General features: G+C 44.2%; 2 protein-coding genes across 7 annotated transcripts; one reads left to right on the top strand and one right to left on the bottom strand.

Annotated features, from left to right (window-relative positions):
* Positions 1-14,690: 14,690 nt before the first annotated feature.
* Positions 14,691-128,477, bottom strand: EIF2D (eukaryotic translation initiation factor 2D). 5 transcript variants are annotated; one of them, XM_088448555.1, is made up of 16 exons: positions 128,073-128,113; positions 103,568-103,656; positions 100,482-100,672; positions 92,077-92,160; positions 89,446-89,536; positions 83,253-83,360; positions 71,021-71,283; positions 69,688-69,805; positions 68,720-68,765; positions 68,408-68,511; positions 45,644-45,787; positions 31,998-32,087; positions 26,755-26,850; positions 21,593-21,713; positions 21,160-21,334; positions 14,691-14,857 (listed from the first exon to the last, which is right to left on the bottom strand). In XM_088448555.1, exons 2-16 carry the CDS (start codon positions 103,621-103,623, stop codon positions 14,787-14,789), a joined length of 1,758 nt encoding a protein of 585 aa, XP_088304681.1. In that variant the 5' UTR covers positions 103,624-103,656; positions 128,073-128,113; the 3' UTR covers positions 14,691-14,786. The 5 variants fall into 5 exon arrangements, with proteins under 5 accessions (XP_088304681.1, XP_088304683.1, XP_088304680.1 ...); XM_088448557.1 differs by lacking the exons at positions 103,568-103,656; positions 128,073-128,113 and adding an exon at positions 128,382-128,477; XM_088448554.1 differs by lacking the exon at positions 103,568-103,656 and having other exon boundaries at positions 128,073-128,346.
* A 55-nt stretch (positions 128,478-128,532) lies between these two features.
* On the top strand, positions 128,533-158,349 carry DYRK3 (dual specificity tyrosine phosphorylation regulated kinase 3). Of its 2 annotated transcripts, XM_088448559.1 has the most exons (3): positions 128,533-128,793; positions 132,534-132,649; positions 150,924-158,349. In XM_088448559.1, exons 1-3 carry the CDS (start codon positions 128,751-128,753, stop codon positions 152,469-152,471), a joined length of 1,707 nt encoding a protein of 568 aa, XP_088304685.1. In that variant the 5' UTR covers positions 128,533-128,750; the 3' UTR covers positions 152,472-158,349. The 2 variants fall into 2 exon arrangements, with proteins under 2 accessions (XP_088304685.1, XP_088304686.1); XM_088448560.1 differs by lacking the exons at positions 128,533-128,793; positions 132,534-132,649 and adding an exon at positions 140,819-140,899.
* Positions 158,350-239,457: the final 81,108 nt, after the last annotated feature.

The following is a 239,457-nucleotide window of genomic DNA, read 5'->3' as shown; positions in this document are numbered from 1 at the left end:
TGTTATTATTTATAGGCATTCGCACACAAAAAATCAGTTTACAGGCAGATATTTTTATTCTTTTTTTAATGCTGCAATGTTCACACTTTTTTAATGCATTTGTATTCCTGACTCTTGTATACCAATAGATTAAAATGAATCCTTACATAGAATAGATTTCTCACTACTTTAGCAACATTAAATTGAAAAATAAATTCTACACAATTTACAGCTCCAGTCCATCAAATCTTGTCCTAGATCAATGGACTTATGGTTGTTGTTAACAGTAGCTAGCTGTAGGAATAGTAACAGCTAATCATTGTTTTCATAAACTAATAGAGCATAGGCACAGCACAGTGATGAAGTAATAACAGTCTTTGCTGAAGTTGCCCATGCATTTGTAGTCTCTTCACTTTGTGCTAAGTACAAGTGACCAAATCACAGGGCGCCCTGATTGTGCAATTGGTGTGGTGATCCAGCAGAATGGAAAATCATGGTCAACGGCTGAAAATCTTCAGGCAATGCAGAATAATAGCCGAAAGATCCTGATCATGAGTTATCTCTACTAGCCTGTGGGTTGCAGGCAGCAGCGAGATAACACTGATTGAGTGGCTACATTTAAAGCAGCAAAGCAAAACCCAACTGAATTGAATTGTCACTTTACAGTAAATCTAGCAGCTACATCACAGACATCTCTTGTCTGTAACTCTCAGGCTATTACATATGCCCCAATAGTTCATTTGAACTGGCTGTGGGTACGAGCAGCCTAATATGCGCATTTATGACACACAAGCACTACTCTCATGTGCTGCATACAAAAAGGAGGAGAGGAGCATCAGTATGCTGATGTGTGCAGAGATCAGCTGAAAATTGGGGGGACTAATGATCAGTCCCCAATGAGCTCTGCAAGAAGATATGTGGGGGAGGGGCATCTTTTGGCATGGGGGTGGTTTATGCCCAACAAAAAAGTGGTCTTGTGGGGGGTGGGCAGAATATATTAAAAATATACAACCCTATTACCATTACAGCGGGGGCCCATTGGCACTGGGGGGTGGGGGCTCTGCCACTGTCTATTAACATTAAGGGGCTGGGGGGGGGGGTGATACTGTTGGGGATCTTTTGCCATAAGGGGGGGGGGGGGGGGGGGAGTTCCATTTTCACTGGGCCATGCAAAGGGATTTTACAATATGGGAGGGGCATTGCCAATAAGACATTTTAAACTAAAATCATAATTAAAAAAAAGTGTCAGTTAAGTGGTTAAGAACCCCTGCTCCATCACGTTTGACTAACAATCAACATCTAAATATGTACCGAAATATATTATAATATAGTAACTCTGAAAATCAGCTGTATTGGCCTAAGTGATTTTGTGGGGACAATGGCAAAGTCTAACAACGAAAAAGAGCCATCTGACATGATAATTTAGAAGTATATCATCTATGTTCAATTATTTGTCATTAATCCTGATTCACAGATAATTGTTCAAATTTAAATAATTTGCTCAGGGAGTTCTACAACTGATAGCTATATTTCTTTATCACAAACATTATTAATTGCAACAAAACCCATATGATGATTTATTCCTAAAGGTAAATTCCTTAAATACTAGTGATATATTAAAAACCAAAAGATGTGAAAAAAGCGATGAGGTAAAATCTCAACCTATTTGACACAGTACGTAGGGCTAGATTTTCTACACAGCAGTTTTTCCAAGCCGCCACTTCTCTGCGTTTTTAAACTCGAAATTTACAATGGCAATAATATTAAGTTCAAAGCGTGGCATGTTGTGCAATTAATATTAGTTTTGCTTTCAATTTCAAGACCAAACCCGCATCTTAGTAAATTTAGCCCATAGTCTAAACTGCATCAATATTGATGTAGATCTTTATTAAAAAAAAAAAGAAATTTGTATTTTTAAATCGGTTTGTTTTTTGATTGGAGGTATCTTTCATATGTTTAGGTAAAAGTATTTGTAAAACCTGGACAACTGGTGCAAATGTCCTAGGGCTAGCTTCTTTGGTGATCTGTGCATACAGTATGCAAAGGTGAACTTTCCTTTTTAAGGTGATTTCCTGTTTGACGCATAAGCATACCAGAAATATAATTTAATTCTCTGCGCTAAATAAAATAAGTGAAGAAAATAATATGGCTAAAGATAAATAATAATTATACAAAATAAATGTAATTTAATTATAAACAATGACATAATATATCAAATTGACCGGTCAAAAAATAATAAAAAAAGAAAAATACATAGACAATAAAATAATAAAACACAGAACAATTAGTTTAATTTAAAAGATTAATTCTGTGATTTCTTACAATTTTTATAATATATATGATAACTTGATGTTCTTTGTTTTATTATTTTATTGTCTATGTATTTTTCTTTTTTGACCGGTCAATTTGATATATTTTGTCATTGCCTGTTTATTATTAAATTATTTTGTATAATTATTTATCTTTAGCCATATTTTCTTTACTTATTTTATTTAGCGCAGAGAATTAAATTAGATTTCTGTTTTGCACCTGTTATATAGGTGCTTTGTTTGGTGTGCCATCACAAGCACACTTTACTTTTCTGCTGCTTCAATTTCATATTTATTGATACTTTTTTATACATATTATTAGTGCTTGTGGTACTTTTCTTTTATTGCATAAGCATACCAACAGTCAGCTAATTCCCTGTTCTTTGAAATTACTATAAATGTGTGATATTCTCACTAGGACACATCTCTCTCTTGCAAGAGGGTGAAATAAAAAACTTTATAGATTTTTTTCAAGATAGTGGGGTCCATTTAACAATAATCGCATATTCAATGCCATCTGGGTGCGATATTAGCACCCATGATCACATTGCAGTATGTGATTATAGCGCCAGGATGTATTAAAATAGGAGCCGGTCCCTGCGATGTATGCCATGTGTGTATTTCAATAATGTCAATGATGTATCCAATCACGTTAATGGCATCTTCTGGGAGAAAGAATAATATCTCAGAAAATAAAATATTCTCCTCAATCTTTAAAATGCAGTAATATATGTACAGACTAGATAAGAAAATTAACAAGTACATTACCGAAGCTGCACTGCTGCAACTTATTTAGCGATCTCCTTCAGTCCATAGAGATAGGTTTAACATAATCTAATTCAGGTTGAGTCTCCCATATAAAAAATGCTTGGGACCAGGGGTATTTTGGAATATTTGCACTTAATAATTAAATATCTTGGGAATAGGACCCAAATGTATGCACAGAATGCATTTATGTGTTATATACACCTTATACACACAGCTTGCAGGTCATTTTATCCAATATTTTCAATAATTTTGTGGCTCAAACAAAGTTTGTGTACAGAAATGAAATTCATTTATGTTTCATATACACCCTATACACACAGCCTGTAGGTCATTTTATACATTATTTTTAATAATTTGTGCCTTAGACACAAGTTTGTGTACATTGAACCATCAACAATCAAAAGATTTCATTATCTCAGTCATGCCAAAAAAACTCTGTATTCGGAATATTCTATATTTCAGAATATTTGGATATGGGAGACTCAACCTGTATGGGATTATATTCTTTGATAGAACACTAATGACTGAGTGTACTATTACAGTGATCTCTTCCAGTCCATTAACTTATATTACACACAATATCGGGTAATAATTCCTATGTAGTGAATTTTCTATAGTATATTATTACATCTAACTCAATTTCTGAGAAATTGCGGCTGGGCACAAAATCTATTTTTTTAGACATTATAAAAGGTCAACAAGCAATAGGTTGACACCAGAATGACTAGAGGGGCAACAGGCCGACGTGTACAAACTGTCGACGTGTTTTTTTTTTTATTTATTTAGGGTTAGGGGGGAAAATTAGGATTAGGCACCAAGGGGAGGGTTAGCGTGGAGATTAGGGTTAGAAGACAAAAAAAAGTTGACTATTTTGGTGTCGCCTTTACCCATGTTGACCTTTTGACCCTGTCATCCTACATCCATGTTAACCTATTGTGTCGACCTTTTGTCCCAGTCGATGGTGTTCTTGGGGTGATGGGATGTGGTGGGTGTGCGCCAGACATAGCGTTTTCCTTGGTGGCCAAAAAAATAAATACATTTTAGTCTCATCTGACCAGAGCACCTTCCTCCATACATTTGGGGAGTCGCCCACATGCCTATTGGCAAACTTATTTTTAGCACTAAGTAATGTTTTTTTTCTGCCCACTCTTCCATAAAGTCCAGCTCTATGAAGTGTACAGCTTATTGTGGTCACATCACAAAAATGTGTGAAGACTGTGAAAACGTGTGTACAGAAAGTATACATTATTTGAGAATAACAAACACATACATTCTATATAGATGTATCTGAAATAGGAGATGTAGCTAGCAGACTGGCAGATGGGATGGTGCCGGTCTGAATCCCGACGCTGGAAGTCAGACATGGGACTAAGGGACCGGGATTAAGACAAGGTAGGCATCGAAATACCGACGCCGGAACACAGACAGACGCCAGCCCGAACCAGGTAAGTCCGGGCCGTCTTAGCGGTTAGCCGCCCGCGGGGGAGGGGGGGGGGTTTAGGCACTAAAGGGGGAGGGTTAGGCTACAAGAAGGGAGGATGAGTATACTTACCTGACCACTTTCGGTATACCAACCATCGGGATGCCGCTGTTGGTACGAACTCTACACAACTAATTTCCACCTTCCCATATACAAGGTTGCTTCATATGTAATGGTACAAGATGTATCACTTGTGGATTTATTGAGAATAAAACATCTGGGGAGTTTTTAGAAGTGGAGATGTTGCCCATAGCAACCAATCAGATTCTAGTTATCTTCTAGAAGGTGCTAGTTAAATAAGTAGAATCTGATTGGTTACTATGAGCAACATTTCCACTTCTAAAAACGCTCACTTTAGTAAATTTACCCCCTAGAATTAAAGCTGCTAACAGTGACAATACATATTATATAAGGGCAGGGGCATAACTAGGTATTTGAAGGCCCCATAGCAAAAGTTTGTATGGGCCCTTATGTAGTACACAATGGTAAAAAAATGTATACAACACATATAACTTTGAGAAGGTAGATGGGCCCCCCTCAGCTCTAGGCCCTATTGCAGCTGCACCCCTTGCACCTATGGTAGCTGTGCCCATGGATAAGGGGGGAGGATGTATCAAAGCTTAGAGCGAGATAAAGTGGAGAAAGTGCCAACTCCTAACTGCCATTGTACAGGCTGTATTTGAACATGGACAGGAGATAATTGGTACTTTATCTCTCACCAAGGCTTAGTACATATCCCAAGAGGTCTAATTACATGCAACTGAAATTGTGTTATTTGTTTGATTTACTGCGACCTCCACCTTGTTGGTAGAACCACAAGATCTGTGAAATATCATAGGAGGAATGTACTTTATCAGTTTAGGACCCATAGTCTATCCAGACATTAAGCTGAAACAGATAATGCATGAGAATTATAGGCCTGGAACACATCACCTGCACAGCATGTGGCGGTAATAGATATATATATAACTCGGTTGCCAGGAAGTTGCCTGATTCATTATGGATCGTAACTGCAACAGTGTACGCAGATCAGCCTATGGTGCGTATGTGTATCGAGTTGGCATTGCGATCACTTACGCAGAATCAAAGCTATCGCAGATCAAGGGCATTAGGGGTGTGGTGACGGGGGAGTGGTCGGAGAAACGCAGGCGTGCCAGTCTGTTTGAATGCTTTTTCATGGGAATGCATAAATTAGCCACTGCGACAGCATATGTAGCTGGAGTGCTCACTGTGTGCGCTTAGGTTAGAAATTTCTGAGTACAGTCAGACCTGTTGTAATTGTGCATGAGGGGCCGATGTTACTCAATGTTCCCGATGTATATGCAGGGCTGCAAGGTATTATGGATGTGAGATAGCGGTAGTGGGCGCCTCTATGCTGGCTGTGTGACGGCTTTGCGATTGCATTCATTAGCATATAATCACAGCAGACCTGCGTGCGTAATCGCAGCCATGATCGCAATAGCAATCTGTAGTGAATCAGGCCCAATGTATATACTTTAGCAGATTATTATATCATATCTCTATATATTATATATATGTGTATATGTATATATATATATATATATATATATATACACACACACACACACACACACACACATATATATACATACATATATACAAACACGACCGTTCAAAAGTTTTGGGTCACCCAGACAATTTTGTGTTTTACATGAAAACTGACTTATTTATCAAATGAGCTGCAAAATGAATAGAACATATAGTCAAGACATTGGCAAGGTTAGAAATAACGATTTTTATTTGAAATAATAATTTTGTCCTTTTGCAGCAATTACAGCATTGCAGACCTTTTTCATTCTAGCTGTTAATTTGTTGAGGTCATCTGAAGAAATTTCACCCCATGCTTCCTGAAGCACCTCCCACAAGTTGGATTGGCTTGATGGGCACTTCTTGCGTACCATACGGTCAAGCTGCTCCCACAACAGCTCAATGGGGTTGAGATCTGGTGACTGCGCTGGCCACTCCATTACAGACAGAATACCAGCTGCCTGCTTCTTCCCTAAATAGTTCTTGCATAATTTGGAGGTGTGCTTTGGGTTATTGTCCTGTTAGAGGAGGAAATTGGCTCCAATCAAGCGCTGTCCACAGGGTAAGGCATGGCATTGCAAAATGGAGGGATAACCTTCCTTATTCAAAATCCCTTTTACCTTGTACAAATCTCCCACTTTACCAGCACCAAAGCAGCCCCAGACCATCACATTACCTCCACCATGCTTGACAGATGGCGTCAGGCACTCTTCCAGCATGTTTTCACTTGTTCTGCATCTCACAAATGTTCTTCTGTGTGATCCAAACACTTCAAACTTCGATTCGTCTGTCCATAACACTTTTTTCCAATCTTCCTCTGTCCAATGTCTGTGTTCTTTTGCCCATATTAATCTTTCCCTTTTATTGGCCAGTCTCAGATATGGCTTTTTCTTTGCCACTCTGCCTAGAAGGCCAGCATTCTGGAGTCACCTCTTCACTGTAGCCGTTGACACTGGCGTTTTGCAGGTACCATTTAATGAAGCTGCCAGTTGAGGACTTGTGAGGCATCTATTTCTCAAACTAGAGACTCTAATGTACTTGTCTTCTTGCAGTTGTGCTCCAGGCCTCCCACTTCTCTTTTTACTATGGTTAGAGCCTGTTTGTGCTGTTCTCTGAAGGGAGTAGTACACACCGTAGTAGGAAATGTTCAGTTTCTTGGAAATTTCTCACATGGAATAGCCTTCATTTCTAAGAACAAGAATAGACTGTCGAGTTTCACATGAAAGTTCTCTTTTTCTGGCCATTAGGAGAGTATAATCAAACCCACAAATGTGATGCTCCAGATACTCAACTAGCTCAAAGGAAGGCCAGTTTTATAGCTTCTCTAATGAGCAAACCCGTTGTCAGTTGTGCTAACATAATTGCACAAGGGTTTTCTAATTGGGAAGTAGTCGGGAAGCCGACGGACAGAATCCCGCCTGTCTAATCCCGGCAAGGGGTTAAATGACAGCCGTTGAAATCCCGACACCTGTCATTTTACCTACGCCGGGAGCCCGACATCCGGCTTACTGATCGAAGGTAAGTGGGGCGCGGACAGCCGCCGGGGATGGGGGGAGGTTTAGGGTTCCCGGGGGGGGGGGGGGGAGGGAAAGGGCTAGGCATCACCCCAGGAGTTTAGGGTTGGGCTAGGGGAAGGGAGGGTTAGGGTTATGCACCCCTGGGGGGAGGTTAGGGTTAGGCACCCCCCGGGGTACTTAGGTTTAGGCAGTGGGGAAGGGGGGGGATTAGGGTTAGGCACTTGAGGGGGAGGTTAGGCACCCCTAAGGGAGAGTTAGGGTTAGGGGGTAGAATAGGGTAGGAAATACTTACCTTGGGACGATCTGCATTTTCACTGCTGCCGGGACTGCGGCCGGCGGTTAATCCTGATGAATCCTTCTAATCATCCATTAGTCTTCTAACACACTTAGCAAACACAATGTACCATTAGAACACTGGAGTGATGGTTCCTGGAAATGGGCCTCTATACACCTATGTAGATATTCCTTTAAAAACCAGACGTTTGCAGCTAGTATAGTCAATTACCACATTAACAATGTATAGAGTGAATTTCTGATTAATGTTATCGTCATTGAAAAAAAAAAAAAAAAAGAGAAATTTCCTTATTTTTAAAAGAAAAGCAAAGTGACCCCAAACTTGTGAACGGTAGTGTGCGTGTAATATATTATTCCTTCCAGGTGGCACTCACAATATTGCACAGTGAAAGTCCCGGGTGGCTTCTGTGGGAAGTAAATAATTTCCTAGATATAAGCAGCAGAGCGGTGGAACTCCAGTAAAAAATAGCTCACAGAAGCAGGAGTGATATTCATTCCTGCTTCTGTGTGCTATTTTTACTGGAATGCCGTCACTGCTGTTATATATTCCCTGGTTGGAAGCGTCTGTCTGTCCAGGCTAATCTCGAGAACCACTGGTTTGATGCAGTTTTCACTATTCTATAGAGCATTTGTCGATGAAGGTTTAGGTGTATGAACCATTAATGTATGACAAAAGGGAGCCGGCGCAGTGGCGATATTAGTGAAGCAAGTCAATGAAAAAAAAAGACGTCCGACTGTTTTATTGACTTACGCTGCCTAAACTGTTAAAGATATATCACAACACTGGACTTTAGTTTATACCATCCAGAGATTTATACGTATTAGGTATATCCAGAAAAAATTTATACAGATACAAAATTCCAATTCCCGGTAAGAGTCTGCTTTGATATGCCAATAAATAAAGCACAGGACAGACACTTAACGTTGCTGGAGTTGACCTAAGTGGAAACGGTTTTGCTTATGGACAACTTTACGTGGCCCTTTTGCGTGTCTCGTCAAGACTAAATCTTTTCCTGTTTACGTCAGGTGGAAAAATTACTAATTGTCTACAAAGCCATCTCAATTAAACAAGTCTATCACCGTAAATTCAAAATTGCTCCCATGCGAAGCTGGAAAAGGTCAGTAGTATTATAATTAGTGTTTGTTAATTATTTTGTAGGATACATTTATTACTATGTTTGTGAATCAATATATTTTTACCTAGCTTGAGACTTACGAGCGTTAATTCTGCTAATACGATGCACTCAGGTGAACCTTATAAATGAATTATACAGGGTATTTATACAACTATCACGACTACCATCATTATCTCAGTGGCACCCTCTGACGAAGGTGCCCATGGCAATGAAACAAATTAGTGTTTCTTGCCACCTTTAGCACAGGAGATCAACCAGCACAAGCTCCTTCTTATAAGAGAGTGGACTGGCCAGAGGGAAACAGATGTTGGAGCACCTGTTTAGTGTCAGCTGCGGATCAATACACAGAGCTCCGGTCTTATGCTGCGGTTAATCATATAATCATACAGAGCTCCTGGCATAGACTGGGGCTTATTACACAGAGCTCCGACAAAGACCGCATTAAACAGAGTTCTGGACATAGTGTGCGGCTCAATACAACAAAAACTGACAGATATTCACGCTGACAAAAACAAGAGATTAGGCGCCAATGAATAAAAGATTATATATATATATATATATATATATATATATATGACCAAAATATTTTTAATTCATAGCAGCAAAATGAGGTGTGCATGTGAATACACACCTACACCATCACACAATGTGGTGTAACTAAGTCAAACAAAGAAAAAAAGTCTATTTGCGCTGATAAAACACCATTAATCTATAATTATAAAATAGCAGCACACTGAGTGCTGACTACTATTGGAGAGCGGTGACTATACAAGTTTTCATGTTTCCATCTGCATTGTATTTGTGGCTTAAAACCAGGAGCGATATCTTATGATTATATGGACTGAGTCCTTTTAAAAGCAGTGTCATTCATAGATTAGACTTGGATCTCCATGGAGTTATTGTGGTCATTATTGTTGTTTAATTGGTTTTATGTATTTTTATATGCAGTATTTGTTGGTACATATGTATGTTACACATTCAAATATAAATGTTTGCAATATGGCTAATCATATTCTAGTCAGAATAAATATACATTGCATATAGAATATATTATATATATATATATATATTTTTTTTTAGTGAACATCAGACCCCCTGATTATACTATTTTATTTTATAATTATAGATTAATGGTGTTTTATCAGCGTAAATACTTTTTTTTTCTTTGTAGGTAAATTCCACACAAAACGCTGAGTTAAGTTCCACAAAAATATATGAAAAGCAGTAAATATGGTATAATAATTACTTTGTCCAATAAAGTAAACAAAATGTGATCAACGGTGTTTGCAGTATTCTTGTTCTTCCTCTTCAAAGAGTAGTTCACCCATACATAGAAGGGGAGAAAAAAAAAACAATATCTCATGGTGTAGTAGGTTTTGATAAATTCAAACACCCATAGTCAATGTTAAGAAGTCTTAAAGGGTGACAAAAGATGAGAAAGAGGATGTCAGTTTCCCCTCGCAATTCATAGGAAACAGCGTACCCAACTCACAATGGAATGTTAGTGGATGATACATGGAAAGGTTTTCTTTGGAATGAACAAACTTACATCGCGTGTTGAACAGTCAAAGGTATTTACTCTAATTTAACAGCGATCATGAACATGTTATGTGTACCATACTCGCAATAAGAGAAACTTTGCTGTTCCCATAAAGGTTTCTTTGGGGTACACACCAGTGTCCCTATTAGAGCTCCATATTTTCTTATAATCTAAATCACATTAATGAGGCATATGTGAAGAATAATAAAAATTTGAATCAATTGTGGGTAATCAAAACGTTTAATACTAAATGTACAGAAAGTGAATTGACAAGTGGAGTGGTCTATATAGAAAAGGGGCGATCACAGCAAGATAGTGCAGATGCTGATGTTAAAAAAATATGCAATGGGGACATAGCTGAAAAGCAACCCTGGTCCACTGATGGTGTTACATTGATGATGTTTTATTTGGGTGGAGGGGGGGACCAAATGTCACTCATTATAATCACCTTAAGAACAATATGAAGAATATTAAACTTAGTTTCTCTCAAAGTACGAAAAAGGTTACTTGTCTGGATTTAAATATTTTCATTGAGAACGGTCAAATAGAGTCCTCCACATACATAAAGCCCACAAATTCAAATACATATATAGATTTCTGTAGTAATTATCCTGCCTGAATGACATGAAAATGTCCCTAAAGGACAGTTCATACGGCTAAAAAGAAATTGTTCCTCCAACAAGGAAGTTGGCATTATGAAAAGCACATTTTTACAAAAAGGTTACAAACCAGGTCAAATCCAAGCAGCTACTGAAGTGGTACCTAAAATGGACAAATACATTCATGATCGCTGTGAAATTAGAGTAAATACCTTTGACTGTTCAATGCACGGTGGAAGTTTGTTCATTCCAAAGAAACTTTTACATGTATCATCCACTACACTCCATTGAGTTGGGTACGCTGTTTCCTATGAATTGCGAGGCAAATTGACATCCGCTTTCTCCATCTTACATTAAGACTTATCAACATTCACTATGGGTGTTTGAATTTATCAAAACCTACTACACCATGTTGTGCTTTCTTCTCCTTCTATGTATGAGTGAACTACTCTTTGAAGAGGAAGAACAAGAATACTGCAAACACTATTGAGCACATTGTTATACCACATTTCATATATTTGTGTGGAGCTTAACAGAGCGCCAATACTGGTCAGATTTTGTTGTATTGTTATCTATACAGGAATAGGTGATCCTCTCCTTACAGATGGCTGCATAAGGGATTGTTGCACTTTGGGACTTTTACTCTTCTTGTGTTTGTTATAGTCTGCAGCTCATCACACAGAGCTCTGGTATTAAACTGCGGTTGTCCATACAGAGCACCCACTGCACGTGGGGGACACGGGACAGCTATTCAGAATTATATTATAGATGTATTAACATGACTATTATTATTATATAATAGTATCACTGATATGTTGGATTATTGTGTTTCAATTTACTAGATGCTAAGATTATAAACTGCAGCATTTGACTAGCTCATAGCGTGTATTTTGATATCACTGATAACATAACAAGGTGATGAAAATATTCCTTAAAGATTCTGGTCCATGTTGACATCTCAGCATCACACAGTTGCTGCACAGTATTCTCCTAGAGGCCTTTTTCACGGGTGCACCCCCCCCCAGTGGCGTCACAAGGGGGTGCGGGCCGCACCCTGGTGTCACCCTCTGAGGGGGTGGCACAAAGGTGCAGACTCTCCCTCAGTGACAGGAGCCGGGTCAAGCACTGTAGGAATTATGTGCAGCACTCGGCTCCTGTCACAGGGAGGGAGCCGGCACTACAAGTACACTGGTCCCAGGGGGCAGCCCGCACCTCCGGGACCCCCCGGAGAGACTAAAACCGGGGTTCTGGTGCGTGGCTCTGCCCCCAGTCGCAAGGCCACGTCTCCTTGGCATGAGACCACGCCTCCTTTTCCCAGCACGTGCGCACTGCTAAAAACATGCACACTCCTACCCGTACCAGGTGCGTCAAAAGGTAAGGGATGCCACTGACCCCCCCCAGCCTTTTTCCCTCCATCTTCTGCTGATGTAGCCCATCCACTTAAAGGTTTCATTCATTCATAGATGCAATTCTGCATACCAACGGTATCAGAGTTACTTTCACCTTCCTGTACTTTGTGGCCATTTTCCTTTGACCTCTCTCAAAGCGTTTTTGGCAACAGAGCGGTCACTCGCTGTTTTTTTTTTTGTTTTGCTCACTACTCTCTGTAAACTCTAGAGACTGTGTATGAATATCACAGATTAGCATTTTCGGAGAAACTCAAAATACCCTGTCTGGTACCATGACAATGTCTGCATGCTTTTATTCACTGTGTTGCTGCCATGTTAATAACTGATTAGATATTTGCATTAACGTTCAGGTATTCCTAATAAAGAGGCATCTAAGAGGAGATCATTGATAGAGCTTAGTTACATTTAATAGTAGGCTATTTAGGAAGATCCCAGTATAGGGATTATTACAAGAAATGTATATTTAATAACAGTTTATAAATTAATGGATTGATGAAGATTCATATAATAGTATGCTTAGTCATTAGTGTTATATCAAATTGTCTGCATAAACATTGCACCACCAACATAATAAACCGGTACCTGCCAGGACTGACCAGGAGAGGTGAGCAACGTGTGCCCTCAGTCGCAGGTACTTTTATTTTAACCGCCCTTGAGTCCATATATTTACGGGGACCATCCGGAATGAGAGCTGGCATTGGCAATACAAACTGCAAGTCTGTCCACTAGTATCTGTGCTGGGACGCCAGCACAGACACAAAAAGACTTTAAATTATTCATATACAACGGGCTGCTACAAAACGACTTTCAAATCAACCTTAATTGTTTTATTTTTATTTCTATTTTAATAGACAGCTGTCTGGTTTATTTTTTTATTATTTGTCAAGTTTCTATTAAACACTATCTTTTATTGAGCAACATTGCTATTATTCATGAATTGATCGTGTATCTTTTTTTGCATGTGAGAAGTACTGAATACAGGTTTAGTCTCCCATATCCATAATTCTATTATCCGAAATATTCCAAAAACCGAAGTGTTTTGTGGCAGAGGTGACGTCATGACGTGACCTGGCATCAGGACGTCACAGATCAATGACCAATCACTAGCGGCGTGGGTGTGATCTATATGCCGCGGTCCCCCCACTGCAGCGCACGCCAGGCACTTTGTGACACCCGCCGGACTCCCTCGTAAAATCTGAAGGACCCTATTACTACAGCCGCCGGCCCCCCAGTGACACCCGCAGGACACACCCACACCACACATGCCGGGCCTCGCAACACTCACCGGACTCCACCCGACGGATCCCTTGCGACACTCACCGGACACCCCCGGTCGAAGTGATGCCAGGTGCCGCTGCGGACAGCCACAGGGGGGGGATGGGAGGGTTAGGTTTGGGGCTCCCGGGGCGGGACTTAGGGTTAGGCACCCCCCCAGGAGGGCTAGGGTTAGGCACCCCCGGGGGGGGGGGAGGGACTTCGGGTTAGGCACCCCCCCGGGGGATTTAGGTTTAGGTGACGGGGAAGGGGGGGGTTAGGTTTAGGCACTTAGAGGGGGGATTAGGGTTAGGCACCCCTAAGGAGGGTTAGGGTTAGGAGGGGGAGGTTAGATTAGTAAATACTTCCCTGGGGACAATCGGGATTTTCACTCATGTCGGGCAGCCGCTGTCGGCATTTGAATAAATAATTTATACCGATTCCCTCTACAGTAGGTCATTTCATATTATCATTTCTCAGAGTATTCAGAGTTGTTAGATACATCATTGACTTTATAAAAATAGACCCATGTAATACTTTTATTCTTGAATCTTTTTTTCACATCTTTTTATTTTTTTTAATATGTAGCTAGTTTTTTAAAAAATATTTACCTAGCAGACATAAATCAAAATATATTGGTTGAAAATAAAATAGCTTGTGGTTTTAGAATTTATTACAAGATAGTCTAATTACCCTTTTTTAGGATTATGAAAATTAAGATGTGTAGTTGTAAATGTTACTTTGCCTTCCATAATTCACACTTTTTTCATTTCTTGGGAATGTATCCCACTGTTCTGCGGTCACAAAGCCTCAAGAAAAAAAATATATTTAAAGGTCCATATAAGACTACGATAAAGTTGACGTGTCTACTTTTGGCAGTTTAATAAGCGGAGATGTGTTACTATACTAGTCTGGGTAGACTCGGCCCATGAGTATTGGTGGATACAGGTGCGTCATTTCTTCTTGCTGGGTTTAGCTGCCAAGTCTAAGCCGCTCACATACTTCCGGGGGATCTTAAAATATTCTGCAAAAGAAAGAAATATAAATCGTATATTTGAGGACATCATCATCTCAAGAACACAAACATTATCAAGATGACAACATTGTACTTGCCATGATTTTACCTTTTGTTATTTTAATTTAGATAGTATAAGCTCTATTATTTTATTCTAAGATGTTATATTTAAATGATTACCAAGTACTTCCATAATGGACTCATCATACAAGATCATGCATTTTAATTCCCTGTATTTTAGTTCCCTGATCTATAAGCTGATGTTTAACTATAAAAGTACAAATTAACATGCAGAATTATTTCTGCCAGTTTTGTAAAAATAAAAAAAAAAATGGCTAAGAGTTACCAGAAATGACAATGATGGACTTGAACAATGCAAATGAGAAGAACTATCAAGTGACAAAAAAAATCCTGTTGATGTTGGCCTATGTGTGGGTCACAGATTATATGGGTACTTCACAATTTATTCTTTCATCCAGTCCACCAAGTAACAGAATTTATCAAATGTAGTGTACACCGGTCTGAATGTGAAAACTATACCAGTGACACTCAATGGTTAAATAACAAGGAAATATTAATTCCTGTTTTTACCTATATAGAGTGTCAACGGCAAAAAAAGGTGTAAACAGGTGAAACGTTAACTAATAATTCAAGATAAAAGATTACATGGCTCTGCAATATACACACACACACCGAAAAAGCATATTAAAATAACAATAGAAAGAACAAAGAAGCTCTCTAGGAGCTGCAATCAAAGATTTTTTTTTTATATGTATTAAGGTGAAAATATAGATCACATACATAACAATGAAAACACTGTTGGCAGTAAACTTTGTAGAAATACAAATAGATATATACTGTATATATCTATCGAGTGTTATCAGATGGCGCAGCTGAAAATATTAACAGAAAGACATACTCATGGAGATACATTAAAGAAAATACAACAAATTAAAGTTATAACATCTGACATATCTCAATTGAGAATTGTGACAGATTTGATGTTACACCCTAACTCAGAGGTTCCCAAACGTGGTCTTCTTTTACAGCTATACATGGTTGAGCATAGGTGGTTAAATCAAATTGACTGAGGAACTAATTAAGTCACCTGTGCTCAACCAGGGATATCTCTAAAACCTGAACTGTTGGGGAGCCTTGAGGACCTCGTTTGGGAACCTCTACCCTAACTACAAGGACTACTTGTCACGCTCCGGACCTTAATAAACCCACTTTCTTACATCTTTGGTGTCTGTCCAGACTAGCACAGAGGTCCGGTCAAGCTGCACATCTCTCCTGGCTGGTGCTTAGGTCTGTCTGGGCTGCTTCTGCCCCATCCGCTCAGTGTTCTGTCACTGAGCATGGAAATGGCTCTCTGCAACCTCTTGCTCATAGCGTGTCTTCCCAGCATGATGGCACACAAGCTGCACGCCAGAGTTCCATCCTAAACCACAGTATGGGTACGCTCTTCCTCCACTCACAGGGCTGCTCCCCAACCAGCTGATCGCAGCATCCAATCTCTGGGGATCCTCCCCAATAAATTCCATTTCCTGACTGGCTTCTGTTGCAAGTACAATGTTGATTCTGCTGAAGTTACAGCTCTATGCTGAGCTCCCAGGTACTCTGTTTCAGAACGGTTCCGGCACGTTATATTCCAGTTTCAAGTCTGGATATCAAGTCTCCTATACCATCTGACATTCCAGTCTAGTTTTACCCCAGAGACTTGTTAACATTAACCTATATCAGTTGCAGCCGATGCCTCCCATCATCGGTCTCCCCTACATGTGGCTCCCCTATTTGAATTTTGGACTGCGCTGCAGCCCCACCCCTGGAACCACCACTGGTGTCTATATTAGATACCAATGCCAGGTTAGAGTTGGGTCATAAACATTTTGCAGTTTCCCCACATTTTATTGGGGAAATATTAAACACAAATGGCATGTGTCATAATGACCATTGATGCAGGGTGAATCACACTTCCTTGACATATATTTAAACAGTATCAATATGTAAACCATATACAGTGGTACCCTGGCCATTGACTACACAGTAGAAGTATCACAGAAACCAGGGCTACAAGGAAGACTGGACACTCGCAGGCAATACATTTGGCCCCAGGTATAATTAACTCAGTGATATTATGCCAAACCAAATCTGAAGGTAGGCAAAGGAACCTACTTGCTAATGCAGGATTCCTAGACACAAAAAAAAGGTGAATATATAAAATTAAAACAACAAAATCTGCTTATAAAATAACACAAAATAAATGCTGATATTCCAGCCACAAAAAATGTTGTCTAAATAAAAAAAGAAAGTTTATAAAAAAAAGGGGACACAATGATAACTTTGTTTTTAATGTTTCCCTGTAGGATTAACAAATGTGGGTTTTATAATAGGTTATTATTGGTGGCTTTTATTCTTGTGCTGCCTGTGAAACACACAGTGGAGAACAAGGGATAACCTATGATATGCTCATGACTGTGTAAATGCAAACTTTTATTTTTTAATATTGTTCAAAAAAACGTGGCATATTTGATATGTTGGAGCCTTTCTCATTTTTTAAAATTATATATTTGTTCAACTGCAGTAGTGAAGGCAGCAGCAGGTTCTGAATTGTCTTATGACAAAGCACTTCCCCTACTACAGAATTCAACAGTTTAATTTGTTACTGATAGCTTCACATTAAATGTGTAGGAACCATTCTAGCCCGGCAAAGTATAGCAAATCGACGTGGCATTGATTCCACAACTGAATGGAAGCACTCTGGAGAAATATTGACCGATGCCGTCTGGATAGCTTCCTGCAGTTCTCGGATATTCACGGGTGCAGAATTTTGGGTACAAACGGACCTCTCCACTACATCCCATAAATGTTCGATTGGGTTCATGTCGGGCAAACTTGGTGGCACACCATTCGTCAGAACTCTCTAGAATGCTCCCCGAACCAATTCTGGACAACTTGGGACCAATGACACGGTGCATTATCCTGTTGGAAAATTCAGTCATTGTGGGGGTACATGAAGCCCATGAAGAGTTGCAATTGGTCATCAAGCAATTCAACGTAGCAGTTACCGGTCAATGCCATGTTCAGGTGGACCCAACCCATGCCACAAACACACCCCAAACCATTATGGAACCACCACCAGCCTGCACGGTGCCTTGTTGACAACTGGGGTCCCATGGCCTCATGGGGTCTGCGCCACACCTAAACTCTACCATCTGCCCGAAAAAACTGGAACAGTGACTCATTGAACCACTTCACATGCTGCCAGTCCTCCAGGGTGCAATTAGCGACGTAACAAAGCCCAGGTAAGACGCTATTTCGGTGTCGTAGTGTTTTCCACAAAAAACTTCATCAAGAATGTAGACACCAATAGTTATCTACACTATAAAAGTTGCCATCTAAATAAATGGAAGGAAAACATACCATATTCCCAGTTTTACAGGCTCAAACGTAACTGCAGCGATCAACAAATATGTAAAGAACAACTGGAACAATACGCTGACAGATTCAGGGAGAAGGAAAACCCAGAAGAGATCCTGAAGAAGGCACTGGAGAAAACTGAGACACTGGATAGAAAGAATTTATTGAAATACAATAAGAAGAACGAAAAGAAAGAAAGTGTCCCCTTTGTCACTACATTTAATGGTCAAGAAAGAAAAATCAAGGCATCCCTTAAGAAGAACTGGAATGTACTTTTAATGGATCCAGTCCTAAAAGATATATTACCCTCCAAACCACAAATCACTTTTAGGAAAACTAGGAATTTAAAAGACATATTAGCACCAAGTCTCCTACGGAAAGAAAAGAAGGAAAGTATGGGTGGAACCCTGAGCTGCAAGGGGAGTTATAAATGTGGACGTTGCAAGTGTAAATACTTGCATCCAAAAAGAAAAACATTCACAGACTCAGATGGAATAAAGGAATTTGCCATCAAAAGTTTTATGAATTGCAACTCCTCATCGATTATTTTTCTTTTGGAGTGTACCTGTGGAATCAAATACGTTGGAAAGACTAAAAGACTATTAAAACTACGTATTCAAGAACATATCAGAAACATCAAGAATAGAATAGAAGCTCATGCAGTGTCCCAGCATTTCATAACCAAACATAATTCAAATCCGGAAGAACTAATGTTCAAAGCTATTGAACATGTGACTCTTAGAGAAAGAGGAGGTGATTTGGGGAATCTCCTAGCCAGACGGGAGATGTACTGGATCTATGAACTTAACACCATGGCTCCAAAAGGTTTCAACGACAATTATGAAATTGCACCGTTCCTGTGAAGATTTAACAAGATGATTGACAGAAGGGATATTACTACTATACCAAACATGACAAGCCCCGACTGGGCACCCTGGTGGGTTGATTCATGTTTTGGGCCTGATTAGTATCTGGGAGGGATACCCCCAGAGAATACCAGGTGTAGTAATATAGTTATGGTGAACGGTGAACCTGAGAGTATCTACATTCATACCAGTATGCGTGTGCCCGACCTTGTCTGATCTTGGAAGCTATACATGACTGGGCCCGGTCAGTACTTGGATGGGAGACCTCCTGGGAAGACCTGGTATTGTAGTTTCTTGAGTCCACAAAGGGCGAGTACATTACCCCTAATATAGATCATCGGAAGCTTCCATGTAAGCTATCGCAGAAGAAGCCAGACTATGCTATAAGTTTAACATCTCCTTGTGAAACAGAATTAACTTGGAAATTACTTCTGGAAGATGATACTGTAACCCAATCACCTACCTCATCCTCAAACCTAAGGAATTCTTTGAACTGACTTTGGAGAACTATATTATAACATAATTAACCATAATTCTTACAACATCAGTTGATGAGAATCAATATAATTTTTTTTTTTAAAAACTCTTTTCTTAATTGTTTATACAAACCATTTTTTCATGATTTTTCCCTTTATCATATATATTTTTTTTTTATTGCCTTCTTTACTGTATTTTATTTTAATACATACGCATTGCCATGGAAACCCAGTGCACAATTTATAGGTCCTCAATGCTGATATATAGGGCGCCCTATCTTGTTTTATTATTAATGCTCCGTACATTCATTATTCATTTTGCTTAAATTATAGATACTATGAACAAAATATTGAAATGCTGTCTCTATACGCTGGCAGTGAGGGAGATAAAAAGGGCGGAAGCCAACCGCATGGAGCCGCGATGTAAGGGCAGAAGTCACTGGTGCTTGTGCTACCCGATTAGACGCCGGCCGAGTGCGTCATCCCGGAACGAAGTAGGTGGGCTTGGTTGCCGGGACACACACGATGGAAGCACACGCAAAGCATATGGAGAAGGCAGAAGCGCTCGCGCAATACCCGGAAGTGACAAATCGCTTACCACCCCAGACGGAGGAATGTTATTAGAAGAACTATTTGTTTAGAATAGATTTGCACCTTACTAGCCATATGTCCTCTTAATCAGCACTTCCACACAATATGTATGGGAATTTGCCCTTTTGCAAGCTTAATTAACATATGCAGGGTTCAACCTTGACCCAGAAGTGATTAGTCCCTAATGATAGAAAGGGGGTATAAATAGATGAATTGCACAACCTAAACCCCCATCCCCATGAAGAAGTCCATAAGACGAAATGCGTTGGGAACCATATCTCTTGTCCTAGGAAAAGTGTTTTTCCGTTGATTCATGACTCAGATAAGCTATTACCTCTTATGCATTTTGAAATTTTATTCTATTTAAATTGCAATGGCTATGTTTTAAATCTCTTTATTAATTACCCCCATTTTTTATGTTATCCATTTTTCCCCTTGTTTTAATTCTCTGTAATAAATTGTACATCACTTTTTAAACTTTATTTTATTGGTATATTTATTTAGTACTACCTTATATGTCACTATATCTAGCATTTTAATATTAGCACTTTATATTATATTGCACTTACTGCATTTTTGCACTGATTAGCGGATTTGTTGCTCATGGTCAATTAATCTATATCTATCTATGTATCTATCTATATATATATCCCCACCCCCTTTGTATTCTTCCGACCCTCCGTTGACATTTTGTTCCCCCTTCCCTGCTTCCATACATACCCTGACCGACCCTCTACTTTTAAGTCTGTCCCATCATCCTTGCAGTGGAAACTGTTGGGGCGCGCACCCAGGTTTCCACTGCGCACGCATTAAGGAGACGGGACACATCTTCTGACATTATTACTGTATAGAGATATATTTATTACACATAGATATACCTACATACACTCTCCAGAAAACGTTGATCCTACAATCCTAATGGTCACAGTGTAATAACTTTCATGGTCATTATACTCACCTATCAGCAATTTGCCGGTCTGCGACACCTGGTTGCCCTGAATCTGCACCTGGACTCGGTCTTTCGTTCCCGGTAGGACTATGCAGGTGGCGCTGGCCTGAACTCTTTGTTGCAATAAACTGGCAACCAAAGGAGGATCTAGGCCATACAGCTCCATGTTCTTAATCATAGTGATCTGCAATGTATACGAGACACTCAGCAGGTCTACTTCCGAATACAAATGAGTAACAATATAACGATCTAACTAGGAGGCAAACTTATCAGAATGTCACAACATGCCAAAGGCTAAATAAATTGTTTCTTACTAGGAAATGATTGATCATTTTCTATATTTGGGTTGAATTTCACAAAAAAGTGTATGTAATGGGAACCAGCAATACTGTGAAAGTTATTGTTTTGTATGCTGCTTGAGGGCAGAAGGTCAGAGAGTCACCTTTTTGTTTGACGCCCTTTGTGCCACGCTGATATCGATGGGCTCAATATATCCCTTTCGAATGATAGGGGAGCAGCCAGGGAAAGTCACTTGGTATGAATGTTGCATTCTCTCCAAACACCTGGGACAGCAGCCAAAGAGAAGAACATCAAACAGCAGATAGGTGATATAGCCTGAATAATGAATAAGTAGAGCTTTTCATTCATTTCTTTCCAAATCTTTTATTTCATTATAAATGTAAAACACAAGGGGGCAAGTGGCCATTAGTTTATTCTTGGTAAATTACTAATGAGGATCTTGCAAACATTAGATTTCAGGGCACTTGCATTCAATACTCCATAAAATATACAATTTACTAAAAAAGTGCCGGAGCCAAGTTGTCATAGCGCAAGCTTGTGTGCCCTTAGACCAGGGGTTCCCAACCACGGCCCTCAAGGCACACTAACAGTCCAGATTTGAAGGATAGCCATACTTGAGCATAGGTATCTTAATTGGTACCTCAGTTATTTTTATTTAGCCATCTGTGCTTAAGCATGGATATAACTAAAACCTGGACTGTTAGTGTGCCTTGAGGACAAGGTTGGGAAACACTGCATTAGATGCTATAGCTTCTGTTGTGCTACAGATAGCTGCGACCATGACTGTACACAGAAATGGGCTGCACAGTGGTCATTCCAGGCCAGATCAATAGACATTATTAATACATAACTAACAACATTTAGGTGGTTCTGGGTGCTACAAATGGGGAGTTTTTATTTTATTTTAATTGTTTCAATGTTATTGATTTTTGGGAGGATACATATAGCTGCTATCTACACTAACTGCAACTTTGTTCTTTACATTGTTCTGCATCAGCCTTGCATGTCAAGAAACTACAGACAACTAAAGTCCCTCACACAACTTTAGAGCAGTTTCTTAATGGCATCTAATAAAAAACAAAATGCAGGCTGCAACCTGTTAAGCTGTTTTAGTATCACTAGCCCTGCCCTTGTATCAACCAACCAATGCAGTGCATTCTTACAAAGCAAGTATAAAAACCTGTCAATAACTGTAACTGCTCATTTACATAACAAAACCTCCTTCCCAACATGATAAGCATTGCAGTAGAGGACATATTTAGTTAGGTATAAGCATGGCAGTTATATTATGTACTAGCTGAAGTACCCGGCGTTGCCTGGGTTTAAATCTTCAAGTTATTAAGTTAGGCATCCCAGACCAATTGCCACACTTATGTGAAGTTTTCATCCAAATCCATCCAGTGGAAGGCCCAGAACAAGCTTCCCGGTTCAAAGTTCTGCCCAGCGCACACCAACGTAAAGTCAGAATAGGACCAAATCTTCAAGTTAGTCATCCCAGACCAATTGCCACCCCTATGTGAAGTTTTCATTCACATTCATCCAGTAGAAGGGCCCACAACAGGCTTCCCAGATCAAAGTTCTGCCAAGCGTACACCAACGGGAGGTCTGACCGGGACCCTAACCTCCCTAAAACCTGGCCAGGATCCGACTGGTTCACCTCGAGTTGGTTTCATCTCAATTGGTACAGGGGTGTCCGAATGCATAACCGGACAGACAAACAAGCCAATGAATTTTATATATAAAATGTTATTCATCTCAGAAAAACACAGCATTTGATATACACAGCCAAAAGTTTTGAGAATGACAAGTATTGGTTTTCACAAAGTTTGCTGCTTCAGTGTTTTTAGACCTTTTTGTCAGATGTTACTATGCTATACTGAAGTAAAATTACAAGCATTTCATAAGTGTTATAGGCTTTTATTGACACTTACATTAAGTTTATGCAAAGAGTCAATATTTGCAGTGTTGACCCTTCTTTTGCAAGAACTCTGCAATTCGCCCTGGCATGCTGTCAGTCAACTTCTGGGCCACATACTGACTGATGGCCGCCCATTCTTGCCTAATCAATGCTTGGAGTTTGTCAGAATTTTTATGGGTTTTTGTCCACCCGCCTCATGAGGGAATCAGTATGTTATAGCGCCGGCCGCAATCCCGACAGCGGAAGCTCGGCAGGGGTGAAGATCCCGAAGCTAAAGAAGGTAAGTAAAACAAACCCTATTTTACCCCTTAACCCAAACCCTCCTTTAGGGGTGCCTAACTCCCCCCCCTAAGTGCCTAAACCTAACCCCCCCTTCCCCGCAGCCTAAACCTAAGTCTCTCGGGGGGGTGCCTAACCCTAACCTCCTTCCGGAGGTGCCTAACCCTAACCCCCCCTTCCCCTAGCCTAATCCTAACTCTCCCGGGGGCTGCCTAACCCCAAGTCCCCCCAGGGAGACCCAAACCTTGAGAGAAGTGGCTTCTTTGCTGCCCTTCTTGACACCAGGCCATCCTCCAAAAGTCTTCGTCCTGTGTCATGTCAACAGTAAAGCATCCATATGAACTGCTAACAGTTATTGTAAAATATTAACACGCTAATCCCACAAATAACTAAAATGGCCCCAGAAACAAAGCATTGATGTTGATCGATTTGAAACGAGTGCTACTGAAATCCATTCCTCAGGACACACTAACAGTGCATGGACCCAAAGTTGTCCGGCTTCTACGTACAAACAGGTATGCGGAAATGTGAGAGGCAATGATGTTATGCCTCTCACATAGGCATAGAATAAAAATGGATGCCGCAGTTACACCTTAGGTGTGTTTCTCAGAATCATACACCCCTGGTTTCATCAGAAGGATAAATTCCCTTTGGCATCACACTCACTAGAATGTAAAAATCACATTTGCAAATAATCATAGTCTTTCTGTATCACTGTATGGACATGTACTGACTCCAAAGATAGATGACCATATAAAGAATAGAAAATCTAAAAGCCAAACAATTTGCTATAATCTAATTTATTCAAACTCACACACAGATATCATAAATTTGGGCAGATGTAGCAAAACAACATAGAGCACTTTACCTGGTACAGGAGGCCAACCATATAATACCCATTTGTTTGCAATCTAACTAGAGTATAAACTACAAGCTAGTGATTTTACATATTTTGATGCATTACAATACTATATAGATATCCTTCTTGTACTAATGGTAGTTTCACTTGGATTCCTTCAGGACTTCATAATACTAGTGCTACATACACAGCTCAACAATCTGATGCCTAATCCAGTACAGTAGGTCCAATTCAATCATCAGATCCACACACAATCATCGGCCCTGGGTACTGCATCGGATTGTCGAGGCGTGTACCTTGCACTGTGACATAATCCGACCGACCAGATGAGAACTGGCTCATCGGCTTTATTGCAGAGTTTGTAGCCCAGTTAAGATTATCAATTCAATTTATAAACCACAATCGATATCAAGAACACAGTTATACATACATATACTCATTATTACCATTTCCGGATCACTGCACACTCTTCAACTGTATATCATCCAATGTATTCCAGCAATAGCAGTGAAAGTAATAAATTACCATCTTATTTTCAGAATTCTCATTCCAGCTTGATCACTTATTATAATAGCCTTAAATACACACTTCCACCCGGCACAAGGATGCAACCAATCTTAGTACATCCAATTTGGAAATCACCATTCAAGTCATGCGCACAAATATTCTCATGGAAACCCAATTACTGCAACCCCTCTACTAACACGTTCACACTACAGATTCCCTTATTGTACATATATTTTTTTCCTACTCAACCCCTTTCTCCAAATCATCCCCACTTTCTTATAAAACTACATCAGTATTATTTTGCTGTACACTGTAATTATCTGTAATCATACGTTTATATAACTTTTTTCCCCAACTACCCCCTCTTTCCAATTATCAAAAACTTTATTATAAAACCACATCAACCATAGATAGGTTTATGTAACTATAGTTATGTGCCCAGCAATCACAGTATAATGACTGGCTAGCTACTCAGGCAGCCTTTATACCAGTTCTTAAGTCACCACTACTTGTCAGGATATTCAGCTATGATTACTGGTGACTCTACTTATCTATCAGCTTCAGCAATCCCACTGTTCTCACCATTTTCTCAATCTCAAAAGTGCAGCTCTCTACCAGCGCTGTGATAGTTACCATTTGTATGTAGCTGCACCCCATTCACCAATATGACAGGACTTGTGAGAAAGCCCTACAAGGAAATGCTCATCAATTTCCACCTTGAGGTTTCCTCTGTGCACAGGAAGATCTTATCCACAATCTCTAAAGGGAATCTCTGGTTGCCTATCAAGTACACTGTAAATACTCACTTTCAACTGCTAACTTGTTGACTCTGCAGCAAGCGGTACCCTGCACTGTGGATGCCCACATCATGGTAACCTGAATTTGCTAGCAATAACAGCAGCAGAAGCAGTCACTATCTTTTCAAACTGAAGAATCAGGCTTCATTCTCTCATTTTTAACCCCTCCTCTTCAATTTCACCAGTTGGTAAGACGCACTCTTTTCTCTCTGTTTTTTGTGTCATGTGTTAATACAAGATCTTTTGTAACCCTTTGTAACTAATGGCGCATATACACTGCACAAGAAAAATGAGTGATTGAATGAATACAACATCGCTATCGTTCATTAATCGTGCAGTAATTATGCCGGCAACGACCAGCGATGTGCAATCCCGCTGGTCGTTGCCGGCATCTGTCATCGCCTGAACATACAGGCCGAACTGCCGATATCGACAGGTTGTGCATGTTCAGGGATGATGGAGGGTGCCTGCACTGAACGACATATCATTCAGTGTGGGCACAATATCCACTGCGCAGTAGGATGAACGATTACGATGTTGTAATATTACATTCGTTCTACACTCATGTAGTGGATATGCACCTTAAGTTTATTTGTTAATAAAACTTAAGTTTTAATACAAAACTATTCTGCTCAAGTGTGCCCCATATATCAAGCGCTTTTCTCTCTTTCCATATTACCGATTATAAAATACATAGAGAAAAACTTTGCTGATATGACAAGCGTGGGACGTGAATCTATTGTGTCACCCATCTTCCTTGTATATGGTTATAACATCTTTTCCCAAGTTGTACAAGAGCAAAGGGGCTGCACACAAAGTCCAGCACTATGCCACCTTGGACATTAGAGGACCAGCATACCTATTTTATATGCTTGTGCATAGGGAAAGGCAATTTTATACTGGGAAACAGCCTTTACAGTGCAATGATTATTTAAGGACTGTACCGAGTCACTAGATCATCCCATTTAAGAAGCAAAATGTCATGCTGCTCCGACTTGTCCAGCAGGCAGTCGCATATAATAGGGTTTACTGTCACAAAGCTGTAAAGAAATAACAGCAATTCAGTAATAAATTTACATGCACATTGAAAATGCACTACAAAATGTTATCAGAATGCACCATTGAAATACAGAGACATATGTGAAAATGCTGCAGTTGAAAAATGTTGCATGGAGAATGTTACTTAAATACGGATATCCACATATGGTGACTAATTCTGCAATGCATGCTGCACCATTGCAAAAACGGGTGGCTGTAAGTGCTACAAAAATGAAAAAGTGGTAACTTGCATCATTCATTTTTGAGCACAGACACATTACTAAACTCATCTGCCAAAAAGCAAGATATGTCTCATCACAAATTAGGCTCTCAGTACTACTCACTGCTCCATATTTAGAGTATTAAAAATGAGAGTTATGGTAAGAACTTACCTTTGTTATCTCTCTTTATTCGAAGTCCATAGGGACCACAGGGAGACCTTGGGGTTTAGGTGATGGCAAGGTTATCCGGGCACCACGCAGTGGAAAGTAGAGGCCACCTTAGGAAGGAACCCAGAGTCGGAAGAACTGCCCTGTCCGGGTGAAAATTCAGAAATGGGGAACGACAGGAAATCGCCCCTAAGTCTGACCCCCTGCTGGCTGAAGCAATGGCCAGAAGAAAAACAGTCTTAGCTGTCAACCATTTGAGATCCACTGGGGCCAGTGGTTCAAATGGAGGGCTCTGGAGAGCTTTAAGGATAACAGCCAAATCCCAAGAAGCCACAGGAAGGATAAAGGGAGGCAGAATGCGCAGAACACCCTGCAGGAATGTACGAATGTCTGGTAAAGGCGCAATCCTACGTTGAAACCAAACTGAAAGAGCTGAAACAGGCACCTTCAGTGAGGCTAAGCAGAGACCAAGGTCCCAACCCGCTTGAAGGAGAACCAAAATTCTAGGTATCTTAAATACCAGAGGGTCATAACCCCTGGGACAACACCACTGAACATAAGTATACCACACTGGGTGATATATACGATCAGAGGCCGGTTTACGGGCTCTGAGCATGGTACTGGACACAGAGCTGGAAAAACCTTTGGACCTTAAGAGGGAAGTCTCAAGAGCCACATCGTTAAAGACAGATGATCCAGGTCCGGGTATAGGCAAGAACCCTCAGACAACATCAACGGAGTGTCGATGGAGAGACTCCGAAGATATCAGTACCAATGTCTTCTGGGCCATGCTGGAGTCACCAGCAGGACCATTCCTCCCCTCTTGTTTGAACTTCCGAGGAAGAGCAGAGACTGGAGGAAACTGGTACACAAACTGGAAGGTCCATTTTACTGTGTCCCGGCATCTCTTGTCCTGGACCCGTAACTTGGCAGCTTGTGGTTGAGTCTGGAGGCCATGAGGTCCACTTCTGGAAGGCCCCACTTGTCCACTAGGAGTTGAAACACCTCTTGGTGAAGATACCATTCCCCTGGATGCACGTCGTGACGGCTGAGGAAGTCTGCTTCCCAAATGAGGACCCCCGGAATGAACACTGACGATATGGCTGGGAGATGGCCTTCCGCCCATGTTAGAGTGCGTGACACCTCTGTCATCGCCGCCTACCTTCGAGTTCCTCCTTGATGATTGATGTAAGCCAGTGTCGTGGCATTGTATGACTGAAATTGCACGGGTTTTCCGTGAAGTATGAGTCTGGCTTGCCAAAGGGCCCTGAAGAACGCCCGAAGCTCCAATATGTTGATTGGTAGAGCCGACTCCTCTGCTGTCCACCGCCCCTGAAAGGAGTGTGGACCCGTCACTGCCTCCAACCCTGGAGACTGGCGTCCGTCCTCAGGAGGACCCATTCTGGAATCCAAAAGGGGCGCCCTTTGGTGAGGTGACACGTCTGTAGACACCAGGCAAGGGACAGACGCACCTCTGGAGAGAGCACCATCATTTGTGCCCTTATATGATGGAGTAATCCATTCCACCTGGAGAGGATCAACTTCTGCAGAGGCCTGGAATGAAACTGGGTATATTCCACCATGTCAAACGTCGGTAACATGGACCCCAGTACCTGCATTGCCAAGTGGATTGACACTCGGCGACTGTGGAGGCATCTGCATACTCCAGTCTGCAAAGTGGAGATCTTTTCTGCGATCAGAAAGATTCTCTGCTGTTGGGAATCCAACAGAGCTCCCAGATGGAGCATCCTTTGAGGGAGGACTTTGTCCAATTGATCAATCATCCGTGAGCCTGAAGCACAGACACTGTCAGCTGTAGGTGGTGTACTTCTGGAGACCCTGCCAACAATAAGAGGTTGTCCAGGTAAGGCAACAGTCGAACCCCCTGATGCCATAGATGGGCTGCAATGACAGTTATAACTTTGGTCTCTCCACAGCTCCTTAAGTGTTTACAAAACGGTAGCACCCGAAACTGGAAAGGTTGTCGCTGTATAGCAAAACGGAGGAAACCCTGATGAGATGAAGCAATTGGAATATGCAGGTATGCATCCTGAATATCCAGTGATACCATACAATTCCCCGGTTCCATAGCCAGTATAATTGAGCGGAAGGTTTCCATCCTCAACCGAGGTACCCTGAGGAATCTGTTCAGGGACTTGGATCTGTTCGATTTCTGGACCAGAAAGAGATTGAAGTAATAACCCGTTCCTCTTTGAGGAGACTGGATCGAGATGACCACTCCTGCTTGAAACAAGGAATTGTATTGCTTTCTGGATTTGTAATGCCTTGTCTTTGTCCGACAGAGGGCTTATGCAGAAGAACTGCTGGGGAGGCTTTCTGCGGAAGGCAAGGGCGTACCCATGAGAGACCACTTCTCTTACCCAAAAAGTGTCTGTTGTGGTCTGGCACCAGCACTGGGCGAACTGAAGAAGTCGGCCTCCCACCATGGGATCCTCCAAGGGGTGGCCCGTCCCATCAGGCTGAGAACTTGTTATACTTGGCCGCAGGACGTCTGGTACTCCAGGCCTGCTTGGCTTGGTAGTCTTTTTGAGGGCTGACTGTCTAGGAAAGGACTGACCCTTATGGGGCCGAAAAGATGAGGTCCGAGGTCCTGAAGAAGCAGATGCCGAAGGCAGACACGCAGACTTAGCTGCTGCCAACATATCCACAATCTTGTCCAGGTCTGGACCAAACAAGATCTCATCATTATATGGCAAACACTCTAATCCTTTCTTAAAGTCCGCATCTGCTCCCCAAGAGCGCAGCCATAAGGAACGGCGAGCTGACACCGCAGCAGCCGAAATCCTGGAGGATAAAAGGGCGACGTCCAAAGCAGCCTCATTGATATATGTAGCCAAATCACGGAGGTTACCCAGCAGAGTCACTTGATCTGTGGTAGCTTCCGATGAAAAAGACTCCTCTAGGGAGTCTGCCCAGAACTCCATAGCCTTGGCCACCCAGGAGATAGCATAGCTGGTCTGGAAACTGCTCCTGAAAGAGAATACTGTACATTGACTTAAAACACACCTCTACCTTCCTATCCGTGGTATCCCTTAAGGAAGAAATGGATGGCATAGGTAGAGAAGCACTTTCTATTAAGCGCGTCACATGAGAGTCCACCGCCAGAGGTGATTCCCATTTAGTACAATGTTCCTCAGGAAAAGGATAGGCATAAGCCAGGCGTCTCTGAGGCTGAAATCGCTTCAGAGACTATTTCCACGCCACTTCCATATACTCCAATAGCTGGAAATACTGGAAGAAGTAGTCCTTATTTATTTGAACAGAGCATGTTTGGACCAGGGAGCAGGAGGTTCATCCTCCTCTATGACTAGGGCTGAACAAACAGCACGTATCAGAGCAGGAATATTGATTTTTGACTTTGAGCCCTCAGCGAGAGGAGGAGTCTGAGTCATCCTCCTCTACCATCTCCCCGGTATCAGTGTCATCATCATCATATTGTGTAGATTGTGCTGACGGTCTGAGCCGTTTGGCCGGTCTAAGGGGATTATCCACCTGCAGCAGAGCCTGAAGGGTAACGGAGGTATCCGTCAGATTCTGCACTGTAGTAGACAGTGAATCCATCCATGGCAGTGGCACAGATTGAACCGGCATGGGTGATATCTGTGAGGGCAAAACCGCCTGCTGTGTGAACCCCATCTGGGGAAACACAGAGGGTGCTGTCCATCGCCCCGCCATGGTAGTTAATGTCTGAGCAAAGCACGCCCAAGGAGGCTCTTGCGTAGTACTTGGGACTACAGAAGGGGCTGGAGGACATTTTTATACATCTCAAAAGCAACAGCAATAGATTTAATTCATTGATTTTATTGCAGTTAACGCTGCAATCCCATATTGACTTTTTTTGGGACACCAAGTTTTGTACACGTTTCGCATGACATTTTTCTGCCAAGTAGACAATTAACCAACTGAGAGCAGCTTTGCTCTTATTGGCTAGCGACAAAGAAATCCACTTCCTGATTGACTTTTTGTCTATGAACATCATGTGGGTTATAAATTATCATCTTCATGGTATCATAAGCGGGATGCAGTCAGGAAGCAGACGGTCGAAATGCCGACTGCCGGCTTCCCGACTGTCAAATCCCGACAGGGTACTAATGACAGGCATCGAAATCCCGAGGCCAGTCATTATACCTACGCCGTGAGCCAGACGCCCGGCATACCAATCGAAGGTGAGCCGGGTGGTGGGCGCGGACAGCCGCGGGGGGGCAGGGTTAGGTTAGGGGCTCCCAGAGGGGATTTAGGATTAGGCACCCCTGGGGGGAGGTTAGGGTTAGGCACCCCCAGGGGAAGGTTAGGATTAGGCACCACCCCGGGAGACTTAGGTTTAGGCACTAGGGGGGAGGTTAGTGTTAGGCATCCCTAAGGGAGGGTTAGTAATACTCACTTAAATCTAGTCAGGATTTCCACTGCTGACGGTCTGCCGGCGTTGGGATATGCAGCCGGCGGTCATTCATACGGATTCCTCATAAGCTGTATTAATTAATCTTATTGCTGCTACAATGAAGTTAATTGATACCCACAGTAAAAGCAGAATATTGCAATGAATGTCCAGCTCTACATGAGCCCCAAGATCTCTAGCATAGGTGCATATAATGTATGGTTAAGTATTGTAATAATTCCTCTCTATGATACAGATTTGGCAGTGATTATTCAATAGGTGCAACAGCCTCTTAGAAATCTGCAATTGTTCAATACAAGACATGAATTGTGAGATACATGCCAGCAGTTCTGAATTAACTCACTTCTTGTTGTCAGGGTGGACTAGTTCATTGATCTTTACGTAAGTGATGATGACACTTCTGACATCAGTCTGAGTGAGGAGGTTGCCTTTCCTGCAAAATAACCAGCAAACTTAAGTGTGAGAAAGGGCAGTCACAGAGATAACAGGTTATACGTTTGATTCAAAACCGATCATCACTCTAAAATTCTACAAAAGATTTAACACAAATGTTATAACATTGATAGTTTACACAAAATCCTAATTTATTAAACCTACTATATTTTTAGTTGTAATTAGTATAATAGTTTAGGTTACTAATTTAATTAAATGGTACAAAGCCTATTGTAACTGACTGATCTCTCTTGTCCATAGTCTTTCTTGTCCATAGTTTAGAAAGGCGATGGTGACACTGTCCTCGAGAAGACAGCATGTGACCAGGCCAAAGCCTTGGCTAGCCAATAAAGTGCCAAGTTTTCACAATGCAACTCCACTTTAATATCCCTGGCTCTTTACTCCAGTTTGGCCAAAGTTGTTTGCCCGCCTACCACGTACACGGTGACCTCATCTGGTGGGTCCCTAACATCCCTAATACTGACACATTGTATAAATTTATCTAGGATGAACCCTATGGACCTCAAAGAAAGAGTTATCTAGGTAAGTCTACCATAACTCTAATTATCTTCTTCAGGGTCCATAGGGATCCACAAGGATACCATGGGTATATCCCTAAAGCAGTTTTCCTAGCGTGGGGGGATGCTCCTGAGCAGAAAGGAGAACTCGTTGCCCAAAGGAAGCATCCTGAGAGGCAAAAGTATCAAAGGCATAAAACCTAAGAAAAGTGTGGACTGAAGACCACGTGGCTGCGTTGCACAAATGTTTAGCAGAGGCACCACAACTAAATGTCCACCATGGCCCTACAGACCGAGTAGAATGTACTGTCACCGTGCTTGGGACAGGGAGATCCCCTTGTGTGTACACCTGAGAGATAGTCATGCATAGCCATCTCGCCAGAGTCTGCTCATTATCAGGCCATCCTCGTTTGTGGAAACCATACAATACAAAAAGAGCATCTGATTTTCTAACAGAGTTTGTGCGCTCCATATAGATACGGAGAGCACAAACTACATTCAGGGAGGCTTCACCTACAGAAAGATCTGGAGCCTGAAAAGCTGGAACCACAATTTCTTTACATGAAAATGGGATACTACCTTAGGAAGGTAACCCGCCTTTGTACGAAGAACAGATTTATCCTGGTGAAGAATCAAAAATGGAGAGCGACAACAAGCGCTGCCAAATCAGAGACTGTTAGAAGAGGTAGCAAAAAGAAAACGTTTCTTCACTGTCAACCACTTCAAATCTACAGAGTCTAGAGGCTCAAATGGGGAAGGTTGTAGCCCCTTAAGAACCAAAAACAAATCCCACAGTGCTACTGGTGGAATAAAAAGGAGACTGAACTCGCAGAACTCCTTGGAAAAAAATTGTAACATCTGGTAGAGGCAATCTTCCTCTTGAACCAGACTGACAGTACAGAAACCTGCACTCTCAAAGTGGCCAGGCGGAGACCGCTGTCTAATCCCGCCTGAAGAAAAGCCAGTACCCTGGAAGTCCTGAACACCTTAGGATCATACTTCCTACGGGAACACCACTGACCAAGAGAATGCCAAACTATGTAATAGATGCAGGCAGAGGCAGGCTTCCGTGCCCTAAGCATCATTGAATTACAGAAGTAGAAAAACATTTTGCTCTTAGGATGGAAGATTCAAGAGCCACGCCGTTAAAGCCAGACGAGGCAAGTCCAGATGCCAGCAGGGACCCTGCTTTAGGAGATCCCACCATAGAGGAAGAGGATACGGACAGATTCTGAAACTCAGTGAACCAATGAAGTCTGGACCAGGCCGTAGCCACCAGAAGTACTGTTCCGCCTTCCTGCTTGAATTTTCAGAGAACTCTTGGAAGGAGAGAAATTGGAGGAAAGAGCTTGAAGTCCCATCTTACTGCCAGTGCATCCACGAAGGCTGCTGATGGATCTCTGGACCTGGACCCATAGTTGGGGACCTTCTGGTTGTGATGTGACGCCATGAAGTCTCTCTCTGATAGACTCAATTTGTGTACCAGGAACTGAAACACGCCAGGATGGAGAGACCACTCTCCGGCGTGTATGTCCTGGCGACTTAGGAGGTCTGCTTCCCAATTGAGTACTCCCGGCTTGAATATTGCAGAGATGGCTGGAAGATGACGTTCTGCCCAAATCAGAACCTTTGTCACTTCTTTCATGGCTGCGTAACTTCTTGTGCCTCCCTGATGATTGAGGTAGGTCACTGTAGTCGCATTGTCGGACGGAATCTGAACCGGCCTGCCCTGGAGCAGGTCCTGTGCCATGATAAGTGCCCTGTACCCTGCTCACAGTTCCAGAATGTTTATTGGCCGATTACTTTCCCAATTTGTCCATCTTCTCTGAAAGGTGTGATGACCTGTCACTGCTTCCCATCCAGGAAGACTGGTATCTGTGGTGAGAAGCACCCAATTTGGAATCCAGAATGGGCGCCCTTTGTTCAGATGATCCTTTCTCAGCCACCACAGGAGAGAGTGACGAACCTCTGGAGTGAGAATGATCCTCCGAGACCTTATTCGATGATACTCCGTTCCACTTGGAGAGAATCAACTTTTGTAGAGGTCTGGAATGGAACTGAGCATAGCGCACCATGTCGAAGGTAGTTACCATTGATCCCAGGACCTGCATTGCTAACAGTATGGATACCCTTTGCTTGCGTATTCGTAAAGACAGCGCCACAATCTTGTCCTCTGGCAGAAGCACCGTTTGTGCCCGAGAATCCAGCAACGCTCCCAGATGTACCATCCTGCTGTGTTGGAAAGAGTGACAATTTCTTCCAATTGATTACTCAGCAGTGCTTTCGTAAGCAGGCTATGGTCAGTTGAAGATGACTTTGTAAAACAACCGGAGTCTGATCCAATATCAGAAGGTCATCCAGATATGGCAGAATTCTGACTTCCTGACGCCTGAGATTGGCAGTCATGGCTGCCATTATTTTGGTAAATACCCGGGAAGCCGTAGATAGGCCAAAGGGTAGAGCCCGAAATTGGTAATGCTGCTCAAGGACAGCAAACCGTAAAAATTGTTATTGGGGTGGTATAATAGGAACATGCAGATATGCATCCTTAATGTCCAGGGAAACCATGTAATCCCCTGGCTCCATTGCCAAAATAATTGACTGGAGAGTTTCCATCCGAAACTTGGGAACATGGATAAACTTGTTGAGGGTTTTTAGATTTAGTATAGGGTGATCAGCCCCATTTGGTTTCTGAACCAGAAATAGATTGGAATAATAACTACGTCCCTGTTGCGACACAGGAACCGTGATTATTACCCCCGCCTGTAGCAGAGTGAAAGGCTTCCTGAAAGGCCAAGGCCTTGACTGCATCTTCTGGAAGTTCTGTGCAAAAAATAACTTCTGGGGAGGATGCCTCCTGAAAGTGAGGGCATACCCGAGAGACTACTTCTGGGATCCAGGCATCTGTTGTTTGATGGCAATAATCCACAAACTGAAGAAGTCAGCCTCCCACCCTGGGATCTCCCAGGAGGAGGCCATCCTATCAGTCCGAAGGTTTGTTGTACGGTTTAGAAGCTGGACATCCTGGCGGGTCAGACCTCTTAGTTTATTGTCTTGCAATAACTAGGTGACCTAGAGAAAGACTGTTCCCTTGCTCATCCCTGAGGATGGAAGGACAGAAAAGAAACCTGCTTAGATTTTCTAGTCACCGTAGATGGCAGACCTGCTGATTTTGAAGCCGCCAGAGTAGCTATAATTTTATCCAACTCTGGAGCTGATTCAGCCCTCTCGCTAGGATGCGAACACTCTTAGCTGACCTATAATAGCATTCAGCGCATGCATAGCAATGCGCGTGCGCAAACCACTGCGAAAAATCAGAATGTGATCGCTCATTGCGCATAGACAGAATGAGTGACAGGAGCAGCTGTTTGTGGGTGGTGACAGGGGCAGTCCACTGGAAACAGGGGAATGCGTGCCTGTGTGTTTCAACGCCGTTTCAGAAGCGTGCATAATTAAAAGGTAGCATCATAGTCCACGTCACTTGGTGGGATTTCACACTGAAGTGATCGCAGTGCTTGTGGAAGGGTATAGTCAAACTCAAGCGCCGCGATTGCATCCCATGGTGCTCGATGTACCAATGTCTTCATAAACTTCCAGGAGATGACGTGTGCAGGTGGGCGTCTTATAAATGGCTGGTGGTCGCTTGCCAAGACAAAGCGGGCATGCTAATGCATTGCCGTGCGATCGCCTGCCTTGCTGGGCGTGTGCTGGATTTGCATACGCAGGCTGCGAGCGAAAGCATCTAGCGAGCGGGTCTGAATGAGCTCCTCTGCTCCAAAAAGTACCTTTCCATAGAAAGGTAAGACTTCTAGCGCCCTCTTTCATCTCAGCTTTCCAGGATCTTAACCAAAACTGCTTGCAACTACTGAAGCTGCTGATGCTTTAGAAATTAAAATTCCAGCATCTACCGCAGCTCCTCCCAGATAGGAAGCCGCTTCCCGTATGGGGGAGATATACATCCTCTGATCTCTGGTAGCATCTGGAAGAGAGTCTTCCAATGCCCCCCATCCATTCTTCAACAGTTTTGGCTAACCAGGCTCCAGCCATAGCTGGACGAGTAACCGCTCCAGATGATGAAAATATTGCCTGAAGACATCCTTCAATCTTATCATCTGTGGAATCCTTCAGAGAAGATGCTGACTAAATAGGTAATTGAGCATTTCTGATTAAATGCGTTACATGAGTATCCACAGTAGGAGGTACTTCCCAATTAGTACATATAGAAGCTGTGAAAGGGTACAATAATGTTATTCTTTTATTCACATAAAATCATTTATCCGGGTTACCCCATGCCTCATCCATAAGCTCAGTGACCTGTTCAGATACAGGAAACTCCGTCTTGACCACCTTCTGGTGGTGATTAAACATTGAAGTCTACTTACTATGAGCTGGTTCATCATCCTGAATATCTGGGACTGATTTAGCTGCCCTTACCAAAGAAGGAACATACACTGTTGACGGATGGTCGGTTCCCCCCCCCCCCCCGAGCTAGACCCTGCATCTGAATCCATATGTTGAGCAGTCTGATAAAAAGATAACTTGCGCTTTGGTGCCTTAGTAACTCCGGTCTGCATTCAACATTAGATGGAGCCATACTCTGAGTAGAATGGCCATAAACGTCTTTCCAGGAAGGATGCATAGGAGGTGCAAACATAGCATGCTGTGGACACCCCATCCAAGGAGGCATTAAGGGAGCAGCCATATGATCCACAAATTGCTTCATTACAAAGAGGATACTCAAGATGGCTCTTGTCCAGAGACAGGTAAACTGGACTGGTGAGGTGGCTCTTTATAACAGACAGCACACAAACCATCCTTTATCTCCTGAGAGGACACATAAGCCATACATGATTTACATTATACCAGCACAGGGGACTCCCCCTCCTGTTTCCCTTTATCTTTAGACATGTTCATAAAGGTAATAAATGCAATGCTATGTGAGCCTTCACAAAATCTCAAATGAATGCAAAGTACTCAAGAAAAACCTCCACCCCAAAGGAAAGAAAAATTAGTGATTGTTATAACTGACAGACAGAACTAAAAGACAGTGTCAATAGCAGCTAGCAAACAGTCACATACAATGCATATGGATACAGCTCTCTAAAATGATATATAAACTCTAATAACATATATAAATATACATTTTAATTATATAAATTCATATGCATAAAATCACAATATTAAAAGCATGTTGCACAGGGTTTGTGAAAACAAAAATAAGTAACATAACACAATATGAAATAAAAGATCACTCAATCCACATATGCATATACACTCAATCCCAGCTGTAGTATTTAGTTGGGGCCTTAATTAGTACATGAGTCCATAATAAGGAAACAGTCTCATGGTGCTATATGAAACTTAAACCCACATGATGATGATAGTTACCATGTCCTAGCTGCAATAATGGTGATCCTTTTGGAAATGCTAGCAAAGCTTTTGTAGGTACATAACTTCCATATGTCGCCAGTCTGTTTATTCGTATAGGGTGTTCTCCTCTAACATAATTCTCTGTAGTGCAGGTTCAATTAGCTGATATTGTAGAGAGTTGGAGACACCAGTGTGAGGTTTTGGAATAGCACAATTCTTTAAAGCACAGATCCAATCTGCAGATACACTCTCCACCACTGAAAGCCCTACGGGAGCCGTTATTTGCTCACAGACGCCTCCTGAACCACCATCTACAGATTGGATCCGTGCTATAAAGAATTGTGCTATTCCTAAACCCCACACTGGTGTTTCCAACTCTCTACAATATCGTATATACACAGCTGCTCATTACAGGGTTGGTAATTACATCCTGTGGTAGCGCCACTTTGGCAAACACTTGTTTCACATACAATGATCATGTAATATAATTACAATGGACTCTAAATGAACTACACAAACACCAGGAATGGTAGGATATAGAGCCCTGTATACCTTAACCACGGGAGAGGTATACACGGAGACTGACCCAAACCATTCTGAGACCAACACGTGGAGGGTAGGCAGGGCAACTCAGAAGCGTAAAACGCTTCGTAGGGACTGCGTCTGGGGAGGAGCTGCCGGGGGAGCGCCTACCCCCCCTAAGCTGCGTTAACAAGCCGGGTACTCTGGTCTTGTGGCAGCAGAAGCGTCTGCTGCGAATCCCCGGCGTCAGACGATAAAGCCTCGGTGGTGTAGTGAGGATGCGGACAATCCCGGGCCCTAACTGCAGCAGCTTCTGGTGCGTCTCTGACGCCAGAAGCAAGGACTGCCACACGCGATTCCCCATAAGCGAGGAACCGCCTTACCTGACATCTCCGTGCATGCGGGTGCAGTCCAGGTCGCAACATTGTGCTAGCAAGCTCAGCCGTGACCCGCTGTAATCACCAGCCCAGTTACTGGTGTTGTGGCCCAGCGGAGGTAGATGGAGTCGCAGTATATGCGTCTTAATTCATACGCTTAGTACGGCCAACCCAAAAACATAAAATAAAAGCTTAGGACTGCCTGAGAAGTCACCTGTTACAAAGGTGCTTCTTGATCCTGCCGCACCAAATGAACAACTGAAGGCCTATGGCTAGGGGTGGGGTATATATGAAGGAGGACCTGAGGCATCCTGGGAGCTGAAGCTTTAACTGTTTGGTGCCTGGATCTCTCCAACCATAATATCCCCATGGTATCCCTGTGGATCCCTATGGACCCTGAAGAAGAAATGTAGTATTTTTACTGCTTAGAGTGTGCATCTGTATTCCCCCCTTTTTTCTGCATTAGAATTACAGGTCTCAGCAGGGTAGCACCTCTTATTATGTTTTAATTAGGACGTGCAGCCCAGCCCCCACCCTTTTTCCTATGTATGTGTATACTTAAAGGTATACTTGAAGGTGAGACCCTTTCTCCTGGGCTAGCACTCCTCCTACCTGTCCCAGGTGATTTTTACTTAGTATGGGTCCTGTGCATTGCAGTACACACATGTAATGGGCGTTATTATAGTTAAGTCCTAGATAAATTTATACAATGTGTCAGTATTAGGGATGTTAGGGACCCACCTGATGAGGTCACTGTGACATGGTAGGTGCGCAAACATCTTTGGCCAAACATGTACTAAGAACCTCGAAAGAAAACCATGTTAATTGATAGTTTATTATATATATTTTGATATTTAGTATTCTTCGTGCCGAGAGTGTGCATCTGCATTCCCCCTTTTCTCTGGGTTATATAGTCACAAGATTTCTCTGCTATTTTTAATTTCACTGTATTGAAATTTACTATGGGTACTGCTGATATTTGTATTAGTTTATTATAGGTTTACTTTTTTCAACATCCCTTTGTACTTTGACCATGTTATCCTTCAACACCACTCTCACTAGCTTTATTTTACTATAGACTAAACGATGAAGCGATTTTATTGTGGTTGGTCAATGTTATTGCATATTTGAATTTTATACACATAAGTTTCATTAATAAAGTTTAAAAAAATATCTCTGCCTGAAATAATGCCAAAACTGCAATTATACTTATGTTAGTAGGGTGAAGAATCCCTTTAAAGATTTCAGAAGAGATACAAACAAGGAATCAGCTTTAAAAATCTCAAAATATGCCACACTCAATTTATTAAAGGAGAAAACTAATATTAGTCCATAGATTTGGGTGTGTCAGAAACAGACTATGCACACAATGTTCCTTGTGATATTGTTTGGTGTATCTTTAGCGATGTAAAATACAGTGAGAAAAGCAGGGGGTGAGTCAGTTTCTTATTTAAATATTCATAGATCTTTCAAAGACACACCATTCACCTGTAATTTTTTTAATTGATTCTTGAATATGCTGCTTATAATCAAGCAACTATTAACTATTGCCTTGTTCATGGAATATATACGCAAGGTCGATGATCACTTTGTCGACAGTGACGAGACTGACAGCAGAATTCCAACAGCACTATCCAGACACAATAAAAATGGTACTAAAAGCATAATTTTATGTAGGCATTATAACTTTAAACAAGTAGTTTTCGAAGCATGATTAAAGTTATAATAAACCAAGAGAGAAAAGGGGATGATGGTTCAAACAGACAGAAACAGCATGTAAATGAATCAATATTTTACTTTTAAAATTATAATATTTTAAAGGTTAGTAACACTTGTAATTAAAAATAAGAAACATTTGTAACCCATCATGAAGCAGTGAAATGTACAAAACAAAAAGAAAAAACCCATATAATAAAGAAATGTCAAATACCACAAGGACAAATACACAACATAAAAAATAGTTAACAACTGTTCGCTTGTGCACATGGTTTCTAATGATAGGTGCAATACACTGTTTAGACGGCATGTAGTTATGAGACCGGCGGACGCATGGCCGCCGGTCACAATACCGACAGTATAATTTAGGCAAGGGATCTAACATAGGCGTCGAAATACCGACACCTATGTTAATCCCGACGGCCAGAAACTCTGACAGGACGCCGGACCGATCGTCCAAACCCGGGAGTAAGAATCCACATAGCCGGGGATGGGGGAGTTAGGTTTAGGGACCCCTTCTTCCGTTGGGACTTAGGGTTAGGCAACCCCCCGAGGGAGGGTTAGGGGTAGACTAGGGGAAGTTAGGTTTAGGCACTAAGGGGAGGTTAGGGTCAGGCACCCCCCGGGAGGGATAGGTATAGGGTGCGGGGAGGGGTGTTAGGTCTAGGCACTAAGGGGGGAGTTTAGGGTTAGGCACCGCTAAAGGTGGGTTAGGGTTGGGGGGGGGGGGGGGGGGAAGAGGGTTAGGAATAGTAAACTTACCACCAGTGTCAGGATCTCCTCCATTGGGCTGCTGGCGTCAGGATTTGAACTGCCGGTCAAATATACGTATTTCGTTTAGATCACATATGATATTAGCAATCATGTTTGCTACCTTATACATTTTTAACGTATATATAAAACACACATTGGCTGTAAAGCTTTGGAATACTAACTCTATTGTTATAGTTACAAATAATATAGAATTAATCACCATATAACAGCAGAGTTAAAAGTTCTTTCTAATTACCAAGAAGCAAAAGGACAATATTTTACACTGTTAAGGTGCGTATCCATTACTAGATCTTAGAACGACAGTACAATTACGACATCGTAATCGTACAATCGTTCCTGATCCCCTGCAGTGCCCTCACTGAATGATATGTCGTTCAGTGTAGGCACCCTCCCTCATCCCCGAACACGGCCATTCTGTAGCTACCGGCAGATTGACCGGCATGTTCCGGCGATGATTGTGGTCGGAAATGCATCGCTGGTCGTTTCCGACATTTTAGTGCTGTATAGTTATCGTGCATTAAAATCGGCAAATGGATACGCGGCTTTAGTGTATTCTGTTCATTTAAGCAAGCGTTTCAAAACACACGTTTAAAAGAAAGAAAGAAAGCATGTCTGTCTGTCTTTTTGTCCTTTATGCACAGCAAGAGTTTTGGACCTAGCTCCACCAAATCTGGCATGGTGGTGTAGTTGGACCAGGATTAGGTTTTTGCCTAGGTCTGAATCAGGGCCACAAACTGTCACAGTCGCTGAAAATAGAGAAAGACACTTAAATTACACAGGTTCCAGGGCTGGCTCCAGTGGAAATTGTCAGTCTGCCAAAAACCTGTGAGAATGCAACAAAAGTATCCTTTTCACTTCTGCGCAACTTGATGACTCATGAAAGTTCATATTAAATCCAGAGCCTCTGTGTTTGCATGCAAGGGTGTGAAACTAGAACTTTGTGGGCCACATAGCAAAATCTTAATGTTAGCAAACATTAGGGTACTTTTCAGGATCAATGCAATGGGGTTATAGGCGAGGACAATGTAAACAAATAAAGGCTGCAGATGTACTTCTGGTTCCAGTCTTCAAATCGGGCAACGCTGGGTATCCCAGCTAGTTTACAATGAAAAAAAAAAAAACTGTGTAGCTGAAACATGAGTATACCCCACAAATGTATAAAGTAGCAAACAGAATGGTTAATATTATAGTGTTTTTAGCAGGGTGCTGTACCTATCATTAGAAACCACGTGGAGATGAAGGGTTGCACAAGCAAACAGTTTAAATATGTGTTATGTCTATTGTGTATTTGTTCTTGAGGAAATTTTACACTCTCTCATTATTATTTGGAATTATTCCTTTTTGTTTTGCATATTTTACTGCTTAATGATAAGTGACAAGAGTTATATCTAATTAAAATATTTTTAAAGTGGAGTCTTAATTAGTTTATGTTTTGTGCGTCTATTTGAACTGGCACCCACTTTTCTCCGCCTAATAAAAGGTGCCAGCTGATAATGGTACAGGTCTAGTATTGGCATTTGGGCTGCTGTGCGATGTTTGTGCACCTTACTAGATGCCATTTACCCCTACAATGAATTGATAATTTGCATTTTTTTTTTTAAAGCTATACTGCTAGAACCTGAAACTTAAGTAACTTGGAATGAATAGACAGAGTACCATATTTATAATGTCTGAGTAAAATACAGTCAAAACCTGGAGTTAAAGTAAGGATGATTCTACCATTGGGCAAGACTAGCTGTTGTACCGGTCATCAATGGTTATAACAGCCTAAAAATCTGGATGAGTGAAAGTCATTCAGTGTTTATAATGCCCTCACTGCACACCAACATGTTGGCGGTTCACATGAAGGAAAAGCAGCCAGCTTATACATGAAGGTGAGACTGATGCTCCTCACGGCCAGTGTTATGCTCGGAGTGTGATACTCGGCTATCCTGCCTGCTAAGACAAGACGCAGCAATGAAGGAGAACGCAACACCCAATGCGTTACCCCACTTCTGAGTGGGTTCCTTTTCTTCCTTCATAACCTGTATATATGATGGAATTTATAGATAATTACAGTACTTTGGTGAAGGTGGTGCCATAAAGTAAGTGTTATAAGGAGGGAGAAGTGAAGTTTGTGCTCTTTGCTCAGGTGGTAGATCTGTATGAGTCTACATGCACTGTTTTTTCCCTGAGCACACCCATGTACTCCAGTAAGGTGGAATGTAGCAGTACATATACATTGCAAAATCAAGTTATTAAATAACCCCATAAACCGTAAAAAAAAAAAATCAGAATTGTAGTATAACATACCTTAGATAAGTCTTTTTCTTCGAGGTCCATAGGGTCCACAGAATCTACCTTGGGGTATGTAGTTGGAGAGATACATTGCACCAAACAGCTACAGCTTTAAAGCTCCCAGCACACACTGGTCCTCTTCCCTATATACCCCACCTCCAGCCACAGGCATTCAGTTTGTAAACAAGTCTAATGGCAGGAGACGGAAAGTGGAGAAGGAAGTACAATGTACCCAAGAAACACTCTCAAAATACGAAGAGGGAATCAGTGATACAAAAAAGCAAAGAACAAATCCCAACTGAGGCCAGGTGCGTCAGGGTGGGTGCTCTGTGGACCCTATGGACCTCCAAGAAAAAGAGTTTTCCAAAAAGGCATGTTATACCGTAACTCTGATTTTCTTCTTCAGTGTCTATAGGGTCCACAGAATCTACCTTGGGGACGTCCTAAAGAAGTCACATGAGCATCTACTGATGGAGGAACTTCCCATTTGCTACATTCATGCTGAGCAAATGGATATCGAGAGGTTAAATTCCTTGTAGTATGGAAATGCTTATTTGTAGTAGACCATGCTTCAGACATGAGATTAGTCAGTTGCTCAGACTGAGGAAAATAATCTGTAGCCGCCTTTTGATGCCCAAAGACCGGAGTCTTAGCTTTCGTCGGCACCTCCTCTTCCTCTATACTGAGGACAAATCTAACCGCTCTCACCAGAGATGTGGGTATCCCACCGTAGGAGGCAATATCGTGGTAGGAGCACGCAATGCTGCGACCTTATCCACCATTTGCGACAAAACCTGCGACCAAGACGCCACCCAAGATGGTTCTTGTGTAGATGCAGGTGTACCAGATAGGAAAGTGGCTGTTTACAACACGCACTACACAATCCATCTTGTGCAACATCCTGTTTAGACAGGCCTGCCAAACAGGATTTACATGACTTGAGCACCGGAGGCTCACCCTTCTCATCTTTACCCTCAGACATGACCAATGTGTGATCGGTATAAGGTGTACAGTATAAATGCAATGTGACCCACTTCACATATGAAAAACCCCACACACCTTTTCAGAGGGATGATGAGAAACCCAGTGATAGGTATAACTGACAGTTTTGAAGGATATAGAGAGCTATATAAAAGACCCAGAGGAGAGGAATACAGGGAGACAGACCAGACCTCTGAGACAACCAGCCTGCAGTAGTACGCACAACTGTCAACTGCGAGCATCTCACATTCACACACGAGGTGGTCAGAAGTAGCAACCCAGAGGTGGGAATCCGTAACCGGAAGTTGCAACTGAGTCGGGGGAGGAGCTGCCGGGGGAGTGCCTATCTCCCCTAAGCTGCGATTTTGACGGCATGGGTAAGCTGGCCTCACAGTAGTAGACGCTAACTAGCGCGTCTACTACCCATCCCCGGTGACAGACCATATGGCCACAGCCACCTTAGTGAGTATACGTTACGCAAGGCTTTCACCCACAGCCGGCTCTGGTGCATCTCCTACACCGCAGGCCTGGACTGCGTCACACACCATTCCCCTCACGAGGAATCGCTTACCTGCCACCTCCGTGAATCAGATCGCATTTCGGACCCCAGCGACGCCGCTAGCTAAGCCTCGCTGAGGCCCACCAAAATCACCAGGGCATATAGCGGTACTGGCGTTTTGGCATCGGTAGATGGCGTCGCAGTACCTGCATCCTATTCGCCGCTTAGTACTGCTCAACTCAGAAGTTCAAAAAACTAAGGTAGGCAGTCCCACTGTTAAACAGGTGCATCTGGATACTTGTCATGCACCAAACAAAAAAACTGAATGCCTGTGGCTGGGGGTGGGGTATATAGAGAGGAGTACCAGTGCATGCTGGGAGCTTTAAAGCTGTAGCTATTTGGTGCAATGGATCTCTCCAACTACATAACCCAAGGTAGTTTATGTGGACCCTATGGACCCTGAAGAAGAAATGTTGGTTCAAGAAAATTTGATAAGTCTCAACCTCCTGCTTCTATTCATCACCTGTGTCCAGATTCCTGAAAAAGAGGTGCCATCTTTGTGGAGATTCCATAGAGGGATACAATTTCAGGTGGCTGATACGGGTGTTCTCCATCAGAAGTTGCAGAAGGAAGCGGAACCGGAGCTGGGGCAACAAAAGCTCTAATACTGCCAAAAGATGGATAACAAAACACATGTAAGCAAATTGCAAAGGACTACACAATAAGCACACAGTGACCATCAGTACAGACTTTTAAATATACATTTCCAACTCCACTATGTGACAGTGTTAACTTCAAAGAAGTAGTCCACCTTTTTAGGGATTAAATGTAAAATGTAACCTGCATCCAATATCGAACCATCCACGTGCATCCAATAAGCAGCTTGTTGATTAGATTTTTGGTCTTAACCAAGTGCCTGGGGTGGTCGCATCAGGTGCGACAATGCCAGAGTCTGCTCTAGGTATAGGCAAACTAAGCGAATGCCTAGGTTTGGGGCAGGCATGGCGGTGGCACCTGCTGCCGGCTGGGCAGACACTCTGGCAGTTGTTATTGGCGATGCACAGCGTCCACGATCGCAGCTCAGCTGACAGTTCCGAACAAGCCCGGCAGCAGCAAACAGTGAGCAGGCAGGGCGGTTTGTGGGGCGGGGCACCTGGATGGTGGTAGTGGTTAGACGCTGGGGAGGCATGCACTGGGACACGGCCTGCCAGCCTGAGCTGGAAAAAGCGTGAACCTTGATTTGGGCCTCTCTGCAGGCGGCGCTCAAGTAAAGTAAGTCTGGAACTGGGAGAGGGCCTAGGTGCAGTGGTCATCACTGATGGGAGAGGGGTGCTTTGCTGGGATAGTGGTGCTGGGTGAGGGTGGGTGCTGACACCATGCTGTGTTGTGAGAGGGGGATGTTGTGCTGGGATAGGGGTGCTAGGTCAGGTGAAGGGTGCTGACACCTAGCTGCGCTGGGAGAGGGGTGATGGGTGCTGTGATCTGTGCTATGATCTGTGCTGGGTGAGGGGTGCTGGGATCTGTGCTGGGAGGTGCTGGGTGAGGGGTGCTGTGATCTGTGCTGTGCTGGGAGAGGAGTGCTGGGTGGTGTGTTGTGTTGGGTGATGAGTGCTGTGAGGGGTGCTATGATCTGTGCTGGGAGAGGGTTGCTGTGCTGGGTGAGGGGTGATGGGATCTGTGCTTTGCTGAGAGGTGCTGTGCTGGAATCTGTGCTGGGAGAGGGGTGCCGGGAGCACAGCACAATTGGTGAAGGGACCACAGCACAATGAGGCCACACACCTTTTCAGGATCCCACCGGGGAGGGGGCACCACCCAAAATCTGTGAAGAGATTGCCTGGGTAACCACTGATCTATCTTCTGTGGCTGCAGGAACTGATAGGACTCTCTGCAGCCACTTCTCCCCTTCATTCTCTCCCCAGTATATGTACAGAAAATGTGTCTGCACTCTGCAGTGGATTTTACCACACAGAACTTGTAGCTCTGTAAACTGAAGTTCCTCTGAATGATGCAGTACTTGTCAGATAAGTACTGTAAGTGCAATCATAGTGCACAAAATAAAGTTATTTACTTATCAGATAAGTACTGTATCATTCAGAAGAACGTCAATTCACAGAGCTACAAGTTCTGTGCTCATATCCACGGCACATGTTCACTACAGTGCAGCTCTTTACGCCTCTCAAACTCTCTCAAGTGAGGGGTGATTTAGCAATTTTCTTTGCAATGCCGATCCCGTGCTGTCTTCTCACAGAACTGTCTACTGATAAAAATGATAACTTTTTGTTATTAAATGTATACATATACATTCTAAATACTTCTAAAATTCCAATTTAGTCATTTAAAAAATTAGCCATTTTAGGTATTGTATCATACTTGCCTACTTTTGAAAAAGCATGTCAGGGAGATTGTGAAAGCAACACCTATGAGCGCGGCGGTAAAGTGGGCGTGTACTTGTACATCTGAGAGGCGTGTCATAAACCTGACTTACATCCACATGTAAATGAGCCCCAGAGCAGTTAGTAATATCTACTTGTTGATGAAAACACACTGATACTTCTCAGAAAATGAATGTAGCCATAGGGATATTGTGCCTTATAACCAATGCAGGGAAATTATACTAATGATCCAATTTGAATGTATATATCTCTGTTTTTTTTTTAATATAACAGCTACATCATGTGGGTAAGGTGCAATCAGGGAGATTGCTATGCTCTTCAGGGAGACAGGGAGATTGCTACTATATCAGGGAGTCTCCCAGACAATGAGGGAGAGTTGGTAAGTATGTATTGTATGTTGATTCTAAGAAAAAAAAAAAGGTTTTAAAGACAACACTGTTGTGGATAAGTTGTAAAAAGATGTTCTAGACCTAGGGCCTGATTCAGAGCCGTTCGCTGTTTGTGGTCGTTCGTTCAAAAACAAGGGGTGGCTATTCAAATGATCCGTTCGCAAATTGCAGTCTGTTCCCACCTCTAAGTCTGAACAAGCGAGCAAAACATACGCTCGTTTATTTGATAAAAACGCCCCCTGGCCGCACGCACCATACGTCATGTCCACTATTTATTAGATTAATCGAGTACATCGTACAGTGTATGAACTGCTCGCTATTCTGTGGTTGGTGTTTTCAACCGCTATTTTGCGAGCAGTTCTGAGTTAAAAAAAACCAAGTGACGTGGTCAATGACGCTGCTGTATTAATTATGCACTCCCTTAAAACGCCCGTTTTGACCTTTAAGCACGCCTGCGTTCGGATCTCCACTCCCCGTTTTCAAGCACCTTCCCCTGTTACCACCCACATACGCCTCATTCTGTCACTCAAAATAGCAGGCCCTCGCTATATTGCGTACCAACGATTTTCGGCCGCACTGACTGGTTCGCGCATGCGTACTAAAAACCGTACGCATGCGCAGATGTGCGAAAATCGCTCGGAACGAGCGTACTGCCGCTAGCGAGTGGCTCTGAATGAGGGCCCTAATTCAGTCATAAAAATACAAAACATTTCCGATAGTTTTTTTTAAATATTAGTGAGTTACGTCTGACATCAGTGCTACTCTGAATAGCCCCGCAGATGAGCAAGTACACTTCGTTCAGTCTTATGAGAATGTACAGTGAGAAAAAAAAAATCACAGATACGGACGCTTTGAGTGTGACTGCAGCAGCCATGCACAGTGGCGTCACTATGGAGGTGCAATAATATATACACATATATAAATATATACATATATACACACACATATATATATATTTTTTTGACAGATAGAGATAGAGAGATATATATATATATATATATATATATATATATGTATTTTTTTTTTTTATAGAGATATATATATATATCTCTCTATCTATTAAAATCTATGTCTATCAATCTCTATCCATGGATGGATAGCTACCTATATCTATCAATATCTATCTGTTGCTCTCTCTCTCTCCATCCATCTATATAGTCCATGCGGTTTGACACTCTCCTCACATAAAATGCAACTCCTGGGTGCCCTTGTAAAGTGCTCACAGTTTCTCTGGTGAACAGCTGTGGCACTCCAGGACTTTGTATGCAGTCTGAATCTGTACACAAATCTACAATGCAGTGGCCGATGCTTTTTTCCACACCAAGTTCCGTTGTGCTTCGTATACAGACTCACTCTCACACAGATAAAGGTGTTGCATATTAAATTAATCATCAGTCCCCTTGTGCATCATAGTTGTGTCACATTGCAAATAAGACGCAAACACGCCTGGCGCTAGCAGAAATGCAAGGGACTTGGCACACCAAGAGGGCTGTAATGAAGTCACATCTCTAGGGTGTGAGGCATGCCTCTCACCTGAAACACATATGGCCTCCCTCATCCATGTAGTAACAACCTACACCTCTGTACTAACAGGTCCTCGCTTTACCTCTGTAGAAACATACCATTCAACTCACATTTCCACTGTAATAACACCTCTCCCCTCTATACTAAAACTTTTCAATTGTACAGTAACACATCTTCCCCCCAACGCAGCCCTATAACATTTTATCCTCCATCATCTTCCGTGGTAACTTTTTCTCTCTCACCTATATAGTAGCACATCCCCATCTGCACCACAGTAGTAACATCCCCTTATCATTTTTATAGTAAAATGTCCCATGGCCCAACATTACCTCAGTAGCAAAACATTCTCTAAGTAGTACAGAAATAATCTGGCAGTGATAGAGGATGAAATATAGAGTTATGGTAGACTTGCCTAGATAACTCCTTTCCTTCGAGGTCCATAGGGTCCACAGGGATACCATGGGGGAATATTATGGTTGGAAAACCCAGCACCAAACAGTTAAAGCTTTGGCTCCAAGAATGCCCTGGGTCCTCCTCAATATATACCCCGCCCCTAGCCATAGGACTTCAGTTTAGTTAACAAGCCTAAAGGCAGGAGAAGGAAAGAGGTGAAGGAAGAACAATCGTACACCAGAAACACTCAAGAAGAGGGAATCTGTGACCGAAAGAAAATCACCTAATGAAGCCAGGCGCGTCAGGGTCGGCACCCTGTGGACCCTATGGAAGAAAAAGGAGTTATCTAGGTAAGTCTATCATAACTCTATATTTATTCTTCGGGGTCCATAGGGATCCACAGGGATACCATGGGGATGTCCTAAAGCAGTACCCTTTATGTTGAGGTGTGCTCCTGAGCAGAAAGGAGAACTTGTCACCCAAAGGAAGCATCCTGGGAGGCAAAAGTATCAAAGTGTGGACAGAAGACCACATGGCTTTCTTGCACAATTGTTCAGAGGCACCACAACTGAATGACCACGATGGCCTTACAGACAGAGTAGAATGTGCTGTCACGGTGATTGGGACAGGAAGATCAGCCTGTGTTTACACCTGAGAGAAAGTCATGTGTAGCCATCTCGCCAGAGTCCGCTAATTAGCTGGCCATCCTCGCTTTTGAAAACCTTATAATACAAAAGGAGAATCTGATTTTCTAACACCGTTTATACGCTCCTCATATATATGGAGAGCACGAACTACATCCAGGGATGCTTCACCTACAGAAAAGTCTGGAGCCTGAAAAGCTGGAACAATTATTTCTTAATTTATATGAAATGGGATACTACCTTAGGAAGGTAACCCTCCCTTGTACGAAGAACAGCTTTATCCTGGTGAAAAATTAAAAATGGGGAGCAACAAGAGATCGCTGCCAAATCCGAGATTCTACGAGCAGAAGAGATAGCAAGAAGAAAAATTGTCTTTGCTGTCAACCACTTAAAATTTGCAGAGTCTATAGGTTCAAATGGGGAAGCTTGTAAACCCTTAAGAACCAAAGACAAATGCCACGGTGCTATCGGGTGAACTCGCAGAAGTCCTTTGAAAAAATTCTAACATCTGGTAATGAAGCAATCTTCTTCTGGAACCAGACTGACAATGCAGAAGCCTGCACTCTTAAAGTGGCCAGGCGGAGATCATAGTCTAACCCTGCCTGCAGAAAAGCCAGTACCCTGGAGATTCTGAACACCCTAGAATCATATTCCTTATGAGAACACCATTAATCAAAAGAATGCCAAATTCTGTAATAGATGCGGGCAGAAGCAGGCTTCCATGCTCTAAGTATCATTTGAATTACAGAACTTTAAAAATCCCTTTGCTTTTAAGATGGAAGATTCAAGAGCCACACTGTCAAAGTCAGACAGGGCAAGTCCAAAGGTCAGCATGGATTCTGCATTAGCAGATCCTGCCACAGAGGAAAGGATATGGACGGTTTACCAACAGATTCTGTATTTCGGTGAACCATTGATATCTGGGCCAAGCCAGAGCACCCAGTACTGCTCCGCCTTCCTGCTTGAATTTTCCTGAGAACTCTTGGGAGCAGGGAAATTGGAGGAAAGAGATACGCAGACTTGAAGTCCCATCTTACTGGGCCCTTGTGGTTGTTCCGTGACGCCATGAGATCTAGCCCTGGTAGACCCCATTTGTTTACCAGGAGCTGAAACACTCCAGGATAGAGACAACACGGTCTGGCGTGTACGTCCTGGTGACTTAGGAAGATTGCTTCCCAATTTAGCACTCCGGGTATGAATATTGCCAAAATGGCCGGAAGATGACGTTCTGCCCAAATCAGAACCTTTGTCACTTCTTCCATGTCTGCATAACTTCTTGTGCCTCCCTGATGATTGAGGTAGGCTACTGTAGTATTGTTGGTCCTGTGCCTTGATCAGTGCTCTGTATACTGCTTGCAGTTCCAGAATGTTTATTGGCAGATGATTTTCTTGATTTGTCCATCTTCCCCGGAATGGGCGCCATATAAGAAGTTGCTGTCCGTTCCTCCTGGAGAGAATCCATCTTTGTAGAGGCCTGGAATGTAACTAGGCATATTCAACAATGTTGAAGGTGGATACTATGGACCCCAGTACCTGTTTTGCTGAGTGAATGGATACCCTCTGATTTCAGAGCATTTTGCCCATGCAGAATTGTATAGCCGTAACCCTGTCCACTGGCAGAAAGATCCTTGTACCAGGGAATCCGGTAGCACCCCCAGATGTACCATCTTGTTGGAGAAAAGGGAAGACCTTTTCAATTTGATTATCCAGCCTTGCTCCTGTAGACAGGCAGTGTTCAGCTGGAGATGATGTTGTAAAACCTCCTTAGACGATTAATATCAGGAGGTCATCCAAGTATGGCAGTATCCTTGCTCCTTCTGAAATGAGCAGTTATGACAGCCATTATCTTGGTAAACACCCGAGGGGCTGTGGACAGGCCAAAATGCAATGGTAATGTTGCTGACGAATAGCAAAACTCAGAAACACTTGGTGGATAGTGCAATAGGTATATGCAGATATTCATTCTGCATGTCCATGGAACCATGAAATCCCCAGGTTCCATTGTCAGCATTATTGACCATAGGGTCTCTATATAGAACTGGGGCACATGGATGAACCTGCTGAGAGATTTCAGATTCAGAATAGAGCGATACCCATTTAGCTTCTGAATCAAGAACAAATCTGAGTAATAACTCCTTCCTTATTAGCTAAAGGAACTGGGAGTTGTGCAAACAACCTTCTGGGGAGTAACCCCTTAGGAAGGTGTCATGCAAGAATCCCCAGTAGAGATGGGGGTTTCCCACCTAATGCACTCTTTCTGTGGAAAAGTGGAAAAAGACACCAGTCTTTTTGGAATCTAGAACAGTCTACCTGGAGTGTTCCCTGCTTCCCCCATAAACTCAGTGAGCTATTCAGATTTAGGGAATCCATCTTAAATCACCCTCTGGTGCTGAACACCAGGTTTATCAGGGTTTAGGAGCCGGTACTTCTTCTTCTATAATGAAAATTGAATTAACCGCCCCTGCTAGAGAGGAACATCCACTGATGAATGATGCTCCTCCTCTCAGAGATAGACCCAGAGGAAGAAAACGATGTATCCTCTGCCTCCTCAAATGATATAACAGAATCTGAAAACAGGGTGGACTGAAAGGATGGTGCAGGCCATCTATATGCTTAGACGGCTGATGCCTTATTTGCTTGTAATATCTGCAGATAGGTAGATGCTAAAAACCAGAACTGAGTGGACATAACGCTCCATCAGGGGCTGGCTGGCAACTTTTAGACTGGGGGGCACATGCAATCAAGTGGCCAGGGCTTTTCTACCAGCACATGGCAATTTACCACCTTATCTTGCCATTCAATCCCATGGTAACATTCTGTATTTAAAAATCTTAAACTAGAGGCAAATTTACTCTATTGCACAGCCCAAAACAATCAGGATAAAAACAAATTACTATGACTGCATCTCTATAATAAGCAGAGACATAAAAATTAAGTACTGTATGTACAGCACTTGTCACACTCCCGGTAGGCTCTATCTCTCCTCACTGATTGATGCTGGGAGGAGGCGGCCACGCCTCTGCCCAGTACCAGTCAATGAGTATAAATGTCCACTTGATTTGGTTGCGATTTCGCAATTCAGTATATGTACGGATATAATTATTTTTGGTGTCCCTGAATCACAGAAACCTGCCCTCTCCTTTTATATGCCATGAATGAGACGGGTTGGGTATGGATTGCCGACGGTTGGGATGCCGCTGGTCAGAACACTGACAGCGGCATCCCGACAGTCAGAATAAGGAAATATGCTAGCACTAATTCTAACCCTCCCTCCCCGGAGCCTAAACCCAACCTCCCCCCTAGTTTCAAAGCCTAACCTCCCATTCCCCGCACCCTAAACCTAACATTCCTTCCCTGGTGCCTAAACCTAACCCCCTCCCTAGTGCCTAAACCTAACCTCTGTTGCTTCTATGCTGCAAGGTCCCTGTACTGCACCAGAGGAATGTGCTTTATCTAGGCAACCATGGTTTGTCCTCCCACTTACCTAGCTACACCGTACAGTTGCCTATAGTTGTAGGTGATAGAGAGCTAGCAATGCACAGCCTGGTATTGCATTCAGTGACGCAGGCTATGGTAAAGTATACTTTCCTTCACAGTACAATGTTTTCCTTTATGGTAATGGGGGAAGTGAGCTGTACTTCTCAGCTATGGTTTGCGAGTCAGGACATTTCTTTTGTTCAACTTATCAGGTGGCTGCTGAACAACAGCTGCATTTAGTTTTATTCAACATCACTGTCTGATAGCAGATCCCAGGCTTCTCCTCGTCAGGCTCCTGGCTCATGCTTCTCCTCCCACCTCCTGCAGGCAGACTCATGCCTCTTCTCCCACCTCCAGCTACCCATCTCCTGCACGCAGACTCATGCCTCTTCTCCCACCTCCAGCTATCCATCTCCTGCACGCAGACTCATGCTTTTCCTCCCACCTCCAGCTACCCCATCTCCTGCACGCAGACTCATGCCTCTTCTCCCACCTCCAGCTACCCATCTCCTGCACGCAGACTCATGCTTTTCCTCCCACCTCCAGGTACACATCTTCTGCAGGCAGAATCATGCATCTCCTCCCCCCTCCAGCTACCCATCTCCTACACGCAGACTAATGCTTCTCCACCCACCAACCAGCTACCCATCTCCTGCATGCAGATTCATGCGTCTCCTCCCACCTACAGCTACCCATCTCATGCATGCAGACTCATGCTTCTTCTCCCACCTCAGCTACCCATCTTCTGCAGGCAGACTCATGCATCTCATCCCACCTCCAGCTACCCATCTTCTGCACGCAGACTCATGCTTTTCCTCCCACCTCCAGCTACCCATCTCCTACATGCAGACTCATGCTTTTCCTCCCACCTCCAGCTACCCATTTCTTGCATGCAGACTCACGCGTCTCCTCCCACCTCCACCTACCCATCTCCTGCACGCAGACTCATTCCTCCACTCCCACCTCCAGCTACCCATCTCCTGCACGCGGACTCATGCTTTTCCTCCCACCTCCAGCTACCCATCTCCAGCAGGCAAACTCATTCTTCTCCTCCCACCTCCAGCTACCCATCTTCTTCAGGCAGACTCATTCCTCTTCTCCCACCTCCAGCTACCCATCTTCTGCACGCAGACTCATGCCTCTTCTCCCACCTCCAGCTACCCATCTCCTGCACGCAGACTCATGCTTTTCCTCCCACCTCCAGCTACCCATCTTCTGCAGGCAGACTCATGCTTCTCCTCCCACCTCCAGCTATCCATCTTCTGCACGCAGACTCATGCCTCTTCTCCCACCTCCAGCTACCCATCTTCTGCACGCAGACTCATGCTTTTCCTCCCACCTCCAGCTACCCATCTTCTGCAGGCAGACTCATGCTTCTCCTCCCACCTCCAGCTATCCATCTTCTGCACGCAGACTCACGCCTCTTCTCCCACCTCCAGCTACCCATCTTCTGCAGGCAGACTCATGCTTCTCCTCCCACCTCCAGCTACCCATCTCCTGCACGCACTCATGCTTCTTCTCCCACCTCCAGCTACCCATTTCCTGCATGCAGACTCATGCCTCTTCTCCCACCTCCAGCTACCCATCTCCTGCATGCAGACTCATGCTTTTCCTCCCACCTCCAGCTACCCATCTTCTGCAGGCAGACTCATGCATCTCCTCCCACCTACAGCTACCCATCTTCTGCACGCAGACTCATGCTTTTCCTCCCACCTCCAGCTACCAATCTTCTGCAGGCAGACTCATGCATCTCCTCCCACCTCCAGATACCCATCTTCTGCATGCAGACTCATGCTTTTCCTCCCACCTCCAGCTACCCATCTCCTGCACGCAGACTCATGCTTTTCCTTCCACCTCCAGCTACCCATCTTCTGCACGCAGACTCATGCCTCTTCACCCACCTCCAGCTACCCATCTCCTGCACGCAGACTCATGCTTTTCCTCCCACCTCCAGGTACACATCTTCTGCAGGCAGAATCATGCATCTCCTCCCCCCTCCAGCTACCCATCTCCTACACGCAGACTAATGCTTCTCCACCCACCAACCAGCTACCCATCTCCTGCATGCAGATTCATGCGTCTCCTCCCACCTACAGCTACCCATCTCATGCATGCAGACTCATGCTTCTTCTCCCACCTCAGCTACCCATCTTCTGCAGGCAGACTCATGCATCTCATCCCACCTCCAGCTACCCATCTTCTGCACGCAGACTCATGCTTTTCCTCCCACCTCCAGCTACCCATCTCCTACATGCAGACTCATGCTTTTCCTCCCACCTCCAGCTACCCATTTCTTGCATGCAGACTCACGCGTCTCCTCCCACCTCCACCTACCCATCTCCTGCACGCAGACTCATTCCTCCACTCCCACCTCCAGCTACCCATCTCCTGCACGCGGACTCATGCTTTTCCTCCCACCTCCAGCTACCCATCTCCAGCAGGCAAACTCATTCTTCTCCTCCCACCTCCAGCTACCCATCTTCTTCAGGCAGACTCATTCCTCTTCTCCCACCTCCAGCTACCCATCTTCTGCACGCAGACTCATGCCTCTTCTCCCACCTCCAGCTACCCATCTCCTGCACGCAGACTCATGCTTTTCCTCCCACCTCCAGCTACCCATCTTCTGCAGGCAGACTCATGCTTCTCCTCCCACCTCCAGCTATCCATCTTCTGCACGCAGACTCATGCCTCTTCTCCCACCTCCAGCTACCCATCTTCTGCACGCAGACTCATGCTTTTCCTCCCACCTCCAGCTACCCATCTTCTGCAGGCAGACTCATGCTTCTCCTCCCACCTCCAGCTATCCATCTTCTGCACGCAGACTCACGCCTCTTCTCCCACCTCCAGCTACCCATCTTCTGCAGGCAGACTCATGCTTCTCCTCCCACCTCCAGCTACCCATCTCCTGCACGCACTCATGCTTCTTCTCCCACCTCCAGCTACCCATTTCCTGCATGCAGACTCATGCCTCTTCTCCCACCTCCAGCTACCCATCTCCTGCATGCAGACTCATGCTTTTCCTCCCACCTCCAGCTACCCATCTTCTGCAGGCAGACTCATGCATCTCCTCCCACCTACAGCTACCCATCTTCTGCACGCAGACTCATGCTTTTCCTCCCACCTCCAGCTACCAATCTTCTGCAGGCAGACTCATGCATCTCCTCCCACCTCCAGATACCCATCTTCTGCATGCAGACTCATGCTTTTCCTCCCACCTCCAGCTACCCATCTCCTGCACGCAGACTCATGCTTTTCCTTCCACCTCCAGCTACCCATCTTCTGCACGCAGACTCATGCCTCTTCACCCACCTCCAGCTACCCATCTCCTGCACGCAGACTCATGCTTTTCCTCCCACCTCCAGCTACACATCTCCTGCACGCAGACTCATGCTTTTCCTCCCACCTCCAGCTACCCATCTTCTGCACGCAGACTCATGCCTCTTCTCCCACCTCCAGCTACCCATCTCCTGCACGCAGACTCATGCTTTTCCTCCCACCTCCAGCTACCCATCTTCGGCAGGCAGACTCATGCATCACCTCCCACCTCCAGATACCCATCTCCTGCACGCAGACTCATGCCTCTTCTGCCACCTCCAGCTACCCATCTCCTACACGCAGAATCATGCCTCTCCTCCCACCTCCAGCTACCCATCTTCTCCACGCAGACTCACGCCTCTTCTCCCACCTCCAGCTACCCATCTCCTACACGCAGACTCATGCTTCTCCTCCCACCTCCAGCTACCCATCTCCTGCACGCAGACTCATGCTTCTCCTCCCACCTCCAGCTACCCATCTCCTGCACGCAGACTCATGCTTCTCCTCCCACCTCCAGCTACCCATCTCCTGCACGCAGACTCATGCTTCTCCTCCCACCTGCAGCTACCCATCTCCTGCATGCAGACTCATGCTTTTCCTCCCACCTCCAGCTACCCATCTTCTGCAGGCAGACTCATGCATCTCCTCCCACCTCCAGCTACCCATCTTCTGCACGCAGACTCATGTTTCTCCTCCCACCTCCAGCTACCCATCTCCTGCACGCACTCATGCTTCTTCTCCCACCTCCAGCTACCCATTTCCTGCATGCAGACTCATGCCTCTTCTCCCACCTCCAGCTACCCATCTCCTGCACGCAGACTCATGCTTTTCCTCCCACCTCCAGCTACCCATCTTCTGCAGGCAAACTCATGCTTCTCCTCCCACCTCCACCTACCCATCTCCTGAACGCAGACTCATGCCGCTTCTCCCACCTCCAGCTACCCATCTCCTGCACGCAGACTCATGCTTTTCCTCCCACCTCCAGCTACCCATGTTCTGCAGACTCATGCTTCTCCTCCCACCTCCAGCTACCCATCTCCTGCACGCACTCATGCGTCTTCTCCCACCTCCAGCTACCCATTTCCTGCATGCAGACTCATGCCTCTTCTCCCACCTCCAGCTACCCATCTCCTGCACGCAGACTCATGCTTTTCCTCCCACCTCCAGCTACCCATCTTCTGCAGGCAAACTCATGCTTCTCCTCCCACCTCCACCTACCCATCTCCTGAACGCAGACTCATGCCGCTTCTCCCACCTTCAGCTACCCATCTCCTGCACGCAGACTCATGCTTTTCCTCCCACCTCCAGCTACCCATGTTCTGCAGGCAGACTCATGCATCTCCTCCCACCTCCAGATACCCATCTTCTGCACACAGACTCATGCCTCTTCTCCCACCTCCAGCTACCCATCTCCTGCACGCAGACTCATGCTTTTCCTCCCACCTCCAGCTACCCATCTTCTGCATGCAGACTCATGCTTTTCCTCCCACCTCCAGCTACCCATCTCCTGCACGCAGACTCATGCTTTTCCTCCCACCTCCAGCTACCCATCTTCTGCACGCAGACTCATGCCTCTTCACCCACCTCCAGCTACCCATCTCCTGCACGCAGACTCATGCTTTTCCTCCCACCTCCAGCTACCCATCTCCTGCAATGCAGACTCATGCTTTCCTCCCACCTCCAGCTACCCATCTCCTGCACGCAGACTCATGCTTTTCCTCCCACCTCCAGCTACCCATCTTCTGCACGCAGACTCATGCTTTTCCTCCCACCTCCAGCTACCCATCTTCTGCACGCAGACTCATGCCTCTTCTCCCACCTCCAGCTACCCATCTCCTGCACGCAGACTCATGCTTTTCCTCCCACCTCCAGCTACCCCATCTTCTGCACGCAGACTCATGCCTCTTCTCCCACCTCCAGCTACCCATCTCCTGCACGCAGACTCATGCTTTTCCTCCCACCTCCAGCTACCCCATCTCCTGCACGCAGACTCATGCCTCTTCTCCCACCTCCAGCAACCCATCTCCTGCACGCAGACTCATGCTTTTCCTCCCACCTCCAGGTACACATCTTCTGCAGGCAGAATCATGCATCTCCTCCCCCCTCCAGCTACCCATCTCCTACACGCAGACTAATGCTTCTCCACCCACCAACCAGCTACCCATCTCCTGCATGCAGACTCATGCGTCTCCTCCCACCTACAGCTACCCATCTCATGCATGCAGACTCATGCTTCTTCTCCCACCTCCAGCTACCCATCTTCTGCAGGCAGACTCATGCATCTCCTCCCACCTCCAGCTACCCATCTTCTGCACGCAGACTCATGCTTTTCCTCCCACCTCCAGCTACCCATCTCCTACATGCAGACTCATGCTTTTCCTCCCACCTCCAGCTACCCATTTCTTGCATGCAGACTCACGCGTCTCCTCCCACCTCCACCTACCCATCTCCTGCACGCAGACTCATTCCTCCACTCCCACCTCCAGCTACCCATCTCCTGCACGCGGACTCATGCTTTTCCTCCCACCTCCAGCTACCCATCTCCAGCAGGCAAACTCATTCTTCTCCTCCCACCTCCAGCTACCCATCTTCTTCAGGCAGACTCATTCCTCTTCTCCCACCTCCAGCTACCCATCTTCTGCACGCAGACTCAAGCTTTTCCTCCCACCTCCAGCTACCCATCTTCTGCAGGCAGACTCATGCATCTCCTCCCACCTCCAGCTACCCATCTTATGCACGCAGACTCATGCCTCTTCTCCCACCTCCAGCTACCCATCTCCTGCACGCAGACTCATGCTTTTCCTCCCACCTCCAGCTACCCATCTTCTGCAGGCAGACTCATGCTTCTCCTCCCACCTCCAGCTATCCATCTTCTGCACGCAGACTCATGCCTCTTCTCCCACCTCCAGCTACCCATCTTCTGCACGCAGACTCATGCTTTTCCTCCCACCTCCAGCTACCCATCTTCTGCAGGCAGACTCATGCTTCTCCTCCCACCTCCAGCTATCCATCTTCTGCACGCAGACTCACGCCTCTTCTCCCACCTCCAGCTACCCATTTCCTGCATGCAGACTCATGCCTCTTCTCCCACCTCCAGCTACCCATCTCCTGCATGCAGACTCATGCTTTTCCTCCCACCTCCAGCTACCCATCTTCTGCAGGCAGACTCATGCATCTCCTCCCACCTACAGCTACCCATCTTCTGCACGCAGACTCATGCTTTTCCTCCCACCTCCAGCTACCCATCTCCTGCACGCAGACTCATGCTTTTCCTCCCACCTCCAGCTACCCATCTTCTGCATGCAGACTCATGCTTTTCCTCCCACCTCCAGCTACCCATCTCCTGCACGCAGACTCATGCTTTTCCTCCCACCTCCAGCTACCCATCTTCTGCACGCAGACTCATGCCTCTTCACCCACCTCCAGCTACCCATCTCCTGCACGCAGACTCATGCTTTTCCTCCCACCTCCAGCTACACATCTCCTGCACGCAGACTCATGCTTTTCCTCCCACCTCCAGCTACCCATCTTCTGCACGCAGACTCATGCCTCTTCTCCCACCTCCAGCTACCCATCTCCTGCACGCAGACTCATGCTTTTCCTCCCACCTCCAGCTACCCATCTTCGGCAGGCAGACTCATGCATCACCTCCCACCTCCAGATACCCATCTCCTGCACGCAGACTCATGCCTCTTCTGCCACCTCCAGCTACCCATCTCCTACACGCAGAATCATGCCTCTCCTCCCACCTCCAGCTACCCATCTTCTCCACGCAGACTCACGCCTCTTCTCCCACCTCCAGCTACCCATCTCCTACACGCAGACTCATGCTTCTCCTCCCACCTCCAGCTACCCATCTCCTGCACGCAGACTCATGCTTCTCCTCCCACCTCCAGCTACCCATCTCCTGCACGCAGACTCATGCTTCTCCTCCCACCTGCAGCTACCCATCTCCTGCATGCAGACTCATGCTTTTCCTCCCACCTCCAGCTACCCATCTTCTGCAGGCAGACTCATGCATCTCCTCCCACCTCCAGCTACCCATCTTCTGCACGCAGACTCATGCTTCTCCTCCCACCTCCAGCTACCCATCTCCTGCACGCACTCATGCTTCTTCTCCCACCTCCAGCTACCCATTTCCTGCATGCAGACTCATGCCTCTTCTCCCACCTCCAGCTACCCATCTCCTGCACGCAGACTCATGCTTTTCCTCCCACCTCCAGCTACCCATCTTCTGCAGGCAAACTCATGCTTCTCCTCCCACCTCCACCTACCCATCTCCTGAACGCAGACTCATGCCGCTTCTCCCACCTCCAGCTACCCATCTCCTGCACGCAGACTCATGCTTTTCCTCCCACCTCCAGCTACCCATGTTCTGCAGACTCATGCTTCTCCTCCCACCTCCAGCTACCCATCTCCTGCACGCACTCATGCGTCTTCTCCCACCTCCAGCTACCCATTTCCTGCATGCAGACTCATGCCTCTTCTCCCACCTCCAGCTACCCATCTTCTGCATGCAGACTCATGCTTTTCCTCCCACCTCCAGCTACCCATCTCCTGCACGCAGACTCATGCTTTTCCTCCCACCTCCAGCTACCCATCTTCTGCACGCAGACTCATGCCTCTTCACCCACCTCCAGCTACCCATCTCCTGCACGCAGACTCATGCTTTTCCTCCCACCTCCAGCTACCCATCTCCTGCACGCAGACTCATGCTTTTCCTCCCACCTCCAGCTACCCATCTCCTGCACGCAGACTCATGCTTTTCCTCCCACCTCCAGCTACCCATCTTCTGCACGCAGACTCATGCTTTTCCTCCCACCTCCAGCTACCCATCTTCTGCACGCAGACTCATGCCTCTTCTCCCACCTCCAGCTACCCATCTCCTGCACGCAGACTCATGCTTTTCCTCCCACCTCCAGCTACCCATCTTCGGCAGGCAGACTCATGCATCACCTCCCACCTCCAGCTACCCATCTCCTGCACGCAGACTCATGCTTCTCCTCCCACCTCCAGCTACCCATCTCCTGCACGCAGACTCATGCTTCTCCTCCCACCTGCAGCTACCCATCTCCTGCATGCAGACTCATGCTTTTCCTCCCACCTCCAGCTACCCATCTTCTGCACGCAGACTCATGCTTCTCCTCCCACCTCCATATACCAATTTCCTTACACCTCCATATGCCCATCTCCTGCACCCAGGCTCATGCCTCTCATCCCACCTCCTGCTCTCACCCTATTATTATCATCCTACATCATTCCCTCTTCATCACTGATAGCATCATATATGCTAGTCATTAGGACTCCCACGTGAACATCCCCACAGCAGTACACCTTTATTCCTGTTGCGCTGTATAGCACAGCACGTTCTCTTGTCACACCAGCTGCCGTGCCATTTCCCATCCTCTCTCTCACTTCTGTCTCCTCAAGTTCAGCACAGTCATCGGCTCTAAATCAGTCACACATCCCAAATATTGTGTTACACATGATCTAGGGCCACAGTCCTGATCAATCCAGGACCTGAACAATAGAGGACTCCTCCACACCCACCCGGACCCCTCTCCCGTTTCACAGTCACCGCTCCTATTACAGTACCGCTGGTGCAACGCTCAGCACCGGGACCTCTCTCCCGCTGCATTGCTCCCTGGAAGTAGCAGCTATGCCAGCGTGCACAACATGTGCCAACGTTCTGAGCCACTTATAGCCGGTACACAGCATATTACTTGTCCCATCGCGTTCCACATTCGAAACCACTGCCAACCGCCAGTTGAGCTGCTTATCCGCCCACTAATACCCACTACCCCAGCATCCATTCAAATCGCCTTTATGTTCCAGCACCAACCGCAGCCCCCAGTGCTTACAGCCGCACTGACAGGAAGGAGGGAGTGCAGAGGAGGGGGGGGGGCGCAGACCGAGGCCTTGAACCATAGATGCAGGTGGAGGGCCGGGCCCTAGGTCAGTCTGGGCCCCATAGCATTCGCAGCCCCTTGAACCTACGCTAGTTGCGCCACTGCACACATACAGTATTCATAGTCACATACATACAGTTACACACAAACATTTATTCACAGTCACACACTAATACACACATTCATACAGTCACACACCGAGGCACAAATGCACAGTCATACAGTCACATACACACAGTTACACACCTAATACACATGCATACAGTTACACAATAATACACACACAAATACACACCTAGTCACAAATCAATACACACACAGTGCACATATACATAGTTACACAAATACATAAATATATTCACAGACACACATACACACAGTCACAGATTCACAGAATTTCACACACATACAGACACACATACACACACTTATCTATAAACACATACATACAGTTACAGAGACACACACATATACATACACACACACACGGATACATACATACATACAGTTACATAGACGCATATATACACACATACATGCATACAGTTCGAGAAACATACATACACACAGTATATACATGCATAGTCAGAGACACATACATACACTTATGCACACACAGATACATACACAGTCACAGACACCCCCTTTCCTCTCTAATCACCCGACAGCAAGACATTCATACACACAGATACATACACAGTTACAGAACCCCCCCCCCTTCCTCCCAATCACCTTACAGCCGGGCATGATACAGTATACAGTACTCACTGTTGTCTGCTCCATCTGGCCTAGCCTCTGACTCCCGTGTAGCCCCGCCCCCTGTCCCGACTCCACTTCCCTGTTAGCCTGCTTCGAACTGCACTGCAGCTGCAATTATCGATGGCCAGGGGGCACGCTGCGAGAGGGGGCCCTGGGTGATGTGCACTCAACAAGGAGAATAGGAGGCGGAACAAGAGGTAGGACGTCCGATAGAGCAGAGAGGACCAGCCCCAGCCGACAGCCTGCTCCTGCTATGTATAGAGCACGGCTGCGGGCGGCCCTGGACCACTAAAATTTTACCGGCCCGGGGGGACACATGCACTCTGCCCCCCCGGCCCAGCCCGCCACTGCCCTTCATCCAGAAAGGATGTATGGGAAGAGGAAACATAACAGGCTGTAATCACTGTGTGTAATCCAAAGTGGGAGACAGTGTGGGGGCTGATAAGCAGTCCACGACCTGCGTCATAACCTGAGACCAGGAGGACATTCAAGGTGACCCCTGAACAGGTGCTGGCGAGGTTGTCTGTTGTGGTGTATAACAATCAAACCACAGTCCATCCTGTATAAAATCCTGAGAGGCCAACTGCACAGGATTTACATGAAACCAGCACAGGGACAACAGTCTCTTGTGTACCCTTGGCCTGGGACAGGGGAAGTACTTGCAAGTAACCTACAACCAGTGTAAGGTTAACAATGATATTTCACCCTTTTCACAGATTAAAATAAATGTGAAGTACTCCCTAACCCCTATGCACCAGGTAGTTGGGGGCTAGGAAAAACATTTTTTTTTTCCAGCAGAGTTAGCATAAGTCAATTAAAATGCATATAATATATTTGCAAAAGGGCATTAAAATCAACTACCTAAACACATAAGTTTGGTAGGATCTACATGCACATAAATATATTTGCAAATGCAATCACATTGTTAGGATATACAGTGCCTTGCAAAAATATTCACCTCCCTTTGGCTTTTTACCTTTTTTATTACATTACAACCTGTAATTTATTTATTTTTTTTAATCTGAATTTTATGCGATGGATCTGCACAAAATTGTCTAATTTGGTGAAGTGAAATGAGAAAAATATATATAAAAAGGAATCTTTAAAAATTAAATTCTGAAAATTGGCATCTGCATATGTAATCACCCCCTTTGCTATGAAGCCCCTCAAAAATTCTGGTGCAACCAATTACCTTCAGAAGTCACACAATTAGTGAAATGAAGTCCACCTGTGTGAAATCTAAGTGTCACATGATCTGTCAGTATAAACACACCTTTTCTGAAAGGCCCCAGAGGCTGCAACACCACTAAGCAAGAGGCATCACACCATGAAGACCAAGGAGCTCTCCAAACAAGTCAGGGACAAAGTTGATCCCTTGGAGCACCATCAAATTCATCATCATCATCAAATGGAAAGAACATGGTACCACAACAAACCTGCCAAGAGAGGGCCGCACGGGCAAGAAGGGCATTAATCAGAGAGGCAGCACAGAGACCAAAGGTAACCCTGAAGGAGCTGCAGAGTTCCACATCAGAGACTGGTGTATCTGTGCATGTGACCACAATAAGCCGTACACTCCATAGAGCTGGGCTTTATGGAAGAGTGGCCAGAAAAAAGCCATTACTTAGTGATAAAAATAAGAAGACACGATTTGAGTTTGCCAAAAGAAGGCATGTGGGCGACTCCCCAAATGTATGGAGGAAGGTGCTCTGGCCAGATGAGACTAAAATTTAACTTTTCGGCCATCAAGGAAAACGCTATGTCTGGCGCAAACCCAACAAATCCCATCACCCCAAGAACACCATCCCCACAGTGAAACATGGTGGTGGCAGCATCATGCTGTGGGGATGTTTTTCAGCAGCAGGGACTGGGAAACTGATTTGAGTCAAGGGAAAGATGGATGGTGCTAAATACAGAGTTATTCTTGAGCAAAACCTGTTTCAGTCTGCCTGTGATTTGAGACTGGGATGTAGGTTCACATTCCAGCAGGACAATGACCCGAAGCATACTGCTAAAGCAACCATCGAGTGGTTTAAGGGGAAACATTTAAAATGTGTTGGAATGGCCTAGTCAAAGCTCAGAACTCAATCCAATTGAGAATCTGTGGTCAGACTTGAAGATTGCTGTTCACAAGCGGAAACAATCCATGAAGGAGCTGGAGTAGGTTTGCCTTGAGGAATGGGCAAAAATCCCAGGGGCAAGATGTGGCAAGCTCATAAAGACTTATCCATAGCAACTTGCAGCTGTAACTGCCGCAAAAGGTGGCTCGACAAATTACTGACTTAAGGGGGCTGAATAGTTATGCATGCTGAAGTTTTCTGTTATGTTGTCCTAAATGTTGTTTGATTCACAATATAAAAAAAACACAACTTCACAATAGTAGGCATGTTCTGTGAATGAAATGATGCACACCTTCAAATAATCCATTTTAATTCCAGGTTGTGAGGCAACAAAACATGAAAAATGCAAAGGGGGTGAATACTTTTGCAAGGCACTGTAAGTGCAATGCATACAAATAGGCACCTAATCAACTTATACAAACACAAAAGTTGGTAGGATTCCAGTGCTATATACCTATGTCCTAGGAGATCGGTATACTCAGAGAGACCAAATCTCCCCTTAGCAGACATTTCCATGATCAATTGCAGCGGAGCGTCTCCAATTAATTAGGAGAGAGGGGGATGGCAGCTCAGCCTTCACAAGTAAAGGTGAAGTACAATTTAACCCCTACACTTCCTGGTAGTTGAGGGTCAAATGGAGCAATAGCAGTGAATCATAAATAAAACCTGCCTGAACTCCTGTTTCCATTTCTGCATAGCACATATATACGTATAAAAGGTAACAATACAACATTTCCACCTTCACAAATATCTTAATGACTGAGAAGTACTCACAGAAACTCCCACCCCAAGAGGATGGAGTGAAAACAGTGATAGTTTTAACTGACAGACAGAAATTAAAGACAGTGTCAATACAGCAGCTAGCAAACAGTCACATACAATGCATTTGTAATATAATTACAATCGGCTCTAAATCAACTACAGCAACGCAAAGGAATGGTAGGACATAGAGCACCGTATACCTTAACCAAGGGAGAGGTATACAGGGAGACTGACCCAGACCCTCATGAGACCAACAGCTAAAGGGCGCACAGAGTGTGGATCGTAAGCATCTCATACACGTGGAGGGTAGGCGGAGCAACCTAGACGCGCAAAACCATTCTTGGGGACTGCGTCTGGTTCGGGAGAGGGGCTGCTGAGGGGAGCGCCTACCTTCCCTAAGCTGCATTAACCAACCGGGTACGCTGGGCTCGTGGCAGCAGATTGAGTCTGCTGCCAATCCCCTGCTTCAGACGATAGAGCCCCATCTGGTGTAGTAAGGATGCGGACAATCCCTGGTCCTTACAGCAGCGGCTTCCAGTGCGTCTCTGACACCAGAAGCGAGGAATCACCTTACCTGACATCTCCGAGCATCCAGTGCAGTCCGATTAAGTATTGCTTCTAGCCAAGATCAGCCACGACCCGCCAAAATCACCAGCACAATTACTGATGCTGCGGCCTGGCGGAGGTAGATGGAGTTGCAGTACGTGCATCTTGATACAGATGCTTGGTACTGCCAACTCAAAAGAAAACAAAATAAAATCAAACTAAATAGCTGACTGCCTAAGCAGTCCCGTTACAAAGGTGCGCCTGATCCTGCAGCACCAAACAAACAAGTTCTATGGCTAGGGGTGGGGTATACATGGAGGAGGACCCAGGGTATTGTGGGAGCCAAAACTTTAACTGTTTGGTGCCTGGTCTTCCAACTATAATATCCCCATGGTATCCCTGAGGATCCCTATGGACCCCGAAAAAGAAACATTCATATTTACCAGAAGGCTCTTATCATGAACGGAGTCTCGGACTAGGAGAGTAACCAACCTCGATAGCACAGTATAGCTGGTATAATGCAGCACAGATCTAGGGGAATCCCCTTGGTCTCTATGTATCTGTCCTGCTTTCTGCGGTCTGGAAATGGCCTTATAGACTGTATGCGGCATTCCCATTGCATCTGGGCAATACAGGATTTAATGTATTATATTTAAAATAATATATTGTAATTCAGATGCGAAAACACAGAACACAATTTACTACTTAAGGCGCATTCACACAACGATTTTTTTAACGATTATCGATAACGATATCGTTTATCGGTCAAAAAATAGTTCACTTTCTGAGTTAAAACAATGAACGATTATCGTTCATGCGCGTTCACGTTTGTAGTTCAGTCAGACTGACCAACTCAACGATTTTCAGTAAGGGAATATGCAAAAATCGTTTGTAGTTCAAAAAATTTGTTCATTACATTTAGTAAATGAACAATTTTAGTAAACGATTTTCGTTCATTTTTCCCTTGAAAAAATTAACGAAAATCATTTACTAAAATCGTTACATTACATTATAACAGTATCACTGTACAGTGCCAACAATATAATTTGTACTTACTCTGGGTGCTTCCAGTCTACTTCCACAATGCTCTCCACTCCCTTACTCAGCTCCTTCACTTGCAATATCTTACGCTGCTGCATGGCCTGCAAGAATTTGGATAGCTGGGGAGAGCATCATACACATTAATGACGTTGTATACAACATTTATTAGAAAATGACCAAAAACATATCACAATCAGTGCTGTCTAGTTCTATTTCACAACAGGCTCAATGTAAGCATGCCTGCCCAGAGCCTTGGTGGATGGATGTAACACCACTTTCAGGTAAGCAGTAGATTAGGAGTGAATGAGTCATTATTGGTCACATTACCTTTTTGTAACTAGACTTCTTAATGTCCACTTGCTCTCCTTCGGGGCTAAAAATAAACCAAAACAACATGGAAAATGTGTCAAGCATATGTTTGTATGGACCACTAAATAAAAGAAAGATATTCCTATAACTCAACTCATTCATTGCCATTACATTTGCACAGGCTCAAAAAAAAAAAAGTATAGTTAACTCCATCCTGAAATAATATTTATAGTATAAGTAAATACAAACAAACTTATGATTTTTGTATATTAAAAATTGTGACCCAAGAAATACTTTTAGTATTTAATGCTACAGGAAGCCTGACAAATATAGTACACAGTACAGTCTATAGCTCAACTAGGAAGCCTAGTTAAGCAATAACATACAGGGTGATCTGTATTACAGTCTCTCTCCCAAGTCAGGGCATAGAAAAACAGCGCACACTGTATGCAAACAGACATTATGGCTTGGGATTTGGGCAAATGACAGCATTCTACTTACTATGAACAGCTCCCTCCAGACTGCCTCACAAATGTGACATAGGGAGTGAGCATAATGCAGTAACCTGTGTAACTCTCAATTCAAGTCAGGACTTTTGTCTAAGCTGTTTTATGCTTTCTTGGAGGCGTAGAGCATAGAAAAACAAATTTTTGTAAAGTTACATAGTGGTATGCAAAAATGTATTGTATGTAAAAAGCAATTCATGAAAGCCACTATTTAAAAGTGGACAAGTCCTTTAAAACTAAAGTCAGAAAACCAAAAATTCTACTTGTGTATTCAATTTTTGTTTACCAAATTTTAGAAATTTGTTTTTTCCTTCAGTATGGTAAAAGTTAGCACACCCATTTATTTTTTGGTAAGTACATTTAAAAATTATTTTGTTTTTGGCTTTCTGAAAGAATTCCTCAGTGTCATGTGATCATCTAAAGAAGGATAACGTTTCATTTTAATTTGCCCAACTGTAGAAGATGAAGAAGAAAACTCACCAACAGGAGAAGAGATAATTTCGTAGAAAGGTGCTTGTGAGAAGGGGAAGGTCTGACTTCTTCACCTTGTACTTCAGAGCATGAAAGAAGCATTGGTGTAATAAGCTGTCCATGTTTTCTACAATGTTATGAAAGAGAGAAGATTTAAAATAGATAAACATCTGTCTTCACCTCAAATTGCATCCAAATACACGTTTGGATATGACCATTATTTTACTACAAAAAAACATTTTCATTCTCCAAACAAGAAAGGCAAAACAAAACGTGTGTCATACACAGCAGTATAAGAAAAGAGAGGGGCCCTCTGCTTAAACATAAAGATGGCAAAGTACATGTACATCCTCTAGGACGCGAGATTGTGGTACTCAACTGCTCATGCTCCTGGCTGCTAAAATAGATTTAAAGTCCAACCCCACTAGAAGGTGCCGGGGAATATACAGACACCTTCACAAGAGATGGGAAACCAACCATAAGTGTAAGCAAAATGGGGAGCAGGAGAAGGCAGCAACTTTTCATAGTCACAGTGAGCAGCGATGATCCCTACATAGTAGCTATACGTAGTGTACAAATAATTTTTTTTATGTAATAGTAGATAACCCCTTTATATAAAGAAAACGCCAGAACATTACTTTTCATAATCCACGCAAAGGCTGTTTTGTTGGGTATACTGTGTAGTGTGTGGCATGCATATCAGTAAATACACTATTTTTCGGGTACAATAATTAGCACATTTATTTATTATTGTTTATTTGTCTAGTGCCACCTGATTAAGCAGTGATTTCCAGAGAGCATTGAACCTGTCACAATCAGTCCCTAACCTACCCTGCTAGCAGCTATTCCCTAAAACACACACAGGTAGATCTTGGCAGAAGTAAAATTACCTACGAGTATCTTTTAGGACAGCAGGAAGATACCAGAGGAAAACTCCATGCAGATAGGACCCTAATTGGCATTTAGGCCATTGCACACGGCAGCAGCAATGCTAACCACCAGGTCACCTATTTATATTTTCATAGTGAACACATGAGCGCTTTCAGTTATAAAAGATAAAGAACAGAACATAGTTACTGAGGATCTTTGCTGCTCATATTCAGAGTTGAGTTGCTTTTGTACTATTAAGGACATTTTACTAAATAGATTGTTTCCCTCACGGTGAGAAAGCACCGGCCAAACCGTAATAACACAAGAGTGTAAAGGCATACTCAATATAATGTTGTTGTACTTTAAAAATAAAGTTTCCAATTCTGTAAATGTTACTTGAATGTATAGGCACTGTTCCCATCTTTAGGTATTATGGACCTTGCTTATACAGTATATAAAGTATTATTATTACCTTGTGGAGATGTGTGACAGTGGTCAGAGTCCGGCGTTTCTTCTCTCTCTTCACAATTCTCAGAATTCTCCACAATTTCATCTACATCTTGGAGACTAACTGATGCAACTTCCAGTAGACACAAATTTTCCAACCGTTTGTCAGAAACATGGATGTCAGCCAGAGTCTCCGGGGAAATTACCTGTTCCACATTCTCCGCTTCTGGTGCAGCCTCTGTCTCCACTGGAGCCATGATTGGTAGACATGACTTGTCACCATAAGCCCTGACATAACAAAAGTGAAATACAAAAATGTAATCAAAGGGTTAACTGGCTTTAAGAGCACGCTAACAGTTAGTAACCAAGTTATAATAAGTGTTAGACCAATAAAAAGAAATTTGCTTCCTATGTATTTTGAAAAATTTTAACCTGTGTCAATAAATCACCCACAAAGACAAAAAAGTAGAGATATGGTAAGAACTTACCCTCATCTCTTTTTCTACGAGGTCCATAGGGTTCACAGGGTGACCTTGGGGTATAGGTGATGCAGAGTCATCCGGGCACCTAATGCAGTAAATTTTTCTCCCATGATGCAACGGGTCTCCTTCTATACCCCTCCCCCGGGCCGGAGGCTACTCAGTTACGTAGCAAGTCAAAGGCCGGAGGAGGATAAAAGAGAGTCTGGAACACACTAGAATCACATTCTCACACAGAAGGAGACGGAAAACCGGTGACCAGATTGAAGCCCAACTGAAGGTGCGTCAGGGCGGGTGCCCTGTGGACCATATGGAACCACACTGAAAAGGCTGAGATATGGACCTTCAAGTGTAGCAAGGTGGAGACCAAGGTCCAAACCCGCCTGCAGGAAAGCCAACACTCTGGATATCCTAAACACCTGGGGGTCATAATTTTTTGGATGACACCATTCAAAATAGGTATGCCATTCCCTGTGGTAAATTCTAGCAGAAGCAGGTTTACGTGCTCTGAGCATAGTGTTAACCACGTAGCCGGAAAAACCCTTGGACCTTAAGAGGGATGTCTCAAGAGCCACGCCGTCAAAGACAGATGACCCAGATCTGGGTAGAGGCAAGGACCCTGAGACAACCGGACGTTGAGGCAACAGCCACGGAGTGTCGATGGAGAGACTCCGAAGATCTGCGTACCATGGACGTCGGGGCCACGCTGGAGCCACCAGCAGGACCGTGCTGACCTCTTGTTTGAAATTTCGAAGAACACAAGGAAGAAGAGAGAACGGAGGAAACCGGTACACAAACTGGAAGGTCCACTTGTCTGACAGAGCGTCCACCAAAAGAGCTCTGGCGTCTCTTGTCCTGGACCCGTACTGTGATTTAGTCGAGAGGCCATGAGGTCCACGTCTGGAAGGCCCCACTTGTCCACTAGGAGCTGAAACACTTCTTGGTGAAGAGACCATTCCCCAGGATACAAGTCGTGATGGCTGAGGAAGTCAGCTTCCCAATTCAGCAATTCTGGAATGAACACCGCCGATATGGCTGGTGGATGGCCTTCCGCCCATGTCAGACTGCGTGACACCTCTGTCATTGCTGCCTGACTTCGAGTTCCTCCTTGACGGTTTAGGTAAGCCACCGTCGTGGCGTTGTCTGACTGCACTTGCACGGGCTTTCTGTGAAGCAGCAGCCTGGCTTGTTGTAGGGCCCAGAAGACTGCCAGAAGTTCCAATATGTTGATTGGTAGCGCAGATTCCTCTGCGGTCCATCTTCCCTGAAAGGAGTGTGAACCTGTTACTGCGCCCCAACCCCGAAGACTGGCGTCCGTCGCCAGAAGGACCCAGTCTGAGATCCAAAAGGGACACCCCCTGGTGAGGTGGATCGTCTGTAGCCACGAAGTCAAAGACAGGCGCACCCTCTGGAGAGAGCACCATCGTTTGAGTCCGCATATGATGGGGAAATCTGTCCCACTTGGAGAGGATCGATTGCTGCAGAGGCCGAGAATGAAACTGGGCACACTCCACCATAGATCCCAGTAACTACATTGCTGAGTGGACTGACACTCGGTGACTTTGAAGGCATCTGCGTACAAGCGTCTGCAAAGTGGAGATCTTTTCTGCTGTCAGCAAAATCCTTTGCTGTTGTGAATCCAACAGAGCTCCCAGATGGAGCATCCTTTGAGACGGAGTCAGTGAGGACTTCTTCAAATTGACTAACCACCCATGTACCTGGAGCACAAATATTATTCACTGCAGGTGGTGGTGGTGAAGCACCTCTGGGGACCCTGCTAGCAGTAAGAGGTTGTCCAGGTATGGTAACAGGCGGATCCCCTGCAGCCGCAGATGGGCTGCCATTACCGTCATGACCTTTGTAAACACCCGAGGTGCAGTTGCAAGGCCAAACGGCAAAGATTGAAACTGGAAATGTTGTTGTGACACAGCAAACCTTAGAAAACGCTGGTGAGTTGAAACAATCGGAATATGCAGGTATGCATCCTGAATATCCAGGGATACCATAAAATCCCCAGGTTCCATAGTCAGTATAATTGATGTAGGGTTTCCATCCTGAACTTGGTTACCCTGAGGAATTTGTTCAGGGACCGGAGATTGAGAATAGGACAGTAAGAACAGTTTGGTTTCTGGACTAGAAAAAGGCTGGAATAATAACCAGTTCCCCTTTGGGACAACGGAACCGGTACAATGACCCCTGCCTGCAGTATGGATTGTACCACCTCTTGAATAGCCAAAGCCCCCTCCGAGTTTTTTGGAAGTTTTGTGCAAAAAAATTGATGGAGTGGCCTTCTGTGGAAGGAGAGGGCGTACCCCAGAGAGACCACTTCTCTCATCCAGGAATCCATGGTAGTCTGACACCAGTACTGGGCAAACTGAAGAAGTGGGTCTCCCACCCTGGGATCCCCCAGGAGGAGGCCCGTCCCGTCAAGCGGAGGGCTTGTCATCAGGCTTGGCAGCTGAACGTCTGGTACTCCAAGGCTGCTTCTAAGGCCTGGCAGATTGCTTGGTGGTGGATGGCCTGGGAAAGGACTGAGTCCTAGCCTTACCTGTCTGGGCCCCCGAAGAGGCTGAGCAGAAGGCAGACACACCAACTTAGCTGCTGCTAAGGTATTCACAATCTTGTCCAAATCACAGCCAAACAAGACTAAACCGTCATAAGGCAAACACTCCAACCCCTTCTTGGATTCCGCATCAGCCCTCCAAGAACGGAGCCACAGAGAGCAGCGAGCCGCAATGACCGCCGAAGAAATCCTGGCACTTAGTAAGCCAATATCCAATGCTGCCTCAGCTGTTCTCTGGTAGCAATTGGTGCTAAGGATGTTTCCAGTCTGTTAGCCCAACATTCCATGGCCTGAGCCACCCAGCAAATGGCCATAGCTGGACTGCATGTAGCCCCCGAAAGGGAAGAAACAGATTTAAAGGCAGACCTCAACCTTCCTATCTGTAGAATCCTTCAGCGAAGACATGGAAGGCATAGGTAGCGTTGCGCTTTTTACCAAGCGCGTGACATGGGAATCCACCGCCGGTGGATTCTCCCACTTTGTAAAGTAATTCTCAGCAAAAGGATAAGCAGAGACTAGACGCTTCTGCGGCTGATAACAATTCCCATGCTACCTCCAAGTAATTCACCAGTTGGTCAAACAACGGGAATATAGCCTCAGCCACCTTTTCTTCCATGAAATATGCATGCCTAGACTTAGGCGCAGGAGGCTCATCCTCCTCAATGATCAGGGCTGCCTTCACAGTCTGTATCAGACCTGGAATAATGGGATTTTGGTACCTACCGGTAAATCCTTTTCTCTGATTCCACAGGGGACACTGGAGGTGCTTACGCTGGGTATAGAGGCGTGGATAGCTGGAGCTGGCACTTTAAAATTTAGAAGTGTGGAGCTCCTCCTCCTCTATGCCCCACCAGCCCTCAGTTTAGAAAATGAAGACCAAGAGGAGGTGGAGAACAAGCGGAGTGAAAGGGAGAGAAGAACACACAATAACTGAATCATACAACATACAGAACAAAACCGAACAGGCAGGCATAGAGCGCAGAGGTGGGCGTCCAGTGTCCCCTGTGGAATCAGAGAAAAGGATTTACCGGTAGGTACCAAAATCCCATTTTCTCTTTCATCCACTAGGGGACACTGTAGGTGCTTACGCTGGGGACGTCCCAAAGTTATCCACACGGACGGGAGTGCTCTGCGGCGCCTGTAGAACAAGGCGGCCAAAACAGGACGCCGAAGAGGCAAAAGCATCAAATTTGTAAAACTTGACAAACGTGTGAACTGAAGACCAAGTGGCCGCCCGGCACAATTGTGACGTAGATGCTCCTCTACCGGCCGCCCATGACACACCCACAGAACATGTGGAATGAGCCGAAATTGACGAAGGAGGCCGACGGTTAGCACTAACATAAGCTTGATGAATAGTCAGCCGGATCCAACGTGCTAAAGTCTGCTTAGACGCAAGCCAACCCCTCCGAACCGCATCATACAGGACAAAAAGCGACTCAGACTTTCGAAGGGAAGCAGTCCTGTCAACATAGATGCGGAGAGCCCTAACTACATCCAAGGTAGAAGAACCAGAGTCCTCCACCAACGATGGTACCACAATAGGCTGATTGCTATGGAAAGCCGACACGACCTTAGGAAGGAAAGCGGCTATCGTCCGGAGTTCCGCTCTATCCGCATGAAACACTAGGTAAGGAGGTTTATAGGAAAGAGCCCCCAATTCCGAAACCCTACGAGCCGAAGCGAGAGCCAGGAGGATGACCGTCTTCCAAGATAGGTACTGAAGATCAACCTCCTCCAAAAGGTTCAAACATGGCCGACTGAAGGAACAGAAGAACTAGATTAAGATCCCAAGGATCAATTGGATGTACAAAAGGAGGTTGCACGCGCAAGACCCCTTGAAGAAACGTCTGCACCTCAGGAATGAGGGCCAGTTTCCTTTGAAAGAAAATGGATAGGGCAGAAACCTGCACCTTTAAGGTTCCCAGATGAAGGCCAGAATCCAGACCCGTCTGAAGGAAAAGCAGAAACCGGGATAAGCGAAAGGTCCTAGACGGAAGATCCCGACTGGAACACCATGAGATAAGCGCGCCAGACGCGATGATAATGCGCAGCCGAAACTGGCTTCCTGGCGCGTAGCATGGTGGGAATAACCGCGTCTGGGATACCCCTACGTCTTAGGATATCGGTTTCAAGAGCCACCCCGTTAAACATAGCTGCGCTAAGTTGGGGTGTATGAAAGGGCCCTGCTGTAGAAGATCCGGGCGCAGAGGAAGGGGCCACGGATCGTCTGATAATAGGGACCGAAGGTCCGAGAACCAACTTCTCCGAGGCCAGTTCAGGGCCACGAGAATTACCGAGGCTGACTCCTGTTTTATTCTTTTTAGAAGACGAGGAAGAAGTGGAATCGGAGGGAAAAGGTAAACGAAGTCGTAGGTCCACGGACTTGTCAGAGCGTCTACTGCTTCTGCCTGCAGATCTCGAGTTCTTGACACGTATACTGGAAGCTGACGATTCAATCGTGACGCCATGAGATCCACCTGAGGACATCCCCATCGACGTATCAGCGCGTTTAACATGTCCCCGGAATGGACATCCTGTCGACTTAGGTGATCCGCTTCCCAGTTGTCCACACCCGAAATGAATACCGCTGACAGGATTATCGACTGATTCTCGGCCCACCGGAGGATCAGAGTTACCTCTCGCATAGCCATGCGACTCAGAGTCCCTCCTTGGCGGTTGATGTAAGAGACAGCCGTCGCGTTGTCGGACTGAACTCTTACCGGACGAGCCTTTAGCAACTCTGTTGCCTCTAACAGAGCATTGTAAATCGCTCTGAGTTCCAACACATTTATGGGCCACTTCTGTTCTAGAGGGGACCATCGACCCTGAAAGTGATAATCGAGGACTACTGCGCCCCATCCTCGAAGGCTGGCATCCGTGGTTATGATGATCCAGTCCCACATGCCGAACCGTTTTCCCGCTAACAGAGTGCTGGATTGTGTCCACCAAAGAAGGGCTACTCTGGTAACCGGGCTCAGACGGATCTGTCGATGTAGGAACAGATGAGACCCTGACCCCTGTGCTAACAGGTCCAGCTGAAACACCCTGGAGTGGAACCGGCCGAACTGTAGTGCCTCGAAAGCAGCTACCATTTTCCCCAAGAGACGCAGACAAAGAAGCATTGACACAGTCTTTGTTTTGAGGACCAGCTGAACTAACAGTCAGATATCCTTGGCCTTGTCTGTCGGAAGAAAAATCCTCCGAGATTTCGTATCCAATATCATGCCCAGAAATAAAAGTTTCTGGGACGGACTGAGATTCGACTTCTTGAAGTTGATTATCCAACCATGTTGGATTAGAATGTGATATGTCAGTAAGGCATGATCTGATAGAAAAGGCACCGATGGAGCCTTGAGTAACAGATCGTCCAAATAAGGTATTATGTTCACTCCTGATGACTGAAGGAGAGCGATCATGACTGACATGAGTTTGGTGAAGATGCGGGGAGCAGAGGATACCCCGAATGGCAATGCCCGAAATTGATAATGATCCTTCAAAATGGCGAAACGCAGAAAGGCCTGGTGTGGTTCCCAAATGGGAACATGGAGATATGCGTCCTTGATATCCAGGGATAATAGGAACTCCCCTGGTTCCAAGCTCGCTATTACTGACTTTAGAGACTCCATCTTGAAACGATACAACTTCAGATACCGTTTCAAGGACTTTAGGTTTAAGATGGGCCTGACCGAGCCATCCGGCTTGGGTACTACAAACAGGTTTGAGTAAAACCCCATACCTCGTTGAAGTTCCGGAACTGGAACTATCACAGAAGATACTACTAGAGCAGTGTTGGCTAACCTTGACACTCCAGCTGTTGTGGAACTATATATCCCACAGCATGCCCTGCCACAGTTTTAGCATGCCCTAATAGCAAAACAGTAGCAGTGCATGCTGGGTTATGTAGCTCCATAACAGCTGGAGTGTCAAGGTTAGCCAACACTGCACTAGAGACTGGATAGCCTCCTGTAGAACCTTGGCTCTTTCTGCCTGTATTGGCAGACTTGTAGTGAAGAAGCGAGGTGGGGGGGGGGGGGGGGGGAGGTCTCGAAATCTATTCGGTACCCCAGGGTAATTAGTCTTCGGATCCATGGTTCTATGGAAGTTTGGTTCCAAACTCGTTGAAATCTTTGCAGGCGGCCTCCCACTGCAGATGGTCCCAGGTGAGACGGAAGACCGTCATGCCACTTGTTTCTCAGCTGGTTTAGGCTCTGGTCTACGAGCAACAGTGTGTGGACGACCTCTACCTCTGCCACCTCTTGGTTGCGTGGGAACACCTCTGGTCCTACCACGAAAGGAATGTGTCGCCCGAAAGGAATTAAACGAAGGTCCCGTGTAATTTCTTCTGGGAGCCGATGCAGCTGACGGGAGGAAAGAAGATTTACCCCCTGTGGCTTGGGATATCCATTTGTCTAATTCCGGCCCGAACAGCATGTCACCAGTGAATGGTAGATTTTCCACCGCACGCTTGGATTCTGCGTCAGCTTGCCAAGCGCGTAGCCAGAGGGCTCTGCGGGCCGAAATCGCCGAAGCAGATATGCGAGCACTAATCTGACTGATATCCTTTGAAGCTTCTCCCATGTAAACTGCAGATTTACGGATGTGGTCTGCTAGTAAACATAACTCTACTCTGGAATTACCTGAGTCCAATCCTGTAATCAATTGATCGGCCCAGGAAACCACCGCCTTGTTAACCCAAGCGGTAACAAGTGTGGGCCTGAGTTGAGCACCCGCTGCTGTATAAATAGATCTTAACGTTGTCTCCAACTTACGATCCAACGGATCTTTTAGAACTGTAGCTCCCGGTACTGGGAGTGCTGTTTTCTTTGAGAGATGGGAGACAGACGCATCTACTGGAGGAGGGGTTTCCCACTTCTCCATCATGGATGAAGGAAAAGGGTAACTAGATGAAAACCGGCGCGGAATCTGGAACCTCTTATCCGGCTGTTTCCAAGCTACCGAGAGCTGTTGCTGAAGTTGCTGCGAGAACGGAAAAACTGCAGAGCTCTTCGGTTGTTCGTTAAATAATTCATAATGGAGGAATTATGGCCCTGATTCAGAGCCGGACGCTCTGACCAGAGCACTCGCTTTGAATCAGGGCCCACCTCCATTAAAATGGAGCATCCTCCTGGACGCTCGTATAGCTGTGGGTCACCACCCACAGCATATACGAGCGTCCAACAAGATGGTTGCGATGGTCAAGACCATCGCGACCCTCGGACTTGCGAGTGAAACCCTGTGGTCATCACTAGTGATGTCAGTGGGGTCGGCTTCAGACGGTAGGCGTTCCCATAGGAACGCCTCCGTCTGGCAGGCACGCCCCCGGAACGCCCACCAAAGGGGGCGTGCTGTCCATCAACATCGACAGCACGCCCACTTTGGTGCGAGACCCGGAGCGATGGAAAGTCCTTCGCTCGCCGGGTCTCGCGCATGCGCATGACGGAGCTCCCTCCGTCGTGCGCATGCACAGTGGGGACCATCGACCCACTTGCGAGCGTACTGCCGCTCGCGAGTGGGTCTGAATGACCCCCTATATCCTCAGGTAAATTCAGAGTCTTTCTGACCGCCAAAATGAAAGATTCCACCCCGGGAGAGGTGGACTCTAACTCCTGAGGGTTGTCGTCCTGTAACGCAACCTCCAATTCCCCTTCTTCGGTATCCTCCATAGTAAGGAATTCTTCCTCCGACTCCTCTGACTGGAGAACAGTCGTCAGAGTACGCTTCGGTCTCTGGTAGGAAGTGGAGGGTGCGGATGCCGCTGTGTCCATAACCTGTACCAAGGTGTCTAGAGACTTAGTTAGCCCCGCCACCCAGGGAGGTTGAGACTTACGTGCCTCAGCTAACTCTGACGTTAAGTCTGACATAATGCCTACCATGTCAGCGGCCCACGGCGGAGCAACTGAGTCAGGAATAGCCATCGGTGGATCAATTGTTATACACGCATCACATAACGTGGACCCAGTGGCATGCGGCTTAGAAAGTTTGTGGTTACACTTAGAACAGACAAACATCTTTTGAGCCGCTTTTGTTTTGTTTGACATGGATAAACAACAGTCACCCAGACACACAGCAGTGATGAGAAATAAAACAGAAGGCTGGTTGGGACACAGAGGAAAAGGTACCCCCTCCCACAGATTAGATTCCCTGCACGACACCCCAGTGTTACTCATAGCCTCTTGCCAGGGATGTAGACAGGAGAATCAGCCTTCTGCATGTGCCTGCACACTACCTGTGGTGGAGAGATGCAGGAAAACAACAGGTTAAAACGCGGCTCCAAGCTGCTCTAACAGCCACTGCCGCGTTAATTAGACCAGGGAGCCCGCGCTATTAGGCTCCACCCCCTTTCTTCTCAAGTCCGAGGGACTGTAAAATGGTCACCACGCTGTTATCACCTCCCCCCTGCGCTAGCCCCGCTGAGAAGGAGCCGCTAGTCGCGCTCATCAGCGGGGAGAGGGGAGAAGCATAAATCATTTAGCAGCGCTTATCGCGCTCTCTGCAAGCCAGCGCTGGCAGCGGTGCAGGAGTCGGGGAAAGTGCATGTGATCATACTCACTGCGCTCCCCTCTGGACGGCTCCTCTGTATTAACAACACTCTCCTCACAGCTTCTTCCTGGAGACAGTCTGTGCTGTGTGTGCTGGCGTTTTAGGAGCTGTCAGTAGCTTTTAGTTTAAACACTGCACACACCTTCCATATTAACCCAGGAGGTTAACAGGTCGCCAGGTACCCGGACCCCACCTTTAGAGAGGTGGCGAAGGGTACCTCAAAAACAATGTAAAAGATGTTATAAATAATAAAACAAAAATAAATAAATATGTTAAATAAAAGAAATAAAATAAGTGACTTGCTGGAGCACAGCAGGTTGTGACCAGCTCCGTAGGCACATTTTCTAAACTGAGGGCTGGTGGGGCATAGAGGGGGAGGAGCTCCACACTTCTAAATTTTAAAGTGCCAGCTCCAGCTATCCACGCCTCTATACCCAGCGTAAGCACCTCCAGTGTCCCCTAGTGGATGAAAGAGAAATATATTTTTGACTTGACCCCTGCCTCTTGAGGGGGCTCAGAGTTAGACTCATCCAGGAGCAGACCATCATCAGATGACACATCATCTTCATCCCACAAAGTAGATTGCGACGACAGCATGACCACTTTAGCCGGTCTGCAGACTGGTGCATCACGTTGCCATACCCCAGTCACACCTTGCAATACAGCAGGAACTGTATTAACCAACTGGGGGGGGGGCATCACCTGTGTGGGTGTGCAGATGTTTGCAGCACGTTCTGTGCTGGCAAAAGGTGCTGCTTTTGAAAACCTAACTGTGGAAACACGAGGGCCTGCCAAACGCCCCGCAATGGTTGTCAGTGCTTTTGCAAAGCACTCCCATGGCGGCTCCTGCTGAGTGGCAGGGGCCGCAGAGGGACCTGGAGGGGTATAACACCGCAAACATAACTCCTCAGAGGCTATGTCCCCCGCCCCTAACACTGCTGTACATTTTTTACAGAACAGCTTAGTAGGAGCCAAATTAGACATATCACCCTCAATGCCAGTCATAGTGAAGAGGATACCACTCTTAAAGATGTGACTTAATAAGGTCACAGCCTGCGACTTTAGCCACACCGCACAACACCAGTGCTATGGCTCAGAATAGCAAAAAATGGCTGACAGTTATAGAAAGAGAAACTCAGACAGACAGCGCTAGCATATAGTCGCAGACAAATGCAGAACAACAACAATATCTGCACTTAATGGCACTTACTGGTCAACTACACAGATTTAACATCTAGTAGGACAAAGTGCTACATACACTGACCACCATCAGGAGGAGAGGTATGTAGGTGGACCCGTACTCAGCACCGCCCGCCGAGATCTGCGACAGGAGAAATGGCTGAAGAACTCATAGGGGATGGAGCCGGAAGGAGGAAGCAGTCACAGTCCAGCCAGACCGCGATGGAAAGGCGCTCTGTGCAGCGAGAAGGAGCCAGCTATAAAACAGGGAAGGCTGCCTCCCCTGGCCGGCGATTAACCCCTAGGACGCTGGAGCGTTCCCACAAACTCCAGCCCGCTGTCCCAGACAGCTTTGTGGAAGCGCAGGACTCAGTGCCTGGTTCCACACGCTGTCCCCAGTCCAGGAGGAAAAAGACTGCGATTCGCATACCACCCAACTGTCCCTCTTCCGTTTTTTCTGGGACTGTCCCGCCTGCGGGCCGCAGTGTCCCGCGGTGGGGGGGAAAGTTGGGGAAAGCACAAACCGCTGCCCTGCATAGCAGAGCAGCGGGTGTGCAGGAGGAGAACAGGAGGGTGCGCACGGCATCTGTTCTCTTGTGTACGGGCTGCCCAGCATCTCGGAGAGTGCTGGGCACGCCCCCAAAGTAACGAAAACGGGGGAAGCAGCAAGGCTCCGCCCGGTTTGAATTGGCCCCGCCCCTTTTTCAGAGCCACTCCCCCTTTCCTGCCCTACTTACAACATTCAAATGTTGGGAGGTATGGATTCGGCACGCATCACCGCGGTGCGTGTCGCTTACCTGCTGCCCCGTAGCGTCTGGCCGCAGTCTAGGGATCCTCCGGGGTCCCTGCTAGCCAAGACCCCAGAGATCCCCGGATCAGTACCAGCGTCAGTGAAGTGATGATGCAGCAGTGCGAACTTCCACTGGACTGTCTGTGCTGTCTGCACTAAAAGAATCTTCCAACTTCAGGGGCTGTTAGAAACAGCCCCAGTGCATGTTCAGTGACCCGACTCCAGCCAGGCACCCAACGAAACTGAGGAGCTTCCGGCCCAGGGGCAGGGTGTAGACGGAGACCCGCTGCATCCTGGGAGAAAAATTTACTGCGTAAGGTGCCCGAATGACTCTGCATCACCTATACCCCAAGGTCACCCTTTGGACCTTCTATGGATCCTGAAGTAGAAAGGTTCACATGTAAACACTTTCCTTGTAAATGATCTCAATACCTATTGTAAATGATCTCAATACCTATGACTGTATGTGTCACACACAAAGTAACTTTACAAATAATTTTAAGGAAAAAAAAAAAGAAAGATTACGAAAGAGAATTGTCCCAAGTTTGATCATTTCATTTTACTCCCAGTACAGCTGTATCTGTGTGTAGTGGAATTATTAAGGAATATCTTTTCTGTGTATGTTGAAAACATACCTTTTAAATTTAGATTCATGTGTGCAAAACATATAATATACATAACAATGATGAAAAGGTCTACTGACCACAGCTGATCTCTATAGGTGTGCAAAATGTTGATGCCTTTGCCCTTCATTCCTGATGCCAGCATCTCTCTTGTAGACATAGTAGCCACACCTATTGCCACAGGAGCCCTATACAGCAAGAATAGGTTATTACTCTCCATTGAAGTATGTACTGGTCACAATATATCTGCTAGCTAAAATAATCTGAACCTTACAACTAATATTATTAGTAAAAACACTCACACCCATGGACAGTGTCTGTGGAGGGCAAAGACAACTGTTCAGGAGTTCCCAAGTTAAAAAAAGGTTTTTAGTTGTTTTTTTTATGACTTTTATATTGCGCAGCCAGATTATATGTGTAGATGATGTAGAGGACATGGAAGAACCGAATTCTGGAGGTAGAAACGGAGAAGTGTAGTTCATCAATGATCATCAGTTAGTGTACAGTGCCACACTAGGCAGAGCTTTGTGTGATAAACCATACACATTTATGGCAGTAGTAGCAAAAAGCACTCCGTTAAAGGTTAAGCAAACACTTTAGATTTAAGAAAGTAGCTCTAGGCAAAGTACTATAAAGAGTTGGGAAGAGAGAGATAAGATACCATAGTGACTCCCTAGATTGTGATACAATATAAAAAAATGTCAGATACTGTAGGATTGCTGTAGGCTGTGTCCTGCACAACCTCAGCTTACATAATTCTTACAGTCATACAGCAGTGTTACATACAGTGCATCCGGAAAGTATTCACAGCACTTTGTGTAGAATTTTGAGGACAAAAATGAATTTAATCCATTTGGGAATAAGGCTGTAACATAACAAAATGTGGAAAAGTGAAGCGCTGTGAATACTTTCCGGATGCACTGCAACAGCTCCATACTAACAGCTACAGTGCCTTGCAAAAGTATTCACCTCCCCTTTGTATTTTTCATGTTTTGTTGCCTCACAACCTGGAATTAAAATGGATTGTTTGAAGGCGTGCATTATTTCATTCACAGAATATGCCTACAACTGTGAAGTTGTGTTTTTTTTATATTTGTGAATCAAACAACATTTAGAACATATTTCTTAGTAAATATATTTGTAATGGGGCTATTGTAATGAAATTGTCAACAAATGTCAGCAACAACCCATGCAATCTACACATGCAAAGAAATCAAACCATAGATGTCCATAGAGTAAGTGATATGTAATAATGTGAAATGACACAGTGAAAAAGTATTGAATACATGAAGAAAGTGAGGTGCAAAAAAGCATGGAAAGCCAAGACACCAGCTGAAATCTATCAGTAATTAGAAAGCAATCCTTCCCATTGTCAGTGCAAATTAATATAAGATGGTTCAGTCCCAATTGATGGCCTATAAAAATATGTATCATTACCAAGGTGTCACACAAGAAACATCTCATGATGGGTAAAAGCAAAGCTCTCTCAAGACCTTCGCAATCTTAATGTTGCAAAACACGCTGAAGGCATTGGTTACAGAAGGATTTCTAAACTTCTGAATGTTCCAGTCAGCACTGTTGGGGCCATAATACGGAAGTGGAAAGAACATAATTTCACCATAAACCGGCCACGACCAGGTGCCCCTCGCAAGATTTCTGACAGAGGAGTGAAAAGAATCAGAAGAGTTGCCCAAGAGCCAAGGACCACTTGTGGAGAGCTTCAGAAAGACCTGGAATTAGCAGGTCCAATTGTTTAAAATAAAAAAATAAGTAATGCACTCAACCGCCATGGCCTGTATGCACCCTCACCACGCAAGACTCCATGGCTGAAGAAAAAGGATGTTGAAGCTCGTTTAAAGTTTGGACAAGCCTGTGAAATACTGGGAGAATATAGTGTGGTCGGATTAGACCAAAATGTAACGCTTTGGATGCCATAATACACACTATTTTTGGAGGAGAAATGGCACTGCACATCGCCCCAAAAACACCATACCAACAGTGAAGTTTGGAGTTGGAACATCATGGTGTGATGGCTGTTTTTCAGCATACTGTACTGGCATACTTCATATAATAATTGAAGGAAGGATGAATGGAAAAATGTACCGAGACATTCTTGATAAAAATCTGCTGCCATCTACCAGGATGCTGAAGATGAAATGAGAGTGGACATTTCAGCAAAACAATGATCTCAAACACACAGCCAAGGACACTCAATTAGTTTCAGAGAAAGAAAATAAAGCTGCTAGAATGGCCCAGCCAATCACCTTACTTGAATCCAATTGAAAATCTATGGAAAGAACTGAAGATCAGAGGGGGTCATTCAGACCCGCTCGTGAGCGGCAGTACGCTCGCAAGCGGGTCGATGTTCCCCCACTGCGCATGCGCACGACGGAGGGAGACCCGGCGAGCGACGGGCTCTCCATCGCTCCGAGTCTCGCACCAAAGGGGGCGTGCTGTCGATGTTGATTGACAGCACGCCCCCTTTGGTGGGCGTGCCGGGGGCGTGCCTGCCAGACGGAGGCGTTCCCATGGGAATGCCTACCGTCTGGGTCCGGCCCCACTGACATCACTAGTGATGACAGTGGGAGTGATTTTGGCTCTGATAGAGCCAAAATCACTCCAGGGCTTGCGGCAGCGAGACCCTACCGCAGGGTCTCCGTCGCAAGCCCGATGGTCGCGATGGTCAAGACCATCGCGACCATCATCATGGACGCTCGCTATAGCTGTGGGTGGTAACCCACAGCTATGCGAGCGTCCATGAGGACGCTCCAAAAAAAGTTAGGAGGGCCCTGATTCAGAGCGAGCGCTCTGGTCAGAGCGTTCAGCTCTGAATCAGGCCCAGAGTTCATAGAAGAGGCCTACAGAACCTTCAAGATTTGTGTGGAAGAATGGGCCAAAATCACACCTGAGCAATGCATGCGACTAGTTTCTCCATACAAGAGGCGTCTTGAAGCGGTCATTACCAACAAAGGCTTCTGTTCGAAGTATTAAATACATTTCAGTAAGCGTGTTCAATACTTTTTCCCTGTGTCATTTTTACATTATTACACATAATTTTAAGTTATGGACATATATGGTTTGATTTCTTTGCATGTGTAGATAGCATGGGTGGCTTTAATCCATGGCACTCAGCCGTCTACGGTGACCACAGCATTTAAATAACTAAAAAAAACCATACATCTGCAGTCACCCAATTACACTCAAAACTGTATTTTATTTAAATTCAGGGAATGTTTGTTCTAAAATATTGCAATAATTGGTTAAGCCAGCCAACTACGTTAAAGTCTTCCCTTCTGGCAATATTATCATGTTCTTTCAACAGCAACACATATTCCTGATGAAAGAACATGACAATATAGTTCTTAAACATTGAAGTTAACTTTGGGGTCCAATGTATTATCCTCATCGCCCTGACCGGAAACAATATCACAGTGTGTGTGTGTCTGAAAAAACAAAAACAGATGATTGGGAACCAGGGGCAGAGAGCCCAAGGAGGATGTGTAGCAGGTGTGCAATAGCAGTAGGTAATGAGAACAAGAGGGAGGAAGGCCCTGCTCATGGTGCAGTCTAAAGGGAAGGGGGAGACAAATGGAAGACATAAGGAGTAAGCCAGTGCAAGGGGAGTTAAGAGGTAGACTACATCATGGTGACATGGTTAAGAGGTGGATGGATATGCTTTTAGGAATAGGTGGGTTTTCAGCGCCTGCTAGAAGCAATGCAGGCTGGGGGATATTCTGATGAAACATGGGAGATCATTCTGATGGTAGGAGGGGGGGGGGGGTGCACTTTCATACAGCAGCCAGTTAGCAGCATACATGTCCAGGGACTTGGTACAAGTAAACTCTGCTAGTTTTATTTTGCAGCATAAAGATAAATTAAACAAATGATTCCCTCTCTCAACATGGAGGAACGTAAACACTTAAAACAACAGTATTAGCATTGTACTACCTGCCAATAATCACAGTGTCTCTCAACAGGCCCGCTGCCTGTTCCCCAGATAGTGAGAGAGATTAGCAACTGATACACCTTATATCAGCCTCTCACAGGTGCTCCAACAATCAATCAATGATGCCAATTAGCTTCTGTCCGCCAGACTGAAGCTTGGAATCTAGCGCACAGGCACGCACTATATACACATACAGTATATACATAAACACATACTAAAAGTTCCCAGGCAGCAATTAATTTTTATAAATTGTCCAATGGTGTGCACCACCTAGAGTGTCCAACCCAATTATGATTCTTATCTTTTTCCTGTTTGGTGATGGTTCAAGTTAAGTGTGGCTAAACACAAACACACACACACACACACACACACACACACACGTGCCAAAAGTCATGGAATAGGTGCCTAGTATTGTGAAGGACCCCCCCCCCCCAGACCGGCGAAGTACAGCAACTTGACGTGGCATTGATTCCACTAGTTTGGGTTTATGTAAGGGGAGCGTGGTGGCCACACTATTCCTCTGAACTCTCCAGAATGCTCCTCGAACCAATTCTGGACAACTTGGGACAGATGACACTGTGCATTATCCTGCTGGAATATTCCATCGTTGTGGGGTACATGAAGTCCATTAAGGGCTGAAAATGGTCATCATCAAGCAATGCAACGTAGCAGTTAAAGGACAATGACGTGTTCAGGTGGTTCAGCAGACCCAACCCATGTGAACACACCCCACACCACCATGAAACCACCACCAGCATGCACGGTGCCTTGTTGACAACTGAGGCCCATGGCCTCATGGGGTCTGGATCACACCTGAACCCTACCATCAGCATGAAACAACTTTAACCGCGACTCATCGGACCATGCCACATGTTGCCAGTCCTCCAGGGTACAATTAGCGACGTCACAAGCCCAGGTGAGGCGCTGTGTCCGGTGTTCAACAAAAATACATGTAAAAAACCTTCTATGAGCATAAGTTTGTTGTTGAAGTAAATGGGAGAAAACACCGCCCTTCCTAGTAGAACATATAGTTAATGAAATTGCTTTAACACTAAATTGCGCTAAACCTTCTGTAACAGGAGTTTTCAATAATAAATTATTCTTCATTTCGGAACATGACTGGACTGCAAGGTTATTCACAGTAATATGAGATGGTCACATTTCCTGTCTTCTTAGAAAAAAAATAATTGCACATTATTTAGTGAATACTTGACCATTCATTACAAACAAAAAAAAAACTTTGAGGGTAACAGAGCCCAGCGCCCAGCTTCCTACCATATCGTTAGTCAATAAGTCCTGCCGAATAATGTGGAACTGCAATCCCGGGTGATGTCCCATGACATGGAATGCTCCGTAGGATTCAGGCTGATGAGCTGGCCTTCCTTGACGGGATGTAGTGAAGAGACCAGCGGCAGCGAAATCCCGGCAAGGGATGCAACATAGTCGTCGAAATACAGGCGCCTATTTTAATCCTGACGCCGAAACACTATGGACGCAAGCCGTAACGAATGTAAGTCCGGGACGTCCTTAGCTTTAGCCGCGCGCGCGGGGGGGGGGGGGGGGATTAGTATTAGGGAGTCTAGCGTTAATGTATCCCCGATACACGTGACACCGTAGAATAAGGAACTTTGAATGTCTGCACGTCTTCGGAAATGGAGTGTCCCATCCATCGGGAACCCACTATCATGTCCCGTTTGAACCTGGATAATTCATGTCATGTCGCCTTGCCATAAGAAGCCTAGTCGGGGTTCAAACAGACTTCCGACATTTCAGATTACAAGTTATGCAGGTCTGGGCATTTCCAAGATGTCACAGTATGGTGGCACCACTTACTATTACCTTTTTCATACTTCTATCCCATGATTTTTGGCACTTCATTGTATATATAGGTCATTATATTATATATAAAAAATGAACAAAGGGGGTGCACTCACCAGTCTTCTAAAATGAGTTTTTATTTCATCTTTTTTTAAAAAAAAATTTACAGCAAAGGTCCATGGCTAGGACCGAAACGTCGGAGCTTTACTATGATGCTGTAAATTTTTTTTAAAAAAAAAGATGAAATAACTCATTTTAGAAGACTGGTGAGTGCACCCCCCTTTGTTCATTTTATATATATATATATATATATATATATATATATATATATATATATATATATATATATAGAGCAACTTTTTATTCTTTCTAAAATGTTGGCGATATAAAGTGTAATAACCCAAATACTGAGGTAATGCCACACCAAACACTATCATTTGGAGCTAAAAACAAGTTGCCAATAAAATATTAAAACTAAATTGACTAATTCTACAATACACCTGGTGTACCTGTTTCCCACTAAAGTCACTGCACATAGTCTGCCCTGCTGTACCTCAGGTAGACCAGAAGATGGCACCACAACACCAGGCAGCATCAGATCTGAAAAGGAGACAAACATCATATGACAGGAAAAAACAATTGTCTCCCCCCTCCCCTCCTGCTTAGAGTGAGAACATCTATATTAACGTGGGGGTAGGGAAGCAACCTATTGCACTTATGAAGTATCTGTCATACCTGGCAGCAAGCTGTTTATGAGAAAATCATATTTGGTCTCTAATCCTTATCAAAAATGCTCATGTATTGGTTTCAGCACTATAGTGGTGCCAGTAAGCAAAAATAGTTTCTTAATGTTCCCTTTAAATGGCTAAATAATGACATACATGTTGCAAGCTTTAAAGCTCCCTTATTGTGTACTAAAACCATGTTGTATATTTATATAGTGTTGTATAATTTCACAAAACACACGTAATTTAGGATCAGGTGACAGTAAGCAGGGACGGGACAATGGAAACAAGATATATAATAAATGGAACATATACAGAGATGATGAGAACATGTGGTTAAGACCATAGGTATAGGACAGATATGGGTAGCTGTACTGTAACGAGACCAAATATTGTTTTTAAATGTCATAATTAATCTATATTACTATAATACTCTCACTTTATGATTAAAAGTGGCGAAACACATGGTAAGTATTTTGGCAACTGTGGCTAATTTAGACTCTGTTGGCTTTAAATTGCCATATATGGGCTTCACAGACTACCACAAATCTCCAGAAACAATTCACATTTATTTTAATAATTTGTTCCCCAAAATACAGTTGGTCAGTGACCACTACTATATTTGCAAAAGATGTGCAGTTATTGGTCAATGGCACTAAGGTAGTCATATAGATTCTGAGTGTTGCATGTGCAATCCTGATATTCAGATCTATCCAATTTAACCACCACCTGTTGTCCTATTGCAGTGGTTCTCAGACTCTGTCCTCAGGACCCCACACAAGTCCCAATTTCCAGGTCACCCAGCAGGTGCACAGGTGTACTCATTACTCACTGACATTTTAAAAGATCCACAGGTGGAGCTAATTATTTCACTTTTCATTCTGTGAGGAGACCTGGAAAACGGTTTGGGGTCCTGAGAACAGAGTTTGAGAACCTGTGTCCTATTGCATACAGACAAATCATTTCAAGTTGACCAAGGTATGACCTTAACAAAAGAAAATGGAACCAACCTATGAGTGATATTGATGGGAAACAGGGCACAATTCCAAAAGAGTTTTTTTCAGTGAGATTTTAATTTTATGTGTTCCTTTACTGTATGCCTCAAGAAACTTTGGGCCTGATCCAGAGGTGCATGCAGTACCAACCTTAGTGCAGCGGAGCGTTTATTTACTAAAGCTCATGTGCGAAAAGTCTAAAAAAAACCACTTACAGCACACGCACGAGCCAATGTGTGTAATGGCGTTTCAGGGGGGAGACTGGTAGGTTTCGCAACATGGCAGCCACAGTGGCCATATTTTGAGAAAGTTACAAGGTAGGTTGCATTCCAGGCAGGAGCTGCTACAACAGTCGATGTTGCTGTGTGTCAATGGTGGAGTAAACGGAACCAGCAGCGTAACTGAGCATTGCTCATATATGTAAAGTATGAGTCACAAGATTTGCTCAATCTGTCGCCCTAAAGTACACCAGGGGAATGCTCAAGCTTACATTGTAAGTCCCTAAACCTAACCCCCCTCCCCCAGGCGGTTAAACACTAAAACACCTGGTTTACCTTCGTTCGGTATGCCGGGCGTTGGTATTTTGCAGTGGGGCTAATGATAGGCGTCGGGATTTCAACGTCTATCTTTAGTCCCCTGTCAGGCTGTCAGTGTCGGGATATAGTCCGGCTATCCCGCCTGCCGGTATCCTGACTGCATCCCCCCCCTGAATGCATACAATTAAACACACTGTATATGCACTTGTACACCATACGGTGTTTGATGTCTGTAGAGACCCACTGACACTCTAAGGGGTCTATTTACTAAGCTGTGTTAGGAGATAAAGTGAACGGTGATAAGGTACCAGCCAATCAGCTCCTAACTGCCATGTCACAGGCTGTGTTTGAAAAATGGCAGTTAGGAGCCGATTGGCTGGCACCTTATCACCGTTCACTTTGTCTCCTAACACAGATTAGTAAATAGAACCCACAGTGCTTAACAGATATTACCTCACCTCCTAGTGACTGATCTTCTGATTGATCCAGAGAGATCTGTGAAAGTCAGTGTATTCCAACACATTTTATTAAACCCCAACACGTGACAATACACGTTGGGTAGATGTGCATATACAAGTGTGTGCAACTGTATGCATCGATTATATTGTATTGTTTGTTAGGTTACTGTGAATATTATAGTAACATTGTAACAGTGAAATTAGCTTTTCTTTTCTACAAAAGTGAACAATATAGACAGTAAACAAATGGACATGATAGACTGTAAACTGCTGCCAAGTAATAAGCTTCAGGCAAAAACTCTATTATGACAGTAGCCACATTCTACTTAATTAAAATGGCCCTGTAAGACAACATTCAATACAAAGTTTTGCGTAATTACATTACTGCATTTTTTTTAAACGCATTCAATATAAATGAATGATTACCTGCTCCGCCTGTCATTTTTTCAAGCACTGGTGGCCAGGTAGTGAAAGCTGGGAGAAGATCTGGATAACGCCACAGAGTATACACTGTGTGGACATAAACAAAAACGCATATTTATAGTTACTTTATCTGCTTTAAAAGACATGGGGCCTGATTCAGACCTACTCGCGAGCGGCTGTCCGCTCGCAAGTGGGTCGATGGTCTGCACTGAGCATGCGCACGACGGAGGGAGCTCCATCGTGCGCATGCGCCAGACGCGACGAGCGAAGGACTTTCCTTCGCTCGCTGTGTCTGATCAAAGGGGGCGTGCTGTCGATGTTGATTGACAGCACGCCCCCTTTGGTGGGCGTGCCTCCCTGACGGGGGCGTTCCCAAGGGAACGCCTACCGTCAGAAGCCGGCCCACTGACATCACTGATGTCAGTGGGAGTGATTTTGGCTCTGATAGAGCCAAAATCACTCCGGGCCTTGCGGTTGAAAACCTCAACCGCAGGCTCCGGCTCGCAGTTTCGATGGTCGCGACCATCGCGGCCATCAAAATGCACGCTCGTATAGGCTGTGGGTGGTGACCCACAGCTATACGAGCGTCCGGGAGGACGCTCCAGAATTATGGAGGGCGGCCCTCATTCAGAGCGAGCGCTCTGCTCAGAGCGTACGGCTCTGAATGAGGGCCATGATCTGCATGTTGTCAATCCATCATGTGATAAACAAAACAAACAATATTAGATTCTCTATATTTCCCTTTTTTATTTTGTAGGGCCTAGCTCCATAAAATAATGCTTCACAAACAATATATAGGTGTTTAACTGACTTTCTTAGAGTCTATTACATGGACTTTAATACGGATCAAATAACAAATGGACACACATGCATCTGCTTTGCTTACAATTTCAGGTCTTCAGTAGTAAGTGTTAACACTCAAGAACGTGCAAAGTAGTTCTACAGGGCTGCAATTGCGTATGCAGGGGGTGATTCAAAGTCTGATAGTAGCAGCTGCGATAGCACTATTATGGTAATGCAGCAGGCAGCATCACGCCTCCTTCATGCACTACTGTTCCGAGCTGCATCCATGGAACATCTGCATGATCCTCTGCCAGCTTGAGTGACCATGGGGACCACTTCCTCAAAAGAGGCCAGGAAATCTCCGTCAGCCGACAAAGATCCTGGCCTCCTCCCTCCCCCCAATAGCAGCGGCACGCCTCCGTTTGGAGGAAACGGAGGCAGTCGCGGCCCCCTCCCATAAACCGAAGCAGACTGAGTCTGCTGTCGCTCTACGCGCAGGGTCGCATACCTGCACTGCACATGCACAGTACAGATCTTGCGCAGACCAGCACAAACGGGGATGTGCGCTAACCAACGGGCGCACATCTCTGAATTAACCCCGCAGTTCACTATGCTGTGGCAAAGCTTTGTAATGCGTTAATAGGCATGCAAATTCTGCTACCTACTCAGGGTTGACAGCAAAAGAGAGGAGAGACATGTGTTAGTACACAGGTGAGGGAGTGTAATGTGTTACTATAGCAGCGATGGACAGGAGATAGAGATTAAATATAAATATATATATATATATATATATATATATATATATATATATATACATACACACACATACACATACATATATATATATACATACATACATACATACACCCTTATACACATCCCACACCACCAGTTGAGCGCTAGGAACAGGGTGGTAGGGAGAGGCAGTAGGTGAGAAGTAGTGGGTGACGCTAAATAGAGGGTTAAAGATAGTGGGTAACGGGGAGAGGCAGTGGGTGATATATATTGGGGCACTGGAAGAGGGCATGAGATGGTGGTGGGAAGGGGGGGGCACTTGCTGAGGGACAGTTAGATGGGGAAGTGGGCTGGTTTGGGGAGGGAAGGGGGGTGACCCTAGAATGAGGGGGGTCAGTGAGATGGTGGAAGACACTGGGCAGGATGGGGGTCACTGGGCAGGATGGGAAGAGGGGGGGAGGATCATCGTGACTGGACTAGCTGGGGCGGTTTTTAGGTTGGGTTAGGGGGGGCAGTGAGATGGGCACAGTGAGGGGGGTCAGTAATTGCAGGGGACACTGGGTTGGACAGTGCCTCTGAGACATAGGGAGCAGACAGGGACATAGGGAGTAGTCAGAGGTGTGCCAGGGGCATAGGCAGCAGTCAGAGGTGTGTCAAGGACATAGAGATCAGTTAGGGCCCAGCAGGTGACAGGTCTGGGGTGCAGCATATTGCAGGGCATGGAGCTGTACCACTGAACCACAGGTGTACACCCAGCAAGCAGAGACAGTGACTGACCTAAAATAGCAGCAGCAGAGTCAGCAGAAGCACTAGTCCCGGCGCCCACCGGCCTCCAGTATCCCATGTTGCGGCTCCTGAAACTTCCACTCCCAGAGGAAAGCATGCCACCGCACAGCGCGGAATTCCCTGACGTCCACAGCACAGCTCCTCCCACCCGAGGCTGCAGCCACTTTTATAGGTTGGAGGAGCTCTTGTAGAGAGGTGGATGCTAGTCCAAGGGGAGGGGCTAGCCACCCGGAAGAGCATATCTAAGCTGGGGCCTGCTACGGCAATGTGTCCTGGCGGCGGCTCATTGGGTTAGGAAAATCTTTTATTATATGTAAAAATACAAAATCTGCTCTCAGCAGCCCCCTGAGCAGTCGGCCTCCAAGTAAAGCACCCAGCACCCCCCACCTCGTTCTCATCCGGATCATTTACAGCGTTGCTTTATTATAAGTCAAATCAAAAGAAAATCTTCTAAACCTGAATTCACCTATGGGTAGGGCGATGGCCTGTGGTCAGTACCCAGTCCATTTGGTTCTCACTAATATCCCTTTCGCACTTGCTCCAATAACCTGGGTTTTTGCACATGACCGCAAAGCAACCTGGGTTACTGTACAGCAGTGTTTTTCAACCTTTTTCTCCAGGCAAACTACGCAAGATTTAAAAATTGCCAAGGCACAGCATCCGGCAATGCGGCGTGCGCGACATATGCAAAAACAACAACATAGGCCCCCACAGAAAACACAACAACATGGCTGGGTTGGCTGGCCGCGGACGGGAGGGTAGTACTCACAGGCCGCAGGCGGGAGGGAGAGAAGGGCTGGGTGGCTGGCTGCGGGCAGGAAGGTAGTACTGGCTGGCCGCGAGCGGTAGGTAAGGGCTGGCTGAGACTCTGTTGGGGCGGGCAGGCAACACGGCATGCTTGACCTGTGATGTCACGCTGCCGCATTTAGGCAGGTCACGGCCCGGGCGTGCCTGAGCCTCTCAGAGGAGCTCAGCGGCAGCACTGCCCGGTTTGCAGTTCTTTAATGTGACCAGCAGCTCTAGCACTGCGGCACACTTCACAACCGTCCGCGGCATAGTGGTTGAAAACCTCTGCTGTACAGTATGAAAGGGTCTGGTTGAAATAACCATTTCACAAGAAGGCTTGAACGCATTTTCAACCCGGCTCAAGATGCAGTGTGAACAGATACCCCGGGGTCGATGCAACCCAGGTCCCGATCCCTGCATAGTAAGAGCCGGCGCTTGGAGATGAGATCATCTCCAGCACCGGCTCATCAGGTGATGCCGATGGTGTTATTGACCCGGCATTAGTGCCTGGGTCGGGCCTCCTGTCTGTAAGGGGTCTCAGCCGGGTAGCACCCGGATGGGAGCGTAAACAAAATCCCGGGTGCGACCCGGCAGTCAGATGTAAAAGCAGTATTAGACAGCTCTGATCTTTTCATATGAAACAAAGCATCATTAAAGAACCACTTGCTAAGCAAAGGTGTGGTTATGCTTTGTGAACATGACTTACTCTATAATACATTAATCATACACACACCTTATTTCTCAACTCTTAATTCATTAACATGAGCAAGAGGAAACTGTCACAATATCATAATGTTTATGTCACGTTCTAAATACTACCTTAACACGACACTGAATACTACAAAAAAAAAAAAAACCCACAAGAAAACGGAGCCCCAATTCACATATGAGTGGGCCTTGGTACCATGCCTTTTAAGGACTTTTAAGTTTCTTAACTCAAGATCTATTTCATTAAGGACGGTTCTCCTTGTCAGCTCCATATCCTGAGGTTTATAAAGAATCATGTTGTAATTAGCCTCTGGGAGATGTTATATACACATTTCCCAACCTGGCAATGATTTAAGGTTTAACCTGCTTAGCCCAAAAGAAAGTGCTCCTAGTCATACACTCAGGGCCTGATTCAGAGCCGGACGCTCTTTGAGAGCGCTCGCTCTGAATCAGGGAGTCCCTGTTTTTTTTTTTTTTTTTTTTTTTTTAAAGACTGCCCCCTGGCCGCTCGCTAAGCTGTGGGTTACCACCCACAGCTTTAGCGAGCGGCCAGGTGATGGTCACGACCATCATGACCTGCGACGAGACCCTTCTGGTAGGGTCTCGTTCCCGCTAGCCCCAGTGAGCTTTTGGCTCTAATAGAGCCGTAAGCTCACCCACTGACATCACTCGTGATGTCAGTGGGGCCGCCCCCAAACGGCAGGCGTTCTTCGGGAATGCCTCCGTTTGGCCAGCCACCCCCCTGCCCGCCTCCAAAACAGGGCAAGCTGTCAATCACAAACGACAGCTGCCCCGCTTTGGTGCGAGACCTGTAGCGACGGAGTGGCCCGTCGCTGGCCGGGTCTCGCGCACGCCGGAGCCGACTCTGGCATGCGCAGTGGGGGACCATCGACACGCATGCGAGCGCTGTGCGCTCGCGAGCGGGTCTGAATCAGGCCCTCAGACCCTACATTGGCTATAACATACAGCCACATGCACATTACTAAGCTGCACAACAATATTTATCTGCCAATGAGTATTTGGTAATCAGAGTTTGTTTGTATAAAATTTAAGCATAATATTCTGTGCAAGAGTCAGTTCAAATTTATATATATATATATATAGATATATATATAGTGTTCCCTCTAGCTCCGGCGGCAGGCAGGGCGCCGGAGCGAGAGAGGGCAATCTTGTGCGCGCGCGCCCGGAAAGGGGGCGTGTCTATAAGACGCGTCCCCTTTTCGTCATACTTGGGGGCGTGCCCGGCGCTTACGGACATGCCGGGCAGCCCCCAAGCACTGCAGAAAGGGAGAATAGATGTCGGGCGCATGTCTATTCTCCGGCGGTGACCGGGTCACCGCATGTTTGTCCACCCGCGGGACACTGCGTCTCGCGGGTGAGAACGGCTCCCGCAGGCTGTTAGGGCAGGGCGCTTTTTGCCCTCCTCCATGAAGGGCAGGGTGCTTTTTGCCCTCCAGAAGGAGGGCAGGGCGCCGCGCCCCGCTAAAACAGCCTAGCGGGAACACTAATAAATATATATATATATATATATATACACACATACATACATATATATATATATACACATACATACATATATATATATATATACACATACATACATATATGTATATATATATATATACACACACACACACACACACACACACACACACACAGAAACAATCGGCACAGGAGAAATTTTAAATAGTATAACTTAGTTAGAAAAATGCGATACACATAGTGTCTCTCTAATATATACTAAATGGATAATTTAATTATATAAATATTTAGGCAAATATCCACCTCATATTTTAATTATAGAGGTACTAAAATTCGTCCAGTCATTGGTGCTCCCCAGAGTCAATATAACGAATATATAAACCCAGAAAGAGAAAGAGAACACTTTAATATAGAGACAAGAAAGTCTAACAGAGAATGCCAACTGTCAATAAGATAAACTAATATGCACTAAAAATTAAGTTTTAAGAAAAATTAGCAATATAATATTAACTGCATATAGAGGCTCATCTATTTGTGTGAGAGAATATCCCACTTCTCAGCATTAAAATTCACCCTACAGAAACAAGTGCTTTTAACTGGAATTTGACTACTTTGGAAAATTATCAAAAACATAAGATTTGGCCAGTGAAAATCTAAAATAAGAATGGGAGGCAACTCTGAACGGATGTTCACAAGATTTAAGGTGGGTACACACCTAAGCGATATATCTGCAGATCGAGTGATCTGCAGATGATGGTCGTTCATACACACTGAACAACCATCATCTGCATGCTGCAGGTCCCGGGAGTTGGGGTGGAGGGTCTGGGGCAGGTCCCGTCAAGCAGGGGACGGGTCCCAATCAACTCCCCACGGCTGCCGCTCTGTGTGTAGACATGTCTGTCCATCGGCTGTGCAGTGCAGCCAATGCGATATGTCTGAACAACACCGTTCACAGACATATCGCTGCTACACACTGGCCGAGGTGCAGCAGATATATTGGCCGAACAATTAATCGGCCAATATATAGGTCAGTGTGTACCCAGCATCAGGGGCCTATTTATCTATTAGTTTTATAATGCGCAATGAGTTTTAAAACTCTTGCATATGATAAATGTTGCTCCGGTCAGTCAATCAGCTCCCAACTGTAATTTTTCAAACAGATGACCGTTACAAGCGTATTGACTGGAGCTCCATTATTATAAGCAATGAGTTTTAAATATGTGGAGTATGATAAGACTCTTTGATAAATAGGCTCCTGTCTGACTGGCTGAATCACTGATGTCTAGCCCAAACCCCTGGACCTAGAAACATCAAGATTGGGGGAGGATATTCATTCCTTGATGGAGGTACCCACTAAGAAGGGGTTTTTTTTTTTTTTTTTATTCGACTTCTAGGCGGGTGAAAAAGCCTGAAATGTTTCCTCCACCTGTGCAATGCCCTGACTGACTGACTCATTGTGGCTGCAACACAGTTGGATATTCAAACACCAACTTTCACCCCAAGTGCTGCCAAACATCACTGACAGTTTATGTTTGAATAGTGAGGGAAGGAAATGTGTTACTACACAGGTAATGGAGGGGAATGTCAAATTTGTTACTACAGGGTGAGGGAAGGGAATGTGTTACAACACGGACGAGGGAGGGGAATGTGTTACTACAGAGATGAGCGAGGATAATGTGTTACTACAGAAGTGAGGGAGGGTAATGTCTTACTATAGCAGTGATGCATTACTCTGGAGGGGAAGGATTAATGTGTTACTGGAGTGGTGAGATGGAAATGGAAACCGTAAATATCTAAGGTCTACCATTTCACCATGTAAGAGTGTGAAAAACATCGATACTTTAAGCACAAACTTGGAACAGTGGGAGAATGATGCACAATTCCAAAGATGCTTTTAAAGGGCTAAATAGGAGTTAACACCATATGAACAAGCCATCATTGATCGCAAAAAAAACAACAAATTTGCCAGGGATAAATAAAGATTTTATGTCAGGAAGAGTTTTCAAGTGACATAGAAATCCCAATAAAAAAGTAACATACAAATATACGGAACAACTTTCATCATCAGTGGAAGAATCTTCTGGCACAGAGAACATTTTTGAATCACCCAACTCAGATAACTATCCACCATCAGCAAGAGGGGAAAAAATCATCTAATCCATCATTTTATAGGAGATCAGAGAGGGAATCACAAGCGGAGACTACGTCAAACAGGTGAAAAACGAGGAGGGGCAAATCGAAGAGAGTAAAAACTTTCAAAGATGGGATTCACCATTCCCCAATCGCTATCAAACCAGAACCACAAGACAACACTCATTTCCAACTCTGAAACAAAAATCATTCACTGCATAGAAGAGCCGGCACTTGGAGATGAACTCATCTCCACGCGCCGGCTCAGCAGTGATACTGGTGACTTCAGCAACCCAGCATTATTGCCTGGTCGGGCCGCATGTATAAATCCTGGGTGCGATACGGCATTTGCGATGTGAAAGGGGTATTACTGAACACCTGAGGAAAGCATGTCAAAGGAACATGCATACAATTGTTGGAATACATGATACTATGGATGCATTCATATTCCTCATCAATACTGGGTGTAGGGGATATGCCCACTTTAAATATAGACCAAATAGAAAGATAAATCCATTTAAAATATCCAAAAGATATTTATTTTTAAGTTTGTACCCCTAAGGACAAGTTAAAACCAACTTAACACTATACAGATAGATTTAAAATATTACACAAATTAGAACCTAAAATATTGGTGTAGTATTGCTTTTCTGTCATCAAAACAAAACAGAGTGGCAGTGGTGACTTTATTTATTTAAACTCAAAGTGCTACCCACCATCTCTCTCGGTTCTTCTATGAAGAAATTAAGCATTATGAGCAGTATTAAGCATTACAAAAATAGTAATTCGTAAAGAAATAGCAACCTTGAGATACATACACTTTCTAAACAACTACAGTTTATAAAACCTACTAATTCATGGTGACAGCTTTGCTTTAATTGCCAATCTTCAGCTATTATGGGAGGTTACCGAAATAGAAAGTGGACAGACCAGGTATACATGTTGGCTAGAAGTAAATCAAATCCACAAAAGTTATACTAATATATATTGCATCAAACCTGTTGGATAAAAAATTCTCTCCAGTTCAAATATGATGGGGTTCCTGTTGTGGGTGTAGATGGTGACAGCATCTCCCTTGTGAGCATAGACTTTAACAACATTCAACTCTTCTTTGGATGGCATTAGTTCAGACTGGTTTTCCGGGGTTAGAGAAGGAAACGCAGAGCTGACATCAGATCGCAGCTTTCTCCTGTTCAAAACAAAATGTCATTTAAGCACAAATTTAATGACAACTGTTCTGACATGAACCAAAACCTCCACCATGAAGAATGTGTTTCCGCTTCACAGTTTTTACTAATGTTTTCACATTATTTACCTATAAACATAACATCAATTATGAAGGTTTTTGCTACACGTTTCACTGCCCAAACACAAATACATTGTGCATTACACTATTTTGTGATCAATTTAGATTTTGCAGTATGATGCTGGAATTTGTGTACATGCACGCAAAAGAATATTAATACAGGTTGAGTCTCCCATATCCAAAATGTTTGGGACCAGGGGTATTTTGGATATCGGAATATTCTGTATTTTGGAATATTTACATAAAATAATGAAATATCTTGGGAATGGGACACAAATCTAAGCACAGAATGCATTTATGTGTTATATACACCTTATACACACAGCCTGAAGGTTATTTTAGACTATATTTTTAATAATTTGTGCTTTAAACAAAGTTTATATTCATTGAACCATCAGAAAGCAATGGTTTCACTTTCTCAGTCATAATAAAAATATTCTGTATTTCAGAATATATAGATATGGGAGACTCAACCTGTACTGTAAGGGCTGCTTTCATGAAGGGATCAAAACACATCAGTTTCAGACTCAACAAATAATGCTCTATTTAACTTTGCTTTGTAATATAAAAGCATTTTGCACTTTAGAGTAAATTACATCAAAGCACTTTAATAAGTCTGAAGACCACACAAACAAAGATATCTAGCTACAGCCCAAGCCCAAGAATGATCAAACTGATATCTTCTAACATTTAATACAACTTAATAGTTGGTCACGCACAAAGCAATCTGGCTGCTAAAACCAATTATCAAACACTCAAATCTATGGCCAAATGGGTCAGTCTTGTGGATCCCCAAATTGTGCATACTTAACGGTGAGTTAATGCATCCAGACTAACAGCCTGATTTGGCTGAAGCTGACAGAACTGCAACATGTTTGGTGTGTAGAATATACCACAGGTTCTCAAACTCGGTCCTCAGGACCCCAAACACTGCATGTTTTCCAGTCTACCTCACAGAATCACAAGGGAAATAATTATCTCCACCTGTGTATCTTTTAAAATGTCAGTGAGTAATGAATAGACCTGTGGTGGGTCCTGAGGATGGAATCCCGACAGCGGCTGCCCGACATGGGTGAAAATCCTGATCGTCCCTAAGGTAAGTATGGACTAACCTAATTCCCTCCATTAGGGGTGCCTAACCCTAATCCCCCCTTCCCGCCGCCTTAACCTAAGTCCCCCCCGGAAACCCTAAACCTAACCCTGCCCCCCCGACGCGTGGCTATCCGCGCTCGGCGTCCCTTCGATTGGGATGCCGGGCGTTGGGCTCCCGGCGTATGTCTAATGATAGGAGTCGGCATATCGACGCCTGTCTTTAGACACTTGCCGGGATATGACAGTCGGGAAGGAGGCTGTAGGGATTAGGCCTACCAGCTTCCCGACTGCATATCCCGAGGACAGAGTTTGATAACCTCTGTAATAGACAATTTCAAATAGATCAAAGCTAACCATTATTTCTTACCAGGATGTGTCATTATGAAAGAAAGAACACTAATGCATGATTAGGAGCAATTTTCTTGCATTGTCTTTAAACAATAATGTGTTTTAAGTAGATCTTTGGAACATAACCAAAAAAAAAAAAAAAACTTAGTACAGGTTGAGTCTCCCATATCCAAATATACCGAAATACAGAATATTCCTAAATACGGAATTTTTTTAGCATGACTGAGATAGTGAAGCCTTCGCTTTTTGATAGTTCAATGTACACAAACTTTGTTTAAAGCACAAACTTATTAAATATATTGCATAAAAATACCTTCAGGCTTTGTGTATAAGGTGTATATGAAACATAAATGAATTTCATGTATGTACACAAACTTTGTTTGAGCCACAAAATTATTGAAAGGACTGTATAAAATGACCTGCAGGCTGTGTGTACAAGGTGTATATAACACATAAATGCATTCTGTGTTTAGATTTGGGTCCTATTCTAAAGATATTTCATTATAGTAGCCAAATATTCCAAAATGCGGACTATTCTGATAACCAAAATAACCCTGGTCCCAAGCATTTTGGATATGGGAGATTCAACCTGTATTAGGAACAGTATGTAGCACCTGCTAAACAGCAAATGTCTGTGGAGACATAAAAATTGGAAACTACATACTTGGTAGATTGTACTGCAGCGTCATGTCGGCTCATGAGAAGCCTCTAGCGTAACCATGATTTTGTGGCTTTGTTTGTTTTCCCCTATTATGCACGCGGCATTTCCACTAGGTGAGATGAATTCTGAGTTACCAAATCTCAGGTGGCTGTGTGGATAAACACCATTCCCTAATGAAAAGCTGTCTTCCCTTTTGTATAAATTGTTAACACTTTGTAAACGAAACCTGCAACAAATTATAATAAAGAAAAACTGTGTGATAATTAGCAATGTAATTTTTATTTTAATAAATACTGAATGTGTAACAGCAAAAAATAAGGGGAGGGAGGTATAGTAAGAAAAGAGGTTATGCCTGGTAATTGCACATATCAGGTGAACACAGGAAAGAAAACCATGAGAATAGAACAGCAATGTCGACATTATCCATGACACCTGACCCTCCTGATCAGCAATATCCGGGAACATCCTAAACAAATTAAACCACCAGGGAGCTAAAGAGCACAGCAATATCCCCACGCCCTGTCATATTGCCACCTACTTATAATACTAATACAGAATGTTGCTACCAACACACTGAGCAGACACAGTACACGAGCAGCGGAACAAGCAGATGCGGAACACTAGCAATGTTCGTGCATGGAAGCTATGTACTACAGAATCTGAGCGGCGGCCATCACCTGTCTGAGCCTTTCATGGCTGTGTTAGACCTCACTTTGAAGGGCTTGGCAAACATGACTGGAACCTGCAGGTGCGGGAGAGCCAGGTACTGCAAGATAATAAAATAAATAAATACACCGGTGTCAGTTCACAGCATGAATTATTCTCTGGGGGCTGCCATGTTTGGTCCGTCCCTCAAAAGCCTCCCTCTGGAAACCACGACCTATCCGGAACTTAGCCTGTTTGCTATTATAGTGCAGAGAAATACCCAGGGGTCTTGTTTTGCAGCTGCACATGGACTGTGCTACTGTTATATAATTTATATTTTGGGAATGAAAAGAGGCTGTAATAGGAGATACTGTACACCATGCTGATATCCTAACCATAAAACGTTGATTTCCTTGCAGCTTGCATATGAAGAGAGACGATTGTGAAGTATGCCGTATGTATGCTCCTGTCTGGGATGGAGGCTTTTTTAAGTCAAAATAAATAAATTAAATAAAAACTACATTTCCAGATTCCACAACAATGCTTGCCCCCCTCCCCCCTAGGAGATGTGACTCTGGATACACACCATACAACGGTGCAACCCAGTGATGCAGCGAGCGATGTAACAATACAGTGAGTGTGCTGTATGATGGCACAATGTATCCTAATGCTGGGTACACACCTGGGCGATGGATCTAGAGCTGTATTGTGTCGTTCATTGCATCGTTCCATCTGATGTGCTGCATGGCAGATGGGTCGATGCATTGAACGATGGCTGGGAACAACAGATCGGGCGTACACACTACAACACCACTACTTTAAACAGAGAACTTCTGAGCATATTGCAAGCCAGTGGCAAACGCAGGATTTTTAGAGGGGGGGTTCCAAATGCTTGATTTTAGAGCGAGTGTGGCCAGTCCATGAAGAGGGCAGAATTAGTACTTATCTAGCTTTAATATGTGTCATACAATGTGTATTGTGTGTCATAATTCCAGCATATACAGGACCAGTGATCACAGTAATACCCCTTTTACACCAGAGCAAAAACCTGGGTTTTTGCTGGGTCTACCCAGGTCGCAGCTCAGTGTAAAAGGGTCCCTGAAAAATAACCCAGGTCAAGTGACCCAGCAATCCAACCCAGGTAGCTACCAGGGTTGGACCCAGGATTGACCCGGGTAATGGTGCAGTGTAAATGGTGCAACTCGGGTTATCTGACCTGGGTCATGCCTAAAATGAGCTGATTGGTGGTTGTGGGGCATTCACCTCCCACTTTTTATGACATCACAGGTTTAGCAGGGCAGACCTGAGTTCAGTGTGAACAGGGCTGACCTGGGAGTAACCCAGGTCGAAGGTGTAGTGTAAATGGGTTGGAACCATGTCCAAAAACCCAGGTCGGACCTGGGTTTTTGGTGGAAAAGAGGTATAAGTCATTTGATGCGGCATTAAGCCATCCTACCTGAGCTGAATGTTTTTATTTTATATGTGGGCACCATTCCAAAGTATTGGAGCAAGTCCAGGAGCCTGGAGGAGCAGCAGAAGAACTTAGTACTGCCCTGGACATATATGTACATATTGGGCTCTATAGCAGTGCATCCCTAATAGTGCATGTTTTCCAGATCTCCTAGTTTATGCACAGGTTATTTATTACTGGCTGATACATGTTAAAAGATCCACAGGTGGTGCAAATTATTTCATTTGTGATACTGAGAAGAACATGTAGCACTAGTAAAATTATATTGTATTACTATTTCTACTGTGGTCATGGTATGTGCTGGGGAGGGGGGTTTCCAGGCAGACAGAAACTCCCCCTGTGTTTGCCTATTCAAGCGGCCACACCGGGCACAGGACCCAACGCTTTTCCCTGCCCAGCGGTGTCCTCCCAGCAAGGCACCACTGGGACTGCCTGTAAGACAAGTGCAGCACCCACTTGTCCCAATTAGCTGAGAGCATCCCTGCGACCGGCACCCAGATTACCTAACACAGACGCAAGTTCCTACAGTGACCTGCATTCACACTGACAGTGTGGATACCAAGTGTCACACTTAGCCGTTAGCACCATCAGCGAGTATCCAAGCGCAGCTCATCACGTGATGCAGATGACATAATTGACCCAGCATTAATGTTGGGTCGGGCACCTGTCTACATAGATAAACGCAGGGGGGGTTCCGTCTGCCTGGAAACCCCCCTCCCCAGCCCGCATCATGACCACAATAGAAAAAGTAATAAAATAGATTGTTACTAGTGCTGCATGTTCTTCTCAGTATCGCAAATGAAATAATTAGCACCACCTGTGGATCTTTTAACATGTATCAGCTAGTAATAAATAACCTTTGCACCAACTAGAAGATCTGGAAAACATGCACTGTTAGAGATGCACTGCTATAGAGCCCAATATGTACATATACAGTATGTCCAGGGCAGTGCTAGGTTCTTCTGCTGCCCCTCCAGGTTCCCGGACTTCTCCAATAGTCTGGAATGGTGCCCACATCTAAAATAAATGAGTTCAGCTCAGGCAGGATGGCCTACTGACACATCTAATGGCTTACTGTGATCACTGGTCCTGAATATGCTGGAATTAATACACACAATCCACTTTGTATGATGCTTATTAAAGCTGGTTAAGTACTAATTCTGCCCTCTTCATTGACAGGCCACACTCGCTCTAAAATTAAGTATTTGGAAACCCCCTTTGGAAATCCTGCGTTTGCCACTGGTCTATAAGGGGTCTCAGCCAGATCGCACCTGGGATGGGCGCTTGAACATAATCCTGGGCACGACCCACTATTCAGATGTAAAAGTGGTATTAACCTGCACGTTAGACGAGGGTTATTCCCAGGTCATCCCCGTTCACACTGCACCCGTGTTTGCCCTGCATGTCACTCCCTTGTGGTTGGCCTCTGCAACCACAGCCAATCAGCAGCTTTTAAATATAACCCGGGTCAAATAAATCGGGGTAGTCGCGACCAGGGTCAAACAAAGTCCTGGGACACACAACCCTTTCACACCAAGCCAGAACCTGGTAGCTTGGTGTGAAAGGGGTGTTAAAGCAAACCAAAATTTCACATTTATAGCCACACATTCAGTATGGCTAGGAATAACTTTCACTACTATTTGCTAGATAATCACATAGTATAAAATGTGAGACTGCTGGATAAACCTCATCTTTATGGGCAGGCCTACTTTACATGGCCACTAAACCTAAAGCACAAATTGTTTGATTAAATATATATTAGTAATATTGTGAAATATGCATTTAAAAGTTTGTGGAGCTTATAAATATGATATGCTTAACAGATGAGAGATTGATGATAGGAGATATAATTATACTTATGTATGTCAGTAAGCTCGCTGAAGTACACACGTGCATGGATTGCCTCTTGTACTTTTCCATAAGGAAATACACTTTCCAGAATAAATATATATACGAATAGAAGCACTGATTGTCAGAATAAATTACAATATTTATTCAATATAAAATAATAAAAACAAAATATATATCTATATTAATATGTATACTGACTGGTAAAATAGGTTAAAACATAGAATATTCAATAATTGAACTTTATCTCAGTAATAAAATTATCCAATATTCAGCACAGGAATATGATAATATATAGACAACTGCAGTACTCCATAACCGCAATGTGCAATTTTTCAAAATGCAGCATACACACAAGTATTCTACAGTCCTTAGACTTATTAGAATTATTGAAGCAACAAAGATGTTAGTTTGGCTGCCGTATATATACAGAATATATTAGATTCAGCAGTTGCTTGTTAGAACAGGTAGCAGTGTGGTTTTCTTAGAATGTATCAATAGTCAAGTTGAACTAGAGATTAGTAATTTCGATGATTGTAACAAGTTCCACACACAACTTGGAGCTAATGAAATGTCCCAACAAACTTATAGCTCCCACTGATCCATTCCTGGCCAAATAAAATTTCATAAACGCTCTGTAATGAACAGTGGGCCTGATTCAGCAAGGAACGCAGTTGCTAATACGCATGCAATCGGCCGATCGTTGCATACTGCGCATGCACGAACTGGCCATTGCGATTGGGACTGCGATCACAATAACTGCGCAGACCCATGGCAGAGTGATTGACAGGAAGTGCCATTTGTGAGTGGTGACGGGGGGTGGTCGGACAAACGCAGGCTTGCCAGTGCGTTTCAACAGCGTTGCATGGGCGTGCATAAATTATCCACTGCGATTCCCTACGCAGTCTGAGGTCTGATAGCATGCGTGGAAGTTAGCAATTTCTGAGTAAGGTCAGGGCTTGTACAAGTGTGCGTGAGGCTGCGATGGTACTTTATTGTACCGATGGTTTCGCAGTCTTGCTAAACATTACGGATGTGTGTAAGGTAAAGTAGGCGTCTTTGTGTAGTGCAGTGGCGGCATAGCGATCGCAATGGATTAGCATTCTATTGTAGTTGAACTGCGTGCGTAGTTGCTATTGCATTCGCAGTTGAGTTCCTTGCTGAATCAGGCCCAGTGTCCTCCAGGATTGGCCAGCCAGTGACTTGTCCTGCACTGTGGCGATGTGCATGAATAATACCCTCAGGATATATCTGCACGATACGGAAGCCAGCAGCTGGGAGCACACACTGAGCTTCAATACCGTTACACGTTCCATTTGCCTGCATGTAGGACCGATGGAATGACCCAGATGCTGACGCCGGCATAGTGGATGTAGTTGGTGCCCAACATATCAGGTGGTTGGTCACTACATCGTGCAGTATGTACCGACCACCCAATATATCACAGGGTCGGGCGTCGCATCGCTGGGTACACACATCGGCAAGTGTGTACCCAGCTTAACTCTATTCCCAACTCTGAATCAGGCCCTGAGTTTAGGAAACCTTGGCAAAGCATTAAGCTATGGGGAATTAATGAAGAATAAAATAAAAGTATGCATGGTCTCTAAATGTTTTTAAGTCTTTTTTGCTGTACCGAAGGCAGAATAAAGGGTATGACTCCTCTGTAGCTTACAATGGGATGCCTCTACACAGATGAGCACAACATTTTTTACATACATATCGGTATTTACCTTGAGCAGGGAAGGACGGGGGCTCTAAATCAGCCCTGAAATTCACTTATGTGCGCACACTATATGCGCGCACGCTCACGAAAAAGGGTTGTTTCCTCTTCTCACAGGGGCGTGATTACAGCTCACTGGGGCGTGCTGCGAGTCATGGGGCCTGGTCTCACGGCACGCCCCTTCTCTCAGTATCCCAGCAGAGCAAAGCGCCGGGAGGAGGAGCTGCTCGGCCAGCCTTTCAGACCGGTCTAGCCCATCAGCCCTTCTGGCATTTGCCAGAAGTGCCAGTTGGCCAGTCCGGCCCTGACCTTAATTAAAAAAAAGTAATATGTTGCATACCATAAAATACAGTGATGCACAAATCCATCTCATCAAGTTGATAAGCAAAAATGCATTCCAATAGGTATGACCTTGCTTCATACACTATGTAGACAAAAGTGATTGGACACTGACAGCAAATAGATTAACAAGTTCTTTTTAACATTACAGTTCACCACGTGCAGTGATTACTGCAGACACCCTTCTTGGTAAACTGTCCACAAGTTCCTGGACAACAGCAGGCGGTATGTCTTGTCATTTAGACTAGGGGTGTGCACCGGCCACTTTTCGTGTTTTGTGTTTTGGTTTTGGATCTGGATCTTTCTTCGTGTTTTGGATCTGGATTGGTTTTGCCAAAACCACCCTTCCGTGTTTTGGGTTTTGTGTTTTGGATCTGTATTTTTTTGAAAAAAAGCATAAAAACAGCTAAAATCACAGAATTTGTAGGTTTTTCTGCTCCTATGCTATTATTAACCTCAATAACCTTAATTTCCACTCATTTCCAGTCTATTCTGAATACCTCACACCTCACAATAGTGTTTTTATGTCCAAAAGGTTGCACCGAGGTAGCTGGATGACTATGCTAAGCGACACGAGTGGGCGGCACAAACACGTGACCCATCTAGGCGTGAAACTGCAGTGGCAGACAGGATGGCATTGAAAAACTAGGCCCCAAACTGTACATAATGCAAAGAAAAAAAAGAGGTGCAAGATGGAATTGTCCTTGGGCCCTCCCACCCACCCTTATGTTGTATAAACAGGACATGCACACTTTAACAAACCAATCATTTCAGCGCCAGGGTCTGCCACACAACTGTGGCTGAAATGATTGGTTCGTTTGGGCCCCCACAAAACAAGCTGGCAATTAATCTGTCCCTGCACAAACTGGCTCTACGGAGGCAAGAAGTCGTCCTCATCCTCCTCATCCACAGATTCCTCACCCTCTTCAGTGTTATGTACATCCTCATCCTCACAGAGTATTAATTCGTCCCTGCTGGAACCACAGGTCCCTCTGTACGTTCTGGAGGCTGGTCTCCCTGGAAGAGTTGATCATTCATTTTATGAACATCATCTTCTCCACATTTTGTGGAAGCAACCTCCTACGCCTTTCGCTAACAAGGTTCCCGGCTGCACTAAACACTCTTTCGGAGTACACACTGGAGGGGGGGCAACTCAGGTAAAATAGAGCCAGTTTGTACAGGGACCTCCAAATTGCTTCTTTTTCCTGCCAGTACAGGTACGGACTGTCTGACATGCCTACTTGGATGCTGTCACCGATGTAATCCTTTAACAGACAGACGCACGCTTGTCGCTGCTGCTTTGAGGATTCAAGTGCGGCTACAGCCCACACAATTCACAAAGATAGAAAAAAAAAAAGAATATTTTTATTGTTTGTGGAGCACACTTTGAGGGTTACACCACCCTCTAACAGACAGACGCACGCTTGTCACTGCTGCTTTGAGGATGCAAGTGCGGCTACAGCCCACACAATTCACAAAGACAGAAAAAAGAAGAATATTTTTATTCTTTGTGTAGCACACTTTGAGGGTGTCACCACCCTCTAACAGACAGACGCACGCTTGTCGCTGCTGCTTTAAGGATGCAGGTGCGGCTACAGCCCACACATTTCACAAAGACCGAAAAAAAAAGAACAATATTTTAATTGTTTGTGTAGAACACTTTGAGGGTGTCACCACCCTTTAACAGACAGACGCACGCTTGTCGCTGCTGCTTTAAGGATGCAGGTGCGGCTACAGCCCACACATTTCACAAAGACCGAAAAAAAAAGAACAATATTTTAATTGTTTGTGTAGAACACTTTGAGGGTGTCACCACCCTTTAACAGACAGACGCACGCTTGTCGCTGCTGCTTTAAGGATGCAGGTGCGGCTACAGCCCACACAATTCACAAAGACAGAAAAAAGAAGAATATTTTTATTGTTTGTGTAGCACACTTTGAGGGTGTCACCACCCTTTAACAGACAGACGCACGCTTGTCGCTGCTGCTTTAAGGATGCAGGTGCGGCTACAGCCCACACATTTCACAAAGACCGAAAAAAAAAGAACAATATTTTAATTGTTTGTGTAGCACACTTTGAGGGTGTCACCACCCTTTAACAGACAGACGCACGCTTGTCGCAGCTGCTTTAAGGATGCAGGTGCGGCTACAGCCCACACAATTCACAAAGACAGAAAAAAGAACAATATTTTAATTGTTTGTGTAGCACACTTTGAGGGTGTCACCACCCTTTAACAGACAGACGCACGCTTGTCGCTGCTGCTTTAAGGATGCAGGTGCGGCTACAGCCCACACAATTCACAAAGACAGAAACAAGAAGAATATTTTTATTGTTTGTGTAGCACACTTTGAGGGTGTCACCACCCTTTAACAGACAGACGCACGCTTGTCGCTGCTGCTTTGAGGATGCAAGTGCGGCTACATCGCACACAAGTCACAAACACATTAAAAAAATAGTTTTTTATTTTTTGGAGCACTTCGTGAGTTACACCACCCTTTAACAGACAGACGCACGCTTGTCGCTGCTGCTTTAAGGATGCAGGTGCGGCTACAGCCCACACAATTCACAAAGACAGAAAAAAGAAGAAGAATATTTTTATTGTTTGTGTAGCACACTTTGAGGGTGTCACCACCCTTTAACAGACAGACGCACGCTTGTCGCTGCTGCTTTGAGGATGCAAGTGTGGCTACATCGCACACAAGTCACAAACACATTAAAAAAAAAATTTTGATTTTTTGGAGCACTTTGAGAGTTACAACACCCTTTAACAGACAGACGCACGCTTGTCGCTGCTGCTTTGAGGATGCAAGTGCGGCTACAGCCCACACAATTCACAAAGACAGAAAAAAAAAGAACAATATTTTAATTGTTTGTGTAGCACACTTTGAGGGTGTCACCACCCTTTAACAGACAGACGCACGCTTGTCGCTGCTGCTTTGAGGATGCAGGTGGAATCTAGACGGGATTTGGAACCGAGGACACACTACCTCCATCAATTGTCTAAATCCCACTGCACTAATGTCGGATACCGGACGCACGTCTAACACCAACATAGCAGTCAAGGCCTCAGTTATACGTTTTGCTTCAGGATGACTGCTGTCGTACTTCATCCTCATCGCTAGGGACTGTTGGAGGGTCAATTGTTTAGTAAAAGTAGTGATGTTCCTACTTCCTCTCTGGGATGATGAACAACTCCCAGCAGCAGCAACAGCACTAGTAGGAAGTGGTTCTTGATCTTTCCCTATTTTATTTTTATCAGAGAAAGTTTGGTCCTCCATTTATGTTATATTGATATATATACGTGCGGCTAAAGCGCACACAAACACAGAAAATATTTTTTTATTTTTGCTGGAGAGTAGTGCACTTTGTGGGTTACACCACCCTTTAAGAAATGAGCCAGCCGGCTCTTTACTTATGGGACACAGGCGCACGCTTGGCGCTGCTCCTTTGTTGATGCACGTGCAGCCACAGTGCACACAAGTCACAAACACAGAAAATATATATTTTTTTGGTTTGGAGTGTACCTTGGGGGTTACAGAACCCTTTAACGGTCAAGCCAGCCGGCCCTTTACTTATGACACAGGCGCACGCTTGGCACTACTTTGTTGATGCACGTGCGGCTACTGCGCACACAATTCACAAACACAGAAAATAATTTTTTTTTTGGTTTGGACTGGAGTGTACTTTCGGGGGTTACAGCACCCTTTAACGGTCAAGCCAGCCGGCCCTTTACTTATGACACAGGCACACGCTTGGCACTACTTTGTTGATGCACGTGCGGCTACTGCGCACACAATTCACAAACACAGAAAATAAATTTTTTTTTGGTTTGGACTGGAGTGTACTTTGGGGGTTACAGCACCCTTTAACGGTCAAGCCAGCTGGCCCTTTACTTATGACACAGGCGCACGCTTGGCACTACTTTGTTGATGCACATGCGGCTACTGCGCACACAATTCACAAACACAGAAAATAATTTTTTTTTTGGTTTGGACTGGAGTGTACTTTCGGGGGTTACAGCACCCTTAACGGTCAAGCCAGCCGGCCCTTTACTTATGACACAGGCGCACGCTTGGCACTACTTTGTTGATGCACGTGCGGCTACTGCGCACACAATTCACAAACACAGAAAATAATTTTTTTTTGGTTTGGACTGGAGTGTACTTTCGGGGGTTACAGCACCCTTTAACGGTCAAGCCAGCCGGCCCTTTACTTATGACACAGGCGTACGCTTGGCACTACTTTGTTGATGCACGTGCGGCTACTGCGCACACAATTCACAAACACAGAAAATATATTATTTTTTTAGCACTTGGGGGGAGCACCCCTGATGGACAGAGCACCCCCTGGACAACACTACAGCACCTCTTTAGGACTGGGACACTGCACAGGACTTTGGAGTGGACACAGCCCCTATGGAGAACTGACTGCACAACACAGTCCAGCCAGCCCCTATGGACTTTGAAGTAGTGGACACAGCCCCTATTAACAACAGCAGCACAGCACAACACAGCCAGCCCCTATGGACTTTGAAGTAGTGGACAACAGCAGCACTACACTACACTACACTACACAGCCCTAACTCCCACCCTCCCTCTTCACTGTCCACAGCCGAGTGAGAAAATGGCGCCGACGTGGGTACCTTATATAGGATCCAAAACCCGCGAGACTCGGAAGGCGGGAAGATGACGTTTTGCCTCGATTTCAGAATCCGAGTCAGGCGGGAAAAGTCGAGCCTGACTCGGATCGGACTCGGATCGGGGGGGCTCGGGGGGGTTCGGATTTCAGAAATCCGAACCCGCTCACCCCTAATTTAGACATTTAAACTTCGGGGATCCAGGGCAATCCGAGGCACCCCTCAGATCTCTCCTCCTGCCCCGGATCCCTAATCGAGGCAAAACCTTGCGATACTCTGTGTCGGATCTCGAGGTTTTGCCTCAAGCGGCTATTTTTAAAAGAGCCTTTGCCTTCAATTGGAAAAGCGCTGATTGGCTGACATAGCCGTCTGTCACAGCTTTCAGCCAGCTGGGGAAGATGTCTAAAACAGACATCTAAAAGGAGTTGCCCTGAGACGTAACTAGACTTTTTGGTGCCCTGGGCCAGACAGAGCATAGGCGCTTCTCCCCCGCATTTTTCAAATAGTGAAATAAGACGCGTTCCCAAAAAAGGGGTGGGGCCCCATGGGGAATGGGCATGACAAATCTAATTTGTCCCATAAGATGATGAATGGGTACCACTGTTATCCAGGTGTCACTGCTAAATACAGTGTGGATCTAATGGCTGCAGTGATGATACACAATTATTATGCAGTAAGCTCTAGAACACTGGTGAAGCTGCATCTGCAGCAGGATTTGTCTATCAGGACAGCCTTACACAATCCTGGAGCCGGCAGTGTAGATCACCGATATAGAAAGAGTGCTACTGTAGTGTATATGCAGTAAATATCAGCGGAGGGGAGATTTGTGTATGTACTCTGTGCAGGCAGCTAAACTCACCGGCAAAGGTACTTAAGGTGTGCTAGTAACCAGAGCCGGATTTAGACCTCATGGTGATGAGGCAAGATATCGGTTTCGGTTCCACCACCCTCAAACAATCCTGTGCATATATTACAGTAGGTATCGCTGGAGCAAGATACACACATCAAATTATATACACACACCTCATAGTTATATATATATATATATATATATACACACACACATACATACATAAAGCACACGTCCGGCACTCAATAATCCAGCAGATTATAACCCCGATGTCCACAGTCCAAAGTGCCGAATAAGCACTTGATACAAAGAAAGAACAGGACGGCACTCAGAGGATTTTGTAGAAAATCTTAATCCAATATTCATATAAAACATCAACGTTTGATGTAGCACCGGTGTGTAGTTTGGATGTGCTACCTATGTTAGTCTTTAAGCAATATCTTACATATTGGTATGGTAATTATTTTTATACCTAAACATTAATGCATGACTAAGTTTTTTGCTTATTTTTCATACTTCTATGTATCTCTCCCCTTAGAATAATGTTTATCGGTATTTTATGCACGTGTAATGGTGTGGTGACAGTGTATGTTTGTTATGTATTTTCTAGAACATGTGGATGGACAGCGAGGGGGGCCATGTTAGCATCCGACGGTACCCAGGCAACACTAAACTGTTGCTAGGTTACCAAATGTCATGACTTCAGTCACCGAGGTTGCGTCGTGACATCACTAGAGGGCGCCTTAGCCGCGATCGGCTGCAACTCCAGTCTCTGCACGAGGTGGGTGATGTGGTTTACTCTATAAAGCTTTATAAGTTACATCTCTTTACTGTTGTAGGTGATATATTGATTTTGTACATCCTGACGACAGTGCTGTGGTCACCGAAACGTTGATGTTTTATATGAAGATTTTATTAAGATTTTCTTCAAAATCCTCTGAGTGCCGTCTTGTTCTATCTTTCATATTTAGGCCTCTATTCACCACCACAATGGCTTTGAAATGAAACAAACAAGATGTGCTTTAACTGCAGACTTTCAGATTTAATTTGAGGGTAATTACATCCAAATCAGGTGAATGGTGTAGGAATTACAATGGTTTCTATATGTGCCTCCCACTTTTTAAGGGGCCAAAAGTAATGGGACTATCAACTCAAAAGCTATTTCATGGACAGGTGTGGGCTATTCCCTCGTTATTTCATTATCAATTAAGCAGGTAAAAGGTCTGGAGTTGATTCTAAGTGTGACATTTGCATTTGGAATCAGTTGCTGTCGACTCTCAATATGAGATCCAAAGAGCTGTCACAATCAGTGAAGCAAGCCATCATTAGGCTGAAAAATCAAAACAAACCCATCAGAGAGATAGCAAAAACATTAGGTGTGGCCAAATCAACTGTTTGGAACATTCTTAAAAAGAAAGAATGCATCGGAGAGCTCAGCAACACCAAAAGACCCGGAAGACCACGGAAAACAACTGTGGTGGATGACAGTAGAATTATTTCCCTGGTGAAGAAAAACCCCTTCACAACAGTTGGCCAAATCCAGAACACTCTCCAGGAGGTAGGTGTATATGTGTCAAAGTCAACAATCAAGAGAAGACTTCACAAGAGTGAATATAGAGGGTTCGCCACAAGATGTACACCATTGGTGAGCCTCAAAAACAGGAAGACCAGATTAGAGTTTGTCAAACAACATCTAAAAAAGCCATTACAGTTCTGGAACAACATCCTATGGACAGATGAGACAAAGATCAACTTGTACCAGAGTGATGGGAAGAGAAAAGTATGGAGAAGGAAAGGAACTGCTCATGATCCAAAACATACCACCTCATCAGTGAAGCATGGTGGTGGTAGTGTCATGGCGTGGGCATGTATGGCTGCCAATGGAACTGGTTCCCTTGTATTTATTGATGACGTGACTGCTGACAAAAGCAGCAGAATGAATTCTGAAGTGTTTTGGGAAATATTATATGCTCATATTCAGTCAAATGCTTCAGAACTCATTGGACGGCGCTTCACAATGCAGATGGACAATGACCCGAAGCATACTGCAAAAGCAACCAAAGAGTTTTTTAAGGCTAAAAGTGGAGTGTTATGCAATGGCCAGGTCAATCCCCTGACCTGAATCCGATTGAGCATGCATTTCACTTGATGAAGACAAAACTGAAGGGAAAATGGCCCAAGAACAAGCAGGAACTGAAGACATTTGCAGTAGAGGCCTGGCAGAGCATCACCAGGGATGAAACCCAGTGTCTGGTGATGTCTATGCGTTCCAGACTTCAGGCTGTAATTGCTTGCAAAGGATTTGCAACAAAGTATTAAAAAGTGAAAGTTAGATTTAGGATTGTTTAGTTTGTCCCATTACTTTTGGCCCCTTAAAAAGTGGGAGGCACTTATAGAAACCGTTGTAATTCCTACACCGTTCACCTTATTTGGATGTAATTACCCTCAAATTAATACTGAAAGTCTGCAATTAAAGCACATCTTGTTTGTTTCATTTCAAAGCCATTGTGGTGGTGAATAGGGGCCAAAATATTAAAATTCTGTCCCAATATTTATACACCTGACTGTGTATATATATATATATATATATATATATATATATATATATATATATATATATATACACATACATATACACACACACACGTTCAACTTGCTCCAGTGAAACTACTGTAATATATGCAGTTCTTACAGTACGTGTAATCAAATACACACTGGAAACACTAGAGAGGGGGACAAACAGAGGTAGACGGAAGGAAAGGGGGCCAAACAGAGGTAGACAGGAAGAATGAGGGATGAACAGAGGGCCTGATTCAGACCCACTCGCGAGCTCTGAGCGCTCGCAAGCGGGTCGATGTAGACCTAGTGCGCTATGGGTCTCGCACCAAAGGGGGCGTGCTGTCGATGGTGAGTGACAGCACGCCCCCTTTGGTGGGCGTGCCGGGGGCGTGGCTGCCCAGACAGAGGCGTTCCCATGGGAACGCCTACCGTTTGGGTCCGGCCCCACTGACATCACTAGTGATATCAGTGGGAGTGCTTTTGGCTCTGATAGAGCCAAAAGCACTCCTGGGCTTGCGGCAGCGAGACCCTACCGCAGGGTCTCGTCACAAGCCCGATGGTCAACACCATCGCGACCATCTTTTTGGCCACTCGCATAAGCTGTGGGTGGTCACCCACAGCTATGCAAGCGGCCAGGAGGCCGCTCCAATAATAGGTAGGATGGCCCTGATTTAGAGCGAGCGTCCGGCTCTGAATCAGGCCCAGAGCGCGATGGGAAGAATTCGGGGACAAACAGAGGGAGACAGGAGGAGTAGGGGACAAACAAAGGTAGACGGGACTAAAAGGGTACAAAAAGGTGGACAGGAATAAAGGGGGAGAAATAGAAGTAGATGAGAGTAAAGGGGGACAAACAGAGGTAGTCGGGAGGAATGCGGGACAAACAGAAGGAGACGTGAGGAAAGGGGGGCAAACAGAGGTAGATGGGAAGAATGGGGGACAAACAGAGAGAGATGGGAGGAATTCGTGGACAAACAGAGAGAGATGGGTGTAAAGGGAGACAAATAGAGGTAGACGGGAGGAATGGAGGACAAACAGGGAGGAAAGGGGAAGAACATGGTGAGACAGAATGAAAGGGGGACGAACAGAGGTAGACTCAGCGAATATATATACACATATATTATATATATATATGTATATACACACACACTCACACACACATACAGTATATGTATATACACATATATATATATATATATATATATATTTATAGTGTGTATCACTATAAGAATTATTTTACAGTGGTCGGAGCCGGATGATGCTGCTCTTTGTGGAAGGGGGGGGGGGGTGGAGGGCAGGTGTTTGGAGCCGGAGGAGGCTGCTTGCTTCACTGCAGGGGGAGGTGGTTGGAGGCATGGAGGAGGCTGCTTGCCATACTGCGATGAGGGGGGGGGGTTGGGATTGAGATAGATGGCTGCACTCAGTGTGTGTCACTGTGACTGCGGAAGGGGGGCTAGCTGCTTGGGGATTGGTTGGAAGGGGCTCGCTAGATGTTGTCGGGAGGAGGCTACGCTACACTGCAGAGGTTGAGGGGGCGCGGAGGAGACCACAGAGGGGAGGTGTGCATGCAGCAGTTCACACTGACTGACTTTAGGAGCTGCCTCTTCCTTTGCATAGTAGGGGCCCCGGACAGTGCTGCTGCTATGTGTTTCTCCTCTCCAGCCGGGTGCCAGCAGCAGTTCAACTCAGTTCACTTCAGGGCTGGATTTCGAGGGGTGGGGCCACTTGGAACCTGACGGGCCCTAGGCGGGTACCTAAGTTGCCTTATGGTAAATCCGGCTCTGTTAGTAATGCCTGGGTCAGGAATCTGTGGCTGTGTTCAGGGCTGCCATCAGAAATTGTGGGGCAGAAAGATCCATGTGTAAGGTGTCTGACTACCAAGTAAGAGGTGATCGGTTTGTGTCCTGGGTATGACAGTATTAAATAAAAAAGGATGTGACTGAAGGTGCTTGGGTAGGTGGCCAGAGAGAAGATAGGGGCAGCAGGGAGATACTGGGGATAAAAGAAAAGTAGTTAGAATGATTATAAACAGAAAATTGACAGGCCCGAGCAGCACACCTTTCCCTGTGGTGCCCTGTGCCGTGGCACATGTCGCACCGCCCTAATTACAGCCCTGCTGTTGCCCATAACAATCACATTCTGCCTATCATTTTCTAGGATGCAATAGAGAAATGATAGCCATAATCTGATTCAGAGCCGGATTAAAGGGGGTGACAGGGGTGGTCGCGCGAGTGCTCCGACGCAGAGGGGCCCCACACAGGGTCGGTGTGACCCTGCTGAGAACTGGTGCGGCTTTGTGTTGTGCATGCACAGCACAGTCTGTACTGCTGCATACAGCACAGAGCGGCTCCCGAGTCCCCTCATCAGAGTCACGTGGCGAAGCATTTAAGAGGAGCTTACAATGGGAGGTGAGTAATCAGGGGCACTGGGAAAGAGAACCGTGTGGCATATAGGTGGAGGGCACTGTGGGACAAGGTAAGGGTAGTGGCTTGGTGCCAATTTTATTGGAGGCATCCCACACAAGCCTTAGGGCCTGATTCAGAGTTGGAAATAGAGAGAGATAGCACTTAGCTGTGTATCTGGACAAACCATGTTGCAATGCAAGGGGTGTAAATGCTTAATTTTTTTTTGCATGTAGGGTAAATACTGGCTGCTTTTACATGTAGCCCACAAATACTGCACAGCTTTATTATTACGCTACAATTTAGATGTTAGTTTGGACACCTCCCTCCCAAATATAAATCTCTCTGCACATTTTAAATCTTCCCCACCTGCAGTGCATGGAAAAGATTTCTGGACTGCACAACCTGACTATATATATATATATATATATATATATATATATATATAATGGGAGGTGCTACCTGATGAGACTAATTGCAGGCACAGAAACAGACAAAATCTCAGGTGCACAACTCCAAATTATTAATAATATATATAAATGCAATAACATTTTTGCAATCAATAGAGGTTTTTAGCATAATCATGGCCAAGGTTATGGGCCTACCCACCATATCCAGGTAACCTCTTTCGGGTAGGTCCCTAACATACTAAGGTTCAAATCCAGAGCGCAGGACCCCCCAAAACCGGCCCAGCTAAGCCACCCCAGGGCACCACCATAGTAAGAAAAGTGCAGTGTAAAGAGATAGTTAGGAGCAGCTGCAGCTGCATATAAAGAATGAAAATAAAAAAGTGAAGTACATATATATTAGACACACAGTGAAGGGTTAAAATGTGTTATAAAGGAAGATGTGTTATAATGCAGTGCCCTGAGACAGACCAACCAACGCAATCCAGGGGGACCTACGCCCCAAAAATAAACCAAAATTGCACTACAGTATATAACTTGTAGGACTTACCTAGAATTGTGCCTAATACAGTGTGCATATACATTACCATACTCCATGCTTTTAAACCAATAAGGAAGGGTGCTAGTCCAGAATGAGGGTTTCTCTTTTCCCTCAGATGTGCAATAAAGCACATTAAATGGAGTATATGGAAAAGATTTCAGGACTGCACAACCTGACTATATATATAATGGGAGGTGCTACCTGATGAGACTAATTGCAGGCACAGAAACAGACAAAATCTCAGGTGCAACATGGTTTCACCAAGATGATCAGTTGAGAGAGATATCTCTCTCTATTCTCAACTCTGAATCAGGCTCTTAATCCGGTTCTGATCTGATTGGTTGCTATGGGCAACACCACTTTTAATTTTTTGAAGCTTTAGTAAATGTACCTCATAGTCCAGAGGTTCCCAGACTCTGCCATTACAATCCACATTTTAAGGATATCCATGCTTGAGTCAATTTGATTTAATCATCTGCACCCAAGCATGGATATCCTTAAAACCTGTACTGTAATGGCGGAGTTTGGGAACCTCTGCCCTAGTCTGTGATTTATCTACAGCAGTATAACAGAAACTACCATGCTCAATATAGCAGACTCTAGGATTGGCATTACTTTAATTATTTGTATATGATTCTTTTGAAATGTTTACTTTTATATTATCTGCTCTATATAATATCAGTTTGTTTATAGGAGGCTGAGGTCTCGAATCAGACCCGCTCGCTAGATGCGTACGCTCGCTCGATGCGTATGCAAATTCGGCTAATTGATGGCAAGGCAGGCAATCGCACGGCAAGATATAAGCACGCCCACTATGTCTTGGCGTGCGATCGCCCTGTGTATACAGATGCCCAACAGCCTGTCTTAAGATGCCCACTTGCGCATGCCATCTCCAGGAAGTGTATGCAACCATCGGTACATCGATGACCATCGGAAGCGAACGCATCGCTTGTGGTTGACTATACCCTACCGCAAGCACTGCAAGCACTTCAGTGTGAAATACAACCAGGTGACGTGTACTAGAACGCTGCCTCTTAATTATGCACGCCTCTGAAACGGCGTTAAGACGCTCAGGCACGCCTGCATTCACACCTCCACTCCCCCGTTTCTAGTGGCCAGCCCCAGTCACCACCCACAAATGGCCTCTCCTGTCACTCATTTTACAAGGCAGTCCATGCGTGGTGAGCGAACGCTTCCCGATCGCTCGTACTGGTTTGCGCACGTGCACTGCGATGCATGTGCAGAATGCAAACATCGGCCGGTTACGAGCAAACGCATCCTAGTGAGCGGGTATAAATCATGAATACATTGTATTCCACATTTTATATACTGTATAGAGACATATTAAAGAACAAAGGTTCATCCGTAAATAGATAAGTGTACAGCCATGGCCAAAAGTTTTGAGAATGACACAAGTATTGGTTTTCAGTTTTTCACAAAGTTTGTTGCTTCAGTGTTTTTAGACCTTTTTGTCAGATGTTACTATGGTATACTGATGTCAAATTACAAGCATTTCATAAGTGTCAAAGGCTTTTATTGACAATTACATTAATTTTATTGCAAAGAGTCAATATTTGCAGTGTTGAACCTTCTTTTTCAAGACCTCTGCAATTCGCCCTGGCATGCTGTCAATCAACTTCTGAGCCACATACTGACTGATGGCCGCCCATTCTTCCCTAATCAATGCTTGGAGTTTGTCAGCATTTGTGGGTTTTTGTTTGTCCATCCGCCTCTTGAGGACTGACAACAAGTTCTCAATGGATTAAGGTCTGGGGAGTTTCCTGGCCATGGACCCAAAATTTTAGTTATCACTTTTGCCTTATTGCAAGGTGCTCCATCATGCTGGAAAAGGCATTGTTCGTCACCAAACTGTTCTCGGATGGTTGGGAGAAGTTGCTCTTGGAGGATGTTTTGGTACCATTCTTTATTTCATGGCTGTGTTCTTAAAATTGTGAGTCCACTCCCTTGGCTGAGAAGCAAACCCACACATGAATGGTCTCAGGATGCTTTACTGTTGGCATGACACAGAACTGATGGTAGCACTCACCTTTCCTTCTCCGGACAAGCATTTTTCCAGATGCCCCAAACAATCTGAAAGGGGATTCATCAGAGAAAATAAATCCTAGTCCTCAGCAGTCTAATACCTGTACCTTTTGCAGAATATCAGTCTGTCCCTGATGTTTTTCCTGGAGAGAAGTGGCTTCTTTGTGGCCCTACTTAACACCAGGCCATCCTCCAAGTCTTCGCCTCACTGTGCGTGAAGATGCACTCACACCTGGCTGCTGCCATTCCTGAGCAAGCTCTGCACTGGTGGTGCCCCTATCCCCCAGATGAATCAACTTTAGGAGACGGTCCTAGCGCTTGCTGGACGTTCTTGGGCACCCTGAAGCCTTCTTCACAACTATTGAACCTCTCTCCTCTTGAAGTTCTTGATGATCCGATAAATTGTTGATTTAGGTGCAATCTTACTAGCAGCAATATCCTTGCCTGTGAAGCCCTTTTTGTGCAAAGCAATGATGACTGCACATGTTTCCTTGCAAGTAACCATGGTTAACAGAGGAAAAACAATGATTTCAAGCTCCACCCTCCAGTCTGTTATTCTAACCCAATCAGCATGACAAAGTGGTCTCCAGCCTTGTCCTCATCAACACTCTCGCCTGTGTTAACGAGAGAATCACTGACATGATGTCAGCTGGTCCTTTTGTGGCAGGGCTGAAATGCAGTGGAAATTTTATTTTTGGGATTAAGGAGCTCATTCAGACCCGCTCGCTAGATGCGTTCGCTCACAGCCTGCGTATGCAAATCCAGTGCACGCCCAGCAAGGCAGGCGATCGCACGGCAAGGCATTAGCACACCCACTATGTCTTCGTGTATGCAGACGCCCACCGGCCATTCATAAGACGCCCACCTGCGCACGTCATCTCCTGGAAGTGCATGAAAACATTGGTACATCTAGCATTATCGGATGCGATCGCAGCGCTTGAGGTTGACTATACCCTGCCGCAAGCACGGAGATCACTTCAGTGTGAAATTCAACCAGGTGACGTGTACAATGACGCTGCCTGTTAATTATGCACGCCTCTGAAACGACGTTGAGACACTCAGGCACTCCTGCGTTTACACCTCCACTCCCCCGTTTCCAGTGGCCAACCCCTGTCACCACCCACAAACGGCGACTCCTGTCACTCACTCTGCTGGGCAGTCTATGCGCAGCGAGCGAACACATCCTGATCTCTCGCACTGGTTCGCGCACGCACATTGCGATGCGTACGCATGCGCAGAAAGCGAATATCGCCCAGCTATGAGCGTTCGCATTATTGCGAGCGAGTCTGAATCAGCTCCTAAGTTCATTGACATGGCAAAGAGGGACTTTGCAATTAATTGCAATTCATCTGTTCACTCTTCATGACAATCTGGAGTATATGCAAATTGCCATCAAAAACTGAAGTAGCAGACTTTGTGAAAACCAATACTTGTGTCATTCTCAAAACTTTTGGCCATGGCTGTATATATAAATATTTACATGATAAATAGAAAACATGTCGTGGAACCCAGGGACTAACAAGCTGAAGACCAAGCATTGTTTATAATAGTATAAGTAACTATAATTCTGTATAATGATTATCATTATCTTGTCAGTGCCAATATATAATCAGCCACATTTAGCAGGAACTCAATGCATAAGAGCATAAACACATGATCAAGAGGTTCAATTGTTTATACATATCAAATATCAGTACGGGGAGCAAATATGATTCAAGTGATTTTGACTGTGGAATGGTTGTTGGCGTTAGGGTGATTTGAATAAATCAGAAACTGCTATTCTCCTGGAATCTTCACCACAAATGTTCTAGAGTTTACAGAGAATAGTGTGCAAAACAAAAATCATCCAGTGAGCAGCAATTAAATTAAAATAATAAGGTGTCAGTGGAGAATGGCCAAACTGGTTGAAGATGACCGGAAGGCAACAGTAACTCAAATAACCACGTATTACAACACATCGGCCCTTCTGGCATTTGTCTGGCCATACAAACATTACACTTTGTGCCATTTCTGATGCCTAGTATATACATTTGAAATATATCTTGTGCCATGTTTTTCTAGAGCAGTATTTCCCAACCTCGGTCCTCATGGCACACTAATACCCCTTTCACACCTAAATCCCAAGCCCGATCCGGGTTAATGAACACGGTTTCAAGCCGTCTCACAGCTGCTTAAACTACTTTCACACTGCACATTGGACCCGGATTATTACCGGGTCGTCTCCTTTCACACTGCACTGTCTGCCCTGCAAAACTAATTTAAAGGTGTTTTTAAAGGTGGGCGTTAGAGGCTCACAAAGATGAGTTATGAAAAGTGGGCACTTTCAATCCACCAATGAGCAGCTTGTAATGTAACCCGAGTAGAATAACCCAGGTCAACCCTTTCACACCTCACCAAGTTTTAAGGCTATCCATGCTTGAGCACAGATGCTCAAATCAAAAAACTGAGGTACTAATTAAGTCACCTGTGATCATGTATGTATGGCTAACCCCTAAAACCTGGACTGTTACTGTGCTTTGAGGATTGAGGTTGGAAAACACTGATCTAGAGTCTGGTTGCTGCTGCATGTCAAATGCAGTCACTAATGACATACAGTGTCACTGGTGTTTAACACATCATCAATGGATAAGACACATTCAGAGATGTTTCATTGCAGACCATACTTGCCATCTATGAAAGGCTAAACTCCAGTTTTCACTCCTCATTAGGTCCGTCCCACTCCTCATTCAACCCCTTCCACTCTCTGGGTCTCATTCAGACCAGGTCGCAAGCGCACAGCGCTTGTAACCGGGTCGATGTTAAGGCGTGCGCAAGCCCCGAAGCTCTCTACAAAAGGGGCGGCTGTCGAGCTCACTACAAAAGGGGCGGCTGTCGATGTTGATCGACAGCTCGCTCTGTTTTGTAGGCGGGGCGGGGGCTACACAAACGCCTGCCGTTTTGTGGACGGCCGCACTGACATCAGCAGTGATGTCAGTGGGGAGCTTCCTGCTCGATCAGAGCAGGAAGCTCCCTGAGGCTTGCGGTTGCTGAGACCCAACCTTAGGGTCTCGTCGCAAGCCCCGATGGTCTTGACCATCGCGACCGTCACCCTGGTCGGTCGCTGAAGCTGTGGGTGGTAACCCACAGCTTAGCTAGCGACCAGGAGGCTGCACTAAAAAAAACAAGCGGCCGCCCTCATTCAGAACGAGAAGCGAGCGCCTCTGAATGAGGGCCTCTGGCCTGCGTAGGTTGATAAAGAGTGTATCATCTGAGTTGACTTAACTGAACTAAGGGCCTGATTCAGAGGCGCACGCTATTTGCGTGCGCTCACTCTGAATCAGGGCGTCCTTATTTTTTTTAATTCCGGCCTCCAGGCCGCTCGCACAGCTGTGGGTGACCGGCCACAGCTTGTGCGAGTGGCCTGGCGATGGTCGCGATAATCGCGACCATCGCCAGGCCACTCGCACGAGCTGTGATGATTATCGCGACCATCGACATTGCGAGGAGACCCTTGTGGTAGGGTCACAGCACTCGCAATGCCAAGTAGACTTCCAGCTCTAATAGAGCCGGAAGTCCACTACTGACATCACGAGTGATGTCAGTAGGGCTGCCCACAAACGGCAGGCGTTCCTTCAGGAACGCCTCAGTTTGTTCAGCTACCCGCCTACAAAATGGGGCGACCCGTTTTGCTGCGAGCTCCGGAGCGAGTGACGGTCACACTCGTTCCGGGGCTCGTGCACGCCACGCGTCCGCACTAGGCCACCATCGACCCGCTTGCGAGTGCTATGCACTCGCGAGCGGGTCTGAATCAGGCCCTAAAAGCCTAATTCAGATGTTGATGGTATTGCACATACACAAAGAGCGTCTGTGTAATACCAACTAAAATGCAAATGCAGCAGGAGGTGTCTGTAGGAAATAGGCACCTCCTGCATGCATCTGCTGTAGCTAAGGAGGGACTGCGATTGATGGGTGTAGTAGGTTCAAATCCCGACAGCGGAAGCCCGGCAGGGGTGAAGATCCCGATCGCTAATAAGGTAAGTATAACTAACCCTATTTTCCTCCCTAACCCTCCTTTAGGGGTGCCTAACCCTAACCTCCCCCCCTAGTGCCTGTGTCTAACTCCCCTATAAGTGCCTAAACCTAACCTTCCCGTTGCTTACTCTTGCGGGGTTCTGGGAGGGGCATCCAATTTTTGGGAGGCTCCCGCTAGTCCCGAGAGAGTAGGCAAGTATGGGTTAGGGTTAGGCTGCGGGAAAAGTGGGTTGGTGGAGGGTTAGGTTACATACCTAATTCTGTCTGGATTCTGACCGCCGGGATCCCGTACCCAAACCCCCTCTACAGTACAATATACCATGATGTGACCCACTAGCATTTTTCAGGGGATTTACAGCAAAATATATTTATTAAACATGCCCTTTATTTTTCTATTACAAATTATAAGTTATCAAACTTTCTAAGGGCTCTATTTATTAACATTATTTTTACTAAAATAAAGTGAAAAAGGGTGTTTTCACATTATTTTAGTATAACCTACATTTACTAAAGGACAATTGGAGTAGAATTTGTAAAATTCTACTCCAAGCCCTAATTATCACTTATTTTTAGTAAGCAGATCGCATTTCCCATAATTGTAATGGGAAATGTGATCTGGCCAAAGTTACTAAAAGTATATTGTTAAAAATTATCGGGCAGACGGGCAGAGCAGGGCCCCAGTGATCAGCTGTGTGGGCTAAATAGACCACACAATGATCACGGTAAAAAAAAAAAAAAAAGTGCACCTTGTCACTGTAGTTTTTCCTTAAAATACAGTGACAAGATTTTTGCGGGGATTCGCAGGGACAGAGCTTTATCGCAAGAGCTGTCCCTGCATGGGATTTTTAATAAATCCCTGTGATATTGCCTGAATTCGCAATGCAAATTCATTTGGAAATATCATACTACAATCTGCATTTTAAATTTAAATGTGGATTGTAATAAATAGGGCCCTAAAAGTGATTGTGAAGAAGTTGCCCAATCAGACTCTAGCAAACATTTACAGTCTATAAATATAATCGCTAAAATCTGATTGGTTGCAATGGGAGTCTTCTCCTCATATCCTCTTTGACACAGCTCACTCTAAAAGCGAATTGTATGTATGGGTTGGGTACAAGATCTGCTCGGGATCCCGGCGCTCAAAATCAAGATACCGGCATCACGACAGAGTTAGGATACGGACACCTGTCGACTCAGTAGGTATCCTAACCCTTCTCCTACCCCCCCCCCCTCCAGTGCCTAAACCTAACCTCCACTCCTTGCACCCTAACCCTCCCCCTTAGTGCTTAACCCAGGGCCGGCTCCTGACACGTTGTCATTGCGGACGCACAGGGAGGCCTGGTCCAGCTGAAGAAAATCCCCACCCTCCACCCATTTGCTGCAGCTATAATTTTATGGTCATGGGGAAGACGCAGTGAAGGAGCAGGTGGAGGGGAAGCACGGGATGGCGCTGGGTACAGAGGCACCTAGCGCCGGCCCAGACTTAACCCTAACCCTCCCTTAAACCTCACTACTTACCTTCAGGATGCCAGCGGTCAGGATGCTGGCGCCGGGATTCTGACAGGTGTCAGGATCACGGCATCGGTATTGAAAGCGCCAGCATCTTTGCCGGGATATTGGCAGTATCTAATATGTACAACTATCTTGTAGATTATTAACATAAACAAAGTGATATCAGATTCTATTATACAAATAAACTATAACACAACTTACATAAGCAAACAAAGAGTAACAAATTGCATTCGATAATAAACCTCATGAAGCATCAAAAGTTCCATAATATCCTGTACAAGTGTATATAACTCCAGTCTGTACAAGTGTATATATGACTCCAGTCTGGGCAGTGGACTGGAGTATAGAGCACAACTAATATACTGTATCACGCATTGCCTCCTGGGGTATGTGACATCACACGAAACCGCGCGTCACTCTACTCAGCAACCAAGCTGCCCCTGGCTCCGGCATTTCCATGGAGTTTCTTATCCCCCACCCAGCAGTCCCGGCCTCCAGCATCCGTCTTACCATCACAGACGTCACTCCGCCCTGTAACTTCCCCGTCAATGTCCCTCCTAGGCTCCTCCTTTCGATCAGTCACGCCTCTTCGTATATCTACCCCCCTTTCATACAGAACTTCATTGCGATCATTCCGATGTATCTATTGTACCATCTTCCATCGTGACCACGCCCCCCACCATGATCCCGCCCTCCCCCGCTAGCACCGCCCGCTCCGGCCTCCCTCTCGGGCTGAGCATCGCTCTGTGGTCTCCGTGTGTCCGGATACAGAGCTTGTCAGCCGGTGGGTGCTGCACCGTGTCCCGCTTATGATCCCGAGCCGCGCCCGGGGATGGATTGCACCGAGCCCTCACTCTTCTCCTCCCGTGGGCAGCAGCTATGATGCTCCTGACCAGGAAGCCTGAGGGCCCCATCACAGCAGGTATAGCATGCAGCGCTTAATATGTCATATACTCTGCAGCAGATCCTTTTTCTTTTCTTACATTGTTGTTTCTTTTGTACCGATCTTTCTTGATTCTCAGCTGGTTACATCAGTTATAAAAGCTATCCATTACAATGTATGTTATTTGTTTTCCTGTCTTCAGTTGACAGCACACAATAATTCTCTATGCATCATTCGTGTGTCCTTCCCTGGCCATAATAACTGTTTTATATCCCAGCCATGCTATTGCCTGAGTGTAACATCCCCTACTCGTAGGCTTACTGTATTCTGTATATTCGGGTGATAGCAAGCACATGGGATGAGCATCTTCTCTTCGCATACTGTGCTAATGACACTGACCAAATGGTTTTGCCTGGTGCATGGAAGAATATACAGTAAAGATGTTAATCCTTTGTTTTATGGATGATTAAAATAATCCTGTTAGGTTCGTGAGAGCCTGTGCATATCATAAGGCTCTTGTTTGTAACGGCCTGTACAATGATTATGGGATTCTCTATATGATTGCATGATGGAGTAACTGAAATCCGCTCCCAATAATACATATTTTACTAATTAATAAAAAGAATTGTTCCATACAGACCCTAAAATCTCAATCTCTCTCTCTCTCTCTCTCGTTATGTATACATCCTTATTTTGTGGATTACTTTTGTACATCCCTAATATACGAATAAGCCTGTTTATCACAATTGTACTTCAGAATTGTGATATGAATATATTATAAACTATACTGTCATTACTATCTTCCTTTGGCTGTTGACTCACACAAGCTGCTGTTTTGTAGCATTAGTATTTTAGTGTCCCTCTGTTGCAGTAGGTGGAAACCTTTTGAAAACAATTTAATAGCATAAATGAATCCACAGTTTGTGATATTGAGCTGTCATTTTAACCTACTTGGCATCTGAAAGTGCCATGACCTTTAAATCCTGAGCATTTTGCCCAATTGTTGCCATTTGCCCCTTCATATTCCTAGGTCAACAAAGTATTAGACTAATCTGCTTTCATCCGCTCCACTTAGATGTTCTGTCTTCGTCACCTAGTCATTAGTAATTTTTCCATGGATCATTCAGTACCTTGATGGCTTTGTCTATGGAAAATGTTTGTGTATAAATACTTATTCAAAAGAATTTTAGGCTTTCGCTCTGTGTTACGTAGCATGTGTAGTTGTTATAAGAGCACCGCCAATCTTGTACATGTTGAATGGCCTCTTAAACAACCAGTAATAAATATGTTATGAATATTGTCAAATAACTGTATCGTCTTACTGGATACAGTGTGATGAGTATTGATACTTCTATTTTGCATTTTATCCACCCACCAATCCATTCTTTCCTTCTGGAATTATGCATTAATTTCATTGAACATCAAAGTAGCAAACACCCTATTGTAAAACTATATTACTGTAACATGTCCAGTGCAATATAAACAGTGTGTGTTCTGTCCTATGTTTTGTCTGACTAGTTTATTTTTTCTCATTAATATGACTGTGCTGGCAAGAATGTTGTGTAACCTAATTTGTTTAATTAAGTCACGGTTGGTATTCCTTTAGCCTTGTATGTGAATATATTATGAGAATCAGTATCGAATTCCATGTGGTATCCATAAGGTAGTGTAATTCTTGCCATTAAATACAGCACATGACTCTCAGAAAGACATTTAGTTTTCCTGTGTGTATGTTTTTGACTAGTGATGGGAAAAGTGTCAATTGAAAAAGTCTTCAAGCTATGGAAGTCATCTTAAAGATTTATATTTGATATTTTCTCTTATTAAGATGATCTATAATACTGGGTGCAGCTAGGTCATCTGAAAATGATGTGTGTGTAAAGTGTAAGAATGTTATCAATAAGCCCATTCATTTCCTGGATCACTGTAGTTTTGGTCACATGTTAGCAAAAGATATCTGCACCTTGGGGCTAACTTTGATGCAAGTCATGAGTGAACAGTGCCGTCTTCCGTGTATACCAATTTTTGCTTTAAGCTAGCTAAAATATGTGCTCCATTATTTATTTATTTATTTTTTGTGATCCAAAATACTGTAAAAGCTGTGATGATAGAGGCAAGCTTATACTCCATTAAGTACCTACCGTTTCAAGTTTTTCCATGTGTCATCCATTTTATTATCTCTCTCTCTCTCTCTCTCTCTCTCTCTCTCTCTCTCTCTCTCTCTCTCTCTCTCTCTCTCTCTCTCTCTCTCTCTCTCTCTCTCTCTCTCTCTCTCTCTCTCTCTCTCTGGCATAGGCAGGGTTAATATTTATTCATTGCATGCAATTGGATTCAGACTAGTGATTGTCAGCATTGTTACTATGATTGAATTGTAGGTTGGCAATTCTTTTATTTTGCCACAATATTTTCAAATTCTCCTTCTTCGGTGTTTTATACTTGCAGTTGGTTGAAAACTCTGATAATACATTTAAAATATTATTGAACATGATGGGAGATGTCATTAAATGAAGTGGGTGAAGTCACATGCTATACCTGATCTAATGAATGGAATACTCCTGTGTTATAAAATTGAGGCTCTCTGCAGGCCAGATGTCTTTTTGGATCTGATATATAACCATATATGATAGCTTTGCAAATTTAGCCTGGTCACCCGGAATCGGTATGAAATACCGCCGGCCGCATATCATATATGGGTTAAAAAAGAAAACCTGGCAATAAGGTTAAATGATAGATCATTAGTCTGTTGGCAACTATAGCTAATGGCTATATATCAGATCCAAAAAGACATCTGGCCTGCAGAGAGCCTCAATTTTATAACACAGGAGTATTCAATATGCAGTCCTCCCAGCTGTTGTGAAATTACACATCCCAGCATGCCCTGTCACAGTTTTGCTATTAGGTTGTGCTAAAACTGGGACAGGGCATGTTGGGATTTGTAGTTCTACATCAGCTGGAATGTCACATGTTGAATACCCCTACCGTAAGACATATGAACAGTCCCAGTTCCCTGTCTCTAGGAAAACATTCTTCACCAGACTCCTTTTTATTATTGTGTTTTTCTTTTTTTTTGTTCCCCTTCCGTTTTGTGTTTTGATCCTCAGGACTTTCTGCTGCCTTGACAGCCAGTGTGTATTGTAGATGAGTCGGGGGATCGGTTTCTGGCTGGGAGCTAATGTATCTATGACTTCATTCTTTGTTTTTAACAAGACAAAAAGATTTAAAAAAAAAAAAAACCTCCCATTTTATTATTACAGACAAATACACATGTTCAGGATAGCCAGATTACATAACTGCTCTGGGTGGTATGTATTGCAATAAATAGTTTGTGTTTGAGCATAGACATTTGACCTATAAATAACAAAACCTTTGTTGCTGTAAGGGTATGTGTGTTTCTGCAGTGACATTTTCCTTATTTAATTCATGTCTCCAGAAATCAAATTTAAATGGTGTCAGTATAGAATGCTTTTTAATTGCTATGTAGGGGTTAAGTCATGTGCCTGCATGATGTATGGGTGTTGTACAGGGAATATGTCACACGTACATATGGTAGCCCAACATCATGCATTTTCCTATGCACCTCTATGGAGTTGTAGGGTGGATGATTGTGATTATCTGCATTCAAATGCTTTCATAATAGCACATCACATTTCATTGATTATCCCCCATAGTATGTGTTAAGCAGATAATAGTCAGTTTGTGGTGTTCAGTGTTTTTCTTAACTGAGTTAAAATAAGGAGAAAAGTGGCTCCACTGATAACCTATGTGTTTGCTGCTTGCAGTGAGATACGGAGATGGATTGTACGATTCCTACATGAGGCTCGACCAAGCGGCAGCGCAGGATGCTGCAGTGGAAAAAGAGAGCCCTTCCACCCTGCCTTCAATTGGAAAACTTGCTGTAAGTAACATGTCACTTTGCTTTACCCTTGCTGTCCTTTCATCACCACCTGATTTATTTATCTTGTCACTTCAACTTCTTTGGCTGAGTTTAAAGCTCTAACATTGCAGGCTGGCATCTGACCTTGTTGTGGCCTACGGAAACTATTGGGATTGTAGGCTCAAAACAAATATCAAGTGAAAAGCATGTCTTGTTACTGTATATCTTTAATATTGTATCAAGTGTAAGATGAATATAATATAAAAAAATTTTGTTCACTTGAGTAACATATCGGGCATTACTGTGCCAGTAGCCTCTAACACAGGGGTTACCAACCACGGTCCTCAAGGCACTGTCCAGGTTTTAAGGATAGCCATACTTGAGCACAGGTGACGTAATTAGTGCCTCAGTTATTTTGATTTAACCATCTGTGCTGAAGCATGGATATCACTAAAACCAGGACTGTTAAGCTGGCCACACACTAGACCAACTTACATCCAACCAGCCAACTTGTTGATTGGTTGGAATGAAACTCTGGTAATGTATGGGAGTAAATGATGATCAGCAATTTGCTCCTAAATGCCAGAAAATAGATGAAAATGGTCGGTCAGACAAGTTTGTTAAATGTTTGATCTAAACAATTTGTTCAAACAACAGTTTTTGTTCATTTTCCGGCGTTTGGGAGCAAATTGCTGATTGTCATTTGCTTTCATACCTTACCAGGTTTTCATTCCAACCAATCAACTAGTTGGCTGGTTGGATGTAAGTTGGTCTAGTGTGTGGCCAGCTTTAGTGTGCCTTGAGGACCGAGGTTGGGAATTACTGCTCTAACGCATGCAGGTTTAAATCCTAATCCAATACTGCTTCAGTCAACTTTAATTAATCAGACCATGAGTAGAATGAAAACTGTTTAAAATTTGTAGGTAAAATGTTATACAATCACAAATCCTTAGCCCTAGGTAGATGTATTATGATGATCAAATGATTTGTGAACTGAATTGAAACTCTAGATAATTGAACCCTAAGATATTGAGAACCTATATTAATACAGGCCACACAGAAAACACACTATTTGCCTTCATGTTCCAGCCATTCTCAGACATGCAGTTTCTCTCCAACACACAGATACAGAAAATGCATTTGCCTTTTGGGTCAGTGATCCACAGTCCAAGTTAATATTAGTGATCGGCATGAATTTAAGCCAATGGCTTATCCAGCTCTGTCTATAGGCCCTTAGAGTGATTAACCACATTTTACGGGAGACTGTTCCCCCAAACTCTGTGGTTTAATAGCTGCCAGCTAAACTTTTGTTTTATATTCCCCTGCTATGACATCACAATAGCTCTTGCATCCAATAGGAAGCAACAGACATGTACATTTTAATGTAGTGTGAGTTTTGGAATGGTCTTCACTCCAAACCAATCTTTGTTCCAGTTACAGAAATCGCATTCTTTTGCTGACTCATGCAAGCCACATACTACGCTTCCTGGAGAATATATAGAACTTCTTTTTTCTTTAAATGTAATGTTGCTGTTATTTGCATCTTTACTTTATGGAAAAATGAAGCAGGGTACACACTACTAAACGATGTGTGTACCCAGCGAGGCGATTGACGCCCCCCTTACCCGTGGACGGCTGACATATCGGGCGGCGGTACACAGACAATCCGGTGCCCGACCGCCCGATATGCCAGCCCCTGTCGAATCCCTCTGCATGGGGTCGTCAGCCTCATCGTTGGATTGAGCTGCATGTAGGGCTGACCTGACAATGCAGCTGACGACCCGTGGGAGCGCGCACCACCTGACATAGTGGGAACACACTTGACGATTTGTCATTCCGATCCGTGGGAATCTGGCAAATCTTTCAAAATATCGCTAAGTGTGTACCCAGCTTTAGGGTAGCAATGAGGATTTTTATTTGTAGTACTGTATTGGTCCTACCTGTGACTTGTGGTGGTTGTTAGAGACTGCTCTATGATGCTGATTCCGATATCCTGAGCGGTCGGTGCAGAGCACAGTGGTATGCTTCTTGGATCATCTGGTATAGTTACATAACTATGCTAGGGACATCTGGTTTAGATGATCCAAAATAAAATGTGTAAGAAACCTGGTAATCGTCCCATAGGCCATACTTGCATCCAATATAAACAGGTCCTTCAGAGAGAAGAATGGAAATCTTAGGGCGTGTTTGTGTTCATGTAACATTTACAGTGTAATTGTAGAAATAAGGAATACAATATATTAAATTTTTCTTAACTGTGTAGTATGTTTTTACCTAATTGTATAAATAATTACAGTAATAACTATGTTTTGTCCATTTCATTTGATGTTGTGTGGAGCAATGAACAGCTGCTGCCTTTAATATTGATGATCTCACACCCGGTTCTCTGCCCAGTCACTTACACATTTCAGTGTTTGTTACTAGTTTGTGCCTGGCATATGCATAGAGATAAACTCGCTTGTATTTAGCTTCTTTACATTTCTAGCTGGTTAAATATGCAGTAATGTTAGCAGTTTCATAGGCCATTAACAATAGAACTATGAAGCTGTAACTGACACCACAATGTGTATCTGTGTGCCCATGGAGAGATTGTGTTGTAGCAGTTAAGTTTTGTGCCAGAAGCCACATTGTCAAGAACTTCTGTTCAGCATGTGTTCCACGGCAACTCTTTGTGTATTTAGTCCTGCTATCAATTTACTACATTACAGTTAGTCATCATCTGGGTGCAGTGATGTCATATTGTAGCAAAAACCTTCCCTAATACCAGTACTGAATGTTTGCAATACAACTGTTAGTAGGCTAATATGGTTGCATCAAGTGGAGAAAATATTGCAGAATTCAGTACTCAGTCAGGCAGATCTAGAAGCTAGCAGGATTGTTATAAATCCTACCACTCTTTTTTTTTTAAATATGCTTATTTTATGCGAGTTAAACACATCAAACTTGTCTGTCACTAGAGAGCATTGTACAAATGGTTCCTTTAATGCAAGACCTCCTGTATCGCTCTAATGTCGCAATCCATTACTTTCACAACTCTTTATTGGGCAGACGTCTCTTGGCATACCATTCGTGCAAATCCAGCCGTAAGAAGTGTTTTTAATTCCTCTGCTGCCAGAGGAGACAGAAGCTAACTGCTAATCACATTCCAAATTTGTATGGCTTCAGTCTCTTGTAGGGAGCAGCACAGTGCGGCAGACTACAGTGATATTTTGCAGTGTAATTGATACCTGAATTATTTATAAATGCAGGTGTCTCTTACCATGTATTTGTGTGGTTCTTTCTTAGCGTTTGTAAGAATGCAAAGTTCTATACATAATATATCTGGTTGTTTTTTTCTTTTGCATCTGAAACCATGAACCCAGATCACTAATTACAGCAGCAAAAAATATACTTTGTCATTCATGGGTGTTTCACTGTCTGACATGGCTGTTTGCTATGATTCACAATATGATTTGGCAACAATCTGCATAAGGGTTGGCCGCTGTTCCTGGGAGCTGATGTTACAATAAAGCACAGCCCTAAAATTTGTATTAGAAGAATCCTACTACAGCTGAATATATCGTTTTCACAACAATTTTTATTGGAGCGTTAATTTTTAATGATGTGGTAGTTTTTTTTGCTTCATTTATATTTGCCCTAGTTACATGTAATCTGTTTGACATTGGTTAGCGGTGTATTGTAAGTATTACCATTTCACTAGTGATATACATAGTGTTATTTTTGTGTATATGAGTGTAATAAGTGCGCATAATCCCCCAGTACAACACAGTTGAGCTTAGTGTTTCCTGTTCTCTTTTTCAGCATTGACTGTAGTTTTCTTTATTGTAATTGCTGACAGGAGTTTGCGTTTTTAAAATCTCTCTGAACTTGATATTGTCTAAAACAGAGGTTCCCAAACTTGGTCCTCAAGACACCCTAACAGTCCAGGTTTTAAGGATATCCATGCTGGAACACAGGTGACTTCATTAGTACCTCTGTAAATTTGATTTAACCACCTTTGCTCAAACATGGATAGCTATAAAACCTTAACTGTTGGGGAGCCTTGATGACCGCATTTGGGAACCTCTGGTCAACTTGGGATAACTTGTAAAACACATTGCGATGTTGTTATGCTTGCTGCCCTGAGAGCTGGCTGACCTTCTTTTCAATTTGATCATAGACACCAAGCATCATTGGAGCCTGTTGGTAAGGTCCGAAGATGACTTCACATAGGCCGATAGTGGTAATTTTTTAACCACGTTTAACAGTTGTTTAATAACCATCCTATTGAAATCGGTATAACTATTATTCGATATCATGGAAGATTTGATCAGTAACTGGCTAATTATATTAATTGTGATGTTAAAGCTTGCACTCAGCATTACATATGTATCAATAGCTATTTTGTAATAAGCCAGCTTGTATTTTTTTGGGTGTTTAATTGATGTTTTAAATATTTATAAATGCCTGGTTTCTAGATGCACTTTGCATCAATAGTGCTCCCATCCAAGGGGGCCTGTGTGTCACTCACTGACACTGTCCGGCTTCCACCCAATGCGCATAGCTGCTTGTCTCACGAGGTGATGACATCTCTCTCTTCTTTCGGTGGCAGCAGGGGTGTATTAAGAGAGGAAGAGGCTCCCTCCTCTCTCCCCGGCAGCAGACTGATTGCTGACCGCAGCAGCAGTAGACTCTGGGTTCTAGTCTGTCCAGAATCTACTGCAACCATTTTCTGGCGTTTTGTGCAGGGCTGAGACACCCGACACGGGACCTCGGAGAGGAAAGTAATAGAAAATATGGGTGTGCCCCTCTTGACCCAGGGGCCCGTGTACTCCGCACACCCTGCACCCATTCTAGATATGCCCCTGGATGGCAGACAGAGACTGGTAGTGGGAGGGCAGTGTGGCACAACAGGCAGTGGCTCCGGAGTGGAGCCAGTGTTTAAAGTAGTGACTGTCTATGAGTGACACAAACTATGTTGCTGCAGCTGCTGACAGCCTGCTCATGATGCTAATTTAGAATCTCTTTATAAATGGAATATACACATTAATAATAAAAATATATATATAATTATATACAGTAACTTGTATATACCTATTTACGTGTGTGTATGTATGTGTGTGTGTGTGTGTATATATATATATATATATATATATATATATATCTCGATCTCTGTCTGTCTGCAGTGCTGGGTATTTTTTATTTTTTTATTTTCATGTGTGTTTACCAATGTGTTTTATTATTACCTCTCTGTGCCAGTGGGGGGAGGTGAGACCCTTACAAGATTTTGCTATGGGGCCTGCAAAGTTCTAGTTACGCCTCTCCTTTGTGCTGTTTTGAAGCTAACAAAATAAAACAACTTTGCTTAAAGATTATTATAAAATTTTATTTATGTAGCACCATAAGGGTGTATATACAGTGCATCCGGAAAGGTATTTACAACGCTTCACTTTTTCCACATTCTTTTTTATGTTAGTCTTATTCCAAAATGGAATAAATTCATTTTTGTCCTCAAAATTCTACACACAATACCCCATAATGACAGCCGATCACCCGTACACAGGGGCGCCGAGAGGGGCGGGGAGCCGTGAGCAGGTACTAATTACTCGGGTCTGGCACCATTCCCCATCCCTCTTAGCTCACAGCTGCTGTGTGCTGGGCTGCACTGGGAGACTGTCCGAGGCTGCCAAAGCAGCAGCCAGAGAGTCTCCTATGCCAAAGGGGAGGAGCGATCACGCTGATCGCTCCCCCCATTGGCTGTGTGCTGGGCTGAGGGGCACAGCGCCCCCTCCCCAGCGCACAGCATCGCGTATGTTTTTTCTCGAAGTGGCGTGGTCATGATGTCCGCGATTAGATCACGCCCCCTACCCATCCTCAGGCCGACCTGCTGCAGCATGCAGATGATGGTCGTTCCATGTGTATGATCTCGATCTGCAAATATATTGCTATAGTGTGCGCCCACCTTTAGCCACAATGCGTTGCCACAGGAGACTGCTGATTAATTTGATATGAGACACTTGCATATTTGTGTGCGACTGGGACTGTAAACTGAACTTGGCATGGAAGAAAAGCTGCGGCCGCTGCATGGTAGCACTTTGCATGCTGATTCAGAGGTTCATGTGCACGTAGTTATACAAGTGCCACATATCAAATTAATCAGCACAGTCTCCTGGTGTGTCCTAGTTGCATCACATTGCGCCTCAGATGATTCTTCAACAAACAAATGCACAAGAAAAACACCCAGTGCTAACAGTCTAATGAGACTTGGCGCACCGAAAGGGATTGTTTGGCATGACTGCAGCAAAGATGTATAATGACACATCTGTATGATTGTCACCCAGAAATTACAAGACACAAGTTATTTTCATGTTGTATGTGAGCTGTTTTGGATGTGGCTTTTTGTTTGATACTGTTTTTTATATTCTAGAGGAAGGGGCTTTTCTCAATTTGAAAGAGATGTGTAAAATATATCTAATGATAACTTGTATACCCTCCTTATTTCATAATTGTACTGCTTAAATTACATCAGGTACTAAGTGTGCATTCCTGTATTTGGTGTGCTGCCCAGTACTGTACTTTTTTAGATGTGGCTATTGAAGCAGAACTGACTTTGTAGTAATAGACCAAGCAGTTCTAATTCTATCCTTATTTGTTCTATAATGGTGTTTTTTTGTTATAACAAAGTATTGTCTTCTGTTCTGTAGATCTTTCTAATGTGGTGCTACTACTGTCTTTACTTGTTTCAGTTTCCTTTGTTGCTGTTGAAAGGTTAACATTTTAGATTTAATTCTGTTTACAAAACTCCTCAGACTTTACATCGCAAATGTTTCTCCATCTAGGTGATGCCCAACAGTAACACTAATAAGTATTGCTGAAGAAAGTACATTGTGGCAAGTAGAAAGGGAATCTCAAGGTTCTCAGTCTGGTTATGGTACCATAATACTTTTGTTGACTTTACCAATGTACAGTGGTAACATCAATTCACTAAAGACCAGCAATCTCATGGAAGAATTAATAAAATAGTCCGCTACATTCTCTTGAATATTGGATCAGCCCATACAATTGCTATCTCTGCTGGGATCAATAAAAGTTGAACTTTAAAAATGACAACATTATATCCAATGTTTTGTTAGTTGACCTTTTTAAATTAGCATCCTAGATTTTTTTTTTTGTGGTTAGTGCATTGCGCTATATTGCTAAACTCAAATTCCACCTAATTGTCTGTCTGTTTCTTTTCTTTCCCACATATAGGGCTCTATTCATCATCCGTTTCTACAAAAGCAGGGGAAAATGAAAATTTTCACCTGCAATTGTAGAAATTAAGCCATTCATCAGAAAGGTAAAGCAGGAGATCTCACAGATATATCTCCTGCTTACCGGAATGGCCTGCTGTCCCCATACTAGTGTATAATATTTTCGGAGCTTAACTGTGGGAGCATTTGCCATCTTCATAAGGGAAGGAGTCCCGGAGTGCTTTGGGATCCCGCCGGACGACAGGGCTCTTGCACGCATACATGACCTGTAGGTCATGCATGTGCACTAGTTTCACTGCTCCGAAAAACTTGTAGAGACAGCTGATTTTTAGATCAGCCGTCTCCGTGCCGGAGCAACGATTAATTTCTCCGGCACTCGCGTTGAGTAGGAACTTTAATTATTGGGGTCTGTTCGGACCCCGATAATTACCATGTTGAGTAGAGCCCATAGACCAGAACTACTGTGTTAATTTTCATTTGTCAGGTTTTTTTTAATGTATATTCTTCTATTAATGTGCCTTGTCACCGATATTATGAAAAAAGCTCCTGTATATAAGCCTTTATAGAGTTGTTGCCAGGTAACAGCTGATATTTGGTGACTTCTGTTGAATCCTATGCTGTGAAGACCCTGCTTTCTCACGCATTTCATGACAGCCAGCTACAACTGTATTTACCTTCAATCTCTTCCAGGAAACATTTTTCAACACTTTAGCACTGTCAATCTGATGTCTTGGCCAGGAACAGCTTCTTCCCAGGCAAAGTCACTGTGCAATGTGTTTTATTAGTACACTAATCAGAAAGGCAGCCTCTTTCCTGACCCCAACAAACTCTTTCCCTGCATCCTTGTTGTTATTGTCGGGTTAGTTCCTTATTGCATCACTGTTCTGGGAAGAGCTTTTCCCCCTGAGGCCAATAAAGTAGTACATAAGAGAAGAGAACACATGCTCCATTGCTAGAAAAGAAAACAGCGGCTGAACCATGAGGATGACTGCTAGTTCATAGACTCATAGCTGATGTACATCTTGCAGAGTTGAAGAAGGTTAGAACCACTGTATTAATAGGAATATGCTGTAATTTAGTATTTCTCTTTTAATTCCCTTATATACTTTTTTTTTTTCCCAAAATAAATTGGGGCATTATTATTTTCTTACTGCTAAAATCACGTGTTCGTTTTATGTGGGTTTTCATCAGTGTGTGCATATTTCTGTGTATTTGGCTATATAGTTAGGCATGATCAGGTCAGCTGTGGTAGGACCACATGGTGTCTCTTCATGCTCTTAGGAGACAACCAATCCTTGCAGAATACTGTTATTACATGCTTACATGAGATTATTATGTGTCTGCAAATATATATCGCCTAGAAAATGATAAATATCTAAGAAATGAGCCTCTAAAATCTGCAACTGTTTACCAAAATGATTGCATAATTTACCTTCTTGTGTGTGTTGGCTGCATATTCTAAAAAATACTAAATACTTACGCAAACCTGCCATGTTTGGGGAGACGCAGCAATATTAGGACTAACCGATGCAAATGTGCAGTAACATAGCAAACAATCAGATGTTTCCTTTTATTGTTCTCGCTAGCATTGTAGAGCACAAACCTAATAGCAGGTCACTTACCTTTGATATATTTACATCTATGTTAGTATACAATTCTGTTTTCAATTCATTTTACGTCTTTATTATTGTCAGATTCTCCATCTTGGACCAGATCAGGAACTATATAAAGTTATGTAAAATAAGTAATTAGGAAAGAACATTATATTTCTACACAGCCTAGTAATGGAGGTCCCCAAAGGTGTAAGATCACACATTCTTCCTGCAGGACAGCAGTTCACCATGTTTTCATGTCTTATGCCTTTAAATGTTTTTATTGACACACGTTTAAATATTGCAGTATCTGCCAGCAGCGCCAAATGCACTTTCTCACACTGCCTGGCACAGTATCCTTGTCCTATCACACATGTACACCATACATACATGTAAGTAGATTGCATATAGCTAAGCAGAAAGGTGGTACCTGTAGCAAATGGCCACCTTTTGCCCACTCTAGTGATCATGATCACGTACTAGTTTACGCTACTTTTAGTCTCTCCAGGCTCTGTTTTATATGCCAGCAACCATTGACTGTGTCTGGCTAGAGGTACAATGGGAGTCTAGGGGATTATCCTGATTATCACTTACTATTAGCTGCTGTTACTTCAAGCAGAGCCAGAGAGAATCGATGAGCTCCTTTCTGGCCTGTTGTGACTTTCTTTTGCAGCTCTGCTCACTCCTGTTAATAGTGCCGGTTTGGTCCCATGCCTAATACACACACACATTCTGGGTGACAAAGGTCAGTGAAAGTGACAAATATTTGAAGACCTGGTCCAATGGTCAGGGCTGGCAGAGTCCCTTCACAATTTCCCTTCAAATCCACCTTGAAATTTTCGAAAATTCAGGTTAAGTTGGTATACCTAATACAGCGAGAACACTCTGGTTACAGAACCATCAACTTATAACAAGCAGCAACTGCAGACCTAGGAAATGGCTCTCTGGGTGCTGGGGCACCGCTGACAGTTGTGCTATCATCTCAATTACTAACCAATAGCCATGTCTGTAAATGCCATATTTCAGTCCTGTGGAGTGGGGAATAATGACCAACCCCAATCATTTTAAAAAATGTGGCTTCTATGACTGTATATGAGCTCCTATATTATATGAACTTCCAATCATGAGACTGGCTTTTAATCAGCCACCCAGCTCCTACTGCAAGCCCCTGAAGATTGAGCAGCAAGTGTGAGCAAACATTAGGACCGGGCATGCACCCACTCAAATAGGAGAGCACAAAGAATGTAGCATGTCTAACTATATGCAGTAAAGAATAACAATTCATGTAACTCGTACAAGCTATGTAAGCATGGAGATGCAGGTGTTAAAAGTTTTTTTGTTTTGTTTGTTTTTTAAATGTATCTAACACGCACCCCCGCACAACCCCCTCTAGAATATAGGCATAGTATAGATGGCCATCCTATCCCCAGGCTTTTTCTAAAAAGAAAAATGTTAGTAATCCTGAGTGTTCAAATGGACAGTGATAGAATTTGTCCCTCACTATAGGAGTGCGGGGAACAGTTCATAGACTTTTTAGATATCGGGCATAGTCCTTCATTTATTGCTAAATATGATGTATGAGTGCATATTTGGTTAATGATGGTTTATAAAGGAGATGTGAGATTCATTCTCTGACTACAGGCAGAGAATCACGTCACTAATGGGTGTGTCACTGTTAAAATTCTTACTCACACTATGATTGAGTGCTTTATAAGAGAAGCTGATATCTATGGATACACTTGGTCTAGCATTCAAATTATGTGGATTAATCACCTAACAGTTGGCAGGTAGCAGCAAGGCTCCTGCATTGCTATAGGCAGGGGAAAGAATCTGCCCTCACTGTAGGGGCACACAGAGTGCACACTGCCAACAGGCAGATCTTTTAAACCTCGGCAATGGAGGATTCTGTATACTCGTATGTCTCTATCTGTGGCCCGTTCTCTGCTGCTATCCCCATTTGCCACTAAAAAACAGCAGTAGACACTCAAAAGAAAAAAATGTTTTGTTTTCTCATATTGGTGATTCTTCTTATTCAGAGGAAATTGGGTTCATCTACTTCTGCTTCTGAGGTAGAAGTTCCATGTGGTAGGACACGTGCTCTCTCCCTGTTCAGGGGACTTTGGTTCACTAAAATAGTGACAAGAACAATCATTCTGCCACATTCCCTGACATTGGCAAATAGCGGCAACATAATAGTACAGCAGGCACACTAGTCTTGCCCTGATCATAGCTGGCAAAACGTTTCTACTATAAGCTGGCAGTAAAATGAACCTTGCAGTCTTTGTAAAGGGTCTCCCCACCATGAGCAAATCTATTTTTCCTTCATTGGAGTATCTCAGCCGCCCCCTCTCCTCTGTAGAATGAGAGTCAGAGGAAGTAACAAATTAATATACAGTGTAATGTGTACATCTGATACAGAACAGCAGATGGGACGATGCAGTGAATGACGTGTTGCTGTTACATGTATCATGTAAGAACACATTGCGCTGCTGTATATCGGACCGTGCAGTGTGGACGACGCACGCAATGTATCCTTCCATCACATTGCACCGTCACTCGGTACACAGATCTTAGTGTGTACCTAGCTTTGCAGTCACACAGGGCTCCCTGATATACCAGTCATACTATTAATCCAGCTGAGGCCTCACTAGCAGGTGGGAAATGATGGCATGAATCTGAGAGATGTACAATACAGATTTGATTGTAGATACAGCTGGACTGTAATTTGTAGGATATAAGCCTGAAAGGGAAGGAGACTATTTGTTCACTGTAGTCTTTAATGACCTCAAGTTACCCTTCTTAAAGCCATCAGTAGGGCTAGGCTCATTATAGGCAAACATTTCATTTTATCATAAATATGAGATCACACTGGTTATATAGGGTTGGATTAGCAGACCTACCTCGCCAAGTCCATTGGTTTCCCAAATGTATTGAATGCTAACTTAGTTGAGCCACAATTATTTTGACTAGGGACCTGATTCAGCAAGGATTGCTATTCTGCTTATATGCACGCAACGCAGTTGTAATATGCAAATGTTTGCATTCACATTGCTATTGCAGCCTACCATAAGGACTCCCACTTCCCCCTTACTCACATCCGTATACTTTGGCAACATAGCAAAACAATCGGTAACATCGGACCCATAAAAAATATATATTCTTCTCTTCTTTTTTCCTACATATTTTAGCATGCCTTGGGATTCAAAATTTTTCTAATTTCTCGCAAACTATCTTACTTGCTGGCTTTAGCTCCGGAAACCAAATAAACTCTTAAGGCCCCCATACCTCTGCGACGGATTGTCACGATGGGATCGGAAATGCCGCGGCCATCGATGTTCCGCGATCCATCGCAGGATCGGGGAACTTCTGCATGTTAAATTTCACCGATCTGCAAATTGCGATAATTTTTTGATCGTGATCGGCATATCTGTGAAATCTAACATGTTGGAGTTCAGCGATCCTGCAATGCCGGGTTGCAGGATCGCAATATCTCTTCAATCAGTCGCTGATGTATTAGGGGCTTTTAGTCAGTAATCCTAATGTTCAGTTTCCCTAAACCATACCTCTACAAGCATAATTTGTGTTGTCTTTGGATCCTATGATCATTGTGCAGTCAATAAATCAGTCAATTTGTACAAATACTGATAAGTAAATTTCTTGTTCCAGACTTGGTCTGAGTTTATTTATTTTTGTCTGTTTGTTTTTTTACATATTTTATTGACAGATTGACAAAATTACATTACAATAAGTATTACATTGTCAGGTATCAAACATAATACATAGCATACAGTTTAGAACATTAATACATTGACAGAGAAATATCTATATTGTATTCTATAAAAAAATAGAAAAACAGAAATAAAATAAATAATAATATTAATACTAGCCAGATATAGTTGTTAGAATGGTACACCTGTGGCTAAAACTTCCAAATTGTACCAGGTTGTTAAACTGAAACATTTTCTCAGTGCGTCCTTTATAACATCGGAAAGTGTAGAAATATATGGAAGCCAAACATCAAAACATTTTCCTGTCATTTTTCTCCTTGTATAAGGAAGTTTCGTTCCAATCCATTAAAAATAAAGCGAGTTTGGTATGGAATAAATGTATGGGGATATGTTCTGTTGAGATCCAGTGTGACAGAATAGTTTTTTTTTAAAAACGATTACGTTTAGGTAATCTACATTCCCTAGAAATTGGATAGATACCCCAAAAAACCCATTCCTTAGTGATCCTAAATTCTATTTTTATATCAGTATTAATATACGTTTGGAGAGAGTTCCAGAAAGACCGGACTTGAGAACAAGACCACAAACAATGCATAATATCTGCGTCGGGGGCATTACATTTTTAGCAGTTTGAATTTTGTTCTTCCCCCCTATAATAAATTTTAGTTTCGGGGTGAAGTAGGCCCTATGCAATATTTTTATATACATTTCCATATATGATGCTGAAACTAAAATTCTATTGAATTTCATATAAGCCTCTAACATAGTCGTCATGTTGAGATCAGGGAATGCTGCCTTCCATTTTAACAAACCCACCGAACCTGTTTCCAAATCAAGCTCAGGACGGGAATGTGTATATATGGTGGAGGTAGTGAGGGGGTTTTTAGGCTTGTAGAATAATATCTTCTCTAGAGAGCACAATTAAGTTTGTGAATACAAATAATCTCCAAGTGCTTAACAAAATATCTCCAAATTGTTTTATTTTAATATTTATGGGCATATTTATTAATGTTATATTTACTAAAATAGTGTGAAAACAGGTATTTTTACACCTTTTTTCTACATTTATTTTAGTTTCACCTAAATGTACTAAAGGACAATTGCAGGAGAATTCACAAAAATTCTCTTCCAAGTCCTGTTTATTGGATTATTTTAGATAGCAAATCACATTTCCCATAATTATTATTGGAAATGTGATCTGCTCAGATTGTAAAAAATAAAATAACGGGGGTAGCCTTGTGATAACGCCACCTGGAGGCGGCGTTATTAGGGCTTTCCCTAGTTTCATCGACTCCTGCTCTGACAGTCAAAACAGAGCTGCGAGCCGGTGCCTGTGATCAGCCTTTTGTTCCTAAATAGATCACAAGCTAATTACAGTAAAAAAAACTGCACTAAGGGTACCGATGAACTGTGATCCGGTGAGCTCTCTGACTCTGGTCAGCTGATCGCCAGGATCCTGCTCTGTGACCCCTGGTCAGCTGCTCTGTGCTGTAAACTGACATGCCGACATGTCAGTTTACAGCACAGAGCAAGGATCCCAGCGATCAGCTGACCGGAGTCACAGAGGAGATCACTGGTTACCATGCAGGTAAGTTTTAGTTTAGCGGGAGCAGTGCAGGGGAGAGATTTGCAGGGACAGAGCTTTCACACAAGCTCTGTGCCTGCATGTGATATTTAATACATCCTTCAATGTATTCTTATATCGCATTGCGAATTTATCACATCCGATTCGCATTTGAGATTATTTATTTGTATGCTTTCTTAATATCCTAGTTTTTATACGTTTTTAGGCCCCATATTTCAGCATTTCTGGTAGCAGAGCCACTTTAATTTCCTGTCAGGCAGATATAATCAGCTTGTGATACGTACCCTTTCCTCACAGGGACTTTAAAAGGATGATGCACCCTATGCAGAGTACAAATTGGCAAAAGCATCCATTCATACATCATACGCCACCATGCCGTCTATCCAGTGAACTGTATTCATGCAGGAAAGTAGGAATTAGCCGTATCTACCCAGGCCTGGGTTATTTATACATTGGCTCCTGTAACAAGCTTCTATTTCTAGTTCCTGTTGATGTTTCTTACATAGTCAGCATTTCTCAGTGTGCAACCAGTGACTATAAAGGGAAGCAGATGTCATGGCTGGAGGAGTTTCAGTGACCATCTAGCAAGTGTTTACATCCAGCACTTAACTGAAGGGATTGACGCTTCAAAGAATAGTCTCCAGAGCTGAAAACATGCAGACTGCAAGACTTACAGTATAAATAGCACCATTATATGATCAGAATTAATTCACTTCATGCAAACACATCAGTTACTGTGCACATACAAACCAGTAAGGACATGTAGGCCCGCGTCTTTCTGAAGGACATAAAGTGCATAGTTATTAGCATATGGTTCATTCTATTATTGATCACTCTGGAGGTTTGTGACTGCAGGGTAAGGGTGGGGTGCGGTAGGGGGATTATAATTAATGTACATGAACAAGGCAAATTCCCCATTTAAATACAGTAGTAGATAAAAATTGGGGTAAACCTAAGATTATTTATGGTAGTGAAGGTGTCATATGTGGCCAATCAGTTGGCTCACTTTTGTAAACTGATTGGTATAAATTCAGTGATAGGTAAAGGGCAGCCCTGACTGAGCCTTCACTTGTAGCTCTAAGCTGGTTCTGCTGTGTTATAGCTTAATGAGTTTGATATTTGAATGTACTGATTTAATATGTTACTGAGATAAAGGGTAACATGCATCCTTTGAATGTGAGGTTATCCAGATGGAAGATCTACAGTGTCTAGATACGGTCAAGAAGTCGACTGTTAAATGGTCGACATGGACTTGGGTCGACAGTGTCAATTGGTTGACTCATAGTTTTTCCGAATTTTTTTATGGTTAGGGCTAGGATGAGGTATAGGGTTAGGCACTTGGCAGATTGTTAGGAGTAGGTTGTGGAAGGGAGCAGTTAGGCACCAGGGGGAGGGCATAGGCGTCTTATAATGGGTGCAAGGTGTGCGGTGCAAACAGGCCCCTGGTCCACATCGCATACACTGTACCCATAGTTAATAATATTCACCTTTCCGCTGAATCCGGTGTGTTGCTTCGCAGTGCTGCAGAGCAGAAAAAAAAATCACTTCGAAAATGGCGGCAGCCATTTTCCCGGTGACCTGCTCTTGCACAGAAAAGATGTCCACGGGACATTTTCCTGCAGACCCGCGCATGCACAGTAGGTTCTGGCATGAAGCTAGAATCTACTGCTCTCAGGGCCTGATTCAGAGCCGGACGCTCTGACCAGAGCGCTCGCTCTGAATCAGGGGCCTCCTACCTAAAAATGGAGCGGCCTCCTGGCCGCTCACATAGCTGTGGGTGACCACCCACAGCTTATGCGAGCGGCCAAAAAGATGGTCACAATGGTCAAGACCATCGGGACCATCGGGCTTGCGATGAGACCCTGCGGTAGGGTCTCGCTGCCGCAAGCCCAGGAGTGCTTTTGGCTCTATCAGAGCCAAAAGCACTCCCACTGACATCACTTGTGATGTCAGTGGGGCCGGACCCAGCTCCATCTGGGCAGCAACGCCCCCGGCACGCCCACCAAAGGGGGCGTTCTGTCACTCACCATCGACAGCACGCCCCCTTTGGTGCGAGACCCATAGCGACAGCTTGGCTGTCACTATGCGGGTCTCGCGCATGCGCACGACGGAGCTCCCTCCGTCGTGCGCATGCGCATTAGGGCACCATCGACCCGCTTGCTAGCAGGTCTGAATTAGACCCTCAGTGTGCTGACAGAGAGGAGGGGGCCCAAACCGAGGCTGTACAAGGGCCCCCCTCCTCTCTTAAAATGCCCCTGGGGGAGGGTTAGGAGGGTCAGGCACTAGGGGAGGATTAGGGTTAAATTATAAAAAAAAAAAAATAAAAAAGAAAAAAAAAAAATGTTGACCTTTTGACTAGACATTGTCAATCTTTTTATACCACCCTTGAATGTTAGTGGGACAATGCAGCCATTGAAGTACAGTATATCAGGTTGCCTACCACAGTTCTATGTTATCTGTGACATACATACAAAGTATATATTCACTAATATAAAAATGGTTTATTTCTCTTTCAACTTAAATGCAGATGACTAACAATTGTAGCAAAGTTTCTTTCATCTCTCTGTTACCCCATTTCTGCATGTAACTCCTATGTGCTCGGGAAGAAATTCAGCAGAGAAACTACGGAAGTATTGTTATTACTTCCAGGCTCATAGTTTGTCTGACAGTCCACGTTTGAAGTTCTGTTGGACAAAGGGTTACTCACAGTGATAGTAATACTATGAGCCTTACTGTGCACACCCAAAGCCTTGCCCTTTTGTAGTATTCACATTTCCAGTCGGAAGGGATATATGAATGCATAAGTTGTATTAGGCATTATTTTGTTTTCTGAAGATAGACTATCCATTGCTTTATACAACTTTGTGCTGTGTGATACATTATTAGGTGGTCAAAACTAGTCAAACCAGTTATGATAAATTATTGTTGCAGAGTTCATTAACTTATATTGACTTCATAATGTGAAATTTGTGCACACCAAGCTATCCTAATAATTTAGGCTGCAGTTTTTTATAGTAACTGTTAGGCTGGGAACACATCACATGATTGTGCAAGCCAGCAACTGTGCAATTCGATGTAACAATGCATCACGCACGCCATACACTTTGTATGATCCGGTGTACAAAAGCGCAATGTATCATTACATGCTGCATGCAACTGCACCGCATCGTTCCTTGCATCGTCCCATCTGACATGCAGGACAGCAGAGTGGATGATGCGATGAAAGACCATCCAGAATGACGGATCGGGCATACGCACCAAACGATGTGTACAATATATCGTTTCAATCCGAGATAGAACAATATATCATACCATACACCTTAACTCATAACCCATCTGAGGGTTTTGACTTTGATGTAAGTCTATCAAGTAAAAAATCCTTTCAGATGATAGATTGCAAGCTTGCGAGCATGGCCTTCCTACCTACTGTATTTATCTGTCTGTTTATTACCCAGTTTTATTCCATTAATGTTCCAATTGTAAAGCGCAGCGGAATATTCTGCACTATATAAGAAACTGTTAATAAATAAATAAGACCAATATGTTACTGTGCCTATAAATGCCAGATTTTTAACTCTACGGTGTCCATTCTTTCTTAAGGAAAACCATAAACATTTAAGGCAAATCCTCAGTCTGATATATACTGATTTTGTCCTAAAATCATATTAATGACTCTTCACAATACAGTAGTAAATACAATCCTGGCAATCGGTCTGTTTATAGCAGGGTGTCTGGCCCCAAAAAGAGAATGATGCTGAATACAAATCAGATGAAAATCAATAGGACATGTTGGAATCTTTCCCCTATACCTATGCCATGCTCTGACTGCACGAACAGGCCACGGGAATAACCAGAAATATTGCAGCTGCTCAGTCATTGTCCCAATGGCAATATCATGCCCAATTTAGCCACCCCTATGACAAGTCATATTTGATACCAACATGGCAAAACCATGTTGGCTTTGTCTTTTTAAATAATTGTTGCTTTAAGTCTACAGCTCAAATTACTGGATAATTCCTTTTCCTGGACAAAATATCCTTGTATAGTGTAAATGTTGTGTTTGTTTGTTTTTTTACTTCTTATACAAATGTTTATCTATTGTGATTCCATTTTTTGTTTTCAACCTACTCATTTTATTTTGTTTTCATTTTCTCCTAGATAAGTGGAAATAAATTTGCAATGAAAGACCACCAGCAGGTCAAGGTTCAGCAATTATTTGATGACTCTGGCAATCGCAGGGGTAGTGGTGTAATCTTAGGAGCGGACTACGCATTGCCAGTGCTGACCAAAGAAAAGAGCTCAGACAGTTCAGGCACCTCAAAATCCAGTGATGGCTCGACCAAGTCCTCCAAGGCCCCATATTTAAGTCCTGAGCAATCTCTTAAACAAAATAAACACCAGCTGACCTCCTTTGAAGTGCAAGAAATTAGTAACTTCCATGAGATCTACTTTGTGGGTCCAAATGCAAAGAAAAGACAAGGTGTTGTAGGGGGTCCTAACAATGGAGGGTATGATGATGACCAAGGTGGATATACATTGGTGCCCCATGACCATGTGGCTTATCGATATGAGGTGCTGAAGTTAATTGGGAAAGGTAGCTTTGGTCAGGTGGCAAAAGTTTATGACCACAAACTCCACCAGCATTTGGCCCTAAAGATCGTCCGTAATGAGAAGAGATTTCACCGGCAGGCAGCGGAAGAGATCCGGATCCTGGAACATCTAAAGAAACAAGATAAGACTGGGAGCATGAACGTAATTCACATGCTGGAAAGTTTTACGTTCCGCAGTCACATCTGCATGACCTTTGAGCTTCTGAACATGAACTTGTATGAACTAATTAAGAGAAACAAATTCCAGGGTTTTAGCCTACAGCTAGTTCGGAAGTTTGCCCACTCGATCCTACAATGCCTGGAAGCTCTACACAGGAATAAAATCATCCACTGTGACCTTAAACCAGAAAACATTTTGCTTAAACAACAAGGACGCAGTGGAATTAAAGTGATTGACTTTGGATCCAGTTGCTTTGAGCACCAGAGAGTCTACACATATATTCAGTCTCGTTTCTATAGGGCACCAGAAGTAATCATTGGAAGTCGTTATGGCATGCCCATTGATATGTGGAGCTTTGGGTGTATTTTGGTGGAACTGTTGACTGGCTACCCACTGTTCCCCGGCGAGGATGAGGGAGATCAGTTAGCGTGCATGATGGAACTCCTTGGGGCTCCACCTCCAAAGGTTTTAGAACAAGCCAAGAGGGCAAAGAATTTTTTCAACTCCAAGGGCTATCCTCGCTATTGCACAGTCAACACACTTCCTAATGGTTCTGTAGTTCTAAACGGAAGCAGGTCACGCAGAGGCAAGATGCGTGGTGCTCCAGGCAGCAAGGACTGGTTGGCAGCACTAAAGGGTTGTGAAGATGCTCTTTTCATCGACTTCTTAAAAGGTTGTCTGAACTGGGATCCGACTGCACGCATGACCCCTAGTCAGGCTCTGAGACACCAGTGGATCTGTAAGCGGTTGCCTAAGCCCCCAGTAACAGACAAGTCTTCAGGAAAAAGGATTACAAGCCATACCAGCTCTTTCCCAGGGATTGTCTCTAAATTACCCCCCGTAGTGGGTGTGGCCAATAAATTACGAGCCAATTTAATGAATGACTCTAATGGGAGCATACCACTTCGAACTGTATTGCCCAAACTAGTCAGCTAATTCTTATTGATGTTAAGCACAGCAATGAAAATATTTTGCTGCCCACAACTTATCCACCATAATTTGAAAAGATTTAGCATTTTAATTATTACATCAAAGAAAAAAAAGCAGAAAATAAATATTAATCCTGACCGATTTTAGCTATGTATAATCAGGATCAATTGTGTGTCAAGGGCTAAGCATTTCAATCGCCATCTGGTACAAACTTGATTCTTTATCGAATAGTTCAGTATGTCATTCTTGTGAATAAGCAAAAGCAATAATAACCGAATGAAGGAGTAAAAGTAATGACCTCTGTTTACTTGTTATGCTGTCATTTAAGTCTTCAGAGAATATGAGGTACCAATTAATCCAGCAGTTTTGCCCACATTTGCTGCCTCCTCTTGGCCAGCCGTGCAGTTTGACAAAAGTTAGGCGCTGAGAAGACTTTTGGCCATGAGAGAGAGCTATGACGATACTTAGTATGCTACCTTCATTTACAGGGTTATTTGGGAATGCCAACTTTTCAACCACTTACAAATGTTTTGTTTTTAGATGGATGTAGATGTGCACTCATGCTTTCCAGCCATGGTGCTGATACTGTCATGGGACATAGTAGAGTAATTTCTAGGGAATTACAAAAAAAACATAATTGTCCCATTTTTATTACTGAATTTTAAGTCGGTCAACCCATAAAATTCTTCAGTTTCTTAGAAATTACCAATACAATAACAAATGTATAGAACATTGTAATAACAATTAATGAGAGGTTTACTCTTGCTTTGTAATATTTTAATATTTGTACAAGGATAAAAGAGTAAACAATATTAGATATTCTCCCTTCTAAATATCTACAGAAAAAATATTCAGAATTAATGTCAAGAACAAAAGTGCGAAGCACCTTTTAACAGTTGGCAAATGTTGGTTGTGTGAAGGAGGGGAGCCCACAGTAAAGCTGCAATGTGCAGCTGGCACCTCTCATTTACTTCTGCCAATGCCAGGATAATGTTTATCCCTATTCTTCCCAACTAAAAGGCTGGGTACTTCTCTGTTTTAAGAAAACCAGCTATATAAAAACATCTTCAAATGTAGATCCACCTCTACTAAGCCTGTTACATTTTTTAGGCAGTTAAGACAAAGCTTACCACTTTGCCTTCTATCTTAATAACATTGGTGCACCTACATCCCAAATTCTTGCTATTTTATGTACCCCCTTCTGTGATTGTTTTTAAGATGGTACAAGTTGGATGCAAAGTATATATGACTGACTGAGTTAAATGCTAAACAATGACCTGTAGCTAATGATGTTCATTCCAGCTTCAATGTTGTCACATTTTCTGATTGCCAACAATTTGCTTGCAGATTTATTTAACTTGGTGCTAAGTCCAAGGGCTAAGGGTTCGTTCGTTGTTGGGGTGCAATGCTCAATTTGTGGATCAAATGAGTAATCAGCCATATTCCTACAATGCTTTTATTCAAAGTCACATTTGATATGATGTGTGTGGGATAGAGTGCTAATGCCTGTTTTTTTTGTTTTTTGTTTTTTTTTAATTGGCAAATTTAAGTATTTGAAGGCATTCCTGTCAATTTTTAATAACTACTGATGTTTGGGCAGAATATTTTGTTAAATGTGGTTTTTATAATTGGTTTATCCTCCAATGGACTGTGCTGGGCTTTTGGAGACATGGTAAGATGTCATCCCCAAGCACAGTTTATCCTTTTCATTACAAGTGTGGATGCTCTGAGCAATCTCTATAGGATAATGTATTGGGATAAAACATTGCAGTTAGTATCAGAATTTATTTATTTCAGTCTGATGTACTCTGCCTTGTTTAAAGCTTTAAGGTACACACATATGCAACATTTTTATGGATTTTAATCAAAATCAATTATTAATTAACTAAACCTGATAAATAGGTGAACATGCCCAGAAATATGCTATAACTATGATTATAATCATTGTTCTAATATGGGTGATCAAAAGCTTCAGCCTTGTGTGATCATATTTCTGAAAGGGTTTTTTTTTTTTCCTTTTTAAATAAAAATTTTTTTTTTGTGTGTGCCACATGTATGGGTAATTGTAAGATCTAGAATATCATTGCTTTGTGAGTACAAATTGTGTGGGCATCTTAAGACCAAAGAAATTACTACGGACAGTATATAATTTTGTCCATAAATAGTATTGATCATAGTAGAGCAGTGCTTATAGATGTTCCACAACATGTCCGATACAGATTTAGATGACCTTGTACACACAAGCAATAAGTGATCGATATCTTTGAGTTCCTATTACTATATTTAACCCTAGCCATAAAAGTATTTGTAACACACAGCCTATATTTCCCATGTCCATCATCTAGGTTATCATTGTAATCTATATTGAGGACTTTTTTAATGATACCTTATATCTAATGTAAATTATGTGTTATATAAAGTTTTTTTTATATCAATTAAAAACAAAGGCTAAAAATTGAGAATACCAAATGAAGCTAAAAAGGAAAAACAATGGGTCTGATTTTGAGTCGCACACAATGTAAGCGCATCGCTGGCCGCCCGCTGCGAACAGAATGTGAGTGAGCTTCAAATGTAATGCTAATGTACGCTTCTGAATGATCGTGTTGCCCCACTACACTCTATGCGAGGGCAGCCATCATCATCTGATCTTACACTTACCCCATGCCAGGTACAGACGAACCATCTGAAACGTGCGTCCACTCGTTCACTTGAGGGTTGTCGCAAATTGGCTTTGTTGCCACCCATTTAGCAGCCACAGTGACACAGCTGAGATGTGTACAGCTCTGAATCGTGCGAATGTTTGCAAAGATGCATATGCAGCCCGCAATGCATGCTGGATGCGGCCACATACAAAGTTACATGCGACTCGGAATCAGAATTGTAAAAGCAGCAGAGCATGTGCAAGCTAGACCCCATCATCTGGAGGCTTACATCCTTGCTCCATTTTCAGTTTAAAAATGTTTGACCGGTCAGAATGATGTTGGGGTTTGCAGGTGATTGAGAGACTAGAAGGAAAGTGAATAGAATGTAATGTAAGTTTTAAATTGCAGGTTTTTTTTCCCCAGGATAGGTTTGACCCTATCACAGCTGGGTATAATCTTCATTAATGTTGCGATTCAGGCTTAGAAGGGTAGTATTTTATGGAAGAATGAAGCAGGTTTATGAGAGCATCTGATGGAAGGTGGTTTTATCCTTTTGTGTGATTCTCTTTTTCGTGTTCATGAAAGTGCTGGATGAGACTCTGCAGTGGTCACGTGCGCACAGCACAGGTGTCACTACAGACAATGGCAGAGAGATCACAGGAATAATGAAGGCAGATGACATTCTAGATCAGAGGCACCAGTGACAAAGAGCAGGATAAACCACAATGAGAAACCGTGACACACCCTGACTGTGCTTCCCTCTTTTCTGAAACGATTGGGCCTCTTAGGGAGGGTGCACAGATGGAAAATTTACAATGCATAGTGTAACCAAAAAGCACAACAGTAACAAGCACTCTTGTTGCTGAGCTAAACAGAGTCTTTATCCCATCCCCGCAGCTGAAAACCCCTGAGCTTGTCAATCCTCTGAGGAAAAGAGGATGTAATCACCCCTCTTGTGCTAGGAAGGCCTTTTTTTCTGCTATGTGCCACATACATTTTCTTAGGTCAGAGACTGTTTCCTGTAAATAGAATGTGTACAGGAAATCCTGCATGCTTCAATAGAACATTTGTAAGTTGCTGAAATGAAAGAGTCACGTCTGTAAGTAACCTGGCTTAGATATGTCTGGTAAGAAAATGTGCAGGAAGTGTACTGATGACAAAGATGTCATGTTTTCTATATTAGGAAGATGTTCAGAGGAGAAACTGCATATGGAAATATTCCACCTCTGGACTCCCTTTCCCCCAAGTATTAGACCTGCAGGTACAGTATCGCATGTCAGGAGATGGGTCACCCCGCCAGCACTTGCATAGCCTGGAGGAGTTCAAATACATAAAACTACTACTAACTTCATTGTTGTTTAATGAATGGGCTGTAGCAAGTTTTAAGCTGGGTACAAAGTAGACTCTCTGTCGTTTTGAGGCAAATCGGAGCGTCAAGTGTGTACGCACTATTGCTTGCTCCCGTGCGTCGTTCATTGCATCTTCAGACCTGCCTGCAGTGCAGGCTGATCTCAAGATCCAGTGGCCGACATCATGCTTCTGGATGTGGTGGGAGAACGATATATTGGGCGGTCGTACACCAGATCGTGCAGTGTGTACAGACCGCCCCATATGTCATGGCGGCACATCTGCCGTAGCTGGGTACACACATTGTCTAGTGTGTACCCAGCATTACACTCCTGCCCAGTTATTTATATAGAATGGTTTTAGTATGTGAGCTTGGAGGACTGTAATAGCTAACATTAGCGAATCCATGTTCTCCACCCATGGCCTTAACAGAGAGAGACTGCTGCCTGTTCAGTTCTGCCCGTCTTTTTTCCACAAGTCCAGGCTTGGGGGAACCCCCGCATTTCTACTACTTGGTGGATGGGGGGAGCAATCTTTGATGCATGGAGTAAACCTTTTAAGTTGTGGCTTTGTATGTAGTGCAGTTGGAAATGTAAACAAAAAATTTATAGTACTTAAGAAACGGAAATGTGATCAGTTATTTATTGAACATTTTATAGATTTATGATTGGTTGACAATGTGAACAAGAGTGTTTGTTGGAGTTCGAGCACTTGCTCAACAGATCAGATTATAATTCCCTATTTTATCCCTTATCTTTGCAGTGCTGGTTTCATTGTTGGTTAAGCACAGTGGTGGTCAGGGTGGTTGAGATTGGAGTTGGGGGGGGGTTTGAATGAGATGTAAATATTCTAGACAAACATATGAAAGTACAATATATATGCACCTTTTGGATAATGCCATTTATATTACTACTTTTTAGAAGTTGTTTTCTGTTCAGAACTGCAATGTTTTGGGTTAATTTAAAAAAGGGCTTTCTCATTAGTACTTTCTCCATCAACAAAGCTCATGAACAGTAAGAATTTCATATACAGTGTAACTCCCGCTTTTATTTCTGTTACACATCCATTTACAAATGTGCGGTGGGTAATGTTTTATTCAAAACATTTATTTTGCTCCATGTCCTGTTATGTTGCATTGTGTTCCCATAAAGAGGTTGCATACATAAGTCTAAAAATATATGCTACAATGAAATTCTGAGGAGAATCTTAATGATATGAGAGGAATCCAATCTATTTCTCCCCAGCATGTTGTAGAAGGTTACCTGCAAATCCAACGTGTGTGGACGTTCTTCCACATTTTGTTTTTGTCTGGTAATGGCTTGCTGGAAAATATGACGTACGTACAGTATTTTAAGAACATTTTGTGAGAATATATTTATTTGGTGTATTCCTTTGCAAAATGTTCGTCATTGACCTTATGATGGCTTATAAAAATCCAGTGATGTGTTGCAGATGGCTCCAACTGGTATGTTGTGCATCCCAATGTTTCCATGTCACACTCACTTGTTACGTCAAACACCGACTTTCTCCCTGCGCTGACTCCACAGATGCCAATGTTTACGTCTCAAAGAAATTGTCCCATCATACAGTTTGCTCTTTTTAAGGCCATGTGCTCATTAAAATATACATCTTAAACATTTAAATTTTTCGTACCTACTGTGAGCTATGTTTTGTATATATGTGGCACTATGAAATGTGTGGTTTTTAAACCTTGAATGTTTTTTTTTCCTTCTTTTTTAATGTGACGTGTAGGATTTGCTATCCTATGGATCCAGCATCATATTTCTACCAAATAAGATGTAAAATGAAATATGCAAATAATTTTTACATTTGTAAATCGGGGTCCAATTGTATTATCTGTCCATATTGAAATAAAAACAGTTTTTTCCAAAGTAGCACTTTGTGTTTTCATTTTTATTTCTTTATGTATAAAGCATTGTGCGGAGAAAGGAAAAAAAAAAAAAAGTGTATGTACTGTATATATGTGTCCTCTTGCATCTATGACTCCATAGGATTGCATGGTGTGAATGCAACGTGCGGCATGGCGTCCAGGTACTAACTTGAAGAGGATCGGGCCCTGGAGAACGGGATCCGGTGTCACATAGCTGCACACATAGCTTGGAAGGCTGGGGCACAGAGTAGCATGTCGGCCAGTGCTGTCTGCCATACGTGCGCAGGCAGTGTGTCAGAGCGGGAGCCGCAAAGAGAGCCCGGCGGCGTCATGTTATCGGGAGGCATAGGTCTCAGGTGTGGATTGGAGGACATGCTGCTGTCCGCGGTGATTGGTGTGGGAGCTGCTTAGATTGTCATTTACCCGGCCGCTGCGGACCAGGTCATTTAAAAAAAACTGAGCCGATAATCGCCTATAGTGCGTATTTTGCGATGTGTGTGTGTGTGGAGTCCAATACTGGTGCTTCTTTTATATGTAATTGATCCCCACACTTTAGAATTCTCCCGATGGGGTAGTGGAATGGAAGGGATGGTATCTTGAATGAGTAGATGATCACAGATGGTAGGGCTTTATACAGTCAGGTCCTATAATGAGACCCTTACACCAGATGTACCCAAAGAGTAGTACAACAGCTTTTAGTGTAAAGTATTGCAAATTTATTTTGCTTAAAAAGTAACAATGACCTATACATAAAAAAATTACTTCAATTAATAATAGAACACCACCAATGGTATATTGGCAACACTAATCCTTTGTCTAGCCCTGTTATTGGGGTACAGGTTCTTGGTTGTTGGCAGACCAATATGGCGGTTCCATAAAAAATAATCATGCGTTTTGTCCATAGGCTTTCATCAGGGGTATAGCTTTAAAAATAAAATTAGATTAAAAATAGGTGTCTTACAAGTGCACAGTTAAAATTTTACACAATAAGGGGTGGGGCTTAATGACGCGAATCGCTCCATTTAGCTCCGTCCCCTGCTCACGGATGTGCAAATCGCGGGGATTTACTGTAGAGGGGGCGTAGCCTAATTATGACTGTAGCCTGGTCTCGCCCCCCCCCCCCCGACGCTGAGAGCACCTGGTCCTCTCCGGCTGCCCCCGGAAAGACAACTTAACAGTCGGCTAGTATATTAGGTCATTATTTTCCGCCATCCATCTGAGTTTTGTTTTGTATCTCCAAGGGGTATATTTACTAAAGTGCAGGTTGTTGCCCATAGCAACAATTCAGATTTTAGCTATTATCTTCTAGAACAGTGATTCCCAACCTCGGTCCTCAAGGCACACTAACAGTCCTGGTTTTAGGGATAGCCATGTTCTAGCACAGGTGGTTAAATCAAAATAACTGAGGTACTAATTAAGTCATCTGTGCTCAAGTAGGCTAACCTTTAAAACATGGATTGTTAGTGTGCCTTTAGGACTGTGGTTGGGAACCCTTCTAGAAAGTGCTAGAGATAGAAGTAGAATCTGATTGGTTGCTATGGGCAACATCTCCATCTGCTATAACCCGCACTTTAGTAAATATACCTCAAAGTGTTTGTCACTTGGGTGCCCCATGGTTTTTTTTTTTTGTTTTTTTTTTGCACTCTGTGCAACAGGGGGTTGTAACTGGTCATTTGTGGGCCCTATAGCAATATATGAAGGGGACCTGTGTACTGCCCAATAGAAAAAAAACAATACAAAAAAAAAAACCTCATATAGAAAGACGGTTCAGACAAAGAAGACATGCCCCCACAGCTGTGGGTCCCTTAGCAGCTGCACCCACTGCACCTATAGTAGTTACGCTCTTGCTCAAGTCGTTTCTTACTTCTATGGGGGACCTTTGAAGAAATTGAACCTCCTTAAGAAGCGTTTGGAGCCGGTAGTCAGTATGCATATAGAAGATGATGTGGTACGGAAGCCACTTGCTTGCGTAGGAATAATAGATCATCTTCATACAACAGAGGTTCAACTGGATAATACATAGTAATAGAAGTTTTAGAACAGGGGAAAATGTGAACTTCCTATATCAAACACCTGGAGACACACCATCCTCTTACATCTCTACAGTGCCATCCCCCCTGCATCTCTCAGCATCATCCTCAATGCTTCTCTCCAGCACCAAACCCCTTGTGTTATTTCAGCATCATCCCCCTTGTCTCTCCTCCAGCTCACCCCACCTGTGTTACTTTGCTGCAGCCCCATCTCACCTTGGATACGTTCAATATCCCGCCGGGATGCATCCCATACCCATCCCTCTCATCTTCTATGTCTTCTCTTCTGCACACAGTTTCTGCTCTCTTTCACTCTTTTCTTGATGATGTAAAAAATTGCTGCAGGGATCAGAGAAGCGGGAGGCAAGCCGACAGACATAGCACCACCCAGTGGTGTACCTAAAATATTTGGAACCCAAGGCGGGTCATTCAGCACCCCCCATCCCCATCAAAAATGCTCCACAGTGCCAAACCTGTATGCCACACAGTTCCCAACCTTCCAATATACCCCAGCGTTCTCCCCCTGTATGTTCACCTCCCGTTTTCCGGCTCCTCTCTTAAATAGCTCTGGGCCTCCGGCTCTGTATGAAATGTGCATGCAGAGTCCCTTTGCTTCACAAATGTGATGTCATGTGACACTGAGGGAACATGGGGGTCACTCTGTGATCTGCAGACAGTGTATGCATACTATGCACAGCCATGGCAGCCAAGCAGTCCCCGGCCAGTAACAGGTGAACCTGTTGGGCACCTTTTCGGCCCACTGCAGGGTCAGGGCCCCAGCGGAGGCATAACTGGTTCCGCTTAACAAAACAGGTTTTGGAACGCAGACAACTTTAACCCCTGGGTCTCTCCAATCTCTGTTATGCGCAGTGGAAGTCAGGACACACACACAACGCAGCCTGGGGGCTGAGATGCCGATCCTCACCTCACAGAAGGAGGAGGAGGGAGAGAGAAAACATAAGCAATCTCCAGCTAAGGCCACAAAGATTAGTGACCCAGTGAACGATGGGTCCATAATACTTGAACATTATAATTAAGAATACAAATAATAACAATGTCTGATTTTAAAATAAATCGATTTCAGGATATTTTGTAAAGCACATAAATGCAAATACATGAAATAAAAAAATGTAAAAAATAAACCGGATAATATGAACATGTATTTCAATGTCAATACTTTTAGTTAACTATGGGCCTGATTCAGAGCCGGATGCTATTTGCGCTCGCTCGTTCAGAAAAAAGGGGTGGCTATTCAAATGAACCGGTCTGTTCACACCTCTAGGTCTGAACGAGCGAACAAAACATGCGGTCGTTTTTTGGAAAACTACGCCCCCTGGCCGCTCGCATCCTACGTCATGTCCGCTATTTATTAGATTAATCAAGTACATCGACCAGTGTATGAACTGCTCGCTATTCTTGTGGTTGGTTCTTCCTACCGCAATCATGCGAGCAGTTCTGACTATAAAATAAACCAGTGACGTGGTCAATGACGCTGCTGTATTAATTATGCACACCCTTAAAACGCCCGTTTTGACCTTTAAGCACGCCTGCGTTCTGATCTCCACTCCCCGTTTTCAAGCACCTTCCCCCGTTACCACCCACATACGCCTCCTCCTGTCACTCAAAATAGCAGGCATTCGCTATTTAGCGAACAAACGATTTTCGGCCACACTGACTGGTTTGCGCATGCGTATAACGATCCGTACGCATGCGCAGTTGGGCAAACATCGCTCGGAACGAACGAGCGGCCGCTTACGAGCGGCTCTGAATCAGGCCCTATGTTTCATAAACCATTAAAAACCATCTTGATTGACAGTTTGCTTGCATTTTTTTTTCACTAACTGTATCAGTAATACAACATAAAGTCATATAAAAACATCTCAGCTCCAGTAACAGATGAAGAATTAACTGAAGACACAGGATAGGTTAATCGAGTACCACACAAGGGGACCCATTTTTATCTTATGCAACAAGATTTAAAACTAAAATAAATGGTACTACAACCAATCAGCTCCCAACTGTCATATTTCAATCAGATGACAGTTAGGAGCTGATTGGCTGTAGCAGTATTATCATATGCAACGCGTTTTAAAACTCATTGCGTATGATAAAACTTGTTGATTAAATGGGCCTTAAGGTGCTCCAGTGTAAACAGGAGAAACCAGGCCACACCGCTCCAAATAGCATTACAAAGGACATTGCTAGAGGACTGGCCTAGTGTGTAGCACAACCATTTTATATAGGCTCAATCAGGTACACTACCATCTCAGGAAATCGGCTAGACTGAAGAAATGCATCAGTTTCCTTTTATCCATAATTTCAGAGCGAGATCATTTGCCATTATGCTAAGATCCTATCAGATTTATGGAGTAATTGAACTTTTCACAGTTATTCACCAAAGGTGCATACACACGTAACGATTTTTTGAACGATTTGTCGTTAACGTTCAATAAATCGTTCAGTTTCTGAGTTATAATGAACGATAATCGTTCATCCGCGTTCCCGTTTGTAGTTTATCGTCCATTTCAGACTGTCCAACATAATAATTTTCATTAGGGAAGGAACATTTTTCGTTCATCGTTGTAAAAATCGTTCATTACACTTCAAAAAATCGTTCACTGTTTCAAGGGAAAATCTGACAGAAAATCGCTGGTTACAAAATTGTTACGTGTGTATGCACCTTTACAGTGATCACTCAATACACAGTCCTTCCATGTGGCATCTGTACAAGCTGTGTTTGTTCCAGGATGCAAAGACCTACCTCCGATCCAAAAGGACTTCCACAGGAAAGGGTGAGAGCTGGCTCAGTAGCAGCAGGTGCATTTGTGCACAATCCTCATTGTGAAATTTCACAAATCTACCCAGATGGGTTTTTTTGCAACTTCTGAGATCAGATTACTAAAACCTACCATATGATTTATAACTGCTGTCCTGCAATAACAGCTTTAGTATTATTCACATTACTTGTGATAGTGATAGAATCTATAGATGTTCCTCCGCATAGTTAAGATCTGAAATATATTAACTGTTTTCATTGACTCAAAATACTTCTTTATTATCAGTGACTACATTGTTCTATACCAGACAGAGACTCTCCTATATAGGATTTGGAGGATTACTAATCTACAGTCAGGTGCATAAATATTGGGACATTGACAGAATTTTAATATTTTGGCCTCTATTCACCACCACAATGGCTTTGAAATGAAACAAACAAGATGTGCTTTAACTGCAGACTTTCAGATTTAATTTGAGGGTAATTACATCCAAATCAGGTGAACGGTGTAGGAATTACAATGGTTTCTATATGTGCCTCCCACTTTTTAAGGGGCCAAATGTAATGGGACTATCAACTCAAAAGCTATTTCATGGACAGGTGTGAGCTATTCCCTCATTATTTCATTATCAATTAAGCAGGTAAAAGGTCTGGAGTTGATTCTAGGTGTGACATTTGCATTTGGAATCAGTTGCTGTCGACTCTCAATATGAGATCCAAAGAAGAAAGCCATCATTAGGCTGAAAAATCAAAACAAACCCATCAGAGAGATAGCAAAAACATTAGGTGTGGCCAAATCAACTGTTTGGAACATACTTAAAAAGAAAGAACGCATCGGAGAGCTCAGCAACACCAAAAGACCCGGAAGACCACGGAAAACAACTGTGGTGGATGACCGAATAATTATTTCCCTGGTGAAGAAAAACCCCTTCACAACAGGTGGCCAAATCATGAACACTCTCCAGGAGGTAGGTGTATATGTGTCAAAGTCAACAATCAAGAGAAGACTTCACAAGAGTGAATATAGAGGGTTCACCACAAGATGTAAGCCATTGGTGAGCCACAAAAACAGGAAGACCAGATTGCCAAACAACATCTAAAAAAGCCATTACAGTTCTGGAACAACATCCTATGGACAGATGAGACAAAGATCAACTTGTACCAGAGTGATGGGAAGAGAAATGTATGGAGAAGGAAAGGAACTTCTCATGATCCAAAACATACCACCCCATCAGTGAAGCATGGTGGTGGTAGTGTCATGGCGTGGGCATGTATGGCTGCCAATGGAACTGGTTCCCTTGTATTTATTGATGATGTGACTGCTGACAAAAGCAGCAGAATGAATTCTGAAGTGTTTCGGGAAATATTATATGCTCATATTCAGTCAAATGCTTCAGAACTCATTGGACGGTGCTTCACAGTGCAGATGGACAATGACCCGAAGCATACTGCAAAAGCAACCAAATAGTTTTTTAAGGCTAAAAAGTGGAATGTTATGCAATGGCCAAGTCAATCCCCTGACCTGAATCCGATTGAGCATGCATTTCACTTGATGAAGACAAAACTGAAGGGAAAATGCCCCAAGAACAAGCAGGAACTGAAGACATTTGCAGTAGAGGCCTGGCAGAGCATCACCAGGGATGAAACCCAGCGTCTGGTGATGTCTATGCGTTCCAGACTTCAGGCTGTAATTGCCTGCAAAGGATTTGCAACAAAGTATTAAAAAGTGAAAGTTAGATTTAGGATTGTTTAGTTTGTCCCATTACTTTTGGCCCCTTAAAAAGTGCGAGGCACATATAGAAACCGTTGTAATTCCTACACCGTTCACCTGATTTGGATGTAATTACCCTCAAATTAAATCTGAAATCTGAAAGTCTGCAGTTAAAGAACATCTTGTTTATTTCATTTCAAAGTCATTGTGGTGGTGAATAGAGGCCAAAATATGAAAATTCTGTCAATGTCCCAATATTTATGCACCTGACTGTATGTGGTTAAACACAAAATATATTTTAACTACAAATGGAAATATGCTCCACATGAGCATCATTGAAAAGGGCCAAATTGTGATGGCTAGACAACTGGGTCAGAGCATCTCCAAAATAGCAGGTTTTGCAGGGTGTTCCTGGTATGCAACGGTTGGTACTACCACTAGTGGTCAAAGGAAGGACAACCGGTGAACTGTAAACAGGAACATGGGCACCAAAGGCTCATTGAAGTGCGTGGGGAGTGAAGGCTAGTCCGTCTGGTCTGATCCCATAGAAGAGCTACTGTAGCACAAACTGCTAAAATTTAATGCTGCCTACAATAAAATGGTGTCAGAACACACAGTGCATCACAGCTTGCTGCATATGGGGCTGCGAAGTTGCAGACCGATCAGAGTGCCCATGCTGACCTGAGTCCACCACTGATAGTGCTTACAATGGGCACATGAGTATCAGAACTGGACCATCGAGCAATGGAAGAAGTTGGCCTGGTCTGATGAATACCAATTTTCATTTACTTCATGTGTCAGCTAAGTGTTTTTCTGCATTTTTTAACTGGGGAAAAGATGGCACCAGAATGCACTATGGGAAGAAGGCAGGCTTGTTAATGCAGTGTGATGCTCTGGGCAATGTTCGGCTAGGAATCCTTGGGTCCTGGCACTCATGTGGATGATAAGTTGGCACATGCCACCTACCTAATCATTGTTGCAGACCAAGTTTACCCCTTCATGACAACAGTATTCCCTGATGGTGGGGTCTCTTTCAGCAGGATAATGTGCCATGCCACACTGCAAAAATTGTTAGCAATGGTTTGAGGAACATGACAAAGTTCAAAGTGTTGACTTGCCCTCTAAATTCCCCAGATTTCAAACCAATTGAGCATCTGTGGGATGTGCTGGAAAAACAAGTCTCAACCTCGGAGGTCCCACCTCGCAACTTACAGGACTTAAAGGTTCTGCTGCTAGCGTATTGGTGCCAGATACCACAAGACACCTTCAAATGTCTTGTGGAGTCCATTCCTCGACAGGTCAGAGCTGTCTCAGTAGCACAATGGGGACCCATAGGTGAAACTAAGGGGTGGTCCAGGGGTGCATCGGACCACCCATTAGCCTCTGCCACCGATTTGCAATGTTTTTTAATTACCAGCACCTGACCGGGCTATGTTCTTGTTCTACAGCTCCGCATCCCAGCTCTGGCATCAATCAGTTGCTGCGCTGCCGTGAGGATGAAGAAGCCTCTTTCTCCTCTGACCCTCCCGGCTGAGACTCCGCCCCTTTGGTTCTGTTAAGCCCCGCCCCTTTTCACTCTAACCTGTGTTTAGCCTTCTCCTCCCCTATAGTCTCCACCCACCACCTAGTCCTCTCTCACCTAGTCCCCTGTCTAGTGTAAGGGCAGCCTGACTCTCTCCTCCTCCACAGCCCTGCAGTGAGACCAGGAAACCATCTACCTGCTGAGGTAAGTACAGTGTATAAATTGTAGGGGGCATATTAATGCAGTCTGGGGGAGGGGTGCATTAATGTTATCTGTGGGGGATGTATTAATATAATGAGGTATATATTACTGTGGAGGGTAGTGTTAATGGGGATTGGTGGCTCAAATCCCGACAGGAAGCCCGGCAGAGGTGAAGATTCCGACTGCACTACAGGTAAGTATAAACTAACCTATCCCTAACCCTCTCTTAGGGGTGCCTAAGGAGCCCCTAAACTAACCCTCCCCCCCCCCCGCGGCTGTCCACGCCCAGCTTATCTTTGATCGGGAGCCAGGCGTCGGTCTTCTGGCGTAGGCAAAATGACAGGTGTCGGTATCTCGACGCCTGTCATTTAACCCTTGCCGGGATTAGACATCGGAAAGCCGGCGGTCGGGATTCCGTCCATCGGCTTCCTGACTGCTTCCCGTGTTAATGGGATAGGGGGTGTATTAATATAATGGGGGTATATTACTGCCATCTGGGTGGTAGGGTGGAGGGTGTAGTAATACTGGGCCTGATTCAGAAGTGGACGGATCTGCAGTAGCAGCTGCGACAAAGTTGCAGCCATTACTGCATCTTTATGCTAATGCCGCGGTCAGTTGGCATCTTATTGAGACACCCACCGGCCGCAATGCAAATCCGCATGAAGACGCACCATCAACCAAACATAGACTTCACCATCAGACAGAATGTCTGCTGTCGGTGCCAGTGAAACTGCGTCTTTTGATGCAGCACTGACACCAGCACGCCCATCGCCATTAAAGTGCCCGCCTAGGAACACCTATCGAAATTGCATAGATCTCTGCAATTCCAATATGCGTCCGCTGGCAGTAACCATAGCTGCGTCCACCTCGGAAACAGGCTCAGTATGTGGGGTGAGGGGTATAGTAATACCATCTGGGAGCAGATAAGACAGACACACATTATAAATTATACACCCATATTGTAAAAAACTAATTTATTATATATAGAGAGAGATAATTTCATCTGCCTACCTCTGTAATAGGGTTCCCCTGTCTGCAGTGGCCCAGGGCCCCCTAACTCAGGCCCTGATTCAAGCTGCTGGTGCCCGAGCGCGCATGGCGGGCGGCATTTCGTCACCACGCACTCGTGCACCAGTAGGATGAATCCAATGGTGCATTGTGTTCTAGTTAGGAGCTGAGGTGCTGTGAGATACACCCAAAGGAGGAGGATACAGCGGCCTCACCCACGCTGAGTACAGCAGAGGAGAGGGGGCCGGAAAGTTTTATAAAAGCAATTTATATTGCTTTGCTTTTCTCCATGTAAGGCATTTATTAATTTGTGGCTGCAGCTTGAGGGGTTGGAAGAGGGAGGGGGTGCAATGCATGTAGACTGTAAGGGGTATATTTATTAAAGTGCAGATTTTTAGTGGTGGAGATGTTGCCCATAACAACCAATCAGATTCTACTTAACATTTATTTAGCACATTTTAGAAGTTTATAGATAGAATCTGATCAGTTGCTATGGACAACATCTCCACTTCTAAAAACCCGCACTTTAGTAAATATACCCCTGTAAATTACAGACTGTTTTGGCAGTAACTCCTATATTTAATCATTGTTTCTTATTATTACTAATTTCTTCTCATAATAGGCTATCTATTGTGTGTGTATGTATATATTCCATTTGTAGTTAAAATATATTTTGTGTTTAACCACATACAGTCAGGTGCATAAATATTGGGACATTGACCGAATTTTCATATTTTGGCCTCTATTCACCACCACAATGGCTTTGAAATTAAACAAACAAGATGAGCTTTAACTGCAGACTTTCAGATTTAATTTGAGGGTAATTACATCCAAATCAGGTGAACAGTGTAGGAATTACAATGGTTTCTATATGTGCATGGGAGTGCATAATTAGTAAAGGAGCGTCATCGACCACGTCACTTGGTTGTCTTTTCGCCTGAACTGCTCGCAGTGATAGCGGTAAGAAAAACCTACCACAAGCACTGCGAGCAGTTCAGATGTCTTTCGATGTACCCGATTAATCTAATAAATACCGGAGATGACGTGTGATGCGAATGGCAAAGGGGCGTCTTTACAAAATAGCGAGCGTATTTTTTGTTCGCTCGCTCAGACATAGAGGCGTCAACAAACCGCAAAGAGCGAGCACTCAATTTAAATAGCCGGCCCCTTTTTTGGAACGACCGTCCGCAAATAGCGTTCGGCTCTGAATAAGGCCCTCTGTACGATCCTCATAGATACGGAGAACACAACCCACATCCAGGGAGAGCCCACTCTCTGGCGTGCATGTCCTGATGCCTTAGGAAGTCCACTTCCCAGTTAATTCTCGGGATGAATATTGCCGAGATAGCCAGTAGAGGATGTTCTGCCTAGATCAGAATGTTTGTCACTTCCCTCATGGCTGCATGACTTTGCGTGTCTCCTTGATGATTGCGATAGGCCACTGTCAACTGACTAGGGTCGCGTTGTCGGACTGAACCTGGACCGGCCTGCCCTGGAGCAGGTCCTGTGCCATGATAAGTGCTTTGCATAGTGCTCGAAGCTCCAGAATGTATATGGGCAGTTGACTTTCCTGATTTGTCCATCTTTCCTGAAAGGTGTGATGACCGGTCATTGCCCCCCATCCGTGAAGTCTGGCGTCCGTGGTGAGAAGCACCCAATTTGGAATCCAGAATGGGTGACCTTTGTCTAGATGATCCTTTTGCAGCCACAGAGAGAGAGCGAGAGACAAAACTCTGGAGTGAGAAGGATCCTCTGGGACCTTATTAGATGATACTGTCCATTCCATCGGGAGAGAATCAATTATTGCACAGCCCTTGAGTGGAACTGAGCATATTCCACCATGTCGAGGGTGGATTCCATTGACCCCAGGACTTGCAGCGCTGATAGAATGGATACCCTCCGATTGCGTACTCGCAATGATAGGGCTGCAATCTTGTCCTCTGGCAAACACACTTTGTGTCTGAGAATCCAGAAGTGCCCCCAGATGTACCATCCACTGTTTTGGAGAAAGAGAAGATTTCTTCCAATTGATGATCCAGCTGTGCATCAGTAGGCAGGCAATGGTCAGTTGGAGATGGTTTTGTAGAACAGCTGGAGACTGTGCCAATATCAGAAGGTCATCCAGGTATGGTAGTATTTCAATTCCCTGACACTTGAGGTAGACCATCATAACCACCATTATTTTGGTGAAGACCCGAGGGGCCGTTGATAGACCAAAGGACAATGCCTGAAATTGGTAATGTTGTTGCAGGACAGCAAACCGTAAAAAAAATGTTGGTGGGATGGCGTATTAAGCACGTGCAGATACGCATCCTGAATGTCCAGGGAAACCATAAAATCCCGAGGTTCCATCCCCCAAATAATTGACCGAAGAGTTTCCATACAAAACTTGGGTCACGGATAAAACTTGTTTAGGGTTTTCAGATTTAGAATAGGACCAGAAGACTCATTCGATTTCTGAACCAAAAAATTGATTGGAATAACAATCCCTTCCTTCTTGAAACAAAGGAACCGGGATTAGCACCCCTGCCTGCAGCAGGGAGTAAATACCCTCCTGGAGAGCCAATGCCTTGATAGAATCCGATGGGGAGTAGTGCAAAAAAACTTCTGGGGAGGATGCCTGAAGAAAGTGAGGGCATACCCCTGAGAGACCACTTCTTGGACCCAGGCGTCTGTTGTTTGATGCCAGTAGTCTGCAACTGAAGTCAACATCAACCCCCCCCCCGGGATCCCCTAGGAGGAGGCCTGCCCCATCAGGCCGAAGGTTTGTTATCCAGCGCAGAAGCTGGATGTCTGGCTGGCCAGGACCTCTTAGCTAGCTGCTTGATGATCCTGCAGGAACTAGACAGTCTGTAGGAAGACTGTCCTTTTGCCTTTTGCTCTTCCCTGAGGACGAAAAGACCTGAGGCTACAAGCCCCTATCTTATCCAATTCTGCTCCAAGAAAGTATGTTTCCATAAAAAGGTAAAGATTCCTGAGTTCTCTTGACCTAGTATCTGTTTACCGGGACCTTAACCAAAAAGGGCTCTACGAGTCACAACCAAGGCTGCCTATGCTTTAGAAGCTAGGAATCCAGCATCTATTGCACTTCTCCCACATTGGAGGCCGATTCCCGTATGTGGGAAATATATGTTAGCTGTTCTCTGGTAGCATTTGGTAGAGTATCTTCCAATGCCCCCGTCCATTCTCCAACAGCCTTGGATACCAAAGTCCCAGACATAGCTGGTTGAGAAACAGCTCCAGACATTGAAAATACTGCTTTAAGACATGTTTCAATTTTTTTTTAATCTGTAGGATATTTAAGAGAAGATGCTGACTTAACAGGCATTGTAGCACTCCTGACTGTGTCACATGAGCATCCATAGTAGTAGGAGGGATTTCCCATTTAGTACATTCAGTAGTTTGGAAAGGATACAAAGATGCTAATCTTTATTACTTCATGTATTTGCATTTATGTGCTTTACAAGATATCCTGAAATCGATTTATTTTAATCAGACATTTTATTATTTGTATTCTTAATTATAATGTTCAAGTATTATGGACCCATCGTTCACTGGGTCACTAATCTTTGTGGCCTGAGCTGGAGATTGTCTTTGTCTCTGTTTATGTTTTCTCTCTCCCTCCTCCTCCTTCTGTGAGGTGAGGATCGGCATCTCAGCCCCCAGGCTGCGTTGTGTGTGTGTCCTGACTTCCACTGCGCATAACAGAGATTGGAGAGACCCAGGGGTTAAAGTTGTCTGCGTTCCAAAACCTGTATTGTTAAGCGGAACCACTTATGCCTCCGTTGCGGCCCTGACCCTGCAGTGGACCAAAAAGGTGCCCAACAGGTTCACCTGTTACTGGCCGGGGACTGCTTGGCTGCCATGGCTTTGTGATCTGCAGACAGTGTATGCATACTGCACAGAGTGACCCCATGTTCCCTCAGTGTCACGTGACATCACATTTGTGAAGCAAAGGGACTCTGCATGCACATGTCATACAGAGCAGAGCAGCATATTGTAAAACACAGAGCCGGAGGCCCAGAGCTATTTAAGAGAGGAGCCGGAAAACGGGAAGTGAACATACAGGGGGAGAACGCTGGGGTATACTGGAAGGTTGGGAACTGTGTGGCATACAGGTTTGGAGCAAAAATGTGGAGTGCTGAATGACCCGCCTTGGGTTCCAAATATTTTAGGTACACCACTGGGTGGTGCTGTGTCTGTCGGCTTGCCTCCCGCTTCTCTGGTCCCTGCAGCTATTTTTTGACATCATCAAGAAAAGAGTGAAAGAGAGCAGAAACTGTGTGCAGAAGAGAAGACATAGAAGATGAGAGGGATGGGTATGGGATGCATCCCGGCGGGATATTGAATGTATCCAAGGTGAGATGGGGCTGCAGTAAAGTAACACAGGTGGGGTGAGCTGGAGGAGAGACAAGGGGGATGATGCTGAAATAACACAAGGGGTTTTGTGCTGGAGAGAAGCATTGAGGATGATGCTGAGAGATGCAGGGGGGATGGCACTGTAGAGATGTAAGAGGATGGTGTGTCTCCAGGTGTTTGATATAGGAAGTTCACATTTTCCCCTGTCCCAAAACTTCTATTACTATGTATTATCCAGTTGAACCTCTGTTGTATGAAGATGATCTATTATTCCTACACAAGCAAGTGGCTTCCGTACCACATCATCTTCTATATGCATACTGACTACCGGCTCCAAACGCTTCTTAAGGAGGTTCAATTTCTTCAAAGGTCCCCCATAGAAGTAAGAAAAGACTTGAGCAAGGGCGTAACTACTATAGGTGCAGCTGCTAAGGGACCCACAGCTGTGGGGGCATGTCTTCTTTATCTGAACCATCTTTCTATATGAGTTTTTTTTTTGTTTTGTTTTTTTTCTATTGGGCAGTACACAGGTCCCCTTCATATATTGCTATAGGGCCCACAAATGACCAGTTACAACCCCCTGTTGCACAGATTGCTAAAAAAAAAAACATGGGGCACCCAAGTGACAAACACTTTGAGGTATATTTACTAAAGTGCGGGTTATAGCAGGTGGAGATGTTGCCCATAGCAACCAATCAGATTCTACTTATATCTCTAGCACCTTCTAGAACAGGGGTTCCCAACCACGGTCCTCAAGGCACACTAACAATCCATGTTTTAAGGTTAGCCTACTTGAGCACAGATGACTTAATTAGTACCTCAGTTATTTGATTTAACCACCTGTGCTAGAACATGGCTATCCCTAAAACCAGGACTGTTAGTGTGCCTTGAGGACCGAGGTTGGGAATCACTGTTCTAGAAGATAATAGCTAAAATCTGAATTGTTGCTATGGGCAACAACCTGCACTTTAGTAAATATACCCCTTGGAGATACAAAACAAAACTCAGATGGGTGGCGGAAAATAATTACCTAATATACTAGCCGACTGTTAAGTTGTCTTTCCGGGGGCAGCCGGAGAGGACCAGGTGCTCTCAGCGTCGGGGGGCGAAACCAGGCTACAGCCATAATTAGGCTATGCCCGCTTTACAGTAAATCCCCACGATTTGGGGGTCCGTGAGCAGGGGACGGAGCTAAATGGAGCGATTTGCGTCATTAAGCCTCATCCCCTCACTACAGACCTGCAAATTTCTTGGAAAATCACCCAATCCTGCCCACTTCACTAGAAAGTGGGCGGGATGTGGGAGATCTGCTTATTCTTCCGGGAGTGCAAGGGGTTACCCGAAAAATCGGGAGCCTCCCGGGAGAGTAGGCAAGTATGCAGGGGCATATCCATAATGGGTGCGGGGCACAGGGGGCCCCTGGGTCCAGTGGGGCCCTGCACCGCACACCCTGCACCCATAGTATTACTTACCTTCCCCATTGGCGCGGGGGTTTGGCGCTGTAAAGATGACTGGAAAATGGCCGCCGCGGTCATTTTCCCGTCGTTTGCGCATGCGCAGTACAGGGAAAATGCCTGGCGTGGCCATTTTCCCGTTGACCTGCTCATACTCTATAGACTCTGGGCACACTCTAGTGCCCACAGTCTATAACTCCGGGGCTGGCTGCGCACAGCGAGGAGGGGCCCGTGTTGGAGACTGCACACGGGCCCCTTCCTCTCTAGAAACACCTCTGCAAATATGCCTAATATTGCAGCTGGTGGAAGGAGTGCTAAAAAAGCATCTAAAATGTAATTCACACTATCAAAGCCCTAAAGCTTTTTGGGGCATAAGCTGCCCCCAGACTCCAGTACACACACAACTGTGTGTGACTGTGTACTGTACACACGTAGTATTTATCCCAAACATATTAACGTTATACTTTGCTCTCGCATTTCCCTTATGTGTTTCCAATGTGTATTTCAGTACCAATACCAGTACATACACAGCCAGACATTTTAAAGAACATTTTTCAAGGGACAATATGTATTTATATTCTTTATTTGTTCTCAGCACTGTCAACCCTAATTGCGCTCTGGCAGTGTCAAGACACCATCTCATAGAAGCTCTGACTAATTGGAGCAGAGGGAGGTGAGTTCCACCACTTTTCCAGGACCACTTTAAGCCTTGGACAGACTGTTCCCGATTATTATATGGATTCTAGTTTTCACACATTGTAGCTCTATATTTTAGCATTTCTGGTAGCAAAGGAACTTGATTTCCTGACAGGCAGAGATGCAACATGGTAAATTGCTTTTGATACATATCACCTTACAGGGACTTAAAAGGGATGATGGGGCACATGCAAATGACATATTGAAAAGTGCATTCATTCATGCATCTTACTTCAACCTGCTGTCTATCCATACACAGCAGAGAATTGTATCTAGGCAGGAAAGAAGTAAGAATTAGCCGTATCTACCCAGGCCTGGGTTATTTATACATTGGCTCCTGTAACAAGCTTCTATTTCTAGTTCCTGTTGATGTTTCTTACATAGTCAGCATTTCTCAGTGTGCAACCAGTGACTATAAAGGGAAGCAGATGTCATGGCTGGAGGAGTTTCAGTGACCATCTAGCAAGTGTTTACATCCAGCACTTAACTGGAGGGATTGACGCTTCAAAGAATAGTCTCCAGAGCTGAAAACATGCAGACTGCAAGACTTACAGTATAAATAGCACCATTATATGATCAGAATTAATTCACTTCATGCAAACACATCAGTTACTGTGCACACACAGTGAGGACCCACAATCCTGTGTCTTCGGACAGACATAAGAGTGTACTGGAGACAGTGCGCACACAACATTTTGCTCACCTTATCACAATCTTTGACTTGGTGATTTTGTGATCATACTTTAACTTTTTCTCTATAAGGGCAAATCACATACAGTAGAAAGAGAAAGGAATACATACAGACAGTGCAATATTTCTCGTACAGGAAAACACCCTAAAACAAGAAACTCGTAACTATCAACTTATCCCAGCCCAAGAAATCGTAAACCAGACACCAATATCTTTCGGGGTAGATTTACTAACCATTGCTTTATCTAAGCCGCTTTGCCAGACTGAATTTAAAATAGCAACTAGTAAATGTTACATCAGGCTTGTTTAACGTTTATTACATCTGCCATGTTAAATCCTTCGGTCATTGGAGGTTATGATATGTAAATAGTTAGTAAATCTACCCCTCGGTCTTATCCTTACTGCTGTGTTTCTCAAGGCACACTAATGGTGGCCATACACGGTGCGATATGTAATCGCATATGAAGTTGCATACGATTTCCCTTGAAAATTCATCCCTTCAGATTCTGTACGATTTGTATTTAAAATGCACACTCTGCTCAGTGACTAGTGAGGCTAGATTTACCCTGCTGAACCTTGTACTTTGCTAGTGTGTTTAGCTTTGTGTTAAAGGCTTGCCATTACAAAGTGTGATTTCAGGATTCCTATCACTATAAGCATCTGCTAACCTATGGCTATCTGAGGCAGAAAGGTGAAGGAGTTCAGGAGAGAAGGAGGAGGATGAGGTCCTGCTGGACCAAGGAGTGGCTGACGAGGAGGGAGACTTGCTCCCATATGCCCCTGCTGACGAATCTTAGGGAGAATAACCCGGACGACTATCGCAACTTCCTGTGTATGGATGACACCACCTTCCAGGAGTTGTTGCGTCTGATGACTCCCTATATCCAGAGGCAGGATACCAATATGAGGATGTCCATCCCAGCTGAGGAGAGGTTGGTGGCTACCCTGCGATATCTGGCAACAGGACGGTCTTTTGAAGACCTGAAGTTCGGTACCCTCATTTCCACCCAGGCGTTGGGGCCATTGTGAAAGTCCTGACGTTTCACTACTATAAAGTAAGTAAAAACTACTAATTTTTTTTTTGTCAAAATAATTTTTTTGTCAAATTTTTTTTTTTTATTATTAATGTATTTTTTAAGCAAATCAACCAACATAGCTGTATATATAAATGTATATATAATTTTTTTGAACATAACTGCAAAACCAATATGGTTTTATTTTGTTTGTTTACAAAAAACAAATGTTATATATTAACTATATAAAAATTGCAACATCAGCCAGTTCTTTTTCGCCCAATACCAGCAGCATGGTATGCGGTGTGTCAGATAACGGATTGAACAGGGCAAGAAGCACATAGCGCAAGTGTAGATTGAGGCCCTGGCAAACAACAATCTGTCCTTGCGCCATGCACTTAGTGGACCTGGCCAATCCGCATCATCCGCACCCCATACCATGCAGTAGGTATTGAGTGAGAAAAAACTACCTGATACAGTAGAAAATTTTAAAATGACATGTTATACCATTGTGTGGGTTGCTCATCCTCCAGCAACATGGGACTATATACAACACCTGAGGTTGTTGAGGGGTTAGTAGTTTGCGGCGTTGGTAAACTGGGATGGGGTGTAAGTTGGGACGGGGTTGGCCCCATTTGTGGTGTGGCATGGTAACTTGGTGGAGGGTAACTGCGGAATGAACTGTGGGATGTAGATAGTCCATACCAGGGCTGCATCTTTGTCTGGGGGACTGGGTTATCAGTGAGCCTTGTAGTGCTGGCTAGATTTTGGGATGTCCCCCGGATTACTGTTTCATACAGAATCCGCTGGGCATGTATTTGTTGGCTTTCAACCATTTCGTGTAAACTGCTCGCAATGTGTGTGCCAAGGTGGTTATACATGTCCGGCGGTTTGTTTAATGCCAGCTTGACCTGATCTAATAGAGGATCCTGTGTAACCGGTTCTTGCGCTGGTATCTCCGGCTTTTAGGGGTAGGTTGTGAGACATCACTGACATCTGCCTCACTACCACTTTGGGAGGGATTTTGCGGGCTGTCAAGTCGAGGTTAAGTGTTGAAGGCTGTTGAAGGAAAGACAGAATCGATTTAATGTTCATTTCAGGTTTTACAAATGTTTAATTAACTTTTGTCTTTATTCTAGTTCCCGACAACGGTGGAGGAGTGGAAGACCATTGCAGAGGAATTTGAAGGTAGATGGGACTTCCCGAACTGTGGTGGAGTAATAGATGGGAAACATATCAGGATTAATCCACCTGCCCACAGTGGGTCATTTTATTATAACTATAAAGGATTTTACAGCATTGTGCTCATGCCAATTATGAATTTATTTTTGTTGATGTGGACAAAAATGGCCGTGCTTCAGATGGGGGGTCATTTAAGCAAACCCCTCTTCTATGAGAGACTGACATCCCAACGCCTGAACCTGCCACAAAGTATGGAAACGAAGCCCGGCCTAAACTATGTTTTTGTGGCTGATGAGGCGTTTGCTCTCCATGAGCATTTGCTGAAGCACAATGCGCCCTTACAAAAGAAAAGTGCATATTTAACTACCGTCTTTCCAGGGCACGGAGAGTAGTTGAAAACACTTTTGGGATTTTAAGCAACCGGTTTAGGATTTTCCACACAAGCATCAACCTTCATGTGGACAAAATAGATACTGTTGTCTTGGCCTGCTGTGTTCTCCACAGTTTTCTAAGGCAAAAAACAACTTTACACAGTACGGCATCGGACACAGCTGTGTCTGATGACCAGGAACATCTCGAGGAAACACTGTCTATGGTTTCTGTGGCCCCAGTGGCGTAAATTCATCCCAGATGCCCGGAGGCAAGTCATAATTTGCTGCCCCCCCCCATCACAGCCGCTGACACTGGAATGTAGCAATTTGTGTGCAGACAGGCTATAGACAAAGGCAGCAGTTGATGGTCTGACGCAGAGCTCTCCACTAGTGTATTGTGGCTTCTCAGGTGCCGTGAAGGGGTGCTATATATTGGGCGGCCATGACGGTACACGCCGGGTACATAGTTACAGCCCTAAATGGGGTGCATATGTTGTGGACAATGGAGGAGGTGCCCCCTTCAGAGCTGGAGCCCGGCGGCAGGCGCCTCCATTGTCTCCCATAGTTCTGCCCCTGTGTGGCCCCATCCTCAGTGTTGGCAACAACAGGGACTGCAACGGCTAAAGAGGTCAGGGAGCAATATATGACCTACTTCAACCGAGTGTGGGCAGTACCATGGCAGGAGGACAGTATACGTTAACGAACTATAGTTAGTTGGCATGTGAACTTGTAAATAAAAATTAATGTAGTGTATAAAAAAATGTATTATACTTACTGCTTAACTGGAAAATAGTGGTGGGAAGTGGCCAGGGACATCACAGATCCTACATCGGATCGCATATTCGGTTGGAATCTCTCTGCAAAACCATCTGATCTGCGATCCAACTAGAGGACGGCGGGGACACGCATCGGGGGGTTGCAGAACACACAAAAAACACCAATTTTCATACGATTAGTCGGTACAATCCATCGAAACTGTCCATATCGGGTAAAAAAATGCACCGTGTATGGGCACCTTAACAGTATAGGTTTTAAGAATATCCATACTTGGTTGAATTCACCTGGAGAGGAATCTGTAAGACCATAATTTCTTATTGCTGCAAAAAGTGGTTAATAATGTCTAAAACTAGTGATGTGCACTGACCCTCGGGTTTTGGTTTTGGGTCTGGATCTCACCTGGTTTTGGATCTGGATTGGTTTTGCCAAAACCTCACCTCCGTGTTTTGGTTTTGGATCTGGATTTTTTCTTATAAAATCATAAAAACAGCTAAAATCACATAAAATGGGCCTGTTTTTGTTCCTACAGTATTATTTAACCTCAATAACATTTATTTCCACTCGTTTCCAGTAAATTTTGACCACCTCACAGCTCACTATATTGTTTTCATCCAGTTTAGGCCCAAAATTTGCACCAAGCTAGCTGACTGACTAAGTTAAGCGGCAGCAATGGGCGGCACACACGTGGCAGTTCAACTTCCAACATGGCACAACAGGAAACAAATGTTTTTATTATTCAAGAGAGGCCTGTGGAAGTTGGAGTATGTATGTATGTATGTAGTTGAAGGCAGGGCATGGACAGGAAGGGTTGATTGGTAGTAAATTTAATTAAATTTTTTGATTCCGAATAAAATTTGAGGGAGAAGGGGAGGAGGCATTTACAAACAAATATTTGACACATTCACATCAGTCCTTGCCCCAGAAGAATCCTTGAGTGCAGTGCCTGCTGCTGTTGAGAATGGATTTTCTCATCCCAGAAGGGGACCAGGAACACTTCTAGTAGTGCTTTCCACATGAAAAAGCATTTCCCAACCTGTACAGGGACATTAAAAAAAACATAGTTAGTGGCCTCAAAGTGCCACTTAACCAGCACAGATATGTGGACAAGCGTAAAATCTATGATTTAAGGCAGGGGTAGCCAACCCTCGTCCTCGAGAGCTACCAACAGTGCAGGTTTTCCAGGTCTCACAGGATATATAGTAATAAATAATTAAATGTGTTGGTGAGTAATGAATACACCTGTGCACCAGCTAGGTGGTCTGGAAAAGCTCTCGAGGACTGAGGTTGGCTACCTCTGATTTAAGGCCTTACGTAGTGTCTTTTTTGAGAATCCTGCACCTGCTTCTGCGACTAGAAGTGGATTTTCATCCCAGAAGGGGACCAGGAAGAGTGCTTTCCAAAAACAATTGACTTACATAATCCTTTGCAAACCTTCTGTAAAGGCATTTCCCAACCTGTACATGGACATAAAAAAAAATGTTAGTTAGTGGCCTTCAAACTGCCATTGTTCCCACTGTCCACTTAACCATATCAGATATGTGAACAAGTGGAACAGAACATTAAATGCAACATTTCAGATTTAAGGTTTAAGTCTTACGTTGTGTCTTTCTTGGGAATTCTTGAGCGCCATGCCTGCTTGCTGGAAGTGGATTTTCATCCCAGAAGGGATGAAGACATTGGTTTTTCTTCCCAAGGGACACAGATCTGAAGAGAAAGAGATACATGTAAATAACTACTGGCAGGAAAAAGGCAATTTGGGGGTAATTTTAGTTTTACTAAAGTTTCTAAAAATGAAAAGTGTTCATGTTGCCCATAGCAACCAATGAGATTGTAGTTATCATTTCTCTATTGCATTCTTGAAAATGATAGACAAGATCTGATTGGTTGCTATGGGCAAGATGAACACTTTTCATATCTTGAAACTTCAGTGAATAAATATACCCCTTGGAGGCCCTTACACAAACTGCCTTTGCTTTACTCGAGAGTTTTCAGCACAGCCGGGAACCTTGTTAGTGATCGGCCTGAGACTACTTCCCCAAAATGTGGAAAAGATGATGTTCATTAAAATGAAATACAAATTATACAAGAAAGACCATTACCGTCAATTACATGCAAAAATTACACAGGCACCTGTAATGGTGGATTCCAGCGGGGACAAATTAATATTGTGTGAAGAAGATGATTTATACATCACCCCACTACCATCACCCAAGCCTATATCGTCATCCCATCCTGTGTTGTGTATAAATTACAGCTGCGCTCCCTGTTAGATTGGGGATTCATTGTCCACTTTAGTGAATGTAAGCTCCATTTTAGTCCATATCATCACCACACCCCCTACACATCTTCTGACCTGGGCTACAGTAGAAGTAGCTGCACTCTGGAATGCGGTTGCATGGAGTTGCCCCTCTGACTCACTGAAAGTCAGGTAGAGGGCCATGGGTAGGGAGTAGGGACACTATAATAAGAGAACACAGTTTTAACTGCTTTATTCCATTTTTTTAAACCACATCCTCTATTTTCACCATGTTTATGCAAGTCTCAGCAGAGGCGTTTGTGATGCCATGGTTAACATGCACACACACAGATAAAAAAAACACATTGATTGATTGATTACATTTTTGGGGCACTTGGGAGAGCACCCGAACGATGCAGCAGCCTCTTGATAAATGACACAGGAAGCACAGCACCCCTGCGCACCTACGTTGCTGATAAATGTGGCTAACGCGCACACATAAAAAAATTGTTTTTACTTTCTCACTGGTAGTGTGGCTAACACGCATACACAAAAAAAATTGTTTTTATTTTTTGACTGGTGGTGTGGCAGGCTAACACACACACACAAAAAAATTATTTTATTTTTTTCACAAACGAGAACAAGACAGCAGCCTCTTGATAAATGAGACACAGGAGCACAGCACCCCTGCATTGCTGATAAGTGTAACTAACAGGCGTGCATACACACAAAAATAAAAATACTAGGGGTTAATAGCACCCCTGATGGACAGAGCACCCCCTGGACAACACAGCAGCACAGCCAGCCCCTACAGACAACAGCCAGCCAGCTAGTATGGGGTGGACAGGACAACAGCCAGCCAGCCCCAGTATATAACTATATATGGATATTATGGACAACAGCCAGCCCCTATGGAGTGTACAGGACAACAGCAAGCCAGCCCAATATATAACTTACTATATATATGGATTGGATATTATGGACAACAGCCAGCCCCTATGGAGTGGACAACAGCCAGCCCCAATATTTAACTTACTATGGGCTCTATTTATTAACATTATTTTTACTAAAATAAAGTGAAAAAGGGTGTTTTCACACCCTTTTCACATTATTTTAGTATCACCTATAGTTATTACAGGCAGGGCCGCAACTAGGGGGGGGCTGGAGGTGCACGTGCACCGGGTGAGCCGCTGTACCTGGTGCCAGTGACCTCCAGCCCGGCGCTGCAGAGAGGCTCCAAGCCGGATGTCTGCTGGTAATATTTATTACCAGCGGGCGCCCGGCTCCTTCTCTGCAGTGACGCGGTGTAGCCGGAGCCGGAGGCTGGAGTTCTCTCCCGAACTCCAGCTTCCGGCTCTCCCCACGGGCACTATGGGGGAGACGTCATGACATCTCCCCCATAGTTCCAAGGAGCAGCCGGCGGACCGGACGCGACGCTGGATGCAGGAGCGGGGTTCAAGGTAAGTATTTTTTTTTTTAATAAGCTGCACTACAGGGGCATTATTATGGGGGCAGGGGCATTACCACAGGGGCATTAATATGGGGGCATAGGCAATAAGGGGCATTACTAATGGGGAATGAGCACTACAGGGGCATTACTATTGGGGCATGGGCACTACAGGGGCATTACCACAGGGGCATTACTGTGGGGGCATGAGCACTACAGGGGCATTACTGTAAGGGCACTACAGGGATATTACTATGGGGCATGGGCAATACAGGGGCATTACTATGAGAGCATGGGCACTACAGGGGCATTACTATGAAAGCATGGGCACTACAGGGGCATTAATATGGGAGCATGGGCACTACAGGGGCATTACTGTATGGTGGGCACTACAGGGGCATTACTATGGGGGTATTAACATATGGGCATTACTATGGGGGCATTACAATATGGGCACTACTGCAGGGGGAATTACATGGGGGGCGCCAAATTACTGTCTTGCCCCTGGTGACAAAAATCCTAGTTTTGGCCGTGTTACAGGGCAATTGGAGTAGGATTCGTAAATTTCTACTCCAACCCCCAGGTATCACTTATTTTTAGTAATCAGATCGCATTTCCCATAATTTTAATGGGAAATGTGATCTGACCATAGTTACTAAAAATAAATTGTAAAAAAATATCGGGGAAAGCCCTGTGATAATAATGCCACCTGGAGGTGGCGTTATCCAGGGTCTCCCCCCGGTTACTGGGCTCCTACTCTGCTCTAAAAGGCAGAGCCCGGAGCCGGTCCCAGTGATCAGCTGTGTGGTCTAAACAGACCGCAAGCTGATCTCTGCAACAAAAAAAAAAAAAAAGTGAAAAAAAAAAAATTTACTTGCCTAACTTCGGGGATCGGTGGTCGGGGCTCCGTGGTCGGGGCTCCGGTGATGACTCCACTCTGGTCAGCTGGTCTCCCATGGTGCACTGTGGCCCAGTCATCAGGTGATCGGGTCCCAGTGCAGTATGGGATATCACCGGAGACCCAGATCATGCAGGTAAGTGTAATTAAGGGAGGGGAGGTTGTGGGGGTCCGTGATTGCATGGGGTGGGACTTAGCGCCAGGGGGGCAGCAACGGCGGCCGTTCGGCGCATGTGCTGGCACTTTGTCACGGTATTTTTTGCGAAAATACCGTGACTAGTGTGCGGAGGGGATTCGCAGGGACAGAGCTTTATCGCAAGCTCTGTCCCTGCAAGGGATTTGTTGTAAATCCCTGTGATATTGCCTGAATTTGCAATGCGAATTCAGTCGTTAATATCAAACTACAATCTGCGGATTGTAGTAAATAGAGCCCTATGGAGTGGACAGGATAACAGCAAGCCAGTCCCAGTATATGGACAACAGCCAGCCTCTATGCACATATGGACATAATAAGCAGCCAGCCTCTGACACAACAGTAGCCAGCCCCTATGCACAGCAGAACAACAGCGCAGCACAGCTCCCAGCTCCCTCCCTCTTCAATCTCCACAGCCGGAATGAAAAACGGCAGAGAGCGCGGGACCTTTTATAGAATCCAAAACCCGCGAGAAGCCGACAGGGGGATGATGACGTTTTTCCTCGTTTTCAGATCCGAGTCAGGCGTGAAAGCCTGAGCTGACTCGGATCTGACTCGGATGCCCAAAGTTCGGGTGGGTTCGAATCTCTGAAATCCGAACCCGCTCATCTCTAGTCTATACTCTGACTATTATACAGAGTGTTCACCTCAGTGATATAACTATACACTGTCTATACTCAGTACTATTATACAGAGCGATGTGCTCACCTCAGTGTTATTACTATAAACTGTGTATACTCTGTATTACTATTGAGAGTGGCGTGTTTATCATCAGTGTTATAACTATAAACTGTGTGATACTTGCCTACCTTTTGCTTCTCCTCCCCAGGAGAAGCCTGGGGAGGAGAAGCAGGTGGGTTATGATGGGGGCGGGGCCTGATGGGGCGCATCATTAAGCACCACCCCCTTAGCTGCAAATTACCGCTATTGGCGTACATTTCAATAGGGGGCGGGGCTAAATGACGCGATTCATGGAGAAGTTACATAAAGTAAAGTTTTCCTGTCATTAGCACAGCACCCGCTCACACAGCTGACCAGAGAAATTTCTATGAAATGGCTGCCAAGCAGAAATTTCACTGTAAACCCCACCATCTGCCAATCCTATAGGCTAACCAAACCTAACCCCACCCACAACACTATCTCACTAAACAACTAGCTCTTTCTTGTCCAGAGGCAGACACCCACAGGCTAGGGTGTTTAATTAACTCCTTGCATATGAAATACACTCAGTCCTACTATGTACTGGTCTGATTATAATATTGTGGTTCCTGTTTGGTTCCTTTAGCATTTTACTTTTGAGGCCGCTTTTCTTTGGTTTGATTTAGTCCAGTTCTTTTTGGACGAGGGAGTGAAACATTTCCTCAAAACTACCTTTGTCGAAACTTGGTTAATGTTAGAGGAGAGCGCTGTGCACTGTTTCTTCTCAATGCTTATCCGGAGAGTATGAGCAACATACAAAGACCCCCTTAAGGACACTGGGCCTGATTCAGCAAAGAATGCAGTTGCTAATACGCACGCAATGGGTCTATTATTTCGTACCTCGTATGCATCGTGAGCCAGACGCTGTGGTCAGAACTGCGTATGCAGACTCATTACAGAGTGATTGACAGGAAGTGCCGTTTCTAGGTGGTGCCAGAGGGGTGGTCGAGCGAAAGCAGGCGTGCCAGTGCAGTTCAACACCGTTGCATGGGTATGCATAAATTATCCACTGCGATACCAGACGCCTACTGAGGTCTCATAGTGTGCGCAGAAGTTAGCAATCCCTGAGTGAGGTCTAACCTGCCTTAACTGTGCATATAGGTCCGATGTTTCTCGATGTTACTGATTGTTTTGCTATGTTGCCCTAGTCTACGAATGTAAGGGGAAGTGGGCATCCTTATGTCAGGCTGCACAATGCGAATGCAACCATTTAAATATCACAGCTGATATTAGCAATGCAGTTGCATGCGTATAAGCAGAATAGAAATCCATGCTGAATCAGGCCCACTGTGACCAATGTTGACCATATTACATACTCCACTATCACCAGTTGTGAGATACCAGATTATGGCACCAGTTGTTTTATTATATAGCAGTATCGAGTATCTCCTTAATCCTGTGTACATGCCTGCTTGTTATTTGATTTGATCCTGTGTTACCCTGTAACTTATTTGTCCTGATTAATAAACCAAAACTTGGTTAAGTTATTCCTCATGTGGACTGACCTCCATTACACTACACTGATACCTATATCAACACCTAAAGGTTCAATAGTAAAGGCTGACTGTTTCTTTAAATTGCTATGGGAATAAGCAGTGCTTAAAGTGGTCCTAGAGAAGAGGGGGAACTCACCCCCTCTTACTGAAAAAATTACAATGCGCGCGCCAAAAAAGGGGCGCGGCTCTCAAAAGAAAGGGGCGTGATCACAAAATAAATGGGTGTGGTCACACAGTTGTATTCCCAATTTAAATTACACCACTCAGTAGCACAATCTTGATTCACCCAATTCACATTACACCACATAGTAGTGGCCCTTATTCATGTATGACACACAGCAGTGCCCTTTTTACACAATGCCCACATTTGTGCCCCTTATACACAATGCCCACAATAGTAGTGCCCCTTATACAATGCCCACAGCAGTAGTGCCCCTTATGCAAATTCAATGCCCATTGTATGGTGCCCCTGATGCAGTGCCCCCAGTAGTGGAGCCCATTATGCAGTGCCCACAGTAGTGGTGCCCATTATGCAGTGCCCCCAGTAGTAGTAGTGTCCCTTTTGCAGTGGTCCCAGTAGTGGTAGTGCCCTTTATGCAGTGACCATAGTGATAGTGCCCCCAATAGTGGTGCCCCTTATGCAGTGCCCTCAGTAGTGGTTCCCCTTATGCAGTGCCCCTAGTAGTGGTGCTCCTTATGAAGTGCCCCTTATTCAGTGCCTCCAGTAGTGTTGCCATTTATGCAGAGCCCACAGTAGTGGTAGTGCCCCTTGTTCAGTGCCCCCAGGAGTGGTGCCCCTTATGCAGTGCCCCCAGGAGTGGTGCCCCTTGTAGTAATGCCCCCTGTAGTAATGCCCCCTAAGTAATTCTCCCAGTAGTAGTGCCCCCCTGTAATTGTGCCCCCTGAGTAATGCCCCCAGTAGTAGTGCCCCCTGGAATTGTGCCCCCTGAGTAATACCCCCTGTAGTTGTGCCCCCTAAGTAATGCACTCTGTAGTAGTGCCCCCTGAATAATGCCCCCTGTAGCTGTTACCCCTGAGAAAAAGCCCCCTGTAGTTTAAGGATACTGCCTTTGAACCTCTATATACCCCTGCCTATACTTTCTAATATCCTTCCTATAAACCTCTAAGGATGACGCTAATTTGCGTACGCAGTAATCCAGTAAATAAAGACTCCAGACCTAGAACATGTGGTTCCAAAGCACAAAGTATTATTCAAGTAAAAGTACAGCAGTTACACGCTATGATCCTCATATAATCTTAGCGCAAAGAGATTATACAGACCCAAGTACAATTATACATACGCAGCACTCTCTGGTCCAGATGTTAGGCATCAGCAAGAAACCCCTCGCCCATCAGCATTCAGCACAAAAGACTAGGAACCCAGGATCAGAGCACACATATTTATACCCCCCAGAAATAAACAACACAATAGAGAAGTGTGTTGCTAATACCATTGGTCCTAAAGGAGAGGGCATATGTTACAAGGCATTTAACAGGTTGATTCATATAGACACAACCCAGCCTCTAACAACTGGGGGTCTCTGGTTTCCTGCCTCATGCAACATCCTAACAGTTGTTCATATAATATACATTTTGTTGCTTGAAGTCTCTGCGGTCCATAAGTTGAGAATGCATGATGCGATCTCCACACCGATGGTACCAGAATACTGTGGAAGGAGTACGCATCAGTACAATACCAATCACTGCTTACTTATCATGTATAAAACCTTAGTTACCAAATAATCTTTATTTCACAGCATTTATGCTAAATGAACAAACTTAAATATTATACTTTAAAGCTTATTAAACCTTTTATGTGAATATGTAATATGTAAGTATGCGGGGTGTGATGTAAAGACGCTAGTTAACTTGGGGCAGATGCGTGCGCATGAAGCTAATAAACAGCGTTTTCATACAGGATCTAATGCATTCGCTAATATGCGATTAGTTAACAGCGCAATTGTGAGTATTAATGTGTGTATGAGAAATGGTGCACTTAAATCTCACTTAAACTAAGTGAACACCTAGCAGTGTGGAATGCTGAGCCTTATAGTTCCATGACTTGCTCATGCCCCAGCAGCCCCCACCCTTTTCAGGCTCCAAAATACTGGTCTTTGTTCTCCCAGGGTCTGTGTGGATGCAAATTAGCACAGCTACAAGACCCAAACCTCAGATAACACTCTTGGCTTTGAAGGTATTTTATTGTAGGAAGCCTGCTAATGTAAGGTGCTACAAACGACCCTCTTGCTGTATTCGAGCAGGGCCACCTGGAGTGAGAGCAGACGTTATGTCCATGAAGCTTGTCTACACAGGCTAGTTGTCACGTGGTCATTTGCTCTGTTTAGCTAATGCAATCCAATTTTGACATACTGTACAGCCATTTCTTAAATATATCCTTTAGGGGAATTATAATAATATACCCTTTATCCAGAGCACCCAAAGTATGTAAAGTCATGAAATGGGCTTTTGATGAATCACCGTAACTTATGGCGATGGTCACAGATACAATCGCATGATGCTAATAGTAATATTGCCACATGTACTAAAGCGTGAGTTTATCTAAAATGGCGCTTAGGCGGCCATTCACAAAATGGCGTCTTGCGATCTAATTTCCAAGATGGTGCCTTGCGGCCAGCCGCAAGATGGTGTCGCTACGATTCAATTTTAAACTGATCAGCCAATAATCCAGCTTCGACAGTCCACCCTTTGATAGCGAACAACATGCTATCACAATCTGATTTTAAAATATAATTTAGGCTTACATTTATATACTATTTAGTGTTATTATGGGATGGCACAAGGTGGTTCTTAATCCATCAATAATGTGTCTCTGAGTGGGGACATAAAACTACTATTATAGGCACACCGCGGATCTTGGAAGATCATGTGAAAGGTGTGGGGATACACCAGTCCTATAAAGGCAGTCTTGAAGGGGAATTGAGACTTTACATTATCTGAGGTGTTTTTAAAAATAACATTTCAATAATACATTCTATGCATGTCTAAATATAATAGATTAAATGATGGTATTTCCTAGTTCAGGGTTGTAATGCAGTTCTGTATTTACCTTGGTATTCATACTGACCACCATCATAATTTCGTTCTTTTGTTTTACTCTATTTTTACATTTTCCACACTTCAACACAATAGGAACACACCGGACACATATGCCAATTATTATGATGACAATCAGTATAAGGATTAAGAATTTGCCTATACTGGCCATCATTTCCTGGACCCATTCCCCTAAACCTAAGAACCATTTCACTGGATTCAGCCATGAAACCCATCCGTCTATCTTCTCCCCTACTTCAGCCACTGAAGCGTTATGGTTCTTACAAAACTCCCATTTTAGCTGCAGAATTTCATCCATCTTCCGGTCTATCACCTCCTTGGGGTCGCTGGTATCATGGTGACATAGGTGCAACATTTTACTCCAAATTGGGTAGCCAAGGTTACGAAATACCCTCCAGTAACAGCAGTTAAATAATTTAACACTAGCCTGTGTTGCACCAGTTCTTTCTTGTACGCTTGCAATTCTCTCCCTGTATACCTGAATTTGTTATCGTACATCTCGGTGATATTATCTATCAATTTAGCAAGTTCCTGAATATATCTAAAGTTTAATGTACCCGAGCGATCCTGGTGGGATCCAATGCGACTAAAACTTGAAAGCCAGTTGTCTCACTAATTAACTGAGTGGCTTTGTTCACGTCACCAGGTATCATATTTCGTTTGCCTCTGTGTTCATATTGTTTGTGAAGATATGGTGATGGTGTGTTTTTATGTATACCAAGCATTTCAACATGTGTGAGGGTCATAACTTCTGGGACTACTTTTCCCAGGTGACACAAACCTTCGGAACTCGGGGAGAGCCACTTATACGCTTTTCTTCCACATATAAAATATACATTATCAGGGAGAACATAAGGAATGGTATGCATCATTATCATCATCATGTTTTCCCTTTTTGTAATTCTAAAATTTCCGAGATATTCAGCGGAAATGGCACCAACCCTACATTATGGTGTCCCTGTGGCACATGTGAACACACCCAGCAATCAGTTTGATTTAACAGTTTGCCTACCATGCTATGATAATCCTCTAAAGGATACCCACCCCAGTACGGGTTATATTTAGGTTGGCACCGTTGGATTCAGTTCTCATCTACTAGGGACCCACACAGCTTACAAATACAGGAATCTTCAGAGGTACAGGAATCTTCAGACGATAAACCTTCACACTTTCCCCGAGTATCCGGAATGACAGCTCTCTTAACAATAACAGTACTAAGATTGGTCAGACACTCCCCTGATTGGCATTGCACTCCTCCTGACTCCACTCCATCAGCACCGCCATCAGCTCCCATTTCCTCAATCGGTCTCCCATCACAGAAACTGGATATTCCCGAACCGACCAGGATGGTGAACACTCTGAAAGAGAATATGAAAATGAACACAGCAGGCCCGTCCATTGTCACAACAAGACCTGCAAATTTCTCTTAGTTCAGGTATCTCACTACGACCTTTTCAATCCTCCCGTAATAAGATTGCGAGTGACAGGTCCATGCTATCAGCCTTGTCTCCGACTTGTTTCTCCACCGGTTGATTGACCTTTTTGCTGTGAGTGGAATGGACCCAGGTATCTCTCTCAGCCACCTTCAAAGATGTAGTACTTGTCAGCAGCACCTGGTACGGACCTTCCCACCGATCAGTCAAACAACCTGAACGCAAGAAATTTCTGATCATAACATATTCTCCTGGTTCAACATCATGACAGTTAGTTTCAGGCATATCATGGGACAACAATTTCTGTTTCTGCTGCTGTTGCTTTAACTGCTTACTCATTGATATAAGATACTTTACAGTTACCTCGTTGTTACCCTTCAAGTCTTCCTGTGGACTTATAATCAAATGAGGTTGTCTACCGAACAGTATTTCAAATGGGGACAGATTTAGAGGGGGTCTAGGAGTGGTCCTTATGCTATGTAGGACCAAAGGTAATGCTTCTGGCCATCCTAGTCCAGTCTCTGCCATGATTTTACTTAACTTATTTTTAATAGTCCCGTTCATCCTCTCTACCTTGGCACTGGCTTGCGGTCGGTAGGGGGTGTGAAGTCGACTATTAATACCCATCAGCTTACACATATTTTGAAAAACATCACCTGTGAAATGAGTACCCCTGTCACTCACAATGATTTTAGGGATACCGTACCTGCATACAAATTCCTGAACTAATTTCAGGCTGGGGTAATATGCCTTGGGGACTACTGGTTTACCTTGTCCGTCCCTCCAGAGCCCGGAGGACTCTTGCCCACATCCCTTGGTCTTCCAAATGGACTTTTCCTGAATTGAACACAAATTTTGCATCTCAATTAATTTCAGCATATCAGTTGTTTGGAAAGACATAATTTTTTCAGTGGGAGAAAACATTTTTAACCCTGCTACCCATTTTGCAGCTTCATCGGCTCTGTTGTTGCCCAGTGACACCGGATCATCCTCACAGTTATGGGCTTTATATTTAATTACTGCCACCGCTTTGGGCAGTTGGATTGCTTCTAAAAGATGTTTTATGTGTCGGGAATGTGCAACTGGTGTGCCTGCTGCTGTCATAAAATTTCTCAGATGCCATAGAGCCTCAAAATCGTGCACCACCCCGAACGCGTACCTCGAGTCAGTGTAAATGTTAGCAGATTTGCCTGCTGCCAGTTCACATGCTCTAATTAGTGCTACTAACTCTGCCACCTGGGCTGAGTGAGGAGGACCAAGAGGTTTAGCTTCTATGATGTCTGTCATTTACAACAGCATAACCTGTACATAATTCACCTCTGTCTGTTTGTCTATGACAACTCCTATCCGCATAAAAAGTCACATTCACATTCTCTAAAGGTGTGTCATGTATGTCAGGTCTAGCAGTAAAGGTCTGATTCAGATATTCCATACAATCATGCGTATCATATGTCCGCTGAACTCACCTCCCACCAGCAACTTGCCTCCTTCTACCCTTTGTACATCATGTTGTACATATGGTAAATACGTTCCTGGATTCAGCGTGCTGCAACGTTTAACAGTGATGTTTGCGGATGCGATTAGAGCTAGTTCCCATTTGGTAAACCTAGCCAAAGAGATGTGTCTGGTTTGAGCTGAGTTCAACAGAGCAGATACAGCATGGGGAGTGTAGACAATCAAATCATGACCCAATACTACGTCCTCACTTTTACTCACCAATAAAGCGGTAGCTGCTACACTTCTCAAACAAGTGGGGAGTGATCTTGCCACAGTGTCCAATTGGGCACTGTAGTATGCTACAGGCCTACTGGCATCACCATGTTTTTGTGTAAGGACACCTGCAGCACAACCATCGGCTTCCGTACAATACAAATCAAAAGGTTTTTCATAATCAGGTATTCCCAATGCAGGAGTTTTGTCAGACTATCCTTAAGATTAAGAAAAGCCTGCTCTGTTTCCTCTGTGTGTTTGACACGATCGGGCTTTGAGGAAGAGACTAATTCCTGTAAAGGCAAGGCCAAAATAGAAAAACCTGGGATCCACATTCTACAGTATCCACACATTCCCAAGAAGGTACGAATTTGCTGTTGATTCTGCGGCAGTGTCATGTTCTGTATGGCCTGGATTCTATCATTTGTAAGATGTCATAACCCCTGGGTTAGGCAGTGTCACAAATATTTTACTCTGGATTGGCACGGCTGTAGTTTGTCCTTAGCCACCTTGTGTCCTGTATGCGAGAGATGAAGCAACAAAAGTTTAGTATCATTCAAACATGACATAAATGAGTCAGAACATAGCAATAAATCGTCCACATATTGAATTAGAACAGATCCATTGGCAGGTTGAAAAGATTGTAAACAGTCGTGCAATGCCTGGGAGAAGATACTGGGGCTGTCTATAAAACCTTGGGGTAACCGTGTCCATGTGTATTGTACACCTCTGTATGTAAATGCGAATAGATACTGACAGTCAGGGTGGAGAGGCACAGAGAAGAAAGCAAAACAGTGGTCAATGACAGTGAAATGGGTTGCATTTGGTGGGATCTGCATCAGGATGACAGCTGGATTTGGCACTACAGGGAATTGGCTCTCTACTACCTTATTAAGACCTCTAAGGTCTTGGACCAGCCTATAACCCCTCCCACCACTCTTCTTCACCGGGAAGATGGGACTGTTGGCTACACTAGCTGTACGAACTAAAATTCCCTGTTGCAATAATCGCTCAATTATTGGAAAAAACCCTAATTCTACCTCCTGTTTTAGTGGGTACTGGGGAATTTTTGGAGCTTGCCTACCGCTTTTTAAATTTACCATTACAGGGCTTACGTTTGCCATTAATCCAGTGTCCTGTCCATCCTTAGTCCAAAGAGAATCTGGAATTTGGGACAACATTTCATCTACCTGAGATGGATTTTCATTTAAACTTGTAGAGTGATACATATCCTTTGGGGAGTGTCCAACATATCCCGCACCTCATGTGCAACTCTCTCTGGGATATCTAAAAATACACCATCAGGGGTGCAATATATAACACATCTCATCTTACATAACAAGTCTCTACCCAGCAGGTTAGTAAGAGTCGCAGCAGCCAGAAGGAAAGAATGCCTGGTATGCAATGGCAAAATAGTAACCTCTGTGGACTTTGTTAAAGGACAATGTTCCACTTTACCTGTTACACCCATTGTTGGTACTGTCTCGTTGGTCACCTGTAAATTAACGGGAGATTTTATCACTGACCTGGTCGCCCCTGTGTCTACAAGAAAAGGATATTCAGTACCAGCTACATCAACCATCATGACCAGTTCTTCCCTAGTACTTCCCGTTAACCTGACTATCTGTAGACTACAGGTATGACCTGACCCCTAGCGTTGGCTACCATTCTCCAATAAAGCATTTACAGCCACAATTGGAGCTGATGCCTGCTGGACATTTGCTGATCTCTGTGCATATCCCTTATGGAGATGTCCAGGTCTTCCCTGATTTGGGGTTCCTACTCTTTTTACTGTACAGTATCTACTTAAGTGTCCTGTTTGTTTACAATTAAAACATGTTCATGGATCGGGTGAAGACACGTGTTGTTGTGAGGTTTGAGCAGAGGGTAAAGGTGGTGGATATGGGTGAGGATAGGGAGGGTAAGGGTATTGTGGGGGATATGAGGTTTGTGAGTAGTATGGGACCTGTGGTTGTATAGGGTTTGTGGAATAGAGCTGTGTTTGTTGTTGCAAGGGGTTAGTGAGGGCATATAACTGTTCAGGTGTAAGTGTGTGTGCAGATGCGAGTGTGTCTGTTGGCTGTGATGTTACCATCATTCCCTCCAGAGCTTGTATACTGCCAGCCATTAGTTTTTCGCTCTGGGTCTCTCTCTTCTTTGAGATGTTTTTATCATGTTCTATGGTATCTATTGTGACTCCCCTCCAGCCAGGTTGTGAGGTCTGAACCCGAGTCTATAAATTCTCTTTCAGACCGTCCATGAGTACCGTGACTATCATTCCCCTGTGGTGAGTGCTATCTTTAATATCTTCTAACCCAGTGTACTGGGTGATAGCCTGCAGAGCCCGGTCGCAATAATCTTCTGCAGATTCACTCTCCTTTTGCTTAATGGTGAAAATTTTGTTCCAGTTAACTACTACCGGAAAATATATACCAAATTGAGTTACAATGCGGGAAATGTTACCTTGGTTTACTTGGTCTGTTAAGGGAACGTCACCATCCAATACACAATCCGTGATAAATTTTGTCACGTCGGTATTGCGTGGTAGACAGGCCCTTAACACCACACGCCAATCTTTATTAGTTGGCTCATGAGAACAACCCAAATTTCTCAAAAATCCTTGACATTTGGCTAGTTCCTTTTTGGGATCGGGGAAATCATTTATGATGGAATTTAGTTCTGCTCTTGTCCAGGGACAATGCATTACTACTTCCCTCGTGGGCACTACACCGTTCGCATCTGCATTTCCATTCGCAACGTTTATTGTCCGAATGGGATGCAGACCGGCAGCGCTGCTACCCCTTGGCTGGGGGTTTAATCTGTTGCTGCTACGTATGGTATTAACAACTTCCTCTACGGGTGCAGAGGGTGTTAGCACTTCCCTTACTGTTACTGATGGAGATGACGGCACCACTCGTGATTGTTGTGATGCAGCATCTATCATCTGTACAGCATGGGAAATGGCAGACATTACAATAGGCTCATCATCCACATCATGAACATTTTCTTTATAGTTGCTTAAGAGACGGTACAAATTGCTTGTTACATTTTTATGGGTATTTTTGGTAACTGTACTTGCACCCCCATCCACATAAGGTGGTGGTGGTGAGCGTGAACTGCTGGCAATACTCTCCACAACGCTACCTTGCTGCACGTGCGTGCCATTTTGCAGCTTGTCCGTATTGCAATTCAGCGTTGCAGATGTATTCTCTGGCAATGCGCTCGCAACGCTAGTTTGCATTGCTTGCGCATTTTTAAGCCACGCATCCCCTTCATGCTTCCACAACTTTAAACATTCATAATATTTGACCTTTTTCTCTCGGGAGCGCATCAGACTGATGTGATCCCGGACATTATCTAGTACATTTTTATCAAAACTACCAATTCTGGGAAATGGTCTAACACTCTTCATCGTCATTTTAAACCATACATCACAATACCTTATTGCATAAGTACCGTACTTAGTATGCATAATACGACGGGCTGATCCAAACGGCCCTTCCATTAGCAGCACATCATTGTCTAACATCTCTATTGTTTGCGCGGCTCCCATTCTGAGACAAATCCTACGCTTTTCAATAAAGATTTAAACTGGTGAAAGATAATCAAGGTACTTTCACTTACCTGTGGACGATTTAAACGGCAGCGCCCACACACCTGGATAAGATTTGAAAAAGGCAACTTCCACACCCAGATAAGATTTAGTAAGGCAACTTCCACACCTATGGAAGTTTAAGTTGGCTACTTCCACGCACCTCTCTACAACAAAGACAACATGTACACCTGCTACTGTGTATAGAACGGTAAGCTGATTACCGAACGACTAGCACTTAGCCTTTAAAGGTCATACGGTACCTCTAATGGAAGGGAACAAGTTACCCCTACCAACAAATACTGACTGTTACACACTTTTTCCTGTGCAGAAAAATACACGTTAACCCAGATATTGATAACAATTGAAAAATGTAAACCTCAACGGCTTTATTTAAACAAGTGGCAGCACAACCGGAAGTACGTATACGCTATTGTGCGACCAGTCACATACACAATAATGCGACTACCACACAACCGTATGACAACTTTTTAGCTGTGTACGCAAAAGTGCATCTTTACTGTGCACAAAACTGCGACTCAGCCACGTGCTCAATACTGCGGCACCCCTTTAAACGTTAGGTTCTATCGTCAAAAAGAAAAAAAACTTTTTCCTCTCTTGTCCCTGGATTCTAGTCAGCTTCCTTGGCTCACACGAAAACGGATAGCGATCTTTCAGCACAAAGCGGTTGCAGGTAAACCCTGCATGTGGCCACTCCACCCTTTGCTGAGATATCGATAACCGTATGTGCCGTGTGAGTAGGTAAGTGACTTCACTATGGGCCCCCAACTAAGGATACTGTCTTTGAACCTCTATATACCCCTGCCTATACCTTCTAATATCCTTCCTATAAACCTCTAAGGATGACGCTAATTTGCGTACGCCGTCATCCAGTAAATAAAGACTCCAGACCTAGAACCTGTGGTTCCAAAGCACAAAGTATTATTCAAATAAAAGTACAGCAGTTACACGCTATGATCCTCATATAATCTTAGCGCAAAGAGATTACACAGACCCAAGTACAATTATACATACGCAGTGCTCTCTGGTCCAGATGTTATGCATCAGCAAGAAACCCCTCATCCATCAGCATTCAGCACAAAAGGCTAGGAACCCAGGATCAGGGCACACATATTTATACCCCCCAGAAATAAACAACACAATAGAGAAGTTTGTTGCTAATACCATTGGTCCTAAAGGAGAGGGCATATGTTACAAGGCATTTAACAGGTTGATTCAAATAGACACAACCCAGCCTCTAACAACTGGGGGTCTCTGGTTTCCTGCCTCATGCAACATCCTAACAGTTGTTCATATAATGTACATTTTGTTGCTTGAAGTCTCTGCCGTCCATAAGTTGAGAATGCATGATGCGATCTCCACACCGATGGTACCGGAATACTGTTGAAAGAGTACGCATAAGTACAATACCAATCATGGCTTACTTATCATGTATAAAACCTTAGTTACCAAATAATCTTTATTTCACAGCATTTATGCTAAATGAACAAACTTAAATCTTATACTTTAAAGCTTATTAAACCTTTTATGTGAATATGTAATGTGTAAGTATGCGGGGTGTGATGTAAAGATGCTAGTTAACTTGGGGCAGATGCATGCGCATGAAGCTGATAAACAGTGTTTTCATACAGGATCTTATGCATTCGCTAATATGCGATTAGTTAACAGCGCAATTGTGCATATTAATGTGTGTATGAGAAATGGTGCACTTAAATGTCACTTAAACTAAGTGAACACCTAGCAGTGTGGAATGCTGAGCCTTATAATTCCATGACTTGCTCATGCCCCAGCAGCCCCCACCCTTTTCAGGCTCCAAAATACTGGTCTTTGTTCTCCCAGGGCCTGTGTGGATGCAAATTAGCACAGCTACAAGACCCAAACCTCAGATAACACTCTTGGCTTTGAAGGTATTTTATTGTAGGAAGCCTGCTAATGTAAGGTGCTACAAACGACCCTCTTGCTGTATTCGAGCAGGGCCACCTGGAGTGAGAGCAGACATTATGTCCATGAAGCTTGTCTACTCAGGCTAGTTGTCACGTGGCCATTTGCTCTGTTTAGCTAATGCAATCCAATTTTGACATACTGTACAGCCATTTCTGAAATTATCCTTTAGGGGAATTATAATAATATACACTTTATCCAGAGCACCCAAACTACGTAAAGTCATTAAATGGGCTTTTGATGAATCGCCGTAACTTAATCGCATGATGCTAATAGTAATATCGCCACATGTACTAAAGTGTGAGTTTATCTAAAATGGTGCTTAGGCGGCCATTCGCAAAATGGCGTCTTGCGATCTCATTTCCAAGATGGTGTCGCTTGGATTCAATTTTAAACTGATCTTGTCTCAGCCAATAATCCAGCTTCAACAAGTTGTGCCCCCTGAGTAATGCCCCCCAGCCCCGTATTGTGAAGCCGTTACAAAAAAAATAAAACCTAATACTTACCTTAAGTCCAACTCCCGCATCCACTGACGTCGCCTAGTCCGCCGGGCTGCGCCTCTGAACTATGGGAGAGACGTCATGACGTCTCTCCCATAGTGCACTGCACTCAGCGAGAGCCGGATGCCGGAGCTCATGAGTGAGCTCCAGCCTCCGGCTGCCGCTGGCACTGTTGGGAGGGAGGCAGGTGCCCGCTGGTAACAAAATCTCAGCGGGTGGCTGGCAAATGCAGCCTCCCTGCGTCGCCGGAGTTAGGTGGGTCGAAGGAGGTGGAACTGGTTCCGTCTCCAAAAATAAGTGATGGAACGCAGTTCTGCCCTGTTCCGGCAAACTTTAACCCCTGGGAATAAGTGTATGTGGTAGTTGGTTTAGTGTTAGATGGATCCTCAGAGTTTCTAATGTCCGCATAATTTTTCCTGAAATTTTTCTTCAATGTCAAACTTGTAGTATATTTATGGACATTGATGTAAGTATTAAATGGATTCCGGTTATGGGAAGGATCAAAAGATAGGCCTTTATCCAGGAGCATTTTGTGAGTACTGGTAAGTGTCAGTGTTTATGGATGTTGCTTCACCTTTTATCCTCTGTTTGGACATTCCTGGCAGTTATACTGACCTTTCAGACATTAAAGAAAAATGTGATCTCCTAAATGGTCACTTTTACATGTATTTTACATGCATTGTGTTTACATGTACTTTCAGACACCTTGCCCAGCCTCTCCCTGCAGCCTTGTGTTTTACTCAAGAGACTGATACCTTGCTAAAGTTACTTAATTTTATGCGGACTAATACTTATAGAACAAGAGATGTGTATGCTGACATATTACAGAGTGATATAGAAATGTTATGGCTAAATTCTGCTGCCCATTGGCACGACAATATACCAAATTCTATTATTTTTTTAGAAGAGTGAAGAATGGGACCTATTTATCAAATAATTTTTGCAGGATGCTCCACAAAAAACCTGTTTTCAGGGGATACCTGCAAATATTGAGACACATATTTCCAACAATATCAAATTTTAATTATTTGAATTCTTCAGAAGCATGATTTATACACTGTGGAGCTTGTCTAACAATATTTGTGGGATATTTCCCCAAAACACCTCTTTTCAGGGGATACCCGCAAATATTAAGTATCCCAAGAGTGTACCATGGAGGGACCACATCAGATATCTCCATCCCCATGCTCTGTGCACAGCCGATGGAGTGAGCTAGCTGCCGATGCCAGGAAGGTGCCTGGTGCAGGTGAACTATATATTGGGCGGGTGTTCACCGGATCGAGCAGTGTGTACCGCCCACCCGATATATCGTTCAGTGGTACCAATGCCATCGGGCATCAGTTTGGCAGGTCACCTAGTGTGTACCCATCCTTAGAGAGTTATATCTGATAAAAAGAGGAACAGAACATGTCTCTGGCATGAGATGGGTAATATTGGAAGGTGTCATCATCCTGAAAACTGTAACAGCATCACTTTCTAAGCAAAGCATTACCAGATTATGGGCAGGATGTATTAAAGTTAAAAATGGGGTAAAGCCCCAGAAAATTCAGTTTTCGGAGGTTTTAATGCATTCCCCAAATGTACTAAGCACCGGAATGTGATGCATATTCTTGGTACATACCAGGTTAATGAATGGCGGTATGTACCTGAAGACAGGTGGGATGTACTGCATTGTGGATGCGATGCTTAGTACATCCCGCTCAAAGTCTGCTGCAGTCACGTTATTGAGCCACCATCACCCAACATACCAGTACAAACCTTTTCTTATGTGTATGGACTATAAAATATGATCTTAAAGATATAATTGTGTATAAATGAAGTTTATTGAAAGCAGGAGCCTCTCCACACTGTGATCAGTCCTAGATGTTCCATCTCTTATCAGTGAATAACAACTGATCATGTAGAGGGCGCTTAGAGCTGGTGCAATAGCGCATCCGAAATGTTGGTGACAAAACTAAGGTATAAAAAAAAAGAATAAAATGTGGGACATTAAATACATCAAGGTGGCAAAATATTGTAAAGCAGGTATCTAATACATCACAACATTTACTACACTGACACCAAAATACATAATTATATTCATAATGCAAACAATGCTAATACTGATGTAAAAGCAAAGGAGATTCTTCTTATGTGCATTAATAGACAGTTTTAGACATTGGTGCGGTGGGAGAGGCCTGCAGCCCTAAGACTTAGGATTTACATGGTGGTGGGTAAGCGGCAAGTTCAATCCTTGTATTTGAGGCATTCATCATGCCTCCAATACTTAAAAATCACTTCCGAAAGCTGCTCGTTTTGCGGAGACAGCTTTACAGAAAAAGGGGACATTTCTCCTGCTTCACTGTCTCTTTGCAGCCTGTCTTGAAGCTGCGCATGCACAGCTTGAAGACAGGCTGTGAAGAGACAGTGAAGCAGCAGGAGTCCAGCCTCCTCTCACCCCCTATGCACTCACCTGCTCCTGTCATTGCTTCCCATCGCTGGTCCCCGGCTGATCATCCTTTGACCCTCCTGCCGCCGCAGATCTGCAGCCACTATAGGAGTTACAGACTACCGCTGGCACCATGCAGCCCCGCAGCACCAGTCCCCCGCTGCCGCTGCTGTGTCCTCTCCCTTGGTCCCGGATCACTAGGGGAGAGCTTGGGGAGCCGGGAGGCAGCGTCAGGAAGGTTAGAGGACACAGCAGGGAGGGATCTTTTCGGATCCCCCTGCTGTATCGGGTGCTGTATGCCATCTCAGAGTGGCGTACAGCATCACTGTCAAGGTCCGAGGTTTTTTTTTTTGGAACTTGATGAATTTCAGAATTTCCACAGCCCTTAGGCAAATGCAGGGGGGGGGGTGTGGGGGTTCCGTTTGTCTGGAAAAAACCCTCCTCAGCCCACACCACACAAATTAAATAATTAGTACCACCTGTTGATCTTTTCAAATTTGTGAGCCTGTAATGAATACACTTGTGCACTATCTAGGAGATCTGGAAAACATGCACTGTGGGTTGCACTGATATAGACCATCTACAGGATCAATTATTAATACTGTATAATAATACACTATGCAGTGCATAACCAATGTGTACATATATTTCCAGAGCAGTGCAAGGGTCTTTTGCTGCTCCCCCAGACTCCGGAATTTGCTCAAATGATCTGGAATGGAGCCCACATCTAAAGTAGAAACATTCAGCTGTGGCAGGATGACCCTAAATATAATTGCATACTGTGATTGCTGGCCCTGTTCATGTCAGAATAATTACATACACTATACTGTACTTCGTATGACGTATATTATGACTGGCTAAGTTCTACAGTAATTATGCCCTCTTCATAGACTGCCCACAATTGTTTTAAAATCAAGCATTTGGAAAACCCACTCTGGAAATCCTGTGTTTACCACTGCAGTCCCATACTATAGTAGGGGGACTGTGGACATTATCGGGGGACAATTGTAACCAGGAGATATCAGTGATATCTCCTGTGTTACAAGAATGATGAATTACCCTGGCACTTAATTTATACTTAATTTATACAAATATAGGTACAAATCACCTACTGTACTTTTGTAGAAATTAAGTGAAAATTAATAGACCCCTTTATGTACTGTGTATCCCTTTGGAGGAGTTGGAATGTAAATTGGCCACAATTGGACTAACATCTGTGTATTACTGACTTATTCCTCCTGTAACTGCTATGTTTATATTTAATGTATCCATTATGTTGTAATTCCATGAGAGAAAGCATTGTTTAGTAGGGTGTGCTTCTTTACTATGAGTCTGTATAATACTGGCCATACATGGGCTCACAAGCTGTGTGATAAGATGATATTACAGCATACAGTATGTGGGCAGCTTGGGATAGATAGAATATGGATGTTTGGGAGGAGGAAAAAATAAAATAATTCAAATGCACACAAATCATGTATTTGGCTTCTTATATGACAATGAGAAATATATATAAAAGCCTATTTACTACTATGCTGCAATAACTCAGATTTTCTGTCACCGCTTAGAGGGCCTAGTTCAGCATGGATGGCTACTGCGACCACAGCTGCGATTACAGACGTAGTTCTACTGCAGAAATATGCGAATGTTTGCAACTGCACAGCCAGCATAGAGACGTCCACTACTGCTATCTCACATCCGTAAGACCTCACAGTCCTGCATATACATCGGTAACATCGAGTAACATCAGACCCTCACGCAGAATTACAGCAGCTCTGACCTGTCTCAGAAATTGCAAGTCTCATTGCACGCAGTGTGTACTCAGGCTGCGTATACCATCGCAGTGGCTAATTTATGCACGCCCATGCAACGGCATTCAAATGGACAGGCACGCCTGCGTTTCTCCAGCCATTCCCCCGCCATCACCCCCAAACGCTGACGTCCCGTCACTTACTCTGTGATGGCTTTCTGTCTGCGTGCGTGATCGCAGTGCGACGGCAATACTGTCGCTGCGTACGCGCACCATCTGCTGATCTGCTCATGCGGTTGCAATTGAGATCCCTGCTGACTCAGACCCAGAGATAGGAAATCTTTTATATCTACAATTTGTTACTAAAAAGATACCTGGGATGCGTCCAGTTGGCTTGGGACTCATGGGTGGATGAGGCAGACTCCTGTTCATGTATGAGGGCATAGATGTTATAGGTCCCTTAGTAGATTCCAAAAGGGTGTGTACATTTCCTATGGAATGTAAAAAAAAAAAGAAATAATTATCAAAAATGTTCAATCATTAAAAATTGACATCTATCTGTTTAACAGGCCAAAAATGATTTCAGGGGACTAGTAATAAATGACTATCAAGCACGGAAAGGGCTATTGCTGGACATAATGGACAACTTTCTTAGTCAATGGGGTGATAGCATGGTGGCAGTCCTTTACTTTATTTATTTATTAACAGTTTCTTATATAGCGCAGCATATTCCATTGTGCTTTACAATTGGAAACATAAATAGAACAAAACTAGGTAATAACGGACAGATATATAGGGGGGTCCGTGGGGGCGATCATGAAGGGGGGCGGTGAGATGGAGGCACGTGTGAGTACACCTCACTGTAATTTTTGGCAAAAAATACAGTGAGAAGACTGTGGAGGGGAATCGCAGGGACAGAGCTTTATCGCAAGCTCTGCCCCTGCAAGGGATTTTTGATAAATTCTTGTGATACTTCCGAAATTCGCAATGCGAATTTAGCCGAAAATATTACACTACAAACGCATTTGAAATGTGGATTGTTGTAAATACAGCCCTAAGACATTGTTGAATTGGTATGAGGTTTTTAAAATGGTGACTGAAAGTGCTCCTTGCTCCTCGATAGCTTCCGTATCCGCTAATATTGTCATCAGGATGCACGTTGAAGTGCCTTTGATCTTGCTCAGTGTCTATAGCCTGGCCTTTTTGTAAATTACTCCTGTTTTGGCTCAGAGTGTATTCAGCCTGCATTTACTAGTACTCTGCTATTGCTGTATGATTCTGTTCTACCCTGCCTGCAGCACTTTTCATACCTATTAAGGGCATGCAGTCGGGATGCCGATGGTCTAAATGCCGACTGTCGGCATCACGACTGTCTAATCCCGGCAAGTGTCTAATGACAGCATACTTGCCAACAATTCTTGCGTGGGATTCGGGAGGGGGCTGGCAGGTCCGTCCAGAAGGGAGAGTGAGGGCAGTTCACGTAGGTGGAGCGAGGGCGTGCCGACGCGATTTGTGTCATAAAGGCTCCGCCTTATAATGCCAATATTATTGGCATTATAAGGCAGGGGCGAGGCTATGATGACGTGATTCAGCGCAAATCGTGTCGTCGCATCCCCGGACCGCCCACTTTTGCAGCTGGTGCTGGGTTTTGCGGGTTGCCGGCAGCCATTCCGGGGGACTTGCTTAGTCTTCCAGGGTGTGGGGAGCGGCACCCGATTTTCGGGAGGCTCCCAACAGTCCTGGGAGAGTAGGCAAGTATGAATGACAGGTGCAGATATCCCGACGCCTGTCATTAGACCTATGCCGGGAGCCCGTCATCCGGCTTACCGATCGAAGGTAAGCCGGGCATGGACAGCCACAGGGGGAAGGGTTAGGTTAGGGGCTCCCGGGGGGGACTTAGGGTTAGGCACCCCTCCGGGAGGTTAGGGTTAGGCTAGGGGAAGGGGGGGTTAGGGTTAGGCACCCCCAGGGGGGGCAGGATAGGGTTAGGCACCCCCCTGGGAGACTTAGGGTTAGGCTGCGGGTGAAGGGGGGGTTCAGTTTAGGCACTTAGATGGGAGTTAGGGTTAGGCACCCCTATGGAAGGGTTAGGGTTAGGGTGGGGGAGGTTAGATTAGTGAATAGAAAACATACTTACCTGTTGGGAACTTCACTGCCGGGCTTCCGCTGTTGGGATTTGGACCGCCAGCCATGCCGGGAATCATACTGATTCCCTATTAAGATAGCTACACTGTAATTTTTTTTGATCGGGGCGAGATTTTCGTTCTTGGCTGATTGATCGGATAATCGAAAGAATGTGTTTGTGGGCGTTTTTTAACCGTTTTATCAGCAAAACGCTAAAACGATCATTCATGCACACTATACAATAAATCAGGCCGATCACCTGATTATTGGCAAATTGGCCCAATAATTGAATAGTATGTAGCTAGCTTTACAAGTATCCTGAACCTTCTGCCAAATATCTTGTTATCTGCATTACAAAGTATCCTGAACCAATCTGCATTATATCCTGCATTACAAAGTATCCAGAACCTGTCTGTAATGCAGGATATGAGGCAGACAGGTTCTGGATACTTTGTAATGCAGATAATGCAGGATATGAGGCAGACAGGTTCTGGATACTTTGTAATGCAGATAATGCAGGATATGAGGCAGACAGGTTCTGGATACTTTGTAGTGCAGATAATGCAGGATATGAGGCAGACAGGTTCTGAATACTTTGTAATGCAGATAAAGCAGGATATGAGGCAAAGTATACAGAACCTGTCTGCCTTATATCTACATTCTACTATTACTTTAAGATTGTGTTTAAACTTGCGTTATCAGCATCATAAAGTATTCTAGCCTGACTGCAATATATCTTGTTACCAGCATGTTTAATGTTCCTGCACTGAACACTGAGGGGTATATTTATCAAAGTTTGATTTTGCATTCGATTTTATGTTCGATTTAGCTCACCTGAAATCAAATCAAATCAAATGTAGGTAGATATCGCTGTCAAAATCCCACATTTACACAAATTCGATTATGTAAGAGTTTTATAAATCAAATTCGATGTGGTTCGATTTTGATTAGTGATTTCTTGTTCGATTTCGGATGCCCATGTCCAAATCTAACACCAAATCAAACACAAATTTGAAATTAAAATCCCCCAAATAATAGACCTGCTTAATACTGGAAATTTTAGCAAGAGCAGGTGTTACACAGAAACATGCACAGATCAGTGAAATTCATACATATTTCTATGTGAACAAACCTATAAAAAGAGTAAAATAAAAAAATAAATGACATGGGACACCCCCCCCCCCCCCCCCAAATGCAAAACCACCACCGGGCTTTTCGGAGCCGGACCTGGTGGTGAAAATACAGGGGAACCCTACATCTTTTACCACCCATATTTTCAACAACCAGCGCCAGACTCAGTGAGCCAGTCCTGTGTCTGTAGTAGATTTCTACTTTCACTGTGTGTTTTCTGTATTTATTTGAATATTTTGTTTGCAGGTGAACTAGAGATACCAGCGGGCCCTTAATGCCCCACACGCTGGTACTTGTAGTTCTATAAGTACCAGCATTTGGCAGAGGCTTGCTGGAACCTTGAGTTCTCCTGTAAAAAACAATGTTATTTATTTTATATTTTACACAATCAACCTGGCACCCACCGGCCATGAGTGCCGGGGATAGATCCAGGCTGTCAGCCCAGGCCTGGGGTGCCCAGGAGAGGGGGAACCCCTTTTATTGGGGTATTCCCACCTCCCCAGGGATCCCCGGCCTAGGCTGACTAACAGTCAGGTATAATGCTTTTTCCGGGGACCTGGTGAAAGGGTACCCCGGCTGTGGCATTACGCCACTAGAAAGAGTCCGTTGCTGGTTTTGGAACCAGGGGTTTTGTCCCCTGTGTTTTCAAGACCTGGACTAGCTCACAGAGCACAGTGCTGGTTGTGCAAAATACAGGGGACCCCTACATCTTTTGTCCCACGTATTTTCACAACCGGGACCGGCTCGGAAAAGCCTGGTGCTGGTTGTGCTTTTTGGGGGGATCCCACATCCTTTTTTTAATAAAATGTAACTCTTTTCCATATTGTTACACATAGATCACTGATCTGTGCATGTGTACTTCACACCTGCTAATGCTAAAATTGCCAGCAATATTTTGGGGATTTGAAGCATTATTTTGGGGACTTTATGTCCGATTTATTTTTGATTTGGTGTTTGATTTCAAATCGAATATTAGTAAATCAGGGGTTTCTATGTTAGTCTATGTAAAAGTACTGATGTTTTGCCGATATTCAATTTTGAGTGGGATCTAACTGGGATTCGGTTTTATGTTCCATTTTCAAATCTCCAAATGGAAAATCGAATGAAAATTCAATTGTAAAATCTCACAATAAAAATCAGAATCGAACTTTGATTTATATACCCCTCAGTGTGTGAATAAACCTGCTTTGCTTCATCTACAGTACATCTGTACTTCTGATTCCACTGGGCACACACTCAAGGGGATTTCCAGAATAAAAAGAGAAATGTGTGTGAAGAGGGTGCGCAAAACCTGCCGCCTTCCTGTACCCAGAAAAACGGGTGTCACCTTACTCAAAACCAGAATTTTTCAAAACAATCTGAGAATAGGATGGCGCTGGATATACAATGAAAAAAATGAAAAATAATTAAATAAAAAATAAACGTTCAAACACAAATGAGACTACTTATTCCTCAATCCGGTTACTCAGAAGTGGATGGAACACGTGGTGCATGCTGGAACTGACGCAGCACCACGTGGTCGCCGTTTGTGAACTAACCAGGAGTATGTATGAAATACTTATGTGAAACAGCTGATTATGAGGAACCATGTTATCAGACAGATGGAAGGGTTCCCTATTTGGATAGAGTGATTACACAATTGTATAGGGTATATAAAGTGCCCTGTTTAGACCTGTCCCACACATCTTGAAAAAGATCTGCAGGCAAGCAGATCAAAACGTGTTGGTTCTTGGGACTTGTTTTTGTATTGTGATCCAGATTGACGTCTTGGATATTTTGGACGAAATTTTGGGATTGACTTTGGTGAATAAATTGTTAGATTTCTGGACTCCAATCACCAGGTCAATACATTTTTTATTATATGGACTTTTGATCATGTTTTTTGTCATTTGGTTTTAATTCATTAAATCTGCATATAAGAACAATATTATTCCACTTGTCATTGTTCTGGAATACATAAGGGGAAGAACAAACTCTACATCCTGTCATAGGAATATACAGAAGGATGGGATAAAGATACCTTGATGTGCCTCAAGATGCGCCCTTACCTGTAAGTAGGGTATGCATCTTTTCACGGTCTACATTTGTCATATTTTGTCTCCTAGTCATTAGGGAATAAGATCAAGAGGGAGGAGGAGGACCTAAAGATACCCAGATAGGAATATCCCCCACTAGTTTCATTGTTAGTTGGGGTACGACATCTGTTTTCAGTGAAGGTCTATTGTGTATTGAATCTAGGAAATTTTCTCAATAAAAAATATTCCTTAAAGGGTATTTTTTGTATTCTCTCCTTTTTCGGTACATATGAAAATGGAGTATTCCAGAAGATTTTAATCATCTGTAAAAGAAGGCCATCCACTTCTGAGTAACCGGATAGAGGCCTAAGTAGTCTCATTTGTGTTTGAACGTTTATTTTTTATTTAATTATTTTTAATTTTTTCATTGTATATCCAGCGCCATCCTATTCTCAGATTGTTTTGAAAAAAACAAGGGGATTTCCCTTTAGTAAATGTGAAAATATTAGACTTCAATGTTTTGGTTTAGTCGAAGAATTTTAAGTACATGAATTGGTGTCCATGTAAGGGATCATATAAAAGTGGCCATACACGGCACGATATACGTGCCGATCTGACGGATCGGCACGATGTAGGTGCTATATTGTGCCGTGTATGGGCTAAATCGCATCCCCAGATCTTCCCACAGGTTCATATGATCTGGGATGCGATGTACGATCCCATTCAGATGGCAGAGGAGGGAGATGGCATATCGTGCGGTCAGCGGGGACCACGCAATTGTCAGCGGGGACAGCATGATCCGTCTGCCGGTGCATCACACCGTGTATGGCCACCAAGTGTCTCAATGTCACAAGATATCAAAAGTTATTTGATTATTCAGGTTGAGTCTCCCATACCCAAATATTCCGAAATACAGATTTTTTTTTTGCATGACTGAAATATTGAAACCTTTTGCTTTTTTATGGTTCAATGTACACAAACTTTGTTTAATGCACAAAATTATTAAAAATATTGTATAAGATTACCTTCAGGCTTTGTGTATAAGGTGTATATGAAACATAAATGAATTTCATGCATGTACACAAACTTTGATTGAGCCACAAAATTATTAAAAATAGTACAGGTATATAAAATGACCTGCAGGATGTGTATATAAGGTGTATATAATACATAAATGAATTCTATGTTTAGATTTGGGTCTCATTCCCAAGATATTTAATTATGGTATGCAAATATTCCAAAATACGGAATATTCTGATATCCAAAATACCCCTGGTCCCAAGCATTTTGGATATGGGAGACTCAACCTGTAGTTTACATTTGAAATTGGCTGAATGTTGATCTATTACACATAATTATACCACATTTCAATTAGAATAAGATCCTGAGATGTGTCGAACAGGCTTGGGACTCAGAGGTGGATGAGACAGAATCCTGCTAATGTTGGCCATAGATGTTACAGGTCCCTTGGCACATTCCAGAAGGGATTTGAAGTTTCCTATGGAATTTTAAATAAAAATAATTATCAAAAATGTTAATTCAATAACAAATGACAACTATTTGTTTAACAAACCAAAAGTTATTTTTGGAGACTAGGGGGTATATTACTAAAGTGAGAGTTTTTAGAAGTGGCGATATTGCCTATAGCAACCAATCAGATTCTAGCTATTATCTTCTAGAAGGTGCTAGTTAAATATTAAGTAGAATCTGATTGGTTGCTATGGGCAACATCTCCATTTCTAAAAACTCTCACTTTAGTAAATATACCCCTAGTAATGAATGGCTATCAAGCACGGAAAGGGTTAAAGCAGGAGATAATGGAAACATTTCTTAATCAATGGGGCTACAAAAGGTGATAGCATGGCGACACCTGCTTTGCTTTATCTACATCTGTACTTCTGGTTCCTTCGGGCACACACACAAAAGGGGATTTCCCTCTAGTAAATGTGACAATATTAGACTTCAATGTTTTGGTTTAGTCTAAGAATTATGGTCCATGTAAGGGATCATGTAAGTGTCTCAATGTCACAAGATGCTAAAAGTTATTTGTTTATAGTTTACTAGCTATAGGCGAGTGGTGCAGCCACACAGAGTGCATTGCTTTGTCGGTAGCACCTCAGACCACCCACAGTCCCTGTATCTGGCTAGCAAGGTGCCTGGAACGGCACTCTGTAGCCAGCATTCTCTTGACTCTCCAAATGGCTGACTGCAGCCATAACAGCCCCTGGAGCATCTTAAGGATGCCCCGGGCAGCGTTGATGTTTCTGTTGCTGACGGCCCTGCCCCCATTATGTCATGTGCTGAGGGGCTTGGCCAGCACTGGGTACAGTAACTTTAAATTATTGCGCTGATAGTTTATATTTGGCTGAATGTTGATCTATCACACATAACTATAACACATTTCAATTTGTTACAATATCTTAATGACTTCAATTATATGTCTCTTTCAAGTCTATTTACTAAACCTTGGATGTTGATAAAGTGAACAGGGATAAAGTCCCAGCCAATCAGCTCCTGTCATTTTTCAAACACAGCCTGTGACATAGCAATTAGGAGCTGATTGGTTGGGACTTTATCTCTGTTCACTTTATCGACATCCAAGGCTTAGTAAATAGACTGTAGACCTAGTTAATTGCTGTCTACTTAATGCCAAGTTTCGTAATACTGTACAATGTATATGTCAAACTGTATATGTCTAACTACAACTTCTGTGCATAGGTAAGATACCTGAGCTGGGACCAGTAGGCTTGGGACTCAGGGGTGGGTGAGACAGAATCCTGTTCATGTATGAGGGCATTGATGTTACAGGTCCCTGGGTACATTCCAGCAGGGATTTTACATTTCCTAAGGAATTTAAATAAATATAATTATCAAAAATGTAAAGTAATAATAATTGACAACTATCTGTTTAACAAGCCAAAGGTTATTTATGAAGAATAGTAATGAATGACCATCAAGCACGTACTGTATTACAGAAAAAAAATAGAAAATATAAATACTTAAATCTTAAATATGTTTTCAGTCAAATGAAAACTATACGATTTGAATGTTTGGTCGATAACACTACTGTGTAAGGAAGGACACTATAACAAGATAAAGGAGCAAGTCTCAATTACGCATTACAGTTTAACAAAGATGCCTTTAGCGGCCTTGGCGGAATCCTGAGCACCGCACTATGAAATATTCTTCCCCTTTGAAATGACGTCGCTGTACAGCAATGGCAAAGACGGTACTGGCAAAAAAGAAGCCACACATAGATTGTTTCCTAACAGTTCCATGGGCTAAACCCAAATCTGGTATATACTTTATGCATGTATGCATGTATATATATATATATATGTGTGTATGTGTGTGTATATATATATATATATATATATATATGGCAAGACTATAGTAACATGTATTTAACTAAGGGCCTGATTCAGAGCCACTCGTAAGCGGCAGCTCGTTCGCTCCGAGCGATGTTTGCCCAACTGCGCATGCGTACGGATCGTTATACGCATGCCGAACCAGTCAGTGCGGCCAAAATTTATGTGCTCGCAAAATAGCGAATGCCTGCTAATTTGAGTGACAGGATGAGGCGTATGTGGGTGGTAACAGGGGAAGGTGCTTGAAAACGGTGAATGGAGATCCGATCGCAGGCGTGCTTAAAGGTCAAAACGGGCGTTTTATGGGTGTGCATATTTAAAACAGCAGCGTCATTGACCACGTCACTGGGTTATTTTAGAGCCAGAACTGCTCGCAAAATTGTGGTAGCAAAAACCAACCACAAGAATAGCGAGCAGTTCATACCCTGGTCGATGTACTCGATTAATCTAATAAATAGCGGACATGACATAGGATGCGAGCGGCCAGGGGGCGTAGTTTCCCAAAAAACGAACGCAAGTTTTGTTCGCTTGTTCAGACCTAGAGGCGTGAACAGACCGCAAACAGTGAACGGTTCATTTGAATAGCCACCCCTATTTTCTGGACGAGCAAGCGCAAATAGCGACCGGCTCTGAATCAGGCCCTAAATCTTTATATTTTAGTCAAAAGGGAAAAATATCAAGGTGAACAATATAGATAAGACTTTCATTATAGTATTTCCCCCATCTTTTTGCTCTTATACAGAAATATAAAATTTGAGGAAATCAGCATTTGATTTGTCATTATACAGTAAGTAACTTATTTGTATCTCATTGCACAGCTCATAATATTTCTGCATTTTATAAAGGATAAAAATAATAACCTTTTATAGGATTTTGTGTTGTTCTACAGTATGTCAGTGGCGTCAAACTCAGGCCACCCAGCTGCATAGGAACTATACATCCCAGCATGCCCTGCCACAGTTTTAGCATGCCCTAATAGCAAAACTGTGGCAGTGCATGCTGCGATATGTAGTTCCACTGCAGCTGGATGAACCGAGTTTGACACCACTGTTCTATGTAATGGGTACTTCTACACATACCCACTACTGACACAGGATGGATTATGTATTCACCATCCCACATCAGTCTGCTGAGACACCTAAACCTCAAGATCGTACTATGGATGTTGCTTAATATAAGTTCTAAGCAGCTAACCAGCCATTATACAGACAAATATAATACTTTAGTTATCTCCATGGGTAACAATTTGCATCAACCATTAATCTGCAGTGTGTGGAATCTGTGACAGCAACTATTGGGCATCAAAACAGCACCATGGCTCCACCCCCTCACACAGCAGTGGTGGAGACAGGACTTAGCGAGACTGTGATGACAGCCACTATAAATATAGTAAGTAAATATAGCCCCGTGTCTTTTGTAGAGGGTAACAGACTAATAACAGCAGGTAGCTATATCTATTTTTAAGTGGCCTAATATTTGAGTTTCAGCTGCTGGAAAGAGTGTTAAAGAAACATTTAAACTTAATTTCACACTATCAAAATCCCTAAGTTTCTGGGGGCCAAGGTGGCCCCCAGACTCCCAGCCCTTCTCTTTAAGTTTCCAAACCAGCAAATCTACTTCTCCATTTAATCCACTGAGCTGCTCAAAATAAAAGTACAACTATAGATCATATGCTATATTATACATAATTAACTACAGACAGACCATTTATTCTCACCGAGCACATGGGCCACAGTCCCTCACACAGTTGACCACACACATCAATCATGGCCCCCCCTGTAATTTGTTCCTGGATCCGCCCCTGTCTGCAGCCACCATGCTCATGCCCACCCCCGTCCCACCCACCAGTCAGCTCCACTCCGTCCTCTCTTCTATTCCCAGAATGCAGGGCATGATGTCATCATGCCCGCCGGGTGCGCCTGGCATTTTGTGAGGAGCACTGCAGTGGTGAGTACTAGACTGGTAGGGGGAGAGAAAGCACGGAGCTGCGCACCTTGGTCCTGATTTTATTTATACTTTGGTGGAGGGGTCCCCCACCCCTCCACCAAAAATTAAATAAAATCAGGACCAAGGTACGCAGCTCCATGATCTTTCTCCCCCTACCAGTCTAATACTCACCACTGCAGTACTCCTCCCAGAATGCCGGGCGCACCCAGCGGGCATGATGACATGGTGTCACCATGAGTTACAGCACCAGGTAACACCAACCCTAGTGACACCTCCGCTACGTAGGTTACTTCCTCACACAGAGTGAGTCCACAGATGCGGTGGTAAAAATGTTGAAGAAGATTTTTTTTATACTCCCTCTGGGTTCCCCCATTACTATGCCCTCCCCTCCTTATGAACTCTACCTTTATGATGAGCAAATAATATATTACTTCTTACCATCACTGTTGTGAGTTAATGGAAACCAGCAATCCTTTCCATGGCTTATTTTCCCATCAGTATGTCGCATATCCACCATTCCCTGCTGGTGCTGGTTAGAAGTAATATAGAGAAAAGTAAGAAGCACAGAATGGGAAAATGTGGGCAGTAACGAGAAGTGAGTAGGATAACACAGGTTATAGGGGATAAATAGCTGCAGATCTATGTTGCAGTAAATAAGAGATGCCTTAAAAGCAGAGTAAGAAAGAACATATAGTGAGCAAGATAAATATAGCAAAGGGACAGGAATAAACAGTATAATACATGGTTTCCCAAACTCAGGCCCTGATTCAGAGCCGGACGCTCTTTCAGAGCGCTCGCTCTGAATCAGTGCCCTCCCTCTCTTTTTTTAGAGCGGCCTCTTGGCCGCTCGCATAGCTGTTGGTGACACACCCACAGCTATAGCGAGCGGCCAAAAAGATGGTCGCGATGGTCAAGACCATCGCAACCAACGGGCTTGCGATGAGACCCTTGTGGTAGGGTCTCATCTGCCGCAAGCCCTGGAGTGCTTTTGGCTCTATCAGAGCCAAAAGCACTCCCACTGTCATCACTTGTGATGTCAGTGGGGCAGGCTACAGACGGTAGGCGTTCCCATGGGACAGGCACGCCCTCGGCACGCCCACCAAAGGGGGCGTGCTGTCACTCACCATCGACAGCACGCCCCCTTTGTAGCGAGACCCATAGTGACGGCTTGCCCGTCGCTATACAGGTCTCGCGCATGCGCACGACGGAGCCGGGTCCGTCGTTAGCATGCGCACTGGCCCAACATCGACCTGCTTGTGAGCGCTCAGCGCTCGCGAGCGGGTCTGAATCGGGCCCTCAGTCCTCAAGGCACCCTAACAGTCTAGGGCAAAGGTTTCCAAACTCCATCATTACAGTCTATGTTTTAAGGATATACATGCTTGAGCACAGGTGACTTAATTAGTATCTCAGTCAATTTTGCATGTTCATGTCCAAATCGAAGAGCAAATCCCACTCCAAAACTAACTTCAAAGCCCCAAATGAGTCTTCCTGCTTTCATTTTCAGCATGAGCAGTTCGATTTGACACAGATACATGCATACATCAGTGAGATGCATGCATGTATCTTACTGTAACAAGTTTGTGAAATGTTAATGTTTAAAAAAAATTACGTGGGGGTCCCCCCCTAAATACACAACCAACCTCAGACTTTTCATAGCCAGTCCTGGTTGTGTAAGTACAGTGAAAAAATTGCGTAGGGTTTCCTTGTACTTAGCACAACCAGCACCAGGCTCCAATCTGGTTCTGGAATTACAGGGAAAATGCGTAGGGTTCCCATGTAATTCTCACAACCAGCACCGGACCCTCTCTAGCAGGGGGGGGTAATGTCACAGCCAGGGAAACCCTATCACCGGGTTCCCCAGCCGAAACATTACTCCTGACTGCTAGTCAGCCCAGGCCGGGGATCCCTGTGGAGTGGGGGACCCCCCCAATAAAGGGGTCCCCCTCGCCAGTGCACCCCAGGCCTTGGCTGATAGCCCGGGGCTATCCCCGCCACACATGGGCGGCGTGTGGCGTGTTGATAGTGTAAGTGTAGTGTAAAAAGAAAATAGTAAACATTGTCTTTACGAGTAGAACTGCAGGTCACAGCAAGCCTCCCCCACATGCTGGTACTTGGAGAACCACAAGTACCAGCATGCAGGCCATTAAGTGTCCACTGGTACCTATAGTTCACCTGTAAAGAAATGTTTAAATAAACACAATACACACACACAGTGACAGTATAGTTTTAATACATACATAGTCATACACACTCACACATACGAACCTACATTACCTGGACTGGCCCTATTCTCCCTGTAGGCATCCTAGGTCTTTGTAAAATTAAAAAATGAGAAAAGCAGAGCCACGCAACAGGTAACAACCATGATGGTTGTCACCTCTCGAATGAAGAGCTCAGACTCTGCTCTTCCTTTTGTAGGGCCGTGTCTGAGCATTCATTGGCTGAGAGAGGTCAGCCAATGGTCGGAAACGCAGAATCACCTTTAGTAACCCTGCGCCTCTCACCATTGACTTCAATGGTGGGAGCCTTGCATTGGCTGATTGTAAATCGGACTGATCATACTGAACCTATCATAATGAAAACTAATGCATGAAGTTGTTCTATTCATTTGAGGGTTTGCAGTTCGAGTTTAAGTTCGTTTTTAATTTGATTTACAAATGTTAGTAAATTAAGGGATCCTATTGTCCTCTATGTGAAAACATCAATGTTTTTTTTCAGAAATTCGATTTAATTTCAAGTTCCTATTTCTGTTTGATTTGACATTTGATTTGGCCTTTAGTAAATCCCTTTATAAAAAATCATACCAAAATCGAATGGGAAACCCTGCTATAATGATCTAAATGTAACAGGTGTTTACATGTCTTGCAGTTGATAGTAACAGGCCTATATACTAATTATTTTGCTAATGATTCTTCTCTGTTACCTTCAGACCACCCATCACACTAGCTTGCTCCAGAGGGGCAAAGGTAGTGAAACCAGGCATCCTGGTACAATTTCGGTAACAGATCATCTCTACGCGGCTTGTACCCCAGCTCTGGAGGCTTGACATGCCTTCATAACCTGATCGCTCAGGAATTGTTTCCCTAATAAATATAAAGACACAGAGGATCAAATTAGTTCCAACACTTTACAGTCACCTTCCTCATAGAGATGAGCAGAGGTTTGCAGCAGAACAGTCCATTTCAGAGAGGTGTGAAATAAATAATAACGTAAATAAATTCTGATGTAGTAAAGAAAATATTCTGCAGAACAGGTTTGTAGATTTTGCTCCTCTCTAGCCACACCGCTAACCCTCCCTGACAATGCCTGATCGGCTATGGCTATGCCTACAATTTGCAGTGTGGAAGTGATGGGATTTGGCTCTTGACCTCCTGTTTTATTTATTTTAAATAAACCAGTCAGAAGTGGACAGGGCTGCTGTCCACAAATAAAGCCTCAAACTGACACATTAAATGGTAGGGGTTGGGCCAATAATTTGCAACTTCTGTATAATATCGGCCTCTGTATCAGATACTCAAAGCAAAAACCTGATGCACCTAATGATATGGACTGGACCTTCCCACTAGCTGTGATCAGGGGTGCCGAGAGGGGGGGGAGCGGGTACTGTTTACCCGGGCCAGGGACTCCTGAGGGGCCCGGGTCCAGCGCTGCCCCCCCCCTTCTCTCTCCCACACAGCAGCCCAGCACATAGCGTGTGCTAAGCTGCAGTGGGAGACTGCTGTGGCTGCTGCTATGCCTACGGGAGGGAGCGATTACACTGATCGCACTCCCCACTGACTTTGCGCCGGGCTGAGGGGCTCACAGCACAAAACTGTTTTTTTTTTTCCAAGGGGACGTGGCCATGCAGCCCACGATTAGGCCACGCCCCCCTCTGTACCTGGGCACAACAGAGCTCTCTACAGCCCTGGCTGTGATTAAAGTTACTGTGAAATTTTAGAAGCAATGTTTTGTTCAGTGACCTCCCCAATGTACGTCTATGGCTGGGTATACACTGGCAGATATATCAGCCTTTCAATTGAATGGGAAATATGTCATGTGTGCGTTGGCCAGTGTGTACAGACAATATGTCTGTGGATTATGTCGTTCACAGATATACAGTATTGCGTCAGCTGTGCAGCACAGCCGATGGTCAATATATCTGCAAATATATCGGCTCATCATACTGTGGGCCTGATTCAGACCCGGTCGCAAGCGCTGAGCGCTCGCAGCCGGGTCAATGTTTGCCCATTGGGCATGTGCACGACGGAGCCGGCTCCGTCGTTCGCATGCGCGAGACCCGGCTAGCGACGGGTGCTCCGTCACTCCGGGTCTCACACCAAAGGAGGCGAGCTGTCATTGGTGAGTGACAGCTCGCCCTGTTTGGTAGGCATTGCCGGGGGGCGTCTTCACAAATGGAGGCGTTCCCAAGCGAACGCCTGCCGTTTGTGGGTGGCCCCACTGACATCACCAGTGATGTCAGTGGGAGAGCTTCTGGCTCTATTAGAGCCGAAAGCTCTCTGGGGCTTGTGGCCACGAGACCCTACCACAAGGGTCTCGTCACAAGCCCGATGGTCGCGATGGTCTTGACCAATGCGACCATCAACCTGGCCGCTCGCTATAGCTGTGGGTGGTCACCCACAGCTATGCAAACGGCCAGGAGGCCGCTCCCAAAAAAATAAAAAGCGTCCGTCTCTGAAACAGGCCCTGTGTGTACACTTGCTGCAGAGGCCGCGGGTGACTGACATCACAACTGGGTGGGCACATGTAAATGCCCACACAGTTATGACTTCAGGCACGACACATCGGGCAGATGATTGGAAAGTGTGTATGCACTTACCAATCGTCAGATAGGACGGCGGATCAGCTGGACTGCCAAGCTGTCGTCCTGGTATGTACCCACCTTAAGGCTTCCCCTACTCTCTTCATTCTCTCACATACTTCTTGCCAGCCCCATATTGTCTTTAGCTTTTACTATTATGTCTTCTAATTTTCATTATCTATTTCCTGTTTCTTACTTCAATTTTCCAGTTTTCCAGTATAGTTCCCTTCTGTACCTGGCATTGTAATACATAGAGACTCAGGGGGTCATTCAGACCCGGTCGCAAGCGCTGAGTGCTTGCAACCGGGTCGATGTTTCCCCACTGGGCATGCGCACGTCTGAGCCGGCTCCGACGTGCGCATGCGCGAGACCTGGCTAGCGACGGGAGCTCCGTTGCTACGGGTCTCGCACCAAAGTGGGCGAGCTGTCGATGGTGAGTGACAGCTCGCCCCATTTGGGAGGCGGGCAGGGGGTGTGGCCGGCCAAACGGAGGCATTCCCAAAGGAACGCTTGCCATTTGGGGGCGGCCCCACTGACATCAGCAATGATGCCAGTGGGGAGCTTCCTGCTCAATCAGAGCAGGAAGCTCCCTGGGGTTTGCGGTTGACTGGGACCCAACCTTAGGGTCTCGTCACAAGCCGTGATGGTCTTGACCAGGAGGCAGCACTTTAAAAAGTAAGCGGCCGTACTCATTCAGAGCGATTGCTTGTAGCAAGCGATCGACTCTGAATGAGGTCCTCTGTGCTCCCGGCCTCCTCTCTCACCTTAACTGACCCAGCTGTAGCTTCCTAACAATGGTGTTCTCTGCATGGTCACCACTTACTGACCTCTGGTTCACTGCTGGGCCCAGGTCTTCCTGTAACTGTTTCTGTGGAAAGCAGCAGTATGTGAGTAATACACAGAATTGTATGAAAGTCAGTGATAACTTACAGATAGTGGAAATAGGAGGAAGAAGGGATTGGTAAATCAGAAGAGACTATGGGCTCCATTTATTAACATTATTTTTACTTAATAAAGTGAAAAAGGGTGTTTTCACACCCTTTTCACATTATTTTAGTTTCACCTACAGTTACTATATGGCAATTGGAGTAGAATTCGTAAAATTCTACTCCAACCCCTAAGTATCACTTATTTTTAGTAAGCAGTAATTGTAATGGGAAATGTGATCCGACCAAAGTTACTAAAAATAAATTGTAAAAAATGATCGGGGAAAACCCTGTGATAATAACGCCACCTGGAGGTGGCGTTATCCAGGGTCTCGCCCGGTTGCTGGACTCTAACGGGGAGAGCAGAGCCGGGAGTCGGCCCCAGTAATCTGCTGTGTGGTCTAAACAGACCACACGCTGATACAGTGTAAAAAAAAAGAAAAGAAAAAAAGTTAAAAAAAAATTTACTTACCTGACTCCAGGGACCGGTGGTTGGGGCTCCGGGTTATGGCCTCCCTCTGGTCAGTTGTCTCCCATGCAGCACTGCAGCCCGTTCATCAGGTGATGGGGTCCCAGTGCAGTATGGGATATCACCTGACTGGAGGACATGGAAGACATCACCGGAGCCCAGATCATTCAGGTAAGTGTAATTAAGGGAGAGGGGGGGTCACGAGGGGGTCTGCTAATGCAGGGGGCGAGCATAACAACAGGGGCGGGGGTTAGCACCGGGGGGTTAGCAGGGACGGTCAGTTGGCGCATGCGCGAGGCACTGGTCACGGTATTTGTTTGCAAAAATACCATGACTAGTGTGTGGAGGGGATTCACAGGGACAGAGCTTTCTCGCAAGCTCTGTCCCTGCAAGGGATTTATAGTAAATCCCTGTGATATTGCCTGAATTCGCAATGCGAATTCAGTCGGTAATATCACACTATAATCTGCATTACCAATGTGGATTGTAGTAAATAGAGCCCTATATAAAGTAAGAGTAGCTAAGTACTGTGTGAGTTATGGAACATATACACAGTCAGATGTGTCAGATGTGTCAGATGATCGATTGAACGATTTGAATGATCTGAACTACGAACGATTTTTGACTGCATTAAAATGAATGGAATCGTCCAAATCTGACTGCAAACACATCAGATGTTAGATATCATTATCTGACAAGTGGGAACGCGCATCGTTCATCGTTCACCTGACAAACATGTCAGATATGTCACATTTTCCTTCACATATGAACGATTGAACGATTTTTAAAATCGTTATCGTTCAGATCTGAAGAAAAATCTGACCGTGTGTATGCACCATTAGAGGTGTAGAATGGATCAGCTAAGGCTGAGAAAGAGGCTACTGTCTCACCGGTTTTATCTCCTCTTCCTGGTCACGAAGCCACCAGTATGGCTTCATCTGTAGCTCAGGAAGGTTCTTGGTGTTATCAGCTGGAAGGAGAAGTAAATACGTTTTATATAACATCATTAGTCAGGTAGCATGCTCAGGGTATGCCTACTGATCCTTATGCTATATTGCAACATGGAATGTTCTTTGTAGGAGTAAAAAGGCTGGGGCAATTAGGTATGTCATATGTATGGGATGTAGTCAGCATCCTGGCTGACGGGATGCAGATGGTCTAAATACCGACACTGGAATCCCGACAACAGTCAGGATCGCGGCTCCGGAATACCGACTATTGGAATCCCGAAGGTAAGTATCAGGGGTTAGAGGGAGTGTTAGGTGTTAGGATGCGGGCATAGGGTTAGGCACTTAGGGGGAGGGTTAGGTTTAGGGTGTGGGAAGGGGGAAGTTAGGCTCAGAAACTAGGGGGAGAGGTTAGGGTTAGGCACCAAGAAAGGAGGGTTAGGGTAGGGAGAGGGGGAGGGTTAGCATACCAACCAACAAGTGTCGGTATGTTAACCCTGTTGGGATCCCGGTGTCAGGATTCTGACCGCTGGGATCCCGACTGTCGGTAACCCTTACCCACCACCATATGTACATATGTGTGTGTGTGTGTGTGTGTGTGTGTGTGTGTGTGTGTGCGTGTGTGTGTGGGAGGGTGTGGTGGTGAGGAGTCATGATGGGCTGCAACCATTTTCAACTCTTCTACAATTGATTGATTATGACTTGTGCAGGTATTTTTCATATGAGAAATTCTGCTATATATATATATATATATATATATATATATATATATATATATATAAGCATGAAGGTGCAGCACTCCCCTCTCAATAAATCAAGCAGAGACCAAAGGATCAATAGAACTTTTCAGTACTTTTAGTACTATCTTCAACCATATATGGTTGAAGATAGTACTAAAAGTACTGAATCGTTCTATTGATCCTTTGGTCTCTGCTTGATTTATTGAGAGGGGAGTGCTGCACCTTCATGCTGCTATTTATCCCTATGTGAGGGCACCCCTGCAGGATTTGGTTTATTATCTGGAGTGCCGGACCTGGAGACTTTATATATATATATATAGATATTTTCATAAGGTTAGGGAAATACCTCCCAAACAGATGCAGTGATAAAGACATACTTGTCTACTCTCCAGGATCATCAGGGAGACTCCTGAATCTCAGGTGGCTCTACCAGATGCCCAGAACAATGGGTAAGTCTCCAAGAAGTTGCCCATGTGTCTGCCTACTTCCTGAGTGACATAGGTGGTCTTTGATGCATTTTGTTCTGAACTGCATCAGTGTGGCCACACCACCTGGTGCACAGTGCCAGTAATCACAGTATTGTATAGCGAAGGGTGGAGCCACCATGATACGACTGCAGCATCACCCCCCCCCATAATGTCCACTTCACAGCGCACATTGTTGAAGTGGCTGCCCCCTCCCAGAGGGGGCCTCCAAAAGGTCACCAACTGTGTGTAAATGTTAAAGAATATATTCCTCCCCCTCCACATTCCCATCTCCTACAATTTTCCTATGATGAGTAAATAATATATTGTTTCTTACCAGTCTTGGTGTAAATGGCTGGGATATATGACTCCTTCCTGCTGTCATAGATATTCCCATGAGAACCTTGGATATACCCCTGTCTCTGCTGGTGCTGGTTAGATGTAAAATAAAGGAAAATAAGAAGCATAGAAATGGAAAATGTGCACAGTAGAGAGACATGAGTAGGATAACACAGGCTATGGGGCATAAATAGCTGCAGCTCTATGTTGCAGTAATAGGAGATGCCATAAAAGCAGAGTAAGAAAGGACATATAGGGTTCTTTTTATTAACATTATTTTGACTAAAGTAAAATAAAGTGAAAAAGGGTGTTTTCACACCCTTTTCACATTATTTTAGTATCACCTATAGTTACTACAGGGCAATTGGAGTAGAATTCGTAAAATTCTACTCCAACCCCTAAGTATCACTTATTTTTAATAATTGTAATGGGAAATGTGATCTGACCAAAGTTACTAAAAACAAATTGTGAAAAAATACTGGGGAAAGCCCTGTGATAATAACGCCACCTGGAGTTATCCAGGGTCTCCCCCGGTTACAGGACTCCTGACGGGGAGAGCAGAGCCGGGAGTCGGTCCCAGTAATCAGCTGTGTGGTCTAAACAGACCGCAAGCTGATCACTGCAAAAAAAAAAAAATAGTAAAAAAAATTTACTTACCTGATTCCATGGACCGGTGATTAGGGCTCCAGGTGATGTCCTCCCTCCGGTCAGCTGGTCTCCCATACTGCACTGTGGCCCGGTCATCAGGTGTTCGGGTCCCAGTGCAGTATGGGAGATCACCTGATCGGAGCATGAAGGATATCACCGGAGGCACGGATCATGCAGGTAGGTGTAATTAAGGGGGGGGGTCGCAGGGGTCTGTGATCATGGGGGGCAGGGCTTAGCACCGAGGGGGGGTAGCAGCAGCGGCTGGTGGGCGCATGCACGGGCACTTTGTCACAGTATTTTTGCGAAAATACCGTGATAAGGCTCCGGCCCCTCTTTATCGCAACTTTATCGCAAGGTCTGTCCCTGCAAGGGATTTGTAGTAAATACTATTCAGTCGCTAATATCACACTACAATCTGCATTCAATATGTGGATTGTAGTAAATACAGCCCATAGTGAGCAAGAGAAAATTTGGTAAAGGGACAGGAACAAATATTATTGTGATCAAAATGTAACAGATTTATACATGTAACATGCCTATATCCTCATTATTTCACTCATGTTTCCTTTCTCTTACCTTCAGGTTACCCACCACATTATCCTCCTCCGAAAGGGCAGAGGGAGTGATATCCAGTAGCCTGGTGTTAGACCGGTAATTGGTGTTCTCAGTGCGGTTACCCCCATAAACTGTGGGCTCAGGAATTGTTTCCCTAATAAACAAGACACAGAGGATGAAACCAGTCCTAACATCTCACACAGGGCCAGATTCACTGCGGTACGCAACTGGGAATTCAATAGCGATTATGCATGCAGGCTCACTCCGATAGTATGCTAATTCAGTGCGATCGCAATGTTGCCCGCTGTACTACACGCCCACTTTACCTTGTACACATCCGTAATGTTTAGCAAGACCGTGAAAACATCAGTACAAGCGAGTACCATAGCAGCCTCACGCACACTTGCACAAGCACTGACCTTCCTCAGAAATTGCTACGTTCCACGCACGCTGTCCGGCCTTAGGCTGCATAGTGCATCGCAGTGGCTAATTTATGCACACCCCTACAATGGCGCTCAAACGCACTGGCACGCCTATGTTCAGCCGACCCCCCCCCTCCGTCACCACCCACAAATGGCACTTCCTGTCAGTCACTCTGCGATGGGTCTACATAATCACTGCGATCCGATGGCAATGGCTAGTTCACAAACGCACACTGCGATGCATGCGCTGTACACAATAATCAGCACATTGTGTGCATATTAGCAACTGCGTTACTTGCTGAATCAGGCCCACAGTCATTATCTTCATAGCTCCACCTTATACATGCTGGAACGGGGGGAGGGGGGCAAAGGGGCGGCTCATCCCCCTAAAATATTTGAAAGGCACGGTGGCCGCAGGCAGTCAGGGGCTGTGCTCTATAGCAATAGGCTGTATGGTCCCTGCACTGCATGGAGGAGGAGGTGTAATGTGTGGTCCTTAAGTTATAACTCTGCACATTACACCTCCTCCTCCATGCAGTGCAGGGGCTGTGCAGCCTATTGCTATTAAGCACATCCCCTGACCATCCGCGGCTGCCGCTTCTGTCCCTGTGCGCCCAGGCAACAGGTAAGTTGGAGGGAGGTGGGGCCTCGTTGCATAGAGGCAGGGGCATCGGAATGATTTTATGTTGCCCCCCAACACCCCTGCATGCTGGAATTTGTCATACTTTTGCATATTACTAAGCTATGCTTAGAGATAAGCAAAGTTACCACAACATGTGTAGCATTTTGCAGTAGAACAGGACATTTTGGAGAGATGTGAAATACATAACATAATAAATAAGTTCTGATAGAGTAAGGAAAATATTCTGCAGAACAATGTTGAACATTTTGCTCCTCTGTAGACATGCCACTAAGCCTCCTTGGCAATGGCCCTGATCAGTTTTGGCCATGCCCCCAATTTGCAGTGTGGAGGTGGTAGTATTTGGTTTATTTTTATCTGTTTCATTTATTTTAAATTACCCAGGAAAAAGCGGGCAGGGCCACTGTTGACAACATGAGACAGTACATCACGGCATTACATTGTGGGGGGGGTAGGCGATGGTGCCATGCCTCTGCCCCACCTACCTGAACCTCCTTTAGATCTCACCAGAGGATAGATAAGGTAGGTAAGTATGGAAGAATTACATCTAGTTGGTCATAGGTTACATTTTGCTCCAAAACTGATATAGATGGCTTAAAAAAACCCAAAAACATATGTTATCAAGAATAACAGTACCATTGACGTGTGTGTGTCTTTTATTTAGTGAATGAATGCTTTTGTACATAAAGTTACATGTTGCTGTTTAACCCTGAATATGTATATTTATTGGAAGACCATACTGGGAGTTTTGCCAGTAGGCCGATGATACCCCATGACATCATGGGATTGCTTGAAACATGTCAATAATTGACAAAAAAAAAAATAATATTCCTCCTATTTATTTAAAAAAAAAAATGTAACCCGTTGGCTCGTCTATCAAGACCAATTAGTCTGCTTCTGCCTTATAGTTAGTGGCCCCATTAGTGAAGAGACAATAACAGGCAGTCATTGCCGTTAGTGGCTGTGAAGCATTTAAGCATTTAAGTGAGATAAAAATGTCCTCATCTTAGTCGTAAGACGACAAGTGAGATCTACAAGAGCCTTGCTGACTATTGCAGACTCTGCAGATACGAGGGACAATTTATTTGGCATGGTGCATGGATAACAAGTATACACTTTTTTTTAAGCCTGGGAATCCATCACCTGGTCCAAAGACTTGAAGTCTGCAAAGCCCCCCGCTATAAGGTAAATGGTGTTTTCTAGGAGGCTTTCCATAATTACAGCATATTTACCAGTAGTGCAGACATTGTTGCTGCCACAGAGTGTGTGCTGATTTTGTATACCCACATTGGAAATCAAAGAAAGATTAATAGGTTCAGATTTAGCGGCACCTTGAAAATCATCATCTTAAATAGTGACAAAACAAAAGGTCACATATAATATGTGGAGAAAAGGTGTTGGTAGCATCAATACAGGGGAGACATGATATGGCTTACAGACAATAGAGAGCTGGTGACATGATTTGAGGTGAACATATAAGCTTGGACTTTATAAAAAAGTTCTGAAATTAAATGTAAGGGGTACCGATTTTTTATGGTGATCTGATTTAAGCCTTGGTAGTCTATGCAAGGACTGAGTCCTCCATCCTTTTTCCCTACAAAAAAGAAACCTGCCCCTGCAGGAGAAGAAGAGGGCTGAATGAACCCTTTAGCAAGGTTTTCCTTAATGTATTCTTCCATGGCCGCGGTCTCTGGCACGGACAAGGGGTAAACACGGCCATGTGGAGGACTTTTCCCGGGAAGTAAATCGATAGCGCAATTCCATGGTCGATGCGGAGGAAGTTCATCTGCGGCTTGTTCACAGAATACGTCGGCAAACTCTTGATAAGCCTCGGGCAACCCCGGCTGGGAGGGGTGTCTAGGAGACTCAGGGCGGAGGAACTTCTTAGCTGGGTTGGAAACCGTTGCTTGGTTACATACTGGAATGACCTTGGCCAAACAATTTTGAAAACAATGTGAGCCCTAGGATAAGATTTGCATAGCATCCCAGTCGAAGACAGGATTGTGTTTTTTCAACCAGGGCAATCCTAATACCAGCTCATAGGAGGATTTGGGTAATACAAAAAATTCTAGCATTTCCTGATGTAAGCATCCAACTTGGACAGTCACAGGATAAGAGAGCGAAGAAATGGGTAGCCCCACCAGAGTTTTACCATCTAGACCGGACAGTAACAATTTATTAGGTAGGGGAACGACTGGAACACCCAAAGTGTGAATCAATTTCTCTGCAATAAAATTACCAGCGGCTCCAGAATCAATTAAAGCATGGACCTTTCTTGCCCTGAACTTATGGGAAAGCGACACTACTAGAAGACTTTCTGATAATTGGGATGGCTTGAGAATGACCCCCAACTGAATGCTCCCTACTTCAGTCAGGGTCTCGCATTTCCCGCAAGTAGAGGACAATTCTTCAGAATGTGGTTAGGTGCAGCGCAATAAATACACTTATTTTTTACAGCTTATTTTGGAAGCGTCTATTGCGCTCTGCCGGGATGAGTTTAGTTCTATTGACCTGCATCGGTTCCTCTTCAGTAGCTGAGGTGGGCATAGGCGGACTGGCAGCAGAAGAACGAGCTGGTAGACGTTCACCTCTTCCCCTACTAGCCCACCTTTCTCGGTGACGAAGATCAATTTTGATACAGAGAGAGATCACGTCAGCGAAGGATTCTGGCAAATCTCCGGAGGCAAGTTCATCCTTCATCCTCTCAGAGAGTCCATGAAGGAAGGACGCCTTAAGAGCTTCCATTTTAATTCTGATGCCAGGGTCTGAAACTGGACTACATACTGCCCTACGGATCGTGTGCCCTGACGCACATGGAGAAGATCAGAAGATGCAGATGCAGAACGGCCTGGCTCATCAAAAATTCTCTTAAATGCTAAAACGAATTCCTCGTAAGTAGATACGATGGGGTCGGCCCGTTCCCATAGAGGGGAGACCCAGTCTAGCGCTGCTCCTGTTAACAGTGATATAACATATGCCACTTTTGCCCAAGACGTGGGAAAATTCTGGGGAAGGCACTCAAATTGGATCTCACATTGGTTAATGAATCGGCGGCACCGCCTGGGATCACCGTCAAACCTTTCTGGAGTAGCTAACTGGAGTCGGGGTTTGGGGGTAGGAGCCACCAGTGGAGGAACTGATGGAGGAGGTGCGGGAGCTGCAGCCGGAGGAGCCGGAAGAATAGAGGCCAACGTGGTTTGTATAGAATCCAGTTGCCTCGAGAGCTCCTGTAAATACTGAGCCATTTGTTGTTGGGCCGCGGAATCTAACCCACAGGATGGTGTTCGCCAGTGACCCCCCCAATTGGGATTTGGGCTTGGCTGCACCCCGTGAGCATGTCGCGGTCCTGCAGGAATAGAGACACAACACCCGTGGCCCTGAGAGGTAATGCCTAGATAGGCACTGACAATACCCTAAACGTATACAATAACTATATCTTGACACGTAGATCAAATAATAATAAGAAGTTCAGATGGAGACTCATGGTTACTTGAGAAATCACCAGAGAAATAAGGCACACAGGTAGGGATGGTGTACACTGCTGCACGGATATTCACCAGAGACGGGAGGCACACAGGTAGCGATGGAATACACTACTGCACGGATGTTACAGAGACAGGAGGCACACAGGTAGAGATGGTATACACTGCTGCACGGATGTTCACCTTTATTATAAGAATTAACACAGAGGTGTGGAGAGGGGGGGCGGGTACTAATATTACCCAGGCTTGTTGTAGGAGCCTGGTGTGGGGGCCCGATGCCGCCCCCTCCTTCTTACCTGTCAACAGCCCAATACACGTTGCTGTGTGCTGCTCTGCGGTGGGAGATCAGGGAGACTGGGAGCGATCACACTGATCATGCCCCCCCTGAATTTGTGCTGGGATGAGAGGCTTACAGCAAGCCCCTCCCCAGTACACAGCGCAGCTGCAAATTATTTTTTTTCTAAGGGGGATGGCCCCCATAGTAATGGGGCACATAATATGGGAGAAAATCAATTTGAGGGCTCATGAACTGGCACAATGTGTGACCAGAGGAAAATGTGGGATCATAATGGATGACCATGGAATCTGTGTTTCATGGAAATTACTAGGATGCTCTCTGTATTGTATAGCCATCACAATAATTCTCTAAATGTATGACAGCACATTGGATGCGCTCTATGTTGCAGTGTTTCCTAACTCCAGTCTCCATGGATGCCTAACAGTACATGTTTTACAGATCTCCTCAGTATCACAATTGAAATAATTAGCTACACATGTGGCTCTTTTAAAATATGTAAGCCAGTAATGAATACACCTGTGCACCTATTAGGAGATGCACTGTTAGGTGTCCCTGGGAACTAGAGTTGGGAAACACTGTTGTATTGTATGGTGGTCCCTAGGATTATGTACCCTGTATGGTAGTCAAGAGAATGCTTTCCTTATTGCAAGGAGGTAACTTGGTTGCTATCTGAATTGTATGGAGGTCACAAGAATGCTATCTTTTATGTGGGTCACTATGATGCTATTTATTTTGTATGGAGGTCACTAGGATGCTATCTGCAATGTATGCAGGTCACTAGGATGCTATCTGTATTGTATTGCAGTCAGTAGGATGCTCTGTGTCTTTTATGGAGGTCACTAGGATTCTCCCTATATTGTATAACAATCCCTATAATTGTATAAGTCACCAAAATGCTCTCTGTATTGTATGGAAGTCAGGGGTATATTAAGAGAGGAAGAGGCCCATGTGCAGTGTCCAAATGGGCCACCTCCTCTCTAGCTTGCAGCAGAAGTGAGTAGACTCTGGCGCTGTGCCAGAGTTACTGCGCATACATAGCTCTATGGGAAAATAGAGCAGTGGCCATTTTTCATGTAATTTTTCTACATTGCATGTGCAAAATGCAGGAAAAGGGGACTTTACAGAGTAAGTATTGAAGAACATGGTTGCAGGATGTCAGTCCATGTACACCACACACCTTGCACCTATTATAGACACTCCACTGATGGTGGTCAATATGTTGCGATCTGCATCATATGCAACTAGTAGAGATGTGCGCCGAACCCCGTGTTATGGTTTTGGATCTGTATTTTTTCAAAACATTATATAAACAGCTAAAACCACATAATTTGGGTCTGATTTTGTTTCTATAGTATTATTAACCTTAATAACAATGATTATCAGGCATTTTTAACCACCTCAGAGCTCACAATATTGATTTCACTATTTTTCACCAATATAGGCCAAAGGCTGCAGTGAGCTGGCTGGCTAAAGTAAGTGACAGAGCAGTGGCACAAGCACACGGTAGTTTAACAAAATATAGGGCATCTATGAAACATTGCCACACAGCAGTGGCAGACAGGGTGGCAATTTAATAAACTATAATAATGTCAGTCGGCAATGCCCCAAATTGTGCCAAATGTAAAGGAAAGAGGTGCAAGATGGAATTGTCCCTCCCACCCACTCTTATGTGGGATATTAAAAAGGACATGCACAGTTTAACAAAGAAAGCACTTTAGTGACTAGGACTGACACTTTTGTGGCTGAACTTCTTGATTTGTATGGGCCCCCACAAAATATTTGACTACCATCAATTATTAAGGAGGATGATGAGGGTGTTGGTGGTGGAGATTGCATGTGCTGGTCCAAACTGCTGGTAGCTGATACTGGACTGCTTGTTATTAATTTACAAATGATTATAATTTTGTTAAACAAATTGCATGAACTCGCTGCAAATGACGTAACAGGGAGGAGGTGCCTTGATGGTTAATGTCCCTTCCTCTTCTAACTTTGGCTTTACAAATGGAACATATACCTTAACAACTGTTTAGATTAAATTAATTCCACACCCAAGACGTGGCTTTTCTGAACTGCTGCCACTGGTGGCTGATTTACGCAAACAACATCCTCATCATCAACATCCTCATTAGCGTCAGATAGGACACAAAGTTCCTTTTGCACTTCCTCCACACTATCACCCTCATTTTCTATTATTTCACCATATAATATTAGCACAGCCATCATGGCGTCAGTGATCCGCTGTTATATTACTTCCGCTATTTTTTAAACTACTACTAGTAGTAGTCTTCTTGGTCCCTTTCTGGGATGAAGATCCACCCCCAGCAGCAGCAACAACAGGCGTAGCACTCAAGGATCCTTCTGAGGAACTGTAATGTTCTGGTTTAGTTGTGGGCCCGGGGTGGTGATAGGAGCAAACACAGAAGTAGATTTAAATAAAAAGGTAGAATTTAATGAGTAGCTTAGAAGACATGGGAATGGCAAAAGCAAAAAGTCCAGGTTTAGCACTAAAGTGCACTTGATTACTGTAGTGAGGATAATGGGAGAATGTCCAGAAAGTGGCAGATAAGAACAGTCCATTATGCAGGTTAGTGAGCTGAAATAAATACAGGCAGTGGTAACGAGTCCAGCTGGGAGTGAAATGGAGGCAGGGTGCAGGGTGTCAGCAGGCTTAGGCACTCAGGCAGGGGAAAAGGTAGTGGAGGATGCAGGGTAGTCCAGCAGGTTTTAGGAGTTGACAAGCAGGCTGGCAGGTAGCGTTTACACAGGTAACAAGAGGTGAGCACAGAGAACTCCCTCTCAGCTAGGCTGAGATAGACGTTGCACTGGCAATGAAGGAAGGCTCTGGACCTTCCTAAATACCCCGTGCCACGCTATCTGGCTGGAGGGAACACATGACTCATCAGTATTGGGCAGTTGAATCACATGGTCAGAAGGCAAGATGGTGGCGCCCATGCCAAATGGAACGGAAACATCGCCAGGCCTTATCAGCCCTGAATGACAATGTGCCCGCATAGAACCACGTGCAGCCAAAGCCCCTCGCCAAACACCATCACCACTGCCAGACACCCCCCACCATAGTGACCTCACAGGTAATACCCGCCGACCACCATGCCAAGAAACCCTGGCCGTGACAGTACCCCCCTTTTTGGGTGGCCTCAGGACACTCACCAGGCTTCTCTGGGCAGAATGGAACTGCCTGATGAGTGCAGGCGCATGGACGTCTCGGGCATCGGTCCAACAGCGCTCCTCCGAAACCATAACCCCTCCAATCCAGCAGATATTGCAAACGACCTCTGCGGAGATGGGAATCCAGGACCTGGGAGACCTCAAACTCAACTCCTCTTTCCGTCTGGACTTGGGGAGAATTAGGCAGGACTCTGTGGAACTTGTTCAGCACCACGGGTTTGAGTAAGGAAATGTGAAAGGAGTTGGGGATTTTCAGGTATGGGAGCAACTGTAGGCGATAAGCCATACTCTTAGTGACTTCTATGATGGTGAAGGGACCAATGACGCATGGGGCAAATTTCATAGATGGGACTCGAAGATGAAGCTTCCGGGTGGACAACCAGACTTGGTCTCCAACTTGCATGCGTGGTCCTTCCTACGCTTTTTATCGACCTGGATTTTATAACGGGAGGACGCCTTCACCAAGTCAGCACGCATTTGAGTCCAGATGGCAGCAAAATCCTGCACCGTGTCTACGGCTGGGACATCAAAGATAGGCAGACTTTGAAATTCAGTCCTTGCATAGACTACCGAGGCTTAAATCAGATCACCATAAAAAATTGGTACCCCTTACCTTTAATTTCAGAACTTTTTGATAAAGTCCAAGGGGCTCGAGTCTTCACCAAGCTGGATCTATGTGGCGCGTATAACTTGATTCGAATTAAAGCGGGGGACGAGTGGAAGACCGCGTTCAATACCAGAGACGGGCACTTTGAGCACCTTGTAATGCCCTTCAGTCTTTGCAATGCACCAGCTATTTTTCAAGGCTATGTCAACGAGGTCTTCCAGGATATTCTTCATAAATTTGTTGTGATTTATCTTGATGACATCTTAATTTTTTCCAGAGATTTACAGAACCATCGTCTTCATGTACGGGAGGTATTGTCCCGCCTTCGTGCTTATCACCTCTTTGGGAAACTATCCAAATGTGTGTTTAATCAAACTTCGGTACCTTTTTTGGGTCATATAATCTCTGGGAGGAGTCTCCAGATGGATCCTGATAAACTAAAAGCAATCTCGGAGTGGCCCCTGCCTACTTCTTTAAAAGGTACTCAGCGTTTCTTAGGATTCGCGAACTATTATAGGAGATTTATTCCACATTTTTCTACACTGGTAGCACCCATTACCTCCCTCACAAGGAAAGGAGCCAATCCTTCTAAATAGTCTGTTCCAGCAGTACAAGCCTTTCAAAACCTAAAAAAAGCCTTTTTCTGAAGCTCCAATCCTCTGCCAGCCTCGAATTGACAAACCGTTCATTGTGGAGGTGGACGCATCCTCTGTTGGAGTGGGGGAGGTATTATCTCAGACTGCTGAAGACGGGAAGACTCATCCCTGTGGATTTTTCTCCCGTAAATTTTCTCCTGCAGAAAGGATTTATATTATTGGCGACTGTTAGCTATGCGTTTGGCTTTGGAGGAATGGCGGTATCTTCTTGAAGGGGCTAAATTTCCTGTCACAATTATTACAGACCATAAGAATCTAATCTATCTGCAAACTGCACACCGGTTGAATGCCAGGCAGGCACGATGGTCACTTTTCTTTTCTAGGTTTAATTTAAAACTTCAGTTTCGTCCAGGTGTGTTGAACAAAAAAGCTGATGCATTATCTTGCTCCTTTATGACTAAGTTGGAGGAGGAGGAGTGTTCTCAAGTTCGTTCCATTTTGGACCCAATGGTGTTTGCTCCTACTCAAGTAGTATCTCTACCACCTGGAAAAATTTTTGTACCTCCTAATTTACGCAAAAAACTACTGATTTGGGCTCATGCATCCTTGTTCGCAGATCACACTGGAATCACCAAAACCTACCAGTTCTTACTTCGATCTTACTGGTGGCCTACCATGAAGAAGGATGTCAGGGAGTTTGTCCTGTCCTGTATTAAATGCGCCCAACATAAGACTCCACGTAGAAAGGTGGTTGGTCCTCTACGTCCTCTATCTATTCCAGCTGCTCCATGGACCCACATCTCAATGGATTTCATTTCTGAATTACCCCGGTGCAAAGGGCATAACACAGTATGGGTGGTCGTGGATCGCTTTTCTAAAATGGCACATTTTATCCCGCTGGTTGGCCTTCCTTCAGCCCCTCAATTAGCAAAAATTTTTATTCGAGACATCTTCAGATTACATGGTCTACCAAAGGAAATAGTCTCTGATCGAGGTGTTCAATTTATAGCCAAATTCTGGAGAGCCCTATGTAATACTTGTGGAATCAAACTGAACTTTTCCTCGGCCTACCACCCACAGTCGAATGGTCAAACGGAAAGGGTCAATCAAGAGCTGGAGACCTTCATAAGGCTCTTTGTGTCATCCTCCCAGGATGATTGAGTGGACCTCCTACCCTGGGCAGAGTTTTCTCATAATTTTAAATACCATTATTCCTCTAAATCCACTCCTTTTTTTACGGTCTTTGGTAGACACTCACAAGTTCCAGATTTCCAAAAGCTTCCTTCCATGGATGTTTCGGCTGTGAACCAAGAGATCCAATCCTTTTCAGTTTTGTGGAGTAAAATTCATAAATCATTAAAGCAATCTTCAAAAAATTACAAGAAATTTGCAGACAGGAGACATTTGGCTGTTCCACTGTTGAGAGTTGGTGACAGGGTTTATTTGTCCTCCAAGAATATTCGGTTAAGAGTACCGTCCATGAAACTCGCCCCACGTTTTATTGGGCCATATCGTGTCCTTAAGGTAATCAGTCCAGTAACTTATAGATTGAAACTTCCTCCTCAAATGAAGATTTCAAACACTTTTCACGTTTCTCTTTTACGACCTCTGGTGCTCAATCGTTTTCAGAATTGTTCTCCTAAATTACCTCAAGTTAAGATGTTACAAGGCACTGAATTTGAGGTGGAGAGGATCCTAGATTCTCGGCACAGGTTTAACACCCTTCAATATCTCATTGATTGGAAGGGCTACGCCCCCGAGGAAAGGGCCTGGATCAAAGCCTCTGATGTGCACGCTCCGTGACTAATCCAGAGTTTTCATAGGAGATTTCCAGATAAGCCTGATGGGTGTTCAGTGCCCACCCTGAAAGGGGGGGGTACTGTCAGGGCTCAGCCAGGGATCGGCTCCCGCTTACCGCACCGCCGGCTTCCCCTGTCGTCCTGGGTGGTCGGGCAGCTGGCGCGGTGGTGGGGGAGAAGCTGAGTATTCTCCCCGCATGCAGTGGCTTCCTGGTGGGCTGGTGTCTGGCATCACAATTCCGGACATGGGCGCCGCCATGACAGTCGGCCCATGTGACAGTATCTTCTTCCCAGGATAGGTGAGTGATCAGCTGATGCTGTGCGTCTATCAAAGGGTTCCCCTGGGTATATAACTGTTCCACAGGTTACAGGAAGTTGCCTGAACAACGCTTGTCTCCTAGCGTGCTTTAGTGAGTTCCCGGTCCAGGTTCCTAACCTTCCTTGTAGTAGCAGTGTTATCATCTCTACCTGTGTGCCTTCCGTCTCTAGTAACATCCGTGCAGCAGTGTATACCATCTCTACCTGTGTGCCTCCCGTCTCTGGTGAATATCCGTGCAGCAGTGTATACCATCTCCACCTGTGTGCCTCCCGTCTCTGTAACATCCGTGCAGTAGTGTATTCCATCGCTACCTGTGTGCCTCCCATCTCTGGTGAATATCCGTGCAGCAGTGTACACCATCCCTACCTGTGTGCCTTATTTCTCTGGTGATTTCTCAAGTAACCGTGAGTCTCCATCTGAACTTCTTATTGTTATTTGATCTACGTGTCAAGATATAGTTATTGTACGTTTAGGGTATTGTCAGTGCCTATCTAGGCATTACCTCTCAGGGCCACGGGTGTTGTGTCTCTATTCCTGCAGGGCTTGGGTACCTGGTCAAAGGACCGCGACCTGCTCACGGGGTGCAGCTAAGCCCAAATCCCAATTGGGGGGGTCACTGGTGAACACCATCCTGTGGGTTAGATTCCGCACCTTTGCCCAGGTCTCGCCAACACTCAAGACCTGTGGATGAGGAGAACATATATCCAGGCCCCTCGTCTCCGCTTCCTCCCACAACTTAGGCACTCTACGTCTCCTACCCCAGTCTCAGACGTGACAAGGTGAGCCAAGTCAGGAGCAGTAGGCAGTTTCTTTAGGGGTATGTAATGGACCATCTTTGAGAAGCGGTCCACTATGAACCAGATAGTAGTGAACCCTTGGGAGTTTGGCAGATCTATGATGAAGTCCATGGAGAGATGCGTCCATGGACGTGATGGAGTGGGTAGTGGCAACAATTTCACCAGCCGGAGCCTGTCGAGAAGATTTATGCTGGGCACAAGAGGAGTATGAAGAAATGAATTCCAATACATCAGCTTTCATGGATGGCCACCAATAGTTTCTTTTTAAAAATTCCAAGGTCTTCCGGATGCCTGAGTGCCCTGCGAAGCGAGAGGAATGTGCCCAAGTGAGGAGCTGCTTCCTTAACTCTGGGGCCACTAAATATTTCCCAGTAGGAGGCTGGATCTGTAAGGTGGTGAACACTCTTGACTCCAAGACAGGGGTATTGTGTTGATTCTCTAATTTGTCGTCACAGAGGAGAGATCTAGATAGGGCATCTGCCTTTTGATTAAGTGACCCAGACCGGAAGGTCAGGGTGAACTGGAACCTGGCAAAAAATATTGGCCATCAGGCCAGACGAGGACATACACATTGAAGATTCTTGAGAAAAAGGAGGTGTCTATGGTCAGTAAACACAGTGAAGGGAAACTTTGCTCCTTCCAGCAGGTATCTCCATTCTTTTAATGCCAACTTCACTGCCAGGAGTTCTTGTTCGCCTATGGCATCATTTCTTTCGGCAGGCAAGAACTTCTTGGAGAAAAACCCACAGGGATGAACTCGATTGTCCTCATAATGCTGGGATAGGACTGCTCCCACAGCTTCTGATGACGCGTCCACTTCCAATAAAAAAGGCCTATCCAGATCTGGCTGTCGAAGGACTGGAGCAGAAATAAAGGCTTGTTTTAGGAGCTGGAAAGCAGACACTGCCTCAGGTGACCATAGGGCAGGATTGGCACCTTTACGGGTCAGAACTGTAATGGGAGCCAGTAATGACGAGAATCCCTTGATGAAGCATCTATAGTAGTTGGCGAACCCCAGCAATCTCTGGATGACTTTCAAAGTCTGAGGTCGGGTCCAATCCAAAATTGCCTGTACCTTCTTGGGATCCATTTCCAGACTGGAACCAGAGATGACATAGCCAAGGAAAGGCACACTGGGTACACTGAAGACAAATTTCTCCAACTTGCAGTAAAGGTGGTTCTTTCTCAGACGAGTTAAAACTTCCTTCACATGTTCTTGATGTTTAACTACAGAAGAAGAAAAAATAAGACAATATAGTATATCGTCCAGGTAGACAACAACCGAGATGTACAGTATAACAGGTCCCGAAAAATCTCATTAACAAAACTCTGAAATACAGCAGGGGCGTTGCATAATCCAAAGGGCATCACCAAGTTTTCTAAATGTCCATTCCTGGTATTAAAGGCGGTCTTCCATTCATCGCCAGCATGAATATGGATGAGATTATAAGCCCCTCTTAGATCTAGCTTTGAAAATATGATGGAGCCCTTTACCCTATCTAACAACTCTGTAATCAGGGGAAGAGGGTATCGATTCTTTACTGTTATGTCATTAAGACCCCGGTAATCTATAGAAGGTCTCAGGTCACCATCCTTCTTGCCAATGAAAAAGAACCCAGCTCCAGCAGGTGAGGTGGAAGAATGAATAAAACCCTTCGCCAGGTTGTCCTGGATGTATTCGGACATGGTTTGAGTCTCAGGCAAGGATAACGGATAGGTACGACCATGAGGAGGTATCTTATCAGGTATTAGATTGACTGGACAATCCCATTCTCTGTGAGGAGGTAAGACATTTGTTTGTTACTCAGAAAACACATCAGCGAACATCTGGTATTCCTTAGGAGTGGCTGAGGATATTAATGGAGCTGTCTTTCTTACAGGTCGCATCTTGGGAAGAGAGGATTTCTGACAGTCTGTACCCCATGAAAGAATCTGCATGGAACACCAGTCTAACCTGGGATTATGCGGGCGTAACCAGGGTAGACCTAGGATGATTTCTTGGGAAGCCTCTGGTATCACTAAAAACGTTAAAGACTCAGAATGAAGTGCCCCAATTCGGACTAGTATTGGTTGAGTCTCCTTGGTGACTATTCCATTAGTTAGAGGACGTCCATCTACAGAGGTCAGGGAAATCGCATGATTGAGAGATGTACAAGGAATCTGTAGTTTGTCGATTAAACTGGAAGTCATGAATTTTCCGGCTGCTCCACAGTCAAGTAGAGCAGTAGCAAAGACAGGTTTAGGTTTGAGATCCAAAGCTAAGGTAATTTTGAAATCTTGAGTATTTGGGGACGGGCTCATAACTCCTAACTTGATGTCCCCAGGGTCAGTTAGGATTTGGCATTTCCCGGTTTAGAGGGGCAAGAGACCACCAGGTCACCCGACTCTCCACAATACAGACAGAGGTTTTTCTGTAATCTTCTCTGACGTTCTTCTTTGGAGAGGTGGGTATGATTCACATGCATTGGCTCTTCATCTGTAGGGGAAGGATAGGACGGGTAGGAAAGGAAGGGGTAAATGACCTGTGCCGGTCAGTTCTGTGTTTTTCAGCCTGACGTTCTCTGAAGCGCAGGTCAATTTTATTACAAAGTGAAATCATGCCGTTTAGGTTAGTAGAAAGCTCATGGGTGACCAGGTCATCCTTTAGTCGATCTGACAGGCCATGCCAAAAGGCTGAGGTGAGGGCTTCCTCATTCCATCTGAGCTCTGATGCCAAGATTTGAAACTGCTGACAGGACGGATTCCTTGTCTCAGTGTCATGATGCTAGATGATGCTGATACAGTACGTCCAGGTTCATCAAAAAGCCTCCTAAATGATGACACAAAACCTGCGTAGTTATCCAGCAGCGGATCTGAACGCTCCCAGAGTGGTGAAGCCCAATCCAAGGCCAGGCCGGATAGCAGAGAGACGATGTAAGCCACTTTGGTTCTTGCAGTTAAAAAGTTATCAGGCTGTAAAGTGAAGTGTATATCACACTGATTTAGGAATCCACAACAGAGTTTAGGATTGCCATCGAATTTGCTTGGCATAGGGAGATGTAAGCGGGGAGGTGACCTACCTCCTGTATTCCCAGACGCTAAAGCGGATGTAGTTGCTGGTACTCCAGGGGTGGATAAGGAAGTTTGCAAATTATCCTGTCGCTTAGACATCTCTTGCAGAAATTGAGCCATTTGATGCTGCATAGTTTCCAGGTTTTCTAGACGACCAGAAATGCACCGGAATAAATCCACTCCAGACTCCTGTTCCATGGCCGGATCCATGTGGCCAGTGCAAACTGTAATGTTCTGGTTTAGTTGTGGGCCCAGGGTAGTGACAGGAGCAAACACAGAAGCAGATTTAAATAAAAAGGTAGAATTTTTAATGAGTGGTTTAGAAGACATGGGAATGGCAAAAGCAAAATGTCCAGGTTTAGCACTAAAGTGCATTTGATTACTGTAGTGAGGATAATGGGAGAATGTCCAGAAAGTGGCAGATAAGAACAGTCCGGTATGCAGGTTAGTGAGCTGAAATAAATACAGGCAGTGGTAATGAGTCCAGCTGAGAGTGAAATGGAGGCAGGGTGCAGGGTGTCAGCAGGCTTAGGCACTCAGGCAGGGGAAAAGGTAGTGGAGGATGCAGGGTAGTCCAGCAGGTTTTAAGAGTTGACAAGCAGGCTGGCAGGTAGCGTTTACACAGGTAACAAGAGGTGAGCACAGAGAACTCCCTCTCAGCTAGGCTGAGATACACTTTGCACTGGCAATGAAGGAAGGCTCTGGACCTTCCTAAATACCCCGTGCCGCGCTATGACTGGCTTATGTGGGATATTAAAAAGGACATGCACAGTTTAACAAAGAAAGCACTTTAGCGACTAGGACTGACACTTTGTGGCTGAACTTCTTGGTTTGTATGGGCCCCCACAAAACATTTTTTGGAAGGACTACCATCAGAGGATGATGAGGGTGTTGGTGGTGGAGATTGCATGTGCTGGTCCAAACTGCTGGTAGCTGATACTGGACTGCTTGTTATTAATTTACAAATGATTATAATTTTGTTAAACAAATTGCATGAACTCGCTGCAAATGACGTAACAGGGAGGAGGTGCCTTGATGGTTAATGTCCCTTTCTCTGCTAACTTTGGCTTTACAAATGGAACATAACACCTGTTTAGATTAAATTAATTCCACACCCAAGACGTGGCTTTTCTGAACTGCTGCCACTGGTGGCTGATTTACGCAAACAACATCCTCATTAGCGTCAGATAGGACACAAAGTTCCCCCTCATCCTCCTTTTGCACTTCCTCCACACTATCACCCTCATTTTCTATTATTTCACCATATAATATTAGCACAGCCATCATGACGTCAGTGATCCGCTGTTATACTTACTTCCTCTATCAAAGGACTGTTTAATAGTCAATTGTTTTTTAAACTACTACTAGTAGTAGTCTTCTTGGTCCCTTTTCTGGGATGAAGATCCACCCCCAGCAGCAGCAACAACAGGCATAGCACTCAAGGATCCTTCTGAGGAACTGTAATGTTCTGGTTTAGTTGTGGGCCCGGGGTGGTGACAGGAGCAAACACAGAAGCAGATTTAAATAAAAAGGTAGAATTTTTAATGAGTGGCTTAGAAGACATGGGAATGGCAAAAGCAAAAAGTCCAGGTTTAGCACTTGATTACTGTAGTGAGGATAATGGGAGAATGTCCAGAAAGTGGCAGATAAGAACAGTCCGGTATGCAGGTTAGTGAGCTGAAATAAATACAGGCAGTGGTAATGAGTCCAGCTGGGAGTGAAATGGAGGCAGGGTGCAGGGTATCAGCAGGCTCAGGCACTCAGGCAGGGGAAAAAGTAGTGGAGGATGCAGGGTAGTCCAGCAGGTTTTAGGAGTTGACAAGCAGGCTGGCAGGTAGCATTTACACAGGTAACAAGAGGTGAGCACAGAGAACTCCGTCTCAGCTAGGCTGAGATACACGTTGCACTGGCAATGAAGGAAGTCTCTGGACCTTCCTAAATACCCCGTGCCGCGCTATTACTGGCTGGAGGGAACACATGACTCATCAGGATTGGGCAGTTGAGTCACATGGCCAGAAGGCAAGATGGCGGCGCCAATGCCAAACGGACCGGAAACACCGCCAGGCCTTATCAGCCCTGAATGACAATGTGCCCGCACAGAACCACCCGCAGCCAAAGCCCCTCGCCAAACACCATCGCCACTGCCAGGCACCCCCTGCCATAGTGACCTCACAGGTAATACCCGCCGACCACCATGCCGAGAAACCCTGGCCGTGATAGGAACCATGGATAGGA

This window comes from Taudactylus pleione, unplaced genomic scaffold, assembly GCF_031769625.1.
Source record: "Taudactylus pleione unplaced genomic scaffold, aTauple2 ptg000458l, whole genome shotgun sequence".
NCBI lineage: Eukaryota > Metazoa > Chordata > Amphibia > Anura > Myobatrachidae > Taudactylus > Taudactylus pleione.
The sequence above is the reverse complement of the archived record's forward strand: the minus strand, read 5'-3'. Positions and strand labels throughout refer to the sequence as shown.

Bases quoted from the DNA above. Each gene is read 5' to 3' on its own strand.
- EIF2D (XM_088448554.1), bottom strand. From the start codon at position 128,137: ATGGAACTTTTGATGCTTCATGAGGTTTATTATCGAATGCAATTTGTT. The intron at 71,284-83,252 runs GTCAGTAGACCT...TTGTTATGTCAG, and splicing joins ACCTATAGAGATCAGCTGTG to GGCTTATGGTGACAAGTCAT. The intron at 32,088-45,643 runs GTGATGAATAGA...GTTATTTTGCAG, and splicing joins TTTCAGGAATCTGGACACAG to GAAAGGCAACCTCCTCACTC.
- DYRK3 (XM_088448559.1), top strand. From the start codon at position 128,751: ATGATGCTCCTGACCAGGAAGCCTGAGGGCCCCATCACAGCAG. The intron at 128,794-132,533 runs GTATAGCATGCA...TGCTGCTTGCAG, and splicing joins TGAGGGCCCCATCACAGCAG to TGAGATACGGAGATGGATTG. The intron at 132,650-150,923 runs GTAAGTAACATG...ATTTTCTCCTAG, and splicing joins CTTCAATTGGAAAACTTGCT to ATAAGTGGAAATAAATTTGC.